We start from the raw sequence: 288,358 nt of genomic DNA on the forward strand, positions 1-288,358 counted from the left end.
GAAAGCACCTTAATAACTAATGAAGCGAAAAGAGTTCTGGATTCCTTGATTAAATCAAAGGAAGACCGAGACCATTTAATACAGGACTGTTAATATATTTGCGACATGATTAGATCCTAGATTTAAGAAACTCGATTTCAAGACATTTCAAGAGACAGACAGATGCTGCGCCACTACTTTGGAAAGAGTATGCTGCTATTGTTGCATCAACACCAAGAATAATAACTGAAACAGAAGAATCCATGAGCAGTGCTAATACATCTACTGATACGTCTACTAGTTTGAAATTGAGCAAAAAAGTTGACCATCCAATCAGTAACAGCGCAACATCGACGTCGTTAAATCAGTCTGTGATTCCGTAATTGCCTTACGTCAAGCCGAATGTCCCAGACACAACTACAAAAGTGCTTGTTGGGGTACAGAGGTCAAAGGCAGTCGCCGCAAGAGGCGCCGTGAGCTCAGACCCCTTTTCTGTGAGCCGCCTACTACTGGTCCTTGTGGTCACTGAAGCACCAGCTGCATGTCGGATCGATGACAATGATGAATACGGCGCTCTGAGTGCTTCTCTGACGATTGCGCAGTCTTCACGTTCTCTCGTATCTAAGTCGACCTCTTCCTTCTTGACGCTGTGTTCGGCCATGATTCACCCATACCTACCAGTATCATCGAATAGTGGCATCGCTCCTATTTAAATGTCGAGTGATCCGCTCATTACTCCAACTGGATTCTTTGTGCCCAACTAGACGTACTCTCTCTCTAATGCTGTCATATGCGTATATTGTTCATACTTCTGTCTGCGAAGCATAGTTACCGCCCAACTGAGTACATGGACTGAAATTCGTGAAGACTTTATAACTGCACTTTCCTTCGATACCTAAAAAAATGGTTCAAATGGCTCTGAGCACTATGGGACTTAACATCTACGGTCATCAGTCCCCTAGAACTTAGAACTACTTAAACCTAACTAACCTAAGGACAGCACACAACACCCAGTCATCACGAGGCAGAGAAAATCCCTGACCCCGCCGGGAATCGAACCCGGGAACCCGGGCGTGGTAAGCGAGAACGCTACCGCACGACCACGAGCTGCGGACCCTTCGATACCTGTGTGAACATCAGTTTGTGACCAATTTGCATAACTCCTTCGTGGTGCGTCTTTTTTCCCTCTAAGAGTGGATTTTCCAGGTCAGTTTTGTCTCACCACCACGTGTAACCCATTTTAATTGCACATAAAAAAAGACGTAGAAATATTCTGTTTATGCATGCGTTCCTCTCTGCAATACTTGTTACATCGACAGTATTCTGAAAATTTATTTCAAGCAAAAGAAGAACGGGGCTTATCGCAGCATTTAAGTACAGTGTGTACGGTGACATACCAGTGCTCAACGCTTTCCCCCGACATTTAGCAGTGTCCTTACATTATTGCAAGTTTTATCAGAACCGATCAGCAAAGTAATGTTTCATCAGCAAACTGGCGATGGACAATCAGCTTACTGCTCTTACGTTTGGTATCTCTTGACGACAATAAAGAAATAATGTAAGTGGCAGTCACATGAAAATGAGGCAAAGTAAGTAAGTAAGTAAACTGCTCACTATTTCAAAAGTAATACATTTATCCCATTGTGAGACTAGACGGTCAATACCTTCATGAAAAAAAATGTTTGCGGTTGCCTGCGGAAGCATGATTGTGCCCAGGCGTTCACATCTTCGCCCAAAGCAAATCAGCAGAAACGAAAGCCTTTCTCTAAGGCTCCAAGAATACGGAAATCGCTTCGGGAGAGATAGGGACTGTATGGAGGACACTTGACGGCTTCCCAGGGAAATTCTGCTGTGTAATCGAGACAATAGGCACGCCAGCTCCGGGAAAGTCACGATGACCTTTTTCTTTGACTGCAAGGGCCCGCTGCTCGTGGACTTTCTAGAACACGGCTCCGCAATCAAAGCACAGCAATACGTGGACACTTTGGAACAATTGTAACACGCCATCAAGTCCAAACGTTTAGGAATGTTGATGGACGGCATCATTCTGTTGCAGGATAATGCCCGCCCACGTGTTGCCGAGGATTTTTCTAGTACGGTGCAAAAGGCTCCCTGGGAAGCCCTTATTTTCCACACAGTCTCGATCTATCTGCCTGTGAGTTCCATATTTTTGCAGCCCTGAAAAAAGTTATTCGTGGCCTTTGATTTGCTTCAGACGAAGACGTGCATGTCTATCTCCCCATTTTTACACGTGAATCTGTACTTAGTGACTGAACAAGTATAGTCTGGGACTTTATTCTGACTTGGGAGAAATCGCTGAGGCTTAATCTTAGGTCCGCTGTTATTCCTCACATATATAATCGATCTTCCACCTAATATACAACAAGCAGAATCAGTTCTGTTGGCAGACGACACTAGTATTGTAATGAATTAAGCATACGTACAGCAACAGGAGAAATGGTAAACAATGTTCTTCAAAGTATCATGACGGAAAGCACAGCACTGTATGGTAGTGAATCATGGACTGTGGGAAAACCGGAACACAAGAGAGTCGAAGCGTTTAAGGATGTTGGAAATTAGGTGGACTGATGAGGTAAGGAATGAGGAGCTTCTCTTCAGAGTCATCGAAGAAACGAACGTATGGAAAACACTGAGAAGAAGAAAGTACAGGACTTTAGGGAACTGTAAAAGGTAAAATCTGTTGACGGAGACAAAGATTAGAATATATGCAGCAAATAATTGAGGACGTTGGGTGCAACTGCTACTCTGAGATGAAGAGGGTGGCACAGGCCGGGCCGCATCAAACTAGTCGTAAGACTTATGACTAGAAAAATATATTTCTGTCAGTCCAAATAGACTGGCTAGAGGTTGTCGTCCTGTAAGCTAACACGCCAAAGACAAGGAGTAAGTAATAACCAACGCAGCACTTTAGAAAGCGAAGGTTACAGGGGTGGACACATGCTGCACTTATATCACATACATACTCCGGCGGTATAAAGTTTGTAAGTGCCAGTCATGTCGTGGCGTAAGCTTGGATTCCCCAACTTGTGTGAATCAGCGGTCCTTCATCTCCTCTGAACGATTCAGGCACAACTGACCTCCAACTACACCTTCACCTGTGTGTGTTGTAGCGCATCGGACGCAAACAGCTTGTGAATGCTATGTCCTCTAGAAGATACTGTACACAGCTCACATGGAAGAGCACCGAACTGCCTACCACTCAGATGTACCAGAGTTATGTTTGTAGTTATACTGTTCAAACAGCCGTCGTTTTGACTGTTTATTAGGCAACCAGTTCCGACGCTCCAATCACAAGGCACCAACAATCGTACCTGGTTCCGTAGATATCCGAACGTTGAGACTGCAAAAGAGGGCGCACACAACAAGGACTTTGTTACACTTCCGCCATACGGCACACAGATACGAAGTTCCCATGTGGACATCCATCTGCCAAATGTCGATGTAAGTATACACACCACTCCACTCAGCAGTTAGTCAAGTCGATTAGGTAGTGTTCAAGACAATCATCAGGACAGTATCAGGAGCGTCTCAGGACTCAACTACAGTCGTCGCTGAGGAAAGACAAACTGGACATTACACAGGTGATGTTAGTCACCGTTCATTGGATTTAGCACTACACCAAGGTTTAAAGACATATTAGTGTGAGTGAACATTGATCTATATTGCCATCCACAATCTTCATAATCTAGTTAAGTATTGTAAAAACATCTATTAATAAATCATAGTTAATTGTTGTTACTCTGTGTGGCAACCTATTTTCGCCATATGTGTTTTCCTAACCCTACTTGGCCGTGTGTCAAACCTTTATAGTTGCTGTGTGCAACAAAGACTCCTCATAACAGAAACTACTCGGTTGGGGGGTATCTCTGCCAGCCATATGGAAAAACATTAGGATTACTTACTAAATCACGAAGGTCGCCATCGTGTTCTCACCTGGAATAAACAAAACGAAATCAAGGGAACAGTGTGCTTTTTATTACAGACATCGCAAAAATATACGATATACACACATCAAAAGAAGTTTTACATCACACCAGTTCCAAGAACTCCTGAAGATAGACATTGATTGTGCATATTGTATCCAAAACATAGTCTCTCTCTGACTGTTCAGAGATGTCGCTAAACCCGCCCAAAGATGTGAACAACCATGCATGAGCAGCGACTGATTAGAGAGAGGGGGTCCGACAGCTGATCAGTTCAGTCATTGCACCAGGAAAGAGGTTCACGGCTCGTTCAGCCATGCCTAGATGGTCAGTACCGGGGTTCAATCGCTTCCGCATTGTTACTTTGTGCCAGGAAAGGCTCTCAACAAGTGTCCAGGCGTTTCGGAATGAACCAAAGCGATGTTGTTCGGACATGGAGGAGATACAGAGAGACAGAAACTGTCGATCACATGCCTCGCTCAGGCCGCCCAAGGGCTACTACTGCAGTGGATGACCGCTACCAACGGATTATGGCTCGCAGGAACCCTGACAGCAACGCCACCATGTTGAATAATGTTTTAAGTGCAGTCATAGGACGTCGTGTTACGACACAAACTGAGCGCCGTAGGCTGCATGATGCGCAACTTCACTCCCGATGTCCATGGCGAGGTCCGTCTTTGCAACCACGACACCATGCAGCGCGGTACAGATGGGCCCAACAACATGCCGAATGGACCGCTCAGGATTGGCATCACGTTCTCTTCACTGATGAGTGTCTCATATGCCTTCAACCAGACAATCGTCGCAGACGTATTTGGAGGCAACCCGGTCAGGCTGAACGCCTTACACACACTGTCCAGCGAGTGCTGCAAGGTGGAGGTTCCCTGCTGTTTTGTGGTGCCATTACGTGGGGCCGACGAACGCCGCTGGTGGTCATGGAAGCCGCCGTAACGGCTGTACGATACGTGAATGGCATCCTCCGACTGCTAGTGCAACCATATCGGCAGCATATTGGCGAGGCATTCGTCTTCGTGGACGACAATTCGCGCCCCAATTGTACACATCTTGTGAATGACTTCGTTCAGGATAGCGACATCGCTCAACTAGCGTGCCCAGCAGGTTCTCCAGACATGAGCCCTATTGAAAGCGCCTGGGATACACTGAAAAGGGCTGTTTATAAACAACGCGACCCACTACCCACTCTGAGGGATCTACGCCAAATCGCCGTTGAGGAGTGGGACAACGTGGACCAACAGGGCCTTGATGAACTTCTGGATAGTATGCCACAACGAATACAGGCATGCATCAATGCAAGAGGACATGCTACTGGGTATTAGAGGTACCGGTGTGTACAGCAATCTGGACCACCACCTCTTAAGTTCTAGCTCTATGGTGGTACAACATGCAATGTGTGGTTTTGATGAGCAATAAAAAGGGTGGAAATGATGTTTACGTTGATTCCTATTCCAATTTTCTGTTCAGGTTCCAGAACTCTCGGAAACGAGGTGATGCAGACCTTTTTTTGATGTGTGTATTTCCTCAGTTAACTTTGCAGGTGGACTTCCCTGTGCTAAGATACTTTTATTTACCATAAAAAGTTTAGGCCACGAACTGTTTGTTAATGGGGAAAACCAGTGGCAATGAAATAAGTTAGCCGGTACACAATATCTTACCAACGTTGTGAAACAGAGTGAAACGTTGTCCGCCAGCCGCGCGTTCACGTGAACATTTATTGCCCCGCATGCGTCAGCCGCAAGTTCTGAAGAAGTGTTTCTCGCGTCGTTCTCGTCTCCAGACGGGCTCACACAACGAATGTTTACACCAGCCAATCAGAGGCTGATTGTTCCTTCCACTTTACCTTTCCTTTTTATGCAATTTATTACATTAGTGCAAGTTTGAGAAAAAGTAGAACCTTTGAAGATGACTTGGTAGGATACCGAATGCCTTCAACTATTTTTTTTAAATTTAGGAATGACATTTTTTTCTTTATAAGTAGACCACACACAATTTAAATGCAGAGCTGTGGTACGTTGGTATCCTCCGGTGTTATTTTGTACTAGGCCACCTGGAACGTTGAACTATAATACGTGCCTCTGAGTAGCCGAGACGAGTTTCTAACGTAACTACTTAGATGTGAAGATGATCCAAAGTGATCGAAACACGTAACCTAAGTAAAAACGTGCAACTGGGACGCAAAAGTAAATAAGAATTATCTTAATTGTGGTACAGTAAAAAAAGGAAATCTACATCGCCTCTAACAATCCGTGTTAGTCCTTTATACAACACGAAAAGTATGTATACGTTTAATTACATTATATCGAATCAGCATATCAAGCTGAATGAAAAGTGGCTAACTGAAACGGCTTGATGCTTTTCAGTCGCTCAAGATCTTCTAAACTTTTTATCCATTATATATTTCACATATTTATGCATTACATATGTTTTTAAAAAATGTTAATCAATGTCTGTCTAGAAGTGTAGTAGAGTACCACGTAAAAAGTTGAAGTAAATCACTCGAGAAATTTCTGAGATTCTTGCTACAAATGTTTCCCCGTTATATATTACATATGTATGTTTATAAATGACTTATATTAAAAATATAAATAGCCTGTGTCCATGCAAATGTTTACTAGATTATCGTGCAAAAATCTGAAAAAAATCAGTCAGGAACTTCACGGTTTTTGCTAACAGTGTTTCCTCCTTAAACATCACATATACATATTGATATATTACACATATTAGAAAATATATAGAAGATGTCTGAATATTTATTAAGTATAGTGGAATAATTGGAATAAAACTGTTTCGAACTTTTCGAGAGCTTGCTAACAATCTTTCCCTTTTATATGTTATATAATGTATATTTATATTTTTATATCTATTAAAAATATATGGTGTCTGTCTGAATGTTCGTTAGAGCATCATGTAAAAAATCTGAAGTCACTGGACAAGAAATTTTCGAAATTTTTGGAAAAATCGTTACATAACGCTTCATCTTTACATATTGTATAGATAGATAGGTAGGTTAGTGGAGATATCTGTATGCTACATACATTAAAGAAATATGTTGTCTATGTTTGTCTGAATGTGGTTCCTGACTAAAACGTAAAAATTTAAAGTAAATCGGCCAAGAAATTTTTGAGATGTTTGGAACAATGTTAAACAACATTTTGTGAAACTTCCTGGTAGATTAAAACTGTGTGTCGGTCTTAGGCTCGAACTCGGGACCTTTGCCCTACGCGGGCAAATGCTCTACTAACTGAACTATCGAAGCACATTTTGTCTTTATATACTAATACAGAAGTGAAGTTTATCCCTTAAAATAGCATTATGTGTAGTAGACAGCAGTTTTTCGATAGTGAACATGGTCTAATATCACGTAATACGATAAATAGCGATTGATAATTAAATTTAATTGTGAACAAGTTAATTAACAACTATGTGAGTGCTGAGTTCTTGTTTTAAACGGAAATTACTAGATTTTTACGTTATACCATATATCTGATGCGCTAACCTGTATAACTGATTTTTGCGGTTCGCTAATTATGAAAATTCGTGTAGTGTAAAGTGTGTCAAGTGACTGAATTCCATTTCTAAATCTATATCGAAATGTGGACGTTGCCATAGGGCAGTCATACAGGGGGTGGTATGTGTAGATTCTGGGGTTGAATTCCAGTGGGGCGATTGTGGTGGCAAATTGAATGGGGATATCTATAAGGCTTTCCCAAGGAACTCTACGCTCTGCAAAAAAGATAAGAGTCACAGAACAGGAGGCAAAGACTTGTGTCCTTCAGGCTGAATTACACTAAGCGAAATTTGACCCAGATAAGTTGAAGTGGGAAAGAGATCGTGGGAAGCGAGTAAAAGAAACAAGTAAATGGCAAAAGGGAAACAGTTCTTGAAGTTGTTCATTTGCATTTGAGCGCACAATATCTAAAAAGTTTGGCTTGTTATCTGAAGTAGGAGCAGAAGAGCCTCATCCAGCTGTAGGTCACAGTAGGGCGCAGCAGACTTTTAACAAAGAAACTACAGAGTAGAAAGTAGAGAGTCTTGCTGCTAGGTAGTAGCCATAGCAGAAATGTAGGCCAGATGGTACCAGACAAATTATGAACTGGATACCACGTCACAAGTATTGTGAAACCAAATGCTGGCCATAGGCAGGTGAGAGAGGGAATAGGGGATTCGTGCAAGGATTTTGGCAAAGAGGATCAAGTCGTCATAGTAGGTGGAACAGGGAATAGCCCAACTAAAGACAGAAATTACAGTATTAGAGATCACCTGGGTGAAATAGAAGTAGCAACTACACACAGAAGTGTGAGTTTTGCGGAGATTCTGCGGAGCCATGACCAGACCCAGGTTAGCACCACAGAGAGCCGTGTGAGCACTGAGTTGAACAGGCTGATGCTGGTTGAAATGAGACTGCATGCGAGTGAAGTGCCTGTTGCTATAATAAGGAGATGGAGATATAATAAACATGGTGTACACCTGAATAAGAGAGGGAAAGATAGGTTGACTGAGCTTCGTGCAGGTAATATACTGAGACCACCATCACATAAAGCAAGACCCCTGTCGTTACTGATGTCAGGGAAGAATCGTTCTTAGGTTATAATCAAAATTACAGCTGTCTGTCATGAAATAAGTTAAATTAACATAAGGGCCTCTCAAAATGCTTAAGAATGCAAAGAAATTTAAGGTTACCTTATTTTATCAGGATGTGAGAGGAGCAGTTCTTGTCTGTTTGAAACATCTGGAGAAGTCTCAAAAGGTAGACATCTCGTGCCTTTCCGAGCACCACATAACCATAAGTTAAGTATAAAATATTACACTCTAGAATTTTACTTGAAGAACTCAGATGGAAAGAGAAGTTGTTCCATTTGTAATAACAGAACACAAGTTCAGCACCTACAACAGTGTGCATATGAATTAACACTAAAAATGTTCAGTTTTAATTGCAACTCTGTATAGCTACCCACTGGGAAATTTTGAACTGTTAATGAGTAATTTAGGTTCCTTAATACGCTATCCTTCAGACAGCAGCAAGCAGTGAGTAGTCTATTCTGATAAGAAACCTTGTTTGTATGCTACAATTTGATCTCAGTTATTGATTTACTAACATGGGTGGATAAAGAGAGTAGGACCTAACTGATAATGTTTTCCTTGGTGAACCTCTAAACAAGAATAACAAATGTTCCCTCTGATCACGAAGCACAATTAGTTAGGATGCAAAAGATAGTACCTTACAGAATAGATACACCTCAGTGGATATCAAGTAGAATAATTAATGACACCAGAACATATTTTTTTAAGAATAGGTACAAGAGAGGACCAGGGAGGAAATGCATAATGAAACAAATGCAGCCATAAAATTTAATATATTCCATGATATATTCATACCATTATTTGAATACAGCATTCTGCCATTTACAAACCATGGAGCACTAGAGGGAATAAAGTACATTAAGAAAGGAAAAAGGAAATGTATCTGTTGGCATGAGCAAGTAGAGAGCCTGTAGTATCTGTACTCTACAAAAACTACTAAAAATTGCTAAGAAAGTTATTAAAACTGAAGGAACATGCACGTTAAGTCATAAATAAATAATTGCAACAATATACTTAAGTCTGTATGGAAAGTAGTGAAACGAGAGCAAAACAATCGGCCACAGAAGAGGATAACACCACTATTGAATCAAATGGAAGGGCTATAAATGATTCACAAGTCAGAAATATAGGACAAATAGTTCAAGAGAAAACTCACAGCACGTATACTGAAAGAAACTCCAAGAGCATGAATGTATCACCAGCTTCTCCACACGAAATTAAGAAAAACAGGTATTGTGTCAAAAAAAAAAGCTCATCTGGATTTGATGGTGTTTCCAACAGAGTACTAATGACTTGTTCCCATATAATAAGCGCCGGCCGCGGTGGTCTAGCGGTTCTAGGCGCTCAGTCCGGAGCCGCGCGACTGCTACGGTCGCAGGTTCGAATCCTGCCTCGGGCATGGATGTGTGTGATGTCCTTAGGTTAGTTAGGTTTAAGTAGTTCTAAGTTCTAGGGGACTGATGACCATAGATGTTAAGTCCCATAGTGCTCAGAGCCATTTGAACCATATAATAAGCACTGTGTTTTATGAAACATGCAATGCACCACTAATGCAAGGGATTTGTCCAAAGAGACTGAAATATCCTATTGTCAAATACCCCCTTAAGAAAGGTGATAAATGGCAATAACTACAGATCTGTTTCACTGCTGACATCCTTTTCCAAATTTTTTGAAAAGATGATGTATTCTGAAATAGTATATCACCTGATCAATAATACACTCCTGGAAATGGAAAAAAGAACACATTGACACCGGTGTGTCAGACCCACCATACTGGCTCCGGACACTGCGAGAGGGCTGTACAAGCAATGATCACACGCACGGCACAGCGGACACACCAGGAACCGCGGTGTTGGCCGTCGAATGGCGCTAGCTGCGCAGCATTTGTGCACCGCCGCCGTCAGTGTCAGCCAGTTTGCCGTGGCATACGGAGCTCCATCGCAGTCTTTAACACTGGTAGCATGCCGCGACAGCGTGGACGTGAACCGTATGTGCAGTTGACGGACTTTGAGCGAGGGCGTATAGTGGGCATGCGGGAGGCCGGGTGGACGTACCGCCGAATTGCTCAACACGTGGGGCGTGAGGTCTCCACAGTACATCGATGTTGTCGCCAGTGGTCGGCGGAAGGTGCACGTGCCCGTCGACCTGGGACCGGACCGCAGCGACGCACGGATGCACGCCAAGACCGTAGGATCCTACGCAGTGCCGTAGGGGACCGCACCGCCACTTCCCAGCAAATTAGGGACACTGTTGCTCCTGGGGTATCGGCGAGGACCATTCGCAACCGTCTCCATGAAGCTGGGCTACGGTCCCGCACACCGTTAGGCCGTCTTCCGCTCACGCCCCAACATCGTGCAGCCCGCCTCCAGTGGTGTCGCGACAGGCGTGAATGGAGGGACGAATGGAGACGTGTCGTCTTCAGCGATGAGAGTCGCTTCTGCCTTGGTGCCAATGATGGTCGTATGCGTGTTTGGCGCCGTGCAGGTGAGCGCCACAATCAGGACTGCATACGACCGAGGCACACAGGGCCAACACCCGGCATCATGGTGTGGGAAGCGATCTCCTACACTGGCCGTACACCACTGGTGATCGTCGAGGGGACACTGAATAGTGCACGTCCAGCACGAACGCTGGTGCAACTGAGGCGCCAGGTGGAAATGGCATGGCAAGCCGTTCCACAGGACTACATCCAGCATCTCTACGATCGTCTCCATGGGAGAATAGCAGCCTGCATTGCTGCGAAAGGTGGATATACACTGTACTAGTGCTGACATTGTGCATGCTCTGTTGCCTGTGTCTATGTGCCTGTGGTTCTGTCAGTGTGATCATGTGATGTATCTGACGCCAGGAATGTGTCAATAAAGTTTCCCCTTCCTGGGACAATGAATTCACGGTGTTCTTATTTCAATTTCCAGGAGTGTATTATCCTCGGCAAATCACAGTTTGGATTTCAGAAGAGTTGTTCCACTGAGAATGCCTTTTACATGCCCGCTCACCAAATTTTACAAGCTTTAAATGATAGTGCCAGTTGGTGTTTTCTGTGAGCTATCTAAGGCATTTAACTGTGTGATCACAGTACTCTCATAAATAAATTGAAGTTTTATAGAACTGACGATATAGCCAATCAGTGGATAATGTCATATCTAACCAAAAGAATGAAGAAAGTTGGACTTAGGAATTCAACCAATGTAATCGGAGGAAATTATTCTGTCTGGAGGGGAATCACTTATGAAGTTCCCCAATGTCGATTTTAGGTCCACTATTGTTCCTGGAACATGTAAAAGGTCTTCCACATAATATACAACAAGCATAATTAGTTCTTTTTGCAGATGAAATTAGCATTGTAAACAGTCCAGTCATACAAAAGAATCATTGACTAGTTTTCTGCGAATGTTCTCTCAGTTTTGAAAAGACGCAACATATTCAGTTGTGCAGATTTAGAGGTAATACAGCAACGATAAGTGTAACATATTGTGAGAAAGTAAGAACAAGGGTGGAAATATTAAAATATTTAGGTGTCCGTATGAATGAGGACTTAAACTGGGAAAAGCACATTTTGGATCTCCTGGAACAACTTAGTTCATCTAAATTTGCGCTTAGATGATTGCATAACTGCAGAGAGACGAGTCAGTAAGTTCACATGCTCTATTTTGTGTATTTTCGTTGAGTGATGTTGTAAGGAATAATGTTTTAGGGTAACTCATCTTTAAGAAAGAAAGTCTTCATTTCTCAAAAACATGCTATAATAATAATATGTGGTACTCACCCATGACCATGTTGTAGGCATCTATTCAAGGAGTTAGGCATTTTGACTACTACTTCACAGTATATTTATTACTTTATTGTAAATAATTCACTGCAGTTCAGAAGGATCAATAATGTTCATAATTACAATACCAGAAGAAAAACCGACGTTCATTATTCCATATTAATGTTATCTCCGCCACAAAAAGCGGTGTACAACGCTTCAACCAAAGTTTTTGATCACCTACCCAGTGACAAAAAATGTCTAACAAAGTGCAAAGTGAAATTTGCAAACACAAAGTTTCTTCTTGACGGCTCCTTTTATTCACTCGGAGAATTTCTCTTATTGTAAGATGTAAAAGATGGTGGGTAGGAATTATTAATTCACATCCGTATATTAAATAAACATTATAAATTCTGAGCATGTAACCAAGTTTATAAATTAATTTGTGAGGCGAAAATAATATGATTCGTTCCACATCATTAAGATTTATCGTGCAAATAATCCATTGAACATGCGACTAACTGACTCTGCTCAGAATTTACATGAACACATGACTGATACATTACACATGTAATACGTTCCTTTTAGTTATGTTTGAATCACATGACAGCTTTTAATAGAAACTATCCGACCACTACAGTTGCACAACTCCAGTTCTGGGGGGTATCTTAACAATCAGCACATGTGTACATCCTTCTTCTTTCCATTTTCCTCTTTCCATGAGTACTGTTAACTTCTGGGATCAAATGCATACACGCTGGGCAAAGTGAAACTGACCCGTAAAATATTGATGTGAGTTGGGTTACCTGTCTTAATGAGCATGAAATTTCTTACAGGCTAGTTTCATTTTGCCCGCCGTGTACCTTCCGTACAACGTTACGTGTCCATCAAGCGACATAACTGTGCTGAGCCTTTAGACAGGGAACTGCGGACCGCTCAGAGACATCTAATCCTGTGTGTCTGCTTTGTGGAACTGCTCGGTAGTTAAGTGAATGCGTGCATGCCAGTCTACAAAGTTCAGAATTCAATTCCATAGGCAGTTTTAGGACTTATCTTTTGTCACTTATGAGGTCTTATGTTTCTGTCAGTTGTTTGTGTATGTTACAAATTCTTAGTTTCGAGAATGTAGGTCCCCCTAACTGGCTGGGTAAGTCACAAGTTGGAGCGAGGCAACCGCAGACAACTTCCAGCAGACCCAAGCGCTGCGGCATACAAACCAACCTTCTGGCTGATGACGTTAGTTTATCTCACTATTGGAGTTCAGACGAAAGGTGAGACCATAAATCAAGGAGTTGTTTATATAACACCGAATTTTCTTCACGTCACTGCGTATAGTCTTAAATAAGGTACACGTAATGGAGCAGACGCTGTAATGCATTACTCGGCAGAAACTAAGTAAAACTATTATTCCTACTGTCAACCACAAAGGACAGGGAGAAGGAAGGTGTATTATCTTGTATCTCGTTAATTCATCAGCCAGAGCCTTAAGATGTTTGCCCACAAGTTTGACAATAAACAGCAGCATAACCATTATTAACTTTTTTTTCAAATAAACATTTTGTAAGTTAGTCACAGGAGAGAAGAAAAAGATAATGGCGTGAATGACCTTCTGCATTTATTTTCAGCTGTTGCGTTCGCCGCCTACTCTGCTTGGAATGCACAAGTCGGATTTGTGGCTGACCATCCCTTCACGTTCTTTATTCTTGATGAAGAGACAAGAACTGTACTCTTCGCTGGAAGGGTCTATGTCCCCACTATTTAAATTGTAGAATAACACTGTCGTTGTAACTGTGGACGTATGTCATACATTTTGTTACATTCGTGAGAAGAAATTTTAAAACAGTGTAAAGGCAACGAAACGAAACAAACAAAAGTGGACTAGCTGCTTGGGATCAGAATACACAATACACAAGAAATATTTACCAAGAAAACAAATACGCTAACGTACCTTCCACGAAGTGAAATGGTCTTCTTGAATGTCGAATAAGTCAAGAAATCTTAAAGATATTTTTGTTTAAATGGTAATAAGTAACTTGTCACAAAACACACAAAACAAGTAAATGAGGTGTATATGAAAATTATTAGGTTACATGTAACCATATATCATCATATAGGAAAATCATTTTTTAGCATTTATTTACAATGATGACCTAATGCCCTGAATTTGTAGAGAAGTCAGATTGTACCAATACTCGCGTTATTTGATGTCATTAGTAAGATATACTTATCATCTGGTTTTGCATAGAAATTCATCAGTGGAATACGTGACAAAACAGGACCTCCATGAATGTTAATCTAGCCAGAAATGACCGTGTTCATCTACTGAAAGTGGAGGAAGCCTGATCCATCATCCCTGATTTCTCACGTACGTAAGTTTTTAGGTAAACGAAACCAAGAATATTTGACTTTCTCCAGTACTGACTCTAAAGCATACTAGCATTCACGATTCACAACGATCGCTTTCTCTTCTCACTCCCAATTCTTTGTTCATGCTTTATCTGTGGACCTAACGATATGTTTCTACACCGCTCAACCCACCTTGTTTCACGTTACACTTTAAAAAAATCAAAGAACATCAAATTACAGCTTCATGCAAAATTATAACACCGTATTATTCTGTTTATGGAAAAATTTTAACCACCTTGTTAATAAACGTGAAAACATACAGAATTAAAACAAATGAAAATAGAAATTACATACATGACCACTGCGTGACGTAAACACAAGAAATAAACTTACAGCATTCGTCCTAAAATAACTCTTTCTATGTATCAGGCAAATAAAGCATAAAAAGGGGAAAAGAAAGTACAGAAAAAAGGAAAAACAAAATCTACATCGTTCTGTAGTTTTATCTTCACAAATATAAGGCGTTAGCCGCCAACAAACCTCTTAGTCTCCTCTTAAACTGAACTTTATTCGTGGTTAAACTGTTTATGGTTGCTGCCACGCCATTGATTAAGTGTGTTCCTGACTAATGGCTACTTCTCTGTTCGAAAATAAGGGACTTTCAATCTTTATAAAGATTATTCTTATTTCCAGTATTGGCGGCATGAACTGAGCAGCTCTTTCATATTTAGTGACGAATTTCATTGAGGAATAAATGAATTGGGGAAGCAATATTTAGTATCCCTAGGTCTTTAAACGGCATCTGCAGGACGTTCTTGAGATCACACCACAAATAAGTCTTATTATTCGCTTTTTACACCAAAAAAAGGTATCATGTGACATTGTGGAATAAAAAAGTAAGTACAGTATGCTAGCTTTCTGAAACCACATGCAAGTGTTAACTTGCATGTAGAGTATTTTTCAAAGTTTAATGACGAAGTATTGACATGGAATCATTTATTAATGTCCATCAAAATTTCATTAACCGACCTTTCTAAGACTTTACTTGATTTGCTGTTTATTGCAATGTTTGTGTCATTTGCAAACAAAACAAACTTGGTATCTGGTAATGTTATTGCTGAGAGGTCACTGGTACATACATGAAATGGTGAGGACCCTAAGGGCTACCACATGTGATTAGTCAGCAGTTGGATGATGCCGGATAGCTTAAGGGGGATAGGACGTCAAACGGGCCGACTTGGAGCAGGAGAGGTACCACAGGACATTTCAGTTTCCACTGTCTGTACTTTTACAAATAAATTCATAAAACTTTGTCAGCATGACCAGGAAGTATTCAGGATTCACACTTATAACTGTGGAAGTTCAAAAACATAACAAAATGAGTTTTTTTACATGTGAAATTTCATTTAAAAAATGGTTCAAATGGCTCTGAGCACTATGGGACTTAACATCTGAGGTCAGCAGTCCCCTAGAATTTAGAACTACTTAAACCTAACTAACCTAAGGACATCACACACACCCATGCCCGAGGCAAGATTCGAACCTGCGACCGTAGCAGTCGCGCGGTTCCGGACTGCAGCGCTAGAACCGCGTGACCACCGCGGTCGGCAAAATTTCATCATTTTTTCACTTGCTATTAGCTGCATTTTTGCTGTAGGTACGTATGAAAGATTCTTCGATGAATTTCGCACAGCATAAAACCATGCATACAGGTGTATGAAAGTAGAATTTATTTATTTTATGAGAAAATGAACGAGCTGATACATTTTAAATTTCATATTTAGAAAAAAAACTCAAATTTTTTTAGTTAATTATCTCAATTTTAACACAGTTTTTACTAGATTTGGAAAATTCTAGAGTTTCATAGACCTGTAACTATGGTTTGTATGCCGTGCAAAATTCGTCGAAGAATCTTTCTTACTTATGAAGAAAAGTGTATCTATAGCAACAACTGCCGCCAATAGTAAGTGAAAAAAATGATGAAATTTCACACGCAAAATTTTTTATTTTGTTATGTTTTTGAGCTTCCACTGCTATGAGTGTGAATTCTGAATCCTTCCTGGTCATCCTGACAAAGTCTTATGAATTTATCTGTACAAGTATAGAAAATGGAAACTAAAATGTCCTATGGTGCCTTTCAAGCTTCAAGTCGGCCCGTTTGACGACCTACCCCCCTTAACATATGTCTGTTTCCTAATGACAGCCTTTGTTTCCTGTCAGAGATGTAGGATTTGAGCAATTTCTAGTATTTTCTATTACCTCGTAATATTATAATTTACTTAAAAGGATATTGTGATTTACACAGTTAAATGCCTTTGACAGATCAAAAAATATACCAATCGCCCGTAATTTACTGTCTAATGAATCAAACACATTCTTGCTGCGTGTATAGATGGGTATCTGACATCAGAATCCTTAAGAAATCCGGACAATGACTTTGACAGTATATTACTTGTTATCAGATGATTCAGAAGTAGGTTGTTTGTCATCTTTTATAAAATTTTCGAGAACATTGGCAAAAGTCAAATTAGAGGGAATTTTGATTGTAATTCTTATCTCCTTTTTTAATCAAAGACTTAACTCCAGCGTATTTTAATCACTCAACAAATGCCTCCCTCATAAATGACTTTTTACATATATCTTACTAAGATCAGAGGCACACCCTCTAATTAATTTTAATTACATTTCATCATAACAACTAGATTTTTCTATTTTAATGATTTGAAGTTGGACATTACTTCTACAGGTATGGTGAGGGCCACATCCACAGTATTAAACTTGTTTGTACTGATTGGTCTGAGATATTCCATGGCAATATCTACTGAACCTTTTCAGTAACAGTTATGAAATGCTTGTTAAAAGTTTTGCGACAATGCACACATCTGCTATCAATGTGTCATTTATTCTTAACGATATCTGTTCCTCTACATGTATGGTTATATTTTTTTATCTGATATAATTATCTTCTTCTCATAATGCATTTGCTTTGATGTCTGTATTACTGTCTTTAATATATTATAGCATGTCTTGTAACGAGCTGCAACACTAAAATCAGAACTGTTACTGATTTTGTTTTACAAGATATCTTTATTCTCCGGGTTCTTTGTTGACTTTGGTCTAAACTGAGTTAGTTTTGGAGAAAAACAGTATTGAAATAAGATAAGTGCTTTATTAATAAAAGTCTTATATTTCTTGTTCATGCCATGACCACTGTGTACATCACTCCAGTTCGTGTCTTTGAGGATTATCCTAAAATAACGAATTTTTAGCTTATTGACTATCCTCTTGAAATCAGATTTAGTAGATTTTATATCCTGATCAGTGTTAACATTTAACAAAAGGAAATATCATAGTCTGAGAGGCCGTTGACTATTAGTTTTTTAATGCAGTTTTGTTCATAAAGTGAGGAACCTATTCAGAATTGATTTATAAACTGCACGACCTGTTTCAGAGCATTTCAGCTCCCTCCTCAGATGCTAACATATAACTGAAAATAGTCATACATGCATCGCTGTCGGGTTATTCAATATGGAAAGCCGGGCTCACACACTCTCATGTGTAAGGAAGCTAAGAGCAGCCAGGAGAACATGTCGTCGAGAGTAGCGAGAACAGCTTTGCTCATTAGACCTTTTTATAAAAATAATATTAGCAGTGGCTGTTAGTAAGCAATTAGCTACCCTAACGGGGATTAAATTGAATGATAGTGTTACTGAATCTAATAAATTCTTACTGGAAGAATTTTTAAGAAAATGTTCTTTAAAATCACCAGCAACCGCAATTTTTTTTATCTTAAATAGATCAGTAGAGCCTCAAAGTGATTTATGAACACATTAAAATTACCTGCAGGTACTCGGCATACATTCACTAATATGAATGATTTATTACGAGATTCTAATTCCGATATGCTATTCTAGGAAAAATTTATGAATTCCTTTGTTCTAAAATCTATGACAGTTTCTGATGAATGTGACAGCTTCTTTCCCCACCCATATTCTACAGAAGTGAGATGCTAAGCTAAGTCCTGTAAGTCTTAACCAGTAGTCACATTACGTTCAGAGAGGCATATTGTGTCAACAGCGATGTACTGTCTCATTATAGTGTGTCTGCCGCATGTATGGTCTCAGGAGGCAACCAATTATTGTTGTGATAACGACCGACGAAGGAGTAAAGATGTACGTAGCTTTTAGATAACACGGATGCAAAAATGAGTTGTTTAAGATACGTAAGCAACGGTCGGACGTCATTTTTTTTATGTAAACAATTTATTCCCCTACAGCAACGACATAAGCTGTAACACCTGATTTATCGACGGACATCACAGCTTCGATAAATTTAAAGGAAGAGATCGCCTCAACGGGGCTGTTAGTCTACGCGAATACTCTATCAGTGAATGTGGACACATCATCCTCGGAAGTAGTATAAGGCATAAGTCACAGGCCTCGCGCAGTCATGGTCGTCAGCAGACATGAGGACGCAATATGAATCCAGAAACCATGGGTACAGAACTGCTAGCATTCTAGTCGTGTATTTTGGAAGTATGAGTAGCCAGTGTTAGAAGCGAAATAGAACGGAGCATTAAGTTTTACTCCACTTTCTCAAATACTTGTGCAGTATGTTCTACAACGAGACATCCAGCTAGAATCCCATCAACCAGTTACTCTCCAGTCTCTACTGAGGTTACAAGTACCAACGACTTTATGTAACCCTAGAAAGAAGAAATTTATAACAGTGAGAGCCAACTACGTACTGGCCGTCGGACACGACTTCCATTTCCTACACGCGACACAGCTTTCTCTTGGTAAGATGCTCACAACGTTGTTGTATTGTTTTTGCAGGTAATGCCAGCGATGCCGATGCTGCAGAAACTTATTTGCTTTGAAAGAAAAGCAGTTTGCAGACATGTTCCCCATGCTAGTGTTTGGCCATATGAAAACCGGGAATTGACAAGTACTCGATTCCAATGTATCCTCCGGAGCTGATATTGGGCATTAAAATACAAAGTCGGAGAATATTAGCGCCCGTTTGATGTTGCGGATCGACTGCCGTCGGCAGCGCAGAACCTCTTGTGGCTCTTCTCCTCGAAGATCTCGGTTCTCGGGTGTGTATTCGTTTCCGATTGTTTCCGTCCGGCTCTTGATAGACGATTTCAAGCAAAGGCTTTCTTCCGTTCACTTCTTCTTCTTCTCCCTTCGTGTATTAGATGATTTTTCCAGTTCCGGTCAATAAACTCTAGTCATTTCTTACGTTGCCTTCCCCCATGTCTTGTCCCTCTATGTTTGTAGTCAAAATTTGTTTCGTAATTCTGTTTTCATGCGTTCTATCTACATGTTCACTCAATGTCTTCCTGTTTGAATATAATTGTTCTGCGCCTTGAATCAACTTGTAGTTCATTCCCAATATCATCATGCCTGAAGCGATCTTCTCTGGTGCATCTTTTAACACTACGAAGAAAAATCATTTCCACCGTCTGGATGCTGCTCATATCCATTTGAGACGGAACCCAACTTTGTAGAATTTTGTTTGCGTCTTTTTCGTGGCCTTTTTTTAGCATACTTCTAACTGTTCCACAGACTGCGTTAAATTTTAGGAGTTTTTTTATCAATTTCACTGTCGAAATTTCATCCCGTGTCCCAGCCGAGATACTGAAAGTTGATTACCTGTTCGGTACTACATTATTTGCTACAGTTGGTTGTTCCTTAACGATTTGTGATAACTTCGTGAGATTGACATGCATTTTACAGACTACCAGTTATAGTATAAATATGCGAAGTGGACGCAGTTTTCTGAAGCTTCCTGCGAAATGTTGTCGAAAGACTGACTGGTGCGGGAGGTTAAATCTTGTGTGAACCGGCTGTGTCCAGAAGGCTCCGTCTCCGAATATCTCGTCACACCCATTACGGGTAATGGCTTAAGCTCTTAGCCGCTAATGTAGAAGCTGAAGTAGCCACCACGAACTGAAACAGGAAAGCTGCCAGCAGACCAGGAAGCGTGGAGGTGCAAAACCCGGTGAGAGATCGAGGTGGATGTTTAAGGGCGAAATACGCCTTGAAGAGGTCCTACTTTCTTTTCTTCGTTATTATTGACTAATTGCACACGTTTCGTACAGGATATGGTGTAATTACTGTTTATCGATTGAAAAGCCAGACAGAACATCACGCAACATGAAATTAAACAACTATCACAGTGCGCCACGTTGAGATCGAACCTTCCACATCCGGTTTTCTAAACCCACACTCCTCAAACTTTGCTGACCGAATAAGGTGTTCTAATGTGATGAATGAAGGTATCGTAATTCGGATATAACTTGACTGCCGGGGTTGCTTTGACCATTCATACACCAGACGTTTTATAGTCCTCTGTTGCGTCTCATTTGGTTCATATGGATCAAATGGCTCTGAGAACTATCAGACTTAACATCTGATGTCATCAGTCCCCTAGAAATTAGAACCACTTAAACCTAACTAACCTAAGGACATCACACACATTTATGCCCGAGGCAGGATTCGAACCTGCGACCGTAACGGTCGCGCGGTTCCAGACTGAAGTGCCTAGAACCGCTCGGCCACACCTGCCGGCCTCATTTGGGTGTTTAGCATGTACAGTTTAGTGCTAAAGTTCCATTAATATACCCTAAATGTCACCATTAGTGCTCATTTTCTTGCGCAACTGTTGGAGAACCTGTTGCGACTTATAATTGTACATGAAATAGTGTGTTATGATCAGGTTGTGAAAAATCCACGAAGCCTCCGAGACACTCTGGGTTTTCAACTACATCACGTACGTTACTCAATTAATTTTCACAACAGACCACTGATTATTTTGTTCACATATATTTATCTGCCATTATATTACGATTTTTGAGGTCATGTGCACGATTTCTCCACTTCGAGGTTACTTTGACCACTGGCGATTGTTAGCCCAGAATTACAGATATACAATATCTTAAACACTAGTGATGCCAATGCCAACGTGGAACTAGGGAATGCATACACTTAAGAGCCAAAGAAACTGGTACACCTGCCTAATATCGTGTAGGGCCCCCACGAACACGCAGAAGTGGCGCTACACGACGAGGCATGGACTAGACTAATGTCTGAAGTAGTGCTGGAGGGAACTGACACCATGAATGCTGCAGGGCTGTCCATAAATCCGTAAGAGTACGAGAGGTTGGAGATCTCTTCGGATCAGCACGTTGCAAGACACTCCAGATATGCTCAATAATGTTCATGTCTGGGGAGTTTGGCGTCCAGCGGAAGCGTTTAAACTCAGAAGAGTGTTCCTGAAGGCGAAAGTGTTTAAACTTAGAAGAATGTTCCTGGAGCCCAAAGTGTTTAAACTCAGAAGAGTGTTCCTGGAGCCAATCTGTAGCAATTCTGGAAATTTGGGGTGCCGCATTGTCCTGCTGGAAGTGCCTTAGTCCGTCGGAATGCCGACATGAATGGATGCAGCTGATCAGACAGGATGCTTACGTACGTGTCACCAGCCAGAGACGTATCTAGACGTATCAGGGGTCCCATATCACTCCAACTGCACACGCTCCACACCATTACAGAGCCGACACCAGCTTGAACAGTCCCCTGCTGACATGCAGGGTCCATGGATTCATGAGGTTGTCTCCGTACCCGTACACGTCCATTCGCTCGATACAATTTGAAACGAGACTCGTCCGACCAGGCAACATGTTTCTCCAGTCATCAACAGTCCAATGTCGGTGTTGACGGGGCCAGGCAAGGCGTAAAGCTTTGTGTCGTGCAGTCATCAAGGGTACACGAGTGGGCCTTCGGCTCCGAAAGCCCATATCGATGATGTTTCGTTGAATGGTTGAGACACTGACACTTCTTGATGGCCCAGCACTGAAATCTGCAGCTATTTGCGGAAAGGTTGCACTTCTGTCACATTGAACGATTCTCTTCAGTCGTAGTTGGTTCCGTTCTTGCAGGATCTTGTCGGAGAGTTGATGTTTTACCAGATTCCTTGTATTCACGGTAGACTCGTTAAATGGTCGTACGGGAAAATCCCTACTTCATGGCTACCTCGGAGATGCTGTGTCCCACCGCTCGTGCGCCGACTACAACACCACTTTGAAAGTCACTTAAATCTTGATAACCTGCATTGTAGCAGCAGAAACCGACCTAACAACTGAAGCAGACACTTGTCTTATATAGGCATTGCCGACCGCAGCGCTGTATTCTGCCTGTTAACATGTCTCTGTATTTGAATACGTATGCCTATACCAGTTTCTTTGGCGCTTCAGTGTATATTAACCGCCGACATAAAGACGGAGGGTCATTTGAAACTGTTATGTGGCTGCAACTAAGAAAAACAAATATGAGTCATATATCGCTCAAATTGCAAGCTGTTCGGATTCAGGGAGTGATTCAGATACAACACGTAATGTCAAACGACTCCAGAAATAAGGAATGATGTTTGTTTGCCCAAAAGTGCTAGATATTGTTTCAATAAACGAAGAACCGATAACCTAAACACTAACTGCAATGCATATTTTGAAAGGAGGACTTAAGTCTAATATGGATGAAGCTGCAGATTTTATGATCAGCTAAATCTGGAGGTATGTGTGTGTTTCTCCATCTAAGTAATTTTCATTATATTTGTAATTCTGATGATGGCTCGCACGTTTCATTTATGTACCGTACTAGGTTTTCTTTTATGAGGCTTAATAAAGCACTTAAGAACTCTTTAGATCAATGTATTTGTTTCTGGTTGATCAAAGTTTCATTGTGTTTTTGAAACACTCGCCACAAATGGATTGGTAATTGTCAGCTGTGATGCAAGCACAGGCCGGTCAATGTGTCCCCAAATCCATCCTAATTTTAACCACCTACATTTTTTCCATTACCTCCTCTGCATTTTAGAAAATGCAATGTATTAATTAGTATGTAATCCTTCATACAAGCCCCTATTTTCACTCACATAAATATTGCGGATCTTAAATACCGTCATGGTAATCACATTTGATCCGAAAATCTGTCAAAGTGCGCCCTGTTCACGGCACTTACCTTCTTTGTCATTACAGTATTGCGAAGTCCCCGTCCTTTCTTATCTTCTTCCTATAAAAAAAATGTACAGGACGAACTTAATAACAAACCTGTTCGCGTCTGTGTATTGCAAGAAGCTGCACTTTGATGTCGTAGTGTATCAGTTGCCCTTTGCAAGCTAACATCTCAAAGATGTTCGGGCTCACATGCGGCTCCTCTTCGTCGAAATGTCTTCACTCAGACTCGTCTAGGGGTTGAACCGCACGTGTCGCATAACACGCCCTAAATTAGACACTTGTGACCCTTTGGTTAAATTGTCTGGCTGATGGCAAGTTTGCGAAGTACAAAGTTAACATAACATATAATAACAGTAATAACTAAATTAACGACCCATAAATGACGTAGGCCACACACTTGCGATTTGGTTAGAATAAAGTTCATTCAGAAAGCAAATTAATAGCGAAAGTGGTCGTATTTAGAATTAATGTTACACTTGAGTGCATAGGCATTTGAAAGAGTTCGATCGTTCACAATTTCATCGCGAAAGTTATCTGTTGTTGTTGTGGTCTTCAGTCCTGAGACTGGTTTGATGCAGCTCTCCATGCTACTCTATCCTGTGCAAGCTTCTTCATCTCCCAGTATCTACTGCAACCTACATCCTTCTGAATCTGCTTAGTGTATTCATCTCTTGGTCTCCCTCTACGATTTTTACCCTCCACACTGCCCTCCAATGCTAAATTTGTGATCCCTTGATGCCTCAGAACATGTCCTACCAACCGATCCCTTCTTCTAGTTAAGTTGTGCCACAAACTTCTCTTCTCCCCAATCCTATTCAATACCTCCTCATTAGTTACGTGATCTACCCACCTTATCTTCAGCATTCTTCTGTAGCACCACATTTCGAAAGCTTCTATTCTCTTCTTGTCCAAACTAGTTATCGTCCATGTTTCACTTCCATACATGGCTACACTCCATACAAATACTTTCAGAAACGACTTCCTGACACTTAAATCTATACTCGATGTTAACAAATTCCTCTTCTTGAGAAACGCTTTCCTTGCCATTGCCAGTCTATATTTTATATCCTCTCTACTTCGACCATCATCGGTTATTTTACTCCCTAAATAGCAAAACTCCTTTACTACTTTAAGTGTCTCATTTCCTAATCTAATTCCCTCAGCATCACCCGACTTAATTTGACTACATTCCATTATCCTCGTTTTGCTTTTGTTGATGTTCATCTTGTATCCTCCTTTCAAGACACTGTCCATTCCATTCAACTGCTCTTCCAAGTCCTTTGCTGTCTCTGACAGAATTACAATGTCATCGGCGAACCTCAAAGTTTTTACTTCTTCTCCATGAATTTTAATACCTACTCCGAATTTTTCTTTTGTTTCCTTTACTGCTTGCTCAATATACAGATTGAATAACATCGGGGAGAGGCTACAACCCTGTCTTACTCCTTTCCCAACCATTGCTTCCCTTTCATGCCCCTCGACTCTTATAACTGCCATCTGGTTTCTGTACAAACTGTAAATAGCCTTTCGCTCCCTGTATTTTACCCCTGCCACCTTCAGAATTTGAAAGAGAGTATTCCAGTTAACATTGTCAAAAGCTTTCTCTAAGTCTACAAATGCTAGAAACGTAGGTTTGCCTTTTCTTAATCTTTCTTCTAAGATAAGTCGTAAGGTCAGTATTGCCTCACGTGTTCCAACATTTCTACGGAATCCAAACTGATCTTCCCCGAGGTCGGCTTCTACCAGGTTTTCCATTCGTCTGTAAAGAATTCGCGTTAGTATTTTGCAGCTGTGACTTATTAAACTGATAGTTCGGTAATTTTCACATCTGTCAACACCTGCTTTCTTTGGGATTGGAATTATTATATTCTTCTTGAAGTCTGAGGGTATTTCGCCTGTCTCATACATCGTGCTCACCTGATGGTAGAGTTTTGTCATGACTGGCTCTCCCAAGGCCATCAGTAGTTCAAATGGAATGTTGTCTACTCCCGGGGCCTTGTTTCGACTCAGGTCTTTCAGTGCTCTGTCAAACTCTTCACGCAGTATCTTATCTCCCATTTCATCTTCATCTACATCCTCTTCCCTTTCCATAATATTGTCGTCAAGTACATCGCCCTTGTATAAACCCTCTATATACTCCTTCCACCTTTCTGCCTTCCCTTCTTTGCTTAGAACTGGGTTGCCATCTGAGCTCTTGATATTCATACAAGTGGTTCTCTTCTCTCCAAAGGTATCTTTAATTTTCCTGTAGGCAGTATCTATCTTACCCCTAGTGAGACAAGCCTCTACATCCTTACATTTGTCTTCTAGCCATCCCTGCTTAGCCATTTTGCACTTCCTGTCGATATCATTTTTGAGACGTTTGTATTCCTTTTTGCCTGCTTCATTTACTGCATTTTTATATTTTCTCCTTTCATCAATTAAATTCAATATCTCTTCTGTAACCCAAGGATTTCTATTAGCCCTCGTCTTTTTACCTATTTGATCCTCTGCTGCCTTCACTACTTCATCCCTCAGAGCTACCCATTCTTCTTCTACTGTATTTCTTTCCCCCATTCCTGTCAATTGTTCCCTTATGCTCTCCCTGAAACTCTCTACAACCTCTGGTTCTTTCAGTTTATCCAGGTCCCATCTCCTTAAATTCCCACCTTTTTGCAGTTTCTTTAGTTTCAATCTGCAGTTCATAACCAATAGATTGTGGTCAGAATCCACATCTGCCCCAGGAAATGTCTTACAATTTAAAACCTGGTTCCTAAATCTCTGTCTTACCATTATATAATCTATCTGATACCTTTTAGTATCTCCAGGATTCTTCCAGGTATACAACCTTCTTTTATGATTCTTGAACCAAGTGTTGGCTATGATTAAGTTATGCTCTGTGCAAAATTCTACAAGGCGGCTTCCTCTTTCATTCCTTCCCCCCAATCCATATTCACCTACTATGTTTCCTTCTCTCCCTTTTCCTACTGACGAATTCCAGTCACCCATGACTATTAAATTTTCGTCTCCCTTCACTACCTGAATAATTTCTTTTATCTCGTCATACATTTCATCTATTTCTTCATCATCTGCAGAGGTAGTTGGCATATAAACTTGTACTACTGTGGTAGGCATGGGCTTTGTGTCTATCTTGGCCACAATAATGCGTTCACTATGCTGTTTGTAGTAGCTAACCCGCACTCCTATTTTTTTATTCATTATTAAACCTACTCCTGCATTACCCCTATTTGATTTTGTATTTATAACCCTGTAATCACCAGACCAAAAGTCTTGTTCCTCCTGCCACCGAACTTCACTAATTCCCACTATATCTAACTTTAACCTATCCATTTCCCTTTTTAAATTTTCTAACCTACCTGCCCGATTAAGGGATCTGACATTCCACGCTCCGATCCGTAGAACGCCAGTTTTCTTTCTCCTGATAACGGCGTCCTCCTGAGTAGTCCCCGCCCGGAGATCCGAATGGGGGACTATTTTACCTCCGGAATATTTTACCCAAGAGGACGCCATCATCATTTAATCATACAGTAGAGCTGCATGTCCTCGGGAAAGATTACGGCCGTAGTTTCCCCTTGCTTTCAGCCGTTCGCAGTACCAGCACAGCAAGGCCGTTTTGGTTAATGTTACAAGGCCAGATCAGTCAATCATCCAGACTGTTGCCCCTGCAACTATTGAAAAGGCTGCTGCCCCTCTTCAGGAACCACATGTTTGTCTGGCCTCTCAACAGATACCCCTCCGTTGTGGTTGCACCTACGGTACGGCCATCTGTATCGCTGAGGCACGCAAGCCTCCCCACCAACGGCAAGGTCCATGGTTCATGGGGGGCGAAAGTTATCTAAGCGAAAAGTTAAGAGCTCACACCAGGCGCACGGCTGCTCACTGCTCAGAGACCAAGTCCCGTGATACCACACAACGCGAAATTTTGTAAGTCGTTTCACTTCCTACTGCCTAAAGACTGAGTGTCCGCTTTCGCGTCTCAATCCGACCCGTACCCTTTGGTGTCTCCAGCCGAACTGTCCCTCCGCCCGTCCCCGGCCGCGTTTCCCGGGCGCCTAACATCTTCACTCAACTGGCTAGGGCAGTTCCCTTTTCTGAAGCCGTCCATCTGATTGGCTACAGCTTCTTCTACATTATTTTACATTTTAACACATTTAAATAATCAAAGCTTGACCACTTTCACGTTCTAAATAAAGTAACAATAATATCCGTTACATAATAAACGTTAAATTCGTTTACGTAAAACCACACGATTTCCTTCTTAGCTTTGAATGCCACGGCCAGTAGCCTTGCACCCATGTGCTTTCTGATAAATAAATAAAGGACAAAAGTAACTAACTTTACAACAAATATTCTATTACCTAATGATTCAATAATGTGTCATCCTGCCATCGTTCAGTGTGGAGGAAATGATGATCTGATGCTTAACTGAAAATACTGATAATTTAAATTTAAATTTACTATATCTTTTAAAAAATGAGGTTGCAGAGTTGCTATTTACAACATACGTCATTTTAATGATGCGCTTCTATACGAAATGTCGATCGTTAAGATCGACTAAAGCGTTCAGAATTTAGCGTTCGGGTCTTTGTTACAAAACTTCTTAATTTCACTTTAACAGTGAATCATAAACTATTACAGATATGACCAATGTTTAAATTTTATTGGGATCACTATTAAAATTTATGGAGGATGGCAGATTAACATTACTGTGGCTTCATTCCCTGCATTACTACAGAATCAAATAGTTCTCATAAATGTTTCCCTTTATGGCCGACATTAGGTCCGCCATATTTAAAACTGCTACGTCTCCTTGGTCACAAACGGCTTCTACTTGGTTTCCGTATGACGTAGGTTCTCATCTGTCTCACTCGCACACTACAGAGCATAGGCCTCAATAGACAAAAGACATCTGTGAGTTTTCCCATCTCGTGGTGAATCTGCGCCCTTTGTGGCACCTGGTCTTGGACAACAGGATTCGTTTCACAATTCTTGAAGGCTGACTTTTTCGGCGATATACCTAAATGAGAGCGAAATACTCGTTAACTCTCACCTTCATGCTATATAAGGAGGTAAGTAAAGGCGTGCCTGGTTGATCATATTAAATGGGCATCGCAAACACGGATAGAAATGAGAATTGACTCACGTAGACGATTACGTGCAAATAAGTCATCGGCCGTGATTAATGAATTAATGACAGTGTTTACATGAGATTCTGGGACAGATGGCGTAATGAGTTTGCCAAAAAGGCGTGACGTTTCGGTTAATCCCACTACCGTCACATTTACTTTCGCCAGAAGATTATGAGGCTGATACTCACCAAGATGTCGCGCTTCTTATACGAGTTAACTGGGGTAGAAAGCAAAGAACTTAACATTTGGCTAATTGATTGGGAAAGACAACGACATACTACCACTGGCAACATTTTATTAAATACTGACGGCCTGTCGTAAGAAACGTGTTCAAATAATTTTCAGAACGTGCGTGTAGTTAGTACTCCCGTTAGACAAGATAAGAACTGTTGCTAGTGCTCAGCAGTAAGCATTGAATCAGATGCAAAGTTTGGCGGCTTTTCTTGCCAAAGCCGTCATCGACATGTAGTTGTAGTTGTACTTGGTCTCCCTCGTCATGGGATCCACGTCCTTTGTCATCCCATTCATCCGGCAGAAGCGCTGGAAGACCTCTCCCAGGAACTCAGCTCTATGGTCCTCAGGTACTCGGTTCACGAACGGATTCACCGACTTCAGCACAACTGCAGACAGAAATTATTTCACTGTATTCACCAGCGTCCAGTCAGCGCACAGTAACACGCTCTGCAGTGTAAGTAATTCAACAAGTTAGAAACAATAACTTCTAATAAAAGAAAAAAATTAAAATGGAGGTACACGTTTCTTATGACTACCTCAACATTATGGGTACGCTGTAACGCGGAAAATAAAATTGAGAGAAACCATAAGGTAAGCGGCAAACCATTAGGGAACCCCACATTGTTAAATATATGTAGGGCTAATAATAAGAAGCGATATGAAGTACCAACACATGAAGTCAATGGCAGGGAATGCAAATGTAAGACTCAGAGTTGTTGGTAAGATGCTGGAAAGGTGTGACGCATCTATTATTGCCAAATATGCGGGGCTCTAGAAAACTGCGCCAGTGTTTCGAATGCTCATCAAGTATGCTTGGAAGCAGACACTGAACGACATCAGTGATGCGTTGCTGAAATCGTAAGAGGTCACTACATTAATTCTTAGTTATTTATATTGATCAGAATGTGAATTAGAAGTCACATTTTGCAGATCTTTTAAAATATAAGCTCTGCAGCTTTCGAACTACGGATAATAACGGACTTCAAAGACAAAGATGTCAAGAAGTTGATCTGCTCCTCATATTTTCAATCGCTAGTTTCGTAAGCCACCAAATTCTGGGGCGGCTCTTCATTAAAGAAGAAAGTGTTTTTTTTTTAATATAACAGTGTAATAACAATATCGTGCGGTGCTGACTCTAAAATCTCTCGTGGAATATCTTTAACCAGTTGTCTCCATCATACGCCTACACTACGTCGACAGAATTCTGATGTCTGCATCCTACACCAACACTACATCGACAAAAATGGGACATGACTGTTCGGAGTTATTTGCCGTAGTTTATGAGTGATCACGTGTCTTTCGACTTCGAACTGTAGCATTAAAGCTGTGATAAGTTACACCAGAATCTATCAACCCTGTGGAAGTAGCTGGGTGTTTACTACAGAAGTGTTGCAACTTTCAGTCAGAGCTGAGAAACAACAGATCTGGCACGCGGTCTCATAGAAAACGAAGTGCGGAAATGTTTTCAGCAGTGAAAGGAACGAGTTCTGACGTGTGTTGACTGAAATGCGTCCTCCACTGAATGTCGTCACCACTAACTGAACACGTTTGCTAAGTACAGAGCTGTCTGATTATTGAGTACAACATCCTGCAAATCAGGCTGCAGCTGTGATATGTAATGTGAATGAGCATTTATCATCTTCCTGTTGGTGAAAGCTTTGCTTGAATAGTTTGTACACGTATGTAACAAACATCGAAATTATTGTACTGTTTATCCTCGACATGCGCAATTCTGGTCTAATATGATCAGATTCCTACAAGTGTTTACGCTTTGAGTAATGAGGGTGACAGAATGCGAGGTTGCCTTGAACAAGAAGAAACAAGATAGGGAAAACAGCTATGCAATACATTTGTGTGTGTGTGTGTGCCTTAAGGCCATCGGGCCAACAGAAACTTACGTACTCGTACCTTGTATGGCTAATATTTTCGACGTTCCTTTGACCAAATGAGTTAACTTACATAATTAAAGACAGTTTCTTGAAATCGTCGGATGAGTGTAATGGACACAGCGGTGCAAGTATGAATTTCATTGTCCAGTGGCAAACAAGCAACCAGCTCTTAACCTGTTGTGGAAGTTATCGCCGAATTACAGTGTCAGATGAAAATAATTCTTATGGTGGCTATTGTTTTCATATTATTGTAGTTATTGTACATTATATTTTATAATGTTATACGTTCAGTACAAGTATCATATAATTTTCAGGTAAACATGTGTATACTAAATTGCTGTCATGTCATTTCTCTATCAGACTACGAAACCAAAGATTATATTTGCAACTCCATAATTATGTACATACACCGAGCAGCTGTCCTGCTGTTTGTTTCACAGAGTACAAAACCGATGTTGGATTAATTTTACTGTTACGGAAGTTCCCTTTTGTTTCATCGTTATTGCTATTTTGTGCATATTTGTATTTAATGATGTTTTGGAAATTTGGAAATTTGCGGTAAGGTCTTAGGGGACCAAACTGCTGAGGTCATCGGCCGGTCTGTGTGGCCGAGCGGTTCTAGGCGCTTCAGTCTGGAGCCGTGCGACCACTACGGTCGCAGGTTCGAATCCTGCCTCGGGCATGGATGTGTGTGATGTCCTTAGGTTAGTTAGGTTTAAGTAGTTCTAAGTTCTAGTGGACTGATGACCTCAGATGTTAAGTCCCATAGTGCTCAGAGCCATTTGAACCATTTGCTGAGGTCATCGGTCCCTAAGCTTACACACTACTTGTTGTTGTTGTGGTCCTCAGTCCTGAGACTGGTTTGATGCAGCTCTCCAGGCACACACTACTTAATCTAATTTAAACTAACTTATGTCCGCTCCCAGTAGCTGAGTGGTCAGTGCGACAGAATGTCAATCCTAAGGGCCCGGGTTCGATTCCTGGCTGGGTCGGAGATTTGCTCCGCTCAGGGACTGGGTGTTGTGTGGCGTCAAATCGAAGACTTGCACCCGGCGAACGGTCTACCCGACGGGAGGCCCTAGTCACACGACATTTACATTAAACTAACTTATGCTAAGGAGGATACAAACACCCATGCCAGAGGGAGGACTGGAACTCCGACGGGGGAAGCCGCGCGGAACGTGACAAGACGCCCAAGACCGCGCGGCTACCCCACGCGGTTAATGATGTTTTAATTTCATTCGTGGCAAGTCATTGTTGCGGAGTTGATAGAGGATGTAAAATCAGTCATATTACAAACTCCAATCTGTGAACATAATTGGCCAGAGTTAGTTGACATAAACGCTTTCTGAGTGTCGTACCGCGTCAGGACTGTGGACGTCACCAGTTACCATAATTCTTGGTAGAGGTTCGGCGAATCCCCAATCAGGAGAGCCAAGAACTCATGCTAGATTCTCAGTGCGCCAGGTTGCAATTAGCTGTCCGTACTGGTTAGGTGTAAGCCAGATGTGCTAATTTCCGTTAATCCCCTCCTCTTATTGGTTAAACAGCAATGCTCCACAGAGCCTATCTCAGTGCAGGTGCTTTTTGATTACCGCACTATGGGAGGCGGCGTTATTGTATGCATGCCGTCACCCCAGCCCACAGCAGTAGTGTCGAAATGTCGACAAGGAATATCCACACCAATTGCAGTGTCCTGTACAAACCTGATGGCGGACATGAAGTGAACGCTTCACGCACCATTACAACCGGGTAGACAAAACAGTGGGCGTCCTCTTCTGTGGTCGCACTGCGTAACGCAGTACTTCCATATCGCTATGTGGTTCAAATGGTTCTGAGCACTATGGAACTTAACATCTGAGGTCATCAGTCCCCTAGACTTAGAACTACTTAAACCTAACTAACCTAAGGACATCACACACATCCATGCCCGAGGCAGGATTCGAACCTGCGACCGTAGCAGCAGCGCGGTTCCGGAGTGAAGCGCCTAGAACCGCTCGGTCACATCGGCCGGCCCATGTCGCTATGTGACAATTGATAGTAAAAAGTAGAGTTCCCATGTCCACCATGAAGAGGAAACGCTGAAGAGTGATCAAGGCCCAAAACTTGGGCCCACAGACTCACCTCTTATCTGCTCCTCTGAAGCGAAGGCGAGCGCCTCAGGCCTCACGGAACAGTACAACACTTCGAAGCCCTCGCTCTGGAGCAGCTCTTGGAAATCTTTGGCAGCGTCCTGTGAGCGACAGTAAGGAGACACGAAGTTCCGCCAGTCCTGCGGAGAACAGTGCATCTACGTTGTGATATAATTCTGTAGACTTCTGCTTTTGTCAATCTAATTGTCATTTCAGGCACTCGATCTACATACACAGAAGTCATGGGATACCTCCTAATATCGTGTCGGATCTCCTTTTGCCGGCATAGTGCAGCAGCTCGAGGTGGCATGTGTGATGTGTGTGAAATCTTGTGAGACTTAACTGCTAAGGTCATCAGTCCCTAAGCTTACACACTACTTAACCTAAATTATCCTAAGGACAAACACATACACCCATATTTCAACATTTTAAACATGGCTGAAACAGCAACTGCTGAAATTCTTCACGGTAAATGATGACAGCCAAAACAGTTGCAGGGTAAAGATTTATTAAAATTCTTAAGCAAGGTTTCGGTATATATAAATATACCTTCATCAGAAGTAAAATATCCTGAACAGGAAGACACTTTCATTAGCAAATACTTAGCGTCAGAAATGGGATAGGAAAAAAAAACACTGTACATTAAGTAACCGTAATATTACCATAGTATTACAGGCACAAAAACCTTTAGTCACTTACTAAAATTACATCTTGCAATGGAGATTAATAAAATAATTGTGCCAAAGGCGTCGTCAGTAGTTAAGACATCTCCATTTATACAACATGATTATGGACACAGGGTCAATGCAAACACAGTTTATCATCAGTACTTCGCCTATGAACCATCGTGACGAGAGTGTGAAAGCCCTAGCGCAGATGGTTTCGCCGAGAGAGGGCACTTCTGGTATGTGCCAGACACTCGCGCACATTAAAATTCATGGATACATAAACATGCGCATCAAAATTATTAAAAGTTGTGCTAATTAAAACTTTCTGTCTTAATAAATATAATATATCAGAACCATTTAAAAACATCTATGTAAAATACAAAATATGAAACCAATTTTCATGAAGCGAGTCAGGGTTACAAACTGGACCTGCTCGAAGAATTTGAGATTTTCAAACATCGGTCTCGAGAAGATGGTTTTGTTCTCAATGAACAGGTGCAGCTTAGAAACAAATTTTTTTTAGACAGTTTCAAACCCCTCCTTGCTTGATTGTAATATAGTCTGGCCGACCAGAGGTTAGTTTTCTTGCCTGTTGACGCCGGTGAAATGCGCTTTTCCTGTCTTGTTCGTATTTTACGTATTTTTGATGTTTGCTGTTTGTGATTTTTGATGGTTATATGTTGTTAATTGACTGTTCTGTTTTTATTCACAACGACAGATGGTTTTGTTTTATTTTAACATTTTGGTTGTTTTCGCTAGTATGTATTTTACCGTTTTACGCTACGCGAGATTCTCGCGCATAACACTAGTGCCCTCTCTCGTTAGATGTGATCCGTAGCGCAAGCTTCATCTGCTCGGCACTAGGACACAGGTAAATTGGTTTCATATTTTGTATTTTACATAGATGTTTTTAAATGGTTCTGATACATTTTATTTATTAAAACAGAAGGTTTGAATTGGCACAACTTTTAATAATTTTTAAGCGCATGAGTATGCATCCATGGATTTTAATGTGCGCGAGTGTCTGGCACATACCACAAGTGCCCCCTCTCGGCGAAACCACCTGCGCTAGGGCTTTCACACTCTCGTCACGCTAGTGAAGATTTTGTCCTAACTACTGACGACGCCTTTGGCACAATTATTTTATTAATCTCCACTGCAAGATGTAATTTTAGTAAGTGACTAAAAGTTTTTGTGTCTGTAATACTCTTGTAATTTTACGGTTACTTAAGCTATAGTGTTTTTTTTTCCTATCCCGGTTCACGTGTACCGTCGCCGTCATCCATGTTATGTGCGCCGTGTCCACAAGTGTTAGTGTTTTTTCTCGTCCAGCGTGAACGGCTTCATGTTTATTGTTTTTCGTATCTACATTTTTTGCCCGCCGTTTTTATTGTACAGGGTGATTCAAAAAGAGTACCACATCTTTAAAAATGTGTATTTAATGAAAGAAACATAATATAACCTTCTGTTATACATCATTACAAAGAGTATTTAAAAAGGTTTTTTTTTCACTCAAAAACAAGTTCAGAGATGTTCAATATGGCCCCCTCCAGACACTCGAGCAATATCAACCCGGTACTCCAACTCGTTCCACACTCTCTGTAGCATATCAGGCGTAACAGTTTGGATAGCTGCTGTTATTTCTCGTTTCAAATCATCAATGGCGGCTGGGAGAGGTGGCCGAAACACCATATCCTTAACATACCCCCATAAGAAAAAATCACAGGGGGTAAGATCAGGGCTTCTTGGAGGCCAGTGATGAAGTGCTCTGTCACGGGCTGCCTGGTGGCCGATCCATCGCCTCGGGTAGTTGACGTTCAGGTACGTTTAATACACCACCTATCAGGAGGTTTAACACCATACTTCGTTCGAAATGCACGCTGAACAACTGTCGTCGATTCACTTCTGCCGTACTCAATAACACAAAAAGCTTTCTGTTGAGCGGTCGCCATCTTAGCATCAACTGACGCTGACGCCTAGTCAACAGCGCATCAAGCGAACAAATGCACAACTAAATGAAACTTTATAGCTCCCTTAATTCGCCGACAGATAGTGCTTAGCTCTGCCTTTTGTCGTTGCAGAGTTTTAAATTCCTAAAGTTGTGGTATTCTTTTTGAATCAACCTGTATTATCTGTGCCACCTATACGTTCTGTTATTGTAACACTCAAGGCTGAAGAGCGTCGTAATGTGCTGCTGCCAGCCCGCCTAGTATGAGGTGCTTAAAATTACAGTAAAGAAAAAAAAAGGAAAAAGAAAAAAATTCCTGTCCCATTTGCGACGCTAAGTTTTTGCTAATGAAAGTGTCTTTCTGTTCAGGATATTTTACTTCTGATGAAGGTATATTTATACAGGGTGTTACAAAAAGGTACGGCCAAACTTTCAGGAAACATTCCTCACACACAAAGAAAGAAAATATGTTATGTGGACATGTGTCCGGAAACGCTTACTTTCCATGTTAGAGCTCATTTTATTACTTCTCTTCAAATCACATTAATCATGGAATGGAAACACACAGAAACAGAACGTACCAGCGTGACTTCAAACACTTTGTTACAGGAAATGTTCAAAATGTCCTCCGTTAGCGAAGATACATGCATCCACCCTTCGTCGCATGGAATCCCTGAAGCGCTGATGCAGCCCTGGAGAATGGCGTATTGTATCACAGCCGTCCACAATACGAGCACGAAGAGTCTCTACATTTGGTACCGGGGTTGCGTAGACAAGAGCTTTCAAATGCCCCCATAAATGAAAGTCAAGAGGGTTGAGGTCAGGAGAGCGTGGAGGCCATGGAACTGATCCGCCTCTACCAGTCCATTGGTCACCGAATCTGTTGTTGAGAAGCGTACGAACACTTCGACTGAAATGTGCAGGAGCTCCATCGTGGGTGAACCACATGTTGCGTCGTACTCGTAAAGGCACATGTTCTAGCAGCACAGGTAGAGTATCCAATGAAATGATCCCCACTCGAACCCTACCATCAGCTCTTACCACCAGAAATCGGGACTCACCTGAGCAGGCCACGGTTTCCCAGTCGTCTAGGGTCGAGCCGATGTGGTCACGAGCCCAGGAGAGCCGCTGCAGGCGATGTCGTGCTGTTAGCAAAGGCACTCGCGTCGGTCGTCTGCTGCCATAGCCCATTAACGACCATTTTCGCGACTCTGTCCTAACGGATATGTTCGTCGTACGTCCTACATTCATTCCTGTGGTTATTTCGAGCAGTGTCGCTTGTCTGTTGACACTGATAACTCTCCGCAAACGCCGGCAGCTGCGTTCTCCGACTGAGGTAATGCCTGAAACTACGTATTCTCGGCACACTCTTGACACTGTGGATCTCGGAATACGGAATTCCTTAACCATTTCCGAAATGGAATGTCCCATGCGTCTAGCTCCATCTGCCATTCCGCGATCAGAGTCTGTTAATTTCCGTAATGTGGCCATAATCCCGTCGGGAAGGTTTACACGTTAATCAAGTGAGTACAAGTAACAGTTCCGCTTTTTTTTTCTTTATTGTAATTTCATTCCCCTGCCGCATATGGGCAGGGGAGGGCTGTCAGCAGCACAATCCGCCGCTCTTCAGCCGAGTACACGACAACTAAAACAAGAATAAAATAATACATACATAAGGAGATAAAAAGGGGAACATAAAACACAGAAAAGGGGAGGAAATGGAGGTAAAAATACACTGACATGGAGACGTTCATTGGGGACAGTTAAAAAAGTCACCAGAAAGTTAAAAAACACAGTTGGCGATTCTTAAAACACAGAGAAGACACTGGATGCGCATGCACAAGTTAAAAGTTGGCCACAGTATTAAAAACACTCCGAAACAACACACTTAAAACCCACTTGGAGCACACACGACGAAGAATAAAACTACCAGGTGGGACCTGCCCAGGGAAAGGTCAGAGAGGATGGAAAAGGAGTGGAGAGCAAGGGGCAAAAGGGGAAGCGGCGGAATGAAGAGAGGAGGGGCATCAGTGGGTACACGAAGAGGCAGGAGACACATGGGGCGGGAGATGAAGAGGGAAGACAGGGCAGGAGGGACTGCAGAGACACTGAAAGGAGGCACAAGAGATGGAGGGGGAGTAGGAGGGGAAATCCGCTCACAAGGAGGGAGGGGGGAGAGGGAGCCCTGAGGAGGAGGCAGGAAGAGGGGGTTAGAGTTGGTAGGAAGGGTAGATGTCAGGGCGAAACTCATCATCCGGGAGGGGTAGACGGTGGAAGTTGTGTTGGGAAAGGAGATGGAGGGTGTGGAGATGGAGAGAGGGAGGGACACAACGGTAAAGGCGCGGCAACTGGTTGGGAGTGGAGAGGAAGGGAGACACCAGGGGGTGAGGGGGATCAAGGCGGCGGACAATGTATAGTGTGCGGATGTGTTCAAGGAAAAGGAGAAGGTGGGGGAAGGGGATGAGGTCATAGAGGATGCGCGTGGGGGACGGAAGGCGGATGCGGAAGGCGAGGCGGAGTGCATGGCGTTCGAGGATTTGGAGGGCTTTATAGAACCTGGGAGGGGCGGAAATCCAAGCGATGCTGGCATAACAAAGGATGGGGCGGATCATGGATTTGTAGGTGTGAAGGATGGTGAAAGGATGCAGACCCCACGTCCGGCCGGACAGGAGTTTCAGGAGGCGGAAGCGGTTGTGAGCTTTGTTGTGGATGGTAAGGAGATGGGGAGTCCAGGTGAGGTGGGGGTCGAGTGTGAGGCCAAGGTATTTGAGGGTAGGAGTGAGGTGGATAGGACGGCCGTAAATGGTGAGGTAGAAATCATGGAGGCGGAAGGAGCGGGTGGTGCGGCCTATGATGATCGCCTGGGTTTTGGAGGGATTAACACGGAGGAACCACTGGTTGCACCAAGCGGTGAATTGGTCAAGGTGGGTTTGGAGGGTTAACAGTTCCGCCAACACACTGCCGTTTTATACCTTGTGTACGCGATACTACCGCCATCTGTATATCTGCATATCGCTATCCCATGACTCTTTTTCACCTCAGTGTCTAATTTGCTGTTTCAGACGGAAAGCCCTTTTTTCATTATAATCTAAATTTTGGAGTAATGAAAGTTAATCGTGGTGTTACACACCAGATTCGTTCAGGTCCAATATTAAAACGTTCCAAGTTATCAGACTCTTCCATAGCAGATGTTTTATTTACATTTATTTTATCAGCTGTTATCGTGTTAATGTCGTCCGCGGCTAGCTTGCAGCAAATGTTTTTTATGGTGGTTTTGCTGCATCTTCTATCTCCTTGGTTGGTTCGATTGTTCCCTCGTTATTTGAACAGAGAGTTGGAGGCTATTTGGGTACATGCACGTAACCGTTGGAGAGACTTGGATTGCAGCACCTGTAGCCACGACGTTATTTCTAGTTGGTCTTGAGAGCTAAGCTGTGGTACGGTGGCTCTGTCCTTCCGGGTTCTTCAGGCATGGATGACAATTATTGTGATTATTATACTGTTCTCGCGTCCTGGTTGAAATCCAAGTAATGCGTTTACTTTACTGTCAAGTTATGAACAGTGTTGTGACCTGAAGTTGACAGTGTTATGTTATCTTTTAAATCAGTAGCTATTGTGAGTAAGAAATGCCGCTAATTCGGTCCTTCTTTACTGTATAAGTGCCTTTGACTATGTTTTATGTGTGTGGTTTGGTTGTGGTAACAAATTTATCTTTCAGGTACTTCTTTCCAAATATTCTGCTGTGTTTAATGTACTGTAAAGACCACATTGATGACTGATGTTTTAAAAAACGTACAGAGCAGCCATTTGACAGTGGGACTAGTATCTTTGTGTTAGTATTTGAAGCCAGGCTCTATGTAAACTTTTTTTAAATTTGTTATCCTGTTGTAAGTGAGTCAGCTGTAATTATTACTTTGCTATACACGTTCTGTGTACTGTGCGGACTGTTAGTTACAGAAATTTGCTATTTGGTTCCAAGTTGTCATTACGTTTTTTGAAGTCTCTGATTGAACTGAGTGTCTTTTATCACTGTAAATCGACTATTATAGGTAAATATCATTTTGAAAAGGCTGTGCGCCTGTGATTAACTTTATATCGTATTTGCGTACTCAGGCTTTAAATTTTAAGAGTTATTCATTAATTGAACTTATGTTGTTACTGCTGTGTTCTTTTTTAAATATATTCACCGTACTGAACTTCATCACAACGTCATTTACAAGGCTTAATAATTTATATTACAGTTTCACGCTCATACTAGCTTGGTCAGGTGCAAACATTGTAACTGAATTACGTCAAAATTCCGTATGCACAGTTACGTTTGCTCAACTCAGCGTTTCACTTGTCTGTCAAGTGAATCTTTCTTTGTGTAGTTGTTATCTAAATCCTTTGAAAATAATTGAGTTTTGACACCTTCTATTTTCCTGACCTATAGTCAGTGAGTAAAATTTGTGGTTACAGCTTGGTTTCATGTAGATCACCTTCAGACTGTTAAGCTGTTATTTCTTGCAGCATGATGTCATCAGAAATTGCAATTTGAAGTACAGAGCGTGTGTTATTAATTCTGTGAAAATGAAATGGAAGTTTTCGTTTTTTAATACTGAAGTTTGAATTTCTGTGAAACAAATTATTTTAAGCTAAATTCGTAACGTAATTTCGGCCCAGCACCTTACAGCTTCCTTCCCGCTCCTACCACTCCAGTGCCATTAAAGTTTTTTCTTCTGGATTTCTTTTCAAAAAATACGTCCAACATTAACAACATTTATTATACGTTTCATATGCAGTGACGTAATAGGTTTTGTTGTGACAGCTTCTTTGGGACAGTTTCAGGAGAGCAGTGCTTAACCTACTTTTTGACACTTTCGTAAAAAGTACAATTTTGAAGTAATTGAGGTATCTCAGTTGAAGCACACAGTCGAAATATCTCAATTCAAACAAACAGTTTCATCTGAATAGCTTTAATTAACTAAAACGTCGTTGAAATGCGTTGATAACTATCAAAATACTTTGCCCGAGTAAAGCTGATTCCAGATTTCTGCTCCTGTAATCAGCTGTAATGGTACCTGCAGCTAGGGTTGCCATACGCCACGGATTTGACGGACAGTCCGCGATTTTAGGGTAAATGAAAACGTCCGGGCCGAAAAGGCAAATGTCCACGATATTTGCTGGATTTGAAGTCAACGTCCGGTAATTTCAAAAATTGCTGTCAAAGAAGCATCAATATGTTATCTCTTTGCCTTCACATTATATAAAATCCAAACAGAACAGAACAGCTTTCGAGATATGGAAACAATGGGCAGTCAGGCTCAGGCGTATGCTACATCCTCTTCGATTTGCGAGATTGCGAGTTGTCGATACAGTGGGCGGTCAGTCATCTCTGGCAATGAAGAGTATTATCCTCTTTGATTAGCTTGTTGAATGTTCGCATGGTTTGTTGTGCTTGCGATTTCGTTGTCTTATATTGCATTAAATAGTTGTTATTATTTGCCTGGTGGTTTAATAATGTCGGCTAGACGGAAGGTTAAGTACAGGGAGGAATATACTGAACAGTTTCCAAGTATAAAGCGAGGAAGAACTGAATACGAAGCTTTCTGAAAAATTTGCGGGTGAGTAACATTACGATTATACACAGACCCATTGAAATCGTTGTTTTCCTAGAAAAAGTATTCTATTATACATTTTTCCTCTTCACAGTTCCTACATTTCAATCAGTAATGGAGGTAGACGTGATATTAACGACCACTTGCAATCGAAAAAGCATAAGACGGCAGTGGGTTTATCATCTTCCAAACAGCTTACCAGCTTTTTCAAAACACAGACAGATGGTAATAAAGTAGCTGCAGCAGAAGCTGCATTTGCATTTCACTGTGTCAAGCACCATCATTCATACAACTCAAGTTCTTGCACATCAAAAATCATCTCTCACGTTTTTAGTGACTCGAAAGTTGCAGTAAACTTCTCCAGCGGCAAAACTAAAACAGAAGCCGTCGTTAATAAAGTGATATCACCGTTCATTGAAGACAGAACAAGGAACAGTCTATCGAAGGCCAATTATGTTAATATTAGCACTGATACTTGCAACCACAAGTATTTGAAAATATTTCTTGTTCTTGTGCAGTATTTTGATTATGACGAAGATGTCCAAAGTAGATTGTTAAATTTAAATGAATGTGACAGTGAGGATTCTAGTACAATAACTGAGTGTGTATACAGTGCCATTTTACAACATGGGCTTAGTGATAAGGTATCTGCTTTTGGTGGAGATAACACAAATACTAACTTTGGGGGTGTTGCGAGAAAAGGAGAAAACAATGTGTACAAGAAACTTCAGAAGAAACTGAATAGGGAAATTTTAGGAGTAGGTTGTCCAGCTCATATTTTGAATAATGCAATTCATACTGGTGCAGATGTCCTCTCTTATGATATTGAGAGCATTATCATAAAGATTTTTAATTATTTCTCCATATATACTGTTCGTGTAGCATCACTAAAAGAATTTTCAGAATTTGTTGATGTGACACACAGGTAACAAACAGGTGGCTCACCATATTTCCTGCTATAGAGAGGTTCATCCACATGTTTAAGGCACTTAATTCTTACTTTCTTTCACTTGATACATGTCCTTCCCTTCTCAAGAAATTCTTTTCTGATTCTGTTGGTGAAACGTATCTGCTCTTCTTGTATACACAAATGAATCCTTTCCATAGGGCAGTTAGCAGCATTGAGAGGGAAGACATATCAGTGAATGAGGTAAAACTGGAGCTAGAAAATATACTGCAAATTTTAGGAGAGAGAAAACAGTGTGTTTTCGTTACGTCTAAAGTTAAAGAATTAATGTCTGACCTCACACAATATCAGCAGTCTACATTTCTAGGGGAAGTCTCTCTTTTCTATCAAACTGTTATTAATTACTTGATAAAATGGAGTAGGCCCTTGTCTGATATTAAACATTTTGACTGGATTTTGCTAAAGGCTGTACCTTCATGGGAAAATGTTGAAAAAACATTCAAGTGGATGCATGAAAACACAAGCTGTAAATTGAATGAGTCCCTTCTCTTTGACCAAGTACTGAAATTAAAGTGTGTTGTGGGGGAGATCAAAGATGAAAGTTTTGAGAATATGATGTCACATAAGAAACGGGTGTTCTTCATTCATAATTGCATTTCTACTGAGCAGTATTCAGAGTTGCTGAAAATTGTGGAATTTTATTTCTCCATTCCCAGTCATAACGCCAATGTAGAGAGAGTCTTTTCCCTCATGAATTCTCAGTGGACAGAAGAAAGGAATAGGTTAACAGTAAAATCAGTTAATGCAAAGATGCAAATACAATAAAATATGAAAAATGTAAGTTGCAGTGAATTTCATAAACTGATTGAGAACCAGATTAAGTTCCTTTCATCTATTCAAGGTTCTGAGAAATACGATTGGTATAAGAAAAGCTCAGATGATGACAATAGAACTTCGTGTACTGAATAATGTAATGCATATTCTTATTTTTTGTAATAAATGCTTTCTTAATGAAGCAGTCCTTCCTAAACTCTGGATCACATGCACATTTCCCTTAGCTTATGGGCATGAGGACTCCTTATTCCTCTTATTTCCTTCGATCGGCTACGGTGACCGTAAGTTTTGTCCTGGTTTTGGATTCCGAGATTATGGCAACCCTACCTGCAGCCGCAGCACCATATTCCGGGCGCCACCCGCCATGATCAGCGACCAACACCAGCACAGCACCCTCGTTGGCCAGGTTGGCCGAGTGGTTCTAGGCGCTACAGTCTGGAACAGCGCGACTGCTACGGTCGCAGGTTCGAATCCTGCCTCGGGCATGGATGTGTGTGATGTCCTTAGGTTAGTTAGGTTTATGTAGGTCTAAGTTCTAGGCGACTGATGACCTCAGAAGTTAAGTCCCATAGTGCTCAGAGCCATTTGAACCACTTGAACAGCACCCTCAGCAGCGAGCAACTTCTACGAGGCAACCACCTGTTTTTCGGACACTGACCACCGTTCTACAAGCTTCCGTGGGACGGTAGAATGCGGCCGTCCTACCTCTTCCACGTGACCAACCTCCTGACAGCAGTATTTACACTGAAGCGCCAAAGAAGTTGGTATAGGCATGCGCATTCAGATACAGGGATATGTAAAAAGGCAGAATACGGCGCTGCGGTCAGCAACGCCTATATAACACTGTCTGGCGCAGTTGTTACATCGGTTACTGCTGCTACAATGGCAGGTTATCAAGATTTAAGTGATTCTGAACGTACTGTTACAGTCGGAGCACGAGCGATGGGACACAGCATCTCCTAGGTAGCGATGAAGTGGGGATTTTCCCGTACGACCATTTCACGAGTGTATCGTGAATATCAGGAATCCGGTAAAGCACCGAGCCTCCGACATCGCTGCGGCTGGAATAAGCTCCTGCAAGAACGGGACCAACGACGACTGAAGGGAATCGTTCAACGTGACAGGATTGCAACTCTCTTGCAAATTTCTGCAGATTTCAATGCTGGGCCTCCAACAAGTGTCAGCGTGCCAACCATTCAACGAAACATCATCGATATGGGCTTTTGGAGCCGAAGGCCCGCTCGTGTACTCTCGATGACTTTACAACACAAAGGTTTACGCCTCGCCTGGCGCGTCATCACCATCATAGGACTGTTGATGACTGGGGAACAAGTTGCCTGGACGGACCAATCTGGTTTCAAATGGTATTGAGCGGATGGAGGTGTACGGGTATGGAGACAACCACAAAACCCATGGACCCTTCAGCAGGGGACTGTTAAAGGTGGTGAAGGCTCTGTAATGGTGTGAGGCGTGTGCAGTTGGAGTGAAGTGGGACCACTGATACGTATAGGTACGACTCTGACAGGTGACACGTACGTAAGTATCCTGTCTGATCAGCTGCACCCATTGGTGCCCATTGAGCATTCCGACAGACTTGGGCAATTCCAGCAGGACACTGAGGCACCCAACTCGTCCAGAATTGCTACAGAGTGACTCCAGGAACCCTCTTCTGAGTTTAAAAACCTGCGCCGGCCACCAAACTCCCCAGACATGAACGTTATTGAGCATATCTGGGATGCCTTGCAACGTGCTGTTCAGAAGAGCTCTCCAGCCCCTCGTACTCTTATGGATTTACTGACAGCCCTGCAGAATTCGTGGTTCCACTTCCCTCCAGCAGTACTTCAGACGTTACTCGAGTCCATGCCACGTCGTGTTGCGGTACTCCTGCGTGCTCGCGGGGGTCCTACACGATATTAGGCAGGTGTACCAGTTTCTTTGGCTCTTCAGTGTCTATCTCCAGGGCTATACAGTCAACATAGGACAGCTGTGCTATGTTATGACGCTTACGACCCTGTGTCGATCGCAGTATTGATGACAGTGACTTGTGATGCAGCTGCCAAGACCGTCACCCGGCCCTCGATCCCCGACTGCTGTCTGAATGCGCACGCTCTTGACCGCTCTCCGCCCTGCCCCACCGTAGTGCTACTAGAAGGAATACAGTCGCCTTCCCATTTTCCCGCACTCCGTGGCTTCAGCTAAGGGATACTGGGTCGCCCTACCATCATCTGGTTGCCTTACTGGGACAACGGCAGACATCGCGGCCGGCCTACTACGGACTCGGTTACACGAGATGTCCACAGGGCCCGACGCAGCATCAGTGGGCACTTGGGATGTGCTGAACCTGACAAGGATGGCACAGCTAGGAGAGCTGTGCTGGGAAACCCAGTGGTGGAGACGTGAAAAACCGGTCGAATAAAACCAATACCGGTATTTTAGTACCGAATAACAGGTATTTTCGGTTTTTCTATGGCCTTGGTTATAACTGGATAAAAACCGGTATATCATTTTTTTCATAGCTGTGCTTATAAAATTTTTGGCTTTTTAATAAAACTTTTTTTAAGCGACTAATGTTTATTCGTAAAATTTCCAATGCTATCGGTATGCATGTGACACCGTACTTACCAATATGTTCCAAAACGAAGTGTTTAAAAACGGCATTTTCCGGTGCTCATACTTCATGTTATGTTGGTGACAAAAAGGCAAGATTATGTGTTTTGGATAGCACTTGGGCTAGTGAAAGTTTGTGTACCCAATAAAAGGATCGTCTTAGTATCACAGTACAGGGTCAAAGTATGAATGTTACACACTTCCTGCCCGCATCTCGTGGTCGTGCGGTAGCGTTCTCGCTTCCCACGCCCGGGTTCCCGGGTTCGATTCCCGGCGGGGTCAGGGATTTTCTCTGCCTCATGATGGCTGGGTGTTGTGTGCTGTCCTTAGGTTACTTAGGTTTAAGTAGTTCTAAGTTCTAGGGGACTGATGACCATAGATGTTAAGTCCCATAGTGCTCAGAGCCATTTGAACCATACACACTTCCCCCTCCAAAGACAAATGGAGCAAATCACTTGGTTCCTCTTGCATTTGATGTTGTCTACGGTGGGCTTGACTGACTTGTGCAGGCACCGTTAGTTCACGGGCGGTTCTTCGGAAAACTAGAATATTTTCGCCATCAGCAGCGGATCAAGCGGCAGCCGAGAATTCAAATGTCGCTACGCACAGAAAATGGCTGACTTTTTACGATATTTGGATATTTTTATCCCTTTCCCAGATACAGAGGTTCAAAGCTACCCTACTCGTACACGCAAAACATCCACGAAAATATTATATAGATTGATTGATAACGTCTATACCCACGAAAAACCCGTGATTTCGCTAAACATACTGGTATACCCGTGAATGAATGATAAACAAACCAATGAAGCATTTACGTAAATTCCTGAGAAAAAAAAAACAAAAGTGGCTTTTCACCATTTTTTGCGCCGTCAGCAGTGGACCAAACGCCTTGCCGCGGATTCCAAGTCCGCTAAGCACAGCAAATGGTTGAAATTTTTGCAATATATACCTAAGATTCTGGTCTCGATCAACCTTGTAATTTTTTTAATGTCTTCATGAGTTTCCGAGATAGACAGGTTCAAAATTACTCTGCTTGTGCACGTAAAACAAGCAAGTGAAATGCAGTTTGAGCAGACAACGTAGTTTATGAAGGGACGTAGCTCGAAGAAATACGATGCACAGTGTCTGCGTCTCCTTTATCATCGAAAGGGTTCTGGGAACTGAAGTTTTCAGTACTGAAGCAGATGCCAAATTTTTGTGCACGTAAAATTCGGTCTGAAGTGTAAAATTAGTGTTGCGTTATTTCAGTTTCGCATAAGTAAAGTATCGAAATTTTAATGACTCATTAAATTCTTTTCATATGAGTGGCATGCCCTGCTGTGGCAGGGAAAGGTAAGGAATCACCGGGAAAATGCTCCTATTGGAGCAGAAAAAAGGCGAATATGCTTTTCTTTATTGAAATACCCTGACTTAGTGGGGTTCGAGGTACTTCATTCTACCTTCCTCAGCACCTTTAAAAGTTTCCGCAAAAATACTGCCATCCGATCATATTCGCCTTTTTTATGCTGAGAGAGAAGGAGACGGTGGCAACGGGAAAGAGCCGGAGAAGTAATAAAGAGTTGAAGATAGCGGACAGTGGTTGTGGTATAGAAAGAGCGAAGGAGACAATAGCAGCGTGAGAGAAAGAGAGGTACACAGTGGCAATCGAACACAGTAGACAGTGAGGGAAGAGCGACACGAAAAGAGTGAAGGAGACAGTGCCAGTGGAACAGGAATAAAGGGAAGGAGGAAGTTGAAGCGGGTGAGAGACAATGATAATGAGAGACAGTGTCTATGGCAATGACAACGAGGAAGAGGTAGTGACAGTGAGATGAGACAGCAACGGTGGGAAGGAAGGAATGAGATCGTGACAGTAAGAGTGAGCAAGAGGGAGACAGTGACAATGAGAGGAGACAACAGTAGGAGGACAGTCCGAAGGGGACAGTGGATTTGACACCGGCAACAGTGACAGTTGGAGACATACGAAGAGATAATGACAACGAGTTGGGCTTAATGAGTGAGTGAGAATGGGCAACTGGGAGTGCATGGGCATGAACGATTACAGCGATGAAATAGTGGGTATGAGAGAGTTACAATCAGAGCAGTTTGTAGGAGTGAGAGGTGACTTGAATGTTAAAAAAAGCGCGAATATTGTCCCTTGCCAAATATTTTTGCAGAAATTTTTAAAGGTGCTGAGGAAGGTAGACTGAGGCAGCTGGTACCCCACTTTTCAGTCAGTGTGTTTCAATAAAGAGGGGCAGACTCGCCTTTTTTTCTGCTGTGGTAGGAGCATGAAAGTCTCTTCGGGTTTGCTGCCGGATCCTAAAACCAACTTGACTCGATATTTCGGCGATCCATCTCGTCGCCATTTTCATGAGAATGCCGCTTCTGCTGACGAGTCCCGCTGAGAACTGACGCCAGGCTGCAAATCGACGTCCTATATAGGCCACCGTACAGTACACGGCGCATGCGCCGCTTACATCGGGTGCTGCCCTCCAAAACTGGGAGGTGGCGCCGCCCTTAGTAGAACACTGGCGGCAACTATAAATCGCACTCAGGGCCACACCGAAGAACGTACTGTTTTGATGCGGGATAGAACGGGATTCCACGTCCTGTTAAGAGGAAACCCATTGTCTCTGTTAATTACATTATCCGCCAACCTAATTTCAGTTTCCTCTTTATAGACACTTCCAAACATCGGAAGTGTTGGCAACTATCACAGTTTCGTCAAATTTCATACAGTGTCCCTCATTTAAGCAGTGTTCTGCTATTGCCGATTTTTCCGGCTGTTGTAGGCTCGTATGACGGCGATGTTCCACACACCTGTGATGCACTGTGCGAATAGAACGGCCAACGTAAGCTTTCCCACATTGACACGGAATTTTATACACCCCTTGTTTCCTAAGCCCCAAATCATCCTTCACAGAGCCGAGCAGAGCCCTAATCTTATAAGGTGGATGGAACACACTCTTAATGTTAAAATTCTTTAAAATTCTTCCAATCTTAAACGATAAGCCTCCAGCATAAGGAAGAAAGGCCACAGATCTATGTTCCTCTTCGTACACCTCCGGAGATGGTCCAAACTCCATAGCCCGACGAATCTGCTTCTCCGTGTATCCATTTTCCTTAAAAACAGTCATCATGTGCTCAAGTTCTTGGGTTAAGCTGTCTGCGTCGGAAATGACACGACGGAAAAATCGGCGGTAGCAGAACACTGCCTAAATGAGGGACACAAAATGAAATTTGAGGAAACTGTTGTGGTTGCCAACATTTCCGGTTTTTGGAACAGTGTCTATAAAGAGGCGATTGAAATTAGGTTGGCTGATAATTTAATCAACAGAGACAATGGCTTTCCTCTTAGCAAAACGTGGAATCCTGTATTATTTCGCATCAAAACTAAACGTTCATCGGTGCGGCCTTGATTGCGATATATCGCTGCCAGCAGTGTTTCACTAAGGGCGGCGCCACCTCCCTGTTTTGGAAGTCAGAAACCGTGATGGGCGGCGCATCCGCCGTGTACTGAACGGTGGCCTATATAGGACGTCGATTTGCAACCTGGCGTCAGTTCTCAGAGGGACTCATCAGCAGAAGCAGCATTTTCCTGAAGATGGCGACCAGTTGGATCGCCGAAATATCGAGTCAAGTTGATTTTAGGATCCGGCAGCAAACCCGAAGAGACTTTCATGACTTATTACGCCGGGAAAGCCTACGTAATCACATGTGATAGGAGCAGTTTTCCGCTGGTAAGATATTGGATTTTTACAGAAAATGGGAGTATCGATCAGTGATATTTTAATAACATCGCTGACAGTTATAAATGAGTAACAAACAAACGATGTAAGAATAGGTACAGCATTGTTGAAACAATAGACAGGGGTGACAAAAAGTCATGGCATAGCGACATGCACGTATAAAGTTGGCGGTAATACCGCACATAGAAGGTATGAATGGGTAGTGCATTGGCGGAGCTGGCATTTGTACTTAGATGCTTCACGCGAAAAAGTTTCCGATGTGTTTATGGCCGCACGACGGGAATTTACGGACTTTGAACGCAGAATGGAATTGGAGCTAGACGCATCGGACATGCCATTACGGAAATCGTTAGGGAATTCAGTAGTCCGAGATCTACAGTGTCAAGAGTGTGACGAGAATACCAGATTTCAGGCATTATCTCTCATCACGCAAATGCAGCGGTCGATGGCCTTCACTTAATGACCGAGAGCAGCGGTGTTTGCATAGAGTAGTCGGTGTCAAGAGACAAGCAAAAATGCGTGACATAACCGCAGAAATCAATGTGGGACGTGCGACGAACGTATCCGCTAGGACACTGAGGCGAAATTTGGCGTTAATGGTCTATGGCAGGGGCGGGCAAACGTTGCACGCGGCTCGTGAGCGCACAGCGCTGCACGTGTGCTGCTCGCGTGCAGTCGTAGAATGGGGCAGTGGCGACAGCCGGCAGGTTGCGGCAGTGTAGTACCAGGCTAAGCTGCAGACGTTGATGCGAAGCGACCACTACGTAGTGAACGTTTTATTTCAAGAACCGGAAAGTGCAGAGTGAAACAAGGAAACGGAGAAGTGGAGATTTGCTATCTTTTAAAAAGTAATGGGAGAATCATTTTTTCTTTGTGCAAAAATGTGAAAATTCGAAATGTTTAATATGTGGCAGTATTCTCGCTGGTCAGCGGAAGTTTGGTATTGAAGGCCATTATAAAAATTTTCAGAAGGACGAGTACAATTTATCGTCGGCTTCTGAGCGGATGGGGAAATTGACTGAGCTCAAGAAGAGCGATCTGACGATACTAGATGAATCTGTCGTAGTTGCTGTTGTCACGAGAGATCTGCGACTTTCTTTCCCCATGTCTCTCATCTAACTGATTTAACATTTTATGGACCACTGTTTTCAGTTTTTCAGGACGACAACAATAATAGCCCAGCGGTACGTACAGCTATAAGATTGCGCTTAATATAGCGAGAGCTGGAAAACCATTTGCTGAATTAGTAAGTGTCCGTTAAGAGCAAACATCAGAGATGAAAATTTAAGTAACTGTTTGCGTTTGTCTGTATGTAGAAATTTTGTTCCACTCCACCTGTGATAATTAAATAAAACGTATCGTAGGTAATAGGTACGTTTTCAAACCACGATATCTTTCAAGCACTCCTACTAACCTTATTCCTTCACTCAATAAAGCAAGCTAGGAAACAAAATGCATTGCACAGGAAGGAGCGGACAGAAGGTATGGTGGGGAGGGGAGGTAAGCGGGTGGCCAGCTTGCCCCTGTGTGCACGCAGAACACCTGTTAACTGCACGCGTGCAAGTGCACCGCACACGTGCAGGATTCCTGCCCACCCCTGGTCTATGGGAACAGACGACCGAAGAGAATGCCTTTGCTAGCAGCACGACATCGCCTGCACCGCCTCCCCTGGGCTCGTGACCATGTCGGTTGGACCCCAGACGACTCGAAAACCGTGGCCTCGTCACATGAGTCCCGATTTTAGATGGTAAGAGCTGATGCTAGGATTCGATCGTGGCGCAGACCCCCCGACGCCATGGACCCAGGTTGTCAACAAGGTACTGTGCAAGCTGGCGGTGGCACCGTAATGGTGTGGACTGTGATTACATGGAATGGACTGGGCCCTCTGAGCCAACTGAAGCGTTCATTAACTGGAAATGGCTATGTTCGGCTACTTGGAGACAGTTTGCAGTCATTCATGGACTTCATGTTCCCAAATAATAAAGTCATGTCATCGGGCTACAATTGTTTGCTATAGGTTGAAGAAAATTCTGAACAATCCGAATGAATGATTTGGCCACCCAGATCGCCCGACATGAACCCCATCGGACATTTATGGGACACAATCGAGAGGTCAGTCCGTGCACAAAATCCTGCACCGGCAACACATTCGCAATTATGGACGGCTACAGGGCAGAATGGCTCAGTATTTCTGCAGGGGACTTCCAGTGGCTTGTTGAGCCCATGCCATGCCGAGCTGCTGCCGGGCAAAAGGAGTTCTGACACGATATTAAGAGGTACCGCATGACTTTTGCCGCCTCACTGTAATGTACGTGCTGTCCTTTACTACCCAGAAGCAGCGATCCTTTCAATTTTTGGGGGCAGAGTAGATGTGTGCCAGGTTTGTCATTTGTGGTCCAAAAATGTGTATCGTTGGTAAAAAAAAAAAAAAAAAAAAAAAACATGTGGCTTCTGGAGGACTGGTATCGCCTTTGAATGATACTTTTCATGATGAAAGAGGTCGACATAGTGATCAACACAATCTAGAACAAGTATTTACGAACAGATTGGGCAAGAAATATTGACTAACAGATTAATAAATTACTGAAATTATAACTGTTGCCAAGTAACTGTTCATGTTTAATGTTCTATTTTGCCTAAAATCTAGATTGTTCATTTGAATTTTTCGAACGTATAGTTTTAGTTTCGTCATCAAAAAATTTATTTGTAATCAAATTTCTTTTAAAAATTAAATAAAAATGTTTAACTACAAAAGGGCATTTCATTCCAAATACTTGCAGGAAAAGAGTGATACAAATTTTACACAAAAAATTATTTGCCTACCATTTATATGAAAAAATTAATGAGAAATGAAATTAAGGCAACAGCAATAAATTAAAATCTTAACAATTCATTCATAGTATACAATAAAAATAGAAAGTAGCTGCTCTCCCGCATGTGATTCCTACATGGCATCCTCTATCTGTATGTAGCCCTGGAAATGGACAAAATAACAAGAAAAATAGAGTTCTCCTGCCTCAGTAACCGCGCTGCTGCTACGGTCGCAAGTTCGAATCCTGCCTCGGGCATGGATGTGTGTGATGTCCTTAGATTAGTTAGTTTTAAGTAGTTCTAAGTCTAGGGGACTGATGACCACAGATGTTAAGTCCCATAGTTCTTAGAGCCATTTGAACCATTTTTGAACCAGCCTCAGTTTTCACCCTCAGCGTTGACCACTGGTCATGCTCTGATTGTTGTTTGATCCTGATTCCATTATAACTTTTCAGCAGAGTTTCAAAAAATTAGACTCAGTAGGATAAGGCTGGTGATCTTTTGTAGTATTCAAACCCTCATTACTTTACGAGAAAAGCTGCCAATAGTATACAGACGTAACCTCCTTTATCTAGCTTTTTCATTTGATATTTTTTTTCTAGGTACTTTCAAACGTGTGATGCAATAGTCTGAGAGGCTCTTGGAATTTTTCAATCTTCGTTTGACATCTACGTTTATTACTGGAAACAACAGCAATAAGAAATCGAAAATCGGTTATTTCAGAAATCAGTTAAACTTGCGACGTAAAAAAAGATATAAGTGAATACCAGTTATTTCAGCCATAACCGCTATCATTCTGCGGTGGCGACGTACTTTCTGCACTCGCTGATGTCCCAGAGACCAAAACCCATCGCCAAAGAAACTGAATAATTGTAAATCATAAGCAATAAGGGACATTTGTATCCATCACCCACCTTTTTCTGCTGCACCCACATTCAGCTGCGGTAGAGAATCACTCGCCCACTTTAAGTCATCACGGCACCACCTCACCTTTGGTGTTAAGTGGGATAGTGAAATGGATGGAAAATAAGAGTGAGTGATTAAAAGAAGACCTACCATAAGAGGAGAAGGGTGGAGGAAGACGCAAATGAAAACAAAGCGCTCAAGAATCGTCGTGGAGAATAGCAACGTCTGTAAGTAACAGCTTGGACTTCAATTTAAAACTACTCATGGCATTCCCTACTTGTTACTAATTAAGTACATGTGTCACGTAGGATTTAAGGTCATGGCTACTGAGTCACTCAGGAATACTGGGACATGAAATCTGGAGATAGTGTGACCCCCCATGCAGATACACTGCACAAGAGAATTAAAGAATCACTTTCTCTAAACTCGGTAATTTTCACCCGCTGCGAAGCATAACTTTGAATTTGGCTTAAAGAGGCGTGCAAGCTTCCTCTCTCGTGGAGAAAAGGGGTGGCGCCCTGCGGCGCCACATTCGGAGTCGGTGACGCTTGAAACAGCAGGGTGTCGACACACGCAAAAAAAAGGCAACGGCTCGGAACTTCATGTGATGAACAAGGTGTGTTAATGAAGTCACTTTACACCAAAACTTCACCAAACTTCTGTCCAACGCTACTGTGGATGTGTCAGACGGTGGTAAGGTCGTCACTGGCCCTCTTACCCAAATTTCACTCCTTCTTTTGACGCCTCTGCGATAGAGGATGGAATCGCGATGCCCAGCGTTGAAATCACGTAATTTTCTCATAAAGGGCCGAGGAAAGCATTCCACACACACCGCTGCTCAGGATCGTCACTAAAACGCCTCAGGGAGTGGCATAAGGCGCGTCATTGAAACCACCCCTTTTCCTGGGGCGTCGATTCCCACGCATTTCGCAGCCGAAAACGACAGTTAACAGTGCTATGGGCAACACGAAGACGCTCTTGATAGCCTATGACAGTGCTGACTCCGTCAAACGTTTCAGCCCTTCTCTAACGACACTGTGGGGCTGCAGCACAATTAAACTTGATCTGTCCGCTTTGGAAGGCAGCATGACCGCAACTTCTGCTCCTGTGTATAGGATGGAACCACCAGGGACAGTTCAAAACATTTCGAACAAATCTGAACGTGATCCGCGGCAGGAAATGGTACTTAAGCATTTTCACCCCTCCTTTTTCGCGCCCTCCTATGGCCTGATCATGGGGTGTGCAACATTAAGATGTGCGTGAATAACACGGCAAAAGGTCCCTCTGAGTCCCCCCAGTTAAGAACACCCTAGGTACCGCACAGGCACCTTATCCGAGCACGTTACAAACGTACCTGTCTGAAAGTTCGATACACATCAACTCTCGTGGCTTCTCTAGCGCCTGACAGTTACGCAACCCCTTCGACACCTCTCAGGCGGTGTCTGCCTGCCTTCAGACGCGAGAACAGCCATAAGGCTGAACGTGTATCGAAGTTTCAGACGGGTACATTTGTAACGTGCTGAGTTAAGGTGCCTGTGCGGTACCCAGGGTGTTCCCTAACTGGGGGGATTCAGAGGGACCCTTTGCCGTGTTATCCACGCACATCTTAATGTTGAACACTCCATAATCATGCCACAGGAGGACGTGAAAAAGGAGGGATGAAAATGCTTAAGTACCATTTCCTGCTGCGGATCACGTTCGGATTTGTTCAGAATGCTTCGAACTGTCCCCGGTGGTTCCAATCTGTACACAAGAGAAAAAATCGGGGTTGCGGTGCCATTCAAAGTGGACAGAACATGTTTAATGGTGATGCAGCCGCACAACGTCCTTAGAGAGGGTTGGTACGTCTGAGGGTGTCAGCCGTGACAAAGGTAGTAGAGAATGTCTTCTTGCTCCACATTGCACTGCGAACTGCTTTTTTTTTTTCTAATGCGAAATGTGTGGCAACCGACGTGTCAGGGAGAGGGGTGGGTTCATTGACGCCCTCTGTGCCATCCCCTGAGGCCTTTCCCTGCCTATTCTGAGCTACGGTGTGTCTGAAACGTTTTCTTCGGCCATTTATAAGAAAATCGCCTGATTTGAAGGCTAGGCGTCGTAGTTCTAACCTCCATCGCTGAGGCGGTGTGCCTGAAATTATTTCCTCGGCCGTCCTTAGGAAAACCACGTGGACTGGAGACTGGGCGTCGCGGTTCTGGTCTGCGTCACAGTTGCGTCAAGAGAACGGCTGAAACGTGCGTAACAGGGGCTGTGACGACCTCCCCAACGTATGACACGCCGACAGTGGCGTTGGCCAGACTTGTCCTGAAATTTGGTACCATAAGACATAATTAACCCACTTTACACGTCACATTAACTTCTGAGCTGTGATCTTGTTTTCACATGTCTCGATGCCTTGCTGTGTGAAGCGTTATCGAGCCCGATGGTGCCACCGCAGGGTGCCACGCTTTTGCAACTTTAGAAAGGAAGATAGTACGCATCTTTGACCCAAATTTCAAGTTTATGGCTCGCACTGGGTGACAATTACGGAGTGATCCTTTAATTCTGCTGCGCAGTGTCGTTAACAGGTACTACTTACGAGGGGACCTTCTGGGAGGTGCATCGAGTTATGAGCTCCCACTTCGTCTGCTTATAGTGTGGGTAGGCACCTATCACACCCTAAAATTGTAGGTGCCAATGCGGCCATGTTTTTGAAATATTGACTGTTAAAGTTTTGGCAGCTCTTTATATACAGAAAGTTTCACTGTTGTGGCAAGTCAGTGAGTAGCCGAGTGGCAGGTAGGCTAGACTCCCGTCCAGGCGACCCTGGTTGGAGACCAGTCTATGCTACGTTTGTTTCCTTTTTTTTCAAATGTCTGTTTTAATTTATGATTAATCACGAACATTCCGCAACGAATTGATTAAAAAGAATTACAAGCCTCTAGAAATCAAAATTACAAATTGAATGTCACATTTTTTCAATCTTTTGCGTTTTTTTTTTATTTTAACAGGAAATTAAGCGTAATGTACGTTCATGAGGTATTTTATTATTGTTCAATTTGTTTTCGTTGTATTTGTAATTTTGTTCCGTTGAGGAAGGGAATATTAAAAAAAACAATGAATGGGGGATTAAAAATATGTTTCATTTAATGGAAAGTTAATCGATATTTTCTATATTTTTACGAGAACATTCCGACGGTTGATACTTGTTATAAAAACAAAACATTTGTACTTTCGGCACCACGAACATTGTACGAATACACATTCATTTTCGTCGCAATCGCATCTGTATTTTCTCAAGTCCGCAGGAAACGCCACTGCATAGACGTTATGGAATACTTCTTTTTGCGATTGATCTAGCGTTGCGAAAACAAAAGTAGCATAGACGGGTCTCGAACCAGGGTCACCTGGACGGGAGTCTAGCTCGCTTGCCACTTTTTTCTTTTTTTTCTTTTTTGTTTTTTATGTTGTAAGAAAAAAATATAATAAAAATAAAAACGCGGTTCCTCCGCTTTATGGTCCAACAACGCGACCACTTTTTTTTTTTTTTTTTGGGGGGGGGGGGGGGGGGAACAGGAAGGTAGGGAAACAAACAATCTTTATTCTTTATTCGTACAATTGTGCAGTCCTATGGATAAGAAAAGTATCGAGACAGCAAAAACAATTTGGAAACCATAAAATCAACGCAAAGGCCGCCTTTTTTTTTTTTTTTTTTTTTTTTTTGTGCAACAGGAATAAAGTAAATGACAATCCTAGTCACGGGCGGGAGTGAAAATGAAGTTATCATCTGCATCACAATCCGTGCAGCACGCGGTGTCGCATCATAAACCTGGCAGAAAGCCATATAATCTTGACCATTTCTGCCAGTGTGGGCGGTATGTATTTCTCCTGCGTCGACCATTCTAAGGACCATTACCTGAGGCGGTTTCGGTGTTTACCATCGTTTTTATTTCACTTTAACATAATCCAGTCATAGCTGGCGCCAACAGGTAGGGGCCCGTTTTCTTCTCAGTGTGCTATATGCCAACATAACTGAACCGCGCAGTACTGTCTCTGGTCGTTCTGCTGCAGGAGTCTTCTCAGTTCTGGGACACCCCAGCTGTCGGGCGGATTGTGAAAAACACTTCCTAAAAAACTGGAAAAGTAAGTCCTGTATTTCGTATGTCTCCGTATGAGCTCGCGTTGTTCTTGTAAATACATCCAATAATCCGTCACGGACTTAATATCGTACGAATACAAATATTTCGTCGCATGTCCAGCGATCCAATTGACCGCATATGTCTTTTGTTTGGGAAAAAAGGTCTTGTCCGGTAGAAAAAGTACATCCGATGTGATTTCTGTGTAGTCAGTGCGCCGAAGGAAGGCCAGTATTCGACGCGTCAGCATCCAGACGTCCCTCGCTGCGCCACACACTAAACCATGTTCTTCCGTTGCTAACAGTCCACAGTTTGTGCAAAGAGGAGAATCGACCATACGAATTGTATGTAATCGACTCCTGGTCACAAGTTTACGGTTTATAGGAATATACCACATCGATCTCGCTGCTGTTGACAGTAATGGAGTATGCACTGCACACCAAATGTTGTTCCACGTTCTCGACGGGTATTTGAATTCCATTATGTTGCGGCCATGGTGATCCATCAAGCATCTATAGATCTCCCGAGTCGTGGGTATTCTCGTCGAAGGTACTTTCAGACGAACATAACTGTAATCAAAAAATGGTTCAAATGGCTCTGAGCACTATGGGACTCAACTGCTGTGGTCATCAGTCCCCTAGAACTTAGAACTACTTAAACCTAACTAACCTAAGGACATTACACACACCCATGCCCGAAGCAGGATTCGAACCTGCGACCGTAGCAGCAGCGCGGCTCCGGACTGGAGCGCCTAGAACCGCACAGCCACCGCGGCCGGCGAACATAACTGTAATCAACAAGAAATGAGGCAATGTGTGCAAGAGAAGGCGAAATATTGCCCACCGCAATAGGGGGTTCGTACGAAGGCGGAACAAGTACTTCTATCAGAGCTGACGTTATGGTATGCTTTCTTTGTTGCCAATTTCGTATCATCGCTCGCATGTAAAGCGCCAGAGCTTTGTTTCGCACGTTTGTGAGGTTGAGGCCACCGTTCCGGAACTGTAGCGTTAACGTTTCATATTTGATCTTAAATAACATCCCAGTACAACATAGTAACCAAAGGCAGCCATGAGGCGGTCTACAATACCCTTCGGTATCGGTAGGATCTGCGCTAAATGGAGCAGTCGTGACGCTATGTGCACGTTGGTGTATGCCACACGTTGGATCATGTCAAAGGCTCGCAATGAGTTGTTGCGTATCGTCAGACGAACATTCTGCAGAAGCCGCCGAGAACTCGCCGCCGCTGACCGCCGTAGTGAACGGGTAAGTGTAATCCCCAGACATCTCAGCGATTCCACCGTCACACTCGGCTACTCGGTCAGTTGCCACAATAGTGGAACTCTTCTGTATATAAAGATCTGCCCAAACTTTAACAGGCAATATTTCAAAAATGAGGGCGCATTGGCACCTACAACTTTAGGGTGTGATAGGTGACTACCCACACTATAAACAGGCGAAGTGGGAGCTCATAACTCGATGCGCCTCCTAGAAGGTTCCCTCGTTAGCTCAGTAAGACAGATCCAAGCCGTGATATATCACCAGTGCAGTAGAGCAATGATAAGGCGTCACAATGGCATTGTTTGGTTTGGTATTACTGTCTTCACATCATGCGGCATTGCCTCAAAACAGCAGAGTGCTTTGATATCGCAGGACGCGATGTGAGTCACTGAACGTGACGTCTTCAACCGAGCTGCTCCAGGTCCTTCGGCAAGCAACATTCATGATAGTGGTAGATCCGCCGACATTAGCTGGCCAAGTCAAAGATGTGTCATAGCGGGAAAGTGCAACAGATGCTAGGAAGATGTGTGGAAGTAAGGAAAAGTATTTGTATACAGCACTGGTGGTGCTCGTCTACGCCTGTACGTGAAGAACAGTTAAGGAGAATTATAGGCTGATTAGACAGTACAGGTGAAGCTAGTATAGCAGCTGTCGCTCGGTCAGTGGTATCGGACAGTTCTTGAACCATAGTACACTGGACGAAACTTTCAGAGCGATAGGAAGTAATAAACAGTTGCAGGTTATGGAAGTTCTGATAGATTCCCCAGTCACGATCTCTTGAGAACGAGGCTAAAGTAAGGTTGTCAGTGATTTGTTACTTATGTCACATTCAAAAAACTACCAGCACCTGATGAAAATCAGCTAAAATATTACAGTAAAATATTCAAAAACATGTACAAAAATTATGTGAGGGCTTAAAAATAAACTACCCAGTGGCTGAAGATGACCACAGAGCCCGATACCTGCGAGGCAAAAACGAAGATAAAGAAGCTGCGTACAGTTGACGGTAAAGTACGAAGCATTTCGTTAGCAGGTAAATAATAAGCAAACAGTATGCGCGTCTAGGATATTTCATGTGACTATTGTGTATTGGGCTGCACCTTGCTGTCAGATTACCTTCATGTACGGCTCCCAGCGCGGATCTTGCGACATCTTCTCATACGCCTCGTATAAGCAAATTTTTGTGATTATCGTGAAGAGGGCCTCCCCGCCAGGTGCCAGAAGCTTGTAGATGTTTCCAAGGGCGAGCCTGGAAAAAGATGTGCCTAAAAGAAGAGGACAACCTCAAAACACAATTCCCACAAAGAAGTTTACAGTTGCAAGACAAATAAAAGTCCAAATCTTAGCGTATGTTGTCCCAACATCTTTTGGGTTACTATTGTAGCTACTCGCTGGAATTTTTGTTGTGATTCGGCGACGCCTGAAAATTTGTATAGCCTTAACGTCTGACGTAAAATCGTTACGGAATTGCAATTTCCATGCAGCCTTTTCGTTTTTGTAAATGACGTACACTGTCTGTTAACAATGATTTATCTATACAGCCACACTGGCGTCTCAATCATCAAATAGTCACAGTACCGTACTCACAAGTAAGTCATCGGTACTTTTTGACACTTGTTGTGCAATTTTTAGCCAAAATAGCTGAGAAAGAAATATGAATCTTCCAGGTGCACTTCCGAAACATGATGGAACAATCAGAACCCCTTTAAAAATCATACTGTGAAGTAACAACATTACCTTATTTCTTTCTTGTCCTTGCTGTTCTCTGTATCGTTTATCTGCTTGAAGTGGATGGCTAGTTTATTACACGACGGTCATACAGATCCGCATTTGGCCTGTAAGGTGTTTATGAAAGAGTGTGTTGTGTATCAATACCATTTCCCTGCCCTCTTTCTAATCTATTCACACACGTTGTGCAAAAAAACAACTGTATGTACATCTTCATACAAGCCGAAATGTTTCCAGTTTTACTTTCTTTTATTTATCAACTAAACTGAATTACTGTCACGAAATGGATTAAGTCGATATGGGCATCGCGGCGTCACTAAAAGCTGCTGCTATATGTATTTATTTATCGACAAGCAATTTGTCGTGTGACCAAAAACTGGTAGCCGAAAAAAAATACACATTTAGCAGCTTCTAGAGGTTCCGTGATGCCGTCCTTTAATTACACTAAAACTGAGCAGCACTGTTTATAGAAAATATTATCAGTGAAACGCAATGACACGAAATAATATCAGTGAAGTTTTGTTACGAAATTCCTTGATGCCACAATATGTGTCCTGTCAAGTGATCCGTTCTTTTTGTCAAGCTGTACCGCAGTAGGGGGACTGTGTGCTTTCCGTGACGATGATTTATGACCCTCATGTAAAAAAGATCTCTCCCCTCCCCCTCCCTCGCTTCCTGTAGGCCAATTGTGCTGTTTTTATTTAGGCTTTATTGCTATAATTTATTGCCTATTTTTTATTATCCTTATCGCTATTATATGTTACTGAAGATGGCTCCTGGAAGTTTTTCAAGATAGCCATATATCAGTTACTATAATTAACGACCCGCCATGATGTTACTATCAAACGCAGCTACCCAAACACGATACAACCTCCGCCAGCTGCATGCTCCGTAAAAATTGGCACAAAATGCGAGATAGTTTGCTTGTTAAAAAAAAATACTGAAGTGTTTTAGTACATTCTAAATTTTTATCGTTGTTAATCATGAATCAGGAACTTGTTCTTTACAATTACGATTAGAGTTCACTTTACACAGGTTGTCTCAAGCCCTTTGGGTCCAATTGAAACGCCTGCCGGTGTGGCCGAGCGGTTCTAGGCGCTTCAGACTGGAACCGCGCGACCGATACGGTTGCAGGTTCGATCCCGCCTCTGACATGGATGTGTATGATGTCCTTAGGTTAGTTAGGTTTAAGTAGTTCTAAGTTCTAGTGGACAGATGACGTCAGATGTTAAGTCCTATAGTGCTAAGAGCCATTTGAACCATCAAATTGAAACAGGTGATACTGGGTCCACAACCGATTATATAGAGATGCGGAAGCAGTGGCCGGGAATGCATATTTATTGTGTTATGGACATACACATAGTAACTGTGTAAGGCGACGACCACCAGTGTGCATGACAATGACGCATGCGATCTCCGCATTCTCGCAAAGATGCTGGATGTCTAATGTACACTGGAACAGGCAGCGAGTGATGAACAGTGTACACCACTACCCACCAAACAAACATATTGTACATAAGTCGGGTCATAGTACGTGTGTCATGATTGTGGGGACTGCATGCATCGCACCAGCACATTAAATTGTGCTGCACGATCACTATCCCTGGTGTCAGTTGTCCATTGTATCAGACAGCTTGTGATGTGTCCATGGTTAGCAGCCCTAGGGACCCCAAGGTAATTTTCATTGAGCATTACAAACAGTATGTTGGCTCCAATTTATTGAAACTTAGTGTATATTAGGTTGGTAACTCTGCCTACATGTATGCGATGTAAAATCAAACATTTCATTGTTGTTGCGATAGTGTCAATCTGTAAAGATTGTTGAACGTCCGCGGGGTCTTGATTACCCCAGTGTGCGTTCCGTGTAGCTCATTTATGCTGATTAAAAATAATAACTTGGTAAGTATACAGTATTGAAATATATATTGTGTGTAACTTATAACTGTTTCTTTTCAATGTAGCCCCATATTATTTTATTTTTCAGCGACAGTGAGTAAATGACTCATAACAATGACGATATATGTATAATGCATCCGCTATGGAAGAGAGTGGAGAAGACGATGATGATAATCATGGTAGTTCTTTCAACTCAAACATCCTTCCAGGTATGAATGACTATAAGTGGCCTTCAACTACACCATCTCAGACAGGAAGAGATTTAGTTACTCACCTCCCAGGACCAAAGGGTCAAGCAAGGTCTATTTTTAGTCCAATTGAAGCATGGCGATTATTAGTGACAGATGAAATGCTAGAAATTATTGTCACTTACACGAACGACGAAATTATTCTCAAACGTTCCTCAGTCGGAATCCCGGAAAGTTACCATAGCACTACAAATATTGTAGAACTAAGAGCTGCCACTAGACTCTTGTATCTCTGTGGCGTAAACAAGGCTGCTCACACAAATTTAGAATAACTTTGGTCTCCTAAATTTGGCAATGCCCTGTTCCGCACTGGCCGGCCGAAGTGGCCGAGCGGTTCTAGGAGCTACAGTCTGGAGCCGAGCGACCGCTCCGGTCGCAGGTTTTAATCCTGCCTCGGGCATGGATGTGTGTGATGTCCTTAGGTTAGTTATGTTTAATTAGTTCTAAGTTCTAGGCGACTGATGACCTCAGAAGTTAAGTCGCATAGTGCTCAGAGCCATTTTGTTCCGCACTACAAGGTCACAAAGGTGATTTCAGTTTTTGACTAGTTGTCTAAGATTTGATGACAAAGCAACCAGCATGCAAAGAAAAGAAGACGACAAATTTGCACCCATTCGGGTCATCTAGACTAAATTTATTGGTAACTGCAAATCTCTATACACCCCTTTCGAATACTGTACAACAGACGGGCTTCCGTGGCAGATGCCCATTCAGAATATACATATCTTTAAGGCCGGACAAATATGGAACTAAGATTTTGATATTGAATGATTCCAAGACTTATTACATGCTAAACGCTCTTTGCAAGGTAGTAACAGAAAAAAAAATGAAGCTGTCCCATCTTATTATGTGATCCCATTCATGGCACTAATAGGAACCTGTCTGTTGACGACTGGTTTTCGTCAATTCCTATTTATCAGACAATGACTGAAAACTTTGGTTTGACAATGTTGGAAACTGTAAGAAAAAATAAACCGGAAATACCGCAATCATTTTTACATTCTCAAAATGTTGTAAAAACACAATTTGCCTTTGATGTGAATAAGACGCTACTGTCACATGACCCAAAGAAAAATAAAGTTATACCCTTCCTGTCCACCATGCACTGCTCAAACGACATCGACAAAACAATAGGAAAACCTGAAATCATAATTTCATACAGTGAAACAAATGGTGGTACTGATATTTTTGATCAGCTGTGCAAAGCTTACACCACTGCACGTACAACAAATAAGATGGCGTATGAGGGTTTGCTGTGGCATTTTGGATCAAAGTGGGATAAACTCCGTGGTTCTGTTTACACTTTCCAGCACTGAAGTAAAGAAGCCATGAAGGAAATTTCTGCATGAACTGACATGAAACTCAATTGCGTCTCACCTAAGGGCTTGAATGAATATACTTTCACTACGAAGGAATGTGAAGAGAACTCCAGAAGAAATATTGGAAATAGATACTGTGGCACTAGACAGACCAGTAACTCTAACCAGCAAAGTGAGATGTTCGCTATGTTCAAGGAAAAGGGAAGGAAAAACAAAAATGTGTTGCCAGGAATGTAAAAGGGCGAACTGTGATGAACATATAGCCCTAATTTGTACCGAGTGTGCTCACTGACAACACAAATGATGACTGATATATTAGTTGAAGTTTTTAACTTAATTCTAATATACATTAGTTTCATTTTACTTATGCGTTTCTGCACAAATATACTATAATAGTAATTTTGTTAACACCCTATGCCAAAATATCCTGTAAAAGTCAAATAGTGCATTACATTATATTACTTTACACATTCAGATTCAGACTCATGTCTAATTTATACATTAATAAAAATATATATAAAAACTCATTTTCAGTATAGTATTGATGTGTAATATGTACCAAATTTGTAAATACCTTTTGTTACTCCTTCTAACAACTAAATCAAGTCAAGTAAGACATTCTCTTGCATTATACACGTTCAAATATGGGAAAGCTAAACATAAAGAACTAAAAAACATTATTTATTAATAATACAATGCACATTTTATAAATACCATGTGTTACTCACTGTTGCAGTAATAAAAAAATCACTATAGGTAACTACATAGTTATTTTCCACGCCCCATATACATAAGAGAGTCCAATGTATATATTAATGTGCCTGCAACACACGATATATGATAACATTTTACTGGGGTCCAGTGGATCCCAGTGTGAGGTGCAAGGTAATTCAGGTCAAGCGTGCAGTGCGAGGGTTAATGTACAGTGCATCAGGATGTAGTGCCTGCAAAGCAGCAGCAATGTACAGAGAACGCTTTCCCAACAGGTGTCAAGTTTATCTCTGTGGATATCAGCTTATGAGAGATGGGATCGTCCACACAACAGAGAGCCGGTAAGGGTTTCCACCAAAAACATGTCAGAACACTGTACTTTGAGCAGAAGTTGTTGGATCGTGTGGACGAACACTAGGCAATAAACAATCGTCTACTTGCCCATGAGACACACGCACACTTATACAGTGTGGAGAGCACTGGTGGAACACATATTACACCCATATCTTAGAAATGTGTGCAAGCACTGGGAGCAATGGATCTTTAGCCCTGCGTTCACTTCTATCAATGAATAGTCTACCACAGTGCTGTAGCGCCAAACATCATACGGTTTGTATTGTTCACGGATGAGGCCTCATTCACCTGTGATGGTGTTTTCAACATCCATGTCTGGAGTGAAGACAATCCCCACGCAACCAGCAACGATTCTCTGTCAACATACACTCCTGGAAATTGAAATAAGAACACCGTGAATTCATTGTCCCAGGAAGGGGAAACTTTATTGACACATTCCTGGGGTCAGATACATCACATGATCACACTGAAACAACCACAGGCACATAGACACAGGCAACAGAGCATGCACAATGTCGGCACTAGTACAGTGTATATCCACCTTTCGCAGCAATGCAGGCTGCTATTCTCCCATGGAGACGATCGTAGAGATGCTGGATGTAGTCCTGTGGAACGGCTTGCCATGCCATTTCCACCTGGCGCCTCAGTTGGACCAGCGTTCGTGCTGGACGTGCAGACCGCGTGAGACGACGCTTCATCCAGTCCCAAACATGCTCAATGGGGGACAGATCCGGAGATCTTGCTGGCCAGGGTAGTTGACTTACACCTTCTAGAGCACGTTGGGTGGCACGGGATACATGCGGACGTGCATTGTCCTGTTGGAACAGCACGTTCCCTTGCCGGTCTAGGAATGGTAGAACGATGGGTTCGATGACGGTTTGGATGTACCGTGCACTATTCAGTGTCCCCTCGACGATCACCAGTGGTGTACGGCCAGTGTAGGAGATCGCTCCCCACACCATGATGCCGGGTGTTGGCCCTGTGTGCCTCGGTCGTATGCAGTCCTGATTGTGGCGCTCACCTGCACGGCGCCAAACACGCATACGACCATCATTGGCACCAAGGCAGAAGCGACTCTCATCGCTGAAGACGACACGTCTCCATTCGTCCCTCCATTCACGCCTGTCGCGACTCCACTGGAGGCGGGCTGCACAATGTTGGGGCGTGAGCGGAAGACGGCGTAACGGTGTGCGGGACCGTAGCCCAGCTTCATGGAGACGGTTGCGAATGGTCCTCGCCGATACCCCAGGAGCAACAGTGTCCCTAATTTGCTGGGAAGTGGCGGTGCGGTCCCCTACGGCACTGCGTAGGATCCTACGGTCTTGGCGTGCATCCGTGCGTCGCTGCGGTCCGGTCCCAGGTCGACGGGCACGTGCACCTTCCGCCGACCACTGGCGACAACATCGATGTACTGTGGAGACCTCACGCCCCACGTGTTGAGCAATTCGGCGGTACGTCCACCCGGCCTCCCGCATGCCCACTATACGCCCTCGCTCAAAGTCCGTCAACTGCACATACGGTTCACGTCCACGCTGTCGCGGCATGCTACTAGTGTTAAAGACTGCGATGGAGCTCCGTATGCCACGGCAAACTGGCTGACACTGACGGCGGCGGTGCACAAATGCTGCGCAGCTAGCGCCATTCGACGGCCAGCACCGCGGTTCCTGGTGTGTCCGCTGTGCCGTGCGTGTGATCATTACTTGTACAGCCCTCTCGCAGTGTCCGGAGCAAGGATGGTGGGTCTGACACACCGGTGTCAATGTGTTCTTTTTTCCATTTCCAGGAGTGTATGAGCAGCCATTGTTCATGATCACCTAACTGTACCTTATTTCCAGCCTCCTCATTTGACTGGCCCACGATACCTGGTGTTCCTGCAAGATGTGCTGCCATAGTTCTTGGAGACTGTACCATTTATTCTCCGCAAGAGGAAGTGATTTCCAGACGACGCTGCACCAGTCCAATTTGATGTTAAAGGCCTTGAGGACCTGAACAACATGTGCCCTCATCATCGGACTGGAAGGGGAAGCCCTCTTCCATGGCCAGCGCGATCGTCAGCTCTCACACCTCTGGACGATTTCCTCTGGTGGTATGTTAAGACGCTGGTGTGTGAAACCCCAGTAGAAATGGATGAAGACCTGCTCGCTGGGGTCCAAGCTGCCTGTCTCCAGGCACAACAGACCGCAGACATCTTTGAGAGCATGTGGCAAAACTTCATGCATGCATTGAGACTGGCAGTCATCACGGTGAACAGTTATTATGAGCTGCATTGTTGTTATGTGGTGTACGCTGTGTATGTCCTTAACACAATTAATATAAATTTTCGACCATTGGTGCAGAGTTCAAAGTGAAAATCTCATTCTGGAAACACCCCCAGGATGTGGCTAAGCCATGTCTCCGCAATATCCTTTCTTTCATGAGTACTAGTTCTGCAAGGTTCGCAGGAGAGCTTCTGTAAAGTTTGGAAGGTAGGAGACGAGGTACTGGCAGAAGTGAAGCTGTGGGGACGGGACGTGAGTCGTGCTTGGGTGGCTCAGTTGGTAGAGCACTTGCCCGGGAAAGGCAAAGGTCCCGAGTTCGAGTCTCGGTCCGGCACACAGTTTTAATCTGCCAGGAAGTTTCATTGGTCCCTTATCTCAATACAATCGGTTGTGGACCCAAAAGGTTTGAGACACCCTGTATAAACAAAGTACACTCTTGTTATGAAACAGTCGCGTGTGGAGGGACAAGCTTCATTTAGTACACTGTTGATATGTAACAGTTTCTCTGTGGAGGTACATAAACAGTTTACACTGATAGCGCATGGTCCCATGTTTAACAGTTACCACAGGAAATTTTTATGTCGTCGTGCTGTACCACTTGGTGTGGTAGAAGGAAGGGATCAATTACGCCTTTTTTTGAAGCAAACAAAAGGCAGGAAGACGCATCCCGTGGTCCGTGCGAAGACCGTTGCGACGGTGTACTGTTAAGTGCAGCCGCCTTTCAATCCACTGCCTTAGCGCAGAGTAAACACCTACCTCCTCGCTCGCCGTCCTTGACTCATTAAAAGCCCCCCCCCCCCCTCCTCCCCCCGCCCTGCTCCCATGTGACCGCCGTGCGAGTGCGGCCCCAGGTAGGCACCAGACGGCAGAGCACCTGGATAAACACGCATTAAACGCCACACCTCACATGAGGAGCAGATAATCGTCTCTTCAAGAAATCACGCTCTTAGCCTGAGGCGTTGTCCGACTTAATCACCGTATGTAGGGAACAGCCGCCAGTCTTACCCTAAATTTTGTACCTGAGTAGTTTATAGCCTTTTAGCTACCTCGAATATTTCCAGGAATAAGATGATGTTAACATTCCATCACTCTGACATACTATCCCTAGCAAAATTCTCCTGTATAGAGCTCGATACACTATGGACACAAACTTTAAAAGGATGACACTCCTGTACAGTAACCTCACAGCGGCAGCAACAACTACAAAGTTTTTTTGACATAAGATCGATCTCTGCAATATATAACTATTAAAACGATCCTAGGATTTTCATCTTTCCTCTATTCTTATAGTGTAGCTTAATCATAGTTTACAGTATGTCCTGACAACTCTAATTCGACCCATGATTTGTACAGGGACTGGGAATTGACACTGAAAGTAGGTAAATATAATGTAGTAAGTGTGCATAAATAGGCCTAGAAATCCGGTATTGTACGATTACACTAATGACGACAAATAACTAGAAACAGTAGCAACCGTGAGACACCTGGAAATAACCATGTGCAGCAATCTAAAGTGGAGTGATCATACAAAACAAAATACAGGGGAAAGTAGACATCTGGCTTAGATTCATTGGAGAAATCTTAGGGAAAGAAGTTAGTTTGAAAACAGTTATTCGACCGATTTTTGAGTACTGCCTGTCGGTCTCGGACCCTTACCAGCTCACATTAATTGAAGAGGTAGGAAATACAGAATGCAGAGCATCAAAATCGCAGTCACAATTAATAAAATATTCCGGGCTACTATGCCGTGGTCTAAGGGATTTTACCGAGCGAGGTGGCGCAGTGGTTAGCACACTGGACTCGCACTCGGGAGGACGACGGTTCAATCCCGTCTCCGGCCATCCTGATTTAGGTTTTCCGTGATTTCCCTAAATCGCTTCAGGCAAATGCCGGGATGGTTCCTTTGAAAGGGCACGGCCGATTTCCTTCCCCATCCTTCCCTCACCCGAGCTTGCGCTCCGTCTCTAATGACCTCGTTGTCGACGGGACGTTAAACACTAATATCCTCCTCCTCCTCTAAGGGATTTCACTTCAAAACCCGACGTTTCGTTCCCATCTGCGGAAGACATTTTCAAGGGGGATCGTAGCTTTGTAGAATGTCCGATTCACACCCTCGGTCGGTCAGTAGCGTGCCAGGGTGTAAATCGGGCGTTCAACAAAGCTACGATCCCCCTTGAAAATGTCTTCCGCAGATGGGAACGAAACTTCGGGTTTTGAAGTGAAATCCCTTAGACCACGGCATAGTAGCTCGGAATATTTTATTAATTGTGACAATTCCGGCCGTGAAAGTTTACATTTTACAAAATGGCAGTCGTTTAGCTGGTGCGAGAACATTACGGAGGTGGTAGACAAACCCCAGTAGCAAACACTGCAGGAGAGGCGTTGTGCAGTCAGGAGAGGTTGACTGCTGAAAAAAATCCAAGAGGATACGTTCTGAAAGAGCTGGGTAACATATAACCTTCTCCCACATATATCTCGCGAAATGAACACAACGAGAAAATCTGAGGAATTAGAGCTGATACGGAGTTTTGACGACAATTATTCTTTCCATGCACCATTCAGAGGGATTTGGTTTAAATAATGGACGTTCTCTCCACCAAGCACCGTGAGGCAGCATACGTATGTTACACAGTCATGATTTAAATGATAGCATCATCTGGGAAAAGATTCAGGGAGTGTACATACAATGTCATCTATCGTAATTAGTAGAGGGAGTACAAGTGTAGATTAGGAACGGATAAGGATGTAAATCGATCTCTTACTTCTCTCCAAAGAACCATCAATCCTATCTGCCAAGGACCTCGTACCAGACAGCAATACAGTAAAAGGGGTAGTGTAGGGAATATCTTTTAGTATAGACTTAGACTGGAATTCGTCTGTAGGAAAAGGCAGAGAAGGATACATAGTAGGTGAATTTGGTTTGGGGCTAAGAAATGAAAGAGGAAGCCGCCTGGTAGAATTTTGCGCAGAGCATAACTTAATCATAGCCAACACTTGGTTCAAGAACCATGAAAGAAGGTTGTATACATGGAAGAACCCTGGAGATACTAAAAGGTATCAGATAGATTATATAATGGTAAGACAGAGATTTAGGAACAAGGTTTTAAATTGTAAGACATTTCCAGGGGCAGATGTGGACTCTGACCACAATCTATTGGTTATGAACTGTAGATTAAAGCTGAAGAAACTGCAAAAAGCTGGGAATTTAAGGAGATGGGACCTGGATAAACTGAAAGAACCAGAGGTTGTACAGAGTTTCAGTGAGAGCATAAGGGAACAATTGACAGGACTGGGGGAAAGAAATACAGTAGACGAAGAGTGGGTAGCTTTGAGGGATGAAATAGTGAAGGCAGCAGAGGATCAAATAGGTAAAAAGACGAGGGCTAGTAGAAACCCTTGGGTAACAGAAGAAATATTGAATTTAATTGGTGAAAGGAGAAAATATAAAAATGCAGAAAATGAAGCAGGCAGAAAGGAATACAAACGTCTCAAAAATGAGATCGACAGGAAGTGCAAAATGGCTAAGCAGGTATGGCTAGAGGATAAATGTAAGGATGTAGAGGCTTATCTCACTAGGGGTAAGATAGATACTGCTTACAGGAAAATTGGAGAGACCTTTGGAGAAAGGAGAACCACTTGCATGAATATCAAGAGCTTTGATGGAAACCCAGTTCAAAGTAAACAAGGGAAAGCGGAAAGGTGGAAGGAGTGTATAGAGGGTCTATACAAGGGCGACGTACTTGAGGACAAAATTATGGAAATGGAAGAGGATGTAGATGAAGGTGGCAGGGGTAAAATACAGGGAGCGAAAGGCTATTTACAATTTGTACAGAAAGCAGATGGCAGTTATAAGAGTCGAGGGGTATGAAAGGGAAGCAGTGGTTGGGAAGGGAGTGAGACAGGGTTATAGCCTATCCCCGATGTTATTCAATCTGTATATTGAGCAAGCGATAAAAGAAACAAAAGAAAAGTTCGGAGTAGGTATTAAAATCCATGGAGAAGAAATAAAAACCTTGAGGTTCGCCGATGACATTGTAATTCTGTCAGAGACAGCAAAGGACTTGGAAGAGCAGTTGAACGGAATGGACAGTGTCTTGATAGGAGGGTATAAGATGAACATCAACAAAAGCAAAACGAGGATAATGGAATGTAGTCGAATTAAGTCGGGTGATGTTGAGGGAATTAGATTAGGAAATGAGACACTTAAAGTAGTAAAGGAGTTTTGCTATTTGGGGAGGAAAATAACTGATGATGTTCGAAGTAGGGAGGATATAAAATGTAGACTGGAGATGGAAAGGAAAGCATTTCTGAAGAAGAAAAATTTGTTAACATCGAGTATATATTTAAATGTCAGGAAGTCGTTTCTGAAAGTATTTGTATGGAGGAGGAGGAGGAGGAGATTAGTGTTTAACGTCCCGTCGACAACGAGGTCATTAGAGACGGAGCGCAAGCTCAGGTGAGGGAAGGATGGGGAAGGAAATCGGCCGTGCCCTTTCAAAGGAACCATCCCGGCATTTGCCTGAAGCGATTTAGGGAAATCACGGAAAACCTAAATCAGGATGGCCGGAGACGGGATTGAACCGTCGTCCTCCCGAATGCGAGTCCAGTGTGCTAACCACTGCGCCACCTCGCTCGGTGTTTGTATGGAGTGTAGCCATGTATGGAAGAGAAACGTGGACAATAAATAGACAAGAAGAGAATAGAAGCTTTCGAAATGTGGTGCTACAGAAGAATGCTGAAGATTGGATGGGTAGATCACATAACTAATGAGGAGGTATTGAATAGAATTGGGGAGAAGAGGAGCTTGTGGCACAACTTGACTAGAAGAAAGGATCGGTTGGTAGGACATGTTCTGAGACATCGAGGGATCACCAATTTAATATTGGAGGGCAGCGTGGAGGGTAAAATTCGTAGAAGAAGACCAAGAGATGAATACACTAAGCAGATTCAGAAGGACGTAGGCTGCAGCAGGTACTGGGAGATGAAGAAGCTTGCACAGGATAGAGTAGCATGGAGAGCTGCATCAAACCAGTCTCAGGACTGAAGACCACAACAACAACAACATAGATTTTTGCATCTTCTTAGTGTTCTGGCAATAAAATGCAGTCTTTGGTTCGCTGTTCCATGCCTACAAAACACTGTTGTATAGTCATTTCGCTGGATCTGTGTCTGGACAGATGTTGTTCATAAATGTCTAATTATTACTAACTTTAATGATGGAAGTTATTACACAACCCATAAATCACTCTGCATTAGGGATTTGATATCTCATTTGGTATTTTCTTGAGAGAGATAGATTGTGGTGTGATGTGTTCATATCCAAACTTGCGTGGTAACTGCTGCAGACTCCATCGTGTTTTTAAGGGGCTCCGGAACGCCCTATACTTGCAATGTTAAAATAACGCTTATAAATTACATCTTTCCTCACAAAGTATTTGAGGTAGGAAGTTGAACTTTTTACAGATTATTTATTGGAATATGGGCTACAACTTAACACAGGGATTTTACAAAATTTTAGTTCAGTTATTAAAGATGATTTTTTTTTCAATTGTAATGAAAATTCACAACATTTTTTTGCAATTTTTTATTTATATATTCAAAAATATACAATTTTTTGGAAAAAGGCTGTGTTAAATTATGCAGAAGGTACTGTGTAACATTTACTGAAAGTTTGAAACAAATATGTTTGGAAGATCCTTAGAAAACATGTAATTAGTATGAGAAAATAAAAGTTTTGGGAATCGAGTGACAAAGATTGGATTAACTTTTTAGTGCATTCCAGGTCCATAGGATGGATTATCTTCATCCTCTGCAAACTCCTCCTCCAGCTTCCTCTTGTTCCTCCCCCTGTTTACTCTTGCTTGTATTTCTAGACTGTTTACAGCCCTGTCTGCAGCCCGAAGGCGTTCCTTGTCTAAAGCAAGCATCGCTCGTACCGTGTTAGAATGTTATTATTTACAGTAATAACACATACCTTTGGCTTTCCAACATTTCTCCTTTTCTTAAAAGCCTTCAGAGGATTTCTAATAACTTTACTTTTACTCATTATTATACTTCAACAAAACAGAGACTCAAGAAACAGAATTAATTACGAATATTTTCGAGATAACGACAGAGTAAATAAACATGAAACAATCGACAATCACACCAGCGATATATATTGAACCATCACAGGTTAGCCACAACTCATACTTTATCTCACATCACTAAAATGTACCTGATGAACACGGACGTTGATAATAACACCATTTGACAGCAGTTTAACAGCGCCACAGTGGGTCACGCCTATGTAGAACACATTTGAAAAAAAATTAAAAATAGTTGTAGTCTTCGGAATTGAATAAATTATATATCTATTAAAAGATAATAGTCTGCAGATTCAGAAAACGCAAAAAAGTAAAAATTGAACTTTTCAATATTTTGAGCCTTTCCGGAGCCCCTTAAAAAAGTGTAAACTATTGGTTGTCACATACAAACGCAGCACACTATCGAGTGTGCTGCGTTTTGCCATATAGCTGTACACTGATCAGCCAGAGCATTATCACCACCAACCTAATAGCCAGTATGTACACCTTTGGCACGGATAACAGCGGTGACGTGTCGTGGTATGGAAGCCATGGGGCCTTGGTTGGTCACCAGAGGGAGCTGGCACAAAATCTGCACACACAAGTCACCTAATTCCCGTGAATTCCGGGGAGAGCGAAATGTGCTCTGACACCATGTTCAATCACATCCCAAATGTGGAACTCGCCACTATGTTCCGTGGACCACTCCATCACACTCGTGGCGTTGTGGTATGGCGCATCATCTTGCTGAAAAATGCCTCTAACTTCGGCAAATATGATCGTCATGAAGGGGTGCCCGTGGTCTGAAATCAGTGTACGATACTCCTTGGGCGTCATTGCGTCTTCCACGAGCTTCACTGAACTCATGGAAGCCCGTTGAATGTTCCCCAGGGCGTAATTGAGCCGCCGCCAGCTTGTTTCCGTTCTGCAGTACAAGTGCCAAGGAGCTGTTCCCCTGGAAGATGACGGATTCCCGCCCTGCCATCGGTATGACAAGGAGGGTATCGGGATTCATCAGACAGTGCAACTCTCTACCACTACGCCAGCGCCCAGTGCCGATGGTCACGGGCCCATTTCAATCATACAGGGTGTTTCAAAAATGACCGGTATATGTGAAACGGCAATAAAAACTAAACGAGCAGCGATAGAAATACACCGTTTGTTGCAATATGCTTGGGACAACAGTACATTTCCAGGCAGACAAACTTTCGAAATTACAGTAGTTACAATTTTCAACAACAGATGGCGCTGCGGTCTGGGAAACTCTATAGTACGATATTTTCCACATATCCACCATGCGTAGCAATAATATGGCGTAGTCTCTGAATGAAATTACCCGAAACCTTTGACAACGTGTCTGGCGGAATGGCTTCACATGCAGATGAGATGTACTGCTTCAGCTGTTCAATTGTTTCTGGATTCTGGCGGTACACCTGGTCTTTCAAGTGTCCCCACAGAAAGAAGTCACAGGGGTTCATGTCTGGCGAATAGGGAGGCCAATCCACGCCGCCTCCTGTATGTTTCGGATAGCCCAAAGCAATAACACGATCATCGAAATATTCATTCAGGAAATTAAAGGCGTCGGCCGTGCGATGTGGCCGGGCACCATCTTGCATAAACCACGAGGTGTTCGCAGTGTCGTCTAAGGCAGTTTGTACCGCCACAAATTCACGAAGAATGTCCAGATAGCGTGATGCAGTAATCGTTTCGGATCTGAAAAATGGGCCAATGATTCCTTTGGAACGAATGGCGGCCCAGACCAGTACTTTTTGAGGATGCAGGGACGACGGGACTGCAACATGGGGCTTTTCGGTTCCCCATATGCGCCAGTTCTGTTTATTGACGAAGCCGTCCATGTAAAAATAAGCTTCGTCAGTAAACCAAATGCTGCCCACATGCATATCGCCGTCATCAATCCTGTGCACTATATCGTTAGCGAATGTCTCTCGTGCAGCAATGGTAGTGGCGCTGAGGGGTTGCCGTGTTTGAATTTTGTATGGATAGAGGTGTAAACTCTGGCGCATGAGACGATACGTGGACGTTGGCGTCATTTGGACCGCAGCTGCAACACGGCGAACGGAAACTCGAGGCCGCTGTCGGATCACCTGCTGCACTAGCTGCGCGTTTCCCTCTGTGGTTGCCGTACGCGGTCGCCCTACCTTTCCAGCACGTTCATCCGTCACGTTCCCAGTCCGTTGAAATTTTTCAAACAGATCCTTTATTGTATCGCTTTTCGGTCCTTTGGTTACATTAAACCTCCGTTGAAAACTTCGTCTTGTTGCAACAACACTGTGTTCTAGGCGGTGGAATTCCAACACCAGAAAAATCCTCTATTCTAAGGAATAAACCATGTTGTCTACAGCACACTTGCACGTTGTGAACAGCACACGCTTACAGCAGAAAGACGACGTACAGAATGGCGCACCCACAGACTGCGTTGTCTTCTATATCTTTCACATCACTTGCAGCGCCATCTGTTGTTGAAAATTGTAACTACTGTAATTTCGAAAGTTTGTCCGCCTGAAAATGTACTGTTGTCCCAAGCATATTGCAACAAACGGTGTATTTCTATCGCTGCTCGTTTAGTTTTTATTGCCGTTTCAAATATACCGGTAATTTTTGAAACACCCTGTAGTTGCCGATGCCGTGGTGGCACATGCATGGGTCTTCGGCTGCGTTTGCAAATCGTTAGGTGTGTTTGGTGCACTGTGTGTTCAGACACACTTTCACTCTGCCCAACATTAAAGTGTGATGTTAGTTCCGCGCATCACTTCGCCGTCTTTTTGAGTTTGCCCAGCTTACGACGTCTGACATCTGCAATGAGGGGTGACCGCCCAAAGTCACGACGTCTTGGTTTCGCCATATGCTGAAGACACTCACCACAGCACTCCTCGAACATCCGACAAGTCGTGCAGTTTCCGAAATGGTCGTGGCGAGCCCTCCCCATTCTAGAAACACGGTCAGCACGCTCACTCATATTGTATGCACCGTGTTTCTACATCTACATCTACATCCATACTCCGCAAGCCACCTGACGGTGTGTGGCGGAGGGTACCTTCAGTACCTCTATCGGTTCTCCCTTCTATTCCAGTCTCGTATTGTTCGTGGAAAGAAGGATTGTCGGTATGCCTCTGTGTGGGCTCTAATCTCTCTGATTTTATCCTCATGGTCTCTTCGCGAGATATACGTAGGAGGGAGCAATATACTGCTTGACTCTTCGGCGAAGGTATATTCTCGAAACTTTGACAAAAGCCCGTACCGAGCTACTGAGCGTCTCTCCTGCAGAGTCTTCCACTGGAGTTTATCTATCATCTCCGTAACGCTTTCGCGATTACTAAATGATCCTGTAACGAAGCGCGCTGCTCTCCGTTGGATCTTCTCTATGTCTTGTATCAACCCTATCTGGTACGGATCCCACACTGCTGAGCAGTATTCAAGCAGTGGGCGAACAAGCGTACTGTAACCTACTTCCTTTGTTTTCGGATTGCATTTCCTTAGGATTCTTCCAATGAATCTCAGTCTGGCATCTGCTTTACCGACAATCAACATTATATGATCATTCCATTTTAAATCACTCCTAATGCGTACTCCCAGATAATTTATGGTATTAACTGCTTCCAGTTGCTGACCTGCTATTTTGTAGCTAAATGATAAAGGATCTATCTTTCTGTGTATTCGCAGCACATTACACTTGTCTACATTGAGATTCAGTTGCCATTCCCTGCACCATGCGTCAATTCGCTGCAGATCCTCCTGCATTTCAGTACAATTTTCCATTGTTACAACCTCTCGATACACCACAGCATCATCTGCAAAAAGCCTCAGTGAACTTCCGATGTCATCCACCAGGTCATTTATGTATATTGTGAATAGCAACGGTCCTATGACACTCCCCTGCGGCACACCTGAAATTACTCTTACTTCGGAAGACTTCTCTCCATTGAGAATAACATGCTGCGTCCTGTTATCTAGGAACTCCTCAATCCAATCACACAATTGGTCTGATAGTCCATATGCTCTTACTTTGTTCAATAAACGACTGTGGGGAACTGTATCGAACGCCTTGCGGAAGTCAAGAAACACGGCATCTACCTGGGAACCCGTGTCTATGGCCCTCTGAGTCTCGTGGACGAATAGCGCGAGCTGGGTATCACATGACCGTCTTTTTCGAAACCCATGCTGATTCCTACAGAGTAGATTTCTAGTCTCCAGAAAAGTCATTATACTCGAACACAATACGTGTTCCAAAATTCTACAACTGATCGACGTTAGAGATATAGGTCTATAGTTCTGCACATCTGTTCGACGTCCCTTCTTGAAAACGGGGATGACCTGTGCCCTTTTCCAATCCTTTGGAACGCTACGCTCTTCTAGAGACCTACGGTACACCGCTGCAAGAAGGGGGGCAAGTTCCTTCGCGTACTCTGTGTAAAATTGAACTGGTATCCCATCAGGTCCAGAGGCCTTTCCTCTTTTGAGCGATTTTAATTGTTTCTCTATCCCTCTGTCGTCTATTTCGATATCTACCATTTTGTCATCTGTGCGACAATCTAGAGAAGGAACTACAGTGCAATCTTCCTCTGTGAAACAACTTTGGAAAAAGACATTTAGTATTTCGGCCTTTAGTCTGTCATCCTCTGTTTCAGTACCATTTTGGTCACAGAGTGTCTGGACATTTTGTTTTGATCCACCTACCGCTTTGACATAAGACCAAAATTTCTTAGGATTTTCTGCCAAGTCAGTACATAGAACTTTACTTTCGAATTCATTGAACGCCTCTCGCATAGCTCTCTTCACACTACATTTCGCTTCGCGTAATTTTTGTTTGTCTGCAAGGCTTTGGCTATGTTTATGTTTGCTGTGAAGTTCCCTTTGCTTCCGCAGCAGTTTTCTAACTCGGTTGTTGAACCACGGTGGCTCTTTTCCATCTCTTACGGTCTTGCTTGGCACATACTCATCTAACGCATATTGTACGATGGTTTTGAACTTTGTCCACTGATCCTCAACACTATCAGTACTTGCGACAAAACTTTTGTGTTGAGCCAACAGGTACTCTGAAATATGCTTTTTGTCACTTTTTCTAAACAGAAAAATCTTCCTACCCTTTTTAATATTCCTATTTACGGCTGAAATCATCGATGCCGTAACCGCTTTATGATCACTGATTCCCTGTTCTGCGTTAACTTTTTCAAATAGTTCGGGTCTGTTTGTCACCAGAAGGTCTAATATGTTATCGCCACGAGTCGGTTCTCTGTTTAACTGCTCAAGGTAGTTTTCAGATAGTTTGTGTGTGACTAGCAGTCATTCCTTGCCAGGAGACGTTGCTATCGCCTGGACGGGTTTATATCGATAGTAGATCGGTGGTTATAATGTTCCGTCTGATCAGTGTATGATCTATGGACCAGTGGCTTTTAAACTTTTTGGACGCTGGTTGTCTTGACCCGAACGAAAACACCCGCGGCTCCTTTTGCGGACGACATCCGACTCAGAAACTGCGGTAAACAAATTTACGTTTCGAAAAAAGGAAAGAATGAAAGTAGTAATTTCTGTATTGAGCGTTACTATGACACATTTTAATGTTGTTATATCTTATTCTTGCAGCGAAAGGAATGGGAAGGATGAGACTATTTCTTCAGCATCATTTCTTTAAAACCAAGCACAATGTTGGAAACTGCGACTCGCATCAGTTTCTCCACATTCATACGCGATCTGTATTTCGTATAGGTGACAGGCAATGCTAATAAACATACCTCACATCACTAGTATGTTGCAATAGATATCAAAACTCGTGAGGTCTTGTTACCTAGTTGCGGATATTCCTATTTCACCAAGCTCCAAAACTCAAGCAGTGTTTAGGAAACTAATTTCGATTTCATTGCGGAGTCTGAAGAAATATCAAGAAACTAGATTATTGCCTGCTGCTTCGCTCACGTAGACTCTATGGTCTACATGGAATTTTTTTTCTTTAATAATCTTTTGTGTTGTTGACTGATTGCATCATCTTCGAAACTTTTCACGCTAATTAAGGCCATAGTATTTTCCGAATGTACTCCTGACCAAAAAGTGATTTTGATAGCTGGAGTCGGACATCATTGTTATTCCTGCCTTTTGAGTTCTTGTGGTGAAATTTCCATAAAAACTTTCGTCCCTAACATGTATTTCTTTAGAAGTCAAATACAAATTTTCATAGACTTAACTTTAAATATGTTTTAATACAACGAAATATTTTCATAAAAATTTTCAGCCCCTATTCCACCCCCTTAGCGGCTGAATTTTCAAAAAACACAAATAACACGTATTCTTTTATTTCTAACCGAGAAACCAAATAAAATTTTCAGAGATTTATTTTCAAAAATGCTTTCGTAATGAAATAGTTCCATAAAAATTTTCATCCCTAGTTTCACTGCCTTAAGGGTTGAATTTGCAAAACAATGAAACACAAATTTTTAAATTTCTAACCGAGAAGTGTCAAATACCAGTTTTCACAGATGTAGCTTTAAAAATGTTTAAGTAGCACCGGTACTTTTAATAATGATTTACTTTCAAAATAAATTATCACAAACTACTTTACTCACTTAGTGGTTAAATTTTCAAAAATGATGAAACACGTTTTTCTTTATTTCTCACCAAGAGACCGAGTATTAATTTCCGTAGTTCAAGTTTCAAAATTGGCTTAATAGCAACATATTTTCAAAAAACCTTTCAATCCCTTCTTCGCCCTCTTAGGGGTGGAATTTCGAATAATCAGTTAATAAACGATGCCTACAGAACAAACACACTCTCCAAATTTCAAGTTTCTATCCTTAATTGTATGGGCTGGGCGATGATAAGTCACAGAATCAGTCACGCCCTTGAATTTGTAGAAACACTGAAACACGTAATTTATTATTTTCAACCGAGGAGCCAAATTCAAATTTTCATAGATTTAGCTTTAAAAATGCTTTCATAGTGAAATATTTTCATTATGGGATGGAATTTCGGAAAACCTCTTCTTAAATGAAGCCTACAGTAGAAAATCAACACCCTCCCCAAATTTGTAGTTTCTATTCTCAGCAGTTTGTGCTGGGCAATGAAGAGTCAGTTAGCCAGGACATTTATAATAATAACTATTGTTATTATCCACGTATGGGCCCAACAGGACCACACGAGGTATAATCCATTAATGTCACTTTTGATGGTTGGCCTCTTCTATGTCCAAATTTGTTTCATCCTTGCAGAATGAAGTCTCTTTCATCAGGCCACGGTGTTCCAGTCCGTTTTCTAATTTTTCTCTCTCCAACTTTCCAAGCAAATATCTTTTGTTTGAATGTTTTGCTATCTGTAACGTCTGCCTGAGATATATCAGCTACTTTAAGATCCTTCTTAATCACAGCGATCCACTTAATGGGCTCGGTTTTGGCCTTACTTCTGTTTCCATAGAATTCTGCTATTTGTTTTGCCGACTAGTGGGCACCATTCTTTTAATGTGCCCATAAAATTTAACTCTTCGTTTTCTCATGCCACCGCGTATGTCTGCACATTCTTCTATTTCCTTATTACTTCTAGGAGTATAAGTTACTGCCTAAGCAATTTTGGGGCCTAATATTTTCCTAATATTCTTTCTTGCTTTTGAATTTCTTTAGAATCCCTCTTTCTATTTAAAATTAAAGTTTCTGCTCCATAAAGGCATCCAGTTTTGATTACACTGCTGTAATGCCTAAGTTTACTGAATTTAGAAAGTGTTTTTTTATTATAAATATTTTGAGTTAATCTGAATGCAATTGCCACTTTTTAACAGCGATCTTCGTTTGCATCTTTTCCCCAGACAGGTTCTTTTTGTATTATTTCCCCCCAAGTATTTAAACTGAGGAACCCTTTTAATTTTTCCATATTTTGTGTTCAAAAACTTTGGTGCTTTGTTGTCGTATGCCATATGTTCCGTTTTTTTTTTCGAATGATATTTGTAGTCCTACTTTTTCGGCAACTTCTTTAAGAATTTCAATTTGTTTTTAACCTGTGATAATACCCCTAGTTAAAATTGCCAGATCATCTGCAAAGGAGAGGCAATCTAATATTACTTCTGCCTAACTTGACTGATTGATCTATATTTTGAGTCGACTTTTGCTCTCGCCATTCTGTAATCACCTTTTCCAGAACACAGTTAAACAGTAATGGGGGGAGTCCATCTCCCTGTCTGACACCAGTCTTTATATCAAATGGTTCTGAAGTTTTATTACCTAGCCCTTGTTCCTTTAAAATCTGGAAAAGATATTCACGATCAACTGAGTCGTAGGCCTTTTTAAAATCTAAAAATGTACATACAATATTTTTATCAGATATCCTTGGTGCCTAAAGTTTGGTTTTAAATTAAGAATTTGTTCCGGACAGGATCTGTTTGGTCTAAAGCCTGGGTGGTATTCACCAATTTTAGGTTCTAACTGTTCTTGGGCTCGATCAAGTAAACAATGCGAGAGAATTTCGCCTGTGATTGGGAGAAGAGAGATTCCTCTGTAATTACTAACATCTGTTCTATCCCCTTTTTCCAGTCCTCAGGTATTTTCTGAGTTTGCCAGATATGTCCTATTAGTTGACTGATCTCTTTTATAGTGTTAGCGCCAACTGATTTCATACTTCTGCAATTATGCCGTCTTCTCCGGATGCTTTATTGTTTTAAGCCTCTTAATTTGTTTAGCTATTTCGAGTTCGCCAGGTTCTTTAGACTTAGGGTTGATGTTATTAGTTTGCTGTGGTTGGAATTCGCTGGTTCTGGACAGTTTTTTATACATAGAGATTGTTATTGTTCTTCAGTGGCAAGTGTTGATGAAAGTTCTGTACTGAAAGGAACTCTGTTCCAGTAGTATTGACCATTTTGTGCTGGAAAGTACTTCAGGAGGTAAACACTGAGTTCAGTTAAATGATCCATAAACACAGACTTTATTTCTTGACCCAACTGGAAGTCACTGTCTTCTAAATCCGTGTGAAGAGCAGAGAAAACGTAATGTATAGCTTTATCATTCAAATTTTTCTTCGGCAATAGCAGTTTCTTTCTGATGAATCAAGTTTTGCCTGATAGTTGCAGAATTTGGTCTCATTACCTCGAAGAGACATACTCCAAGGATTAAGATGTTCAAGATGTCACAAAGAGCAAGAAGCTTCAGTAGTCAGTCACTGTCTACGAACTTCTCGGAACTTAAATGTTTCTCTTGAACAAGAGAAGAGCAAAGTTCATTCATGAATTCCTACACCATTTTCAAGACCTTCTCACGTGAAACGCAGCAAGAGCTACTTTAACAAATTAAGTAAATGTTTTCAGCTACCATATCAACGTACATTCGTTGAATACATCGTAGCTTAACCGATTTCACTCAATGAGTGCAGAATCTCATGAAGGATGGGGTTCATGATTTTTTATTTTTGATGCTAATGATTCTTTCTTTTCTTTTGCTAGAGCCTTGTTCCGCCGTTCTGCAGGGTCGGCATTGTTAGGAACGGATTTGGCAAGGTTAATTTTAAAGGGTGGCCAGATGCCCTTCCTGCCACCACCCCATACCCCCCAGGAAGTAGCTTGTGTACGCCAGCTGTCTGCATCTAGTGTAATCCATGGAATAGTGTGAACGTGTTCAGATGTCTGCGAGTCGTGTAACTGAGGCGGAACGAGGGGACCAGCCAAGTATTCACCTAGCAGGATGTGGAAAAGCGCCTAAAAACCACATCCAGGCTGGCCGGCACACTGGCTGACGTCAGTAATCCACCTGGCGGATTCGATCCGGGGCTGGTGCGCCTACCCGAGCCCAGGAAGCAGCGCATTAGCGCTCTCGGCTAACCTGGCTGGTTTTGATGCTAATGATTCTCGGCGAATAAAACAGTGTTTCCAAATACATTGCGCAACACAGTTAAGCGGTCACCACCTTTTCGAAACCCCGTAATTGTCTCCCACTGCGACACAAAAATTTGAAATTTGGTTTAAAGACACCTACAAACTTCCTCTGTAGCAGTGCAAAGGCATGGGGCCCCGTGACGTCACTCGCGGTCTCGGCGACGCTTCAAACAGCAAGGTGTTGACACATGCGAGAAAAAGGCGGCAGCTCAGAAGTTATTATAAGATGTAAAGGTGAGTTGATGATGTCACACTGGCGCAAAATTTCACCACGATTCTGCCGAATGGCACCATGGACGTGTCACATGATAGGGAGGCCGTCACAGCCCCTCTTATCCACATTTCACCCCTTCTGTTGCCTCATAGTGACGGAGGCTAGAGCCGTAACACCTAGCGTCCAGTTCACACGGTTTTCTTTTGGGTGGCCGAGGAGAAAATTACAGACAAACTGCCACACAGAACCCACAGAAAAAGTCCTTCCCTTAGGACGTGACTCCAACACATTTTGCGGTCGATTAAGACAGTTCGCAGTGCTATGAACAACAGAACCTCCCTCAACCTTCGATACTCCTGATATCCCGCGGACGATTAAACCTTTCTATAAGGACATCGTAGGCCTGCAACACCACTGTATGTCATCTCGACACCGAGTTTCATTTCGTGTGAGAAGCGGGATCGATGGAAAAGAAGAGACTGATGAAAAGGAGAACTACTACTAGAGGACAAGGGTACAGGAAGAAACAAGTGAAGACAAAGTACTTAACCATCGTCTTGGACAGAGTGACAACATCTGTAACACCACTCATGCAGTTCCCTACACCCTTAGGCTTGACCTCTCATACTTGTGAGTAATTAATAATAGGTGTCACGTAGACTTTAAGGTCACGGCTACTTAATATTAAGACAAGAAATCAGGGGATAGTGTGACTCCTACACTGCACAGCACCATTGCAGGATCACTTTCTACACTGCACAGCACCATTGCAGGATCACTTTTCCTATGTCCCATAATCCCCACCCGTTACGATGCATGTGTCTGAAATTTCACTGGAATGGACGTACAACCTTCCTCTCTAGACGCGAAACAGCGGGATAACCTGCGTCGTCACCCACGGGCTCTGTGACCCTTCTAAGAGCAAGGTGTCGACACGTGTGGAATGAACGCCACAGCTCAACAGTTTACGTGACGTGTAAAATGGGTTAATGATGTCACATTGGCAAAATATTTCATCACAATTCTGCCGAACGGCAACATATACATGCCACACGGTGGTAAGGTCGTAACAGCCCCTCTTTTTGGTGGCCGAGGCAATAATTTCAGGCACACTGGCACTCAGAATACACACAAAAAGGCCTGAGGGAGTGGCATAAAGGGCATCAATTACACATTTTGAGTCGAAAACGACAGTTCGCAGTGCGATTAGTATCAGTACGTTGTTCTTTACAACCTCTAACACTGTTTTTTGATCACCCCCCCTCCCTCCCCGGACGATTCAAATCTTCCCACGGGCATCACTGGCCTGCTACCCCACTGAGCATGATCGCAGCCCTTCAAAGAGTAGCACAACCGCAGATTTTTCTCTGGTGTACTGATTGGAAGCACTATGGACTATTCAAAACTATTCGACGAAAACTGAACGTGTTCCGAAGCAGAAAATGGTGTTTATGATCTTTCAGCTCTCGTGTCACGCGCTCTTTTGTGGGATGATATGCCGGGTGGTGCGGGAGAGGGGGGGGGGACATCGACATTAGTTCAAATGGCTCTGAGCACTATGGGACTTAACATCTGCGGTCATCAGTCCCTTAGAACCTAGAACTACTTAAGCCTCACTAACCTAAGGACATCACACACATCCATGCCCGAGGCAGAATTCGAACCTGCGACCGTAGCGGTCTCGCGGTTCCATATTGAAGCGCGTAGAACCGCTCGACCATCCGAGCCGGCTCGACATTAGTGACACATACGTATGTAAGAGGGCAAAGGGTCCCTCCCACCCTGCCTCCCCACCCCCCCACCCCCCCACCCCCCAGCCCCCCACCCCCCACCCCACCCACGGTTTAGCAACAGCCTCGATGCCACACGCACGCCGTTGTTGGGCACTTTAAAAATGTCGCTGTACAGAAACAGCCATTAATTGATCGCTAGACTATGATCTGATGAGGCAACCATTTCGACATTGCTCAGCTGAGTGATGCTATGTTGCTGAATTAATGTAAAATCTAACGGGTGTCTAAATGGATACCTGTCATGCTAGCGCGTAGTAGTGAGTGAATGGCTCTCTCTGTACAAGAACATTTCTAAAGGGCGCAACGCAGTTGCGCGGATGGGACCGAGCGTGTTGCTGAACTGCGACTCTTAGGCAGACCCTTTGCCGTTTCATTCACAATTGTGACTGTGGCACACATACTGCCCCTACCCCCGTGATCACGCTACAGGAAGGCGCGAAACAGGTGGGCTGGAAGCATAAAGCAGGTTCATTCGAATCTTTTAAAATGGTTTTGTACGTTCTCTAGTGGTTGCACTCTGTACACCAGAGCAAAAATTGCGGTCGCGCATCACTCCAAAGCAGTGCGATCACATACAGTGGGGTTGCAGGCCTACGCTGTCCTTAGAGAAGGGTTGAATCGACCGCGGAGAGCCCGCAGTATCAAAGGTTGTCAAGAACGACGTCCTGTTGTTCTTCGCACTGCGAACTGTAGTATTCGACCACTAAATATGTGGGGATCAACGCCCCATGCGAAGGACTTTCTGTGAGGATTCTGAGAGGCGGCGTATCTGAAATCTTTTCATCGGCCACCCAGAATGAAACCTCCTGACTGGACGCTAGGCGTTACGGTTCTAACCTCCGTCACAGTTGCGACGAAAGAAGGGGTGAAATGTGGCTCAGAGGGGCTGTACGACCTTCCCAGCGTGTGACACGTCCATGGCAGGATTGCGTTGAAATTTGGTGCCAGTGTGACATCTTTAACTTACGTCAAACCTCGCATGGACTGAGCTGTGGGTATTTTGTCGCATGTGTCGACACCTCGCAGTTTGAAGCGTAACCAGTACAGCGTGTGACGTCGTAGGGCTCCAAGTTTGTAGATGCATTTGAGCCAAATTTAAAATTTCTGCTTCGCAATGGGAGAAAATTAAGGTGTGTCGAAAATTTTGTGACCATTTAATTGTGTTGCGCAAGGTAGCATGAAGGCCGAAAGCATTTTTATTTCATTTCTTTTAACTTGTGTAAAACTTATCCTCGTAGATTGTTTACCGACTTACTGTTTATTCTCGTTATTGTTTACCGACTTATCGCGGTTCGTCTCCAAATGTGGCTTCATTTTGTTTGGAAGCATTCTTTCAGTAGCTACAACTATGAAACAAATGACACAAAGTGGTCGTTCTTCATTTCCAACAGTAGCGTATGTAAATCCGAAACTGAAGTAACTATCGTCATACTTACTGCAGTTTCGTCTATTAGTGTTCTTAGAACTGCATGATACATTTAAAACTTCATGTTTCGACTTACAATTAAAAAATTTTCCATGGCAGTTGACAAACACAAATAATAGAAGACATACAAAAATAAAAATAAATTCCATTCGACAAAACTGCGAGGGCTATTCGGAAACTAAGGTCCGATCGGTCACAAAGTCAATTTTTTTTATTTGTAACATCTAGCTACACCTTCCAGCTATTTCTCTACATAGTCGCCGTACCGAGTTACACATTTTTCGTGGCGTTGTATCAACTTTCCAATACTCTCGCTATAGAAGGCAGCCGCCAGTGCTCTCCGACGATTCTGTACGCAGGTCTGCAGCTCCTTGCCTGCTCCAAAATGTTGCCTTCATAGTCAGCGGTTCATGTGAGCAATGATGAACGTCTGGGGCAGCCGCGTCCGGGCTGTACCGTGGGTGATCAAAGATTTCCCATCGAAAACGGTGCTGCAGTATTTTCGTTCTCTTGCAGTATGCTGCCGAGAATTGTCATGAAGAAGGACATACATGGCAGTTACGTTGTGTGGGCTGCATGAAATCGAGTGAAATCTCCCGGCAGGTGGCCATACCAGGCAGGAGACATTATTTCACTAGGCATCTTCACGTGCTCGCTGTGCGCTCAGAACTGAAAAGAGCGACGTAACGCGATCGCCTTTTTACTTTTCGGATAGCCCTCACGATTTTCAAACATACTGTTAATGAATGAAAGCAAGTCGTGAAGTTCGATTAGACTGTCAACTATCACTCTGCCATAGTAACAAAACTTACTTGCCAGCCCGCTAGATATCACTCCTGGCACACACATTGTTCCGTTACTTAGAAAGGAAATAAATCGAATTACTATTTTTATGGAAGGTTTTTTATGGTAAGACAGAGATTTACGAACCAAGTTTTAAATTTTAAGACATTTACATGGGCAGACGTGGACTCTGACCACAATCTATTGGTTATGAACTGCAGATTAAAACTGAAGAAACTGCAAAGAGGTGGGAATTTAAGGAAATGGGACCTGGATAAACTGACTAAACAAGAGGTTGTACAGAGTTTCAGGGAGAGCATAAGGGAACGACTGACACAAACGGAGGGAAGAAAGACAGTAGAAGAAGAATGGGTAGCTTTGAGGGATGAAATAGTGAAGGCAGCAGAGGATCAAGTAGGTAAAAAGACGACAGTTAGTAAAAATCCTTGGGTAACAGAAGAAATATTGAATTTAATTGATGAAAGGATAAAATATAAAAATGCAGTAAATGAAGCAGGCAAAAAGGAATACAAACGTCTCAAAAATGAGATCGACAGGAAGTGCGAAATGGCTAAACAGAGATGGCTAGCGGACAAATGTAAGGATCTAGAGGCATATCTCACTAGAGGTAAGATAGATACTGCCTACAGGAAAATTAAAGAGACCTTTGGAGAAAAGAGAACCACTTGTATGAATGTCAAGAGCTCAGATGGAAACCCAGTTCTAAGCAAAGAAGGGAAAGCAGAAAGGTGGAAGGAGTATGTAGAGGGTCTATACAAGGGCGATGAACTTGAGGACAATATTATCGAAATGGAAGAGAATCAAGATGAAGATGAAATGGGAGATGTGATACTGCGTGAAGAATTTGACAGAGCACTGAAAGGCCTAAGTCGAAACAAGGCCCCGGGAGTAGACAACGTTCCATTAGAACTACTGATAGCCTTGGGAGAGCCAACCCTGACAAAACTCTACCATCTGGTGAGCAAGATATTTCAGACAGGCGAAATACCCTCCGACTTCAAGAAGAATATAATAATTCTAATCCCAAAGAAAGCAGGTGTTGGCAGATGCGAAAATTCCCGAACTATCAGTTTAGTAAGTCACGGCTGTAAAACACTAACCCGAATTTTTTACATACGAATGGAAAAATTGGTAGAAGTCGACCTCGGGGATCAGTTTGGATTCCGTAGAAATATTGGAACATGTGAGGCAATACTGACCCTACGACTTATCTTAGAAGATAGATTAAGGAAAGTAAAACCTACGTTTCTAGCAACGGAATGGACAGTGTCTTGAAAGGAGGATATAAGATGAACACCAACAAAAGCAAAACGAAGATAACGGAATGTAATCGAATTAAGTCGGGCGATGCTAAGACAATTACACTTAGAGAAAGCTGTTGACAACGTTGACTGGGATACTCTCTTTCAAATTCTAAAGGTGCAGGGGTAAAATACAGAGAGCGAAAGGCTATTTACAATTTGTACAGAAACCAGACGGCAGTTATAAGAGTCGAGGGGCATGAAAGGGAAGCAGTGGTTGGGAAAGGAGTAAGACAGGGTTGTAGCCTATCTGCGATGTTATTCAATCTGTATATTGAGCAAGCAGTAAAGGAAACAAAAGAAAAATTCGGAGTAGGTATTAAAATCCATGGAGAAGAAATAAAAACCTTGAGGTTCGCCGATGACATTGTAATTCTGTCAGAGACAGCAAAGGACTTGAAAGAGAAGTTGAACGGAATGGACAGTGTCTTGAAAGCAGGATATAAGGTGAACATCAACAAAAGCAAAACTAGGATAATGGAAAGTAGTCGGGTGAGGCTGAGGGAATTAGATTAGGAACTGAGACACTTAAAGTAGTAAATGAGGTTTGCTATTTGGGGACCAAATTAACTGATGATGGTCGAAGTACAGAGGATATAAAACGTAGACTGTCAATGGCAAGGAAAATGTTTCTGAGGAAGAGAAATTTGATAACATCGAGTATAGATTTAAGTGTCAGGAAGTCGTTTCTGAAAATACTTGTATGAAGTGTAGCCATTTATGGAAGTGAAACATGGACGATAAATAGCTTGGACAAGAAGAGAATAGAAGCTATCGAAATGTGGTGCTACAGAAAAATGCTGCAGATTAGATGGGCAGTTCACATAACTAATGAGGAGGTATTGAATAGAATTGGGGAGAAGAGAAGTTTGTGGTACAACTTGACTAGAAGATGAGAACGGTTGGTAGGACATGTTCCGGGGCATCAAGGGATCACCAAATTAGTACTGGAGGGCTGCGTGGAGGGTAAAAATCGTAGAGGGAGACCAAGAGATGAATACACTAAGCAGATTCGAAAGGATATAGGTTGCAGTAGGTGAAGTAGCTTGCACAGGATAGAGTAGCACGGAGAGCTACATCAAACCAGTCACTGGACTGAAGACCACAACAACAATAGCAACATGGAACCACTGCAATGCCTCTACTGTAAGAACGTGAGCCAATGGAAGCCGCAGAGCACAGTTTTAAACCGCTGCTATAGACCACATTCTTCTTTAAATGAAGCGTTATGGCATACATTTTAGGCAATAGCTATCGAGTGTGCTGCTCTAAAACTAAAGTGGTAAACACAAATGAATTAATGACTTTATCTGTTGTCGGCATTGATTAAATCAATGGGGAAAGCTCATAATTTGTACCGGACTGGTATTCCAAACCGGGTCATCTACACTTAAGTGATCATTGACCATCCTCGCCTTCATTTTATATATATAGTCTGTTCTTTGCGTCATGTGGGGGTGCACGTCGCGCTCGAACTCGTACGGGTCTCGACGAAATGCGGCGAGTAATGAGGATAATGGGCAAGGGGGCACTACATCAGTAGCGGGTGGATAAGCTGAGAATTTGGGCCTGACGTGAGGCGTGCTGTGGTACTCCACACAGGTGCAATAACCAGTGTGCCCAGATTGTGCAACGTCCAGCGCATCTGCCTAGTAAGTCACATGGGCTTGTAACGGGCGGAGGACGGTGTCTGAGGAGACACGGTCGCCAGTGACCCCCGCCCGGTGCGTACCAAAGACCTTGTAAAAAATAACTAGACTCACTGATGGCGCTGCAGTCGCGGGATATTTGAACCTTCGGCTGGACGCCATTATAGTGGTTGTAGTCTAATGTGCTGTGTAGTACTGTTGTTTATGAAGACCCTGATTCAACGTTGTATATTTGTTGGGGCGTACATACAGTATTTGTTACTCGTAATTATACTGTCTGTACGTTCCAATCAAAAGAAGTACAATGGTGAAGAGTTGTGCAGCGATTAATTGTACAAATAAATTCGAGAAAGGAACGAATATTACATTTCGCAGGTATGTGGATATTTTAAGTTGTTTCGTATGTCAGTGCACTTGCTTAATAAATGTTTTTGTAATACGGTATTAGCATAATGTCTGTGCATCTTTTTGCAGGTTTCCTTTCTCAAAACCACAGCTGTTACAAAAATGGTTACACGCTGTCAGGAGGCAAGATTTCCGACCGACAGAATACCATTTTATATGTTCTGATCGTTTTGAAGAAAGTTGGCTGATCGGTAGTGTTTTCATGGTCTAGGTTAGGTTGAAACTTGATAATTTGGTCGTGAGTTGCCAAAGCACTATGCCATATATAACGCACTTCTCGTCATAGAATCTAAAGCAAGATAGAGACAGAAAATATCTATTAATATAGTGGGCAAATCTTCTAGTATTTTGATGCATTTTGCGTACATCTATCGTAATTGAACTACAAAAAATGCTAGGGGTCCAGTACATAACTTTTAGCTACGGCAGATTCCATGTAGTACGTAAGATAAATTCATAAACAGTGACTAGTTGCTGTTTGTTCATAAATTAAAAAGTATATTGTAGTAACGTATTTAAATTAGGCATTACGTTTGTGACCTAACTCAAGGGGAGGCATTTTATAACCAAAAGCGATGTATAAACATTCGAACTCCGCGCGTCAGTTTACCGCTCTAATGGCCGCCGCCCAGCTATTCAATTTGTCCGCTCTTCACAGTCGACCACTCGTGCGGTTGTGGGGGCCTGGTGCGTACGTTGCCGTCAGTGCTGGTCTGCTAAGCGCAACACCTGCCGCTGCCTTGTCGAGTTCTACATTGCACCGTCCGTCGTCTTCGTGATGTACTCGTATGCCATACGCTTCCCATCATAAACATCCAATCTTCGTTGCATCCACTTCCTTTTTGACTTTCTTGTGCACTGTATCACACCATCTTTCGCTCACTGCGGTACTCTGTCCTCTGTCAGAATTACTCTCGAACCTTCTACAAATTTTACACTCTCTGATGCAAAAAAGGCACACCACGAAGAAATTAGCCGAATGGGACGGAAATCGGTAGATGTGACACACATATACAGACAAACAATTGAGTATACTTTCATAAAAATCGGACGATTTATTCGAGAGAAAAAGCTTCACACATTGAGCAAGTCAATAACACGTTGTTCCATTCTTGGCCTTATTCAAGCAGTTCGGCTCGGCATTGATTGATAGAGTTGTTGGGTGTCCTCATGCGTGATATCATGCCAAATTACGTCTAACTGGAGCGTTAAATAGTTAAAATCCCGAGAAGGTGGGAGGGTCCTGTCCGTAACGCTCCAAATAACGCTCCAAACGTAAGCAATTGGGGAGAGACACGGCGGCCTTGCTGGCGAAGACAGGGTTTGGTAAGCACGAAGACAAGGAACACCAACTCTCGCCGTGTACGGGTGAGTATTATCTTGTTTGAGTGTAAGCCCAGGATGGCATGCCAAGACGGGCAACAAAACGGGACGTAGAATATCGTCGACAAACCACTGTGTCGGACAGGCGACGCGATGAGAACCAGAGGGGTCCGTCTATGAAAACAAATGGCATCCCACACTACCAGTCCCGGTTGTAGGGCCGCATGGCCGGCGACGGTCAGCTGGGTATCCCACCGCTGTATGGGACGTCTCCAGACACGTCTTGCTTGGTCATCGGGGCTCAGTTGGAAGCGGGACTCGTCACTGAAGAGAATTCTACTCCAGTCAATAAGATACGGAGCCAAACCTGACTGTTGTCCGCCATACGGCCCAATAAGCACGTATGGGTTGCCGTTTCTTCTCATAGCAGGGCCCCATTGGTTGTCATCAACAGCACCCGTACAGCACAGCACAGCGCTAGATCGACGATATTCTACGCCCTATTTTTTTTTTTTTTTTTTTTTTTTTTTTGCAGCTTATGGCAAGCCATCCTGGGCTTACTTTCCACCAAGATAATGCCCACCTGCACACGGCGAGAGTTTTTACTGCTTGTCTTCGTCCTTACTTTACCTTGGCCAACAAGGTCACCGCATCTCTCCTCAACTGAGAACGTTAGCAGCATTGTGGCAGGTTCCTCCAACCAGCTCAGGGTTTTGACTATGAATCAATGCCAAGCCAAATAACTCCTTGCATAAGGACCAGAGGTGGCGGAACACGCTATTGACTTGCTCGCTTTGTGACGCTCTTTCTCTTGAATTAATCATCCATTTTTTTCTGAAATTGTAATCATTTGCTTGTCCGTACAAGCAGATCACATCTACTGATTTCCGTGCCATTTGAATAATTCTTTCGTGGTGGGACCCACTCACCGCGCGGCCAACTTCTCTTCTTCTGCAGTACTAACACGCCTCCCGTATTAGAAAACGGGTAATGTTTCTCGATTCTAAGAGCTGTAGGGAAACCAGTCGCACTACATGTACACTACTGGCCATTAAAATTGCTACACCACGAAGATGACGTGCTACAGGCGCGAAATTTAACCGACGGGAAGAAGATGCTGTGATATGCAAATGATTAGCTTTTCCAGAACATTCACACAAGGTTGGCGCCGGTGGCGACACCTTCAACGTGCTGATATGAGGAAAGTTTCCTACCGATTTCTCATACACAACCATCAGTTGACCAGCGTTGCCTGGTGAAACGTCGTTCTGATGCCTCGTGTAAGGAGGAGAAATGCGTACCATCACGTTTCCGACTTTGATAAGGTCGGATTGTAGCCTATCGCGATTGCGGTTCATCGCATAGCGACATTGCTGCTCGCGTTGGTCGAGATCCAATGACTATTAGCAGAATATGGAATTGGTGGGTGCAGGAGGGTAATACGGAACGCCGTGCTGAATCCCAACGGCCTCGTATCACTAGCAGTCGAGATGAGAGGCATTTTATCCGCATGGCTGTAACGGATCGTGCAGCCACGTCTCGATCCCTGAGTCAACAGATGAGGATGTTTGCAAGACAATAAACATCTGCACGAACAGTTCGACGACGTTTGCAGCAGCATGGACTATCAGCTCGGACACCATGGCTGCGGTTACCCTTGACGCTGCATCACAGACAGGAGCGCCTGCGATGGTGTACTCAACGACGAACCTGGGTGCACGAATGGCAAAACGTCATTTTTTCGGATGAATCCAGGTTCTGTTTACAGCATTATGATCGTCGCATCCGTGTTTGGCGACATCGCGGTGAACGCACATTGGAAGCGTGTATTCGTCATCAAAAATGGCTCTGAGCACTATGCGACTCAACTTCTGAGGTCATCAGTGGCCTAGAACTTAGAACTAATTAAACCTAACTAACCTAAGGACATCACACACATGCATGCCCTAGGCAGGATTCGAACCTGCGACCGTAGCGGTCACGCGGTTCCAGACTGAAGCGCCTTTAACCGCACGGCCACACCGGCCGGCCATTCGTCATCGCCATACTGGCGTATCACCCGGCGTGATGGTATGGGGTGCCATTGGTTACACGTCTCGGTCGCCTCTTGTTCGCATTGACGGCACTTTGAACAGTGGACGTTACATTTCAGATGTGTTACGACCCGTGGCTCTACCCTTCATTCAATTCCTGTGAAACCCTACATTTCAGCAGGATAATGCACGACCGCATGTCGCAGGTCCTGTAAGGGCATGTCTGGGTACAGAAAGGATACAGACAGGATGCTTACGTACGTGCCACCTGTCAGAGTCGTATCTATACGTATCTGGGGTCCCATACCACTCCAACCGCACATGCACCACACCATTACAGCGCCTCCACCACCTTGAACAGTCCCCTGCCTAGATGCAGGGTCCATGGATTCATGAGATTGTCTGCATACCTGTACACGTCCATCTGCTCGATACAATTTGAAACGAGACTCGTCCGACCAGGCAACATGTTTCCACTCATCAACAGTCTTATGTCAGAGCTGTGCCGTACCGTACTCTGCCTGTTTACACATCTCTGTATCTGAATTCGTAAGCTGATACCAGTTCCTTTGGTGCTACAGTATATAATTAAGGCGATGACGGCCAACGATCCCTTCAGTGCAGATGCAAACCTAGGTCGAACTCTTGCAGGAATCAACGAGATGCTGCGAGTAATGAGGCTGATGAACAGGGGCACCACATTAGCAGTGTGTGGTATAAGCTGAGAATTTCAGTCTGACAGGAGGCATGCGAGAGTATTCCATGTGGTTGTAGTGGCTGTTGTGTCTGAATGGCGTAGTGGTCAGTGTATCTGCCTAACAAGCAGGAGACTCTGGTTCGGCACAAATTTTCAACTTGTCCCATTGTATAAATCAATGCCCACTGACAGCTAATGTCTTTAATTCCTTTTTGTTTTGGTTCTGGAGAATGTCTTGAACAGTTGATTTCGAGGTGTTGCTCCATTGCTGTTTGTAAACAACAACGATGATATATTACAGCTACGCTTCGACTGCCCATAACTGGGTGGTCGAATGTACGCCTGTTGGTCACAGCTGTTAGTTCAGACTGCCAGTATAGTTAACTGCGGTGACGTCGGTTATATGCCAGGAGTGAAGTCAATCTCGGGACTTTTTGGACGGACACAGTGTATGCATACGCCTGCAGGTGCACACAGCACCACCGGCCGCGTTGGTTAATCTGTAGGCTGAGGCACGTTGGCCCTGGAGGTAGCGATGCCAGCAGCTTAAGAACTGTCCTTTGTGTGGCCGATCCGATGCAGTGGTGCGCACTTCAGCGACACGAAATGGCTGGCTCAGCTTAAGGCCAAGACCCACGCCACAGAGCGACATGCCTGTGCTCAGGTCTTTACTACAGCCCCGTGATCCTTGCTGACCTTCTATCGCTCTGTGAACGTCATGGCGACGCGCTGTCCCAAAGCACGAAACGTGCCGCGTGATGGCAGTCTCTGAAACACATGCACCGAGTCAAAGCAAGCTGACCAGTTGGCGAAACGACAGTGCGGCATGGTGATGGGCAGTGGGCGTGGCTTCTCATTAACACTTTTCTAGGCTGATTGGTGCTGTCTCACTTATCACTCTTATGAGATACATAAACGAAGTGAAGCGTTGACGCTGCGTGTTTTCGATGACATGCTACTATCGTGAGTGATGTAACAGACAGACATTTAACACAGAAGTAACCCTATACATATTATTACTAATAATCACGGTACAAAACTATTAATATATATACTATTGACATCATGTAATGTTTTATTCGATACATTGTATCTTTTATTATGTTATCTTAAATTTACGTTTAAATTATTCATCTAAAAATATCTAGAACAAATAAATGTCCCATCAAAGTTAGTAACGCCATTTTACTTACAAAAATACTACAGTTCGAAGTTTTATGTATAAGGCTCCCACTTTTGTAAACGAAATTTTTTTAATCCAGAATAATAATGGTTTTCTCAGGTAGTGCAACTCTGAAAAAATTAAGGAGTAGAAAATTCTCGAAAAAATACTTAACAAGGTCGAGTCCGATAATTCAGATTGTAAACAGTTCAGTACATAACGATCTTCAAGATGGTTCATAAAATAACTAGCTGCACCAAATAATGTGGCTACAGAATTGAAACGTCTTTAAGTGATACTAATTAAAATAATTAAGTATCTTAGAAGAAATTTGCATATTTGTACTGTAACTGTTAAACACATTTGTTTTACAAAAAATTTAGTATAGAAAAACTTTATAAATGCAAAAGCGATTACTTGAAAACATATTTATACTTCTTCTTGACCTTGATGTCTCATGCCAAGTTATTTGTATTCATCCTTTTTCATTGTAATTAACATAATGTTTATTCCCTTAATACTTAAAACTGTCGTAGTATTGTTTAAGGGACTACAGCTGTGTCCACAGACATCAGTAGATCAGTTAGTCACTAGGCCAGTGAGTTCTAGACAGCTTAAGTTTTCAGAGTTTCTAGATTTTTTATTAATGTTTGTTAATGAAAAGTTATGAAGTGTCAAATGAATCGCTAATGCTAAGAGACAATTATGATTGTGGGAAAGTCATTTATACACTGAGACAAATACAAAACGATACACCACGAAGGAATTATCCGAATGGGACGGAAGGGGTAGGTGTGATGTACATGTGCACATAAACAAATGATTACAGTTTCAGACTATTTGTATGCTTTATTCAAGAGAAGAGCTTCACAAAATGAGCAAGTCAATAACGCATTGGTCCACTTCTGGCCATTATGCAAGCAGTTATTCAGTTTGGCATTGCTTGACAGAACTGTTGGATGTCGTCCTGTGAGATATTGTGACAAATTATGTCCAATTGGCGCATTAGATCGTCAAAACCCCTAGCACGTTGGAGGGCCCTGCCCATAATATTCAGAAGTTCTCAACTGGGTGGAGATCCGGCATCTTTGCTGGGCAAGGTATAGACATGGGGCTCGTTCCGAAGCGGGTCTCATCTTTGAAGACGATGCTACTCCAGTCAGTGTGGTGACAGGCCGCAGATGTGTCTAAAGAAACCCTTGGATAGTGGTGGGATACCAACCTAACTGTCGCCCGCCGTACGGCCCGAAAACTAGAAGAGATGGTCCGGAGAGGGGGTTGTACCTTTCATACCAAGACCCCTGTCGTTGTCGTGTATGGCACCCATACAGCACAGGTCCGTAGCTCCTGGTCTAGCGGCTAGCGTTGCTGCCTCTGCACCACAGGGTCCCAGGTTCGATTTCCGGCCGGGTTGGGGATTTTCTATGCCCATGGACGGGGTGTTTGTGTTGTCCCCATCATTACATCACCATCATTCGTGACAGCGGTTAGACTGGACTGTGTAAAAATTTGGACTTTGTATGGGCGCTGATGACCGCACAGTTGAGCGCCCCCCAAACCAATCATCATCGTCATACAGCACAGCGGTGCGTTGACTGTATTCTGCACCCCGTTTTGTTGTTCTTCATTACAAACCGTCGTGGGCGTACATTTCAACAAGCTAATGCCTGCCCGCCGAGTGCGACAGTTTCTACTGCTTGCCCTTGTGCTTGCCACCAAGGTCGCCACATCTCACCCCAATTGAGAACGTTTGGGCTGTTATGGACAGGGTCCTCCAATGAGCTCGGGACTCTGACGATCTAACGCGTCAGTTGGATAGAATTTGGCGCAGTATTCCTCAGGGGGACATCCACCAATTCTCTCTTCAGGCTGAATAAGTGCTTGCATAAGGACCAAAGATGGACCAAGTTATTGACTTGCTCAGCTTGTGAAGGTCTTTTTCTTGAACGGATCTTCCAGCTTTTACTGAAATTGTGATCCTTTTTTTTGTCTGTACATGTACAGGGTGTTTCAAAAATGGCCGGTATATTTGAAACGGCAATAAAAACTAAACGAGCAGCGATAGAAATACACCGTTTGTTGCAATATGCTTGGGACAACAGTACATTTTCAGGCGGACAAACTTTCGAAATTACAGTAGTTACAATTTTCAACAACAGATGGCGCTGCAAGTGATGTGAAAGATATAGAAGACAACGCAGTCTGTGGGTACACCATTCTGTACGTCGTCTTTCTGCTGTAAGCGTGTGCTGTTCACAACGTGCAAGTGTGCTGTAGACAACATGGTTTATTCCTTAGAACAGAGGATTTTTCTGGTGTTGGAATTCCACCGCCTAGAACACAGTGTTGTTGCAACAAGACGAAGTTTTCAACGGAGGTTTAATGTAACCAAAGTACCGAAAAGCGATACAATAAAGGATCTGTTTGAAAAATTTCAACGGACTGGGAACGTGACGGATGAACGTGCTGGAAAGGTAGGGCGACCGCGTACGGCAACCACAGAGGGCAACGCGCAGCTAGTGCAGCAGGTGATCCGACAGCGGCCTCGGGTTTCCGTTCGCCGTGTTGCAGCTGCGGTCCAAATGACGCCAACGTCCACGTATCGTCTCATGCGCCAGAGTTTACACCTCTATCCATACAAAATTCAAACGCGGCAACCCCTCAGCGCCGCAACCATTGCTGCACGAGAGACATTCGCTAACGATATAGTGCACAGGATTGATGACGGCGATATGCATGTGGGCAGCATTTGGTTTACTGACGAAGCTTATTTTTACCTGGACGGCTTCGTCAATAAACAGAACTGGCGCATATGGGGAACCGAAAAGCCCCATGTTGCAGTCCCATCATCCCTGCATCCTCAAGAAGTACTGGTCTGGGCCGCCATTTCTTCCAAAGGAATCATTGGCCCATTTTTCAGATCCGAAACGATTACTGCATCACGCTATCTGGACATTCTTCGTGAATTTGTGGCGGTACAAACTGCCTTAGACGACACTGCGAACACCTCGTGGTTTATGCAAGATGGTGCCCGGCCACATCGCACGGCCGACGTCTTTAATTTCCTGAATGAATATTTCGATGATCGTGTGATTGCTTTGGGCTATCCGAAACATACAGGAGGCGGCGTGGATTGGCCTCCCTATTCGCCAGACATGAACCCCTGTGACTTCTTTCTGTGGGGACACTTGAAAGACCAGGTGTACCGCCAGAATCCAGAAACAATTGAACAGCTGAAGCGGTACATCTCATCTGCATGTGAAGCCATTCCGCCAGACACGTTGTCAAAGGTTTCGGGTAATTTCATTCAGAGACTACGCCATATTATTGCTACGCATGGTGGATATGTGGAAAATATCGTACTATAGAGTTTCCCAGACCGCAGCGCCATCTGTTGTTGAAAATTGTAACTACTGTAATTTCGAAAGTTTGTCTGCCTGAAAATGTACTGTTGTCCCAAGCATATTGCAACAAACGGTGTATTTCTATCGCTGCTCGTTTAGTTTGTATTGCCGTTTCAAATATACCGGTCATTTTTGAAACACCCTGTACATCACACCTACCGATTTTCGTCCCATAAGGATAATTCCTCCGTGGTGCGGTTTTTTTTTCGCTTAGAGTTGTAGTGATACATCCCATTCCTTGAATGAGAGGTATCACGTACTTAAATACATATGTCAGAAAAAAAGATGTTCGTGACAGTAGTCGGTGAGCACCCAACTGTTGGGAGGTGTTTTAAATCGTACTTGCTGATACCAGAGCTAACGAGCCAGTGACTGAACGGAAGTGGGCAGCAGTCAGACGGTCCCACCTGCTGAGGTGGAGACAGGAGTTCCATGGAGCGTCCGGTGCAGAAGAAAGAGCTCCATGAAAACTAAGAACGCGAAGTGTCGAAGATAATGAATGTCTTGTAATTGTTAATTATCAAGTTGAATATCAGATCTGTTATGGACGCAGTAGCTTTATCAGCAGTCTGTAAGTAGGCGGAGTCTGAGCCGAGCTGGAGGAAGAACTCACACGAATTCAGGGCACAGACTAGCCGGACCCTGATTAATAATAGTTAACGGCGACCGAATATTCAATAAGCAACATTCATTGTATATAAAAGAGTGTTCAGATGACAACTTAGTTAAGTGTTTGGTGCATAAAGTGAAGTATAACAAACCTCCATGCAGCCCAAGCCAACCTGTCATGGTCGCCACGTGGAGTGTTCAGGTTGGCTTGGGCTGCATGAAGATTTGTTATACTTCACCTTATGCACCAAACACTTAACTAAGTTGCCATCTGAACACTCTTTTATATACAATGAATGTTGCGTACTGATTATTCGGTCGCCATTATTATTAATCAGGGTGCAGCTAGTCTGTGACCTGAATCCATGTGCCTTCTTCCTCCAACTTGGCTCAGACTTACAGGCCGCAGATAAAGCTGCTGGAAATTAACTTATCTTTCTCATTCAGTCTACCAGACAAATAAGAAGCGAGACTGAATTCACCTTCTTATGTTATCTTCAAAATTACAACGCAGTGCATAAAAAATGAGGACAGTTACCAAGTTGAATACTGACTCTCTACACTACCTACATAAAAGTTCTGATATTCCACTTGATAGTTAACAATTACCATACATTTATTATCTTTGACATTTCGCGTTCTTAGATTTCATGGAGATCTTTCTTCCGCGCCGCCCTCTCCATGGAACACCTATCTCCTCCTCAGTAGGTGACTTCTAGCCACTTCCGTACAGTCACTGGATCGTTAGTTCTAGTATCAGCAACTACGATTTGAAACACCTCCCAGCAGTGGGGCCCCCAAGACTTATCGACTACTTTAACACGAACATCTTTTGTCTGACATATGCACTGAAGGACGTGATACCTCTCATTCAAGGAATGGGACGTATCACTACAGTGTCTTAGTGTGTGTTAAGACAAAATGCAACGCAACTGCCGGCATCTGCGACCGAGCGGTTCTAGGCGCTTCAGTCCGGAACCGCGCTGCTGCTACAGTTGCAGGTTTCATTCATTCATTTATTTATTGGTCCATTTGATTCATTACATACTTAAACGGTACATTCAATATAGGACACGTCAAAATTGCGAAAGGAGCAGAAACACACACACACACAAATACACACACAGCGAGAGAAAGAGAGAGAGAGAGAGAGCATGACAAAATTAATTACAGATAACAATCATAAATTACAAGTGACAAATATAGCAATTTGAATTTAACCATAATCATTGTTTACAAGGCTATATTTGTAATTTAAAAATTCTTTTACACAGTAAAAACATTTTTCCGCTAGAAATGACTTAAGATTATGTTTTAGAATTTTTTTATGTTGCTGCGATTGTAAATCACTGGGTAGGCTGTTATATAGCTGAACTGTCATCTGTGATACACTTTTTTGGTACAGTGCTGTTCTACACTGTCACATGTGTTTCTTGTGTTGTGACTGTGTATATGCTTATTTTGTTGAAGGTGTCCATTTGCGAACAGGATACACTCATATATGTAAAGGTTCGGGCATGGATATGTGTGATGTCCTTAGGTTAGTTAGGTTTAATTAGTTCTAAGTCTAGGGGACTGATGGCCTCAGATTTTAAGTCCCATAGTGCTTAGAGCCATTTGAACCATTTTGACCAACGCAAATCGAAGAGATTAACCGCTCCAACGGAATAGAATGCGTTAAACTTATAGTTAATAATAAACATCTCTAACTGATTAGTTAAGCATTGATGTTTTCAGCGAAATGTTTCCTGGTGTAAAAGGCTTTATCTGGTAGCTTTCAAGTACTCGTAAAACAATTTTGAGTATAATGAAAAATAAAAAATCTGAATTGTGTACTGTATGAAAGTATGACAACATTACAAGGCAGTAATTAAGGACAGAGGCGGCGCTACAAGCTATTAGCGTGATGTCTCCTAGGACGTGACAAACGTTTAGTCCATTTAACGATATTGTGAAAATGCTGAGTCGCATATAGGCACAACAAAAAGACTGTCATTAATAATAGCTTTCGGCCAGTAAGGCCTTCGTCAGATTTAGATGGCAAACACACACATACACACTCACGCAAACACAACTCACAATCCAGAATGAGATTTTCACTCTGCAGCGGAGTGTGCGCTGATATGAAACTTCCTTGCAGATTAAAACTGTGTGCTGGACCGAGACTCGAACTCGGGACCTTTGCCTTTCGCGGGCAAGTGCTCTACCAACTGAGCTACCCAGGCACGACTCACGCCCCGTCCTCACAGCTTTACTTCTGCCAATACCTTGTCTCCTACCTTCCAAACTTTACAGAAGCTCTCATGGGTACCTTGCAGAACTAGCACTCCTGAAAGGATGGATATTGCGGAGACATGGCTTAGCCACAGCCTGGGGGATGTTTCCAGAATGAGATTTTCACTCTGCAGCGGAGTGTGCGCTGATATGAAACTTTCTGGCAGATAAAAACTGTGTGCCGGACCGAGACTCGAACTCGAGACCTTTGCCTTTCGTGGGCAAGTGCTCTCCCAACTGAGATACCCAAGCACGACTCAGGCCCCGTCCTCACAGCTTTACTTCTGCCAGTACCTCGTCTCCTACCTTCCAAACTTTACAGAAGCTCTCCTGGGTACCTTGCAGAACTAGCACTCCTGAAAGGATGGATATTGCGGAGACATGGCTTAGCCACAGCCTGGGGGATGTTTCCAGAATGAGATTTTCACTCTGCAGCGGAGTGTGCGCTGATATGAAACTTCCTGGCAGATTAAAACTGTGTGCCGGACCGAGACTCGAACTCTGGACCTTTGCCTTTCGCGGGCAAGTGCTCTACCAACTTTTTTTAAAATTTTGTTCGATATAGTTCGTTGCGTTTGGTCTGGGCGGACGTCACAAGACATCCGTTGAAGTTGATCATTGATTCCTTGACTCAGTTTTTTTATTACAGAGAGCACGCAGCCCTCTGACCGAACACGCTGAGCTACCGTGCCGGTTCCAACTGAGCTACCCAAGCACGACTCACGCCCCGTCCTCGCAGCTTTACTTCTGCCAATACCTTGTCTCCTACCTTCCAAATTTTACAGAAGCTCTTCTGCGAAACTTGCAGAGTGAAAATCTCATTCTAGAAGCATCCCCCAGGCTGTGGCTAAACTATGTCTCCGCAATATCCTTTCTTTCAGGAGTGCTAGTTCTGCAAGGTTCGCAGAAGAGCTTCTGTAAAGTTTGGAAGGTAGGAGACGAGGTACTGGCAGAAGTAAAGCTGTGAGAACGGGGCGTGAGTCGTGCTTGGGTAGCTCAGTTGGTAGAGCGAAAGGCAAAGGTCCCGAGTTCGAGTCTCGGTCCGGCACACAATTTTAATGTGCCAGGAAGTTTCACAACTCACAATATTGTTACATTCCATCCTGGATTTTCCACTGTTTGATTTTTGTCCATTTAAGTTGTTCCTCGGCCTCCGTAAGCCAGGAGGGCTGGGAGAGAGAGAGAAAGAGAGAGACTGCAGGCTGACCTGTTGTCGGGCAGCCAATGGAGCAGCAGGAAGACGAATGCCTTGGAGTAGGGCCCCCGCCGCCACACGCCGCTCTGCTCCAGCTGCAGCGCGTCCGTCACGTCGAGGCGCTCGTACGCCACGACGCCGGGCAGCGAGTTGTTGGCCTGCGCGTAGCGCAGCATCTCGGCGCTGAGGTCGCACGCCACGATCTTGGTACCACGCGGCAGCCACGGCGCCAACACCTGCACACAGGTCCGGCCCTCCGCGTTAAACGTAACACAGCGGTTGGCGTCGTTACGTGCAAAACGACGTCTCAGTCAGCTGACGCGTCAAGATCCGTCCAGCCTTACACTCAGGGCACAGCGGGACTATTCCACTCATTTCAGCCGTAAGCCCCATTTGTATGTATGTATTGATCTGGGGCCCTAGAAACGACGGAGAGGCTTCGTCCCCGCCGTACCCCTCAGTGCTACACAACCCCACAACAGGCTACAGCAGTCCACTCACCGTACCGCCACCCACACCTTTTTTTTTCTTTATTGTAATTTTTATCACCTTACACAAGGCGGGCTGTCAGCAGCTGAGTACGCCGCTCTTCAGCCTTGAGATTTACAATAAAATAGAGGGGACACAGAGAATACAATCAAAAATGGTGGGCATAACAATGTAGACACCAAAAAACAAAAAAAACACAGAGCCGTTCACGCCTGACGAAAAAAGATCACTGACACTAGTTGACACGGCGCACAAAACACGGACGGCTGCGACGGAACACGTGAACAGAGGAGGCGTAACGACGAAAGAACACTAAACACAGACGAAGGCACACACACGAGACACTGATGGCGACGATCTCCGGCGCGCGAATGTTCACAGAACGTGTGCGAGTCCGGGGACCTGCCAAGAGAGGAGGAGGAGGAGGGGGAGTGGGAGAGGGAGAGCAGAGATGCCATGGGCAGGGGAGAGGGGGGAGGGGGGAGGGGGGAGGGGAAGCCCGGGGGAAGAGGGGTGGAGGACGGGGGACGGGGGAAAAAGGAAAGAGAAGGGAGAGAGGGTGCCTAAAGGAAAGGAAACAGGGAGTGGGGGGGAGGATCAAAGTTGACCGCCCCATACCGGACCCAGGGTTATTGTGAAGTTCGGCCCCCAGTGGACCCCCCGGGAACGTCTCATTCCAGATGAGTGTTACCCCAATGTTTGCGTGATAGAGTAATTATGGTTTACGCGTACGAGGAGACAGTGTTTGCGCAGCAATCGCAGACATAGTGTGACTGAGGCGGAATAAGGGAAACCAGCCCACATTCGCCGAGGCAGATGGAAAACCGCCTTAAGAACCATCCACAGGCTGGCCGGCACACCGGACCTCGACACTAATCCGCCGGGAGGATTCGTGCCGGGGACCGGCGCGCTTTCCCGCTCGGGAAGCAGTGATTTAGATCGCACGGCTAGCTGGGCGAGCCAAACCCCATATAATACAACATGAAATTTTTAAAAAAATCTGCCAACGTCATACAATTACGGTATGTTGATTGTGAATACATTCCAGTATATAAGAGCTCGAAATTCCTTTACACGAGCAAAGTATTAAACAAAAATCCAAAGAAGGCAGAAATGACAGTATATAAAAAATGGTGGGGCTATTCTACGTATCAAGAGGCTACTTCATCCAGTGTATTTAATTGTCAAAATCTCAGGCATTTACCATAAGCAAACAATTTTCGTCCTTTTTGCAGCTACGCACACTTGGTGAAACCAAGTTTCATTGCTGGCAGTTTATTAAGACAAGCTGCCTACAACACTCGTTACTGCTTGTTTCATATTTTCCTCGGACCATGAAGCACTTGGCTTTTCCCTCTTCGTATGTACTGATCATCTGAAAACAATCCAAGATAATGTGTTTTCTAGAATTTCACAGTGAAATATCAATTAAACTAATAATTTGACTGATCGGAAATAACCACACGTTTACGGGGCGAAATATCCCGATATGCAGACATTTCCAAATACGTGGCAAATCACACCTTTGTATTCCAGCAATAGATACACACACAGTGTAACCTGTGTTCTTCAGAACACCGTTACTGCAACCATATGCGATGACAAAGAGACCCTGGCACACACTGAAGCCTCTGTGAGGAACTAGTGCACTACTGCAAAATTTATTTCAGGAGGATTAGCCCCGTGAGTGTATTAGCCCCACTGTACCATAATTATAACGCATTCTTTTTGTTTAAAAATGCTCAATAATTATACCGCCACGTTCTATTCTTTTTCCGGTCAAGGGTGCTCTTTCTTCGCCCTTGTGTGGAGACAACAGTTCTCAGAGATTTACCTTGCGTAATTTTGACCATAAATTTCGAGAATTTTAACTAAAAAAGACGCGTTTTACTTTTCAAACTTAGCGAAAGCAACCACGCCAGAATTTTTGGCAACAAACGTAAAAGAGCATATAAGAGGAAAATTCCCGAAAATATATCCGTAAATAATTAAGGAAATGGCTACAGTTATGCTCAGTTACAACTGAAAGCGGTAAATAACTCATATTTGGTAGTGAGAAAGTCGTAATATGACGTCTTCTTGAATGTAAACAAAGTTTACCTAGTTGAGAGCTGTAGAAATCAAACTTTCCGCCGGTAGCGTGCCTTGCATCGATAGCAAGGAAGCAGCTTTGCTACGATTGGTCGGCGCCCGGAATTTAATGGCGAACGCCGCAACTTAAGCGGGCTGGCACATACGACACTAACGCAAGGGCTTTCTATGAGAGCTCTTCCAGATCTGGAAATAACTTTATCCACTCCTTAGGTCGGTATGACATGTCCTACGACAAGCACAAACGTCCTATGACGATCTTCGACGACTAAGCTATGCGTCAAGTGTTCAGTGAATTCGAAAGTAAAATTCTATGTACCGACTTGACAGAAAATCCTAGGAAGTTCTGGTCTTACGTTAAATCAGTAAGTGGTTCGAAACAGCATATCCAGACACTCTGGGATGATAATGGCATTGAAACAGAGGATGACACGCGTAAAGCTGAAATACTAAACACCTTTTTCCAAAGCTGTTTCACAGATGAAGACCGCACTGCAGATCCTTCTCTAAATTCTCGCACGAACGAAAAAATGTCTGACATCGAAATAAGTGGCCAAGGAATAGAAAAGCAACTGAAATCACTCAACAGAAGAAAGTCCACTGGACCTGACGGGATACCAATTCGATTCTACACAGAGTACGCAAAAGAACTTGCCCCCCTTCTAACAGCCGTGTACCGCAAATCTCTAGAGGAACGGAAGGTTCCAAATGATTGGAAAAGAGCACAGGTAGTTCCAGTTTTCAAGAAGGGTCGTCGAGCAGATGCGCAAAACTATGGGGCTATGTCTGTGACATCGATCTGTTGGAGATTTTTAGAACATGTTTTTCGCTCGCGTATCATGTCATTTCTGGAAACCCAGAATCTACTCTGTAGGAATCAACATGGATTCCGGAAACAGCGATCATGTGAGACCCAACTCGCTTTGTTTGTTCATGGGACCCAGAAAATATTAGATACAGGCTCCCAGGTAGATGTCATTTTCCTTGACTACCGGAAGGCGTTCGATACAGTTCCACACTGTCGCCTGATAAACAAAGTAAGAGCCTACGGAATATCAGACCAGCTGTGTGGCTGGATTGAAGAGTTTTTAGCAAACAGAACACAGCATGTTGTTCTCAATGAAGAGACGTCTACAGACGTTAAAGTAACCTCTGGCGTGCCACAGGGGAGTGTTATGGGACCATTGTTTTTTCACAATATATAAGTGACCTAGTAGATAGTGTCGGAAGTTCCATGCGGCTTTTCGCGGATGATGCTGCAGTATACAGAGAAGTTGCAGCATTAGAAAACTACAGCGAAATGCAGGAAGATCTGCAGAGGACAGGCACTTGGTGCAGGGTGTGGCAACTGACCCTTAACATAGACAAATGTAATGTATTGCGAATACATAGAAAGAAGGATCCTTTATTGTATGATTATATGATAGCGGAACGAACACTGGTAGCAGTTACTTCTGTAAAATATCTGGGAGTATGCGTACGGAATGATTTGAAGAGGAATGATCACATAAAATTAATTGTTGGTAAGGCGGGTACCAGGTTGAGATTCATTGGGAGAGTCCTTAGAAAACGTAATCCATCAACAAAGGAGGTGGCTTACAAAACACTCGTTCGACCTATACTTGAGTGTTGCTCATCAGTGTGGGATCCGTACCAGGTCGGGTTGACAGAAGAGATAGAGAAGATCCAAAGAAGGGCGGCGCGTTTCGTCACAGGGTTATTTGGTAAGCGTGATAGCGTTACGAAGATGTTTAGCAAACTCAAGTGGTAGACTCTGCAAGAGAGGCGCTCTGCATCACTGTGTAGCTTGCTGTCCGGGTTTCGAGAGGGTGCGTTTCTGGATGAGGTATCGAATATATTGCTTCCCCCTACTTACACCTCCCGAGGAGATCACGAATGTAAAATTAGAGAGATTCGAGCGCGCACGGAGGTTTTCCGGCAGTCGTTCTTCCCGCGAACCATACGCGACTGGAACAGGAAAGGGAGGTAATGACAGTGGCACGTAAAGTGCCCTCCGCCACACACCGTTAGGTGGCTTGCGGAGTATAAATGTAGATGTAAATGTAGATGTAGATGTAGAAGAGAGCATTTGGTGTTGCAGCTTAACTTATTGTAGGCAATGCATTGTGACGTCAGCGGTGGCTCGGTGCTGGCGGCGTAATTAAAGCAACTCCATCGGTTGTGAAATGGCAGAAAATATGTCTTCTTACTTGTAATGTGTTTCTCCACATAGTTATTCCATTCTTCGTTGCATCTCTTACGTCATAGGCCTTAAGAACGTAGTTGTTTGTATATAAATCCACGTTGGTATGCGCATGATTACGTTTCCGTTTATAATGTCCCGCACATCGTATTAAAACGGTATAAAATTCAATTCCACCTCTGACTGCGTTATTACATTCCGTACACTTTTGGTAATCATGATCGCGAATTTACAGTTCTGGCGAAAACGGTGCCACACGTCTCAATCAATATGCATGTCTCCATGGCGACAGTTTATGTTTAGGCGCGCGCCATTTCATTCAGTTCCGAACTATATACACACATCCGAAAACGTTTTGCATCATCCCGGTTCCCAGAACTCCTGAAGATAGACGTTGACTGTAGATATTTATTTATTTAATCGTATGGCTATGGCCCCCAGTCGCGGAGGCCTTTCACAGACACAGTATCTTTGACTGTTCAGAGAAGTCACTAAACCCGCCCCAAGATGTAAACAACCATGCATGAGCAACGCCGATCAGTTCCAGTCATTCCACCAGGAAGGAGGTACACGGCTCGTGTTATCTGTAGTTCAACCATGCCTAGACGGTCAATACCGCGGTTCGATCGCGTCCGCATTTTTACTTTGTGTCAGGAAGGGCTCTCAACAATGGAAGTGTCCAGGCGTCTCGGAGTGAACGAAACCGATGTTGTTCGGACACGGAGGAGATACAGAGAGACAGGAACAGTTGATGACATGCCTCGTTCAGTCCGCCCAAGGACTACCACTGCAGTGGATGGCCGCTACCAACGGATTATGGCTCGGAGGAACCCTGACAGCAACACCACCATGTTGAATAATGTTTTAAGTGCAGTCATAGGACGTCGTGTTACGACATAAACTGAGCGCCGTAGGCTGCATGATGCGCAACTTCACTCCCGATGTCCATGGCGAGGTCCGTCTTTGCAACCACGACATCATGCAGCGCGGTACAGATGGGCCCAACATCATGCCGAATGGACCGCTCAGGATTGGCATCACGTTCTCTTCACTGATGAGTGTCTCATATGCCTTCAACCAGACAATCGTCGCAGACGTATTTGGAGGCAACCCGGTCAGGCTGAACGCCTTAGACACACTATCCAGCGAGTGCTGCAAGGTGGAGGTTCCCTGCTGTTTTGTGGTGCCATTATGTGGGGCCGACGTACGCCGCTGGTGGTCATGGAAGCCGCCGTAACGGCTGTACGATACATGAATGCCATCCTCCGACCGACAGTGCATCCATATCGGTAGCATATTGGCGAGGCATTCGTCTTCATGGACGACAATTCACGTCCCCGTCGTGCACAACTTGTGAATGACTTCCTTCAGGATAAAGACCTAGCTCGAGTAGAGTGTCCAGCTCGTTCTCCAGATATGATCCCTGTCGAACATGCCTGGGATTGGTTGGAAGGGCAGTTTATGGACGATGTGACCCACCAACCATTCTGAGGGATCTACGCCGAATCGCCGTTGAGGAGTGGGACAGTTTGGACCAACAGTACCTTGATGAACCTGTGGATAGAATGCCATGACGAATACAGGCATGCATCAGTGCAAGAGGACGTGCTACTGGGTATTACAGGTACCGGTGTGTACAGCAATCTGGACCACCATCTCTGAAGTTCTCGCTGTATGATGGTACAACATGCAATGTGTGGTTTTCATGAGCAATAAAAAGGGCGAAAATGATGTTTATGTTACTCCAATTTTCTGTACAGGTTCTGGAACTCTCGGAACCCAGGTGATGCAAAACTCTTTTTGATGTGTGTAGTAACTCGATAATATGTTAGTCTGTGATGTTCGCTTAACTGCAAACAGTTCAGCTCTCACAACGACAATCACAATCTATTCGCGCAAACATTCTCACTGTTGTTATAGAACTCGACGAAACTCACAATGTTCATACAGTCTTAACATTTTGTTCAATAACGTCCACGTTGAAGTTTAGCTTAAGCTGTCGCCCAAAACTGAGGACGCGGCCATGAAATTCCATGTGATTCTGTCTAGAATAGTTACACATAACCTGCGCGTTCGCCATGACACTGCAAACTTCCTGAATGACTTCACTGTCCGATTGCAAATACCGATATCGCCCTCGCATCATAGTTCATACTACAGTGCTTCATGTGGTTTTAACACAGTCTAAAGTGCCAGTCGTGACACTCCGTCTCGTTGTTATTACCCAGTGCTATGGCAGCGCGCCAAACGTCCAACAAGTGACACATCTGAAGGCGATACCGGATGAGTGCGAATACTATCATTTATATTGATTTATAACATAATGTTACAAACAGACAGCGTATATAGTGCCACAACAATTGACAGTAATTAAAGAACGGCACTACATTTGCCACTCTTTAATTTCCTAAGGACCCTGGAAGGTAAAAACTGTACATTACGGGATACTTTATTTACGATTTCTTTGTAACGTACAGATATCTGTTGAAGGATGTCGTTTTTCTTATATACTAGAAATTGCTAGTAAATACCAGAGGACCCGACGTTTTGCAGTAAGGTGTCGTCAATGTGCCCAACAATAAGTTTTGTTCGCTACACTTCCTGCCAAATCAGTGAATGTGTAGCGTTGGAAACTTGTGTGGATTGTAATACCTACATTATTTAACGCAGTCCTTCCCCTGCTAGCTACAACCAGCGGAGTGACAATCATTTAGCAGGCGGAGGTCAAGGTGAAAGAGAATTTAATTCACGGGTATCACAAGAAACAAATTTGCGAAGTCAAGACCACACTGTGCATACAGTGTTGGTTACTCAGGATGAACGATTACCCCTCCCCCGCCCCCATGACTAATTAGGAAAACCAACATAGGGCGCGACAGGACCCCGTTCGCAGACCGAGGAAGGGAATGGGCGCTACTATTAATTCCTAGCTATTTTCTGAGATATGACAGAGAAGTAGATACCAAGGAGGACTTGTGTGAGGAAAATGGAGACGTTTGGAAGAGAACGTTAGGGAGTCTGCACAGGCCTTAATAAATGCCAGGATGTTGTTGTTGTTGTTGTGGTCTTCAGTCCTGAGACTGGTTTGATGCAGCTCTCCATGCTACTCTATCCTGTGCAAGCTTCTTCATCTCCCAGTACCTACTGCAACCTACATCCTTCTGAATCCGCTTAGTGTATTCATCTCTTGGTCTACCCCTACGATTTTTACCCTCCATGCTGCCCTCCAGTACTAAATTGGTGATCCCTTGATGCCTCTGAACATGTCCTACCAACCGATCTCTTCTTCTGGTCAAGTTGTGCCACAAACTTCTCTTCTCCCCAATCCTATTCAATACTTCCTCATTAGTTACGTGATCTACCCATCTAATCTTCAGCATTCTTCTGTAGCACCACATTTCGAAAGCTTCTATTCTCTTCTTGTCCAAACTATTTACCGTCCATGTTTCACTTCCATACATGGCTTCACTCCATACAAATACTTTCAGAAATGACTTCCTGACACTTAAATCTATACTCGATGTTAACAAATTTATCTTCTTCAGAAACGCTTTCCTTGCCATTGCCAGTCTACATTTTATATAATCTCTACTTCGACCATCATCAGTTATTTTGCTCCCCAAATAGCAAAACTCCTTTACTACTTCAAGTGTCTCATTTCCTAGTCTAATACCCTCAACATCACCCGATTTAATTCGACTACATTCCATTATCCTCGTTTTGCTTTTGTTGATGTTCATCTTATATCCTCCCTTCAAGACACCATCCATCCCGTTCAACTGCTCTTCTAAGTCCATTGCTGTCTCTGACAGAATTACAATGTCATCGGCGAACCTCAAAGTTTTTATTTCTTCTCCACGGATTTTAATACCTACTCCGAATTTTTCTTTTGTTTCCTTTACTGCTTCCTCAATATACAGATTGAATAACATCGGGGAGAGGCTACAACCCTGTCTTACTCCCTTCCCAACCACTGCTTCCCTTTCATGTACCTCGACTCTTACAACTGCCATCTGGTTTCTGTACAAATTGTAAATAGCCTTTCTCTCCCTGTATTTTACCCCTGCCACCCTTAGAATTTGAAAGAGACTATTCCAGTCAACATTGTCAAAAGCTTTCTCTAAGTCTACAAATGCTAGAAACGTAGGTTTGCCTTTCCTTAATCTTTCTTCTAAGATAAGTCGTAAGGTCAGTATTGCCTCACGTGTTCAAACATTTCTACGGAATCCAAACTGATCTTCCCCGAGGTCGGCTTCTACTAGTTTTTCCATTCGTCTGTAAAGAATTCGTGTTAGTATTTTGCAGCTGTGGCTTATTAAACTGATTGTTCGGTAATTTTCACATCTGTCAACACCTGCTTTCTTTGGGATTGGAATTATTATATTCTTCTTGACGTCTGAGGGTATTTCGCCTGTTTCATACATCTTGCTCACCAGATGGTAGAGTTTTGTCAGGACTGGCTCTCAAGGCCGCCAGTAGTTCCAATGGAATGTTAGCTACTCCGGGGGCCTTGTTTCGACACAGGTCTTTCAGTGCTCTGTCAAACTCTTTACGCAGTATCGTATCTCCCATTTCATCTTCATCTACATCCTCTTCCATTTCCATAATATTGTCCTCAAGTACGTCGCCATTGTATAGACCCTCTATACACTCCTTCCACCTTTCTGCTTTCCCTTGTTTGCTTTGAACTGGGTTTCCATCAAAGCTCTTGATATTTATGCAAGTGGTTCTCCTTTCTCCAAAGGTCTCTCCAATTTTCCTGTAAGCAGTATCTATCTTACCCCTAGTGAGATAAGCCTCTACATCCTTACATTTGTCCTCTAGCCATCCCTGCTTAGCCATTTTGCACTTCCTGTCGATCTCATTTTTGAGACGTTTGTATTCCTTTTTGCCTGCTTCATTTACTGCATTTTTATATTTTCTCCTTTCATCAATTAAATTCAATATTTCTTCTGTTACCCAAGTATTTCTACTAGCCCTCGTGTTTTTACCTACTTGATCCTCTGCTGCCTTCACTACTTCATCCCTCAGAGCTACCCATTCATCTTCTACTGTATTTCTTTCCCCCATTCCTGTCAATTGTTCCCTTATGCTCTCCCTGAAACTCTGTACAACCTCTGGTTCTTTCAGTTTATCCAGGTCCCATCTCCTTAAATTCCCACCTTTTTGCAGTTTCTTCAGTTTTAATCTACAGGTCATAACCAATAGATTGTGGTCAGAGTCCACATCTGCCCCTGGAAATGTCTTACAATTTAAAACCTGGTTCCTAAATCTCTGTCTTAGCATTATATAATCTATCTGATACCTTTTAGTATCTCCAGGGTTCTTCCATGTATACAACCTTCTATCATTATTCTTGAACCAAGTGTTAGCTATGATTAAGTTGTGCTCTGTGCAAAATTCTAACAGGCGGCTTCCTCTTTCATTTCTTAGCCCCAATCCATATTCACCTACTACATTTCCTTCTCTCCCTTTTCCTACAGACGAATTCCAGTTACCCATGACTATTAAATTTTCGTCTCCCTTCACTATCTGAATAATTTCTTTTATTTCATCATACATTTCTTCCATTTCTTCGTCATCTGCAGAGCTAGTTGGCATATAAACTTGTACTACTGTAGTAGGTGTGGGCTTCGTATCTATCTTGGCCACAATAATGCGTTCACTATTCTGTTTGTAGTAGCTTACCCGCATTCCTATTTTCCTATTCATTATTAAACCTACTCCTGCATTACCCCTATTTGACTTTGTGTTTATAACCCTGTAGTCACCTGACCAGAAGTCTTGTTCCTCCTGCCACCAAACTTCACTAATTCCCATTATATCTAACTTTAACCTATCCATTTCCCTTTTTAAATTTTGTAACTTACCTGCCCGATTAAGGGATCTGACATTCCACGCTCCGATCCGTAGAACGCCAGTTTTCTTTCTCCTGATAATGAGATCCTCTTGAGTAGTCCCCGCCCTGAGAACTGAATGGGGGACTATTTTACCTCCGGAATATTTTACCCAAGAGGACGCCATCATCATTTAATCATACAGTAAAGCTGCATGCCCTCGGGAAAAATTACAGCCGTAGTTTCCCCTTGCTTTCAGCCGTTCGCAGTACCAGCACAGCAATGCCAGGATACTATGTTTAAATATGAACTTTATACTGGATGCAGGAACATCGACAAATGTAATCTGTCAAGGTTTATTTAATGCGTTACAAAAGCACACATACCAACCTAGCTTGTGCAGGGCTGTTCAATTCTGACTGCAGTAGAGAGCAAGTCTAAAGGTATGGAAACTTCAAGCATTAATACCTATTACTATCGAAAATTTTCTTTCACATGTATATTTGTAGTGGTGGAAAAACTGGTACTTAATTGTCTTATTGGTATGGATACCTTCCGACAGTAAAAAATACTGACTGACACGAGACAGGGAAAATTTTCTTTTACAATTAATGAACAAAGGTTATCAGCAGATTTAATCGGAACCAGTACAATAAAAAACAAACTTCTGCAAAACACAGACATTAAAGTACAATTGTCTTATTCAGATATGTTGTTCTGTGATGCGCGAACAGACGAAGAGCTACATGAAAGATGTATGTATGTAGGTAGCACTAGTACAAGCAAAGGTAAGTGAATTAAGTTTGCTTGTCGGAAGATCAGAAAGAAGACCTACAGAAATTCATACTTTGGTACGCGCATGTGTTTGAAATGCGCCCAGGGTAATAAAAGGTTACACATATAAAAACGCTCTGTTTTTCATCACACCCTATTCCCGGGTCCAAAAAGGAGGCAGTAAGGAAGGAAACTGACGAATGATACATTGGGTGTCATACCACACTTATATTCGCCGTGTTGTATTCCTATTTTAGCTGTTGCCAAACCTGAGGGTAGCATCAGGCTTATGCTCGGCACCCGGAATATAAACAAGATCATTGTTCATGTTACGACACGTCCCGACAACTTAGAAGAACGGTTACCAAAGTTCCATAAAGTCAAATACCTTACCATAATCAACTGAAAGGCATCCGTTGTCAAGCAGCTCTCCGTGAAGCTTATATGTGAGGGCAGGTGTCTTCATTTCCGCTCTGGACAAAGTTTTAGGTCCAGAACTTCTTAACAAAGTCACTGTCTGCGTCGATGACTTGCCAGTAGCAACGCCTACCTGGGAAGAACATTTGCGACTTTTTCGATAAGTATTACACCGATTCTCAGAATACATTGTCATATCACCACAAGACATTTTTCCAGGCCCGGAGAAACTAGATGCAATCAGAACAAAAAAGCATCTCAAAGCTAATCTGGGCTTAGTATTTTTATTTAGAAAATTTATTCCTGACCAGTTGCTGAACACCGATGCCCTGTTAAACTTGTTATGGAAGGATAATCCTTGGATTTGGACCAATCAATGTCAAACCTACTTAACATAGAAGAAACTCTACTCAATGCAGATATATTGTCTCATCCAGACATGTCACAGGAGTTTTGTTTAAGCACTGATGCGTCATCGTAGGGTCTTGAGGCATGCCTATTCCAAATCAGCGAGACAGATGAACAACAAAAATCCAAGAAACTGGTTTTGCAAGCAGGACTCTTACAGAATGTCAGCGATCATACTCAGTAAGTGAGCTAGAAGCTCTTCTATAGTATGAGCTTTTAAGAAATTCGAATATTATTTGTGGGGAAAACACACCAAATCCTACTGTGACCACCAAGCTGTTTCTTTTCTCTTGACGTGCGAATTGCTGCACAGAAGAATAATCAGACGGTGTCTTTATTTGCAGGATTTCAATTTCGAGGTAGTGTACGTCAAAGGTAAACAAAGCAAAATAGCTGACCCCTTGTCGAGGCTACCCCAAGAGTTAATGAATTTTTAGAACTCACCGAACAGAATTCTAAAATCCGCGACCTGCATAAGCAAGACAAGACTTATTAATCCTGTTATGTAAAAATGCGTAATAGGCTAAAGCAATTGCAAGGAGAAGATTCACGCTGTAAAAAGATAAGACAAACTATGTGAAAGAGATTATGATAATAACTTTAAAAAATTTCATACTATTTATAAAGGAATGCTGTATCACCAACGTACACCTAACCAAGGACGGTGATGCGTGTGTTCACTTGAAAAGTATGCAAATGAATTCATTCTTTACACTCACAACTTATAGGATCGTTACGGTGTTTCTAAACGTACCGATTAGATAAACATGTACTGCTACTTCCCCAACATGCGGCGCCGAATTCTCTAAATAATTCGAAAATATATTACTTGTCATAAGGCTTAACACTCTAACAAATCTAAATCAATTGAAATGCTTCCAGTAGTTCGCAGAAAACCTTTAGAATTAGTATCAATGGATGCTGCCGGGCCTTATCCAAGAGGAAAAGGGGATGCTAAGTATGCAATTGCCTTATATGATGTTTTTTTTTCAAATATGTTAAGTTGTATGCGGTGAGGTCAATGACCTCCTATTATTAGCAGAATTACAGACGACTATATCACGAGAGTAGGGAAACCGCAGATACTGTTTACTGATGATACATAGTACTTCACAGGCAACAGATGGAAGGAATTCATGGTGACAAGTAAAATAAAACACATACTGGTATCACGATTCACCCCGAAGCAAGTTCCACAGAAAGGGTGTATAAGGGCATACGGAACGCCCTGTGCTTACAATGTTAAATTGAGCTAAAAGTTAGGGACATTTTCTCATTTGTTATTTGGACGATACTCTTGATTTTTTCACAGAACGCAGAGATATGTTCTGCTTTTATGCTGAATTATTAATTTTGAAAAAATAATGTATAGTTTTTCAGATATTTTATTTTTTGTAAATGTTAAAAAAAGTTATCCATTTTAACAAGTATTTTAAAATTTACATCCATTAATACAAAATAATTCCACATATATTTTAATTCAGCTATATTAGAAGGTCTTAAGGAACAACTACAGAAAATTTCATCTTTCTACTATAAATAGACCCTGAGAAAATGAACCTTATACACAAAAAAACTAAAGTGACGGGAAATTAGCTTCAAAGTTTTTACTTCAGTACAAGCCTGCTCCATAGCTTGTATCATCAGAATCGCCCAACAGCTTCCTCTTGATGGCTCTGCTATGCTGTCTAGCCATCTTTGAATATACTTTAATGGCATTATCTGAAGACCTGAGCCGCTCCTTGTCCAAACAAAGCATAGCTGCGGCAGTACGTAGTCGTACACAGAGCCCCAACTTCTGCAGAACTTTGCACTTTGTTATAGTGCCCTGATTGAATGATGAAACAGCATCATAAACGCCAAAGTGAAGTGTGTTTATACACACAAACACAGTTTTAAGTAGTCTATTCCATATCACATGGTTCACACACTCATTTGGATTTTGAGTCCGGCCATGAAGACATTTCTTTAGTAGACTAATATCTGCGAGGTCTCGGAATATTGGTTTTATTTCATCCATTATGGCAGGTGGCAGGTGCACCAACTATCGTCTCCTTTTGGACATAGCCTATGTTGGGGATTCTCATTGTTTGAAGCTGTATGAAAAAACAGAGCCCAAACTGCTCTTCTCATTAATTCTGCATTGCTGTATTCTGTCTTATTGCTAGGCCATAGCACTTCTGAATATGATCTATTGTAGCATCTGTCAATTTCTTGCCTTTCATGCTAGCCTTGAGCCGTCGAAGTCTTCATCCCATCCTTTTCTGAACATGGCCAACACACTCCAGTTTGGAAATTTTCACATCGTTACCATAGGGTCTCAGTTCCTCAATTTCTTTGAAAGCCTTTGAGTCACCATCTCCAAAATAATTTATGTATCTAACGTTGTACCGTTTTACTGAGCGTTGATAAATATTTCTTACACCAGCAACTTCCATACCACCACTTGACCCATAGTAATTTGCCATGCACTCCTCTTCATGTTTAGTTTTCATTTTCTCCTTTCATCTGCAATGCTTGGAAAGTATTGCCACATCAACTACCTTACCAGTGTCCACACTTGTAGCTGTTACAACACCATTCAGAGATGTGTGGCCTCTCTTCTGCCAGCTTCCATCAAAAGCTATGGACAAGTCTCTGCTATTATTATTTTCAACAACTGCTTCCTCAACAGCATCTTTCATGTTTTCCTGTGCCACATCTTCTACAGCAGAGCCTATTGCAATTATGTGTTTGTTAAATTTTGAAGGTGGAAGAGGGAGGTTCATCACACCACACAACATAGCACCTGCAGCCTTGCCCTTTCCTATACACCGAAATCCATAAACCAGTCTAATGTTTATATCGTATAGTTTACCTGTATCTGCAGTAACATGTGAGGAATTGAAGAAAGTAACACTGTGTTTGCAATAACTGCACATCAACTCTAATTCACAAGCAAGTCCTACATGTAAGTTTGTTTTCAATGAAACACCACATTTTCCACATTGTTTGCAGCACAGATTGTTCTCCAAAACGTCTGATAATAAAGAGACGTTAATTACCTCATATTTTGTAGTCCCAGCATTTAGTTTCTTGTATTCTTATTCAATTCCAGCTAGTTTTCTTCTTGAAGCACTTTCCGGTGTAGTGGCAGCAGCATCACTCAATGTATCACTACCAGTGTTGAGGTTAGTCGCTACTGGGACATCAGATACTGATGAAGATGAATCAGACGAATTTTTAGTACACTTTACTTTCTTGCGCCAATGTACACGCTTTCTAAATACCTTCAGACTAGGTCTTGGCATGTTAAAGGAAAGAAAACTCAATGACTTCTCCACATACGACTTTCACAACAATGATATGGATGTACTCACAAAGGAAACAATACAAATGGTGCAGAATCTATTGTCAACTGTCTAGCAGTGTAGCCAACAGAAAAGCTAACTCTCTTGTGGTCAATTATATCTCTGGCAAGGCTGTCTATATCAGGTATATTTTGCGTCTCATATACAAGGTGCGGAACATCGTGTGTCGAAATTATTTTAAAAAATTATTTAAAATAGTTCTATTCACGTCATCCAAATATTTTATACATGGTATTAAACGGGACAGTCTAAATTTTTCGAAAATGCATTTACCCAAAAATCGATTTTTTCATCGAAAAACTCATTCCGTATACCCTTAAGGAATTTAATAGATTGGTACGCTGCTACACGCCACAAAGACATACAAAATAGATCGAGTTCGTCTCGCCATTTCAGCAAATCATTAATAATTTGTCACGTACTTAGACAGGTTATACAGCAACTGAATTAATGTTTAAGAAACGAGAAATTGGTGAGTGGGAAAAACCACTGCCTATAGTACCCAAGGGAGATATGTCATTTGAAGAAAAAATACACCAAGCCTTGACTAAGTGGAAAGGGCAAGGCCCTCTATCCACACAAGGATCTAAAGGAATTAGCACGGTGAATGGGTTTGACAGAAGGTTAAACCAAATCATGACGTTATTATGTTTAAGTATGGTGAAAATATTTCACTACAAACTATGAAAGATGTTCACTTAGTTTTAGGATAAGTTCCTTTCTTGTTATTTATATGTGTGTAAAAAAGAATAAGGTAAGTCATCAGTTATTTAAGATTTTGTTCACTGACAAAAAGATGTGAAATAAGTAATAAGCTGAATTTAATCGCCACGATGTGAATTCGCTACTAAAATACACACACTTTCCAATTGCAAGTTGACGAATGTGATGGGGTGAAGTAAATGATGTAGCATCACGACAAGAAGCAACTCGCAAGCGCAGTAGAGGTTTGCATAGCGGGACAGCGACCTCGGCGCATGGGCGAAGGCACGACAAGTCCAACATGCTGCTTGACCCGCTAGACGCTCAGCAAACATTAGCATCTGTACACCAAGTAGTATATACACGAAAGATTATGAATATAAATTGACTACTAAAATAAATACCAAAGTCTGCACTATAAGAATAAAACTAATATAAAAAAGGAGACCTATGGAAGGAAAGAAAATAAACTAACCTCGGGAAGATATCTACATACTAGATTAATATTTACCATAAAAACATTATGGTTAAATACCAAATAAACTAAGCGCTACAGTATAGGAAACCTGTATATACCATGAAAGAGTGAATAATTCTAGGGATATGTTTACGCTCTGAATAAACTACGAGAGGAAATAATGGCAATGTGCCTAGTACAGGAAGGTACCTAGTTTCACGTGCACTCATTATATGAATATGGAAGAGTCACGGAGTACTGAGTTGTCAATAGGGGATCAGAAACAGCAGAAGGGCTCTATCAAAAGTGGAATAGTCGTTGGATGTCACCTGACAAGGGAACCTCTCCATAGCACCCCCCTCAGATTTAGTTATAAATTGGCACAGGCCTTGAAAAACTGAACACAGATTAATCGAGAAAACAGGAAGAAGTTGTGTCGAACTATGAAAAAAAATAAGCAAAATATACAAACTGAGTAGTCCATGCGCAAGATAGGCAACATCAAGGATAGTGTGAACTTAGCAGCGCCGTGGTTCTGTGGTTAGTGTGAGCAGCTGCGGGACGAGAGGTCTTTGGTTCAAGTCTTCCCGCGAGTGAAAAATTTACTTCTGTTTTTTTTCGCAAAGTTATGATCTGTCCGTTCGTTCATTGACGTCTCTGTTCACTGTAATAAGTGTAGTGTCTGTGTTTTGCGATCGCACCGCAAAACCGTGCGATTAGTAGACGAAAGGACGTGCCTCTACAATGGGAACCGATAACATTTGATCGCAAGGTCATAGGTCAACCGATTCCTCCACAGGAAAACACTTCTGGTATATTCTATACGACACTGGTGACGGCATGTGCGTGACGTAATTGTCTGAAAATAAAAAAATTAAAATATTCACTCGAGGGAAGACTTGAACCAAGGACCTTTCGCTCCGCAGCTGCTCACGCTAACCACGAGACCATGTCGCTCCTGAGCTCAAATTGTCCTTGATGTTACAGATCTTGCACATGGACTACTCAGTTTGTATATTTTGCTTATTTTTTTCATAGTTCCACACAACATCTTCCTGTTCTCGATTGATCTGTGTTCAGCTTTTCAAGATCTATCCACTGTGCCAACTTATAACTAAATCTATGGGGGAGGGGGGAGGGGGGGGGGTGCGCGAGCACGCAGAAGTGCCGCAACGCGCCTTGACAAAGACTCGACTAATGTCTGAAACAGTGCTGGAGGAAATGGACACCATGAATTTTGCATGGCCGTCCATAAATCCGTAAGAGTAGGAGGGGGTGGAGATCTCTTCTGAACAGCACGTTGCAAGGCATCCCAGATATACTCAATAATGTTCATGTCTGGGGAGTTTGGTAGCAAGCGGAAGTGTTCCTGGAGCCGCTCTGTAGCAATTCTGAACATGTGGGGTGTCGCATTGTCCTGCTGGAATTTCCCAAGTCCGTCGGGATGCACAATGGACATGAATGGGTTCAGGTGATAACACAGGATTTTTACGTGTCAACTGTCACAGTCGTATCTAGACGTTTCAGGGGTTCAATATCACTCCAACTGCATACGCCCCACATCATTACAGAGCCTCCACCACCTTGAGCAGATCACTGCTGAATTCAGGGTCCAAGGATTCAAAAGATTGTCTCAATAACCGTACACGTCCATCCGCTGGATACAATTTGAAATGAGACTCGTCCGACCATGCAACACGTTTCGAATCAGTCCAACGTCGGTGTTAACGGGCCCAGGCAACATGTAAAGCTTTGTGTCGTGCAGTCATCAATGGTACACGAGTGGCCTTTGCGCTCCAAAGTCCATATCGATGATGTTTCGTTGAATGGTTGGTACGCTGACACTTGTTGAAGGCCCAGCATTGAAATCTGCAGCAGTCTGCGGAATGGTTGCACTTCTGTAGCGTTGAACGATTCTCTTCAGTCGTCATTGGTCCCGTTCTTACAGGATCTTTTTCCGGCCGCAGCGATGTCGGAGATTTGACGTTATACCGGATGGTCGTACGGGAAAATCCCCACTTCATTGCTACCTCCGAGATGCTGTGTCCCATCGCTCGTGCACCGACTATAGCACCGCGTTCAAACTCACTTAAATCTTGATAATCTGTCGTTGTAGCAGCAGTAACCGATCTAACAATTGCGCTAGACACTTGTCTTATGCCTGCCGGAGTGGCCGAGCGGTTCTGGGCGCTCCAGTCTGGAACCGCGCGACCGCTACGCTCGCAGGTTCGAATCCTGCCTCGGGTATGGATGTGTGTGATGTCTTTAGGTTAGGTTTAAGTAGTTCTAAGTTCTAGGGGACTTATGACCACAGAAGTTGAGTCCCATAGTGCTCAGAGCCAACTTGTCTTATACAGGCGATGCCGACCGCAGCGCCGTATTCTGCCTGTTTACAAACATCTGTATTTGAATACGCATGCCTATACGAGTTTCTTCGTCGCTTCAATATATGTCAGATGAGGAAAACATAATTCATATGTCCGCCCACAAACTTCTAATTATAGTTATCACACTAGTAACAGGTACTTTATGTGTAGATTAAAATTCAGACACAGTGTAATGAAGGCCTAAAATTGTAAAGCTAATTTTTATTACCATATGATCATATATTTATGAGAGAAGTGCTAGGTAAATTCGGTGGTGTGGAAATCTGCTGCCACTCAAAATATTGAATCCCTACATAATTTGAGCAATGTTCAAATGGAGATGAAATCTCTAATGTCAGGCTAAGTCATTCCCTTCAGATCATTCTGTTTTCTATCCATTGTACCAAGTGAGGTAGTGCTGTGGTCAGCACCGTGGCCTCGCATTCGGGAGGACGACAGTTCAAAGCCGCGTCCGGCCATCCTGATTTAGGTTTCCCGTGATTTCCCTAAATCGCTTGAGACAAATGCTGGGGTGGTTCCTTTGAGAGGGCACGGTCCACTTCCTTCCCCATCCTTCCCTAATCCGATGCGGTCGATGACCTCGCTGTTTGGTCCCCTCCCCCAAATCAACCAACCATCCATTGTAGTTACAGTAATCACAGATGTTCTACAATGAGATGAATGGTTGTGTGGGGCTAAATTTTTAGTTTCTCCAAGGTTGAACAGAATTCAAAAACAGAAATATTTCATTGTGTGATAAATCGCTAATCTACTACTCTCTTAGCTCAATATTCCTTTCGCGACGCACTCACTTTAACGTACTGGCAAAGCACTCCGCAGTCCCGCCGCAGTATAAGTTATTGAAACAGAGACTTGGCAATACCATTAGGTATTTGCCCTCGCAAACTTTGGTCAACTGTTAATCGCATCAGAACCAACTGTGGGAGATGCGCCGACTCCTTACATAGATGGGGTAAACTTCCTTCGGCCGCTTGCGACTGTGGCGCTGAGAGACAGACGGTCAAACACATCGTGCAGGAATGCCCACTAAGGGCATATGAGGGTGACCCACAGGATTTCCTAGTGGCGACCCAAGAGGCAATCGACTATTTATTATCTAAGCTGGACGTCTGCTTGTGATTGTTCTTCTGTGAGTGTAAATTTACAATTGGCGGTGTCCTTATATACAAACTGTTATTTATTGCTCTGTTTATACATATGTGATTTTTTTTTAAATCGTGTTGTTTCTGTAATTTTTACTGTGATGTTATGAGCCATACGCTAAACAAATAAATAAATAACCATTCGGTGCAGAACCAAACCTAAAAAAATATCCCTGGTTATTGTTTTCTTTTCCTTTACCAAAACAATTTCATATATTTGAACTGTGACAAACGAGCGAAATACTTTTGCATTTATGTCTTAAAAGCATTAAGCCAAATTCATTCCACATTCAAATGTATATATACAGGATGGTCCATTGATAGTGACCGGGCGAAATATCTCACGAAATAAGCATCAAACGAAAAAACTACAAAGAACGAAACTCATCTAACTTGAAAGGGGAAACCAGATAGCGCTATGGTTGGCCCGCTAGGTGGCGCTGCCATAGGTCAAACGGATATCAACTGCGTTTTTTTAAATAGGAAGTCCCATTTTTTATTACATATTCGTGTAGTACGTAAAGAAATATGAATGTTTTAGTTGGACCACTTTTTTCGCTTTGTGATATATGGCGCTGTAATAGTCACAAACGTATAAGTACGTGGTATCACGTAACATTCCGCCAGTGCGGACGGTATAAGCTTGGTAATACATTACCCGTGTTAAAATTAATCGTTTTCCAATTGCGGAAAAGGTCGATATCGTGTTGATGTATCGCTATTGTGATCAAAATTCTCAACGGGCGTGTGCTATGTATGCTGCTCGATATCCTGGACGACATCATCCAAGTGTCCGGACCGTTCGCCGGATAGTTACGTTATTTAAGGAAACAGGAAGTGTTCAGCCACATGCGAAACGTCAACCACGACCTGCGACAAATGATAACGCCCAAGTAGGTGTTTTAGCTGCTGTCGGGGCTAATCCGCACATCACTAGTACAAACTGCGCGAGAATCGGGAATCTCAAAAACGTCGGTGTTGAGAATGCTACATCAATATCGATTGCACCCGTACCGTATTTCTATGCACTAGGAATTGCATGGCGAAGACTTTGAACGTCGTGTATAGTTCTTATGGGAGGAAGGATAATTGACCCCCATTTTATCGATGGCAATCTAAATGGTGCAATGTATGCTGATTTCCTACGTAATGTTCTACCGATGTTACTAAAAGATGTTTCACTGCATGACAGAATGGCGATGTACTTGCAACGTGATGGATGTCCGGCACATAGCTCGTGTGCGGTTGAAGCGGTATTGAATAACACATTTCATGACAGGTGGAATGGTTGTCGAAGCACGTTCACCGGATCTGACGTCCCCGGATTTCTTTCTGTGGGGAAAGTTGGAGGATATTTGCTGTCGTGATCCACCGACAACGACTGACAACATGCGTCATCGCAATGTCAATGCATGTGCGAACATTACGGAAGGCGAACTACTCGCTATTGAGAGGAATGTCGTTACACGTATTGCCAAATGCATTGAGGTTGATGCCAAATGCATTGAGGTTGATGGACATCATTTTGAGCATTTATTGTATTAATGTGGTATTTACAGGTAATCACGCTGTAACAGCATGCGTTCTCAGAAATGATACGTTCACAAAGGTACATGTATCACATTGGAACAACCGAAATAAAATGTTCAAACGTACCTACGTTCTGTATTTTAATTTAAAAAACCTACCCGTTACCAGCTGTTCGTCTAAAATTGTGAGCCATATGTTTGTGACTATTACAGCGCCATCTATGACAAAGCGAAAAAAGTGGTCCAACTAAAACATTCATATTTCTTTACGTAATACACGAATATGTAATAAAAAGTGGGGGTTCCTATTTAAAGAAAAGCAGTGGATATCCGTTTGAACTATGGCAGCGCCATCTAGCGGCCCAACCATAGCGCCATCTGGTTTCCCCCTTCAAGCTAGACGAGTTTCGTTCTTTGTTCTTTGTAGTTTTTTCGACTGACGCTTATTTCGTGAGATATTTGGCCCGGTTACGATCAATGGATGGATCACCCTGTATATATATATATATATATATATATATATATATATATATATATATATATATATATATTATTTTATTTTATTTTTATTTTTTTTTTTTTGAGTGATCGGTCTTGTGATTGGTTTGATGCGGCCCGCCATGAATTCCTCTTCTGTGCAAACCTCTTCATCTCAGAGTAATATTTACAACCTACGTCCTCAATCATTTGCTGGATGTATTCCAGTCCCTGTCATCCTTTTAAGTTTCTGCCCTCTACAGCTCCCTCCAGTACCACGAAAGTCATTCCCTGATGTCTTAACAGATGTCCTATCACCCTGTCCCTTCTCCTTGTCAGTGTTTTCCTCACATTCCTTTCCTCTCCGATTCTGCACAGAACCTCCTCATTCCTTACCTTATCAGTCCACCTAATTTTCAACAGTCATCTGTAGCACCACATCTCAAATTCTTCGATTCTCTGCTGTTCCGGTTTTCCCACAGTCCATGTTTCACAACTATACAGTTCTGTGCTCCAAACGTACATTCTCAAAATATCTTCCTCAAGTTATGGCCCATGTTTGGTACTAGTTGACTTCTTTTCGCCAGGAATGTTCTTTTTGCCATTGCTAGTCTGCTTTTGATGTCCTCTTTGCTCCATCCGTCATTGGTTATTTTGCTGTCTAGGTAGCAGAATTCCTAAACCTGTAGTTCGTGACCATCAATCCTGATGTTAAGTTTCTCGCTGTTGTCATTTCTGTTACTTCTCATTACTTTCGTCTTTCTTCGATTCACTCTCAATCCATCTTCTGTACTCATTAGCCTGTTCATTCCATTCATGGTATTCTTCTTCACTTTCACGTAGGATAGGAATGTCATCAGCGAATCGTATCACTGATATCGTTTCACCTTGAATTTAATTCCGTTCCTGAATCTTGCTTTATTTCCATCTTCGCTTCCTCGATGTAGAGGCTGAACAGTAGGGGGGAAGAATTACATCCCTGTCTTACACACTTTTCAATCCGAGCACTTCGTTCTTGGTCGTCCACTCTTATTATTTCCTCTTGACGCTTGTATATATATATATATATATATATATATATATATATATATATATATATATATTTATTTATTTATTTATTTATTTATTTATTTAACTGCAAAATGCGTATGAAACATACGTAGAAAATACACGATTTTTTTTGGCGAGAATTATCTATACTAGGGATCTGATGACATTCAAAATTTGTAGGGCGCTTACCGGAAAGCGTTATGGCGGACTCCATTCACGTGAGTTTTAGAATCAATGTAAATTGGAGACAAAAATTCCGTTTTGCGCATCTGCCTCCTCACTCCATAGATATTCCAATTTTGCGTTATCAGAGTGTTCTTCACTTGTTGCCTCTGAGACGAAAGACAAGACGCTGAACTTGACTTGGATAGAGATCACTGGTGCGACCAGTAGAGGATCTGTGGGCACGAGACGTAACCTTCAAATGAGATTTCGTGTCGTATCACAGCTGATGCAGTTGTGCACTTCTGGCATGTGGTTAGGTCATCCAGATTAAATTAGAGATTACATTAGTACTTGTTCCATAGATCATGAATACGACACTTCGTAATGATGTGGAACGTGTCAGGTTAACAAAAGGTGTCTATATAAGATATTAAATTAGACAAAAGATTGCATGACACTCAATATTTTTTTTTTGTGTGTGTGGGTTGGGAAATTACCCACTTACTATATCCAAAAATTCAGCTAATGAGTAGAAGGAGTTGCCATTAAGAAATTCTTTTAATTTCCTTTTAAATGCTATATGGCTATGTGTCAGACTTTTGATGCTGTTAGGTAAGTGACCAAAGACTTTTGTGGCAGCATAATTTACCCACTTTTGTGCCAAAGTTAGATTTAACCTTGAGTACTGAAGATCATCCTTTCTCCTAGTGTCGTAGCCATGTTCACTGTTATTACTTTTGAATTTGTTCGGATTGTTAATAACAAATTTCATAAGTGAATATATATATTGTGATGCTACAGTGAAGATTTCTAGCTCTTTAAATAAGTGTCTGCAGGATGATCTTCAGTTAGCTCCAGCAATTATTCTGATTACACGCTTTTGTGCAATGAACACTCTTTTACTCAATGATGAGTTACCCCAGGATATGATGCCATACGAAAGCGGAGAATGAAAATAGGCGTGGTAAGCTAATTTACTCAGATGTATATCGCCAAAATTTGCAATGACCCTAATAGCATAAGTAGCTGAGCTCAAACGTTTCAGCAGATCCTCAGTGTGTTTTTTCCAGTTCAACCCCTCATCAATGCATACACCTAGAAATTTTGAATAATCTACCTTAGCTACCGATTTATGGTCGAAGTCTATATTTATTAATGGTGTCATTCCATTTACTGTATGGAACTGTATATAATGTGTTTTGTCAAAGTTTAATGAGAGCCCATTTGAAGAGAACCACTTAATGATTTCCTGTAAAACATCGTTTATAATTTCACTAGTTAATTCTTGTCTGTTGGGTGTGATAGCTATACTTGTATCATCGGCAAAAAGTACCAGCTTTGCATCTTTGTGAATATAGAATGGCAAGTCATTAATATATAATAAGAACAGCAGAGGACCCAAGACCGAACCTTGCAGCACCCCATTCTTGATTGTTCCCCAGTTTGAGAAATCACCAGTTTTTTGCATATGATGTGAACTGTTTATTTAAACTTTCTGCACTCTTCCAGTTAGGTATGAGTTAAACCATTTGAGCACTGTCCCATACATACCACAGTACTTGAGCTTATCTAGAAGTATTCTATGATTTACACAATCAAAAGCCTTTGTTAGATCACAAAAAATCCCAACGGGTGACTTCCAGTTACTCAGAGCATTTAATATTTCATTAGTGAAAGTATATATAGCATTTTTCGTTGAAAAACCCTTCTGGAAACCAAACTGACATTTTGTTAAAACTTTATTTTTACAAAGGTGTGAAACTTCTCTACAATACATTAATTTTTCAAGAATTTTGGATAAGGCAGTCAGAAGAGAGATTGGGCGGTAGTTGTTGACATCAGACGTATCCCCTTTTTTATGCAGTGGTTTAACAATGGCATACTTCAGTCTATCTGCGAAAATACCCTGCTTCAGAGAGCTATTACATATGTGGCTAAGAATCCCACTTATTTCTTGGGAACAAACTTTTATTATCCTACTGGAAATGCCATCAATTCCATGTGAGCTTTTATTCTTGAGAGAGTTTATTATCTTCCTAATTTCAGAAGGAGAGATGGGTGGAATTTCAATTGTATCAAATGGTGTATGTAAGGCCTCTTCCATTAACTGCCTTGCTTCTTCTAATGAACATTTAGATCCTATTTTCTCTACAACATTTAAAAAATGATTATTCAAAATGTATTCGACTTCCGGCTTGTTGTTTATCAAGTTTCCATTCGCTTTGATGGTGATGCCGTCATCCTGTACTCTTGGTTGCCCTGTCTCCCTTGTAATAATATTCCAAATTGTTTGGATTTTGTTATCAGAGGTATTAATCTCAGACATGATGCACATGCTTCTGGACTTTTTAATAACTCAAGTACCTTCCGCCGCGGAAGTCGAACACACGGCAGAACAAATGGACGTGGTCAGCCCGTAGAGGGCTCCGCCTCCCCGGCGGCTATTCCGCGCAGCGAGGGCGCCACCGCTAAACCACGTGCAGACAGTGGCCAATAGCCGCTCCCTCCGCTTTCGTATATAGAGACCCGCTCTGCCCTAGTCCAGCGACACCTCACCTGGGCCCCTCATCTGCAGACCGTCCAGCAGAAAGCCCATTCCCGCCTCCGCCTTCTGAAACACCTGTCTGGCCGCACATGGGGATTGCATCCTGCCATCCTCCACACCTACAAATCCCTCATCCGTCCTATCATCTGTTATGCCAGCGTTGCCTGGATCTCCGTCCCCACCCGCTTTTACAAGGCCCTCCAAATCCTTGAACGCCATGCGCTCTGCCTTGCCTTCCGTATCCGCCTTCCTTCCCCCACACGGCTCCTGTATGAACTGATCCCCTTCCCCCACCTCCTCCTGTTCCTCCAACATCTCCGCATCCTTTACATTGTCCGCAGGCTTGATCCCCCCCCCACCCTCTGGTTTCCTCCTTCCTCTCCACCCCCCGCCCGTTGCCGCGCCTCTATCGCTGTATCCCTCCCTCTCTCCACCTCCATACCCTCCATCTCCTTCATCAGGGCAATTTCCAACACCTCCCCCTCCCAGATGACGAACTTCGCCGTGACATCTACCCTTCCTTCCAACTATAACCTGGCCTTGTTCCCCTCCCCCCTCCCCAGGGCCCCCTTTTTTCCTCTTCCCTCCTTCTCCCAGAGTGGATTTTCCTCCTCCCCTCCCTCCCCTGAGACCCTGCACCCTGCCTCTTTCCTTCCCACGTCCCTCCCTACCTGGCCCTCTTCAGCGCGCCCCCCGCTCATCTCCCCCATCTCTTCCCCTCCCTCCCTTCTTCCAGTCTCCCTCATCTCCTTGCGACTGGCAAGTCCTTCGTTTTGATCATCGTCTGTGTGCCACGTCAGTGTTGTGTTTAGTGCTGTTTCTCCTGTGTGTCAAGAGGTGTGATTTTAATTGTGTACTGCCTTGAGGTTCGCCGTCAGTGTTTGTTATGTGCTACGCCATCCGTCGATACCTTTTATGCTCCAGCCATACTGTGCCTTGTGTTCTTTTAATTGTCGCAGTGTGAGGCTTTTTGTGTGTGCTACTTTTAAACAGTTTTCACAGTTTTTTATCTCCATTTTACGGTCACCCCGTTTTTTTGTCTATTGCCTTCCATGATGTTCCCCCTTTCTTATATCTATGTTCATCATATTCTCTCCTTTGTTATTTTTAAATGTCTTCAATTGTTTGTTCTATGTCTTTCGGCTGAAGAGCAGCGCATATGCTGCTGCCAGCCCGCCCCGATGGGGAATTGAAATACAATAAAGAAAAAAAAACGTAGTCCAGCCAGTCTGGTACTCGCTCTGGATTTCGTTTCTATCTCGGCGGTACTGCGTTCTGGTCGTTGCTCGTTGTTAACATTTGCCTGGCTCTGGTTCCGAGTGGATTTACGTTTGGTGTTTGGTGTTGTGGTTTCCACAAGCCTCCGTTATTTATCTCTTCCTTGTTGTGTCGCTCACAGTCGGTCGTGGTCGGTTGTTGTCAGCTGTCGTTGGTCCGTCGTCCGACTCGTCCTTGTGTTTACCCGGTGGTGCGTGCTCCACCCCCGGCGGCTTGCCCGCCTGGCGGCTCCGATCCGCGGCCCAAGGCGTTCCCGCTGTTGGTTGTGGTTACTATATTTGGCGACGAGGTAAACGGAACATAAGAGTATGGAAGAGAAATTACTCACTCTCTTAGAGCAACAGCAGCAGCTCATGCGACAGCAGCAGCAGCAGCAGCAGTTGGAGGTCTTACAGACCTCACTGCAGTTGCTCTCGGACGGGGTCAATAAGCGGGATTCCCTCCCACCTCTTTCCTCAGGTGCCCCGCTTTCAGACACGTTCCCACGTCCTCCGTCGTTCCCACCGTTCAACGACGCAAAAGAGGATTGGGAAACGTACCTGCATCGTCTGAAGCAACATTTCACGGCCTTTCAGGTGTCGGATGACTCTCTGCAGCGGTCGTTCTTGTCTTGGGCCTCACCGGACACGTTTTCCTTGCTCCGTAAGTTGGCGCCGTTGGCCGACCCCGTGGCTATCTCCTTTCACGAGATCTGTGTGTTGCTAACTAACTATTATTCCCAGCGGTACCACGTGGTTGTGTCTCGCTTGGAATTCCATCAATACCACAAGCAGCCGGGTCAGTCCTACCGTTCCTGGGTGACGGATTTGCAAGGCCTCAGCCGCAAATGCAACTTCACGTGCACCAATCAGCAGTGCAAGGCGTCATATGCAGATTCGTTAATTCGGGATGTGGTCGTTCAACTGGCGCCCGATCCGGAGGTCCGCACTGCGGCATTAAAGTTGAACAACCCCTTGTTGGAAGACATTCTGCGTATTGCCCATTCCTTCGAAATTGCTCAAGCGGCGAACGAACGTCTCATGGCGCGGCCCCAGGTGGCAGCGGTCGAGTCCACTTCCCGCTCCACTCCTTATCGCCGTCGACGGGGCGCAGTCTCCAGAGGGCACCGCCGTCGAGATTCCTCGCTGTCTGACGTCTCCATGGCGTCCGAACCGCCGGTCGCCCCTCGACGTCGGCAGCGTGGCCCCCTCCCGTCGTGCCCCCAGTGCTTCTCTGCCCACACTCGAGCTGACTGTCCCCATCGCTGGAAGACCTGTTCGCTCTGTGAGAAAGAGGGCCACCTTCGATCTGTCTGTCGTCGCCGCTCGACCCGCCCCCGTCCCGCCCCTGCGGGCCAACAGGAGGCCGTCCATGCTTTACACGCAGTGCATCTGTGGATCTCGCTTCATACAGGTTCAACAACTCCATAGCAACGAGCCAACAACGTACGAGAAGACTGATAATTACAATGTTTCCTCGCAATTGGTGGTGTGTACGATGCGGATAAGATTTAACAACTACTGCATATCCGGGCAATGAATCATTCAATCTTAAATCAGAAGAAGCATCCACCGTACGAGTTCGCATTTCTGTCTCCCGTTCACCAACGGGGACCTACGTCATTGCGCATCGTGTCTCAACTCCACTGCGAGAGCTGTGGCAGTAGCAGCTCTACGGCGTCGACAGTATCGGTACGCGGTTGGAGTGAGGGGACGCCACACCAGACACGAACATTATTGAGCATATCTGGGTTGCCTTGCAACGTGCTGTTCAGAAGAGATCTCCATCCCCTCGTAATCTTACGGATTTATGGACAGCCGTGCATGATACATGGAGTCAATTAGTCAATTTCCTCCAGCACTACTTCGGACATTAGTCGAGTCCATGCCACTTCGCGTTGCGGAACTTAAATCAGAAGAAGCATCCATCGTACGAGTTCGCATTTCTGTCTCCCGTTCACCAACGGTGACCTACGTCATTGCGCATCGTGTCTCAACTCCACTGCGAGAGCTGTGTCAGTAGCAGCTCTACGGCGTCGACAGTATCGGTACGCGGTTGGAGTGAGGGGACGCCACACCAGACACGAACATTATTGAGCATATCTGGGATGCCTTGCAACTTGCTGTTCAGAAGAGATCTCCATCCCCTCGTACTCTTACGGATTTATGGACAGCCGTGCATGATACATGGAGTCAGTTAGTCAATTTCCTCCAGCACTACTTCGGACATTAGTCGAGTCCATGCAACTTCGCGTTGCGGAACTTCTGCCTGCTCGCGGGGGCCCTACACGATATCAGACAGTTGTACCACTTTCTTTGGCTCTTTGGTGCAGGGAGAGATTTGGGCAATTCGCGGTTTGTAAACGGTACCTACATGAAAGGCTGGGGCCAGTTCCTCGCTAGGATGTCTCGACCAACATGGCAGCAGCGTGCAGCCTACCTTGGCAGCCACGTCCCCAGGTCCACAGCCGATGTCCAGGATGGGCAGCGCGGGCCTGCTCCAGCGCAGCAGCGGCCACACCTCGTCCAGCGCCCTGGCCGCCGCCGCCTCGATGGGACCGCTGTACCTGCCGTACAGCTCAGGCTTGTCCATCACTCCTGAAACACAGCCGGCGGCACAGGAGCACTTTAATTCGCACAGCTAACACGGTGCGTTCAAAACGTCTGCTTTACAAACTCATTTCCTCAGTGGTGGTACATTTATAAACATTACTGCAGATGCCATCTGTTGGCGAATGCAGGCAATTATGAGGTGCTGGTTACAGATACACGCCAACGCCCTTGCCGCAGTGGTAACACCGTTTCCGGTTAGATCACCCAAATTAAGCACTGTCGGGCTTGGCTGGTATTTGTATGGGTCACTGTATGGGTCTGCCGGGTGCTGTTGGCAAGCAGGCTGCACTCAGCCCTTGTGAGACCAATTGTGGAGCTACTTGGCAGAGAAGTAGCGGCACCAGTTAAACCGTGGCGCCATTGAGTTAGTAGACTGTTCCGTCTGGCGCCACTGTCTGAGGTGTAGTATCGACTATCCCTCTTGCGGCCCCATTGCCAATATCTGCGCTGCGAGGAAAAGTTGGTATCTGTGGGTTGTGTCCTTAGAAGGTCTTTGCTTGCCGATATACAGGCTGTCCATAAAGTCCCTTTAAAACTTCAAAATTTTATTACAATTGCAGTTGTTGAAATACAGGGTGATTAAAAAAGAATACCACAACTTTAGGAATTTAAAACTCTGCAACGACAAAAGGCAGAGCTAAGCACTATCTGTCGGCGAATTAAGGGAGCTATAAAGTTTCATTTAGTTGTACATTTGTTCGCTTGAGGCGCTGTTGACTAGGCGTCAGCGTCAGTTGATGCTAACATGGCGACCGCTCAACAGAAAGCTTTTTGTGTTATTGAGTACGGCAGAAGTGAATCGACGAGAATCCGCGGGAAACAACTCAGTATGAACGTGACTCGCCTAAGGTGAACGTTTTCTGTGCCATTTCAGCCAATAAAGTTTTTGGGTCCTTTTTCTTCGAAGGTGCTACTGTAACTGGACTACAGTATCTGGAGATGTTAGAGAATTGGCTGTTCCCTCAGCTCGAACAAGAAGCACAACAATTCATAGATGGAGCGCCACCACATTGGCACTTATCTGTCTGTAACTACCTGAACGTCAACTACCCGAGGCGATGGATCGGCCGCCAGGCAGCCCTTGACAGAGCACTTCATCACTGGCCTCCAAGAAGCCCTGATCTTACCCCCTGCGATTTTTTCTTATGGGGGTATGTTAAGGATATGGTGTTTCGGCCACCTCTCCCAGAAATAACAGTAGCTATCCAAAATGTTACGCCTGATATGCTACAGAGAGTGTGGATCGAGTTGGAGTATCGGGTTGATATTGCTCGAGTGTCTGGAGGGGGCCATATTGAACATCTCTGAACTTGTTTTTGAGTGAAAAAAAACTTTTTTAAATACTCTTTGTAATGATGTATAACAGAAGGTTATATTATGTTTCTTTCATTAAATACACATTTTTAAAGTTGTGGTATTCTTTTTGAATCACCCTGTATTTTAACAAAATTTCTTTTACTGCAATCAGTGTTTATAAAAGTTTCTTGACAGTGTTTCGTTGCACGAAGCACATCAAGACGGTACTCGATTTCTTGTTATGTTCGCTGTAGCATAGTGTCATCAAAGGTGGCAACGGCCAGGAGAGCAGTGTGCTGACCACATGCCCGTCCGTAACCGCATGTGATGACGCCTAAGGGCTAAGCATGACACGGCGGCCGGTCGGTCCTGTTGTCTCTTCAGGGCCTGTTTGGACGGCGTTTGTTGTTTGTTTAGTCTGATTAGAGATGCACAGGTAAGTAGTATTTCGCTTTGTCTGGAGAAGTAAATAAAATGGGTCATGGCTAAAAAGAAAACGTAAATTTATTGAAGGAGACAGAAACAGTCAATTAATTTTGTGAGATTTGTACACAGCGTGAACTACAAAATGTACTACAGCACCTGCGTAAAACGTCTGCCTGAAAGTTCTTCAGTTTGTCTGAAAGAAACAACGTACACAAGGAAAGCAACCCTGAGATAATGATTGGCACAATGTGCATATTACTGTTTTCTTTGTAATTGTAACACATGATGGTAATGTGTTATCGATAGTTCCGATGCCACAGGGTAGGTGCGCTCCCGTAGGTTGGCACTAAGGGAGCGGACGAACTACGCCGACTACAGCGCCCCCTAGCCGACGCTGTGGAGCTCAACGAGCGCCGCTCTGCTTTCTGCCCAGTTGATCAAGAGTAGACGACCTAGCAGCTTGGCTTCGACTTGTAGGAGGGCTAGCCAATATAGACTTTGCCTTTGTAATTTCTGGTAACTGTTGGCTTTGATACATGAACTGCTTAGCACCTACGTCATCATCTGTACCAAAAGTTAGGTAATGTGTTGGTATATGTTTATACACCAGTAAAGGTGCTTTAACTTTACTTGCAGTACCGAAGTGCTTTGCCTCACCTGCTCCTACTCGCTTCCTTCATTTGGTCTATTTTAAAGATCTCACGAGCAGACCCACGCGCCGCCTTCCACGCGTGATACAAAAGAAAAGACTTTAATTATTTCAGAATACGTTTCGTTAAGAGCAACAGGAATCAGTTTAGGCACAGTCTAAATGCTGTGTACCAAGCGAGAGAGAAACTGTGAATACCAAGTGAGGCTGCCGTCACAAATGCAGACCAGTCGTCAGGCACAAGGGAAGATCCCCATCGCACCTCCCTCAGATTTAGTGGTGGGCAGCCCGGCAAAAACTGAACACAGATCAAGCACGAAAAAAGGAAGAAAGTGTACTCAACTGCAAAAAAAAGGGCAAAATAAAAACAGTGAACGGTGCAAGCTTAACAAGTGCTACGTTGAGCGAAACAGAACAGCCGCGGCGTTATGGTTAACTACCGGCACGGTAGATCAGCGTGTTCGGTCAGAGAGCCGGTTGGCCTCTGTAATAAAAAAAACTGAGTGGAAGGATCAACAAAACGAACTTGAACGGACGTCATCGAGACGTCCGCAACGACCAAACACAACGATCAACAACGAACAAAATGCAAAAAAAAAAAAAAAAAAAAAAAAAAAGTGGTCAAGATGTTGTGCTACAAAGCGGACGAGCCGTGTTCAATACTCCTGTGTCTTTTATTTTTATTTGTCCCCTTTTTTTCACAAAATTATAAACGGCCCGCCCGATCACTGAAATGTTTGTTCGCTTTCTGTAATCCTCGCAGTTGTCATATTATACAGGGTGTTACAAAAAGGTACGGCCAAACTTTCAGGAAACACACACAAAGAAAGAAAATATGTTATGTGGACATGTGTCCGGAAACGCTTACTTTCCATGTTAGAGCTCATTTTATTACTTCTCTTCATATCACATTAATCATGGAATGGAAACACACAGCAACAGAACGTACCAGCGTGACTTCAAACACTTTGTTACAGTAAATGTTCAAAATGTCCTCCGTTAGCGAGGATACATCCATCCACCCTCCGTCGCATGGAATCCCTGATGCGCTGATGCAGCCCTGGAGAATGGCGTATTGTATCACACCCGTCCACAATACGAGCACGAAGAGTCTCTACATTTGGTACCGGGGTTGCGTAGACAAGAGCTTTCAAATGCCCCCATAACTGAAATTCAAGAGGGTTGAGATCAGGAGAGCGTGGAGGCCATGGAATTTGTCCGCCTCTACCAATCCATCGGTCACCGAATCTGTTGTTGAGAAGCGTACGAACACTTCGACTGAAATGTGCAGGAGCTCCATCGTGCATGAACCACATGTTGTGTCGTACTTGTAAAGGCACAAGTTCTAGCAGCCCAGGTAGAGTATCCCGTATGAAATCATGATAACGTGCTCCACTGAGCGTACGTGGAAGAACATGGGGCCCAATCAAGACATCACCAACAATGCCTGCCCAAACGTTCACAGAAAATCTGTGTTGATGACGTGATTGCACAATTGCGTGCGGATTCTCGTCAGCCCACACATGTTGATTGTGAAAATTTACCATTTGATCACTTTGGAATGAAGCCTCATACGTATAGAGAACATTTGCACTGAAATGAGGATTGACACATTGTTGGATGAACCATTCGCAGAAGTGTACCCGTGGAGGCCAATCAGCTGCTGATAGTGCCTGCACACGCTGTACGTAGTACGGAAACAACTGGTTCTCACGTAGCACTCTCCATACAGTGACGTGGTCAACGTTACCTTGTACAGCAGCAGCTTCTCTGACGCTGACATTAGGGTTCTCGTCAACTGCACGAAGAATTGCCTCGTCCATTGCAGGTGTCCTCGTCGTTCTAGGTCTTCCCCAGCCGCGAGTCATAGGCTGGAATGTTCCGTGCTCCCTAAGACGCCGATCAATTGCTTCGAACGTCTTCCTGTCGGGACACCTTCGTTCTGGAAATCTGTCTCGATACAAACGTACCGCGCCACGGCTATTGCCCCGTGCTAATCCATACATGAAATGGGCATCTGCCAACTCCGCATTTGTAAACATTGTTCTGACTGCAAAACCACGTTCGTGATGAACACTAACCTGTTGATGCTACGTACTGATGTACTTGATGCTAGTACTGTAGAGCAACGAGTCGCATGTCAACACAAGCACCGAATTCAACATAACCTTCCCTCAATTGGACCAACTGACGGTGAATCGAGGAAGTACAGTACACACTGACGAAACTAAAATGAGCTCTAACATGGAAATTAAGCGTTTCCGGACACATGTCCACATAACATCTTTTCTTTATTTGTGTGTGAGGAATGTTTCCTGAAAGTTTGGCCGTACCTTTTTGTAACACCCTGTATATTGGTTATAGAATATGAGTCAAGGGGTACGAATACATTACCGTCGCAAGTAAATGTGACGAATAGTGAGAGAAGGCGAAATACCACTTAGACGTCTCACAGAAACGAAAACAACAAATAAGCGAGTATGAACTATGTTAGAACAAAGGAATTCAAGAGCCAAAATTCCAAAACGGAACTCAACTTCAGAAACATTAAAAACATATATTTTGATAGAGCACAGAGAAATTATGAGATTGGAAAACTGTTGCGTTCATTTGTTGCAGCTTATGTGACAAACTGTTACGTTTTCATCATTTCCTTGGGAGTGGTCACTTTCAACACCTAAATCGGGCAAGGAGGCATGTTTCACTCGGTCACCAGGTTAGATGCGTCGATAAGACATATCTATTATATGACACACGTACTGTCACTAATGCTGTGTATAACATACCGGAAGTGTGGAGGATTCGGCTGATTTCTCACCTTGTCATCAAACGTTTGTGGTTCCCGTTCGCAAGCCACTTCCTATCGGCTACTAATAGAGTCACTAACAGAATCAACTTTCATTATAGGTCCCTTCCTTACATCTTCCTGTTGAAAACGGACGTTACACCACGACACACACAGAAATTGGAATATGGTGAAGAGCGGAAAAAAATGTTTTTTTTTCTTTATTGTTATTTTCAAACCTGGGTACAGGCAGGCCAGCAGCAGCATGCTACACCGCTCTTTGGCCTCAGAGATACACACAAGATGTAAAGGAAGACATCGAGAGAAAAAAACATGGTGGACACAGAAACGGAGACGATCACTATTTAAAAACACATGGAGCCAATCACGGGCGTAGTGTCCAAGATAAAATTTGTTCAGACACTTGGACAGAGACGAATATTGTCACACGTGAACAGAGGTGCACAAAACGAATAATACAGGACCACTAAAGCACAAAACGACGATACACACAGAACACGAGGCGTAGATCTCCGGCGCGCGAATGTTCACTAACCGTGTACGAGTCCGGGGACCTGCCAAGAAAGGAGGAGGGGGGGTGGGAGAGGGAGAGGGAGAGGGGAGAGCAGATGCCAAGGGCAAGGTAGACGGGTGGAAGGGAGGAAGGGGGAGGGGAAGCCCGGGGGAAGAGGGGAGGAGGGAGGAGACAGGGGAAAAGGAAAGAGAAGGGAAGGGAAGAGAAGGGAGGGAGGGTGCCGAAAGGAAGGGACACAGGAAGTGAGGGGGAGGATCAAAGTTGGTAGGAGGGGTAGATGGAGGGGAGGAGGACATCATCAGGGAGGGGGAGCTGGCGGAAACCACCTTGGGAGAGGGTAAGGAGGGTTGAGAGATGGAGACCGGGTGGGACGTGGGAATACAGGCGCGGCAGCGGGCGGGGGTGGGAGAGGATCGGGGAGACTAGTGGGTGAGGAGGATCAAGTTTACGGGAGGTGTACAGGATCCGCATCCTTTCAAGGAAAAGGAGGAGGTGGGAGAAGGGGATGAGATCGTACAGGATCCGCGTGGGGGAGGGGAGACGGATGTGATAGGCGAGGCGGAGAGCATGGCGTTCAAGGATTTGGAGGGATTTGTAAAAGGTAGGGGAGGGCGGAGATCCAAGCCGGATGGGCATAACAAAGGATAGGGCGGATGAGGGACTTATAGGTGTGGAGGATGGTGGAGGGGTCCAGACCCCACGTACGGCCGGAGAGGAGCCTGAGGAGACTGAGTCGGGCGCGTGCCTTGGCTTGGATTGTCCGGAGGTGGGGAGTCCAGGAAAGGCGACGGTCGAGGGTGACGCCAAGGTACTTAAGGGTGGGAGTGAGAGCGATAGGACGGCCATAGATGGTGAGATGAAAAAAATGTTGACAGGAGCGAACTTTGAACACTGCTCGCCCACGTCGTGGTCCAACAACGAGACCTTCTTTCAGCCTTCATGTTTGATCTGCGTTCAGTTTTTGACAGGCTGTCCACTGGTCTCTCTTACCACTCAAACTGAGGGGCGTACGATGGGAAGTTTCCCTCGTCATCTCCATGCAGCAGGCTCAAGGTGGCACTCACGAACCCGGACAACGTCTTGCTTCTGTGCCACTTTCTCCTAAGTCCACCGACAGTGTGGCCAACCGCCGTAGGGAGCGCTGCCAACCAGGGACTACATTGCTTCCGCTCTGTATCTGCAGAACCAGAAATCCTTCTGCCGATAGACACCAAAACACGACACACCATGAACACTAAGTCAATTATGATTGAGGCGTTGGACAGTTCAGTTAATGCCTGCAGTCAGCTCAGTACACTACTCTGAAGACTATCTTCCCCGACATAGTAGTTGTTATTTATGGAGAACTTGGACCATTATTACAGTATCTACACACTAAAACCAATTATAGCGATAGTTATAGACTGCCAAGAGACAACAAATTTATTTAGACATCACTGTACTAGGTTTAGGACGTCAGGTGCCACACATCAAAGTGTACCTTTCTTAAGTACTATTTGTATTTGTAACATATTCTTACTAAATGTTATTTATTATTTCTTATTCCGCTGCCACACTTCTATTATAGTACCTCCCTATCAAACAAGTGTTAATCAGCAAGGGTGCAAACGTGCAGTCGACTCCCAAGCAAACCCTTTTCTGTTACTGTGGACGTTTCAGCTGAGCTAGTAGTAGCGTTCAGTTACTGGGTTCACATTTAGCGACGTGGAAGACTTCACAAATTGATAATGATGTTCACCGGTCAACATTTTTTGTGACGAAGAACAACCCGAAAATGTTGATCAGTGCAAACTGATAGCATTCCCTTCAGCTTTTGGATGACAAGTAAAAAGAAACAATACTGAAAAAAGAAGGAAGAATACTCAGCAGGACAAATTTTATTTTCACGTGGTTTATAACGCATAATTCTCTACAATGATCTTTGTGGCAACATTGCGTGGCTTTATCCTATGAGTGTTACATTCCACGACTGCTAAATCCATTTCCTTTCCGGAAAGATTTTTATAAATTTTGTAAACTGTTCTGAGACATGGTCCAACAAGTTCTCGTCCTACAACAAACACTGAATTTACTGCAGCAATTGTCAGCAAGCCAGGACCTCATCGTGGCGCACTGAGCCCGACTTGAAGCTTGAAGACAGCAATGACAACAACCACTGCAGTTAAAGACGCAGTTGCGTTATGAAATAACTACGTCCAGCGACTGAAAGAGCATAAACTGATGCATTAGGTATCAGGTGACGTGTAAAGTAAAACATTTTTACTAGATACGCAGGCCTCCACTGTATTTCATCTTCATCAGAAACTGTCACCTACTTGTGAACCAATGACTCTCTCATATCCTGAAATTGAGGAAACGCTTGAGTTCATGTTGTTGCTGCCAGACACAGATGTTTCCGACGTTTCAAGAAGACAGATCAAAGCTATAACTAGTGGACTAGCGCCTGACTCGGGAATGTAAATTGCATTGTGAAAATGAGAAAATGATCAACGTAAGAAATCTTATGCAGAATCACTAAATCGTGACATGCTTGTCATGCGCTCCCCTGACAATCAATATGAAAAGAGCCTGCTTAGTCTAAGAAATGTGTCGTCACAAAATTATTTGCCGTTCATTTGGGTGTTCAAACCAACATACATATTTGCTGAAGTAATACAGTGCGACGATGCTGACGTCTTCAGTGTGTAGAAACAATAGGCATCGCCAAGCAAACAGCAGGGCCGCAACGTGGAAAACACGGGGCGCGCACGCTACTCGACTGAAACAGTCATAAAAAATTTAGAAATTATAAATTACAATGTTGTCGTAATTGGTGTAAAAAGACCAGATACAGGGCTGAGGTGTGTAAAGCGAAGCACAACCGAGAAACGTAGAAGACACTCAAGCACTCTGCAGTAGTTAAAAGTAGAAAGTCAGGTACTATTCGTAACGAACATTTGCAAATTCAAAAACTTTCACGGATGACAAGTCATGTGAATTCCATCTTTGCTGGCATTAACAAGTCGTTGGCTGTAACTCTTCCAGTTAACAAAGTGTCGGTCAAGTCTCAAATTGACACAGGGTCGTCAATTTCAATCGTATACCTGCAGGCGTGCAGAATGTAAGGAACGCCGAAGTTAACAGACTGAAAGTTCGCTGTTCAGCTGCTGAAATCAGGAGATTCCTGTGAAAAGACGATTTCCGAGCAATGTTACGTACAAACAACTTACGAAACGAGCTACGTCGGTAATTGTAAATTCCGATAAAGCAACGAATTTACTACGTCTTGAACTCGTGAATGCTTTGGTCTTCACCATTCACGAGTGAGAAAATCAAATTTCAACTAACATTCCAAATGGAAAGTTAAATCAGCTGTTGCAAAAAACATATTGAAATATTTTCCGAAGCAACAAGCAGGCCCTCATTAGACTGAAGTCGAATGTGGTGTCGAAATTTTTCAAAATACGCAACATTCCTTTTGTGTTGAAAGAGAAAGTAAAGTAAAAACTCTACTGTCTTGAACAGAATGAGGTTATAGAAGCAATAACTAGGAGCCAATGAGCAACGCCGATCGTAGTTCTATAGATTCCAAACGGCTCCTTCGCACCTGCGGTGTTTATAAAGATGCAGTTAATTCTCACGCTATTATCGATTCATAATCTGTTCCCAAGACGACAGAATTGATGCCAAAATTTGCTGGTTGTGTGTACCCCGTCAACCAACACACTTCAAAAAAAGTCTTGCATCACCTCGGTTCCCAGAACCCCTGAAGATAGACGTTGGATGTAGATATTGTATCACAGACACAGTCCCTTTGACTGTCCAGAGATGTCTCTAACACCCAACCACCCACCCCCCCACCCACACCCACCCCCCCACCCCCCACGGCTACCTCATGATTATGGCTCGGGGGAACCCTGACGGCAATGCCACTATGTTGAATAATGCTTTTCGTGCAGCCACAGGACGTCGTGTTACGACTCAAACTGTGTGCAATAGGCTGCATGATGCGCAACTTCACTCCCGACGTCCATGGCGAGGTCCGTCTTTGCAACCACGACACCACGCAACTCGGTACAGATAGGTCCAACAACATGCCGAATCGACCGCTCAGATCTGGCATCAGGTTCTCTTCAGCCAGACAATCGTCGGAGACGTGTTTGGAGGCAACCCAGTCAGGCTGAAAGCCTTACACACACTGTCCAGCGAGTGCAGAAAGGTGGAGGTTCCCTGCTATTTTGAGGTGGCGTTATGTGAGGCCGACGTACACCGCTGGTGGTCATGGAAGGCGCCATGACGGCTGTATGTTACGTGAATGCCATCCTCCGACCGATAGTGCAACCATATCGGCAGCATATTGGCGAGGCATTCGTCTTCATGGACGAAAATTCGCGCTCCAGTCCACATCTTGTGAGTGGCTCCCTTCAGGACAACGACATCGCTCGACCAGAGAGGCCAGCATGTCCTATAGACATGACCCCTATCGAACATGCCTGGGATAGATTGAAAAGGGACGACGTGACCCACCACTCTGAAGGATCTACGCCGAATCGCTCTTGAGAAGTGGGACAATCTGGACCAATAGTGCCTTGATGAACTTGTGGATAGTATATCACGACGAATACAGGCATGTATCAATGCAAGAGGACGTGCTAGCGCGTATAAGAGGTACCGGCGTGTACATCAATCTGAAGCACCACCTCTGAAGGTCTCGTTTAGTGGTGGTACAATATGCAATGTGTGGTTTTCACGGGCAATAAAAAGGGCGGAAATGACGTTTATGTTGATCTCTATTCCAATTTTCTGTACAGGTTCCGGAACTCTCAGAACCGAGGTTATGTAAAACCTTTTTCACGTGTGTTGATCTTAAACAAGCATATTTGCAAGGCTCTTGATACGCAGGCACGCAGATTTATGGTAATAAATATTCCATTTGGTCTCTATCATTGCAGACGTTTGCCGTTCGGAATAACCAGAGCATCGAGTTTGTTGCGGCAGTATGCAGAACATTTAATTTGGAAAGCTCCGAAAGCTGCGAACTACCTTGTTGGCATAATTGTCTCGGGCACAACTCCACAGCAACTCTTGCAGAATTTGGAATTTATTTTCCAAACTTCTGAAAGTGGCAAATTTGAAATGCAACAAGGCTAAGTGAATCTTCTTCCAATGCAAAGCGCAATAGCTAGGCCACCTACTGTCTTCAAGCGGCATCAGGCCCACGCTGCAACACACTGGCACCATTAAAAACATTGCGGCTCCCAAGGACGACAAACAGTTACGATCCATACTAGGACAAATAAATTATTATCGGAAGTTTCTGTCTCATGAGGCTTCCATCAGTGAACTGCTTTATATGTTGTTACCTAAAGGCACCATATTGAACTGGAACAGTAGATGCCAGAGTACATTTGTAAGTAGGCTGTTTAGATTTTTATATTGGTAATGCCACGTAGCGCTCTGTATGAAAATCACTGGCTGTGCTGTGTGCAGTCTGTGGCTAGTTTGCATTGTTGTCTGCCATTGTAGAGGGGCAGCTGGATGTTAACAGCGCGTAGCGTTGCGCAGTTGGAGGTGAGCCGCCAGCAGTGGTGGATGTGGGGAGAGAGATGGCGGAGTTTTGAAATTTGTAATACTGGATATTATGAATTGCTATGTATATTATGATTTTTCAACACTACTAAGGTAAATACATTGTTTGTTCTCTATCAAAATCTTTCATTTTGCTAACTATGCCTATCAGTAGTTAGTGCCTTCCGTAGTTTGAATCTTTTATTTAGCTGGCAGTAGTGGCGCTCGCTGTATTGCAGTAGTTCGAGTAACGAAGATTTTTGTGAGGTAAGTGATTTGTGAAAGGTATAGGTTAATGTTAGTCAGGGCCATTCTTTTGTAGGGATTTTTGAAAGTCAGATTGCGTTGCGCTAAAAATATTGTGTGTTAGTTTAAGCACAGTCTTGTATAAATGTTCAAAGGGGACGTTTCACATTTAATAAATTAGAACAATGTTTGTTTGATGGAAAATGTCTTACGACATACAACCTGAGCAAAATGCTCACAATTGCTGCAGATGCTTCAGACTGCATCATAGGTGCCGTTCTGTCACATCGACATCACGATTTTGAACGACAAATTGAGTTCGCACAAACAAATTACAGCCACATCTGTTTGCAGTCAAGAAATATCATGATTACATTTATGTACGTAAAGTGATCCTGCTCACCGACCACACACCTGTTGTGGCTATGCTACGACCGAACAGCACTGTTCCTACACGGACAGCTCAACGACCGAGCGAGGGGGCGCAGTGGTTAGCACACTGGACTTGCATTCGGGAGGACGACGGTTCAAACCCACGTCCACCCATCCAGAATTAGCTTTCCACGATTTCCCCAAGCCGCTCCTGGCAAATGCTGGGATGGTTCCTTTCAAAGGGCACGGCCGATTCCCTTCCCCATACCTGACGCAATCTTGGATTGTGCTCCGTCTCTAATGACCTCGATCTCTACTGGACGATAAATCCAGTCTCCCTTCCTTCCTTCCTCAGCTCAACGTTTGCAGCGTTGAGTGTTACTTCTGTGGAACTATGGGTATGAAACGTTGTTCAGGTCTACAGAACAATACGCGAAAACAGATTTACTGCCACATTGCCAACAGTGCACGACAAGAAGTCTGATCATCAGGCCAAACTTGTGTCTACAAATCTATGAGGTCTAGGAGCAGGTAAACAAAAATCTGGAGCTGAACCACTAGTATCTGAGTAGCTATCGATACTTCGATTGCATTGGACAACCCGAGACTGCTGGCGTGTTCTGCGGCAGTCACGTCATCGGTGCCCGAAGAATGAGACACTCCCAAGGTTACCCAGACACTGGACATACCGCGAGTCATCGTGTCAAGGACTTTGGGAGCAGCCATCGCCACCAGAGCCTACTGCCCTTGGCAAGGCATGTCGAAGACACGAGACGCCGTCAAATGCCGCAGGTTGCAACGAATCAGCCGCCGTATCACAACGATCTCCTAATAGCCACCATGCCAAACCAACTCTTCGCTATGGCGAACAGGATTATCGCCACTCAGAGGTATATCTAATCATCATATTAGCATGGGCTACGAACAACGCTATGGAAAAACGTCACCTGCAGCGGTAAGTCGCGTTACAAGTTGGCATGCATCAATGGCAGTATACAAAGTAATGAGTGATATCGAGAGTGGATCTCAGATTAATTCCATATCTACAGATTTGCATGAGGCTTTTGACACTGTCCTTCAGAAGCGGCTTCTAATCTCCATTGCGTACCTACGGAAATAGCCACAGTTGTGAATCCGTCATTTCCTATCTGAAAGGTCATAGTTCGTAGTAATTGATGTAACGTTATCCAGTAAAACTGGAATGATATCTGAGGTTTATCAAGGAAGTGTTCTAGGCCTGCGGCTGTTCCTTATCTGTATAAACGATTTAGGAGTCAATCTGAGCAGCCCTCTTACATTGTTTGCAAAACATGCTGTCATTTTCCGTCTGTCATCAGAAAATCAACACCAATTAGAAAATGACTTAGACATGATATCTGTATGGTACGTAAAATGGCAATTCACATAAAATAATAAAAGATGTGAAGTCATCCACATGAGTACTAAAAGAAATCAGTTAAATTTCAGTCACACGATAAAACAGATAAATTTAAAGGCTGTCAGTATAAATACATACCTAGGGATTACATTACGAACAACTTAAACTGGAATGACCAAACAGAGAATGTTGCGGTGAAGACGAACTAAGCTCTGCGTTTTACTAGCGAAACGCTTAAAAGATGCAACAGATCTACTAAATAACCTGCCTATACTACGCTTGTCCGTCCTCTTATGGAGTATTGCTGTACAGTATGTCATCCTTACCAGCTATTACTAACAGAGAACACCAAAAAATTTCGACGAAGGGCAGCCCTTCTTGTGTTATAATAAAAAAAGGGTAGATGTCACAGATGTGATACGCGAGTTGGAATGGCAGTCATTAAAATAAAAGAGTTTCTGGTTGCGGCGAGATCTTTTATCAAACTTTCAATCACCAACTTTGTCTTCTGAATGCAAAGGTATTTTATTTACTCCCTGCCACATAGGGACAAATGAACATCGTAATAAAATGAGAGAGATCAAGGCTCACACGGAAAGATTTAAGTGTCCGTTTTCCCCGAGCGCCGTTCGGGAGTGGAGCCGTAGAAAAATACAATGACAGTGCTCCAATGAACCCTCTGTTAATGTGAATTGCAGAGCGGTCTGTAGATACGTATAGCGAAAACCACATTAGGGACAAATTCCGCTTCCCAGCTGGGAATCGTTCAGACATGTTGTGGGAGCGAAATATTTATATGCCATCAAAAAGGTCCCTGATAACTTCTCTCATCGGCAGCTGACACAGGAACCTGTTGTCCGATTACATTTGTCTCTATAGTTCACTTACGTCACTCTTCACGAAAAGGAAACTAAAGTTGAGAAGGGAGTAAGGTAGAGTTGTACCGTGTCCCCAGTATTATTCAGTATGTACATTGAGCAAACAGTGAAGGAAACCAAAGAAAAATTTTGAGAAGGAACTTCAGTTCAATGAGAAGAAATAAAAAGTTTGAGGTTTTGCGAATTACATTGTAACTATGTCAGAAGCAGCAAAGGACTTGGAAGAACAGTTAACGGAATGGATACAGTTTTGCAAACATTTTACAAGATAGACATCAACAAAAGTAAAATAAAGATAATGGACTTTGCTGGAATCAAGTCAGGCGATGGCGAGGGAATTAGATTAGGCAGTGAGAGACTAAAAGTGGTAGATGGGTTTTGCTATATGGACAGGAAAATAATCGATGATGTATAAAGATGAGACGATATAAAATGCAAACTGGTAATAGCACGAATAACACTTCTGCAAAAGAAAAGTTTGTTAACACTGTTTACAGAGTTAAGTGTTAGGAAATATTTTCTGAAAGTTCTTGTCTGGAGTGTAGTCTTATACGAAAACTGAAACGTGGACAACAAGCAGTTCAGAGAAGAAGAGAAATGTGTTGCTGCAGAAGAATGCTGAAGTTAGATGGAGAGATCGTGTAAGTAATGAAGAAAACAGAAATTTACGGCAGGAAGTGGGTAAATCAAGAAATAGGTTGATAAGATACATATTGAGACGTGAAAGACTCGTCTGTTTGATAATGAAAGAAACTGTGGGGAATAAAATTGCAAAGGGAGACGAAAATATGACTATAATAAGTAGCTAGTAACAGATGTATGTGGCAGTAGTTAAGCAGAGATGTAGAGGCTTGCATAGGATAGGGTAGCGTGGAAAGCTGCTTAAAACAAGTTTTCGGACTGAAGATCATAAACAACAACGTCCTACTGACGCACATTCAACAAAGCAAGGCATCAACGTCCAGTCACTCCACAATATTACAGTTTTGCTAGGAGGGATTGAAGAACATTGATGACGTCGTCTGTCTGTCGACCTCCCTCACCCCCCCCCCTCCCCTTCTTCACGGCTGCAACAACCCAAGTTACTTCATCTCAGTCCCGTTCAACACATCTGGAGTGCAAAGTCATAGACTTACGAAGAAGGTGTGGAAGAAAATCGCCTAAACTAAACTGGGGGAGGGGGCAGGGGCATACAAATTGTATATCACACACAGTTGTAACTTATCCATGCTCCTCCAAGGGTCGACGAACACTTCTTAAATTATATGATGCAGGAGTAGGTTTTAATTTCCAGTATCGGCATGGATTTCTCCCTGTCGGAGACATGAGGTGAGGACATTTTAAATTGTCTCAGACGGAACAAACATCCTGGTTCGTAATCACTGAGGCAGAACGCAGTAACTACATTACGTAAGCCAACACCTAGTTGTCGGCCGGCCGATGTGGCTGAGCGGTTCTAGGCACTTCAGTCTGGAACCGCGCGACCGCTACGGTCGCAGGTTCCAATGCTGCCTCGGGCATGGATGTGTGTGATGTCCTTAGGTTAGTTAGGTTTAAGTAGTTCTAAGTTCTAGGGGACTGATGACCTCAGAAGTTAAGTCCCATAGTACTCAGAGCCATTTGAACCATTTTTGAACCTAGTTGTCGATACAAAGACAGATGTAGATAAGCTGACTATCACTGTGTTTCACGTAAAGGTTCTGTTGTCAACGAAAGGAAACCCTTTCCTTCTTTCAGAATAACAGAGTTAGAAGAATTTCACGTGGCAGGGAGTGGATGGTGGCGTTTTAACCCTGAAATTATTTGGACAGTATTTCTCAGGACTTACTTATTGCATGTATTTGTTGAAACTCCAATGGCAATTTCTTTTGTACATAACGCTTGTTACGAATGAATAAGTTATAAAATGAACTAGTACGATAACACTTCTACTGAACAAAACAGAACTGAATAGAGCAAGCTTGAAATTATATTGAAAATAAAATACACACTGAGATGAGAAAAGTCATGGGATACCGATATGCACATATACAAATGGCAGGCAGCCGCGCGGGATTAGCCGAGCGGTTTAAGGCGCTGCAGTCATGGACTGTGCGGCTGATCCCGGCGGAGGTTCGAGTCCTCCCTCGGGCATGGATGTGTGTGTTTGTCCTTAGGATAATTTAGGTTAAGTAGTGTGTAAGCTTAGGGACTGATGACCTTAGCAGTTAAGTCCCATAATATTTCACATACATTTGAATTTTGAACAAATGGTAGTAGTATCGCATACTCAAGGTATATAAGCGTAGTGCATTGGCGGCGCTATCGCTTGTACTCAGGTGATTCATGTGAAAAGATTCACGACGTGGCGTATGTGGTATCGATAGCAACGATGCCACGGCGTAAATACAAGTTCTAAAGTTGGCACTACGACAGACACCGACGACAGCGCACTCTAGCGGGAGCGGGAGAGCTCTACGAGCTCCGCTCCGAATTCTGCCCATTTGATCAAGAGCGGACGGCCGGGACACTTGGCTTCAGCTTCGCACCTCAGGGCAAAGTTATGTATTACTCTTGTTGCTAAAGTAAAGGTGATTTTAATTCACACTGCAGTACCAAGAGATTTTCACCTTTTCCTGCTCCTACCCACTCGCCGCGGGATACAAAAGCGTTCTACTGGAATTAACAGAGTTTGAACGCAGAATGGTAGTTCGAGCTAGATGCATAGGACATTCCGTTTCGGAAATCGTTAGGTAATTCTACATTCCGACATCCACAGTGTCAAGGGTGTGTCGGGAATACCAAATTTGAGGCATTATCTCTAACCACGGACAACGCAGTCGCCAACGGCCTTCACTTAACGATCGAGAGCAACGGCGTTGCGTAGATTTTCAGTGCTAGCAGACAACTGCGTGAAATAACCGCAGAAATCAATGTGGGACGAACGATGAACGTATCCGTTAGTATAGTGGGACAAAATTCTACATCTACATCTACATTTATACTCCGCAAGCCACCCAACGGTGTGTGGCGGAGGGCACTTCACGTGCCACTGTCATTACCTCCCTTTCCTGTTCCAGTCGCGTATGGTTCGCGGGAAGAACGACTGTCTGAAAGCCTCCGTGCGCGCTCTAATCTCTCTAATTTTACATTCGTGATCTCCTCGGGAGGTATAAGTAGGGGGAAGCAATATATTCGATACCTCATCCAGAAACGCACCCTCTCGAAACCTGGCGAGCAAGCTACACCGCGATGCAGAGCGCCTCTCTTGCAGAGTCTGCCACTTGAGTTTGTTAAACATCTCCGTAACGCTATAACGGTTACCAAATAACCCTGTGACGAAACGCGCCGCTCTTCTTTGGATCTTGTCTATCTCCTCCGTCAACCCGATCTGGTACAGATCCCACACTGATGTGCAATACTGAAGTATAGGTCGAACGAGTGTTTTGTAAGCCACCTCCTTTGTTGATGGACTACATTTTCTAAGGACTCTCCCAATGAATCTCAACCTGGTACCCGCCTTACCAACAATTAATTTTATATGATCATTCCACTTCAAATCGTTCCGCACGCATACTCCCAGATATTTTACAGAAGTAACTACTACCAGTGTTTGTTCTGCTATCATATAATCATACAATAAAGGATCCCTCTTTCTATGTATTCGCAATACATTACATTTGTCTATGTTAAGGGTCAGTTGCCACTCCCTGCATCAAGTGCCTATCCGCTGCAGATCTTCCTGCATTTCGCTACAATTTTCTGATGATGCAACTTCTCTGTATATTACAGCATCATCCGCGAAAAGCCGCATGGAACTTCCGACACTATCTACTAGGTCATTTATATATATTGTGAAAATCAATGGTCCCATAACACTCCCCTGTGGCACGCCAGAGGTTACTTTAACGTCTGTAGACGTCTCGGTGGTTGTGGGCACGAGTGCCCTGGTAACAGCACGACATCGCCCGCGGCGCCTCTCCTAGGCCCGTGACCGTACCAATTGGATCCTAGACAAGTGGAAAACCGCGGCATGGTCAGATGAGTCCCGATTTCGGTCAGTAAGAGCTGATGTTAGGATTCAAGTGTGGCGCAGACCTCACGAAGTTGTCAACAAGACACTGTGCAAGCTGATAGTGGCTCCATAATGGTCCGGGCTGCGTTTACATGGAATGAACTGGGTCCCCTGGTTCAACTGAACCCATAATTGGCTGGAAATGGCTACGTTCGGCTGTCTGGAGACCAATTGCAGACATTTATCGACTCGAGCGAATAATTTGGCCACCCACATCGACCGACATGCATCCCATCGAACGTTTATGGGACATAATCGAGAGGCCAATTCGTACACAAAATCTTGGACCAGCAACAAGCAGTTCTGGACGGCTACAGAGGAAGCGTTGCTCAGTATTTCTGCAGAGGACTTCCAACGACTGGTTGACTCCATGTCACGTCAAATAGTTACGCTACGACGGGCAAAAGCATGTACGATTTTTTCACGTCATCGTAATACGACTAAACTAAAGGTTAACCGAAATATCGCAATTAAATTAATACATCCATAAAATACTCCAAATTAACAACTGAATCACAGAGCCAGTTGACGCGTGTTTCCGTTTGGAGCAGGTGAAGACAATGACTGGGTGGAGAGCAGAACAAATAAACAGAAGATATAAATATCCTGGCTTACATTTAGTGTCATTAGGAAACTGAGGAAATTGAATGAACGCGTACAGATGAAAAGATAATGCTTGAAGAAGTGTAGCCGATGCCTTTATCCAGCAGTGAATTCGAATGGCTGATGATTATGGTGATAATGACGATAACAATTATGTTCATGATGATGGTGATGTGATATCACTCTTTTTTCTTGTCAGTTTTTCTCTTTTAGCGCAAATGTTTACGCGTAACTGAGCAAGTGGTTTATATGGACTGCGAGAGAGAGAGAGAGAGGGCGCGAGAGGAAGAGAGAATTTGGAAATTTGAGATAAGTTCTATGCTTCAAATGGCTCTGAGCACTATGGGACTTAACTTCTGAGGTCATCAGTCCCCTAGAACTTAGAACTACTTAAACCTAACTAATCTAAGGACATCACACACATCCATGCCCGAGACAGGATTCTAACCTGCGACCGTAGCGGTCGCGCGGTTCCAGACTGTAGCGCCTAGAACCGCTCGGCCACATCGGTCGGCTAAGTTCTATGGGACCAAACTGCTGAGGTCATCGGTCCGTAAGCTTACACACTACTTAATCTAACGTAAACTAACTTACACTAAGGAAAACATACACACCCATACCCAAGGGAGGACTCGAACCTCCGACGGGGGCGGAGCCGTGCGAACCGTGGTAAGAGGCCTGAGACCGCACGGCTACCACGTGTTACATTACGTGTACTAAGCCCTTACTTGCATCTAATTTAGCAATTGCGGAGAGGAATCGGATGGTATGATCGCTGTTGAACTGTAATTAGCGGCATTGTTGAAAGCTGCAATTTTGAATACGGAACGTAATTTGATTACTTATGATGATATTTCATATAGAAAAATATAATTTCATGAATGGAAATGGTACGTTTAACTTTTTGGTCATTTTAACTTCTCCCATGTATGTGGCTCGGAACATTATTCGGTATGTCGTAACTCGTAGGGACGTTTGTGTCCTGGGAAATCAGTAAAGCCTGCACCACTGTCGTTTATGCTCTATTTTGAGATATTAATTTCTGGACTTTTATCGAAACTAATACACAACTTGGACACTGATCCACTTGCTGCAGAGTGAGTACATCATAGCACCCAAGACGGCTTGCCCACGGCGTACGATTGTGCCTCTGACTGTTTTAAGAATTTTCAGGGTCGACGATCGCCGGAGTTCTGCAGAGACACAGAAATTTATTCCAGGTGCTGACTTCGACATCGAGAGTCAGGCAGAGTATGATAACGAACTGTAACTGCCCTTTACATTAATCATTTTTCTTGATAGACCTGAGAATTCAAACAGGAATTAAATTAATCCCTGGAAGTGTGGAAGATATTTGTGTTAAAAATATAGGGGAAGCAACTTTTCTCGCCGAAAAGTTTCCATTCAAGTAACCAGACATTTTTCAGTCAAAATAATTTAACTTCTACATCTACATATATACTCCGCTAGCCACCAAGCGGTGTGTGGCGGAGGGCACAATTCGCGCCGAAGTCATATTCCCCCCTCCCCCCCCCCCTCTGTTCCACCACTCGCGGATCGCGCGAGAAAAAAATGACTGAACGCCTCAGCACGAGCTCTTATTTCCCTTATCTTTGAATGATGATCATTACGCGATTTGAAAGTTGGTGGTAATAATATATGCTCTACATTCTCGGTGAAGATTGGATTTCGGAATTTAGAGAGCAGCCCCTTCTGTTTAGCGCGGTGTCTATCTGCAAGTGTGTCCCACTTCAAACTTTCTATGAGATTTGTAACGCTCTCGCGATGGCTAAATGTACCAGTCACGAATCTTGCCGCTCTTCTTTGGACCTTCTCAGTCTCTTGAATCAGACCCAACTGGTAAGGGTCCCATACAGACGAACAATACTCTAAGACTGGACGAACTAACGTATTGTAAGCTATTTCCTTTGTTGAAGGACTGCATCGCTTTGAGATTCTACCAATAAACCGCAATCTAGAGTTCGCCTTACACGTTACTTGAGTAATCTGATCATTTCATTTGAGATCATTTCGAATAGTCACACCCAGATACTTGACTGGTGTTACCGCTTCCAAAGACTGATAATTTATTTTGTACTCATACATTAATGGGGATTTTCGCCTTGTCATACGCAGTAGGTTACACTTACTAATATTGAGAGATAACTGCCAGTCATAACACCACGCATTTATTTTCTGCAAATCCTCATTGATTTGTTCACAACTTTCGTGTGATACCACTTTCCTCTAGACTACAGCATCATCTGCAAACAGTCTAAGGCCGCTGTCAGTACCATCAACGAGATCGTTTATGTAAATCGTAAAAAGCAGAGGACCTATTACGCTGCCCTGGGGCACACCTGAAGTTACTCTTGTTTCTGTTGAAGTTACCCCGTTAAGGACGATACGTCTATTAGAACAATTTCTATCCTACCGCATATGACATCGGATAGACCGTAAGTGCGCACTTTTTGTAGCAAGTGACAGTGCGGAACAGAGTCGAATGCCTTTCGAAAGTCGAGAAATATTGCATCAACCTGGGAGCCGGTATCTAGAGCCTGTTGTATATCATGCACAAAGAGGGCCAGCTGTGTCTCGCATGACCGCTGTTTCCTAAAACCGCGCTGGTTGCTGCAGATGAGCTTCTCAGAGTCTAGAAAGGTCATTATGTCTTAACACAAAATATGTCCCATGATTCTACAACAAATCGTTGTCAGTGAAATTGGCCGGTAATTATATGCATCCGATTTTCTTCCCTTTTTATAGATCGTTAAGAGAACCACTTGCATGAATATCAAGAGCTCAGATGGAAACCCAGTTCTAAGCAAAGAAGGGAAAGCAGAAAGGTGGAAGGAGTATATAGAGTGTCTATACAAGGGCGATGTACTTCAGGGCAAAATTATGGAAATGGAAGAGGATGTAGATGAAGGTGAAATGGGAGTATGATACTGCGTGAAGAGTTTGACAGAGCACTGAAAGACCTAAGTCGAAACAAGGCCCCGGGAGTAGACAACATTCCATTAGAACTACTGATAGCTTTGGGAGAGCCAGTCCTGACAAAACTCTACCATCTGGTGAGTAAGATGTACGAGACAGGATAAATACCCTCAGACTTCAAGAAGAATATAATAATTCCAATCCCAAAGAAAGCAGGTGTTGACAGATGTGAACATTACCGAACTATCAGTTTAATAAGCCACGGCTGCAAAATACTATCACGAATTCTTTGCAGACGAATGGAAAAACTGGTAGACGGCGACCTCCGGGAAGATCAGTTTGCATTCCGTAGAAATGTTGGAACACGTGAAGCAATACTGACCCTACAACTTATCTTAGATACTAGATTAAGGAAAGGCAAACCTACGTTTCTAGCATTTGTAGACTTAGAGAAAGCTTTTGAAAATGTTGACTGGAATAATCTCTTTCACATTCTGAAGGTGGCAGAGGTAAAATACAGGGAGCGAAAGACTATTTAGAATTTGTACAGGAACCAGATGCCAGTTATAAGAGTCGAGGGGAATGAAAGGGAAGCGGTAGTTGGGAAGGGAGTGAGACAGGGTTGTAGCATCTCCCCGATGTTATTCAATCTGTATATTGAGCAAGCAGTAAAGGAAACAAAAGAAAAATTGGGAGTAGGTATTAAAATCCACGGAGAAGAAATAGAAACTTTGAGGCTTGCCGATGACATTGCAATTCTCTCAGAGACAGCAAAGGACTTGGAAGAGCAATTGAACGGAAGGGATAGTGTCTTGGAAGGAGGGTATAAGATGAACATGAACAAAAGAAAAACGAGGATAATGGAATGTAGTCGAATTAAATCGGGTGATGCTGAGGGAATTAGATTAGGAAATGAGACACTTAAAGTAGTAAAGGAGTTTTTCTATTTGGGGAGCAAAATAACCGATGATGGTCGAAGTAGAGAGGATATCAAATGTTGACTGGCAATGGCAAGAAAGCGTTTCTGAAGAAGAGAAATTTGTTAACATCGAGTATAGATTTAAGTGTCAGTAAGTCGTTTCCGAAAGTATTTGGGGGGGTTGTAGCCATGTATGGAAGTGAAACGTGGACGATAAATAGTTTGGAGAAGAAGAGAATAGAAGCTTTCGAAATGTGGTGCTACAGAAGAATGCTGAAGATTAGATGGGTAGATCACATAACTAATGAGGAGGTATTGAATAGAATTGGGCAGAAGAGGAGTTTGTGGCACAACTTGACTAGAAGAAGGGATCGGTTGGTAGGACACGTTCTGAGGCATCAAGGTGTAACGCCGGAAATGCATATCCTCCTATTTCCATCTATTGTACTATAATTTTCTTCGTTGTTTTGTTACCTCAAGATATGACATTTATGTGTAATTGTTTTACTGTTTGTATATATATATATATATATATATATATATATATATATATATATATATATATATATATATATGCATTTATGTCGATGTATAATTGGTCTGTTTTGTAAATATTATTTGTATTTTTACGCTGGGTCTGGCCTAGGGAAAAGTATGGTATCGAACGACTACATCGATAGGTCGTGTGGAGAACCAAAGTGTTTAGGATCTTTGGTAGTGTTAACTCTGCCGCGTGGAGCGCGGGCAGAGCAGAGAGAGTCTGGCTGGAGTAGTGCGGTGGAGCAGGTGTGTTGAGTGACGCTCCCGCGAGTTGCCGCGCTTACCGGGTTTGGTAGCATGTAATTGCGCTCGACTTGCTGAGATAGTTTCTGACACGGTGTCGCGGACGGGAAGCGTTAGCTGGCACACATGAATAGCCCGTTTCAGCTGCAGACCGTGTCGAGAAGAAGTCGCGCCAACATCCAGTTTCTGCAACAGCGACGGCCGACAATGAGTGACTGTCGCCACCTCCTCGATCGACGACTTCAAACCTTCAATCAACCAACAAGGAAGACTGGTAGCACGTAAAGTTTTAGAACTGTTTGGCAGACCTCAGCTTTTCAAACTGTTAAATTTTTCTCACTAAATTACAGCAACGTAGCATGAACCTTTGTTGCTCATTGTCCCAATTGCATTACCAACCAGGGTCCCTTCCTTTTCCAGAATGAACCCGAGTGTCGTTGAAATTCAAACGCCAGCATTAAAGTAATATCATTCGATTTCACTGCTTTAATTTCAGAGTTCAGTTAAGGTATTCATAGCTGGCTACAATATTTAGATTACACAAGCACAAATTAAGAGTGCGAGTTTTGTTACCCTATTTTAGCTTACCTGTGACAGCAGCTCAGCTTGGTACGTACTAAATTTTACTATTGTTAATTGTTCAGAATCATTTAATTCTAGTTCAAAGCTAAATCTCTTATTTCTAAATTGCGTAGATTCAAGTAACTTTTGAAATGAGTGTTGAGGTAGCCCAAGACTAACCGTATTTTACTGAATATCGATGTGCTTCAGAAACAAAGCTCACTATTAATTTCATTCACTAAATTAACTTTCAATTTTCCGGTTTTATTAATTCTTTTGCTAAATTAAGTCAGAGTGTAGCGAAATTTATTACTTCTGACAAACTTTCAGTTTTCACACTGCACGTGTCAACCTTCAGTTGCCACGCTTCTAGTGCTAATTATATGTGTAATAACCTTTCTTTTTCAGTTACTATAGTAATTGTCCATAGGACTGGCGACCGTAATTTCCCCAAAATCTCAAATATGTAATTACCGCTAGTTAATTGTTAACGTAACGGCCGCACATTTACTTTCTTTATTATCTTTACCCCTTTTCAAAATTAATTTCCACCAGTTTCATTTGCATTTTTTCTTTCATTTAGATGTAACCCTTTCCTTCCTCTTTACCGACAGATTAACTTCGGTGACGATTGCTTTTCCCAAATTTCCATTAGGTACACGCGGTTTAATTTTTCACTGTCATTAATGTCGATAAGTGAGGGGGAGGTTACACGTGGCGACCTGGTGACAGGACAATCTTCAAATTTGAGGTTGTTCTGGACACGAATTCTGCACTGTGCAAATCTCGTAACAAAGTACTGGTTACGAATGGGCCGTTACGTCAGCGAGAATAAGTAGTGGGAGTAATCCTAATTATATTTGAGATTTGGCATTTATATTGAAAATTATTAGAATGAGTGAAGGCAACAATTACCAAAATTTGGTAGATACGGAACGATCGGTCGAACAGTGGGAAACACGCACCGCGGAACCCATTGTTCAGGGGCAAGCGGCTAGCATGAAAGACGCGACCGCCGAAACGCAACAAAGAGCAGAAATGGAATTCCAAACTTTAGAAAATGAGAACATGTTTCGGAATTGGAAGCGAAAATCAAATCTGTACCCCTTGATGACCAATACGGGGGAACTTATATAGAGGAACCAGCTACGGAAGTAAAACCGGTAGTTTCCGGGAATTTAACTGATTTATTGAATGTTTTGATTAATGAAATCAAGAGTCAATCGGCAGAAATTAAAGCTCAGTCTGAAAAAATTTACACGCAGCTAGACAACCAGAACAAAGCTATTAATGTTGTTAACAACAATGTTCGAGTTATTAACACTAAAGTTGATAAAATCAAAGAAGATATTGTTATGATTAATACCGAAATCGGTAATCTTAAACAGGAAATGATAGGAGTTCAGGCGGAAATTGCGAGCATAAATACTCGTTTTGATTCCGAAATTAGCAGAATCGAGAAAAGTGTAGGAGAAGCAGTTGCTCCGAGCATCGAGGATAAGGTGACGGAACAAATTCAATTAGTGAAAAAAGAGGATCAACAGAAGGTGGAAACTTTAAAGGCTTTAGTATCCAAAGTAGATACTAAAGTGAGGAAGCAGGCTAATACCTGCGAAGAGAAAAAGAGGGAAGTGGAAACGCTTGCGACAACCACCTGCCAAGTAATTACGAGAGTGTCGGAATTAGATAAGAAACCTGACGAAAAACAGAGCTATGTGCCAATCTGTGCACATAGTCCGGAATTGTTGACGAAAGAGGAGTGGTTCGACCCCTTGAAAAAAGGCGGTATACACGCGACTGATTTCATTAAAAATTGTGAAAGAGTTTTACCCAGATCATGGACTAATGAGAGAAAAATTAATGCCGTTATTGATGTGTTGGCTGGTGATGCAAAGCGTTGGGGCTTAAACCTCAACATTACGAACCTGACTTTTGACGAGTTTAAAAATTTGTTTCTGGCTGAATACTGGTCAGAGCAAAAAAAAAAAAAAAAAAAAAAAAATGCAAAGTGTCTGGCGCGAATTTGTCGTATTGAGGCCTTCCGATGCTAATTCGCGCGGCTCGATGAAGGAGTTTTGTGAGGGCTGGATCCGCAAGTTGGAATATTTGCATGATCGCCGCACGGAGTACGAAATAGTCTGGGAACTCTACAAGAAGCTTCCAGATGATACAAAACGCTACGTAAGAAGTAATTACAGGACAATCAATGATTTCCTGGAAAGAGTTGAGGACGAGGAAAATTGGCGCAATAATCGCGACAGTGAGGCCGTGGTAACAACAACGGGTACCACAGCAACCACAACAATGATAACTATGGGAATAATGCATACCGGAATCTTGGCAGCAATAACAATAGTGGTTCGGGCCGTAATGACAATCGGTGCAATGCAAATAATAACAGGAATGACGGAAACCAGTATCATACTAGCGTGATATGGGCTTCGCAGAATAGTAATAACGCCAGAGGGTGTGACCAGCCGCCTCAGCAGTATCCGGGAAGCGTATCTGCTGGGACGAGACAGGGAAACCATTAGCCGCGCCGGTGAGGGGCCGACCGGGTGTGGAGAAATTTTGGCGGCCCAATAACAGTAGAAAACCGAGGTGTCGTCGTTATGAAAATTCCGTATGGAATAATCAACAGCGGGAGAGTGTGCCAGTGTTAGGAGAAAGGAGTGCGCCCACAGGTAGTAGATCAGCTGTAGACACGGCAGCAGAAAATACATTCACTGTCAGTGAGAACAATTTAAGCAGTGTTCCGGAAATCGATTATAAAGTGGCAGCTGTAACACCCACAGCGGAACTGGAGATTGAGTTTAAGATTGATTCGCAAGTGTTGAGAGTGAGGAGGGGAGGTTACAAAGGGATCACCAATTTAGTATTAGAGCGCAGCGTGGAGGGTAAAAATCGTAGAGGGAGACCTAGAGGTGAATACACTAAGCAGATTCAGAAGGATGTAGGCTGCAGTAGGTACTGGGAGATGAAGAATCCTGCACAGGATAGAGTAGCATGGAGAGGTGCATCAAACCAGTCTCAGGACTGAAGACCATAACAACAACAACATGACCTGGGCCTTCTTCCAGTCCTGTGGAACTTTCCGCCTTTCCAATGATCTCTGATAGGTGACAGGGCCAACTTGAATTTAATGGGGAGAGAAGTTAAAGTGTTAGTTAAAAATGTATGGAAGGCAATTCAAAACTCATAGTAATGCCGTGTGAACTGTAGTGGCAGAGCTCCCCCGCACATCGAGGCGATCGCTTACCGTCGCAGCAGGCAGCAGCAGGTGGTGAGCTGGTCGGCAGCAGCTTTGTGGTCAGAGGCCGCACTGGCGAGCTTTATAGACAGGCCGGCGGCGAGGCACACAAGAGATACCGGGAGGGCAGGGCGGCGGTGGCCCCCGATACGGCGACCACCGAGGGGCAGCGGGCCAACGCCAACACGGCGGGGCGCCGGGTCCCTGGCACGGTGTACAGGGGGCACAGTGGCTGCCGTACGCCGGTTCCGCCTGCTTCTCTAGGTGAATGCGAGCTCTCTTCTCAGCCGACACCTTCTCTGTTCCTAAATGTACACCGTGTGTTGCTCGTATCACTGTACGTAATTCTGCGCTAAACGTAAAAACTACACTGAAACACCAAATAAACGTGTAGGCACGCGTATCGAAAAACAGAGATATATAAACAAGCAGAATACGGAGCTGCGATCGGCAACGCCTATACAGGGTGGTCCATTGATAGTGACTGGGCCAAATATCTCACGAAATAAGCGTCAAACGAAAAAAACTACAAAGAACGAAACTTGTCTAACTTGAAGGGGGAAACCAGACGGCGCTATGGTTGGCCCACTAGATGGCGCTGCCATAGCTAAAAAAAAAAAATTGTTCAAATGGCCCTGAGCACTATGGGACTTAACTTCTGAGGTCATTAGTCCTCTAGAACTTAGAACTACTTAAACCTAACCAACCTAAGGACATCACACACATCCATGCCCGAGGCAGGATTCGAACCTGCGACCGTAGCGGTCGCGCGGTTCCAGACTGTAGCTCCTAGAACCGCTCGCCCACCACGGCCTGCTGCCATGGGTCAAACGGATATCAACTGCGTTTTTTTTTAAAATAGGAACACCCATTTTTTATTACATATTCGTGTGGTACGTAGAGAAATATGAATGTTTTAGTTGGACCACTTTTTTCGCTTTGTGATAGATGGCGCTGTAATAGTCACAAACATATGGCTCACAATTATAGACGAACGGTTGGTAACAGGTAGGTTTTTTAAATTAAAGTACAGAACGTAGGTACGTTTGAACATTTTAGTTCGGCTGTTCCAATGTGATACGTGTACCTTTGTGACCTTATCATTTCTGAAAACGCATGCTGTTACAGCGTGATTACATGTAAGTACCACATTAATGCAATAAATGCCCAAAATGATGTCCGTCAACCTCAATGCGTTTGGCAATACGTGTAACGACATTCCTCTCAGCAGCGAGTAGTTCGCCTTCCGCAATGTTCGCACATGCTTTGACAATGCACTGACGCATGTCGTCAGGCGTTGTCGGTGAATCACGATAGCAAATATCCTTCAACTTTCCCCACAGAAGGAAATGCGGGGACGTCAGATCCGGTGAACGTGCGGGCCATGGTATGGTGCTTCGACGACCAATCCACCTGCCATGAAATATCCTATTCAATAGCGCTTCAACCGCACGCGAGCATGTGCCGGACACCCATCATGTTGGAAGTACATCGCCATTCTGTCATTCAGTGAAACGTCTTGTAGTAACATCGGTAGAACATTACATAGGAAATCAGCATACATTGCACCATTTAGATTGCCATCGATAAAATGGGGGTCAATTATCCTTCCTCCCATAATGCCGCACCATACATTAACCCGCTAAGGTCGCTGATGTTCCACTTGTCGCAGCCATCGTGGATTTTCCGTTGCCCAATAGTGCATATTATGCCGGTTTACACTACCGCTGTTGCTGAATGACGCTTCATCGCTAAATAGAACGCCAGAAAAAAATCTGTCATCGTCCCGTAATATCTCTTGTGCCCAGTGGCAGAACTGTACACGACGTTCAAAGTCGTCGCCATGCAATTCCTGGTGCATAAAAATATGGTACGGGTGCAGTCCATGTTGATGTTGCATTCTCATCAGCGACATTTTTGAGATTCCCGATTCTCGCGCAATTTGCAATTTGTCTGCTACTGATGTGCGGATTAGCCGCAATAGCAGCTAAAAAACCTTCTGGGGCATCATCATTTGTTGCAGGTAGTGGTTGACGTTTCACATGTGGCTGAACACTTCCTGTTTCCTTAAATAACGTAACTATACGGCAAACGGTCCGGACACTTGGATGATGTCGTCAAGGATACCGAGCAGCATACATAGCACACGCCCGTTGGCCATTTTGATCACAATAGCCATACATCAATACGATATCGACCTTTTCCGCAATTGGTAAACGGTCGATTTTAACACGGGTAATGTATCACGAAGCAAATACCGTCCGCACTGGCGGAATGTTACGTCATACCACGTTCTTATACGTTTGTGACTATTACAGCGCCATCTGTCACAAAGCGAAAAAAGTGGTCCAAATAAAACATTCATATTTCTTTACGTACTACACCAATATCTAATAAAAATGGGGGTTCCTATTTAAACAAATGGCAGTTGATATCTGTTTGTCCTATGGCAGCACCATCTAGCAGCCCATCCATAGTGCCGTCTGGTTTCCCCCTTCAAGCTAGAAGAGTTTCGTTCTTTGTAGTTTTTTCGTATGATGCTTATTTCGTGAGATATTTGGCCCAGTCACTATCAATGGACCACCATGTATAAACAAGCAGAATACGGAGCTGCAATCGGCAACACCTATATAGGACAACAAGCGTCTGGCGCAGTTGTTAGATCGGTTACTGCTGCTACAATGGCAGATTATAAAGATTTAAGTGAGTTTGAACATGGTGCGATAGTCGGCTCACGAGCGATGGGACACAGCACATCCAAGGTAGCGATGAAGCGGTGATTTTCCCGTGCCACCATTTCACGAGTGTACCGTGAATATCAGGAATCCAAAAAACATCAAAGCTTCCACATCGCTGCAGCCGGAAAAACATCCTGCAAGAACGGGATCGACGACGACCGAAGAGAATTGTTCAAAGTGACAGAAGCTTAACCCTTCCGCAAATTGCTGCAGAGTTCTATGCTGCGCCATCAGTAAGTGTCAGCGTGCCTACCATTCAACGAAACATCATCGATATGGGCTTTCGGAGCCGAAGGCCCACTCTTCTACTCTTGATGACTGTACGACACAAAGCTTTATACTTCGCCTGGGCCCGTCAACACCGACATTGGACAGTTGATGACTGGAAATATGTTGCCTGGTCGGACGAGTCTCGTTTCAAATTGTATCGAGCAGACGGACGTGTACGGGTATGGAGACAACCTCACGAATCCATGGACCTTGCATGTGAGTAGGGAACTCTAAAACTGGTGGAGGCTCTGTAATGGCGTGGGGCGTGCGCAGTTGAAGTGATATAGGATCCATGATACGTTTAGATACTGCTCTGACAGTTGAAACGTACGTAATCATCCATCCGTCATCACCTGCATCCATTCATGTCCATTGAGCATTCAGACAGACTTGTGTAATTCCAGCACGACAATGCGACACCCCACACGTCCAGAATTGCTGCAGAGTGGCTCCAGGAACGCTCTTCTGAATTTAAACACTTCTGCTGGCCTCCAGACTTCCCAGACACGAACATTATTGAGCAAATCTGGGATGCCTTGAAACGTGCTGTTCAGAAGAGATCTCCATCCCTCGTACTCTTGCTGATTTATGGATAGCTCTGAAGGACTCATAGGGTCAGTTCCCTCCAGTACTACTTCACACATTAGTCAAGTCCATGCCACGTCGTTCTGCGGCCCTTCTGCTGCTCGCGAGGGCCCTACACGGTATTAGGCAGGTGCATCAGTTTCTTTGGTTCTTCAGAGTAAAATCTATATCACAGGAATTCAGGTTTACCTGTTATGCAGACAACTGCCCTTTTTAATGCCCGAACATGTTCCAGCATCTTTATGCCGTCATCGGTGGGTACTTTCACACAGTCCTTAAAGATTCAGTCATGTTTTACGTAATAATTATTCGAATACAAATCAAGCCTACAAACTTGTACACCTGTTCCGATTATTTGCCTTATGTGCTAAAATGTTACGCTCTGTAGTACCTCCTTTACATTATCATATAGCCTGCCACGCGCTACCAAATTATTATATTGTGAGTTTGGTTGCCGAGTTAGCAAATAACTTTATCTGTAAACGTAATTTAATGGGTGCTATCGGCAGAGTTTGTCAAACTGACTCCGTATTTTTAGACTTTCACAAGATTTTCGACAAAGTTCCTCGTAGGTGTCTTCCAATCAAACCGTGTGCCTATGAAGTATCGTCTCTGTTGTGCGACTGGACTCATGAGTTCCTGACAGGAAGCCACAGTTCTGTGTAACTGACGGAAAGTCATCCAGTAAAACAGAAGTATTATCTGGCGTACTCCAAAGAGGTGTTATAGACCCTCTGCTGTTCCTGATCTATATAAACTACATAGGAGACAATTTGAGCAGCCCTCTTAAATTGTCTGCAGAAGATGCTGTCATTTATCGTCTTGTAAAGTCTTCAGGTGATGAAAACCAACCGCAAAATGATGTATACAAGATATCTGTACGGTGAGAAAAGTGAGAATTTACTCTAAACAATGAGAAGTGCTAAGTTGTCCACATGAGTACTAAAAGAAATTCGCTAAATTTCGGCTAACCGATAAATCACACAAAAAAGCTGTAAAGTCAACTAAATACATAGAGATTACAGTTACGGATAACTTCAGTTGGAACGATCACATAGCTAATGTTGTGGGTAAAGCAAACCAAAGACTGCGATGTATTGGTCGAACGCATAGAAAATGCAACAGATCGACTAAAGAGACTGCTTACACCACGATTGTCCGCCTTCTTCTGGAGTACTACTGCGCGGCGTGGGATTTGCATCAAATGGAATAGAGGGAGGACGTCGTAAAAGTTAAAAGAAGGACAGCTCGTTTTGTATTATCGCGAAATAGGGGAGAGAGAGTGTGTAACAGACATGATGAGCGAGTAGGAGTGGCAATCATTAAAACAAAGACATTTTCGTTGCAGAAGAATCTTTTCGTGAAATTTCAATCAATAAATTTCGCCTTCGAATGAGAAATTGTTCCGTTGGCTCCCACCTATATAGCGAGATATGATCATGACAAAATCAGAGAAATCGTATCTCGTACAGAAAGATTTAGGTGCTCGTTTTCCCGTGCGCTGTTAGAGAGTGGAACCGTCGAGAAATAGCTTGAAGGTGCGTAAGTAGGCTGTTTAGGTTTTCTTATTGGTAACGCCACGTAGCGCTCTGTATGAAAATCACTGACTGTGCTGTGTGCAGTCTGTGGCTAGTTTGCATTGTTGTCTGCCATTGTAGTGTTGGGCAGCTGGATGTGAACAGCGCGTAGCGTTGCGCAGTTGGAGGTGAGCCGCCAGCAGTGGTGGATGTGGAGAGAGAAATGGCGGAGTTTTGAAATTTGTAAAAATGGATGTCATGAACTGCTGTATATATTATGACTTTTGATGACTATTAAGGTAAATACATTGTTTGTTCTCTATTAAAATCTTTCATTTGCTAACTATGCCTACTAGTAGTTAGTGCCTTCCGTAGTTTGAATCTGTTATTTAGCTGGCAGTAGTGGCGCTCGCTGTATTGCTGTAGCTTGAGTAACGAAGATTTTTGTGAGGTAAGTGATTTGTGAAAGGTATAGTCTGTGATTTTCATACAGAGCGCTACGTGGCGTTACCAATAAGAAAACCTCAACAACCTACTTACAGGTGCTTCGATGAACCATCTGCCATGTACTTAATTGTGAAGTGCAGATTAATCATGAAGATGAAGATATAGATGTAGTTGTGTGAAAATATTTCACGACTATATTTTCAATTACTTACTTATTTTCGTGTGTCTGTCCTCATATGTAATCTCAAGTGCTGCATTATTTTATTATCATTATTATTCTTATGGTTTACTTGGACATTTTACATTGTTATGTAAATGGTTAAATATGTTGGGTTAGTGCATAAGTTCGTAGCGTTTTTTGATAAGTCTAATAAAAACAACACATCCACATGACAGAGACTTTGCTCTTCGATAATATATTCTCCTACACTATTTACAACAGTCTGGCAGAGCTGAGGTAGCTATTCGGTTCCACAACTGTAGAAATCACTTTGTGTTGAGGAGAAGAACTCGTGAAGTCATGTTTGGAGCTTATTTTCATCCGGAAAGGAAGTTACTTGAAGGTTGTTCGATAGAGAGAGGAAAAGTGTAAATACGAGGGCGCAAAATCAGGTGAATAATGTGGGTGAGGAACGACTTCGCAATCCAACTCTTGTACATGTTTTTTGCCAGTCTAGGAGAATGCAGGCGGGCTTTATCGTGGAGTAGCATCACTTCATGCAGTGTTGCTGGTCGTTGTTCTTGGATTGCGCCTGCAAGACGCCTTAGTTTTTGACAATAAATGTCACCAGTGATGGTTACGCCTCGGGGGAGCGATTCGTAGTACAACACACCGTCATTGTTCCACCAGATGCATAACATTGTCTTTTGTGGATGCGCACACGTCTTTGTACGGGGAGTTGCTGTTTTGTTTGAGCTCAACCATTCCTTTGTTTTCCTTGTGTTACCATAAATAAACCATTTATCGTCACCAGTAACGATACAGGATTGGAACGGTCGCTGTTGTTTGCGAACTAATTGATGACGAGGAAGCACAGATGCACATATGGCCACCAGCTAACTTTTGTGATTTTAGCTTAGAGCATGCGGTACCCATACAACCAATTTTTGAACTTTTCCCGTTCATTGCAAATGCCGCAAGACGGTGTAATGATCACAGTTCATCACATTTGCCAGTTCTCAAGTCCACTGACTTAGATCATCGTGGATTAATGCGTTTAAACGATCTTCATCGAATCCCGGAGGTCTTCCTGAACACGGAGAGTCACTAATGTCGAACCGACCCTCCTTAAAACGAGAAAACCATTTCCCTGCCGTGCTCTGTTCAGTGGCGTTATTAGCCGGCCGGAGTGGACGAGCGGTTAAAGGCGCTACAGTCTGGAACCGCACGACCGCTATGGTCGCAGGTTCGAATCCTGCCTCGGGCATGGCTGTGTGTGATGTCCTTAGGTTAGTTAGATTTAAGTAGTTCTAAGTTCTAGGGGACTTATGACCACAGCAGTTGAGTCCCATAGTGCTCAGAGCCATTTGAACCATTTTGAAGTGCCGTTATTCCCACACTCGGTGCAAATGTTTCTGGCTGCCCTCGCTGCTGTCGTCCCTCTACTGAACTCAAATAGGAGAATATGTCGTAAATGTTACGATGTCTCTACTCGGCTCCCCATTTAGCGTCCACAGCTCCACTCACTATCTCCAAATGACAAGATGACAATATGTGAACTCAAATAACAACAGTGAACTATAAATAAAAACTGACGATCGATAAATAAACCCAATATGCAAAACGAAAGCGCTACAAACTTATGCACCGACCTAACACATAAAACAACACATAGTATAAAAACAAACTTAAAAAAAACAAGCACTAGAAAAATTTATATCTGAATATTTAGGTCTCTTAGGCATTTCAAAGATTTTGGTTTCACCATCGCTGTTCATTGAGTTCACCAGGAAATTTTTGTACACTACTGGCCATTAAAATTGCTACACCAAGAAAAAATCCAGATGATAAACGGGTATTCTTTGGACAAATATATTATACTAGAACTGACATGTGACGCAATTTAGGTGCATAGATCCTGAGGAATCAGTACCCAGAACAACGCCCTCTGGCCATAATAATGGCCTTGATACGCCTGGGTATTGAGTCAAACAGAGCTTGGATGGCGTGTACAGTTACAGCTGCCTATGCAGATTCAACACGATACCACAGTTCATCAAGAGTAGTGACTGGCGTATTGTGACGAGCCAGTTGCTCAGCCACCATTGACCAGACGTTTTCAGTTGGTGGGAGATCTGGAGAATGTGCTGGCCAGAGCAGCAGTCGACCATTTTCTGTATCCAGAAAGGCCCGTACAGGACCTGCAACATGCGGTCGTGCATTATCCTGCTGAAATGTAGGGTTTCGTAGGTATCGAGTAGAGCCACGCGTCGTAACACATCCGAAAGGTAACGTCTACTGTTCAAAGTGCCGTCAGTGCGAACAAGAGGTGACCGAGACGTGTAACCAATGGCACCCCATACACACACGCCGGGTGATGCGCCAGTATGGCGATGATGAATACACGCTTCCAATGTGCGTTTACCGCGATGTCGCCAAACAGGGATGCGACCATCATAATGCTGTAAACAGAACCTGGATTCATCCGAAAAAATGACGTGTTGCCATTCGTGCACCCAGTTTCGTCGTTGAGTACACCATCGCAGGCGCTCTTGTCTGTGATGCAGCGTCAAGGGCAACCGCAGCCACGGTCTCCGAGCTAATAGTCCATGCGGCTGCAAACGTCGTCCAACTGTTCGTGCAGACGGTTGTTGTCTTGCAAAAGTCCCCATCTGTTGACTCAGGGATCGAGACGTGGCTGCACGATCCGTTACAGCCATGCGGACAAGATGTCTGTCATCCCGACTGCTAGTGATACGAGGCCGTTGGGATCCAGCACGGCGTTCCGTATTACCCACCTGAACCCACCGATTCCATATACTGCTAACAGTCAGTGGATCACGACCAACGCTAGCAGCAATGTCGCGATACGATAAACCGCAATCGCGATAGGCTACAATCCGACCTCTATCAAGGTCGGAAACGTGATGGTACGCATTTCTCCTCCTTACACGAGGCATCACAACAACGTTTCACCAGGCAGCGCCGGCCAACTGCTGTTTGTGTGTGACAAATCGGTTGGAAACTTTCCTCATGTCAGCACGTTGTAGGTGTCGCCACCGGCGGCAAGCTTGTGTGAATGCTCTGAAAAGCTAATCATTTGCATATCACAGCATCTTCTTCCTGTCGGTTAAATTTTGCGACTGTAGCACGTCATCTTCGTGGTGTAGCAATTTTAATGGCCAGGAGTGTAATTAGTATTTTTCAACCAGGCGTTGCGTAGTTTCCGCAGCAACTCCACAGTGGCATGCTGGGGCATTCTTGAAGCTACATCCATACAAAAGGCACTACACTCATGCCCCACACGGAATCGATTCAGAGAAGTCCACAGTTTCCTGGGAAGAACGGATCCAAGTATATTTTCTGTAGGATCAGCACTGAGGTGAGTTTTTGGTGAAGAAAACTTCTGCCAAACCTCTCTCCATTTTAACAAACGGCATATGCAGTGTGATTCATCTGATTCATCTGCCTCTATAGCTATCGTTTTATCTAACCCGCAACGTTATATCTTGCCTCCATAACCCACGCGCGAGGTTTTCACATGCTCTCGCACGCTAAGCACAAACTGTTAGTGCCGCAGAAAAAATGAACAGGACCTTTTTGTAGGAAATTTATTTGTTTTCTTTAGCGGCCGTAGTTTTCGGGTCCTTCAAGGAAAAGTACAAAAGTGACCGTCAAACGCACCAGCACTCCCACATTCAGCCCCAATCATAAGCTGTTCATGGTACTCCATCCTAGCACTCTACAAAAATTTTCGACTGCACGAATTGTTTCCTACATTCGGCCTTTTTGGCTTCATTTACTGGCCGTATTACACCACCAGCTTATTCGAACACTTACAAATTGTAAAACTGACGTTTGTATAAATTTTACATAAATATTTTGTGTATTTGAAGAGAATGAAATAAACAATTACATCGTTGTATTCGTCAACTTTTCTCGGTACGAAACTACTGTGCTTGTAAAGGTTAAGATTGGATCAGATTGTCAACGTATTTAGTTTTAGCGTAGCGTTTACAAACGTCGGTTTTCTTTCATTACGCTCAGGGGCACGATTAAATTGATAATGTTAACGAAACTATCGACTATGCTGGTAGCATAACAGCCTAATCAGTAAGAGACTAAAAATGGTCGAATATCGGAGAGTATTCGTTTGGTCGGAAATTTTTGTACAGTGGTAGGAGAGAGTGCTACGAACAACAAACGTACTAGAAATGCTGATTGGTGAGGGATGAGCAGGGGAAGGGGGGAGGGGGGGCGGGGTCGGATGCCTTTCAAGGTCACTTTGGAGTTTTCTCTTGAATAACTCGAAAACAGTGGTCTCCAACGAAAACGTAACTCAGTAAAAAAATTTACGACGCTAAATTTCCTTAAAAAAGACCATCTTCATTTTTATGTGTAGAACTAATAGCTCACGCTCAGCGAGTGAGAGTGTGACAATCTCGAGACAGGTTTTTGATGGCCAGATATAACATTGCGGGTTGCATAAAACACAGCTGAATAGCCCTTTAATATGAGGCGCATCTTGCGTTGGCCAGGATAGCTTTTAAGCCTACTGGCAGGTATGTGCTGTAGTTGGTTATACAGAAGTGAGTTGTGATGAGTGGCATTCTTTTGGAACACTTTTACAGCTTCTGCTTCTCGTATAGTTATTGGTGGAGTGATATTACGTAACACAGACATGCATGCAAGTGGTTTTAATGTAGAAGTGCCGCTTATTCTCATTGCCTGATTTAGCTTAACATCAACTTCGCTTGCATGTGCACTGTTTTCCCATACTGGAGCACAGTACTCTGCCGAGCTGTAAACCAATGCCAATGTAGCAGTATGAAGAGTATCTGCGTTTTCATCCCGCCCTGGCCCAGATAATTTTCTGATGATATTACTTCGCGTGTTAACTTTCGTTGCTGTATTTCCTAAGTGGTTCTTAAAAGTAACGGCCCTGTCCAAAATGACCCCGAAGTATTTGGGTATGGGTTATGTTCCAGAGGCACATTCTCCATATCACATTTAATTTGCGATTCGCCTCACGGTTATTAAGATAGAAAGTATCTATGTGTTGTAGACTGGTTTCACTTCAATCTCCAGTTCTTGAAGTACTCGCCTAGTACGTGTAAATCTGTGGCCAAAGCTTTTTCGCGCTCTTCCAGGTGTAAAAATTCACACAGAAATACGGTTCGTGTTTTTGATGAACCACAGTCGCAAGTCACAGTTTCTAATTTCACAAAACACGATCTTTATTTTGCTACTGATTGCTTGTTCTCTATCGATGTTCAGCACACTGCAGCAACACAAATGTGTTTCAAGACGTTAGAAATTGCAACTTGCGACTGCACTTCATCAAAACCTTGTTTCCTGTTTGTATGTGTATTTCCAAAACAGACAAGCATGCAGATAAAGACAATTTACACAAAAATAACTAGAAGCAATCACAAAATACAGTCGCGAAATATTTTCATTCAAAAAAGTCACGTTTATCGATATCGTGACTAGTTACCTTGGAGCCAGATTCACAGTATCGTCATTTCTTTCAAACAGCAGACTACCTAATAATGTTAGGAAACTAATTCCAGAAATTGGGGGAAAATCGCAGTAGCATAAAGTGTTTGTAGGCCGAGCTTCTTCTCCGCCTCGTCGTTGATGGAAGCTTAAACACTAATCTTCATCTCTTTATCGTTCCTTATCCCTTTTGGTAAACACAGGTGTCCATCACCTTTGTTCAGTCACTTGGGACTGTTAGCTGCGTGAGTGATTCTCGTTAAGTATGAGCTAGGGGAAGAAGTTAGTGCAGCAGCGTACTTAGTGCGAAATCCGTTAACAGGAATTCCGTCTGGGTCTGGTGCCTAGGTCACTACGACTAGTCTTCACTGATTCGCGGTGCTTACTTCAGTATTCCTCATTTGTGATTACATGCAGCGGTCAGACATTGATACGGGAATATATTCATCCGTGAGTCAATCGGATTTTAATATTTCAGCGTTTTAACACGTTTCTGTTAGGTCGCTGTCTGTCTGTTTGGTACACATTTTGCACTCGATTTTGAACTAACTCACCATGAGCTACACACTTGAAAATTTCTACATAGCTCAGAAGTGGATGACTATAATATTAAGTCCGTTTTCACGTCTGGTGTGTGGCAGAGGGTACTTTGTGTAACACTGTTATTTTCCTCATTTCCTATTGGAGTCGCGTGTGTTTCGCAGTAAGAACGGTTGTTTTAAACTTCTGTGTCACCTCGAATCTTCCTAATTTTTAATTTTAAGCTGTCTTTTCCCGAGATATTGTGTAGGAGTCAGCAATATACTGGTTGATTCAGGCGAAATGAAACTGAAATAAACCTGACATTCACCACATGTCTCTATAGTAATCTCAACAAAATGTTTGAAATCGATTGAAAAATTTCAAGCACACAAGATTATAAAGCATAAAATGATTATCGAAGAAAAAACTTTTTAATACAACACGTTTTTCAAATAGCCTAAAAAGTATAAAATAATTTTTTCTAGCCCCACACAGATTCCTGAAAACTTGTGCTTGAGAATTTTTAATAGCTGTGACAATAGTTGTAAAATTTAGAACAAAAACGTAGGGCGCATGAATCAGATAACAGTTGGAGTGAAGAGAATAGTTGCAATTGAGAAAAGTCGAACAACTGTTCATATCATTTGCAGTGCAATGAAATTGGTAATGACTTAGGTGAACTGCTCACGTATCAGTTATCAATTGCAAGAGCCCCCTGTTTTTCGTTATAAATTTTGCATCTATTGTAATAACTATTAAATATTTACAAGCACGAATTTTCAGGACTATTTGCTTGGGGTTAGGAATCTTTTGGGAGTAGGAGAGATTATTTTATGCCTTTTAGTCCCTCTTAAAACGTGTTATGTTAAAAGGCTTTTTATTGTAAATAATTTTGTCTCTTGTCTTCAGTTTCAAAACCAGACTTACCCACGAGAGAATGGATGGAACATTTGGTTCTCATCATTGTAGTTATTTTCATGGATGCATGAGCTGCCATTCAGTTACCTGTGTCATTTCCCTAATTCTCCTTTGCACAATCAAAATATTACCGAATAATGGGTCACAAAGGTCTAGAACAAGTCGTACAAGCATCATCTCATGCACTTTATTGCACACATTTCAGTAAGATTGTTCATAGAATGTCTATCCGTATGCACACTCCGGTGGTCAGTGAACTGTGAGTCGCAGAGGTTACTTTTCACCATTTACAACCGCTTCTTTTCATGTTCTGGCGTAGAAAAGATAGTTTTCAGAGCGTGATACGTCATGGACACCGTCTTATTGTTATTGAGTCTCAAATTTAACCAAACAGTAATATGCGACAAGAGTGTCGTCTTTCGTGCAGTAATTCCCACTCATTGTTCTCAAGATCAGCTTGCTACGACCTCTCACAGGCTAACATATGCTGTCCTTGATTAATGCCCGCAGGCGATCAGTCTAGCTGTGCGCACATCGCTGTCAGATAAGGGGCTTGTTTAAACATGTAGTTAAGACAGACTGCGTCATAAGGAAAATAAATTCAAGCGAAGATGTAAAACGACCTCACTGTGTCCCAAATCATTAGGCTGAAAACTGTACAACCAGTAGTAAACCCTAGTGATTAGGGAAGAGTGATTGGAAATGTTTCTGGTAGTAGGAGGGATCCTGACTGCGAGATGCGTGTGAGAGACATTTGTAAACTGCTTATGAGGCACAACAAACAGCTGACTGTCGCAGTGAAGTTGGTGGCGTTTCCTTGGCAAACAATACACAATTGTTTGGGCTGTGTCCACAGTGGATTTTCCCACAGTCTGCAGCTCATGAATGGTTGTCGACGTTGGAGGACTGCTCTTGACAGGAATTGTTTGCATGCATATAAAGCTTATGGCGCAGCAGGATGCGGTGGCCAGGAAGTCGGACAAGTGTACAGAGAAAAATTTCTCAAAAGAAGACATCATAACTGAAAAGAATTTTTCCCCGTAGTTAGAAACTTGGGAGTCACTACATCGTTCATGCCACAGAGAGCTAGTCAAAATCCTGGACAATTAACTGTTAGCACGACAGAATTGGAGGGGACGGCGGTGAGGTCGCAAGGACTGCCCTAGCGTGTCCGTGGCCTGGCTAAATAACGGGTTGGGGGAGGGGGATTCATAGGGGCCCGCGACCTCCATCCCCTTCCCCACCCTCCCAAAGAACATCTTACATTTATCAATTTCGAAGTTTCTCAGCTAAATTTAGTAAAATAAACTTTAGAGTCACAAAACTGGCAAGGAATTGTAGAAATTTGCAAGCTATAATTTACAATGAGTACTTTCAGTTAACCGAGCACTGTAGCCGAGCGTTTCTAGGCGCTTCAGTCCGGAACCGCACTGCTGCTACAGTCGCTGGTTCGCATCCTGCCTCGGGCATGGATGTATGTGATGTCCTTAGGTTAGTTAGGTTTAAGTAGTTCTAAGTCTAGGGGACTGATGACCTCAGATATTAAGTCCCATAGTGCTTAGAGCCATTTGAACCATTTGAACTTTCAGTTACTCCCCTTGAAAGCCTCTGACTTCTGTTTCAAAATGAACTCAGTACACAAAAGATGTATCTTCGGCAAAATTCCCTGAAAACATACCTCTTTTCTTTTTTTAGAACGAACCCTTATTATTTATCATTTAGTCAATAATCCATAGCAACAACAAGATAGTATTAGACTAAGTAGAATATAATATTATGAAACATGAAAACCAGAACAAAAGCAAACTCCGTACACTCTACAACACTTGGAGCAGTATCAAAATAGTGGGAAAATAACGAAAAGCATACACTAATCTCTTTAAAACTGTTCATTGTTACATGAGTTGTGCAACGGCCTTGCCGCAGTGGATACACCGGTTCCCGTCACATCACCGAAGTTAAGCGCTGTCGGGCGTGGCCGGCGCTTGGACGGTTGACCATCCGGGCCGCCATGCGCTGCTGCCATTTGTCTGGGTGCACTCAGCCTCGTGATGCCAATTGAGGAGATACTCGGCCGAACAGTAGCGGCTCCGATCAACGAAAACCATCATAATGACCGGGAGAGCGGTGTGTTGACCACACGCCCCTCCTATCCACATCCTCAACTGACGATGACACGGCGGTCAGATGGTCCCAATGGGCCACTTGTGGCCTGCAGACGGAGTGCTGTGCTTATATGAGTTGTGAATTGCTTAAGAAATGCAAAGACATTCCGTACCTATTTCTCAACAGCTTTGACTTGCAAAGCGAAGGCATATCCGTACTCAATATCTTTGAAGGTAGGTAGTATTGACAAAGGCGATCCTGGAGTATCCAGTCAAAAAGTCTTAACTGTCACATCCAAAAAAATCAACGACAGGGGTAATGATCTTCGACACATCAAGTAATCAAGCCTCCATTTCCTACCCCCTCGCCCACCCCAACCTTCACCTTCTCCCTCACCCGCCCCACCCCTCCTTACACAAACTGAGCACAGTGTACTATTAAAACGAGAAGGCCAATCACAGCTTAGTGACTCAGTGGGTATTAAAATGAAAACGCCAGATGGAATGTAGCCACTCTGACCATTCTCAAAAGTATCCAAATGCTCTGAAACTTTTTTGTGCCATACTCAACCAAAAAATTAGGTATAGTGTGTAACTTGTAGTGTTTAAAAATACTTTACAGTGTCCCCAAATTACTTATTTTCCAAATGTATAATGCTTATCACAATCACAACGTTTCCTCACATCTCCGTAAAAGTACGTCAGCAAGGCAAAATAGTGCAATGTTGACTTCAACTGTCACAATGTTATTTCAGACATACACACACACTTATATAAGTCAAGCGGGTGTCTTAAACATGATTGCAAACTCTAAAATGTGAACCACGCGCTGTTTACATGTATTAACACACGTTGATAAATATTAAGCTAAAGATGCAGGCAAACTTCTCATTGAATATGAGAATGAGTATACAACATACTCTCCATAAACCGTTAACAACTAACATTTCCTTATCCAATGTAATTAATGAATTAGTAATCAGAATGAAAAATGCTCCTGTCATAGCACAAAAAAGGCGAATATGTCCTGGGCAGAATTTGGGATGTTATGAAGGGAAGTAGCTTGACTTATCATTTTTAGAAACTTGAGAATTAGGGTTGCAAGAATGTAGTACAGGTTATTCAAATCTGATTCCGTTTTAGCAAAGAAATTTCCAGATTGCAACGGTCTTTTTCATTAATGACTTTCAAAACAAATTATTTTTGCAAAGAAGCAAAATGTTCTTCAAAAGAAGAGAAATGGTGGTTTCAATTTCTGTATGTCAAGGCTAACACAAATAACTTTCATCTGTGTAGAAATTTTAATATGTACAAAGTATGTATTGTAATTATATCATTTTTCTTTAAAGAAAACGCGTAACAAAACTAACTACACTATCACAATAAGGAGAGATATATGTAAATAATGAATAGTTAGGTTTAATGTGAAATATCATTATTAAAATTTCGACAATTTCTGGAACGTACTGGTTACACATTACATATAAATACGTAATTATAAAAGTAACATAAATTTATGAATGAAAATGCATATGATACTGGTGTAACATTCTACAATATTTATTATTTAGTTTGCAAACCGGTTTTTGGCTGTTACACCATCATCAGGTACAAAGAGAAATATGTGTGGCAGAGAAATGTATGTAGGATGAAAGACTTTAAATTACTGCATCTAACAAGTATCTCAGTTTCTGAAGATGGCAATTATTGTTAATGTTTGATTTAGAACTAAAACATGAGGAACTATTTCATTCGAAATGCTATGTAAGGTTATTTAACTTACACAAAATATGTGATGTGTTAACTAATTAACTATATAACAAATTATAAAAATTGCTCTAGAAGAAAATGATTTGAACAATAAACTTTGGTGACATGTTACAAGGGTGTGGCTGAACAAATTAATCTTGGCTGTAATAGGTCCTAAATCAAAAACAGATCAGATATACTAGTGGCACTAAGCAGGTAAGTAAAGCTTCTCTTATTATGCAAAGCAAAAATTTTTCAGGGCTAGAGAAACTGTAGTAACTGAAATAAAAGAAAAAACTTGGGCATGTGAGTAAGAGCAGTAATTTACCACATAGGTGGATGGGATTATAGTATCTGCAGTTAGAAGTTTCCAGTAAGAGCCTGTGTCTGGTCATTCAGTATTAAGCTTCAGCAAATGGACATATGTTAATTAATTTCTGTTCAATGTAGTTCATCTTTCTTCCTCTATGGATGTGATGTAATACTTCATGTTGCAATTTATAACTATGGCTTCTCTAAGCAGGTTGTCTGCAAAAGTACAGTCTCCTTTTCTCAGTTTTCAACTTCTATGGTGTTCCTTCAAGCGGATGCATAGTGGCTTGCCAGGCTGACCAATATAGAATTTGCCACAATTACAAGTGAATTTGCGCGTTCCACTCTTTTCCAAAGTTGAAGTGCTGCCTTTGCATTCGGTAAAAGGTGTCCAACAGTTGTGTGCATGTAAAACAGTGTTTTAAAGTTCTTGGATTCAGGCTTTCTTGCTACATCCAGTGAGACTTTTCCTAAACATTTAATTGAGCATCATTTGCTGCGAGCTTGATTTGGTGGGTCGAGAACACGGTGAAGAGCGAGTACACCAGTTGTTTTTGCTTTTTATGCATTATGGAGTCCACCAAGGTAGGAGGGTAGGCATTGTTTCATGCAATTTGTTTGATTTCATGTAATTCACACTGGAAGTTGTCACTTGGGTGGATGCATATTAGGCGATGTATCATCGAATGAAAAGTAGCATGTTTATGGATCACTGGGTGTTACGAGTTGACAGGTATTACAACATCTGTAATGGTAGGTTTCCTATAAATCTTGAAGGTACGAATATGATCACTGATGTCTACAGTTAGATCTAAACAATTTATACAGTTACCCCCAAACTCCGTTCTGAATTTTATACTGTTGTGTTTAGAATTTAACTGCTTGAGGAAGTTTTGAAGTTGTCTGGTAGTCACAGATGGACAACGTTAATCAAAAGATAACTTCGTTAATTGTTAATCGATTACTAAAAAAGTTAACTTTGTTAAACGTTAAAGCATTACTTTGCAGGAGATTTATCGAAAGTTATAGTTAATCATTAATCGTTACTCGCAATTGTAAACTTTATGTCTTGGGTATAGTTAAATGAACAGGTTAATCAAACATTTTACCGTTGCTTAAGTAAAAATGTCTTGGTTGGGCAAGTTTAGGTAGGCCATCAAAGACAAATAATAAACAGTTTAATAATTTAATAATGTCTGCAGCTCGTGGTCTCGCGGTAGCGTTCTCGCCTCTCGAGCACGGGGTCCCGGGTTCGATTCCCGGCGGAGTCAGGGATTTTCACCTGCCTCGAGATGACTGGGTGTTGTTGTGACGTCTTCATCATCATCACTCATCCCCATTACGGTCGGAGGAAGGCAATGGTAAACCACCCCCACTAGGACCTTATCTAGTACGACGGTGCGGGTCTCCCTGTAACGCCGGAAATGCATATCCTCCTATTTCCATCTATTGTACTATTATTATTTTTTTCCTTGCTTTGTTACCTCAAGATATGACATTTCTGTCTCTTTGTATATTGTAATTGTTTTACTGTTGATATATGTATATTTATACATTTATGTCGATGTATAATTGGTTTGTTTCGTGAATATTATTTGTATTTTTACGCTGGGTCTTGCCTAGAGAAAACTACGCTATCGAACGATTACATCGATAGGTCGTGTGAAGAATCAAAGTGTGTAGGATCTTTGGTAGTGTTAACTCTGCCGCTTGGAGCGCGGGCTGAGCAGTTGGGGTCTGGCTGGAGTGGCGAGTGGAGCAGGTGTGTTGTTTGAAGCTCCCGCGAGTTGCCGCGCTTTCGAGGTTTGGCAGCATGTAATTGCGCTCGACTTGCGATGATAGTTTCTGACATGGTGTCGCGGACGGGAAGCATTAGCTGGCGCACATCAAGAGCCCGTTTCGTCTGGTGACCGTGTCGAGAAGAAGGCGCGCCAACATCCAGCTTCTGCAACAGCGACGGCCGACAATGAGTGACTGTCGCCACCTCCTCGATCGACGGCTTCAAACCTTCAATCAACCAACAAGGAAGACTGGACGCACGTAAAGTTCTAGAACTGTATGGCAGACCTCAGCATTTCAAACCGTTCAAATCACAAAATTACAGCAACGTAGCATGAATCTTTGTTGCTCATTGTCCCAATTGAATTACCAAGCAGGGTCCCTTCCTTTTCCGGAATGAACCCGAGTGTCATTGAAATTCAAACGCCAGTATTAAAGTAATATACTATTTCACTGCTTTAATTTCAAATTTCAATTAAGGTATTCATAGCTGGCTACAATATTTGAATTACACTAGCACAAATTAAGAGCGCGAGTTTTGTTACCGTATTTTAGCTTACCTGTGACTGCAGCTCAGCTTGGTACGTACTAAATTTTACTATTGTTAATTGTTCAGAATCATTTAATTCAAGTTCAAAGTTAAATCTCTTATTTCTAAATTGCGTAGATTCAAGTAGCTTTTGAAATGATTGTTGAGGTAGTCCAAGACTAACCGTGTTTTACTGAATTTCGATGTGCTTCAGAAAGAAAGCTCACTATTAACTTCAGTCACTAAATTAACTTTCGATTTTCCTGTTTTATTAATTCTTTTGCTAAATTAAGTCAGAGTGTAGCGAAATTTATTACTTCTGACAAACTTTCAGTTTTCACACTACACGTGTCAACCTTCAGTTGCCACACTTCTAGTGCTAATTATATGTGTAATAACCTTTCTTTTTCAGTTACTATAGTAATTGTCCTTAGGACTGGCGACCGTAATTTCCCCCAAATCTCAAATACCTAATTACCGCTAGTTAATTGTTAACGTAACAGCTGCACATTTACTTTCTTTATTAACTTTACCCCTTTTCAAAATTAATTTCCACCAGTTTCATTTGCACTTTTCCTTTCATTTAGATGTAACTCTTTCCTCCCTCTTTACCGACAGATTAACTTCGGTGACGATTGCTTTTCCAAAATTCCCATTAGGTACACGCGGTTTCATTTTTTACGGTCATTAAGGTCGATAACTGAGGGGGAGGTTACATCCCGCATCGTTCCCGTACGCTCTGTCAAGGACTATAGAACTTCACCATCCTCATGATCAGTTTAAACATTTAGTGTATAATTTTTAGTTATATCACGACAGAACAAAAATACAGAAGATTCATTTAGTATCTGACATAAGGTGCGTATTTCCCTTCATACATATTACCATGTAAAAAGTTTTCAACCCAGAGCGAGATTTGTTTAGGAGACAAAATGTCTTTGCCCACAGAATATCCGATTCCGTGATTTAGTTTCCACACCTAGTTATTCTCGCTCGCACTCGACTATTTACATCAACTGCGTGCACCCCAGCATAGCTACACACCTACATGACCCGAACTTGTCAGAACATGATATCTGCAGAAGTGTCATTTTTGTCGTAAATAGTAGGTACCTAATTAACTATTAATGAACTCAAAGTTAACTGAAGTTAAAGAGTCTGTTAAAGCTTTTTAAAATTGACATAGAAGTTATTCCCTTATTCGAAACGTCAACTTCGCTAATTAATGACAAGTGGATTAACAGTCTTGTGCCCGGCTATGCTTGTAGTATCTGTTCGTAAGTACAACATATCAACACACTTAAATCAGTATCCAACTTCGGAAGAGAGTGGGTTTTATCCTAAAACTGTATTTCAAAATTGTCCATGAAGATTTCAGCAAGGACAGGACTGAGGGGATATCCCACAGCTAGAACATCCATCTATATATTCTGCCATTGAAACGGAAATAATTTTGTGTCAGACAAGTGTGTATAGCTAAACTTATGTCATCTCTGACTACTGAGTTAACTCCTGCTTAATAGTATATGGGAATGTTCAGTCACTCTTGTACAGTTATATTAGTAGCTGACATCAAAAAAACTAGCTTGACACTAGGAGAGATTTGAATGTCTTTTAGCTTGTTCACTAAGGCAACTGAATTAAGAATACCATGGCTAGGTTTAAACATGGTTACTGCAAATTCCAGATGATTGCATTGTAAAGGATCTTGTGCTACATGTTCTCGACGCCGAAAAGAAGCTGCCGCCGTCCTTTTCCTTCCCAGCGCCTTCACCACTACACAGTCCCGTTTGGTGTGTCCTAGCTGACTTGCAGGAAAGATGATCATGGCAATTACTGTCGCTGAGAACCAGACGAGGCTACGACAGAACAGTGACTTCAGTTGAACTATTTCAGGGCTTGTCAAATTGGCTTCCCGCCCAGACTACTGGCGAAACGGCGCCATTAGGAATTGTCGCGTAATCCCCACCACGCTTTTGACTCTATATGCAGTTCACATGGCAGAGTATTTTAATTAACTGTATATTGCTTATGATTGCCAGCACAACAGATAAAATGCGATTCTCGCTATTACTTTCTGCAGTTAAAAATATTTTAACTTTATGCACCTTGATCTATTACGTGGGGATACGCACAACACTAAAAGATTTCCTGCTGTGCAAGTGTGATCTTTAATGGGCAAACTATTTTTATATAACCCTAATCTGGCTTGTTAGAAATGGAACACGGTGTCACTACTGTAACTAATTATGCAATTAAACATGTCCTTCGCTACCTTCATCTCTGAAATGCACTGAAAATTACTCTTATTACACGTACAGAAGTTACAGTATGCTATGTTCGCTAAACATAAAAGCTGCAGTGTATTTTTTAATATATGAACACTATTGGTTGCCACAACTAACACGAGAGCATGAAACTAAAAATGAAATTTGGTTTTTGTATTATTAGCCAGAACAGGTTTCATCACAGCAGTCTTTGATATCACACAAGTAAAATTTTATTGCTCCGATTTACTTAAATTATTTACGTCACTGATATTGTAATAGCAGTTGCCCATGTCCACCTGAAAATGACGTAATAAAATCCACCATTCACCCCTGAGTTCTCCGGGAAGCTCAAAGAAATAATTTTAATGTACCGTTACCTGCCCGTTTAATTGCGGGAAAACTGTTTTCATTCAACTTAATTTGAATTTGCCGCGGCAGCGGTTCCTGCGAACTCTGCACAGTTCTGCGCCATGAATAATTCTAAATATGCTGAAAACGGCTAAAAACGTGGAATAAAATACTGGGCAACCTATCAATAAATTATTACAAGTATTTTTAACAATTTCTATATTCAAAAATCAACATAAATTTAAAGTACACACCTTTTTCCATTCGTCAGCCTCCAATGGCGTCTTCCTCGAACAACGAACAAAAGAAAGCTAACCAAGCATTCAATCGAGCGTTACAGGATCTTACAACTTTAACGGCTACAAGAAGATAGATAGAGTAATGTTTTAACCTCCACTATTTGTAGGCAATTTAATATGCATCTTTGTTAATTTTTTTATCATTGTCTGCTTTGATTTATTCAGTCGCCGACCACAGACATTATTTGCAAATTATAGATACATAACTATTGCACAAACATAAAAATGAAAAAAAAATATTTCTTTTTTTACAGAGTCTACATAATCGACAACCGTTCATACAGAAATGAAATAATAGTAATAATAATACAGATAAATGTTTATTTTTTTGCATATATTACAACGATTTTGTGAATGTCTTGCCAGGAGACGTCACAATGCCCCCTTGCCTGCATATGACTAACACTGGCAAATGTTTGTCAATACGTTGCCATTGACGTCAACACATTCACTGTACACCACTTTGTGTTTTGAACATAAAGCTCATTTTTTTACTATTGTTTACACTATTCAATGCTTTCTCGAGGAGTGTATGTCGCTCCTCCACTTTGCGAGATGACCGTATACCTAGTCCCAAGATCATTGCAGTTTTTGGCTCCCCCATTCGGGCTATGTTCGTTCAGGAAACCTGGGAAAACTGCGCCGAAGCCATGGTCATCTCGAGGTTCACGAACGAAGTTCGACACTCGTCAAATGTTCACAATTGAAGCACAAAACACAAGAGTTATCTGTCAAAATTGTTAAAATTGGGTCCTTTTCGACACTGTACGTTTATGAAATTCCACATCAGTGGAAAGGATCAAGTTTATCTTTTTAGGGAAAGTACAATATTGTTCATTAAATAATTCGACGTAGTGTTATGACTTTACCTCGTAATTGTAAAATAGAGAAGAACCAACGGAGAGCAGCGCGCTTCGTTATAGGATCATTTAGTAATCGCGAAAGCGTTACGGAGATGGTAGATAAACTCCAGTGGAAGACTCTGCAGGAGAGACGCTCAGTAGCTCGGTACGGGCTTTTGTCAAAGTTTCGAGAACATACCTTCACCGAAGAGTCAAGCAGTACATTGCTCCCTCCTACGTATATCTTGCGAAGAGACCATGAGGATAAAATCAGAGAGATTAGAGCCCACACAGAAGCATACCGACAATCCTTCTTTCCACGAACAATACGAGTCTGGAATAGAAGGGAGAACCGATAGAGGTACTCAGGGTACCCTCCGCCACACACCGTCAGGTGGCTTGCGGAGTACGGATGTAGATGTAGATGTTCATTATAGACATTCTATTGGGGCAATTTACTCATGTCAGTTTATATTGCTAATATGAGGAAAACATCTAATATGTAGTGTCTAATATGTTCATAGTTTTGAGTTCATTACTGGAACGAATTAAAGTGTTCTTCACTCGATGTAAGTTCGTCTTACAAAAATCATTCTGATGTTTAGTTCATCGACATTGAGGTTTATGTTCGACGAAATGTTAACAATGACTTTGGACGGCGGGTGCGGTGGGGTGAGGTGAATGTTGTGTCCCGGAGCGTCGGCTGGAACACGATGTCTCAGCAACCATCGGGATCGACGCCGCGTACCCGAAGAAGTAGCGACGGTGCGGCGGTTGGTGGCGCCTGCGCAGTTGCGAGATGAGCTGGACCGTTCCGTTGTGTTGCAGTTGTTTCGCCTGCGATCAGTTGGCTGGAGGCGGCACTGCATCCCCTTGCTGCTGCTCCGCATGCACCTCCTTCAAAAGACACGTAACAAACATTCCACCACAGTATACTATCTTTAAGGGTACGTATTATAAGATGGGGGAATAGAATGCAATTTGATTAATCAGCGTTTATTGTCCAGTAAGCCGTCGTTTCGCTGGTTTGCACAGAATATGTTGGCGTGATAACGGTTTTCAGGGCCTGGCAACTGAATTGCACTGTGACACTGCTATAAGAGTTTATCACGTGCAAGTTGCACAACACACTTTTGCTTCGTTCTCACGGTCGATGCGCTGTCAGAGCGTCTCTCAGCACGTGAAATCATTTTAGTTCATACACACACTAATTGATTCCGTCGAGCGATATTTATTGTTATCCTCTCCGGACGGATTATTTCCTACTCCCTCACACACAGTAAGTCTGTTATTGTTTGAGCACTACGTTATGACAGTTTGTAACTCAACGTTCAATTTACTTCGACGTATATATTGGTGCAGTTCCAACAGTCATTCTCTGTCCCTTCTACACACAGTATTCCATCTCTCTACAAGATTGCGTATGTACACACAGTCTATCTGGAAGGCATGTTGGTCCTTCTTTACACAATTACCTTCACTTGTGGTGAGTCTATTATATTTACAGTGTCCATTGCACTTTCCATAATATTGTTACAACACATAAATGACCTTTTTTTACAATTACATGAAGGTGTGTGACTTCGTACTTTTTTGTGCAGCTTGACAAGTTATCACTCCTCCAGTGACCAGATCTTATCATGAGCATCTCAGCTGGACTTGGGCATATTGTTCAATAAATACTTCATTTGGTGACAGAAATGTGCATGAATAATCTGTCCTACGGGACTACAGTGTAGTTTCCGTGTACAATGAATTAATTCGCATGACGCGCAGTCAGTGTTCAGAGACGTGTACGAAATACACTGGCTTCAATTGAAGCACTGGTACCTACAAAGTGTACGTCATATAAAATGGGTTCGGTTCAGATTGAATTTGTTCAAGTGTCGCACTCATATCACTATTGGTGGCAACACTGGTATACATAATCATCCTACGACTCAAAGTTACTTTCATTTAAATAAAGACCCTTTCAGAGCTTATTTTAACCAACACAATGAAATCGATTAGAGTATTATATGCAAATTAATCATCAATTATCTACACGCACAGTAATGAAAAATGACTCGAAAAATTGTTTTATACTTTCTATACAACAAATTGTTATCTGCTTGATGAGTATGAAATATTTTTTACTGACCTAATCTGTCTGTAAGCAAGTCTTACTCTAGCATATTATTACACTTTCCATTGAGTCTTTCCTCACACCATAAATATTCCCTAATTATCTTGCCTTCCAAAACTGAATATATACAAATTCATACTTAAAACTAAACACACTTACATTCTAAGACACAAACATGAAATTTCCTTACAGCTACTATTTACAAATTATCGTACAAATAGTTTTACGTTCTTTCGCCACTGCCTCCCTTCTCGACCCTGGAATGGGGTAAGACGCACGACAATAAGTTTTGTGGGTCTTCACCTCTATATGATAGTTCTAACCAGAGCCATTTGAGCCTAATTTTTCCTGGTCGTTCAGAAAATACCATTGTATACTATGACAGCAGCTGCGTTAGCTGCTGTTTTTGTATAGGACTTAAACTTTCAGATTCCTGAACTTTACTCCGGAATCCATCTACATTTATTTCAAAATCATTACTTTCCTTTTTGGGATAGTAAAGATCCGTTGTTGGTGAATTATTACCTAAGTGTAGTATACACGGGTTCCTACCCCTGATATTTATCCTGTTACAATATTGCACAAGTACCTCTTTCGATCTCATCATTGACAGGTCACCTCTTCTGCCTTTATTAATTATGCTTACCTTTCCTGCGGAGAGGTCGATCACTGCGTCCCTCTCCCGGAGAAAATCTATTCCCAGAATGCAAGCTACCCTTAACCCCTTAACAATGAGGAATGAGCTCACTACGGCTTCACCATCCTTACAAATTTCTACCTGCACCTGGCGCTTAACTAACTGGCTTTCCGCGCTCATGGCTCCAGACACATTGCAGTTGTCCACTGGGAAGGTCAGTATATTTCGTTCCTTTCAAAAAAATGGCTCTGAGCACTATGGGACTTAACTTATAAGGTCATCAGTCCCCTATAACTTAGAACTACTTAAACCTAACTAACCTAAGGACATCACACACATCCATGCCCGGGGCAGGATGCGAACCTGCGACCGTAGCGGTCGCGCGGTTCCAGACTGTAGCGCCTAGAACCGCTCGGCCACACAGGCCGGCACTTCGTCCATTCCCAAGTGCTTTAAACAGTTCTGCACTCATCACACTGATCGAGGCCTCTCTGTCAATAATTATATTTACGGTAACATCATAGATTTTTGCTTCTAGGATTGCTTGTATGCCCTCATTATTATTCTTTGCACATTCGTGCGGTTCTGTTACGAGATCATGCTCCATACTAATTCCGTCATTGTAACGCAGCATGTTGATTCCACGTGTACTATCATTTGTAGTGCTCTCACTCTACCCCACGGCCATCGACGGAGAGCATATCGTGGCCGATTCTAGTTTGTTGAACTATTTTCGTGTGAGCTGCTTGGACGTTTTTTGTCCGTGACCTCTATAATATGCACATTTTTATTTGCAGGCCACCACGGCTGCGCGATTGGCGTGTATTGCTGCGGTGGTCTGCTGTTATCATACCTCTCATTATTTTGCCGGTCTTGGTTCGGTCGGTGATTATGATTCCAGTTACAGTTGTTTTCATTGTAATTATCGTGCCATTGACCTCGCACATTTTTTACAGCGGTTGACCGGCTGGACCGGAATCATGTCGATAGTCAAATCTACGTTTTTTTATTATTTGACGGATGACCATAACCATTTTTATTTCGGTTGTTGTCACTACTCGGCGGATATTCATGCCGTTTACCACTACCCTCACCATTTCCATGGTTTTGGTTCGGTGCATTACTATTTCTACCGTTTGTGCGTCCTGAGCCATTGTTTCTTGCGTGTTCACACGCTCACTTCACGTCTTCCTGGATTAAGTCAGTCGAATCTAGTACTGATAGGAAATGTTCCATGTCATTTTCGGGAACGTGTATCAGATTTTCCTTAATGTAGGTACGTAAATGAGATTTAAGTAGCCTAATAATGTCTCTCGACAATATAGGCTCGTCCCAATAGCGCGTCTTGTTAATGTATTTTTCAAAATATCGTCTTAGGTTACCAAGACGAGCCGAATAAGGTTCAGGATTATAGACCTCTTTCCTAAGCCTCTCTTGGATGCAAGGCGACCAATATTTTGCTAAAAATGCCTTCTCAAATTGCGCGTATGTCATGCAGCTCTCCGCCACTTCAGTAGCCCATAATGCTGCGTCACCCTGAATATGGGACATGACATAGTGTATTTTCTGCGCTTCATTCCATGCACTTGCCAAGATGTTTCAGAAACTTTTAATAAACACTACCGGGTGTACTGACTTTCGTTCGGTAGTGAAAGTCTGGAATTGTCTATTCTTAATTAGACTTTCGTCGACTAATATTTTTGAACTGTATGCATACGCGCCTGGTGCATAGGCTGCCTGCTCTGAGCTGGATGGTTGGTTGGTTGGTTTGGGGAAGGAGACCAGACAGCGTGGTCATCGGTCTCATCGGATTAGGGAAGGACGGGGAAGGAAGTCGGCCGTGCCCTTTCAGAGGAACCATCCCGGCATTTGCCTGGAGTGATTTAGGGAAATCACGGAAAACCTAAATCAGGATGGCCGGACGCGGGATTGAACCGTCGTCCTCCCGAATGCGAGTCCAGTGTCTCTGAGCTGGAGCTGCAGCTTTTCGCATTATCACATGAACACTCCTCATTATTACGTCGCGCATATGTCTGTGCGTTTCCAAAAACATTGGTTAATGGCGACACACTTTCATTTTCTGCACATTTGCTACTATCGACTGAACCTCTTTCTAAGTCTGATATCCGCTTAGCTATATTCATCTGCCAATGCGGAACATCATCACTTAGTATTTGTTTGATAGTCTGAACGTCATTCTGTACCTGGCTGTTTATTACAGTGGTAAAAGATTCAGAGTCCTTATCGTCAAAAGCTGCTTTTACCTTTGTATCAATCTTTTTCTCGATTTCACTGTCTTTCAGTTCTAACCAATAATTAAATTCAGTCTCAATTTTAGTAGCTTGTTCGTTCAGTTTGTGTTCGACAAGTTGTGTAGAATCTAGTTCTAATTTTTCGATTCGGTTAGCTAAAATGCCCATTTCATCTACAATGGTGGTATTCGCTACCTGCAGATTATTTACCTGCGCAGTTAACTCCAGTACAGCTTTAGGTATTGACTCACAGGTTTGTTTCATATTTATTATCTCCTTTTGCACGGATTCTAAGGACTGTACTACTTGTTGGTCACCCTCAGCTTTCTGGTGGTCCCGCTCAGCCTGATGTTGCGCTTCGCCTGATAGTTTAGCTTGCGCTCTAACATGGCCTGAATCGAATGTCCACCAGGCACATTACCAATATATGGTTCTTGCTCTGCTCGTGGTTGTACTACTTCTTTTTCGACGTCTGCTTGGGCACTGGTGGATGATGGCACCAGTTCCTGTGCCCCCGCCCTCACAGTTTCACAAGGAATTTCCTCAAACAGATTCCTTGTGCTGTCTAAAGCACCCGCCTCTACGTTTACTGCATTGGTTGGATGATGTTCCTCACAAGGGAACCTCCCCATCGCACCCCCCTCAGATTTAGTTAGTTATAAGTTGGCACAGTGGATAGGCCTTGAAAATCTGAACACAGATCAATCGAGAAAACAGGAAGAAGTTGTGTGGAACTGTGAAAAACGTAAGCAAAATATGCAAACTGAGTAGTCCATGCGCAAAATGGGCAGCATCAAGGGTAATATAAGCTGCGGAACGCCGTGGTCCCGTGGTTAGCGTGAGCAGCTCCGGAGCGAGAGGTCCTTCGTTCAAGTCTTCCCTCGAGTGAAAAGTTTACTTTCTTTGTTTTGGCAAAGTTATGATCCGTTCGTTCGTTCATTGACGTCTCTGTTCACTGTAATAAGTTTAGTGTCTGTGTTTTGCGACGGCACCGCAAAACCGTGCGATTAGTAGACGAAAGGACGTGCCTCTCCAATGGGAACCGAAAACATTTGATCGCAAGGTCATAGGTCAACCGATTCCTCCACAGGAAAACACGTCTGATATGTTCTATACGACACTGGTGACGGCATGACAGGAATATGTTGTCGACCCACCTAACTTGTGCACTTGGCGAATGGGTAAAAAGATTCTTCTACCTTGCCCGATTTAGGTTTTCTTGCGGATGTGATAATCACTCCCAAAAAAGTGATGAAAACATAAGCGTTTGTCACATAAACTGCAACAAATGAATGCAACACTTTCACAGTCGGCGCAATTACCTCGCATCGGACGGACGGACGGACAGATAATAATTGTCTGAAAATAAAACGTTAAACTTCTCATTTGAGGGAAGACTTGAACCAAGGACCTCCCGTTCCACAGCTACTCACTCTAACCACGGGACCACGGCGCTCCTGAGCTCACATTATCCTTGATGGTGCCCATCTTGCGCATGGACTACTCAGTTTGTATATTTTGCTTATTTTTTTCGTAGTTCCACACAACTTCTTCCTGTTTTCTCGATTGATCTGTGTTCAGCTTTTCAAAGCCTATCCACTGTGCTAACTTATAACTAAATCTGAGGGGGGTGCGATGGGGAGGTTCCCTTGTCAGTATTCATGTTGCCTGTGCGTTGCCTACGCAGTTTGACCATACTTCCGGTTTACGAACTTAGATACAATATCTATCGACTTACTCGTTGCACATAAAATATATAAACTTATACACAATACACCACACAATGAAAAATTCTATCTATAGCTAACTCTGTCCTGTCACAAATAACTACCCCTAAACTACACACGCACCACTAGTGACATGAGATGACTCCACTGAAATTCATACTCTACTGACAGGACAACTACACTGTAGAAAGTATTTTACATGCATTAATACATAGCATTTGTTACAAAATATATATGAACATTTATCAATAAACATATATACACTAACTATTCTGAAAGAAAAAAACACAAAATAGTTAGTTCATTTTCGTGGCCACTGCCTATTCGGGTCCCACGTTGGGCACCAAATTGTCACGTAATCCCCACCGCGCTTTTGACTCAATATGCAGTTTATATGGCATAATATTTTAATTAACTGTATATTGCTTATTGTTGAGAGCGCAACAGATAAAATGCGATTCTCACTATTAGTTTCTGCAGTTGAAAATATTTTAACTTTATGCACCTTGATCTATTACGTGGGGATTCGCACAACACTAAGATTTCCTGCTGCGCACGTATGATCTTTAATTTGCAAACTATTTTTATATAACCCTGATCTGGCTTGTTAGAAATGGAACACAGTATCATTACTGCAACTAATTACGAAATTAAACATGTCCTTCGCTACCTTCATCTCTGAAATGCACTGAAAATTACTCTTATTACACATACAGAAGTTACAGTATGCTATGTTCGCTAAACATAAAAGCTGCAGCGGGTTTATTAATATGTGAACGCTATTGGTTGCCACAACTAACACGAGAGCATGAAACTAAAAATGAAATTTGGTTTTTGTATTATAAGCCAGAACAGATTTCATCACAGATGTCTTTGATATCACACAAGTAAAAGTTTATTGCTCTGATTTACTTAAATTATTTACGTCACTGATATTGTAATAGCAGTTGCCCATGTCCACCTGAAAATGACGTAATAAAATCCACCATTCACCCTTGAGGTCTCCGGGAAGCTCAAAGAAATAATTTTAATGTACCGCTTAATTGCGGGAAAACTGCTTTCATTCAATTTAATTTGAGTTTGCCGCAGCAGCGGTTCCTGCGAACTCTGCACAGTTCTGCGCCATGAATAATTCTAAATATGCTGAAAACGGCTAAAAACGTGGAATAAAATACTGGGCAACCTATCAATAAATTATTACAAGTATTTTTAACAATTTCTATATTCAAAAATCAACATAAATTTAAAGTACACACCCTTTTCATTCATCAGCCTCCAATGGCGTCTCTCTCGCACAAGGAACAAAAGAAAGCTAACCAAGCATTCAATCGAGCATTACTGGCTCTTACAACTTTAACGGCTACATGAAGACAGAGAGAGTAGTCTTTTAACCTCCACTATTTATAGATAATTTAATATGCATCTTTGTTATCCTTTTTAATTATCATCATCTGCTTTGATTTATACACTCGCCGACCACAGACGTTATTTGCAAAATATTGACACATAATTATTGCACAAACATAAAAATGAAAAAAGATTATTTCTTTTTTTTTTTTTACAGAGTCTACATAATCGACAACCGTTCGTACAGAAATGAAATAATAATAATAACACAGATAAAGGTTTCTTTTTTTCACATATTTTGTGAATGTCTTGCGAAGAGACGTCACAGAATACAAGACGCGAGAAGCAGGAAGGAAGAACACAACGTGAATACTTCCAATACAAGTAATTCTCATCACTCTGGTGAAATAAAAAGATTGTACTAGATTGTTAGCTGCCAGCCGTGGTGGCCGAGCGGTTCTAGGCGCTACAGTCAGGAACGGGTTTGTGATGTCCTTAGGTTAGTTAGGTTTAAGTAGTTCTAACTTCTAGGGGACTGATGGCCTCAGAAGTTAAGTCCCATAGTGCTCAGAGCCATTTTTTAGATTGTTAGCTGTTCTGGTTGCTGGTCATGTAGTAGTACTGTGAGCAAAAGTTCAATCATTGTGCCGTTGTTGAATGCAAAAATGCTTCATATAACACTGCAGATGTCGGTTATCATCGATTTCTGAAAGATAAGAGAACTAAGGGCAAAGTTGTCACGCTGTAGAAGACCTAATCCTGTTAATGTGAATAATGCAAGTATTTGTTCAGATCATTTCCTTCCCAAAGATTGCGAACAGGACTTAAAAATGAGCTCCTGAGGTTGCCTATGAGAAGAAAATTAAAGAGTGACGTTGTGCCATTCCAAAAAATTCCAAATTGGTATGAATATGCATTTGAAGCTGTCGCAAGCACCAGCAAGGACAGCATACAGGTAACTGCCAGATATTCATTCTCTTTAGAAACACGTTTCTAGGTATTATCGAATTTGGAAATATTCAAGCATTAATGTTTTATAATAATTCATAGGTTTCATTTCTACAGTAATAATAATAATAATAGTAATAACAATGGTTACTAAAATTGATTTGTTTTATTAATAGGTAACATCAGCAAGAGATCGCCGATCTGAAAAGAGAAGAGTACGAAAGAGAGCTCTTTCTACATTAGATGCTTATCTCCAAAACAATTAAATCTGATTAGTCGACCAGTGCAGAGGAACTGTGTGTCCACAATAACCTGACGATTTCATTAGTGCCAGCAGAAGTGGAGAAAATCGGCACTAGTTGAAAGCTGTTCATTTGACTCTGAGTGTTGCCCCTTCATGTGAAGTAGTACTGTACACATTGTTAATAGTAATGGTGGCAACACTGCAACGCTTCCTTCCCCTGACCGTTGCTCTCTTCTCGGCAGCCCTGATGCAGGAGTATGACACGCCTCCTGCTGTTCCCAACAACCATTGCGTGAATCTTCAACTTTATCGTGGACAAGCAATAGTTCTTGACCTAGAAGTCACTGTTAAAGACAAAACAGATTAAAAACTGATATACAACTATTGACGAAAAAAACTACACTTTGAAAAGGAACAACAAGATCCTGAAAGCCAAGTGTTCGGAGTATGCTTTGGAAGTAAATAGATGTGCTTCTTCTGCAATAAAACAACAAATTAGGGATAATACAAGTAGCATTTTGTCTCAGTGTTTCACATCAGGTCAGATTCGATCTTTGCTTAGCAATAAAAAGAGAATGAACTGGGGTCCAAAAGATATTGCTAGTGCTCTCATCTTAAGAGCTTTCACAGTCACAGCTTACGCTTACTTGTGGAAAACGAACTACACTTTTCCATGCTGATAAACACTTCAGAAATGGGCCAAAAATTCAAGTGCAGACTTGGAATTCTGAAAAAATTGCTGGATCATATGAAATCTAAGACAGAAACATAAAAACCTCTAGAGAAAATAGGAGTCCAATGTTTTGACGATATGACTGTAAATAGTCACGTGTGCTATGACTCATCAGATGAGATAATTTTATGACAGCAGAAAAACGTTTGGTGGTCATGGTCCATGGTTTGTTGTCATCATGGAAACAGCCTGTATATTTTGCCTTCGATAATAGTCTGACTAGTGAACTATTCTTTAATGTAATAAACCAGTTGGGAGCAGCTGGAACCCAAAATACAGCAGTAATTTGTGATATGGGAGGCAAGAACTCACAGGTCTCGAGAAAACTTGTAGTTTCCACAACAAAACCTACTTTTTAAAACCTATGGGACCAGCAAGAAGAGTGTGGTTTTTCTGTGATGTTTCACATTTGCTTAAATTGATTAGGAACCGAGTTTTAGATGATGGAGTATCTCTGCCTAGCACTACAGCTTTGAACAAGAATTTTTGAAAATCTGTTGGCAGTACGGAGCAGAGGTTTTAAGCACCATAAATTACATTATGGAGAGTCACGTAAAAGTCAGAGGACAAGCCTGCCAGAATGTACAAATGGCAGCACAGTCGTTTTCGCACCGTTGATCCCAAGCTGTTAAATATCTGCTAAACAAAGAACATGAAGGAAATGTAATGGAACATACCAATGCATTTTTGATATTTAAATGCAAGGGTTTCTAAGGATGACAACACACCTCTTCGAAGTGGCTATGACCTTAATGCTTACTTCAAATTTTTTTCTAACATGCGTCTAGAAGAAATCATGCCTGTTACCATTCCAGAAAGGCTTCATAATTTCAGTAAACTCTCTATATAGATTTTACAGTGACATGCGAGCATCGTACATCTTGACTTTGTAATGGTCGCCTAGTCGTAGATATTGCTAATTGCTATAATCGCACTATTTCACTCCCATTTACGGAGCTTGTTAGCACTTGATGTTAGGTTGGCGCCATTAAAATGCATTGTAGTAATCACTGCTGCTTGCTGGATCGCTGCTGTGTCTCGATGTTGATTCTGGCTCTAAATCTGGTTGTCTAGGGTTAAAAATATGAGGTCCCGTGTTTTTCATGTGCTTTTGTTGATAAAGAACGAGCGAAACCAACAAATATGTAAACATAAAATATTTATTTCTCTGGTGGCCATCTTAATTCCACTGTCCACCAAAGAACATGACACAACACGAAGTAGTACTTCCTTTACATGTTCTTTGCATTGTTTATCCACCTCAAACAATAACATAGAAACACACTTTACCAAAGTGACATTTCAACTGCCTCCCGACCCTCCTTGCTGCTTGTATTTATAACATTGTCAAAGAACTACTAAAAAGAGATATAGTTTATAAGTCACATGTACATCTGTTATCATAATTTGTGCAGAAAAGTTATTAATTTGCATCGAGTGACATAATTTAACATGTTATTAAAATGACAGACAGATTTGTTGACTTGACAGAATAATTCTTTGTTACAAAAAGGCCGTTTTTTTTAGAAGTTTGTCAATTGACTTCTCTAATTTGCATAAATAAGTAAATAACATGAATTATTAAGAATTACATTGGTTTTCGTCTAAAATACGATTGCTTACGTGAATACTGAGTGAAAACGCTCCTAGTGAACAAATAGGTTTCACTGGGTGATTTTTATTTAAAGAGATCCAAAATACCTAAGTTGGCCACTATTTTTCGTACTTCATATTAATTATTTAAGATGAACTTAGTGTTTTTACATGATGACACTTGCTGTATCAGTGATCAAGTGATATAAACTTTTGTGTGGGTCAGTTACTCAGTATAATTTAATGGGTTGACTGTTTATGCAGACATGTTATGCAATCATTGTTAACATACACCATAACTTTTCTATAATCATAAAAACTCGTTAAACTACTTGAATTTGGAGGGTATCGCATACTTCGGTACGGTAAAGCCTTTAATATGTTCCGTTACAACTTCCAGACTGAACCATGGTCTATGTGCATTTTACAACAACGTAGTACCTTTCGAAGTGAAAAATATAATTTGGCTTCCAATACTGACTAGGAATACATAAGTCATCCAATTGTCGGCAATGACATCTGTTTGGGGAGTACTAGTCAGACGCCATCACGTTTTCCACCAACTAAAGAAACTGAACAGGAGTTCATAAAGTTAATCACAAGCGAGTTGTGTATTAAAATAAGTGGAAATATGACAGCTGACTTGGACTGTACTAATTTCAGCGAACAAGGACTAGATCTGATACCATGTCCTAGTGACGTACTTGAAACCAGTGATGACTGCAAATCCCAAGACGCACTGAACTATCTTGCGGGTTACACAGCGTTTAAATACAGCCACAATGACAGTTCCTTGGATTCAGTCTCAGAGAAACTGCTTCCGGATTTAAATTACGTCCCCGGTAATGACCGAGTCTCCGTAATCTCCAGAGGTGGATCACTTCCTCAACTGACTGGTTCAATAAAATAAAGGAGTTCGAAGTGACATTACCCAGTTTTAATGGGCGACATGTGGCTAAGTGTGATGGAGCGATGCTAAAGTTATTTACTACAATAACTCTAAGTTTCCTGAAATGCATGACAAAGTTGTTTCTCTCTACCTAAGGACAAGCACTTTTAATAGAATAAGCCATCTGCACACGAAGGCTAAAATAGAAAACATTAAAAAAACTTGGCATGAAGAAAAATCTTCCTGATCTACAGTAAGTAGCAATGAATGCAGTAAGATGTCCTAGCTCTCAATAGTAAATCTTCGAAGGTGGTTATTATTACAACATACAAGTGTTTATTTCTTTTAATGTTACATTTAAGCGATACCTAATAATGTCCGTCAGCGCTTGAAAACTCGCAACTCATGAGGATAGTGTTAAACTCTCGATGTATAACAGTAGTCCACATGACGTCACGGTTCGAGTGGTTCGAAACGTCGGAGGTTCGAGTCCTTCCTCGGGCATGGGTGTGTTCGTTGTCCTTAGTGCAAGTTAGTTTAAGTTAGGTTAAGTAGTGTGTAACCCTGGGGACCGATGACCTCAACAGTTTGCTCCCATAGGAATTTACCACAAATTTTCAATAGCAGCGCGATCCCCTGGAATGGCCTATCTGATTGTTTCTGGTTGCCTTGGGACAACTTCCTCGCTATAGATGACTGCACTTCGTTGATAGAAAGACGGAGGTAGAGCTCTGTTTGCCAGTTTGTTTAGCTGAGGGCAATAGGTCAAGTCCCCAACGTGTTTGTGCCCCCCCCCCCCACCCTCCTTTCCCTACACCCCACCCTCCCACACACAACCTACACACATACTGCTGATACTGCTGCTTCCCGCCTTTGTAGGACACCTAACGTTTCTGTAGTCACATTCTCCTTCTTAAGGGGTCATGGAGTATCATTCAAGAAGTCAAATTCCAATCACTTCATTAGGCTATAGACCTACCTACGTTTCCTTGCTTCAGATACATGTCGGAATAATTCCTTCAATAGTAATAGTGCTCAAAGGATTTATTCGTTCACCTTAAAAAATAAGATACTTTTCTGACAGAAAAGACATTTATGTTGAAGGTACATTTAACCAGAATTAAGAAAAAAGGTTTTGGATTAGGCCTGAATTGGAAGTGTTAACCAATTTCTGATTTCTAACAAATGTTAAGGATTGATATCATCAAACACATTGTCTGTCCACATGAGAGCTCCTATAATTCACAGTACTAGAAGTTTAACAAAGTCACTGTTTGTGTGGAAAGAAAGAAAGATCTCCATTGACAAAGTCTATATAAACATTGCTATATTGAATATTGAATACCTTTGTTGGAAAACAAATAAACAGTATCATTACAATTAATTTCCAAAGTTTACTAACAAATTCGGAAAAAAGCTTGCGCAAGACACTCACAAGTTGTGAGAGTAAAACTTTATATGAGGTTCAAAAGATTACGTAATATGAATTGCTGGTTGTGCACTAGAGATTGACAGTGGAGTCTTAGGTGAGGGAGGAGGGATCTCCCATGATCTTGAGTTCTAGTTTTTTACAGGATGCTGAGATTCTTCTGAGAATGAGTATAGGGCTCAATCACTTGACAAGATATGCAGCAGAAGTTATACTGGAGCGGAAAGAAGATCTAAAAGTGAAGAGACTGGCGACTGTCGCTCAGAAACTTCAGGGTGGCCACTCTGTCAGACATTGGATTGGTTCCTGTCGAGGCTATTGGTAGGGGGGATTTCACAAGGCATGGCCTAAATCTCAATAGGAAAGGTAAGGGTAAACTGGCAGGGTTGTTAGAGAAATCCATAAGGGGTGACACTAGTACTCATGGATGTACCTCTTTTTTAGACTAATATCAGTGTCCAATGAGAAGTTCGGCAGGCAGGTGCTAAAGAGGTCCAAAACTCACAAAATTCTCACAACAGGTAAGTAAAGAATAATGTTACCATATTTAACCTTAAATATTGGTGGATTAAAGAAAAAAGTAGATTCTCACAAAACTAACATAAAAAATAATGTTCCATTTTTCACCAAAATATTCTGGGATTGAAGAATAAAGTACATGAGCTCCTGTTTTGTTTAGATGACATTGAATCTGATAATGTAATAAATATACTATGCCTGCCTGTGCATCACATTGAGTATGATATGGAAAAGGTAAATATCAGTGGTTATAAACTAGCTGCACATATGATTAGAGAGAATAAGATGGGAGGAGGAGTTGCCATATATGTCAAAAGTTATCACTGTGTAGAAAGCTTAGATACAAAAAAGTTTTGTCTAGAGCAACATATAGAAGCATGTGCCAGTCAACTTAAACTGAAGGAGGGCTCTTTTATAATTGTAACAGTATATAGGTCCCCTTCAGGAAACTTTCATTTATTCCTGGAAAACTTGGATGCCTTGTTGTGCTATCTGTCAGATAGGGGAAAGCAAATTATTATTTGTGGGAACTTCAGTGTTGATTCACTGAAAGAGTGTAATAGGAAGAATGACCTGGAAGTCTTGCTCGGTTCTTTCAATTTGAAATCTGTCACTAATTTTCCTACTCGGGTAGTAAAGGACAGCAGCACTTTGATAGATAACACTTTTATAGGTCAAGACAGGTTAAAAAACATAAATTCTTGTCTCGTTGAGAGTGGGCTTTCTGATCATGATGCTCAGCTAGTTACAGTATATGACATAGCTCCATTCAGTAATTCAAAACTACCCACCAAAGTTGTGCATTCAATTAATGACTCAACAATTAGAAATTTCAGAGAAAATCTTCAGCAGTTAGATTGGGATGAGGTGTACAAGGAACCTGATGCTAATTTAAAATCTAGCTTATTTCATGATACACTTGTAAGAGAATTTGAAAACTGTTTCCCCAAGAAAGTAGTTAAATATAATTATAAGAAACCATACATCTGCAAAAAGCACAAACCATACAAAGAAAATCTATAGCTCAAATAAACTTGAATACAATGTATGAACAGAATAAAATCAGTAGGTCTCATATTGATGCAGTTGGCCCTTTTTGTGTGCTTATAGAGGGAATCAATAGCAACATCAGTAAATGCCATGCTACGCCGTTGGGCAAATTAATGTTCACCCCAGACTCAGGATATAAATCTCAAGGTTGCTGGAAAAATGGGAGACAAACTGATCTTTTAACAACGGAGGCGGCTAATAAATTTGTGGAAGAAAACCCTTTAAGTCACAAACAGATGGTAGCAGAATTATGTACCAAATCGAAGTAGTTATAACAAATTTGGACACTGCCCTGTAAGAACTAGAGCTGTAGGGAACTATTCAGCCTACAATCCTTGTTACACATGTACATTGGGTGATCAAATGAATAAATCATTTGCATACAATGAGCAACGTCACTCGACAAACATGTGTTATTTCCTTTTCATACCAGTTCCTCCCTGATTCTGTTACAATATGTGGTATGTAGTGCAACAGTTAAGCCACAAATTCGACCAGTGAGAGAGTGTTTCCATTTGCTACAATATGGTAATATAAGTAACCAGTGCCACTCAGAGGTTCGTTTTAATGCATGTCAAGGTAATCATGAGGCCACACAGTGTATAAGTCAAACAACACGCCGAGAGATAAAACTTGTCCTATGTATCTTAAACGGTGGGAGATTAAAAGAACATCAGCTATCTTTAACATCTCATTTGAGGAATCTGAAGAATGTGCAAATCACAGACCATACGCTGCAGTGGTATAAAAGTGTAGTAAGAGTAAATTCAATTGGGAGAAGAAATTACCTCTCCCATAAAACGCACACCACAGATTCACGACATTCTTACGTCCTGGTAGACCAAAACCAACAAACCTACACTGACTCTAGCCGCCCTGCTTGCCGGTATAAATTTACTGGCATCTCCAATTACAGAGAATCCTTACATAATGCATCTTGAAGATCTTATTCACCAACAGTCAGACAGATTTGATCAGCTTCTTGGAAGGAAGAATAAGAACACAGCAATGATCAGCAAACTAGTATCTGGAATACTATATGTAATAACACAGATAAGCTCTTCTAACAAAGACGATGTGGAGCATGCTGATAGCCGGCTATTTGTGGCTGAGCGGTTCTAGGCACTTCAGTCCAGAACCGTGCTGCTGCTACGGTCGCTGGTTCGAATCCTGCCTCGGGCATAGATGTGTGTGCTGTCCCTAGGTTAGTTAGGTTTAAGTAGTTCTAAGTCTAGGGGACTGATGACCTCAGATGTTAAGTCCCATAGTGCTCAGAGCCATTTGAACCATTTTTGAGCATGCTGATATCGGTAATGTTGTTGCCATAATTTTATCCAAAAGATAAAAATGGATCAGAACAGACAGAAGCATCTTCTCATCTCAGAATGGCTCTTAACATATTACAATGGAGTGTTATGTCGGTACTGCAAACAAGGAAATCCTGGAAAAAGAACTTAATAATCGTAATATTGGTGTTGTCACTCTCAACTAAATATGGTTCAAGCCTCAAATATCAGTTCATTTCACAGGATTCAATTTAGTAAGGTCAGGTAGACCAGATGCTAATGAAGGAGCGGCACTGTTAAATAAGAACACCACCAGTTACAACAAAATACACTTAAATTAATGGAGTCTTCAGTTTCATGTCTGTACATAAACCCCCTAAGACTTTAACCAGTAACAGTACCTGGCATCAGATGTTTACTCAGCTTCATTCTCTCTTCCTAAACCCTCAGCACAGGGCTTGGGGCAATACCGTTAGCGACAATAACGATATCGAATATTTAGTGCAACCAAAGATCTAGATTTGGTCATTCCGAATGATGAATCTCCAACAATGATACCTTCTCCCTTTAAACAATGGTCTTCAGAGGACTTGAGTCTAGTGTCGCCCGATTTCCTTAAAATTTCTAAGTGGGAAATCTTAAGGTGTTCTATGGGATTAAGCTATTACCGAAATAAAATGGTATTGGGCTTCGAAATAAATCTTAGAAAGAGGTATATTCAAACAGCCCCCAGAATATAAAGATGGCCTGGTGAAAAAAATATCAAATTACCATACAGGAAGTACTCAGAAACCAGACTCCAGCATGGAGGACAAGCAAAGCTTACGTCATGATTATTACAGCCATAACTCTAGCATGACGAAGCTCAATAGCCAAATAGGAAATAGCTTTTTATTCTGTAAAACCATGTGTTCTCTTGTGGGGTAATCATTGCTCCAAACTGTGGCTAAACAAAGGTTAACCTCAACGACACTCCTTGTCATAAAAGGAGCTTCACCCAGAAGAATCGCACTGATCCACAAAAAACTGGGTGGATATGTTAAACACCACCATCTGTGCCAATGATTAATTTTGCACGGTCAGCTGCACATTAGGGGAACATGAGTGAGGCCCTGATGTTGCTTGGTGGTGAGTTTTACGTACAATATCATTCCTTTCAGATTACGCTGATACAGTAGCTCCCTACTTAGCAATCATACACAACCGCTCGCTCACCGATAGATCTGTACCTACAGATTGGAAAATTGCCCAGGTCGCACCAGTGTTCAAGAAGGGTAGTAGGAGTAATCCATCGAACTACAGACCTATATCATTGACGTCGGTTTGCAGTAGGGTTTTGGAGCATATACTGTATTCAAACATTATGAATCACCTCGAAGGGAACGATCAATTGATACGTAATCAGCATGGTTTCAGAAAACATCGTTTTTGTGCAATGCAGCTAGCTCTTTATTCGCACGAAGTAATGGCCGCTGTCGACAGGGGATCTCGAGTTGATTCCGTATTTCTAGATTTCCGGAAAGCTTTTGACACCGTTCCTCACAAGCGACTTCTAATCAAGCTGCGGGCCTATGGGGTATCGTCTCAGTTGTGCGACTGGATTCGTGATTTCCTGTCAGGAAGGTCGCATTTCGTAGTAATAGACGGCAAATCATCGAGTAAAACTGAAGTGATATCAGGTGTTCCCCAGGGAAGCGTCCTGGGACCTCTGCTGTTCCTGATCTATATAAATGACCTGGGTGACTCTGAGCAGTTCTCTTAGGTTGTTCGCAGACGATGCTGTAATTTACTGTCTAGTAAGGTCATCCGAAGACCAGTGTCAGTTGCAAAGCGATTTAGAAAAGATTGCTGTATGGTGTGGAAGGTGGCAATTGACGCTAAATAACGAAAAGTGTGAGGTGATCCACATGAGTTCCAAAAGAAATCCGTTGGAATTCGATTACTCGATAAATAGTACAATTCTCAAGACTGTCAATTCAACTAAGTACCTGGGTGTTAAAATTACGAACAACTTCAATTGGAAAGACCACATAGATAATATTGCGGGGAAGGCGAGCCAAAGGTTGGGTTTCATTGGCAGGACACTTAGAAGATGCAACAAGTCCACTAAAGAGACAGCTTACACTACACTCGTTCATCCTCTGTTAGAATATTGCTGCGCGGTGTGGGATCCTTACCAGGTGGGATTGGCGGAGGACATCAGAAGGGTGCAAAAAAGGGCAGCTCGTTTTGGATTATCACGTAATAGGTGAGGGAGTGTGGCAGATATGATACGCGAGTTGGGATGGAAGTCATTAAAGCAAAGACGTTTTTCGTCGCGGCGAGATCTATTTACGAAATTTCAGTCACCAACTTTCTCTTCCGAATGCGAAAATATTTTGTTGAGCCCAACCTACATAAGCAGGAATGATCATCAAAATAAAATAAGAGAAATCAGAGCTCGAACAGAAAGGTTTAGGTGTTCGTTTTTCCCGCGCGCTGTTCGGGAGTGGAATGGTAGGGAGATAGTATGATTGTGGTTCGATGAACCCTCTGCCAAGCGCTTAAATGTGAATTGCAGAGTAGTCATGTAGATGTAGATGTAGATAAGATAATCTAATTCATTGGAATATGCTTTGAGCTGTAATTTCTTCAGCTTATCTCTTCGCTATTTAGTACCCTAAAATTCCTGTATGTCCTTTGATCCACAAGAAGTTTACATCAATACCAAATTTTCTTGCAGTATTGAGCAGACTCATTATTTCTTGTGGGCACGTCCCAATATTAAATTTTCGTCTTCTGGAGAGTACTTTTTTAGTCTGTTGTGATTAAAATTATATAAAATTCATTCCTTATGCCACAGGTAGCCACTTCATTAGAAACTGTGTATCTCCCCATGGTGTTTGCTAATGGACAATAGAACCATCCAGTTAGATCTGAATGTAATTTGGCCACCTTTTTCTACGACAGATAATTTTGTCCATTTGTTCTTGGTATTATTTTCTGGCGTGGACGAATAATATACCTTGTCACACAGGATAGCTCACTCACACAGACAGCTGTATTCTGATATACCACTCTCTTGGAGGACTAACGGTAATAATAAAGCTGATGATAGCTTGTTATAAGAAGAGGAGTTATATGAGTACATCTTATATTTTTATGCCATGTGATTTGATATAACTGCAGAATTTTCTTGAATGTTATGTTACTGGGGTCTGTGTTTCGCTTTAGCAACTATTTCTGTGCAAGTAATTGTTGTCGAATATAGAATGGCATTCCTTTTTCTTCTGCAAGGACTGTGTTGGTCAGCGATATCGACATGGTTACCAAGCATGTTGTCATTGGTCTACATTGTAGTTTGGCCAATTTCTTTAATACATAGGATGTACATCCATTATCTTGTGCAAAATATATTAGTGACCCGTAGAGGATCAGAAGAGTCTGTTGCTCAGTTCCTCACTATATGCACATGTCCATCCCACTGTTATATGTAAAGTATTTATTTAGACAGTGTGGCACAGAAACTGTGGATGTATATTTATGGTAGGACTATAATTCAGCGTTTTTACATTGGGACTGGTATCTGCATGTTGTCATATGCTCCACTTATAACAAAGTAATGTCACTGTCGATATCTTTGCACTAGAAATGTGTGTTCAGTGTCGACCATTAGGATACTGAGATTATCCATGGTACCTCTGTTCTGAACCAAATTATGTCTGTGGTAACAAGTTCTGTTTTTGTAACCACCTCTCCAACTGAACTTTGATAATTTGTTCAAATGTCTTACAGATGCACACTGACAATAAAATGGGTCGATATGAAGGTGCCATTGATGGATCCTTTCCGTGTTTCAGGATAAGGATGACTACATGTATACTCCACTCCATCGAAAATGTGATATTACTGCACAGCACATTCAAAATTTCGACGAGTAGTTTTTCACATATCTCAGTAGTCTCAGGACCATTGAGTAGGTTTGTGACCGACTCTAGGCTCAGTATTCACCTTCAACTTCAATGCTTGTTCCAACTCTACTGCATAAATGATTTTTCCAATATCTGTGCTGGTTGTCCATGGGTGCTAGATGTTTCAAATGTAAGCATGCTAGAGGCAGTCACTGTCGGAACAAGTCTATTCACGAATTCCTTTATCCAACATCTTACAGGACAATGTTTACTTGGTTCCTTCTTCAGATGTTTCATAATAAGCCAGATGTCAGAGTGTCTTTATTGAGCTTCTGACAATAATCACACCAGCTATTTCGTTTTAGTTGCTTAACTATGCATTTCACTTTAGCATTTGCTTGTTTATATTGAAAAAAGTTCCCTCAAGTAGAAGTGTGTTTGAATATTTTAAAGGCTTCTTTCTGCTTCCTAATAACGAAGTCACAATCTTAATTCACCAGAATACCGCTGTTACTCTCGGTGTGTGTGTTGGATTAGTTGTAGGAAATGATGCTGAGATCACATCATTGGTCATGTTAAACAATTTATAGCAATTTTCCACCGCCTGAGGACGATATGATTACTGCCTTAATCTGGTCCTCTATTATTTCTTGATATCTCACAAAGTTTGCTTTTTTAATTTTCCACTTTCTTATGGGTTAGTGCGAGGTGAGTGATGGTCCTGAGTTGTCTATATTTCTATAGTACAATTGTCTGATCCAATGGGATAGTCGATGATATTCCATTGGAGGTCTGTAGCGATTTCAGTGAACATAAAGTTATGTCAACCACAGATAGTCCTATTTTCAGTTTTGGACTCAATATTGGCGATACATCATTCAAAACATAAAGACAAAGTCATCCACAATTTGAAGTAAAGCAGTTCAGTAACTGACTTGATAGTCATATCCCCAGGAAAAGCTGTAGGTGCTAAAATTTCACAAATAATTAATGGTGGTTCTATCTGACTCATTAAATTGCTCCAGTATCGTCTTGAAATTATGGTTTTTAGTGGACAATACAATTGATTGATTGATTGATTGACTGATTGATTTTTATTGCCCAAAAACAAAACGTTTACAGGGATGTAAAGCTTGTATAAGCAACGTCAATACATGTACAAACAACAATGGTAATAAATACACAAATAATTAATCTATGTTAGAAATTATGCTCACAGAAAGCTTCCATTGTATAAAAACAATTCTGAATTAATAAAGTTCTTACAAATATCTTAAATTTTTTCAGCTCCAGACTCGTAACTGACTCTGGTAGTTTATTAAATAGCTTTACAGATGTGTGCTTGAAGCTGTTTAGAGTTTTGCTATATGAGCAGTAGTCTTTTCTTACGTCATTACAGTGTCATGTGTTATAACTATGTACATCGGAATTCAGATGAAAACTAGACAAGTTCTTTTTAATGTACAAGAGACATTGAAATATGTATATACATGGCAAGGTCATAATACTAAGTTTAATAAATAATTCTTTACAGTGAGTCCTAGGTGGTACTTTACATATCAGTCTGACAGCTTTTTTCTGGGCTGTAAATAAGCATTTTGAGTAGCAATTATTTCCCCACAAGATTGTCCCATACGTCAAATGAGAGTGAATATAAATATAATAGACAGAAAGCAAAAATTTTCTCATCTACTGTTGCTTGTAATTTTCTGAGCATAAATATTCCTTTAGAAATTTATCAGTATTTCTTTGTCGATTATTCTGATCCTAATAGCCACTGCCCAAAGACCATTAATGTTCAAGTAATTTCCTCATAAGGCACATGTTAATGTGGATTGGATTAGATTAGATTACATTTAGTTATCGTTCCACAGACCCAAAAAATGAGATGATTGTCATGGGTGTGGAACATGTCAGAAAGTATAATATAAAAACATAAAACATTTGAAAGTAATACTTCCTAGCCTGAACATTTGTCAGGAAACTGTCGAAATAGGTTAACACAATACTGTAATCTGTAACAGTTAATATTTATAGAACTAACACACTGTCAGAATGAAACATTTTTATACACTGTTAATAAATTTATTGTACTTAAGCTGGTTTAACAGTCTCTGTTAAGATATTCATCTATGGAGTAGAAGGACTTGCTTATCAAAAAGTCTTTCAAACTCTGTTTAAACCGTACTTTACCTGAAACTAAGTTTTTAATGGTTGCTGGCAATTTATTGAAAATGTGTGTTTCTAAATATTAGATCCCTTTTTGGGCCAAGGTAAGTGATTTTAGGCCTTTATGTAGATTGTTTTATTTCCTAATATTGTTACTACATATTGAGCTATTGGATGGAAACAGAGGTGTATTACTTGCAACAAATTTCATTAAGGAATGAATATACTGAGAAGCAGTGGTTAGAATACAAAATTCCTTGAACCCTTGAACAGGTTTCTACATGATGTTCTTGAATCTACATCACAAATGATTCTTATCACACACTTTTCACCCTAAAAACTTTTGCTTAGTTTGATGAGTTGCCCCAGAATATGATCCCAATATGACATAACAGAATGAAAGTAAGCAAGGTATGCACCTTTTTTTTATATTTATATCTCCTACATCTGACGTCATTCTCACTGCAAATACAAACTTGTTTAGGCGCTTAAGCAATTCTGTGGTATGCCCTTCCTTACTGAATTTATTATCTAGCTGTAATTCCAGAAATTTAACACCGTCAACCCCTTCCTACTTCTCTTCTTGCATCTTCCTGATCATATCTGAATATGTGAGAGCTTCTTAAATAAGCTGTAGATCCCTCTTAATATGTGAGAACTTCTTAAATAAGCTGTAGATCCTGGTTTGAACCATGTGTCACAATACACATAAGGAAAATGCCTTCTGCAATTAATTCATGATGTAGGTGTTTTTATTTGCCCAATTAGAATGAGTGTTCCACTACAAAATTTTATAATTCATGATTAATATAGTATGTTCCATTGTCTGTTGATAAGAAGGTAGAAGGTATATATTTGTGGTAAGATCTTATGAGACCAAACTTCTTAGGTCATCGGTCCCTAAGCTTACACACTACTCAGTCTAACTTAAACTAACTTACACTATGGACAACACTCACACCCATGCCTGAGGGAGGACTCGAACCTCCGATGGGGGGAGCTGCCCGGGCTGTGGCAAGACGCCTCAGGCTGGGCGGCTACCTGGCACGGCCGAGCTAGTAGGTAATTCTCTGATCAGTTCTATCTGAATGGCTCCTTTTGGCATACACTTAGCTTCTGCAATTGTGTTTACAATAATCTTACTAATTTTTTCTGTTAAGAATTCGCTCCCACTTGGAAAGATCAAACAATTATAAGATTGTGGGGGAAATGGATTATGTAAGATGGGGTGTATGGGGAAGTGTTGTGGATGTATATTTCTTGGTTCATCTGTGCATAATCCTGACAGCACATACTGCTGTAGCTAGGTTATTTGGGCTGATTTTTAGGGTTTGCTGATAGGCTGGCTAGCTTCATTTGCTGTTCTCTACACTGCTGTTGCTCTGTGTGTTGTGAAATATGCTATATTTGCTGCTGTTGCCGAGATTGCTGTTATGGTACTGGCTGCATTACGTCAGCCAATCGATCTTGAGCTACTGTCACTCCTACTGATTCCCACACCTGCAGTTTTAGGGATAGGAATTTCTTATAACCATTTCAGGCAGAAGGCTTCTTTAAAGCTTCAGTACATGAGGTCTGTTGCTGTAGTGGACTTTTCGTTATCTCTGTGGTCTTACCTTAGGCTGTGTTGCATTTTATTTCTTGCTAGTGTTCATCAATTTGGCATGACGTGTGTGTGGCAAGATGTGCTTCTTCCACACAAACATATATTGAATGCGGCCTGCCTCATTTATTGCATCTGATTTTGTTTCTGCGCTGCTGGGCACCATGGTATTACTGGAGCAATATATGCTTCTACGAATGTCTAGTACCCAAGATTATTATGTGATGTGGTGATATTTGCGAGCTAAATGCAATGTTGCATATCAGTGTTGGCCCATCCCTTTCTGATTTTATACCAACTTGTCACATATGGTGTTTGATGCTAGTATCTAGGCATTCGCTGTTTAATTCCATACAGATTTCTTTAGCTGTTAAAGTTGTACCAAGGACATGTATGATTCCACATGTATGTAACAAGAAGCTGGGGATATACACATCTAGCTTTTTTTGCTTAACTATAATTAACTTAAGTAAACTGTTCGCTGCTGTTGCTGACTTCAGTTCTATTTTCACTCTGTTCCTGCCTGGCTGACTAATATTTGTAATATACTTCTTAAGGTTGGTGATGTACGAATACATCAACTTACCTATGGCCATGTGATGTAACTTTCCTACATTTTTGTCTAGACTTTCTGTCCTGTCATATCTGTTCTTATTACTTTCCTAGTCATACACATTTTGTACTGGGAAAGGTTGCTGTTCCCCATTTGGTTAGTGACTCCTTGAGTTGACAGTACCACATGTGTACTTTCTACAAGACATGTATCATCTGATGTGTTCTCCTGAAAGTTTATCCCACTATCGTAGTCATTCGTTTAGAAAAGGTCTTACCTGAGCTGTGAGTAGCTGCTGATACCATGCACTTACTGGTATCGTCTTTTGCGCCTCTGCTTGCCTTTTTCTTGGTGTCAGTGTATCCTGAGTTTCCATTCGATGTCCTACTCCTGCAGAGCCTATACGACATTGGCAACAGCTAGCGAAGTTTCAAGATTTTCAGATAAGTCATGCTCACCCCCCTCTAAATAGAGTCCACTATCCATAGCAGAGTGTCAACTGTACTCCTTTAGATGGCAAAATATAGGTAGTTCTCTCTTTTCTACCTACTAAATTTTATTTGCACTTCGATTTATCAGCTGCTTTTGATAGAAGGCGGAAAAGAGAATGGATATGGTAAATAGATTCTATGTATTACCTTTCACTATCATCAGTGTTCTGACCGAGAACAGTTCTTCACATATAGCTCTCCATGCAGTCTTATCATTTGCTGTCCTCTTCATTTTCTCACAATTGTTTCCCATCCTTATCCTATCCACCATCTGGCATCTTCTGTGCCCTCATTCACTGTTCTTCCATAGCATACATTAGTAAAACAATCTCTTCTCATCCAATGCCCAGACCAAACGTGTTTCCTCTTCCTGATTACCTTTAAATTTTTTCTGTCCTTCCCCACTCTTCTCAACACCTCCTCATTTCTCACTTTGTCTACCCATTTTATCCCTTCCATCCTCCTTGAAATCCACATCTCAAATGCTTCTACTTTTCTTCTCTTCCTCTTTCCTTGAGGTCCATGTCTCAGTTCTGTATAACGCCTTGGTCCAGATAAAGCACTGCGCTAGTCCCTTCCCCAGGTCCCTGTCCATGACCCACATAGAAGCCTGCTCTTATTAAATGCCTCTTTGGCAATTTCTATACACGTTTTCACCTCTTTATTACATGTTGTCTATGATTATGCTTTCCAGATATTTGAAAATGCTAACTTGTTTTATGTTTTCCTGTCCTGACTTTATAGTTGTTCTTATTTTTCTTGCACTTATAAATTTTGTCTTTTTCTTATTAATTCTCGTTCCGAATTCCTCAAAGTTCTTATTAAATTATTTTAGCATTTCAATCATAGTTCTTTCACTCTCTGCTAATAACACAATATCATCAACAAATCTAATATATTCTATCCCCCTACCACTAACCCATGCTCCTCTTTTTCATTTCTGAATAATGTGCTTCAGACACATGTCAGTCTTCTACAGTTCACCTCAAGATGACTGGCAGGTGTCCAGTCGAAATATCGTCTGAATTTTACGATGACTGGCTGCAATTCCGAAATCTCTTCGAACATATGTTACACAATACTGGGGAAAGACAGCAATGTTGCCTCATTTCCCTTCCAATTGTGCTTTCGCCTCCCATTTCAATCCCAATCTGTACTCTTCATTTCTGTTGTGGGTATAGGTTCTTAATCAGCCTTCTGTCCCTCCATATGATACCATTCTTTCTTATAACTTCAATTAATTTATTTCACTGTACTCTATCAAAGGCTTTCTCCAAATAAATGAAAGCAGTATAAACTTCTCTTCCTCTTTCAATGTATCTCTCACCTATAATTCTCAGCAGTCCAAGTGCATGTCTTGTAGCTTTCCCTATTCTAGATCCTCACTGCTCCTGTGCAATACTATTTTCTAGTCTTCTATGAAATCTTCTATTTATCAGGCTTAGTTGGACTTTCGCTACATGAGAAACCAAACTTATGATTCTGAAATCTTCACATTTCTTGCCATTGCTTTTCTTCTCAGTTGGTATCATTATTGCTAAGAGAAAGTCATCCAGCCACTCACCTTCTTCATGTACCTTATTACACACCACTACTACCATGACTCTTATAGAATTCTGCTGGTAATGTACCTCTTCCAATTGTTTTGTAATTCTTTATCTCTCTTAAAGCCCTTTCTACTTCTCCTTTCAAGATGCAGCATCCCTTGTTGTCTTCCACAACTCTCATCTCCTCTTCTAATTTTATATTCTTTGGTGTTTGCTCAGCCTCATGTAGGCTCTCTACATGTTCTTGCCACCTTTCCAACACTTTCTCCACTTTATGGGCCATAGTACCATCACTTCCTTCTATTTCTTTGCTTCAAAGACTGGGTCAACAGCTTATCTACACATCATTTTGTATTTTCCTTTCTTTTCTAGTTTCTCTGTTTATTTACATCTTTCTTTCGTCCATGTCTTCTTATTTCATTATTCAGCTTTCTGTGCATTCTTTTCCTTTCTTCAATTCCTCCTGTCTTCCATTTCCTTCTTTCTGCCATCTTATCCAGCATTATCTTTGTTACCCTTTCACTCCTTATTCTTTTGAATTTCCTCACCCTTACAACTAATTCTGTAGAGTCTTTAAGGTTTTGTTTCATCCTCTTCCATATTTCGTTTGCACTCACTTCATTGCACCCTCTATCCCATTTTGACATAAATGTATTTTCCAACTCAGCATCAGTATCTTCTTCATTTAGTCTTTCCAGGTCAAATTTGTCTCTTGATTTTCTTCCTCTCACTCTTTTCAACTTTATTTGCAAGTCCACCATCACCAATTTGTAGATCGAATCTGTGCCTGCATTCTTAGGCACTTTTTGTACATATTCTGAATTATGACATAATCAATGTGGTATATGTCATCGTTCAACATAGGTATCATTGCCTCCTGTAATGTTCAAACAATGTGTTTCCAATCACAAGATAATTTTCTCTGCAGAAATTAAGCAGCCTATCACCCCTTTCGTTTCTATTTTGCAGTCCAGATCTTCCACCCAGTCCGTCTTCTTTTCGCTCTCCTACCACTACATTCGAATCCCCCATCACGATAAAGGAAATGTTTCTTTTTTCTTTATCCATAATTTCTACAGTGTTTTCATAATATTACTCTGATTCCTCATCAGTGTTGAATTGTTGGCAGACATATTTTATTAAAACAACCTCTTTCTTATCACTTCTTAATCTCATCATCATCAGTCTTTCATCAATGAACTCCAATTTCAATACCCTCTTTACCAATTGTTTTCCTATCATAGCTGCCACACCATAGCTGCCACTCTTCTCCCTGACTGAGTAAAACAGTTTGTACTCTCCAGTATCCAACTCTCGCTTACTCCCCTATCTCACTTCACACATTCCTGATACATCAATCATGTTCTTCACCATTTCTTGTTTGGCATTTTCCAGCTCGCCAGCCTGCAACAGTGTGAGCACATTCCATGTTCCAATCCATAACTTTCTTTCCCTCTTCTTACACCATTTCAGCTTTCCTTCTTCATCCTCCTCCAGTGCTTCTATATTTGATTTTGATGAAATCCCTCCCAGGAGATCCAACTGAGGGAAAGTTTTGACTCCAGATTCTTTTACAAAGAGAGCCATACCATGTGTTTCCTCGGAAACAATAATGTGGTACTAGCCCAGTCCTTTCCACAAACTCAGATAGTTGTCCAGCCGAATTCAGCGATGAGTTAAGTGATTTTTGTAGCTCGCTCTCTGAGAACAGACAGTACAATTTCCCTCTTCCATCCTCGTCTCCATACCGAAATCCATCTTTTCCATTGCCTCTGATGTTAGAGGCAAAAATGGAAAATGAAAGAGATCCTTAGGACTCGAAATATAATACCTTTTGGTTCGAAAAAACGAGAGTTGGTCAAGAGAGGCTGATAGAAAGGAAAACAGACGAAGCCTGATGCAAGTAAGAGGAAATAATGTTGGACTTCACTAAGGGCCCATGCTGTTGTCACCCACATACTCCCAAGAAGGGAGCCGCCTAGGGGGACTACTCTTTGTTTGGTCTCTCACCTACTGATCAATCTGGCATGGGTGACCCTTTTTTTTGGGGGGGGGAGGGATCATCAGTCTTCTGACTTGTTTGATGTGGCCCACCATGAATAGCTCTCCTGTGCCCACCTCTTCCTCTCCACTTGCAACCTTTGGCCTCAATTAATTGCTGGATGTATCTCTTACTTCCTCTACAGTTTTTGCCTCCTACAGTTCCCTTTAGTACCATGGAAGCCATTCCCCCATGTCTTAAGACATGTTCTGTCATCCTGTCCCTTCTCCTCATTAGTGTTTCCCACATATTCCTTTCCTCTCTGATACTGTTCAGACCTTCCTCATTTCTTATCAGTCCACCTAATTTTCAACATTCGTCTGTAGCACCACATCTCAAATGCTACGATTCTCTTCTGTTCCGGCTTTCCCATGGTCCATGTTTCACCATCACACAATGCTGTGCTCCAGACATACATTCTCAGAAATTTATTCCTCAAATTAAGGGCTATGTTTCACAGTAGTACAAACAGTAACTCTTGGCCAGGAATGCCCTTTTTGATACTGATAGTCTGCTTTTGATGTCATCCTTGCTCTGTCCGTCATTGGTTATTTTACTGCCTAGGTAGCAGAATTGTTTAACTTCATCTACTTCATGACCACCAATCCTGATGTTGACTTTCTCATTGTTCTCATTTCTGCTACTTCTCATTACTTTCATCTTTCTTCGATTTACTCTCAATTCATATTCTGTACTCATTAGATTGTTCATTCCATTCATCTTCACTTTCACTCAGGAAAGCAATGTCATCAGTGAATCGTATCATTGATATCCTTTCACCTTCAATTTTAATTCCTCTCCTTAACCATTCTTTAATTTCCATCACTGCTTCTTCGATGTACAGATTGAAGAGTAGGGAGGAAAGACTATATCACTGTCTTACACTCTTTTCAATCCAAGCACTTCATTCTTGGTTGTCCACTGTTATTATTGCCTCTCGGTTCTTGTACATATTGCATATTACCCATCTTTGCCTATAGCTTACCCCTATTTTTCTCAGAATTTCGAACATCTTGCACCATTTTGCACTGTTGAAGCCTTTTTCTGGGTCGACAAATCCCATGTGTCTCGATTTTTCTTTAGTATTGCTTCCATTATCAACCACAAAGTCAGAATTGCCTCTCTCATGCCTTTACCTTTTCTGAAGCCAAAATGACCATCATCTAGCACATCTTCAATTTTCTTTTCCCTTCTTCTGTATATTATTAATGTTAAAAACTTGGATGCATGAGCTGTTGAGCTGATTGTGCGATAATTCTAGCACTTGACAGCTCTACCAGTGACCCTATCAGGAGCATACTTCCTGACAGTATAGCTCAGTGTACTACTGAGACATGCAAACCTTCCCACTGACGTTACGGTGATATTCCTTAGGGAGATATTCGCTTGTAAATATTGTTTAATGTGTTTGTATGTATATATTTTCGCTAGCAAATAAATGTCAATATTTTGAAATGTTGTTTTGCTTTGCATCAATTTGGCTTACGAAACTGAACAAAAATATCCATTATGAATTTTGCTTTGGCAATTGACTAACTTCGTCGTTGTTAATTTCTCAATTCCTATAAATTACGATACTATACTCCGACTTTTGTCTCATGGGCGGTCTCTTACTTTCACTGTTCAATACTGGACTATTTACACTGACCATCAAGTCACAGCTCTGTCACGTCAGCGAGTATTCACACCGTTCGTCATGTCAGTTTCCTTAATCCAGTGCAGAATGCTGAAAGTGAGATTATCAGTTATCATCTGAAATATTAAAAGTATGGGTATAGTACCAGACTTAAGGAGCTCATTATGACAAAGTTTACTAATGGTCTAAGCAAACTTCACAACATAAGTTCATTATCAATTCTGTGTGGTGAAGTCCTGAAAAGTGACAAAAATTCAAAACATCGATATTTATTTGCTAGTGAAAGTATACACATACAAACACGCCAAAATAACACTTACAAGGTAAGCCTGTTTACCTTTTCCACCATGGTTTTTTGTAACTTACCGGTATCTAATAACATCACAAACAACTCCTTCCTTATTCATTTAAATACATCTACATCTACATCTACATCTATACTCCGCGAGCCACCTTACGGTGTGTGGCGGAGGGTACTTATTGTACCACTATCTGATCCCCCCTTCCCTGTTCCATTCACGAATTGTGCGTGGGAAGAACGACTGCTTGTAAGTCTCCGTATTTGCTCTAATTTCTCGGATCTTTTCGTTGTGATCATTACGCGAGATATATGTGGGCGGTAGTAATATGTTGCCCATCTCTTCCCGGAATGTGCTCTCTCGTAATTTCGATAATAAACCTCTCCGTATTGCGTAACGCCTTTCTTGAAGTGTCCGCCACTGGAGCTTGTTCAGCATCTCCGTAACGCTCTCGCGCTGACTAAATGTCCCCATGACGAATCGCGCTGCTTTTCACTGGATCATGTCTATCTCTTCTATTAATCCAACCTGGTAAGGGTCCCATACTGATGAGCAATACTCAAGAATCGGACGAACAAGCGTTTTGTAAGCTACTTCTTTCGTCGATGAGTCACATTTTCTTAGAATTCTTCCTATGAATCTCAACCTGGCGCCTGCTTTTCCCACTATTTGTTTTATGTGATCATTCCACTTCAGATCGCTCCGGATAGTAACTCCTAAGTATTTTACGGTCGTTACCGCTTCCAATGATTTACCACCTATGGCATAATCGTACTGGAATGGATTTCTGCCCCTATGTATGCGCATTATATTACATTTATCTACGTTTAGGGAAAGCTGCCAGCTGTCGCACCATGCATTAATCCTCTGCAGGTCTTCCTGGAGTACGTACGAGTCTTCTGATGTTGCTACTTTCTTGTAGACAACCGTGTCATCTGCAAATAGCCTCACGGAGCTACCGATGTTGTCAACTAAGTCATTTATGTATATTGTAAACAATAAAGGTCCTATCACGCTTCCTTGCGGTACTCCCGAAATTACCTCTACATCTGCAGATTTTGAACCGTTAAGAATGACATGTTGTGTTCTTTCTTCTAGGAAATCCTGAATCCAATCACAAACCTGGTCCGATATTCCGTAAGCTCGTATTTTTTTCACTAAACGTAAGTGCGGAACCGTATCAAATGCCTTCCTGAAGTCCAGGAATACGGCATCAATCTGCTCGCCAGTGTCTACGGCACTGTGAATTTCTTGGGCAAATAGGGCGAGCTGAGTTTCACATGATCTCTGTTTGCGGAATCCATGTTGGTTATGATGAAGGAGATTTGTATTATCTAAGAACGTCATAATACGAGAACACAAAACATGTTCCATTATTCTACAACAGATTGACGTAAGCGAAATAGGCCTATAATTATTCGCATCTGATTTATGACCCTTCTTGAAAATGGGAACGACCTGCGCTTTCTTCCAGTCGCTGGGTACTTTACGTTCTTCCAGCGATCTACGATAAATTGCTGATAGAAAGGGGGCAAGTTCTTTAGCATAATCACTGTAGAATCTTAAGGGTATCTCGTCTGATCCGGATGCTTTTCCGCTACTAAATGATAGCAGTTGTTTTTCAATTCCGATATCGTTTATTTCAATATTTTCCATTTTGGCGTCCGTGCGACGGCTGAAGTCAGGGACCGTGTTACGATTTTCCGCAGTGAAACAGTTTCGGAACACTGAATTCAGTATTTCTGCCTTTCTTCGGTCGTCCTCTGTTTCGGTGCCATCGTGGTCAACGAGTGACTGAATAGGGGATTTAGATCCGCTTACCGATTTTACATATGACCAAAACTTTTTAGGGTTCTTGTTTAGATTGTTTGCCAATGTTTTATGTTCGAATTCGTTGAATGCTTCTCTCATTGCTCTCTTTACGCTCTTTTTCGCTTCGTTCAGCTTTTCCTTATCAGCTATGATTCGACTACTCTTAAACCTATGATGAAGCTTTCTTTGTTTCCGTAGTACCTTTCGTACATGATTGTTATACCACGGTGGATCTTTCCCCTCGCTTTGGACCTTAGTCGGTACGAACTTATCTAAGGCGTACTGGACGATGTTTCTGAATTTTTTCCATTTTTGTTCCACATCCTCTTCCTCAGAAATGAACGTTTGATGGTGGTCACTCAGATATTCTGCGATTTGTGCCCTATCACTCTTGTTAAGCAAATATATTTTCCTTCCTTTCTTGGCATTTCTTATTACACTTTTAGTCATTGATGCAACCACTGACTTATGATCACTGATACCCTCTTCTACATTCACGGAGTCGAAAAGTTCCGGTCTATTTGTTGCTATGAGGTCTAAAACGTTAGCTTCACGAGTTGGTTCTCTAACTATCTGCTCGAAGTAATTCTCGGACAAGGCAGTCAGGATAATGTCACAAGAGTCTCTGTCCCTGGCTCCAGTTCTGATTGTGTGACTATCCCATTCTATACCTGGTAGATTGAAGTCTCCCCCTATTACAATAGTATGATCACGAAACTTCTTCACGACGTTCTGCAGGTTCTCTCTGAGGCGCTCAACTACTACGGTTGCTGATGCAGGTGGTCTATAGAAGCATCCGACTATCATATCTGACCCACCTTTGATACTTAGCTTAACCCAGATTATTTCACATTCGCATTCGCTAATAACTTCACTGGATATTATTGAATTCTTTACTGCTATAAATACTCCTCCACCATTGGCGTTTATCCTATCCTTGCGGTATATATTCCATTCTGTGTCTAGGATTTCGTTACTGTTCACTTCCGGTTTTAACCAACTTTCCGTTCCTAATACTATATGCGCACTATTTCCTTCAATAAGAGATACTAATTCAGGAACCTTGTCCTGGATACTCCTGCAGTTTACCAATATTACGTTAACTTTTCCTGTTTTTGGTCTCTGAGGACGGACGTTCTTTATCAACGATGATAATGTCCTCTCTGGTAAGCCGTCAGTTATTTTATCGTTTCGCCCAAGGGGGGTCCCTCTAACCTAAAAAACCCCCGTGTGCACGCCACACGTACTCTGCTACCCTAGTAGCTGCTTCCGGTGTGTAGTGCACGCCTGACCTGTCTAGGGGGGCCCTACAGTTCTCCACCCAATAACGGAGGTCGATGAATTTGCAACCATTATAGTCGCAGAGTCGTCTGAGCCTCTGGTTTAGACCCTCCACATGGCTCCAAACCAGAGGACCGCGATCGACTCTGGGCACTATGCTGCAGATATTAAGCTCAGCTTGCACTCCGCGTGCGATGCTGGTTGTCTTCACCAAATCAGCCAGCCGCCGGAAGGAACCAAGGATGGCCTCAGAACCCAAGCGGCAGGCGTCATTCGTTCCGACATGTGCTACTATCTGCAGCCGGTCACGCCCAGTGCGTTCAATAGCTGCCGGAAGGGCCACCTCCACATTACGGACGAGACCCCCCGGCAAGCACACCGAGTGCACACTGGCATTCTTCCCCGACCTACCCGCTATTTTCCTGAGGGGCTCCATAACCCGCCTAACGTTGGAGCTCCCTATAACTAATAGGCCCGCCCTCTGTGACTGTCGGGACCTTGCCGGAGAATCGGCCACTGGCCCAACAGGCGAGGCATCCTGTGGTGGCTCGGAAACGATGTCATCACCACTAGGAAGCACCCCGTACCTGTTGGAAAGGGGTAAGGCAGCTGCCACGCGGCCAGATCCCACCTTCGCCTTTCGGCCAGGCACGCGCGAGCCCACCACTGTCCGCCATTCACCCTGGAGTGATGGCTGACCGGTAAGATGCTCACTGCCGGAAGACGCAGCGACATCAGGGGTTCCATGTGATTCCAAGGCCACCGAAGTAGGCATAGGTCTCACCACAGTTGCCCCAACGCCACTACGAGCCGACGCCTGCGCCTCGAGCTCGATGAGCCTAACAGACAAAGCCTCCACCTGCCCCCGAAGAGTGGCCAATTCTCCTTGCGTCCGCTCACAACAACCACAGTCCCTACACATGACTATGTTTACCCTACCCTATACGGTGACAAATTCCCAAGATAATCTTCTGATGAGCTACTCTGATAATCAAGAAACACTCACTGAAATACGAGACGCGAAAACTACGCTAGGTTTTCCCAGAAAAACTATTTAAAAGCTAAGCGCAGCAAATAAGTACAAAAACGCTTTATACAAACAGTACTCGCTGCTGCTGGTGCTCTCACTCTGGCTGTCACAAGACAACTGCTGATTCAAGTGACTAGTGGCTAACGGCCGCGAAACAAACAAAGACGGTTTTAGGGCGCTTTCTGTTCTAAACGATCAAGAAAACACTAAGAAATCTACGTAAAGTTTTATCAAGAACTGTTAGTTACTATGCAGAGCAGATAAACACAAATAGAATCCCTTCCTTAGTGGAAGGTCGTAAACAAAATGCAAAATAAACGCTTTATACAAACAGTACTCGCTGCTGCTGGTGCTCTCGCTCTGGCTGTCACAAGACAAATGTTGCTTAATGGAATTGCTTCAGAAACTTAAGTTCTTATTTATACACAGTATTTCAAAAGCTAAATAACTTTTTGCTTTCAGATATCTGACCCCGCTTGTGAAAGAACATCGAATGGAAAATACTTCCAAGTGATGATGGAACATTTCCAATCTGCCACGAAAGAAAAGCATGATAATAAACTAAATATTAAGAAAAAACAAAAGCACAAACTCCACTTCTATAGGATGTTGTAACTACTAAAATACGTTATCTTTCGATGTTAGCAGGAGACGCTGCCATCAAAATTTACTTCGTGGTAAACCCTGACGTGACGTGACGTGAAGTGACGGTCTGTTGACGGCCTGTGTGAATACCATTATTTGAAATGCGTTGTGAATGTATGACTTGCACGACTTTACGTAATGTGACGAACAGTGTGAATTGGCCTTTCCATGGAGGTAGCATATTTTTGCCTCCATGGGCATTTCACAAATTGATGTGACGTGACGTCCAGTGTGAATACACCCTGACGGAGAGAGATGTAAAGGCCGTTTGACGTCTACTGTGAATCGGCCTTGATAAGGCAGTTCATACATATCTGGTAATATTTATTTTAATTAGTAATTTTAAAATAAGCCCACGGTTCTATAAAGAAGGTGTAATTATATCGATTAATTAACAAAATTTTCTGTGATGATATTGAGTTTCAATAATTTCTTATTTATTTGCCTTAGAAAACATTGTTTTGTAGTTTTTGATTGTTAAATAGCGTATCCACGCTGATATAAATAAATAAAGGAATTTAATAAAGTTGAAACTTCGGTTACGTATCATTTATACGTTGGCTGCACTGTGATTTGACACACCTGAAAAAAACTGTAACAACGACCGGCTTTTGTTTACTATCTGTTTAATTTTGTGGTTCGAACGTAGATTAGTAATTTTAGTATAGAATGGTTGTAGTTTGTGTTTTTGTATATTGTTGAGGAAGTAATTGACGCGGTTACAAATGTCTGACTTTGAGGAGCAATTCCAGGCGTTCCTGCGTGAGGTAAACTAATGCACAAGTGAATAGTTAATTTGACATCTGTTTGTTTACAGGTTTTCACCGATCAGTACCTGACAACAGGATGTTGTAATTGCTGTTTTGATGATATTGTCGTTTTAATTCGACGTTTTTCAGTCGATATTACAAATGCAAACTAATTTTTTTGTGTAATATCTTCTTAATACCGGTATTTGTCACGACGCCAAAAGCCGGAAATCATCATTTGCGTATTTAGTTCACTACAGTTTTCGCATGAGATAAATTAGATACTGAGATTTGTAAATTGTTTTATGGAACAATTGTTAAGCACACTCTCGCAGTTGTTACGATATCGCTAGTTATAGTTTTCATTCAGCTCGCATCACTTAATATTGTATTGACGCTGTTGAGTGCAAACTTCGGGAACAGAAAAACAGAATAATATAATTATGTGAAATATTACTGGAAACTCGAATCTACTGTTTGTACGTATACTGCATTGTAAAATAGAGTGGCGTGCGATGTACGAATCGTCTATTCATTGTTGACTGAATATTGTTGTTAATAGTTTCCTTAAAACAGAAGCGGTGTAGGGTAAAATTTCCTTGTTTTCTTATTCATATTATTGATATATTGTAGAACATTTTCCAGTATGTGTACTGTGGCCCAGTTAAATGGACAGGGTCGATACAAATGAATTTTGTGAACATTGTAAATCATATAGCGACCTTAAATACTTCTAATGTTTCCCACCATCCCAGGATTCGCCTGAAATTACTTTGAAAATCTTATATCGGTGTATTCAGATAGACCATGAACCTCTGTTCTCCAGAATCCTAGATCAGAGTCTTAAGAACTAAACTAAATCATTCACTTCATGTTTAGCGCCAGTGCTCATTTGTTTTCACATATGAGGAACAAATTAGCTTGGCAACATTAAGTAGTAATGCACTCTTCATTGATTTTCCTGTAAAAATCTATGCACTGTATATTTTTGTCGCGATTTTTTTTATTAGCCCGTATTGTGATTTCTCCAAGTAATCTTTGGGTGTTGTGATTTATTCAAAAGGTTTTGACTACCTATTTAAGTAAATATGCTTTAGGCATGTCTTTCTTCTCTTTCAACAATTTATTGAACAGTTTGGATCTCTTATAGAAAATGCAGTTTTGAACTTTTAGTTTGTTTTTCCTTCATAAATGTAAGTCCAAACTGGCACTTATTTCATGAACAGGGATGTATTAAACTATTTGTGACATACTTAGCCTCTTTTCTGCAGTATCGACATTAGTGTCCATTTTTTGCGCATTTGATCCCCAGGGAAGATTCCCATAACTAAGAACTGAGCGAACATACAACCAGTAGGTCACCACAAGGCACCGGCTGTTACACACTGAAGGTGAGACCCCAATACCCCATAGCAGTATTACGAGAAGAATAGTCTCCACTCACCATATAGCAGAGATACTGAGTTGCAGATTGGCGCAACAAAAAGACTGTCACAATATAAGCTTTTGGCCAATAAGACCTTTGTTGAAAATAGACGACTCTCTCTCTCACACACACACACACACACACACACACACACACACACACACACACACACTAGAAAAACAAAAAAGAAAACTCCCAAACCACCCACCACAAACACCCCCCTCCCACCCCTCCCGACAAGAAACTGCCAACAAATCAAAACCACAAAATAAATGAAAATCAAACATGTCTTAGAAACCAACATAAACTGCAACAAAAAAATTCCTCTACAACATAATCATGAAACAGTTCCCCCACCCACCTAAATCCACAACTCGGCTGACCCCTTTCACCTGTACATACCAAACCCCCTCAACTAACCACCCTTGTCCTGCATATCTTTCCCACAGTTCTCAGAAAGACACGATAATTCCCAGGGACGCTCTTCTGCCAGCAGCATTCATCTAAATGAGATTGCAGATTAGAAGAGCACCTCTTCCACCTGTCTGTCTGATTTAACCCCCACCCCCTCCACCCCTCGTACCCACCTCGGTTTCATAATTTTTAAACTCTAGACTGTGGTTCACAACTAAATGGTCAAGACCCCTTTAAGATGAAAAAGCATCTGAAACTTCAGTACTCCCCTCTTCGATATACTCTTCAATCAACCCCACAAATTCCCCACTAGTACGGCCCTCCAAAAACCCTGAAAACACAGCCCCCACCCCACCCCCAAAATAACAGCCCCTCACACCTACAAACCAGCCAGAGACTTACCCTCCCTTACTTCCTCTTCCCAAACTGCAACTCAGTGATCTCAATCGCCATCCCCGGCTCACCCGACGTACCCCTATACTTCACAAACTCAGAACACACCCCCCCCCAGTACTGCATCTAATGGAGCACCAGACGTTATCACACTGACACCGCCACATGTACCCATCCATGGCCTGAGATGCCAGATCTCTGGTCAACTTCATGTTCTCGTGGCAAATACTGCGCTTCACAATCTTGGCAATCAGTCCAAATACCTGGAGGAATTTAATAATGGACAACATGTCCTCCACATCTCCGACCGCTACATGGCACTGTTTACTTTATTGTCATATCCATACCTAACAACAGAAGCCACACAATAAATTAAGCATCTTACCGCACCACAAGCAGCAACCAATAACATCTAAAAAAATGCCAAACACATAAACAGAAAACATTAATTGATAACTCACTGAAAAAATTTCAGTCCTTAAATGCCGAACACTGCCAATGACTTCACTCATCCGACACCAAAGCTCAAATGAACCCAATACTGTACATTACACTCAGCACGTGCATCCAACACAACAATCTCATCAACTAAACTCCATGCCGTGATGACATCAAACACCACAACCACCTTACGTCACGTGTCAAAGCAGATAGGTGGAATCAGATGCTTCCATTGGTCCCCTTAATGTTGTTTATCTTGCTGTACCTGGAAAGAGAATTCTTTAAGCCCCAGAACCTATTAAGTTTAATTTTTGATCACTGCCAGTTTGTGACTGGAAAACATTGTTCCATATTATTAGTTTTCACATGCAGTGTGCTCGAATGTGACCTTAATGGATAAACAGAAATTGAAATTGGTGAAAACAGCTAACAGCTCTCATGTCAATTAGAATACTGGTGTAGTTATGTGCAAATCAATTTCTAACAGCAGGGAAACAAATTAATATCCAAGCCTACTTATGGATGAAAATTCTCCCAAAAGTTTATGTAAATTCATCTGTGAAGACTGTTTTAAACAACATTATTTCAGACATTGTAGAAAATATTGTTGAATATGCTGCCAAGACATTATTAGACTATTGCTTTAATCTCTCAGCATCTAGAAGTCGTATCCTGTAAGCTTCAGAAGCCGTGTACTGTAGTTACATTTATGGATGAAATTAACCCCAACAGATTTTGTAAATTCAGTACTGATTTTAACATTATTTAAGGCATTGTTGAAAACAATGTTAAAACATTGTCAAAATGTCTTTGCAATATTTGTGAAGCAATATATATTTTCTTTCAACTGTCAGTTTCTCTCTGTCTTGTGATTAGCTTTTTCCTGGAAAGTTTTGTAGCTGAACTAATTAGAGTTTTATTTGCTTTCCTGGAAAGTTTTGTGGCTGAACTAATTTGTGTTTTATTTTCTTTGTGAAATGAACCAAGACGTGTCTGATGTTTTTTGACACTTGAGATGGTGTTGTCATAAGCCTTCGTCATTTTACTGTGGTAAAAGTCAACTTCAGCCAGTGAAAGAAATATCATTTTGGACAAAAAACATTTAAAACTTAAATCTGAACTTCACTTTACAGGAGATACCCAAATTGGTTTATACCAGAATGCCCTGCTGATGAAAACATTTCAATTCCTGCCAAATACCTACTGTAATCTATTTGGGAAAACAAGTATAAAGTTAAGAATGGTTGACATTTCTTACATTGAAAACTTGATACCGTCAATTAATGAAGTTTTCATACCTGGCCAGTAGCTTTATCCCAGATGAAGACAAGAATTTACTCATAAGCCACTACAGCCCCAGGATGAGTAAGAATCAATGTCTGCTGATTCTATGGATGCAGTTGACACTTGCTACATATTGAATCCTTCACTGTTTTCTCTTGGAGTTTTACCTTTAAAGTTTCAATGAATTAGCAAAAGGCATTCCATGGGTTGCATAAGACAGAAAGTTCAGAAAGCACAAGGTTCCATCACCAAGGCTACAGCAGCATATGCTGGTGTGATTCCACTGTTGTGAAAATACAATTGATGAAGCAATGCCAGGAATGTAAGGCTATGGACATTTTAAATAATGAATTAAAAATTAAAGCACATACAATAATGGAAACTGCTGGATGGAGCAGTACATAGTATAAGGGAAAGGCAACCACTCACCTATTGCAGATCGAAGCTTGGAGATGGTAACACATAACAGAACACAGCATTCACATTAGCTTTTGAGCACTATCTCTTTTTCGATCAACAGTACACACAGCCACATAGACAGTCTAAGGGTCAACAGAAACATCCGATCTCACGCGTCGGCTTTGACCCGTGACGTAAGGGTGTTGTTGTGTGTGACGTCATTACGGCGCGGAGTTTGGTTTGTGAGTGTGGCGTGTTTGTAGATGTTGCCTCGTTGACGTTACCTTAGTAGGAGTTTTAGGGCCTGTAATATATAGTTTACCTTTTTACTGTACTTTTTGTTTTAACGTCGTCTATGAGGCTTTTATCAGTTTGCCATTAGATTGTTCAATCTTTATGGTCTATATGTTTTGTCGCTACTCGTTATGTCTAATGAATCAATATTGTTTTTTTTCTTTTTTTTTATTTGTTTCTTTTTTTTTATCTTTTGATTGACCTACACATTGATCTGTAGCATAGCCCTGAATACGAGGTTAGGTTGGAAGTTTTTTTTTTTGGCGGGGTGGTCAGGGGGGGGCGCAGCCCCCCCCCTGCCTGGCCTTGAGTACCACTTGTTTATTATTATCTTTGTTTGCTATCAATGTTAGCAGATTGTTCTTGTGAAACCTTTGTGTGTGTTGTTTTTCTATGTGTTTTCGTCTTTGTGATACGTATGCAACGTTTTTATATCCGCCATATTGGAATTGTCGTTTATGGTCGTTTCCGCCATATTTGTGACGTCATGGGTCAAAGCCGACGGGTTGGATCGGACGCTTCTGTATTTCCCAGTCTAACACACATTCATGTGGTCACAGCAAGACTCGTGCCATGACCACAGAGGTGTGTGTTTGGGCGTCTGTTGTAGTGTTTGTGAATGTCTTGAAAAAGAGATAGTGCTGAAAAGGTAGTGTGAATGTTGCTTTCTGTTGTATGTTACTGTGCTCTACGCATCAATTTACTATACATGAGCGGTTGCCTCTCCTTTATTTTACGCAAAAATTAAAATAAATCATTCCAACGAAGTTCAGATTATGAACCTGGCTCCTAGCAGTTGGTGTATAGAACAGCAGAAGAGTTTAGTGTTTCTGCATGAATGGTGAAGCAGGTAAGGAATCTACAGACAGAGGGTGGCATCTTGGCAGCACCTGCAAAGTGGTAATGAAAAAGAGTGATAAAATCAAACATGAAATCCCTGGGCTGTTCTAAGATGATGAATTTTCTCAGCTGTCCCCATGCAAAAATTATTACATAGCAGCAAGAGTGGATGGTGAAAATTTTGTAACCAGAAACACCTCTTACTTTGTAACTTGAAAGAAATTATCATTGGCTATTGTAAGCAATATGGCAGTGAGTTGGGCTTGTCAAAATCTTGTGAACTCCAGGCAAAGTGGTGTTTTACAGTTGGTGCTGATGATATACAATCAGTTTGCATACTGTATGGTTGCACGGAGTGACCGTGCAGTTATAGGTGCCGTGTCATGGATTGCGCGGCCCCTCCCACCGGAGGTTCGAGTCCTCCCTTGGGCATGGGTGTGTGTGTTGTTCTTAGCATAAGTTAGTTTAAGTAGTGTGTAAGTCTAGGGACTGATGAACTCAGCAGTTTGGTCCCTTAGGAATTCACACACATTTCAACATTCATTTATTTATTTTTTCCATATTGAATGTGTAATACAACAAAATGCCAAATTGATGTCAGCTGCAACATCTATCAAAGTTGATGACTACAAGGAACTAATGAAGAAAACTGTGTGCTGTTTGGAATCAAAAGACTGCATACTGCAACACTATGAACCATGTACAAGAAAACCTGAACTGAAATGTTGTTCGACAGATGCTTTCAAAGAATATGATTCAGAAGAAATGATAGTTCTAATACAAACAGTGGGGCCATGCTGATAGAGATACACAAGAGGTGCGCCGTGCAACTGTAAAAGAGTTTATACAGCAACTGGTTCAAAAAAATCATGTTCTGGCAAGCCACCATTCTGTTTCAAAACACCAAAGTGCATCTCTGAGGCACCTGGAAGAAGTTCATGTGGTTGGTGAAGTGATAATTTCAATTGATTTTGCTGAGAACTATTAATTTACCATTCAGGGTGCTATTCAAGGGTTTCTTCGGGAGAACAGCCAAGTCACATTATATCCCTTTGTGGTTTACTATGGTGGTGAAAAACTACAGAACATCACTACCTGTATTTTTAGTGACTGCTTTTGTTGTGATACCATTGCACTTCATGTACTACTTTAGTGTTGGATCTGTCCCCCAATACAAGGATTTCAAGAATTCATGTCTACATGAAAAAGACATAGGTATTGCTAGTGACTGGGATATCCTTGAGGGTTTCATTTGCCTTCTTTACTAAGAGTTCTGTTGTTTTACCAGTGACTAAAATGTTGGGCGTCACTGGCAGGAAAAAAAAATCCTACCTCAGCTTTCAAAACATTCACTCAATTCTAGCTAATAAATTAAAAAATATTTGTAAAAATTGTTCCTTAGTAGTCCCTCTTAATGATTTCTGTTGTTATGAACTTTTGAACTGAAACATTTCATTCATGTGTAACTCCCGTGGATGCAAAAACATACTGCTATGTTAACATGAAAAAGACACAAGACGTATGATTTTTAGTCCTGTGGAAAATCCTTACAGTTCAGCCAAATGCCTTGTAATCTCAACATTATTTTAACTATAATGTAGAATAGTTTGAAACTAACTTTTCAGTTCTATTGCCATTACCAGGGTTGTTATTGTTATTATTATTATTATTTACTACTACTACTGCTACAGTGGCAGCAGTAGTAAAAGTACTACCAGTCTTAACTTCATTCGTTCAGGTCAGTATAACTTACTCACGCTGTCAGTGTCAATTGTGGATGAATCACAAGCTAACTCTTGTGGAAACATTACAAGCTAATAGGATAGATAAAAAAATCTACTCACCAAGTGGCAGATAGAAAACACATATTTAAAAGGTATTACATTTGAAAGCTTTCAGAGCCAGTGGCTCCGTCTTCTGGCAGAGGGGATGAGATCTCCATATCCCGTCTGGTAAGTTTCCCCTGACCTGGGGTTCTGGATGACTTTTCCTAAATTTCACCAGTCCTTTTCCTTCATCCCTCTTCCTTCCCCTTCAACCCACTGCCACAGGCTCCGAAAGCTCACATACATAATACCTTTTATATATGTGTGTGTTCCTGCCATCACTTGGTGAGTAGATTTTTTTATCTATCCAATTACATTATTTTTTCAAAAATTGATTACTTTCATTTACAAGCCAATAGGAAGCATAAACTTTCGTTGCTGTGTCAACTCAACATTATGACGCTGTAATTGGTTCGCCCACTGACACAAATAAGAAAACAGTCATAAATTTATATTATAATGAGACAAAAGGTGGATTTGACACAATCAATCAAGTAGTGAGGAAATTTTCAACTGAGAGGGAGGGCTTCAAGAGTGTAATAAGCAACAGCTTTTTCTTCAAGAATTGGTACTACAGCGCACGAAACCATACACTGAAGAAAGGGCTGTAATTATTAGAGGACTCTAGAAGTGCGGGGTTTCAGGCATATTAGGTGTTCTCAGGGGGAATATGTAGGGGAAGATGTCATTTGTGTTGTCGTGAAAGCCAGTCAAAAGTATTGAAGTACAATAAAGTGAACAAAACACCAGTCATTTGCAACAGCTGTAAGAGATACACATGCAGTAAACCCAACAATAAAACAGTTAGGCTATATCTTCCAAGTGTGAAGACATTTCCAAAGAAAGTTATGAATAATGATACCAGAACCTATGTAATGTAAACTGCTGTATTTAACGTAAAGTATGTGTAATATTTTTGAATTATAATGAAGTGTTCTTCAGTAACTCTGTAATGACTTTTACTACCAATGTAGAGAGATACTGCTCAAAAAATAAGACTAAATAAATTTAAATTGTGAAAAATGTGAAAAATACTAAATGCATTTTTGTAGTGTGTGCTAAAAGAAATTTACTGTTTCTGGACCATTATTACACATCAGCAGCTTTTGATTCAATATTTTTTTTAAAAAATAAAGGTCAATAAAAATTAAAGAAATCTTAATTATAAAAGTTTTTTGTGGTGGGCACAAAGTACCCTCCCCTCTTGGTACTTCACGTTATGTAAAATACATTGGTACTGTAAGAATTAAATGTGCTCACAGATGATGATGTGCTTCTCCATAAGAAAGTATCAATGCCAGAAGATAGTATCGATCTGCAGAAAGACCTGCAGAGTATTGATGAATTGTGCAGGCTCTAGCAGTTGACTGTGAATGTAAATAAATGTAACATATTGTGCATACATAGGAAAAGAAATCCACTATTGCATAACTCCACTATTGATGCCAAACTGCTGGAAACAGTATCTGCCATAAAATATCTAGGAGTAACTGTCCAGAATGACCGTAAGTGGAACGACAACATAAAACAAATGTCAGGAAAAGCAGATGCCAGACTCAGATTCATAGGAAGAGTATTAAGGAAATATATCTCATCGATGAAAGAAGTGTCTTACAAGGCACTTATTTGACTGGTTCTTGAATATTGTTCATCAATCTGGGATCCTTACCAAGTATGACTGGTAGAAGGGACATAGAAGATGCAACAAAGAGTGGCACATTTCATAATGTCATTGTTTAGTCAGCACAAGAGCATTACAGAAATGCTCAACAAACTCGAGTGGCATATGCTATAGGAGAGGTGTTGTGCATCATGGAGAGGTTTACTATGGAAATTTCAAGAGAGCACTTTCCGTAAGAGTCGAAATATATTACTTCCTCTCATATGTGTCTTGTGAAATGACCATGATTAGAAAATCTGAAAAAATTAAAGCTAATACAGAGGCTTACCAAGCCTGATTCTTCCCATGTGCCATTTGTGAGTGGAACAGGAAAGGGGGGTCAGTCAGTAATACCAGAAGTACCCTCTGCCACACACAATCAAGCTGCTCATGGAGTATGATGTAGGTTTAGATGCAATGAATTACACTGGAAGTACAATGACGATAGTCACAACAGAGCTTGAAGTCTGGAAGTATACAGGGTTCATTCTCCACTGGCAGATGTTACAAGAGAGGCATTGTACATCACAGAGGGATTTACTATTGAAATTTCAGGACAGCACTTTTCAGGAGGAGTCGGACAACATATTACTTCCCTCCTCATACATCTCAGGTATTGACCATGAGGAGAAAATGTGAAAAATTAGAGACAATGCAGAGGCTTACTATCAGTCTTCCCACACACTATTTGCGAGTGGAACAGGGTTGGAGGGATCAGATAGTGGTACCAAAAGCCCCCTCCACCACACAACATTAGGTTGCTTGCGGAGTATGATGTAAATGTAGATGTACTTAAGTTGCTAACATAGCTAGTTCCTTCTTAACTATTTTACTAATGCTGTAAAAATTCTTTTGTTTATTCCTTTCATCATATTAATAATGAAAGATCATAGTGTAATGATTATGTTGCTACTGTGACAATACTTCTGTAATGTTCCACATCTGGTGCAACCAGTGGATAATGTTTCTAAAGAACCCCTCGAAAACCGGTATGTTACAAGTATATTAATCATGTGAGCAAACTCAATCATATCAAACAGAGGCTATGTGATACCGGTAGTCCAGCAGGACTACAATTCACTCACAGCACAGTTTTGCTTTAATGCCACAAAGACTCATCATCCAAACTTCAAATACGCAGCAAGAACTTGCTGGCTTCACAAATAGACATTTGTGGTCATACACGAAATGAACCACTTCATCTTCTTGTTATGTAGTTAGGTAACAAGTTAAAATGGAGTCAAGAAGCAGCACAAGTATGTTTTGCGTACACGAGTTTTTATCACTGTGTTGGGTTTCAAAGTCAAGTGTATTAGCATATTTTGTGTCTTTTTTGGCAATGTCTTTCATTTAAATGTAGTATTTACTCAGTGAAAGTAAACACTAAGAATATTGTGTAAAGTACATGGCCACAAATATCTGAAGAAGCTAGGTATTCTTGCACTAAGAAGCTAGGGATTCTTGTACTCACTTCCTAGGACATGCACTCCTTAATGGTTGTTAATACTAAAATAAGTTTCAAATTAATTCTGAGTCACAGTACAAGGTAGACAAATAATTTCCATGGACGATTTTTCCTCTTTGTCCATGGTTCACAGCGCGATTCTGTAGTTGGTGCAAGTTACATCAACATACTCCCAATAGGCATAAAAGTAAGACATTGGTAATTAAAAAAAAATTGAAGTGTACATTAGTTGTGACTTCCTCTCCAAGTGACTTGATTAAAGAATTGACAGTTCATTTTACCCGCATTGTTGGTTATAGACTGGCGTCTGTTGTACCACATACTGATAACATTTGTTCTGTGATAAATATGATTTGGGACATGTAGAAGTCAACCTAGCATCAAGAGATTTCTATTGAATATAATTGCAGGAACAGCAGTTTAAAAGAAGAGCAGAAGCTTCAATCTTGCTAATTTTAGTGTTTTATAAGAGCCTGGTGTGAGCACAGATAATTGCCCAGTTTAATGCTTTAACAGTAGTCAATTATTTTTGCAGCCTCCAATAATTTACCCTCATTGTTAATATAGACCTTGACCCATTCTGCAATGCTGTAGTCTTTCCTTAGTGATGTAATTCACAGGTAAATAAATGTGACTTTTGACTATGACATTGCATTTCATCTTTATGTTACTATAGTAACTAATTTTTGTCATGTTGAAAGAGGAAGTAAAACACTCCTGTTCAATGTATCACAGTGGACAATTATACAGTCTCATAAATGTGTGTATTCCAGCAACTTAGCGTGTGGCAAAGAGGCACATAAAAGCAACTCGTATCAAATTTTCTTGCTTTATTTGGAAACAGTTTTGAGATTCTTGAAGGTAGAATTAATCTTCTATCCTGCAGTTGGCATTCAGAAGTGGTATACACCGAATGCTCTACAGTAGATGGACAAACCGGTTTTGCCGACACACATGTAAGGTGCAGTGAACTACACTCCCTGCCAAACAGATACAGTTTATTCACTGCAGAATTGGTGGCCTTCGATCAAGCCTTCCTTCACATTCATTCTTGCATTGACGAGACATTCTTAATCAGCAGTGACTCCCTGAGTAGTCTTCAGGCTATCAACTGGTGCTACCCTCGACACCCATTGGTTGTAACTGTACAGAATCTCCTTTCTGACCTCCATCGAGGTGGACTCATCTTTGTCTGGACTCCAGGTCACATTGGGATCCCAGGGTACGAACATGCTGACTAGTTGCCCAAGTTGGCTACCAAGATTCTGACTTCCAAGATTGGGGTACTGGAACTGGACCTTCATTTGACACTCTGCCACCAACTATTGGAGGCTTGGAACATGGAATGGAGTGTCTTGGTTTCTCTGAGCAAACAATCTACAGTAAAGAGGACCATGACCATGTGCCAGTCTTGGTTTCATGCTTCTTGCCAGGAACCTACTGCTCTGTCAGCTTCACATTGACCACACTTAGTTGACCCACAGCCACATCCTACGATGTAAGGATTCACCTCTGTGTCAGTGTGGTGCCCGTATGACAGTAGCCCACATCCTGCTGGACTCCCGTAATTTGACCACATTACAGAAAAACCTGAAACTTGCTGATGCACTGCCTGTGGTGCTAGCAGATGACACCAAAGTGGTTGATCTGGTTTTATGTTTTACCCGTGGAGGTCGTTTCTACTCCTCTCTGTGAGATAGAGCACATTGGCCTCAGAATGAAATTTTCACCTTGCAGTGGAGTGTGCGCTGACACAAAACTTCCTGGCAGATTAAAAGTGTGTGCCGGACCAAGATTCGAACTCTGGAGCTTTGCCTTTCACTCTACCGACCGAGCTACCCGTGCACGACTCATGACTCGTCCTCACAGCTTTAATTCTGGATAGCACTCACCCACGAAAGGCAAAGGTCCCTAGTTCAAGTCTTGGTCCTGCACACAGTTTTAATCTGCGAGGAAGTTTCACATTGGCCTCGTTGGCTGCTTGAGGGATCGGAGGGATGTACTGTCGCCTGCTGCAACCCAAGGGGCCAACGGCTGTGGGATCTTGCTCGGTGGTCTGGCCTGTCTCCTGGCCTTCTCACCTCTTTAATTTTTCTTTTTCTTTTCCATCTGTCTTTTGGTAATGGATAGTGAGGAAACAACTGTCAGATGCAGAGGGTACGTCTCCCATTGTGTAACATGTCCTGGGGGCCTCCATCTGCTTCCTGGTCAGAGCAACTCACCCACCTTCACGCTCTTACCCATCTGTCACTTCTACTGGCATCTATCTCTTGGTTTTATTTATTCTCGGCTACAACCATGTACATCAAGATTTGTCTTCTGTGTCCTTCCTCTCTGAGGACTCTTCCTGTCTTGACACATATAGAATGGGGGGACTGATGACCTCATAGATTCTCTCTTTAATCCCATCAATCCAATCATTCTGCATTAGACTGTGTACCATTATTGAACTTCGTGATAGATTAAAATTTCATACCGAACCGGAACTTGAACCCTAAACCTTGCTTTTCATGGGAAACACTTGCCGACCGATCTCTCCAGGCCCAATTCACTTCCCATTCTCATAGCTTCAGTTCTGCCAGTAACCTTCTTTTCTCTCCAAACTTCACAGCTCTCCTGTAGACAGTTCAGTACTAATGGAATGGAACATACCACAGCGAAATGGCTTAGCCACAGCCTAGAGGAAGTTTCAAAAAAGCCCACACTCTGTTGCCATGTGAAAGATTTGATCTGGAACCAATCCGTAGGCTGTGGCTAAGCCATTTCACTGCAGTATCCTTTCTTTTGAGGAATACTGGTCCTGTAATGTAAGCAGATGTTCTGCTTAGTCTGGAAAGTGGGACAGGGGTGGTGCAGAATTGAAGCTGTGAGGGTAGTTCATGCATCACACCCAGTTGTATTAGTCAGTTAGAGCACTGCACATGAAAGGCTGTGAATGAGACCCGACTCAGTGCAGAATTTAAATCTGTTACCAAATTTCATGCTGGAAATGCATTTTCCTGCCCTGATACCTTAATTAACAACTAGTTACATTTATTTTATTATCATTACTACTACTACTACTATAATTATCATTACTTTTTTGCAGCCACTGTCATCAGAGGAATCATCAGGAGCAGGACCGAGCACAAAGGAAGATGTTCAGCCAGCTCAAGCAAATCGAAAGTTTTTCTGGATGAAGCCCAGAGCACTTGAAGATGTGGAAGGAAAGGACTGCAGTAATGGAGAGAGGGAAAAGCAGAAGGCAGAGCAGCAGGAAGGAGATATGTCAGGGGACCTGGTGAGGCCAAACATCCGGCTCAAGGTGCCAGGCTCGGAGGCTGCAGCAGGGGCTGAGGCGGCTGGGGCCCGCACTACGCTGCAGCTGAACCTGGACCTCCTTCCGCGCTCACCAGAGGCGTCCTCCTCCACAGCAGACTTTGTCAGGAAGGAGCAAATGTTCCAGGTGAGCATGGCTCTTGGAAAAGAAATGACATGCGCAGTTCAAATCTCTAAAATACTACATACTGCGGAACATCCCAAACCGTTTAACGGCTCTTAAGTAAGCAGTTTGTGAGTATACAGTTTATATTTCATGGTCTTCATTTATTCTGATCTAATATTTAACCCTCTCTTCATTAGAAGAGAATGGACGGGAACAGAGAGAGAGAGAAGTATGGTTGTTGGTCAATGCAAGGACTCATTGCACTTGTACAAGCACTGACATGCAGTCAATGTCTTACAAGCAAACACAGTTGGCTATTCCATGCCATTGGTGTATTTGTGGGACAGCACATCACCAACACCACAATCTGATGTATCCCCCCACCCGGGCAGTCCACAACTCTCTTTCGTGGATACGTGTGTGGTGAGCACAGGACCCCAAGCTCGTGCAGCTCTCTTTCCTTTCCGGCTTGCATACCTTTCCTTTCCACATCCCTCCCTCTCCCCGATTCTTCCGCCCACCCCCTTCTTCCTCTCTTTTCCTCTCTTCGGGAGCGTGTTTTGTGCCAAAGTCGGGAGACGCATGCTTGTGAACAATTGAAGTGGTTTCTCTTCTTTTATCTCTACAATGTAATGTATCTGTCCTTAATTTGTCCTTCTCTTTCCTTGGTTCTTCTCTTTACCTTCTTCTCCGTTGCGGTGTTTGAGAATTCTTCTCTTCTCTCTGTTTCTTTGTTCCTCCCTTTTTCTTCCTTTCCTCCCAGTGTGTGTCTGAACGCCAACCCACGTGTAGCCGGTGACAGGGCTACGCGTAATTCCCTGCCGCGGGTAGACAAGTAGGACACAAATGTACCACCTGGTAAAGGCCAGGCCCAGGGAGGGAGGGGTGATTATCCAAGCTGGTACTTCCTGAATGTGCCAATTGGTCCCTCCATCCATTTCTCGGGAGGTGTAACATGGGGTATGGACAATCATCTAAGGTGGGAGTGCCCTCAGAGAGGGCCCCCACTATGAAGGAGTGTGCCATCGGAGGCGCCAGTAATCATCGGGGATACTTTTGCAGAGGTTTCTTCTACTTCTACAACTTCTGCCCACAAGAGAAAGCTAGATTAGTCTCAGCCACAGAAAATTCGTCCATCAGAGCCAAAGTTCCTAGTTGTTTCTCGGTCTGATGAAGATTAAGACTTCTCAACAGTAAACCCTTTTATTATTCAGAAAGGTGTGGACACAATTGCAGGTCCTGTAAAGTTTTGTTCCCTGTTATGAAATGGCACCTTGTTGTTAGAAACAGACAGTGCCCTCCAGGCACAAAAATTGCTTTGAACTACACTGCTACACACCATCCCTGTCTGGATTTAAGCGCATCACACTTTAAACTCAATCCCCTCATTGCATCAACTGTATGAGCGACCAAGCTGCCTCCTCTAGAGATTGCCCTATGATGAACGAATTATTGAGGAAATCAGAGTGAAGAAAAAGGTGTCTTACCTTTGCTACTCATAAGTTATTCATCAGTAGCAAGCTGACTGTGCTCCCAGCAGGTAAATATAGCACTGTCCTCGCCTCTCCTCGACCTACTAAGGAGGTAGCCACGCAGACTTGAGATCTCACCTTCAGCGCCACGGTCGTTAGATCAGCCAGCCCAGAGATCGCCCATTCAACCTCCCCACTATCCCCCGCTCACTCTCAGGCTCAACCATCATCGGCTCATGCTAAATCACAGCCCCAAAATCGGACGCCTGGACTTCCAAAAAAGACCCTACTCTTGAAGATTCTTTATGTACCAAGACCTCACAACCATCAACTCCTCCTTCATCTCAACATCCTGCTTCCATGGAGTCTTGTAAGAAAAACAGTTCCTCTACTTCTCTGCCACAGCACTGTCTCTTCCACAGCACCACCCAGCAGTAGCCACCCTCGGCCATCTTCCGTGTCACTGAGACGCACTGCTGGCGGCCGATCAACCAGCTGGTCACTGGTGGCAGAAGCTGCCCCCGAACAACCAGTGGATCAGGATCTTCTGCCCCTGGCTGAATGCCATTCCACACCATTGGCCACCGGCTCTCAGCGTTCACTGAGGTGACAGCAAATGTGGTGAGATTTTTCCCTTTTTCATCCACCTTATGTCTATCATCTGTTGAAATATCTATAAAATTTGCTCCAGTCAGGGTGAACCGTTGATCCTCTTACGATCCTACTCCCCGGTCATATTCTGTCTTCAGGAAACAAAGCTACGTCTCCATGATCACTTTGTCTTCCCTCATTTCCAATCAGTTCAGTTTGATCTCCCCTCTATTGCTGGCGTTCGGCACATGGGGTCTTATGATTGTTCTCCATGATACTATCCATTATCACCCCATCCACTTACACAGTTCCTTCCAAGCTGTCGCTGTATGTCTTTCCCATTCTGGATTCACCTTCTCTCTTTGCACCATATACATTCTATTGTCTGCACCAATGGCAGGAGTCCATCTCCTTCATCTCCTTGGTCAGTTCCCATCCCCCCCCCCCCCCCCCCCCCTATTCGCTGGTTGGGGCTTCAATGCTTACCACCCACTTTGGGGATCTCTGCGTCCTTGTCCGGGAGCCTCCCTATTGATTGACCTCTTCCACCAAGACGCTGGAAGTTTTCCCAAGCCAATTAGACACTTTTCTCCTCTCTAGTAACATTTGATGACCATCAATTTTGCTAGCATCGACGATCAGATCACTCATGTTATGAAAGTTATTCTTAAAGCTGCAGAATGTTCAATACCTTGTACCTCCCCTTTGGCCCAGCACTCCCCAGTTCCTTTGTGGAACAAGGCATGCGTTTTCCGCCATCATCCTATGGTGGCCAACTATATCCGCTATAAGCAGTTACGTGCGCGATGCCTTCGCATAATATGTGATAGCAAGAAGGCAAGCTGGGATTTCATTGCCAGCTCCATTAATACCTTCACTTCCTCAATGGTTGTTTGGAGTTGAATCCAACAGATATTTGACACATCCAGTTTTTCCCTGACCTCTGGGCTAACTGTCGCGCAGGATACCTTAGTGGACCTGGTCGCAATTTCTAACTCATTGGGTCAACACTTTGCTGAGATATTGAGCCCTTCTAATTACCCACTAGCCTTTCTCCTGAAGAAATGGGTAGTGGAAGAGCTACCTCTCAAAATCACGAAAGCTATAATGTTGTTTTTTCTATGCAGGAACTCGGACATTCACTCTCCTCCTCTCGCTCTTCTGCTATGGGACCGGTGGTATCCACGTCCAAATGTTGCTGCATCTATCATACCCTAGTCTGTGCTACCTCCTTTGACTTTGGGTCAACAGTACCTTTTCCAGAAGATGGCAGGAAGCTATCGTTGTTCCTGTTCCGAAACCTGGAAAGGACAAACATCTCCCCTCCAGCTATTGGCCAATACCTCTCACGACAAGTGTTTGTAAGGTTTTCGAGCGTACGGTAAATTGTTGTTTAGGCTGGTGGCTGGAGTCCCAAAACCTTTTAACAACTGCCCAATGGCGTTTCCAAAAGTATCATTCCGCAGTCGACCATCTTGTTGCTCTCTCCACTTATATCATGAACAACTTTCTCAGGAAACGCCAAACGGCAGCTATATTTTTTGTTCTGGAGAGGGCCTACGATACCTGTTGGAGGACGGTCATCTTTTCCATACTGTTCTCTTGGGGCTTTCGAGGTTGGCTGCCCCATTTCATCTGTGAATTTATGAAAGAGTGCACATTTAAGGTGCAGGTGAACACTACTCTATCCTGTACTTTCTCAAGAAAACGAGGTGCGCCAGGGCTCCGTGCTAAATTTTATAGTGTTTGCCATCGCCATAAATCCAATTATGGATTGTCTTCTTCCCGATGTCTCGTGCTTCGTCTTTGTTGACAATGTTGCAATCTGCTACAGCTCCTAACGGACAAGCCTTCTTGAACGACATCTTCAAGGATGTCTCGATCACCTCCACTCATGGAGCGTTGAAACCAGCTTCAGATTTTCTCCCAGTACAACCGTCTGTGTAAATTTTTGGTGTTGTATGGAGTTATATCCATCTTCCCTACATCTAGGCCCTGTTGACCTTTCATTTGCGGACATAGCCAAATTCTTGGGACTTATGTTTGACAGAAAACTATGCTGGTCTTCCCACGTTTCCTATCTTTTGGCTCACTTTCCGCAAACCCTCAACACCCTCCGTGTTCCGAGGGTACCTCCTGGGGAGTGAACCGAGTGGTCCTCCTCCACCTATATCATGCCTTAGTGTGCTTGAAATTGGACTATGGAAGCATAGTTTACTCCTCTACATGGCCGTCTATTCTTCCGCGTCTAGATTCTGTCCACCATCGTGGATTGCGTTTTGGATCTGGAGCTTTTAACACTATCCCCATGGGCAGCCTTTACTCTTAGACTGCTGAACCTCTGCTGTCCAATCACCGAGTGCCCTTTTGAGTCGGATCACTGGCAAGCGTTAAATCTTTGCTTGGAAATCTGTGCCTTGGAAATGGATACTGATAGACATTTGCGTGAGCATTAATGGTGGGCTTAAATCCTGCCCAAATTATAAGTGATCCATTTGATTCCTTAACTATGACTATGGATGTAGCACAGCCCAATGGCTAGACGGTACTGGAAATACAATGCCCGTACTTTGCAGCCTATCTAGTCCAGCTTTAACTTGCTTGTGAAAGGCAAAAGGGACTGGATGAGCTGTACAAAACATGGGTGCTGTTGATTGTTTCAAGGATACATGATCCTGGGACCCTATTGCAAAACCTTATGTGGGTTGTGTTAACAGTTGTTTATACAGGATGTATCAGAAAGAATCATCCAGTTTGGCACATATATATTTCTGAAACTAATAAGCATATACAATGAATTTTGTTCTTTGATGAGTAGAAAACTCAAAGTGTTTTTTTTTTTGTTTGTTTTGTTTTGTTTTTTTGTTTTTCTTCATTGATATGAACTGAAATGCAGGAGGATCTGCAGCGAATTGACGCATGGTGCAGGGAATGGCAATTGAATCTCAATGTAGACAAGTGTAATGTGCTGCGAATACATAGAAAGAAAGATTCCTTATCATTTAGCTACAATATAGCAGGTCAGCAACTGGAAGCAGTTAATTCCATAAATTATCTGGGAGTATGCATTAGGAGTGATTTAAAATGGAATGATCATATAAAGTTGATCGTCGGTAAAGCAGACGCCAGACTGAGATTCATTGGAAGAATCCTAAGACAATGCAATCCGAAAACAAAGGAAGTAGGTTACAGTATGCTTGTTCGCCCACTGCTTGAATACTGCTCAGCAGTGTGGGATCTGTACCAGATAGGGTTGATAGAAGAGATAGAGAAGATCCAACGGAGAGCAGCGTGCTTCGTTACAGGATCATGTAGTAATCGTGAAAGTGTTACAAAGATGATAGATAAACTCCAGTGGAAGACTCTGCAGGAGAGACGCTCAGTAGCTCGGTACTGGCTTTTGTTGAAGTTTCGAGAACTTACCTTCACCGAGGAGTCAAACAGTATATTGCTCCCTCCTACGTATATCTCGCGAAGAGACCATGAGGATAAAATCAGAGAGATTAGAGCCCACACCTAGGCATAGCAACAATCCTTCTTTCCACGAACAATACGAGACTGGAATAGAAGGGAAAACCAATAGAGGTACTCAAGGTACCCTCTGCCACACACTGTCAGGTGGCTTGCGGAGTATGGATGTGGACGTGGATGTGGACGTGGATGTGGATGTGGATGTAGACGTAGACGTAGACATGCCAAGCATTTCTGTTTTTGCACATCTGCCGACGATGTTGGTGGTGGATCACTAACTGCCGACTCCCCTGTAACCGGACTGCTGGATCAGTGGGTACTTGGTAAATCAGATAACGACATGACTGGAAGTTATTAGTTGATTGTAGAGCACAACAGTGACTAATACTACTAACAGTGTTGACACCAGAAGAATTGTGGAACAGCTCCATCAGAAGACTTCGGAGATTTCACACTAACTTCTCTATCAGGTGAAAGATGTATAATAACATTAAGGTTTAATGAGTTGACTTAAGATGCGCCACACTGTTTAAAGAAAAAATCGCCACTTGCCTGCTAAGCATTGTAAGTCAGCCTCCCATGCCTTATGTTGCTTAACACATTGGTTAAATTTCAGGATGGTTGCAACTATGCGGGTTGGTGAGTGTAATAGTTAGTCAGCGAACCACAAAAATCAGAAAAGCTCAAACTACTGGGGCCCAAGAGTGGGCATACTTTCTGCACCACTTTGGCAGTCTGGATCAGTTACTTGACTTGCTTTCAGTGAAGAATGGGCTGTTGTTGGGTTTTGCAGCAGATGTAACAGCAATTACTGCTTTTGCTGTTTGAATTCTCATTGCTATTCATGCTGCTGCAGAAGTTCCCACTGTTTTTCATGCTGTTGCTGCATTTGTTGTTGCTGTTGCGGCTGCAACTGCTGCAGTCACAAATTCAGTCCCTGCTGCAGTGGAATAGTTGGATGGTGAGAAAGTTCTTATTGACACATTTCTATACTACACTATATAGACAGAAGACAGTTTATGTCGACTCTTACTGAAGGTAACACAGAGACCGACGGAACAAACTTTGGGTTGCTGATTTCGATGACGGCTAACCAGAAACAAATCCAAAGCATAGCAAAGTTATCTTAAGCATACGGCATTAGTCCAGAAAGCAATCCAAATTAAAAACATAAGACAGGCAGGGTCAAAACTCTACTGATCCAATGGCATGTAATTAATGCTTCAGTGAACTAATAAGGCTGACCTTAAAGTGTTGGGCCCCAGTATTTAAGGGTAGTCTTGAGTCCATGGGTGGCTCCATGTGACGTGCTGGATGCATTGATACCTCAGCAGGAGCAACCTGCAGCTGGAACATGTAGCACAAGTAACTCTGATGTGTTCTCAGTATTGATACCGAGGCTGGGTGGTGAATCTGAATCGCTGCTGAATACTAAAGCTACCCTTTCACAAAAATTTGAGAACACTGTAAACATTATCGTCCTCCCGAAAGCTCTGATTGACTTCCATTGATTACCATTCCACCTCCCACCCCCCCCCCCCCATAAGAAAATTACCACAGTGTTATACAAGAAAATAATTACTTCAGGATACTATGAGGGTCACTCCAAAGAAATGCACATTATTATTATTTTTTTAATCCATCTTTTATTCTACATGTTTGGAAGTTTTACAGTGTGGAGGTACATCCTTTAGGAGCAATATTTTCATTTCTCCACATAATTTCCATCCCTCTCAACTGCCTTACGCCATCTTGGAACTAGCGCCTGTATACCCGCACGGTAAAATTCTGGGCCAACCTGTTGGAGCTACTGTTTGGCAGCATGCACAAGGGAGTCGTCATATTCAAACCTTGTTCCACGAAGAGAGTCTTTCAGTTTCCCAAAGAGATGATAGTCACATGGAGCCAGGTCAGGAGTGTAAGGCGGGTGTTTCAGCATTGTCCATTCGAGTTTTGTGATTGCTTCTATAGTTTTTTGACTGACATGTGGCCGTGCATTGTTGTGCAACAGCAAAACATCTTGCTTTTGCCAATGTGGTCGAACACGACTCACTCGAGCTTGAAGTTTCTTCAGTGTCGTCACATATGCATCAGAATTTATGGTGGTTCCACTTGGCACGATGTCCACAAGCAAGAGTCCTTCGGAATGGAAAAACACCTTAGCCATAACTTTTCCAGCAGAAGGTGTGGTTTTGAATTTTTATTCTTGGGTGAATTTGCATAATGCCACTCCATTGATTGCCTCTTCGTCTCTGGTGAAAAATGATGGAGCCATGTTTCATTACCTGTCACAATTCTTCCAAGAAATTCATCTCCACCATTCTCGTACTGTTCCAAAAGTTCATTGCATACCGTTTTTCTTGTTTCTTTGTGAGCCACTGTCACCATCCTGGGAACCCACCTGTCACAAACCTTTTTTAACACCAACACTTTCAGTATTCTGCAAACACTTCCTTCCCCTATCCCAACGTAGCGTGACAATTCGTTCACTGTGATGCGTTTGTCAGCAATCACCAATTCGTTAACTCTCTGCACATTGTCTGGAGTGTGTGTAGTACGAGGCCTGCCACTGCGAGGACAATCCTCAATATTGCTGTGCCCGCTTTTATCACACAACCTGCTTGCCCACAGACCAACTGTACTGCGATCGACAGCAGCATCTCCATACCCCATTTTCAACCTCTTGTGGATGCTTCCCACTGTCTCGTTTTCGCAGCACAGGAATTCTATGACAGCACGTTGCTTCTGACGAACGTCAAGTGTAGCAGCCATCTTGAAGACATGCTGTGACGGCGTCACTCACGGGAACAGGTTGAACTAAGTTTGAAAACAATCGGGAAGGATGTATCTACACACTGTAAAACTTTCACACATGCAGAATGAAAACTGTATTTTTACAAAAATAGTGTGCATTTATTTTGGAGTGACCCTCGTATCAAATAATATTTAAAGTTACACTGATGCAGTCTCCTAGAATGAGGATGTAAAGAAGTGCCATAATAATGCAGGAAGTTGCATCTTTAATGTATGAATTTTTACACATGACTCCTTATATATTGCTTATTGTGTTTTCCTTTCTTATGGTGTTTAGACTACTGCCATTAGTTGATCAGAACTTACAATGCAAAACCAAGTGCTGTGTCAGCTACAATAAAACCTGTGCCTAACCGTAGACGACATACTGTATTGGCATTGTTTGAACTGTAACTGATATTGAACTTGGTTTTATATTCTGAGTTCTGATCAAATGATTGCAGGAGTCAAAACATCTTAAGAAATGCCCGCATCTCGTGGTCGTGCGGTAGCGTTCTCGCTTCCCACGCCCGGGTTCCCGGGTTCGATTCCCGGCGGGGTCAGGGATTTTCTCTGCCTCGTGATGGCTGGGTGTTGTGTGCTGTCCTTAGGTTAGTTAGGTTTAAGTAGTTCTAAGTTCTAGGGGACTTATGACCACAGCAGTTGAGTCCCATAGTGCTCAGAGCCATTTGAACCATCTTAAGAAATGAAAGTACATTAAACGATCTAAACGGAATCATGCATAAAAATTCACATTGATCATAGACTCACTCAAGAGAGTTCACTGCTTTCATAAGTTAATATGTATGGTGAAAAGTTGTTGCACATGCTACACAGTCATTAATAATGTAATGTAAATTACACTGGTGGAATAAAGTAGGGTATTTTATAGTATTGCCTTTTCATGATTATTTCCAAAGCACCTTGTTTGATGCATATATATTGATATATTTGAACAGCTATGGAAATTGCTTATTGACACAAGAGGTTACTTTCATCGAGTGTAAGAATTGAAAGGACATTGTGCTGATGAAGTTTTGCTTCAGCATTGTAATGTTCCACTTTATAATGCAGGAGCGAGGAGGGGGAGGAGGAGAGGACGAAGACGGAGAAGACAATGTGGAAGCTGCGGAGGCGGACGGAGATGAGACGGATGAGGAGATCAGCAGCATCCTCGAGGAGATGAGCCGCCTGGCCAGCAGCAGTGGGCTCTCGCATGAAGGTCAGCAGCTGCTCTCTGCTTCTGACAGCGTTGCGCGTGCTGTTTATGTGGTTATTCAGCTTAATCTGAAATAGTAATGCTGTTTCATTCTTCTGTTAGGTTTTTATTTCTTATTAATAGCCAAGAGTGAATAGCTGTTATTTTTCACTTTTTTATCCCCTTTTATACCTATGTAACAGTGTATTGCAATCACTAAAAGCCACATCTACTTTATTTTTTTATATTTATGTAGAGGTCCCCATGTATATGAACAATGCTTGCTCAGTATACTATAATTTAAACATCTGCCTACTACGAGAGAAACATGGTAGTGGTATCTGAGTGCTGCTGTGTCATGGTAATTGTCAAACACTTTCTTTACAGCACAGATTTTTAAAATAATACATGAAATAAAATCTCGAGATTCTTGCCACGTTGGTTCAGAGTTCAGAAGACATATACTCTTTCCCATCTTCTAGTAGAGTTGACTTTGTTTTTATTTTCACTACTGCTTGTATTCATCGAACATCATTACATGACCTCTAGTACAATGTAACTGATATACATTAATGTATGTGGGCTATCGCAGTAAGAGCTTACAGTGGTAGCTACATATCCTTACTGTGTGTGTGTGTGTGTGTGTGTGTGTGTGTGTGTGTGTGTGTGTGTGTCTGATGACGATCGATGAACACAATTGGCAATGGAAATTTAAGCTTTTCTTAAACAGCAGCAGATGTAGTGATTTATGATACACCTACAAATTATTTTTGACTGCCATTTTCTAGGTTTACAGTTAAACATTAAATATGGTGGAAGCTGCCAGCAAAGTTGTCACTGAAGTGTTGAATAAGCTGCATTCTGGTAACACTATTGAACACAACAGATAGGAAGAAAGTTAGCTATATAGAAAGTATATAAGCCCCAAGCAAAAAGGTGGGAATTTAAGGAGATGGGACCTGGATAAACTGAAAGAACCAGAGGTTATAGAGAGTTTCAGAGAGAGCATTAGGGAACCATTGACTAGAACGGGGGAAATAAATACGGTAGAAGAAGAATCGGTAGCTTTGAGGAATGAGATATTGAAGGCAGCAGAAGATCAAGTTGGTAAAAAGACGAGGGCAAATAGAAATCCTTGGGTAACAGATGAGATATTGAATTTAATTGATGAAAGGGGAAAATTCAAAAATTCAGCAGGCAAAAAGGAATACAAACGTCTTGAAAATGAGATCGATTGGAAGTACAAAATGGCTAAGCAAGGTTGGCTAGAGGACAGATGTAAGGATGTAGAAGCATGTATCACTAGGAGTAAGATAGATACTGCCTACAGGAAGATTAGAGAGACCTTTGGAGAAAAGAGAACTATTTGTATGAATATCAAGAGCTCAGATGGAAACCCAGTTCTAAGCAAAGAAGGGAAAGCAGATAGGTGGAAGGAGTATATAGAGGGTCTATACAAGGGCTATGTACTTGAGGGCAATATTATGTAAACTGAAGAGGACATAGATGAAAATGAAATGGGAGACATAATACTGCGTGAAGAATTTGTCAGGGCACTGAAAGACCAAAGTCAAAATAAGCCCTGGTAGTAGACAACATTCCACTACAACTACTGATAGCCTCGGGAGTGCCAGCCATGACAAAACTCTACCATCTGTTGAGCAAGATGTTTCAGACAGGCGAAATGCTCTCAGATTTCAAGAAGAATATAATTATTCCAATCCCAAAGAAAGCAGGTGTTGACGGATGTGAAAATTACCGAACTATCAGTTTAATAAGTCACGGCTGCGAAATACTAACATGAATTCTTAACAGATAAATGGAAAAACTGGTAGAAGCCGACCTCAGGGAAGATCAGTTTGGGTTCCGTAGAAATGTTGGGACACTTGAGGCAATACTGACCCTATGACTTATCTTAGAAGATAGTTTAAGGAAAGGCAAACCTACGTTTCTAGCATTTGTAGACGTAGAGAAAGCTTTTGACAATGTTGACTGGAATACTCTCTTTCAAATTCTGAAGGTGGCAGGGGCCAAATACAAGAAGCAAAAGGCTATTTACAATTTTTACAGAAACTGTACTGTAGTTATAAGAGTCGAGAGGCATGAAAGGGAAGCAGTGGTTGGCATGGGAGTGAGACAGGGTTGTAACCTATCCCTGATGTTATTCAATCTGTAAATTGAGCAAGCAGTAAAGAAAACAAAAGAAAAATTCGGAGTAATAAGAAATAAAAACTTTGAGGTTTGCCGACGATGTTGTAATTCTGTCAGAGACAGCAAAGAACTTGGAAGAGCAGTTGAACGGAATGGACAGTGCCTTGAAAGGAGGATATAAGATGAACATCAATAAGAGTAAAATGAGAATAGTGGGAATGTAGTCGAATTAAATCAGGTGATGCTGAGGGAATTAGTTTAGGAAATGAGACACTTAAAGTAGTAAAGGAGTTTTGCTATTTGGGGAGCAAAATGATGGTCAAAGTAGAGAGGATATAAAATGTTGATTGGCAATGGTGGCAATGGGAAGGAAAGCGTTTCTGAGGAAGAGAAATTTCTTACATTGATTATAGATTTAAGTGTGAGGAAGTCATTTCGGAAAGTATTTGTATGGAAGTGAAACATGGACAATAAATAGTTTAGACAAGAAGAGAATAGAAGCTTTTGAAATGAAATGTGGTGCTACAGAAGAATTCTGAAGATCAGATGGGTAGGTCACAGAACTAATGAGGAGGTACTGAATAGAATTGGGGAGAAGAGAAATTTGTGGCACAACTTGACTAGAAGAAGGGATGGGTTGGTAGGACATGTTCTGAGGCATCAAGGGATCACCAATTTAGTATTGAGGGGCAGTGTGGAGGGTAAAAATCGTAGAGGGAGACCAAGAGATGAATACACTAAGCAGACACAGAAGGATGTAGGTTGAAGTAGGTACTGGAAGATGAAGAAGCTTGTACAGGATAGAGTAGCGTGGAGAGTTGCATGAAACCAGTCTCTGGACTGAAGACCACAACAACAACAATAAGCACCATGTAGAGAGCAGCTCTATATGGTGCTGATGAACTCCAGTTAACTAACTTACTACCTACTTGTTGGGTTCAACAGTGTTACCAGAACACAGCATATTCAACACTTCAGTGACAACTTTGCTTGCAAGATTGCACCATATTTAATGCTTAGTTGTGTAAGCACCATGTAGGGAGTAGCACTGTATAGTGCTGACAAACTCTAGTTAACAAACTTTGTACCTATCTATAGACATATGCTATTTTTTATTGTTCACAGAATTTCATTGTAATTGTCTTGTGTATTTCTCTTCAATTCTCATTTGAACAGAAATGTTGCTAAAGCCTTTGCTGATACATCAGAGGTGACGACAAGCATTTGGTTAGGAACTGGTGATGGTCAAGTGCATTAATTTTTGTTGAATGTGCCTTAGTGAATTAAGGACATGACGTGACAGCCTAAGTGTCACATGCCTATTGAGTTTTCACCTCTTCTTTTAATTTTTGGTTTCTTCTGAGTACTTAGTCATGGCAGCAGGACACATCATTTAAAGAAACATTTAAATTAATTTCCAACAGTGATTTTTATTTCAATATTTTCAAAATAAAAAATAAATACTGAGCTGAGGAAAGAGAATTTTTACATACATGTAAACAGGAAATGAGTAGATGGAAGATAGTGGATGAGCATATAGGAATCAAGGGAATAAATCAGTGATAATGTGGATTGTGACAGTCGAATAGATGTTAGAAACCGAGTTACCATCTTCAAGATGTGGTAGCACTAGATTTAGATGGATAAACTTGCATCAAGATCTGTGATATGTTTACAGTAACAGGTTGTTATGTGTGACCTGTGTAGTATGTTTGTCTGTTACCATGAATTTTGTTTAACAGCTTGGCCGTGCTGATGCAAATAAAGTAAGGACACACACTTCATACGACAGGCAGTTCCAACACTGTCCCATCTGACACAGACACCAGCGAGCACCCTTCAGATTGCCTGTAGGCAGACGCAGGTAGTGTAGGTGACTTGCCAGACACTCCTGTTGCACACATTTTGCACACACATGACCTGCTAGTCCAACCCCAGCCGCCTGAGTTCGATCAGTGGAATAAGACTGTTAACTCTACGTGTCTGCGAGGCTGCCCACATGTCAGCTGCTTGCCAAACAATACTCACCTGCACCCGTGCCAATCGGCCACTCACTGATGGGCACGCAAGCCGGAAGAGACTCCCATGAGAGTTCATAGGGGATTCTTCCACTGATTCTGTGTGTGTTGCAAGTATTGCCGTTCAACTATGTGGTACTTGCAGAATGCATACATAGGGACCACACGTGTAGTTACAAGGCATTGAGTAAGTTGACATAAACTTACTAATTATGGTGGTAGTCCAACGTTGCAGTTCTCTTGGAAGACTACTTAATAGGTCCACACAGCTAATGCTGAATAAAATATTCATTTAACCTAAACAGGCTGTTTGAAAATGGTTGTGTTTTTCTCTGCATAATGTTGATTGTATCGAAGGAATGTTACATAACATTTTCTGTATCTTCCTTTCGTAATTCACGTCTTGGAACAAAGGGCTTTGAACAAAATTTCTTGCCATCACCTACCTTCAGAAAGCTACTTGCAATAGAAATATACATAACACATAATGCTATCCTAGCTTTCAGAACTAATAGTTCATCTGGAAGCCGAGAAGTAGGTTGGGGAGTTTAAAAAGGAGGGACAGGTTACTCAGACCCCAGGATCAGAGGACGCCAAGTTCTGACCTGGCCCTCAAAACGGATAGGGTCTACATATACATCCTTGATCCTGGGGTCTGTGTGACCTAACCTTTCTTTTTATCTCTGCTACCTACTCTTCTTTGCTTCTTGATGAAAAATTATTAGTTCCAAAAGCTAGGATAGTTTTTTGTGTATGTCTGTCAGCTGTGCTAACATTCTTCCTCCAGAAGATATGAATATGTATTTCATTATTGTGTTTGGTTGTAAAATGAGAGAGAGAGAGAGAGAGAGAGAGAGAGAGAGAGAGAGAGAGAGAGAGAGAGAGAGAGCAAAGCCCAGTGCCGAGATGTAGTTTCTTTGATTTATCTGTGACGGCTGTTACAGATAGTATCTGTGCCCATTAATTATTGTCAGTATAATGTGCCCTCTCTCCATGAGGCACCACTGATACATTTGATGATCAAGAACTTCTCACTACAAACTCTCAAGTCCAGCCAAATAGTGGTAATGGAAAATTACTTCCATCGTAAAGATCTGAATCAGTTTCCTCCTGGTTGAGAGCTAATGTGCATACTGATGTGTGCTTCAAAGAAAGATTCCCATTTTCATAAACATATGATTAATCTATTGATCCACATAATACTGTAATTAAGATTGAATTAGGCCTTCTCAAGTTGAATGAAAATATTGGTTTCTATAATTATTGAAACTGAGCCACTTTCATGAGACATTTGTTGTGCAATTACCTGTCATTTCACCATCATGCTAACACCTTCAGTGCTGGTCTTATAGCATAGCTCCCATTACATGTGGGCTCCTAAATTTTGTGTTCTTTTGGAAGTTGTTACAGGTGTGATCAAATCTGTAGCGACTGTTTTGGGTTTATTGTTCTTTCTACTTCAAACACGAATATTTTCTTATTGCTAGTGTTGAAACTGAATACACAGATGAAACTTCAGTTTAAAAGTGTTTACTGCAAAATTTAAATATGGGGTGGTTTGATAAGTCTGGTAAAAAAGCAAGAAAAAGTTTGTTTTGTAAACAACTCATTTTACACCTCAACATAACCTCCTTTGAGGAATGTGCACTTGGTCCAGCGATCCTTCCACTTTTTCACATATCGAAAAAATAGCTTCTGTCAAACTCTGCAAAATATAAGTCAACTGCAACTCTTTCTTCCTCATGAAAACTTGTTCCCAGCAAGGTAAAATTTCAAGGTAGGGAACAAACAAAGTTGCTTGGGTCTGAGTCTGGTGAATAGAGTGGATGAGGAATCAGTTCAAAGCCCAGTCCACAAGCTTTCACCATTGTTATCACTGATATGTAGAATTGTCTATTATCCTGGTGAAAGAGCACTTTTTTACATGCCAAACCTGGTCTTTTTTCAGCCTACGTAAGTTTCAAATGATCCAACAATGATGCATAATATGGTGCAGTTATGGTTCTGCCTTTTAACAAGTAATATATGACAATTATTCGTTGTGGATTCCAAAAAACAGTCGCCAACACCATCACCTTCCCAGCTGACAAAATGGTCTTTTCATTCTTCAGTGCACTTTCACCAGCCTTTGTCCATTATTTTGACTGCTGTTTTGACTCTGGTGTGTACTGATGGAGCCAGGTTTCATCAGAAGTCAGAAATTGGCACAAAAGGTCATGCAGAATGTGATTAAACATCACCAGACATTTTGATGAAATGTTGTGCTGTGTGCGCTTTTGGTTGACTGTGACCAATTGTGACACCCACCTCACACACAGCTTCTTCATAGCCAATTTTTTGTGCAGCATATTCTGCACTCACTCAGTTTAGTTGCTGATGGTCTCAGCAATCACACACATTTTTATGTGGCCGCCTTGCATTACCATTTTGTCAGTAGTTTCCTTTGTGGTGACCTCAGTTGGATGGCTGGAGTGTGCTTTGTCTTTGGTGCTTGTCCATCCATTTTTAAATTCATTAATCCAAAAGTTAATGATGTTCAGTGATGGCACAGAGTCCACTTGAACTTCATCCAGTTCTGTTTTGATTTCTGTGGCAGTCCAATCCTTCATCCTTCAAATGAAAATGTTTAATAACAGCACAAAATTTGTTTTTCTCCATTTTCAGTCATAATCGACACACTGACCAAATCAGAAAGCTGTCAACAATGAATTGTTTGCTGCACATTGTTGAAATTCTGTATACGGTCCTTGGAACAATCAAGCTTACCAACCATGAAGGTGCAACAAAGATGTTCCATTTACCAGATTTATCAAACCCTTGTACATAACTAGACTCATGTTATTTCTGTTTAAATTTCTTTTATAGCTAGTTTACAGTAATAACTCTTGTAATACTTTGTCTATACAAAATCCAGTTTCAGTTTCATAATTTGCTGATCAAACTGGACCAGTTAATCTTCATTGACCTTTGTCTCAATCTCATACTTACTTGGGGTCATGTCGGTTATGGTTGTTATCGAATTTGGCATTGTTGATATTAGAGGGTGACTGAATGCTCTTCCTGCTGCCACACCTCATTTGTGTACCGCAATAGTCTGTGTGTAGTGGTGTCTATGTGAAAGTGTGCAAACATTATCTAAATGGTGGCGAATTGTGCAACTGAGCTGCAGGACGCGGGTACCACCCACGCATTCATGTAGTCGGATGTGAGAAACTGTCAAAAGACTGCATCCAGACTGGCTGGCATACCAGCCCTCATAGTTAATTCGCCAGGCAAATTTGATCGGCAACCAGCATGCCTGCCCAAATACCAGAATCAGGATGTTGACATGCACAGCTGTCCTGGCAGGTTAAATGAATTGTTTATATACTTGACAATAACATTTGTTTAATTTTTATTTTGCCATTTTTCTAGTGTTTTTCTATGTTTTTATCTCCTCTAACGTAAAAACTACCATCTCCTCGGCAGACTGCAGGGTGATTTGTAACTTCCACGAAGACGAAGACATTGTCTTGCTAGCAGTTGACAAATGCAATGTAACAGTGCTGTTATGATCAGCTGACTTCTTGCAGAAGATTGAGATGCAATTATGAGACCCAGCTTACAAGCCAGAAGGAAATAATCCTATACCATCTGTGACTAGGAAGACCTTGTCACTCCTAAACAGCTCGGGAATGGACAGGGATGTAGTCAGAAGGCTGCACCCCAGAGCACTGATACCACAAAGCTACATGGCCCCCCAAAGATATACAAGAAGAGGGAGTTCCACTATGTCCAATAGTTGACATGATAAAGTCACCAACATATGGAATCGCTAGATACCTGTCACAGTTGCTAAAACCTCTTGTGGCTTACTGCACACACCATGTCAAAAACTCAAGTGAATTTGTGAAGTTGCTTCAGGGGATACATCTGGACAAGGGTGATCTGGTCAGTTTCGATATCATGTCAGTACTACTAGAGGACTGCTTGACATTACTGGGGAACCATTTTGTCGAAGATACTATGGAACTTTTCCAACAGACACTTCCTACCACCTACTTCTAATGTGGTAGAAAGTTCTACTAGCAGTTAGATGGAGTTGGCATGGAATCCCCCCACATCCCTCGCATGAGGCATTGCAAACCTATATAAGGTACACTTTGAGGAAACTACTCTCAAAACCACATGTCCGAAACCATTGCTTGAAACCAAAGGCATTCTACCGATATGTGGCCGACACATATGTGATGTGGCCACATGGTGGAGCAAACCCTGCACAAATTTCTTGACCAGCTTAAAAGCAAACACGACAATGTAAAGTTCTCCATGGAGCTGGAAGAAAACAGATGCCTGACTTTCGTCAATATCCTGATAAGGCACGCTCATCTGTTCTGCCGCTAGAAAAAAACACACACATGGTCCTGTACGTAAATGCCAGTAGCTGCCACCGTCCAACACAACATCAACCTGTGCTCACCAACATGGTGCACAGAGCTTGAGACATATAACAAGGGCAGTCGTCTACCCACCAAGTTGCAGCATATGAGGAAAATCTTTTGCAGGAACAGCAACTTGGAGAAGCAGATAAGACGTGCTCTCCAGCCGTGCAAGGAGAAGAAAGATGACAATCCGAAAGAAGATATAAAGTGTCTAGCAACAACATTAAAATCATTTTCCGCTGGTTGGTTAAAATAAAAAAATGTTTGGCTCAGTGTGAGACAACTTAGGACTACGGACACCTGGTGTCGGCAGCATCATTTGCAAATGTGGCTAGCAGTATTTTGGCCAGACACAGTGGTGTATTTCACAGTGCCGCTCAGAACATTTGAGAAGTGTTCACTTCAGACAAACAGGCAAATATGCAGTGGCAAAGCACAGTGTGAACGAAGGTCATATGCTTGATTTTGAACAGACAGAGGTATTGTCACACAAACAGGTTCTGGAATTCGATCCTCAAAGTGGCAGTGGAGATACTAGTCCATGATGATCTTGTCAACTGGGATAGCAGTTTCCATCTGAGTTCTGCATGGGGGCACAGCACTAGCAAAAATACGTCAAGAGTGCACTGATGTGAAAGCAACGAAGGCAGCGCATGGAATAGACGGGCAGCACCAGGACGCAATGCCAGGACCACCCTCCAACATGCTAGGGGTCCCCTCCTCCACTGTCCGCGATGGTGTCAAAGGATAAACTTTTGACGAAAATAGGTATGAGCAGTTTCCCCATCAGTCACCATAAACAAATGGCTGTATTTAAACAGCAAATTTATTAAGCAGCCAAGATATGGTTTCTGTTAAATTTTTTCGTGGCATTGGAAAAATGTTTTGTATGGAAAATATACTCAAAGAAGTAAATGGAAATGAGTGTGCGCACACACACACACACACACACACACACACACACACGTGCAAATGCAACTTTACACACATGATTGCAGCAGCTGATGCCACACTGCCCATTACCCTTTCCACCCCTCCCACAGTGATATTCCACCGTCCACCAAATCTACACAATATACTCGTCCATCCCTATACAACCCCTGCTCCCAATCCCTTACCTCATGGCTCATATCCCTGTAACAGACCTAGATACGAGACCTGTTCCATACATTCTCCCACCACCACCTACTCCATTCTACTCACAAACGTCACCTATCCCATCAAAGGCAGGGTTACCTGTGAAACCAATCATGTAATCTACAAGCTAAGCTGCAGCCACTGTGCTGCTTTCTATGTGAGCAAGACAACCAACCAACTGTCTGTCTGCATGAATGGCTACTGGCAAACAGTGACCAAGAAACAAGTGGACCACCCAGTTGCTGAGCATGCTGCCCAACATGACATCCTTCATTTCAGTGACTGCTTCGTGGCCTGTGCCGTATGGATCCTTCACAACAACACTAGCTTTTCTGAATGGCGCCTACATTCCCATAACTCTCCTGGCCTCAATCTTCATTAGTAATTTTTCTAACCCATCCAGCCCCTTCCCTGTTCCCATTCTAGCACACAGCCCTCATTCCACCAACACACTCTGCCTTTTTACTTCTCTCCTTTTCTGCAACCCCCTCCACCTCTCCCCTGCCCTCCATCTACCCTCCCGACTGCACCTAGCTGCCTCACCGTCTCTCCACCTCATCCTTGCACACTCCCCAGCAGCACTTAACTCTTCCCCACCCCCTCCGCACCTCAACCTCTTCCTTACTCCCTCCCAGTTGCCACTCCTATCATGTGCTGCTGCTGTTGCTCGCAGTGTGGCTTGAGCTGCCAGAGGCTGCAGTCATTTGTGTGTGTGTGTGTGTGTGTGTGTGTGTGTGTGTGTGTGTGTGTGTGTGTGTGTATTTTCGACAAAGGCCATATTGGTCAAAAGCTTACATCGTGACAGTCTTTCTGTTGTGGCCGTCTGTTACTCAGCATCACTGCTATATGGTGAGTAGTAATAATCCTTAAGTTTTGCAGATTAGTGTATTTATGTGCTTATTTGTCTGTCTTCACAGGAATGATATGTAAAAGTGTGTGTTTTTTATGCCTTCATGTTCCACTACAACTGCTCTCCAAAGAATGAATGCCTAGTAATCAGAAATATCTTACATGTAAGCTCCTGCTACAGCATTCAGTACTTCTTTAAGCTGTAGTCTCCACATACAGATTGCGAAGATAAAATTTTAAATGTACAATTTTTTTGTGGTGCTTTTCCAGCTGGAATGGAAGACAGAAGTGTGGAAGAAATTTTGAAAGAGGCAGAAGAAGTTGTCCGTGAGAGCTCTCAGACATTTGAGCAGCTTGCTCATGCATCATCAAGAACTAGCTTCAAGTCTCTCACATCAGACTCGGAGAGTTGTGAAGTTGTGCCTTCAGATATTTCTTCACCATCGAGTCACAGTGCTAGTAAGTCACGAGAACATTCTAAGAAAGTTTCTCAGATTCCCTCCAGTAAGAATACTTTTAATGAATTTAGACAACCCTCTGTGATATCTTCAAAATCCTTTATGTCAGATATTTCTTCCTTATCTGAAAGTAATGAAAAAGTTGACAGCAGATTAAAGAAAACTGTTAGTATGCCGTCAGATGTACATTCTTCAGTTTCCCTTGGTCCCACCAAGGTAACTGGATTACCAGACAGATCTGATACTGAAAAATATGATGCCTTAAAGCGGACCACAGTTTCTTCTAGTTTTGGTACAAGTGAAAAAAACTTACCTGTTACAGCTTTACTACATTATGACAAATTCAATAGCCATGCTGCAGGAGTTGATAAAAGTGAGGATTTTAGGAAAGAAGAGCCTGCAATTACACAAGAAAAATCTCTTCTTGACACTGGCCAAAGTGCCACAGGGAAACTGTCACCACAGGGCAAAAAAATCGATAGAAGTGTCAGTTTCCAAAGTATGTCGTCACACCGTGAAAAACCTGGAGCAAAAAAATGGCATAAAAGTAACGAAAAAGACAGTGATAAGCCAAGTGCAAAAAAATCATTTGGTTTTCATCAGAATAAAAATGCCGGCCAAAGTAGTTCAAAATCTGTTGTTTCTTCAGGTGCTAAGCGGAACAGTACTGCAAAATCCAGTGAAAGCAGAGATTTCACTAAAGAGATGAGAGAGGAAAGTATTCACAAGAGCATCACTGTTAGTAGAGTAATGCCACGTGAAAAGGATGTTGATCCATCCACAGCAGGTTCTAGAGGCAAGCAACTGAAAAGGGACAGCAGTGCCAGTAGTGTATCAGATAAAATAAGGCAAATAGTGAATGATGTGGTGCGCACTGAGGTGGAGACTGCAGTTAGTGAGGTGAATACAAAAGTTCCAGGAAAGGGCAATGAAAGTAATGCCAGCAATGGAGCCAGCAGCTGGAGAACGGAGTACATCCGTGGGCTGGAGAGGAAGTACTTGTCAGATGTCTCAGAAGAGAGTACAATATCACAGCCGTCGGAACAGGACAAGAGGCCTACACAGGGTGCGAAAGTGACGGACGAATCTCTCAGGAAAGAGACACTGATGCTCCTCACACTAGAGAAACAGCTTCAGGAGGAGAAGGAAAAGTGTCAAAGGCTACAAGGTTAGTGTATGAGTACTTGTGGCATGAATGTGATATCTAAGTGTAAATGTGGAACAATCAACTACTGTATTATGTATATTATTTTTTCCTTTTAGCTGAGTTGGCTTCAGGGGAGAAAGAGCACAAGAAACAATTAAGTGCAATGACAAAACAATATGAGAAGGAAGTCCTGGAATTGAAAAAGGAAATATGCGTCCTGCGAGCAAAGGTCAGTTGCAGCTTTTATATAGATTTTTAAAATTTTTAAATAACTAATGACATCTTAAGAAACTTCTATTTCAAATTAGCCACAGATTTAGCCTCAGGATTATTATCAAGTCTCATGATATCTATTTGCAATCATTGTAGGATACAGTGATAGTTCATCTCTGTTGTCTCAGGCTCTTGATTGCTGTAGATCTGTATTATGCGATTAACACTATTAGTTAAGTAGGGACCTACCCAAATCATTACACTCTGAGTTTCATCTGGAATATCACAACATACTTTTTTGAGACGTAGTTTAATGAAGAAATTCCTCTACAAGTTTCACATCAGCCCACAGTAATAGATTTCGTTTGAAAATCATCTGTATCATCTGATGAACCAGTCTTCATTTTTTTTCTTTCTTTCCAAAGAATTAGTTTGTTTCATTGGATAATCAGTGGACTTGAGATAAGCAGAAGAAAAGGCAGTTATTTATTTGAATGTGAGAGAAATTCTTTCAAAGTTAAACTAGAACACACTAGCTCAAGTCCCAATGAAGCACACAGTTCAGATTTACCACAGACATTTCAAAAAATGACTTGTGTATTTATGGATGTCAAAGAAGTAAATTGGAGAAGCTTATATATTATAAATCATCACAGTAGTAAGTCCCATTTCATTTTCCCAGGAAGATCTTAATCACAATGGGAAAGATAATTGTGGATAGGCTACTTACTACACAAAAATTAATGAAAAAGTTTTTAATCTTAAGTCCAAATTTGAAAATAAATAGTGATTAAGAAGGCACACTTTACTTTGGAGATGAAATGCAGTGTGATAGACAGGCACCAGTGTAAAATAAATTATCCCCAAGCAGCCAGCCTGATTTTGGTCTTGTGTAGTTGGGATGAATTCTTCAAATGGTTCAAATGGCTCTGAGCACTATGGGACTCAACATCTGAGGCCATCAGTCCCCTAGAACTTAGAGAACTACTTAAACCTAACTAACCTAAGGACATCACACACATCCATGCCCGAGGCAGGATTCGAACCTGCGACCGTAGCGGTCGCGTGGTTCCAGACTGAAGTGCCTAGAACCACTCGGCCACAGCGGCTGGCAATGAATTCTTCAATAAAGGCCACAAGGCATGGGAATTGTCCATTCTCAGCTAGTGCCCTATATCTAAGTATATCAAAGTTGATGGGATGTTATACACTAACCTTTCTTGTGTTCTTTAAGTGTGATGTATTTATATGTCAGGCATGACAGCGATGCCTAAAATAGTATTTAAAGTCTCAGTGTACTACTATATAATACGCGTAATGTGGTCCCTCTTTTCTAGGTTTAAGTTATTTTACATGTTTTAATTCATGTTTCCTTTCTTATGAGTAAGAAATTATGTGTACAAAGAGGCAAAATGTTTGAGATAGTAAATTAACAGAGCAAAGAACAGTAATAACCAGAAACATGGTGCAGACTGTATCATAACAGCTTTTGTAAAAGTATAAATGTGATGAAACAACGTAAAATCATCCATTCCTCATATGATTACAATTGAGATTGATATTCTTATGGTCATTGCTAATTCATATGAGTGTGTTCAAATTGAAAATATCATATAAAAGCAAAGTATTGCTGAGAGTCATGTGCATTATTTAGATGTCCTGAGCCATGTTTCATTTTCAAATAATTAGTAAAAATGCGAGTCAGCATTATAATAATTGAACCTCTCATGGAAGGAATTTTTGACTGTTTTTACAGACAATCAGTGAGCCAATTTTTATCTGCAAAACAATATCTGCATCTTTTCCAGATTAAATTAAAGGAGTCTGGTAGTTTCTCTACAAGCAACACAAATGATTATTCATTTCGTAATTTCGAAGAAAGCCCATAAGCCAAGGTTACTCAAACTTTGGCTTGGAGTTGACTTATTACGAATAAAAAATAACAACTTCCATAATTCAGTGTACAAAAATACAGAGTGAAAGCATTTATTAGTATTCAGACTTGAGAAATATTTTTTAATCCATTGAGTTTTAATTTAGCTGGAGAACATAATTTATTGTAAAAAAGTTTTGTGCTTTACACAGGAAACCAATATAACTACATAAAATAACTACAGTCTCGCACGAAGTGGAATATTTAAGAAGTGACAGAGAAGTGTATTTTATTTTAATTTAGTGATAGTAACACAGCTGTTCCTCTATAGGACAACTTGGCAATGCCAGAAGAGCAGATACTAGAACTGCATGGCAACATAAACCCTCTCTACACTGTAACTTGGTGTGTAAGTATATTAAACTAGTTGTAGGTTAAAGCTCCTCAGTGTCACACACAGAATTGAAATCTCATATCTTGAAAGTACTGTAGATGGTAGCCTCGCATTTCAGTAACAGAGGCAACACGAGTGATTTGGAGTTGCCTTATAGGCACATTTATTCCTGTTAAACCACATTTGAATTATGACTAGTTTACTTAAAACTTCCGGGCTGATAGGCCATGGTCGATGTATAAAACTCTCTCCCATTACGTTTCGTCTCCGACTGCGACAGACATCCTCCGAGGTAAAGCGGCGAACTGCAAAGAGAACTCGAGGAAGCACCGATTATATAGGCAGTGCAGAGGACGCCACTGTCCATCGTGTGATGTCAGCTATGAGTCTGTCCCCTTTCCTGTTAAAGTTATTATGGTGTTTATCAATCTTGACAGCCTCTCTATACATGAGCACATAATAATGCGAGGTTTTAAATATGACGCTCATCTTGCTGAATTTTATTTTGTGATTGCCTTCGTGGTAAACATGCTCTGCTACGGCCTATTTATCCATGTGACCCAGGTGGCAATTCCTGTTATTTTCAAGAAGTCGTGTGCTAACACTTCTCTTTGTGGTGCCGATATAAACCTGTCCGCAACTACAAGGAATTGTATATACCCTCGGTGTAGCCAACAGATGTTGTGCATGCTTTGCTGATCTTATATATTCTTTCATTTTCCTGGTAGGTCTGAAAATAGTTTCCACCCCATACTTGCTTAACACTTTCCCAATGCAATCTGTGACCTTACTAATGAATCGAAGAAAAACCTGGCCGTTGGGTGGCTGTTGTTTGTTGTGGGTCCTGATTCTCCACCCAAAACGAAGTACTCGATCTATCTCCTTGCTGGAATAACCATTCTTCAGTTTCATATTTTAAATAAACAGGTTCATAAATTTTGTGCACCCTGTCTACTAAGGTTATTATTACACCTCTTTTTGTCTAGGGTGGTGGTTTGAATCTTTATGCAGATAATGATCAGTATGTGTGGCCTTATTGCCCAACATTCCATCCTGTTGTTTAATCACACAACATCCAGAAAATTAAGTTGCCCGCTACTCTCTGTCTCCATAGTGAGTTGGATTTTTGGATTAATGTTGTTTATGTGTATCAGGAAGGCATCCAACTCCTCTGTTCCGTGTGTCCATACTACGAAAGTGTCATCGACAGAGTGATACCATCTGGCTAGTCTCTTACTGGCAGTCTGCAACAGCTGTTGTTCAAAAGTCTCCATAAACAAGTTAGCCGCAGCAGGCCTAAGAGCACTGCCCACCCTGTTGATCTGTTCATAAAAGGCAGAGAATTCTACTTATCGTGAAAGTGATTCTTTTTGTACAGTACAGTCAGAATAGATAATGAAACAAAAATATGATTTTGTTTTGAAAGTAGGTTGTGTTGAGGCAGTGTCAGAATAATGCCACAATATCGGTAGGAAAAATATCCACTATGCATGAGATAGCTTTGTTTACTGGAATCATAGTAAATAATGACACAATATCAAAACTAATGAGGATATCATCTGGGCCCATGCTCATTTCCTTTAACTTGCCAATGAAATGAGCTGAATTTGTAATATGAAGCCCCAAGACATTAGGTAGTGATAATTCACTTTAATATAAATATATACAATATAAATCTCATTGTAAACCTCATATTTTCCACTCATTCCCAGTGACCATGACCTGGCTTCAACCTCCTCGTATATAATTCCCAAGGATTTTCTTACTGAAACTAGGTTGTACTAGTTCACAAGTGGTTAGCACACTGGATGTGCATTTGAGAGGAGCATGGTTAAAATAAGTGCCCAACTGTGAACTCTAGCTTTTTCTCTGTTTTCTGTAAAGCAATTAAGGTGAATTCCAGAATGGTTTCTTTTTAAAGGGCCATTTATCTTTTCCGTCCTCACTCTTTCCAAGCTTTTGATCTGCTTGTAATGACCTCACAATAAATTGTACATTAAGCTATAATCTTTGTTTTCCCTTGGACTTTATTGTGGGTATGTTATAGGCACTGGCAAGTTGATTGTGAAAGGTTGTGAAAGATCGAGATCCTGCTTAAAATATTGTATTACAGTCCACAGTCACACAACAAAATTTTACAAGACAAGGGATAAACACAACAAACGGTAGACCTCAGATTTTAAATTGCATTTGCATGTGTTGTATGGAATCCTGAACAACATGGTTGAAACTTCACAATCAGAAGTCTTCAAAAAAAATCTCCTGAAACAAGTTACACATCCAAATAATATCAAGCCTTTGATTTTCCTAATGCAGTAGATTCTATGTTATATAATATATGCAGACAATACAGTTTTAAAGGCAGAGAATCCTACTTATCATCAAAGTGATTCTTTTTATAAAGTACATTTAGAATAGACAATGAAACAAAAATATGATTTTACCTTATAGGGTATAGTTTCGTGAAGTCTGTTACATGTTGAATTGGGATATTTACAATGCATGATAAAATGTATAACTGAGGGTGGAGAATCATTACTTGCCACAAAGCGGTGTTGAGCGCGCGAAAATACAAACCAAAAACCCAAAAACAATGCTGCTCTGACTGACTCAAAATATTTCACAAGTCTCTCTCCATTGTGCAGTGCCTCTTCTGTTTGAAATAAGACATACCAGCTTTTTGTTAGGTGTGAGCTGATGAATTTTACAAATATTTGTTTTGTAGTTGATAGGAAAAGCAATGCTCTCTATGCAGTGAATGATTTTTAACAAAAAACAGTCCCAGATTTCCATTCATAAAGCTTTTTTTTGTGATTAATACTGTTTGTGTGGAATTACACTAATGATCATTATTATTCTGAATTAATCTAGAGATCAAGCCATTATGAAGCACTCTTTGATCACATTTATTTGTACGTACATCTAATACAGTGATACATATTAGACAACTATTGCATTCTATGAGAATTTCTCTTTATTTTACTAGGAAGATTGACATTGTAATAAGGCAACTTGAACTGCTTATAGATATCAGGGATGGAGGCTGCAGCTCCTGCTCCCAACTCTGAGCAGAGTGTGCAGAGAGCAGATGTGAGGGTGGCATTGATGGAGGAGGAAATGCAGCGCCAGGAGCAAATAATCGTCAACTACCAGCGCGACAATGAGCGCCTCTGCCAGGAGCTCAAGCAGCTGCAGGTCTGTCTGTGTGACCGCATCACATTCTCATTTCTTTCTGTCATCATGTTTCTTATACTCTCTTATCTCCAGCTGCAACTTTGGTGAGCAGTCAGCAGCTATAGTGTCACATTTATTGCTGTGTCTCAGCATAAGATAAATGGCATGACTGGTAATAGTTGTTGCCACAGAATTTCAAGAGGTGGTGTATATTACACTAAAGCAATAGCTCTCCTTGCACATGTAGTATTGCAATGTGTAGACACTGTTATTTGAGGTGGTGCACAGGTTATCACTTGTCTGAAACAGGAATCTCACCATGTGTGCAGTCACATAAATCAACTATCTTTATTGTATATCTCTGCATTCCATGTAGGACAGGCTCGTACAGTGTACAACCAGTACTATGACTGTTGGAAGTTTGGTGTCAGGTTTTATGTTGTAGCTTTCAGGTAGGGCATTTTCACAAAGACAGTTGGTCACATAAGAAGACAGTAATTGTCAGTTGCACTATAGGCTAAACACTTTGCACCAAGATTTGAAAGTTGTAAAATCCAACAATGCTCAATGGCTAGTTGACCCTTGAAGTTGTTTCACCACGTTTCTACACTGACTGAGCAAGACGACGGGCCATGGTGCGGATTCCGGCCCACGTTTCGATCCCAACAGGCCTGATATTGTCTGCTGGCAGAACAAAGCCGTGTGTGCCTGTATCTGGCAGCTCCACTGTGTACGCATACTTAGCACCTGCTACACCTTTCGCCCAGTCATCGGAACTTCCTGTGAACATTCAAAAAAAGTAATGTGTTTATTAAGACATTACTGGAACACTTTTGACAAGAACAGAGGCTGCGAATAAAAATTGAAGTGACACACTGTACTTTAAACTGTAGGAATTAAATGTGATGTGAATAATTTATTTGTAATTTGCAGGAACTCTGCACCAATGAAACACTGTGGAACATGTCTTCACATATTTAAAAGAAAAAAAATTGGAAATAATAGTACATTAAATAATTGTAAAACGGCAACGTAAAAAACATATCGAGTATGATTTTTCGTTTATCGGTATTAAACAGTAAGAAATTGTTGGGCGACTTCAGTTCATCAAAATTATCTTCCTCCCCAGGTATTTTTCTGAAATGTAATAAGGTTTTTTGCATCTAAAAGAACCTCGTCTTTGCAAAAGATTAAAAAGAAATGCTGTGATTTTGGTTCTGCATTAAACTTTAAGTCCATCTACAAAATTTTGGAAGAACCAATTGTTAGACCACACAACGGTAGATGTGTTCTGCTACCGACAAGACTTGTCACTGATCTCTGCTGGATTCAGATTAGTATTTGTGTGGTCAGCCTCACAGTGCTTTCAGCAAAGCAGCAGAAATGTGATGATAGTATATCCCAATCAGTAACTCTCAAGAGAATGCAAACAGGTAACTTAACTTCCACATTGATGTCTCTTCAGCAGCTTAATCCAGAAACTTGGTGGGCAACAGTGAACTTGTGTGTCCTGCATGCAACCCTCCTCTAAATATCCAGGTCATATAATACCATCCAGAGAATCCAATTGGAAACAGTTAAAGAAGAACAAGCTTAGAAGTCTAACAATGGAAAATCCAGGATAGAATAATGACAAATGTTATGAAAAGGACAGATTACTAATCACAATGTAGTGGAAATGTTGAGTCACAGACAGGCACAAAAAAAGACTACTGAACTAAGCTTTTGGACAGAAGGCCTTATAGACAACATACACACACACAGTCACGCAAACAAAGCTAGCGCTCTCTCTCTCTCTCTCTCTCTCTCTCTCTCTCTCTCTCTCTCTTGAGTAGGAAGGTATCCTTTTCACAATATTGTCAAACTTCGAAGTCTGACAGCTTTCCCTGCCACTACATCGAAACTTTGCTAGCCACCGTATGGCATGTGGCATAGAGCACTTAGTGCATCGCTAACATTTCATCTTTCTCCTCTTTCATTCGTAAATGGTGTTTGAGAATAATGGATATCGGTAAGCCTCTGCACTCAGATTTCTTTGATTTTACAATTATGGTCTTCTTATGAGATGTATTTGGCAGAAAGTAAGACATTCCACAACCTTTCTTGGATGTATGTTCATGCAACCTTTTCATAAAGTACAATGAATTTCAAGTAGCATAAAACAATGGAGTTAGATGACAGTCTGCATAATGCTCTCACATTTACATAACAAATATGTCATTAAACACACTGCTTTCCTGTGGACTAGCACATCCTCCTCCTGTATTTAATAATCATCATCATCATCATCTTAGTTTTCTTCCAATGAAAAACAGCATGTTATCCGCCTTTCCTACCATCAGTTTTATCTGGTTAGTCATCCACTCCAATTCTCTCCTCGACATTCTATATTTGTGACTTTTCCAATGATTGTGTGTCATCATTTATTTAAACAATAACTGATATTTTCATCTGTTTTGCTATGGTTTTCTGTCACTGAAATTCTCTATGTGCAGTTCTAATGTTTTCCATCAAATCATTCAAATATATTAGTAATAGTAATAGCCCTATAACACTCCTCAGGGGAATGTCTGAAGTTGCTTTCATATCTGATGATTTCTTCTCATTAAAAGTGATGTATTCCTAATTCATATAGAAGGGATATTTTGTCATGAGCTGGACAAATTTTGGCAGTTCATTCATAATAAACAGTTAATAGCGAATTTCTTATAGATCAGGATGTTTTCCATTAAAATGATCTGTAGATCTGCCACTCATGGAAAAATCCTGTAGTAGTTGGTGTTAGAGCTGCACCTTTTTTAGATTGAAGTCAGCTGATAGGGATGCCTACTTAAAGGAGGAAGTCCCTTTAACTAAGGGCTCACCTTCAGAGGATGTAATGTTTCCAAGTAGACAAGGAATTAGCATATTTCATCAAAACATAAGAGGTATTAGAGATAAAGTCAATGAACTACTAATAGATGTTGACTCTGAAATTATTGGTATATCAGAGCACCACTTAAATAATTTGATAATTCAGAGGCTTCCTTTACCAGGCTACAGATTAGCTGGCTGTTTCTCAAGGAGTTCCTTGCGGGCTGGGGGAGTGGCTCTGTACATTAAAAAAGGGGCGGTATTCCATTTGAGTCCATAGAAGTATCACAACAATGCACTGAACAGATATTTGAAAGTTGTGCAGCGTTAGTTGAATTTAGTGAAACTATACTTCTAATTGTTGTTTATAGGTCCCCTAACTCTAGTTTGACAGAGCACTGAAAGACCCGAGTCGAAACAAGGCCCCGGGAGTAGACAACATTCCATTAGAACTACTGACGGCCTTGGGAGAGCCAGTCCTGACAAAACTCTACCATCTGGTGAGCAAGATGTACGAGACAGGCGAAATACCCTCAGACTTCAAGAAGAATATAATAATTCCAATACCAAAGAAAGTAGGTGTTGACAGATGTGAAAATTACCGAACTATCAGTTTAATAAGTCACAGCTGTAAAATACTAACGCGAATTATTTACAGACGATTGGAAAAACTGGTAGAAGCCGACCTTGGGGAAGATCAGTTTGGATTCCGTAGAAATACTGGAACATGTGAGGCAATACTGACCTTACGACTTATCTTAGAAGAAAGATTAAGGAAAGGCAAACCTACGTTTCTAGCATTTGTAGACTTAGAGAAAGCTTTTGACAATGTTGACTGGAATACTCTCTTTCAAATTCTGAAGGTGGCAGGGGTAAAATACAGGAAGTGAAAGGCTATTTACAATTTGTACAGAAACCAGATGGCAGTTATAAGAGTCGAGGGACATGAAAGGGAAGCAGTGGTTGGGAAGGGAGTGAGACAGGGTTGTAGCCTCTCCCCGATGTTATTCAATCTGTATATTGAGCAAGCAGTAAAGGAAACAAAAGAAAAATTTGGAGTAGGTATTAAAATCCAGGAAGAAGAAATAAAAACTTTGAGGTTCGCCGTTGACATTGTAATTCTGTCAGAGACAGCAAAGGACTTGGAAGAGCAGTTGAACGGAATAGACAGTGTCTTGAAAGGAGGGTATAAGACGAACATCAACAAAAGCAAAATGAGGATAATGAAATGTAGTCGAATTAAGTTGGGTGACGCTGAGGGAACTAGATTAGGAAATGAGACACTTAAAGTAGTAAAAGAGTTTTGCTATTTGGGGGGCAAAATAACTGATGATGGTCGAAGCAGATAGGATATAAAATGTAGACTGGCAATGGCAAGGAAAGCGTTTCTGAAGAAGAGAAATTTGTTAACATCGAGTATAGATTTAAGTGTCAGGAAGGCGTTTCTGAAAGTATTTGTGTGGAGTGTAGCCATGTATGGAAGTGAAACATGGACAATAAATAGTTTGGACAAGAAGAGAATAGAAGCTTTTGAAATGTGGTGCTACAGAAGACTGTTGAAGATTAGGTGGGTAGATCACGTAACTAATGAGGAGGTATTGAATAGGATTGTGGAGAAGAGAAGTTTGTGGCCCAACTTGACCAGAAGAAGGGATCGGTTGGTAGGACATGTCCTGAGGCATCAAGGGATAACAAATTTAGCATTGGAGGGCAGCGTGGAAGGTAAAAATCGTAGAGGGAAACCAAGAGATGAATACACTAAGCAGATTCAGAAGGATTTAGGTTGCAGTAGGTACTGGGAGATGAAGGAGCTTGCGCAGGATAGATTAGCATGGGGAGCTGCATCAAACCAGTCTCAGGACTGAAGACGACGACGACGACGACGACGACAACAAGATTGTGCAGGAAAAAAGATGTTGGTAGATCTCCTAAATTCATATGGTCTGATGTGAACTGTGTTTTTTTCCAACTCGGGTGCAGGGGAACAGTAGCACAGTCATAGACAATATTTTTATTCATTCTTCATTACTAGATGGGTATTCTGTTAGTAAAAGTGTGAATGGCCTTTCAGACTATGATGCACAAATTTTAACACTAAAAGGCTTTTGTATCAAACCAATGTCATATTTAATTACAAACTATGTAGAAAAGTTAATCCAACAGCAATAGATAGTTTAAGGAACAAGAGTGGCAGGGTGTTTATAGTGCCAATAACATAGATGATAAATACAATGCTTTCCATAACACATTTCTCATGCTCTTTGAGAGTTGCTTTCCTTTAGAACATTTTAAACAGGGTACTAGCAGTAATGGGCAGCCCAGGTGGCTGACTAGTGGGATAAGGATATCATGTAGAACAAAACAGAAATTATATCAAAATGTTAGAAGTAGTCACGATCAAGCTACAGTAGCCCATTACAAACAGTATTGTAAGGTGCTTAAAAATGTTGTTAGGAAGGCAAAGAGTATGTGGTATGCAAGTAGAATAGCTAATTCACAGGTTAAAGTTAAAACCGTACGGTCAGTAGTGAAGGGAATACTTGTCAGCAGCACAACGTCGGCAATATAAAGTTAGTTCATAGTAAAAATATTTCTGTTACTGATAAATCAGATATACACACAACATTCAACAATCATTTTCTGAGCATTGCTGGTGAATTAAATAAAAATTTAGTTTCTACAGGAAATCATATAACTTTCTTGGCAAATGCCTTTCCGAGATTGATGTCTGCAATACTCCTCTGTGATACAGACAAGAGGGAAATTGAGTCAATAATTAAATCACTGAAGACTAAGGACTCAGATGGTTATGGTGGAGTGTCTACCAGAATATTAAAGTACTGTGCTGCACATGTTAGCCCTGTATTTAGCCATATTTGTAATTTTTCGTTTAGGAATGGTAAGTTTCCTGAGCGATTAAAGTACTCAGTAGTAAGGCCGCTTTATAGAGAGGGAGAAAGGGATAACGTAGATAATTTTAGACCAATTTCTATGCCATCGGTGTTTGCAAAAGTTATTGAAAAGGCCGTGTATGTAAGGATAATTGATCATTTTATATCATACGATTTGCTGTCAAATGTACAGTTCAGCTTTAGAAGTCATTTAGCAACTGAAAATGCTATATTCTCTTTTCTCTGTGTGGTACTGGAGGGGCTAAACAAAAAGTTTCGAACACTTGGTGTATTTTTTGATTTAACTAAGGCATTTGATTGTGTTGATCACAAAATATTGCTCCAGAAGTTGGACCAGTACGGAATACGGGGAGTAGCTCACAATTGGTTCACCTCTTACTTAAGCAACAGGCAGCAAAAAGTCATTATTCACAATGTTGATAATGGCTTTGATGTGGGATCTGAGTGGGGTACTGTCAGGTGGGGGGGTGCCCCAGGGATCAGTGTTAGGGCCACTCTTGTTCCTTATTTATATAAATGATATGCCCTCTAGTATTATGGGTAACTCTAAAATATTTCTGTTTGCTGATGACACTAGCTTGGTAGTAAAGAATGTTATGTGCAACATTGGCTCGGTTTCAAATAGTGCAGTACATGACCACAGTTCATGGCTTTTAGAAAATAAACTAACGTTAAATCACAGTAAGACTCAGTTTTTACAGTTTCTATCGCACAATTCAACAAAATCTGATGTTTTAATTTCAGAGAACAGGCATATGATTAGTGAAATGAACAGTTCAAATTTCTAGGTGTTCAGATAGATAGTAAGCTGTCGTGGAAAGCCCACATTTAGGACCTTGTTCAAAGACTTAATACTGCCATTTGTACTATTCGAATGGTATCAAAAGTGAGTGATACTTCGACACGAAAATTAGTCTACTTTGCTTATTTTCATTCGCTTATGTCGTATGGTATTATATTTTGGGGTAGCTCTTCCCATTCTACAAGGATATTTTTGGCTCAGAAACGAGTCTGGGTATTTTGACATTGGCCTCTCAATATGTATATTCCTTATTGTCATTTCTTGTTACCAATATTAGTTTATTCCCAAGAATAAGCATTTTTCGCTTGGTTAATACTCGGCAGAAATCAAACCTGCATTTGGATCGGACTTCCTTAACTCTTGTGCAAAAAGGTGTGCAGTATACTGCTGCATCCATTTTCAATAAGCTGCCACTCGAATTCAAAAATCGTAGCAGTAATCCACACGCTTTCAAATCGAAACTGAAAAGTTTCCTCATGGCTCACTCCTTCTATTCTGTCAAGTAGTTCCTTGAAAAATTAAGCTGATTCTTATTGTATTGCTGATAGTGTTCACTTAAACTTATGGACTGACTTTTTTTCAGGTTCATGAACATTTATTTTTAATCTGTTATTATTTTTATGTTGTAATTTCATGTACTGGCACGTTCCATGACCTTGGAGATTTGCTCCTCAATTTGGCCCTACGGAACTTGACGTGTAAATAAAATAAATAATAAAGATGGTGGTCTGCCTGTGGAATCTGACTGACACTCCACTGGATGGCCTGCTGCATGCCTGAAGCCTATCATCCCTGCTTTTCCACCTATTATCCTGCATGGCTGCTTGGTTCTACAGTGATATATTCTAACAAAATGTTTTCAAACTTCCAGCTGTGTTAAGTAGATAAAAAACACATGCTTTTGGTTGAATGCTCCTTGGTCATCGTCAAGTGGTGACTTTCATGTGTTTTCCCTCCTTAAATAGCCACACTACTGCCTGTCACATCACTGATGCACATGCCAGCACCACAGAATAGTTTTTTCATTGTAAGAACACCTCACCTGTTTCAGTCTTCTGATAACTGGGTCCCAAGCTGTGCTTAGTTGCAAACTGCCATCTTTGTTGAGAGTGTTTTCAACCTTTTATCACCCCCCCCCCCCCCCCCCCCCCCCCCCCTGCGGGTCCGGGGTAAGAATAGGCCTGAGGTATTCCTGCCTGTCGTACGAGGCGACTAAAAGGAGTTTCAACTGTTTCGGCCTTCCATGTGATGGTCCCCCTTGGGGTTTGACCTCCATTTTTCTAAATTTCTACAGAAGTACGAGCCTTTTGGGGAAGGACACCTTACGTGGTGTACCACTGGTCCTAAGTGCACTCAGACCTTGGCACTCAGCATTGCACCGGCGTTGTAACCATACCCACTATTACTCAAATTGGGCCTAAACGCCTTTTGGGTTGTCCCAGTTACGCCCATAGTGCGTCTCCATCTGCACCAGCGATCATGATGGACTTTCCATGGCACCAGAAATCCAGCACGGTAGCCAGCCCGTTGTGGTGGGGTCGTCATGTACCCTCTAGGTTGTAGCCCCCTGACAACACAGGGATCGTACTGCCGATACCTGAGCTGCACCCTCCCCACGTCGGCCAAGGAGTAGATGGCCGTCTCCTTGGGGCATCAGGACTCCCGGCAATGGTCATCCTGCCAAGTGGCCCTTGCTGCGGCTGGGTGGCGCCCGTGGGGAGAGCCCCTGGTCGGAGTGGGTGGTATCGGGGCGGACGTTTCGCAGATGAAACGTCACCACGTATCGGGTCGCTCTGCGGCCGAGTCTTTCAAAAGAAAAAGTACCGTTTCTGGTTCTGGTTCTCCTGCCCCTTCCCCCTTGGCCACTTCATGGGAGGAGGGACAGGCCCGCCGGCTTGGAGCGAAGTACTTCCCCCGCTATTTGGTCTGTTCTCGAACCGATGGGGGGACATTCGCCACCTCCAAGCCCATGTTCTTTGTTCAGCACATTGAGGACATCTTCGGGGAAATCGAGGCTCTCAGCAAGATGCGTTCAGGGTCCGTACTTATCAAGACCACGTCCGCCACACAGTCGGCGGCGCTCCAGGCGTGCGACCGCCTAGGGGACATCCCAGTCTCCATTGTCCCACATCTGGCACTCAATAGGACGCAGGGGGTTATTTTTCATCATGACCTCCTGCTACAATCTGATGAGGAGCTCAGGGCCAACCTGGAGCGCCGAGGCATGCATTTCGTCCGGCGAGTCCAGCGCGGCCCCAAAGACCGTCGCATCGACACTGGGGCCTTTATCCTCGCCTTCGAGGGGGACGTTCTCCCGGAGAAGGTAAAGGTAATGTGCTACCGGTGTGACGTGCGACCCTACGTTCTGCCTCCTATGCGCTGTTTTAGGTGTTTGCGCTTTGGGCACATGTCGTCACGGTGTGAGGCTGAGCCCCTCTGTGGCGATTGTGGCCGTCCTCTTCGTGAGGAACATACATGCACCCCACCACCTCGGTGCGTTAATTGTCCTGGCGTCCACTCGCCTAGATCCTCAGACTGCCCCGCATATCAGAAGGAGAAGAAGATACAAGAAATCAAAACTTTGGATCGGCTGTCTTATTCTGAGGCCAGGAAGAAGTACGACCGCCTCCATCCCGTGCCATTGACCACTTCATTTGCCTCAGTTGTGTCCACTCCTTCCGCGGTATCCTCACCCCTCTCCTGTCCCCCCTCCGCCTCCTCCGCCCATCAGGGGGCTCTGCCTCCGCCTCCCAAATCCCTCCCTTCCAAATCCTCCTCCCCCGTGGCCCCCACCCCCTCTGCCCCAGGGGCCAGCCTTCCTCCCCCTTCTCCCCACACGCCACCTGAGAAGCGATCCTCTTCTCAGGCGTCCATCGGGGAAACGTTCCGGACCCCGGCTTCCGAGGTCCGGCGTTCCAAAACGGACCCCGCGCGTGAGGACCTTCTTCGGGTCCAGCCCACCATCCCTGTGCCTCCTCGGCCTTCCAAGAAGGCCTCCAAGAAGAAGTCTCTATCCCCCTCTCCACCCCGGCGCGTTTCGACTGACGCTCCATCCGTGAGTCGCCGCTCCCGGCCGTCCTCAGTTTCGCCGGGACGCTCTGCTGCCAGGCGCTCAGCTGGCCTTTCGTCGGCAAATGATGCTGCCCCTCCTACACAACCAGGGACAGCGGCCGCAGCTGGCGACCAGTCGATGGAACCGGATCCGCCTCCCGTCGGTTGTAGCGTTGTTCCCTCGCAACCTGGCCCTCCGCGGCCGTCGAGGTGACCAGCTCTTCCCCCGTCTCGTTCCCCCAACTTTTTGACTAGCGATGGCGTTGTTTCATTGGAACATAAGAGGTATTCGATCTCATCGGGAGGAATTACAACTGCTCCTCCGCCTGCACTGTCCGCTCGTCCTTGGACTCCAGGAAACCAAGTTGCGCCCGACTGACCGTATTGCCTTTACCCACTATACCTCGGAGCGGTATGACCTTACCCCTGTGGACGGTGTCCCAGCTCATGGTGGGGTCATGTTGCTCATTCGGGACGACGTCTATTACCATCCCATCCCATTGACCACCCCACTCCAAGCAATAGCTGTCCGCATTACTCTTTCTGCTTTTACTTTTTCAGTTTGTACCATCTACACTCCACCGTCGTCTGCCGTTAGTCGGGCTGACATGATGCACCTGATCGTTCAGCTTCCCCTGCCGTTTTTATTGTTTGGCGACTTCAATGCCCATCATCCCCTTTGGGGCTCTCCTGCATCCTGTCCAAGAGGCTCACTCTTGGCAGATGTCTTCAACCATCTCAATCTTGTCTGCCTCAATACCGGCACCTCGACTTTCCTCTCGGACTCCACTCATACCTACTCCCACTTGGACCTCTCGATATGTTCTACCACTCTTGCCCGTCGGTTCGAGTGGTATGTCCTTTCTGACACCTATTCGAGCGACCACTTCCCCTGTGTCGTTCGTCTCCTGCACCACACCCCATCCCCACGTCCTTCGAGCTGGAACATACTGAAAGCTGACTGGGGACTTTACTCATCCCTGGCGACCTTTCCGGACCACGATTTTCCCAGTTGTGACAGTCAGGTCGAATACCTCACGGCTGTTATCATCCATGCTGCCGAACGTTCCATTCCTCGTACTACTTCTTCACGTCGCGTTTCCGTCCCCTGGTGGAACGAGGCTTGTAGGGACGCTATCCGTGCTCGACGACGTGCTTTACGCACCTTTCGCCGCCATCCTACGTTGGCGAATTGTATTGAATACAAACGACTCCAAGCGCAATGCCGTAGAGTCATCAAAGACAGCAAAAAAGCTTGTTGGGCCTCTTTCACCGGCTCCTTTAACAGTTTTACTCCATCTTCCGTCGTTTGGGGTAGCCTGCGCCGGCTGTCGGGTATTAAGGCTCACTCCTCGGTACCTGGCCTGACCTCAGGTAATGCGGTCCTTGTTGATCCGGTGGCTGTCGCCAACGCCTTTGGCCGCTTTTTCGAGGAGGTTTCAAGCTCCGCCCATTACCATCCTGCCTTCCTTCCCAGGAAAGAGGCAGAAGAGGCTCGGCGACCTTCCTTCCACTCGCTGAATCTGGAAACCTATAATGCCCCCTTTACTATGCGGGAACTCGAACGTGCGCTTGCACTGTCCCGGTCCTCTGCTCCGGGGCCGGATGCCATTCACGTTCAGATGCTGGCACACCTTTCTCCAGCGGGCAAAAGCTTCCTTCTCCGTACCTACAATCGCGTCTGGACCGAAGGTCAAGTCCCCATGCGTTGGCGTGACGCCGTTGTTGTTCCTATACCCAAACCCGGGAAGGATAGACACCTTCCTTCTAGTTACCGCCCCATTTCTCTTACAAGCTGTGTCTGTAAGGTGATGGAGCGCATGGTTAATGCTCTGTTAGTCTGGATTCTTGAATCTCGACGGCTACTTACTAATGTCCAATGCGGCTTTCGTCGCCGCCGCTCCGCTGTTGACCACCTCGTGACCTTGTCGACATTCATCATGAACAACTTTTTGCGAAGGCGCCAAACGGTAGCCGTGTTCTTCGACTTGGAGAAGGCTTATGACACCTGTTGGAGAGGAGGTATCCTCCGCACTATGCACAGGTGGGGCCTACGCGGTCGCCTGCCCCTTTTTATTGATTCCTTTTTAACGGATCGAAAGTTTAGGGTACGTGTGGGCTCCGTATTGTCCGACGTCTTCCTCCAGGAGAACGGAGTGCCTCAGGGCTCCGTCTTGAGCGTAGCCCTTTTTGCCATCGCGATCAATCCCATTATGGATTGCATTCCACCTAATGTCTCAGGCTCTCTCTTTGTCGATGACTTCGCGATCTACTGCAGTGCCCAGAGAACATGCCTCCTGGAGCGCTGCCTTCAGCGTTGTCTAGACAGCCTCTACTCATGGAGCGTGGCAAATGGCTTCCGGTTCTCTGAAGAAAAGACGGTTTGTATCAACTTTTGGCGATATAAAGCGTTCCTTCCGCCATCCTTACATCTCGGTCCCGTTGTTCTCCCATTCGTGGACACAACTAAGTTTCTAGGGCTCACGTTGGACAGGAAACTGTGTTGGTCTCCACACGTCTCTTATTTGGCGGCCCGTTGTACACGTTCCCTTAATGTCCTCAGAGTTCTTAGCGGTTCATCTTGGGGAGCGGATCGCACTGTCCTGCTTCGCTTGTATCGGTCCATAGTCCGATCGAAGCTGGATTATGGGAGCTTCGTCTACTCGTCCGCTCGGCCATCCCTCTTACGCCAGCTCAACTCGATCCACCATCGGGGGTTACGTCTTGCGACCGGAGCCTTCTACACTAGTCCTGTCGAGAGTCTTTATGCTGAAGCTGCCGAGTTACCGTTGACCTACCGGCGCGACGTACTGCTGTGTCGGTATGCCTGCCGGCTGTCGTCTATGCCCGACCACCCCTCTTACAAGTCCTTCTTCGCCGATTCTCTCGACCGTCAGTACGGGTTGTATGTGTCTGCCCTGCTGCCCCCCGGAGTCCGCTTCCGTCGCCTGCTTCGACAATTGGATTTGGCCCTCCCTACCACCTTCAGAGAGGGTGAGAGCCCGACACCACCTTGGCTCCAGGCTCCGGTTCATATTTATCTCGACCTCAGCTCACTCCCGAAGGATGGTACTCCGGCTGCAATGTATTGCTCACGGTTTGCCGAACTTCGTGCTCGACTTGCCGGTCACACCTTTATTTACACCGATGGCTCCAAAACTGACGATGGTGTCGGCTGTGCCTTTGTCGTCGGGGCCGCCACATTTAAATACAGGCTCCTCGACCAATGTTCCAGCTTTACGGCCGAGCTTTTTGCTCTCCATCAGGCCGTTCAGTATGCCCGCCGCCACCACCATTCATCATATGTACTCTGCTCTGACTCACTCAGTGCTCTTCAGAGCCTTGGAGCTCCCTATCCGGTCCATCCCTTGATACAACGGATACAGCAGTCCCTCCATTCTTTGGCTGATAACGGTGGTTCTGTCAGCTTTCTGTGGGTTCCCGGACATGTGGGAGTGCCTGGGAATGAGGCTGCGGATGCTGCAGCCAAGGCTGCAGTCCTCCTGCCTCGGCCAGCCCCCCATTGTGTCCCGTCATCCGACGTTCGTGGGGATGTCTGTAAGAGGCTTGTGTCGTTGTGGTGGGATGCTTGGTCATCCCTCCAAGGAAACAAGCTCCGGGCAGTAAAACTGCTACCAACTGCTTGGACAACATCCTCCCGACCATCTCGGCGCGAGGAGGTCCTTCTGACCAGGTTGCGGATTGGGCATTGTCGGTTTAGCCACCGCTACCTGCTCTCCGGTGACCCAGCCCCGCAGTGCCCTTGTGGTCAGGCATTAACAGTGCGCCATGTTTTATTGCCGTGTCCCCGTTTTAGTCAATTTCGTGTTGTCCTGTCCCTGCCATCTACTTTACCGGATGTTTTAGCTGATGACGCTCGAGCAGCTGCTCGTATTCTGCGTTTTATAACTTTAACTGGCTTGTCCAAGGACATTTAATCTTTTTACTTATTTTGTCTGCATCTTTGTCGGGTCCTTCTGGTGTCCCCTCCATCCCCTTGAGTTTTACCAGATTCCCAGATTCCATGTGCTCAAACAACAGTGACTGGGCGGTAATGACCTCAGCAGTTGAGCGCCCTTAAACCCAACCCAAAAAAAAAAAAAAAAAAAAAAAAAAAAAAAAAAAAAAAAAAAAAAAAAAAAAAAAAACACCTTTTATCACCATCACTTCATTTGAAAATATCCTTGAACATATATGTGTTTAATAATAGAAGTCGTGTGGAATGCAACTCTGTGTACAGTTTCCAGATCATGTTCTGCTACTGCTGATTTCTCAAGATACCGTAGGCAGAAACACTTCTCACATTCTACACGGTGTTATTAAATAGAGTGTGCAGTCTGTTTGTTATAAAACTGTCACTACCCACACAGTACTTTGTATATCCTTGGCATTCTGAGCCTACATCATCTTTCACAGGCCTCATGAGCAGTTGAATGTTTGTTGGAGGCCTGAAGACTGAATCGATTTTACACCTCTTTAGGAGCCAGCTCATCTTTCCTGCTACCAAGCCACATAATGACAAAAACACAAGTTCTTGTTTCATCCTGGAGGGCCTTCTGCTTATGAGCCTTCAGTGAAATGGCATTTGAAATTTGTCGGTTGTTGTAGCCGTTTTCTTTCAACACATTCTATGAGTGGGTCAGTTACTTATGCAGATTTTCAGCATCTGAAACAGATTCTGTGCAATACACAAAGGTACGAAGAGTAGAGCATTTCTCTACGGTTGATGGTAGTTGATAGGGTGCAGACACTGGTCTGTCTGTGTGGGTGGGTTTTCAGTAAACACTGTGGCTGAAATATTGTTTTGCTTTTGAAGGAACAGCAAGACACCATCTGTCTCTACCTTCATCACGAACTTGATGTCGTCAACAAACTGTCCCAGCTTTTCTCATCCAAGGGGACAGACAACAAATGTGTCGTCAGTGTAACGATAAAAGCAACCGAGCTTCACAGGAGCCATGGCTCAGTGGTGTCCTCAGAGTACTCCATAATCACATTGGCTATAATTGGAGCTAATGGGCATCCTATCACAATGCCATGCATCTGGTTGAAATGTTCTCCAGCATACAAAAAGATATGATAGTGTTGGAGTGTGCTTGAATAAATTCTCAACAGCATCAGCGAAAAAACTTAGAGAGCAGATGAATTGAATCTTGCGCACTTAGAGGATGTCACCTTGGATGTGGCTCCTGTGAAGTCTTGTTGCTTTTACCATTCCTTCAACAGCACACTTGTTGTCTAGCCTCACAGATGTGACATGCTAGTAGAGTTCTTCGACTGCATTAACATCATTCATAACCACTTAAGTAAATGATGGAGGCAAAGACAAACAGCTCCTTGCTATTCCTTATGTTCTTGTCTGCTGAAAAGCTAATGAGTGTCTCAACAGCAGTGCTTACCAAAAACCTGTTTACATGGACCACACTACATTTCTGTTTATAGTACTATGGTGCATTGTGCTGAAGGCGTTATAGATGCTGAAAACCTACCAAAAGAACTGAGCCACTTACAGAAAGTGTTCAAAGATAATTACTACAACACAGACAAATTTCATAAGCCATCTCACAGAAGACTCATAAGCAGAGCGCCCTCGAGGAGGTCACAAAGAAGCTTGTGTTTTTTGCTGTTCTGTGGTTCAGTAACAGGAAAGACTAGCTGGCTCATAAAGAGGTGTAAAATGACCAACCTAACAGTTAATAGAATGTATCTGTAAGTGTTACACAGTCATATCTAAAAATAAATTAGTTTCCAGGTTGCAGTATGTCTGACACCTGTGTTAGTTTCATATTTGTAATAAATCTTTGTACCTGTTGTTGGGTATATAAGCTCCGGAGCTGTGCCAATAAGGTATTCAGTTCCCCGCTCTGCCTTCAGTGCTGCTGCTGCCTCCTCAGCCAGCACAAACAGGTCATAGTAATCAGCTGGTTTCTCATCCTGTGAACAGATGAAAAAAGTCTCTTGGTTTAAGATATTTTTGGCTTGGAGGAAGAAAGAGATTAATTTCTTCACGATATTGCCTGCTCTTTTAGTACAGATTTGTTCAATAGAAGTCATTTAGCAAAATCAGATTTCGAAATATATTTTACTGAATTAATTTTATTACTCTCTCCTGTCTCTTGTGTACTAAGGAGCAACCTTTCCTTGTCAGCCTCTTAACCTGAGACAATCACCTTCTGTTTATGCTGGAATGCGTTACTGAATGTTCTTAAGAGGTAAGGTTTCAATCTGTGGCTTTCCAACTTTGTGTGAGGAGTCTGTATTTCAATGATTAATGGAAAATCTCATATAGAGATGTGAAACAAATACTAACAAAGAGATAGAGGGGCTGGCCAGTACTTACCTCAGCTCAGTACAGCCGATAGATACACACAAAACAAAACCGAAAATTTATGTTCCTGCTTTCGGAACAAATGTTCCTTCATCAGGGAGGAGAGAGGGGAAAGAAAGGGAAGAAGGGAAAGGCGATTCAGTTACTCACAACCCAGGTTATGAAGCAACAGGGAAAGGAAAATAGGGAGGGTAGCAAGGATGGAGGCATGGTTGTCAGAGGGAAGCCAAAGATATTCTACTGTAAGTACTGTGCCAGCTTCAAACCAAAGAGGATGCATACAGGAACATAAATTTTCGGTTTTGTTTTGTGTGTATCTATCGGCTGTACTGAGCTGAGGTAAGTACTGGCCAGCCCCTCTATCTCTTTGTTAGTATTTGAGTCTGTATTTCAAATTGATTAATTGTGAAACAAACATAAACTGAATGCCATCTTTTGCCCACCACTTTAGATGGCCCCACTGCTCAGTTATGCAAAAGAGGATCACATTCTTCATAGGGCAGATGTGTATAAGATACTATGTTGATGTTGAGTTCCATATACTGGTCAGATAACAGGAACCATTCAAAAGCAGTGTATGGATCATAAGTGCTACAATTGCCTGGTGCAGCACCAGTAGCAGAAGACTGCATTAGATGGATCATGCTACAAATTCTGGCACCCACATCATCATCATCAGCAGCAGCAGCAGCATCCTGTGAATTGCTCACAAGAGGAGATATTGAAAGCCACCTGCTGGACCTATCCCATCTCAACTACAGCTTCAATTTGCTGTCTTGTGGAGTCCAGCACTTTGAATGGTCAACTCTCATGATTAGTACCTCTTGTAAATGTGGTGTAATGCATATAAACAGAGTTCATCACCATTGCTATCCATCATAGCGGGCATACAGAAGCATTTCTTCAGTTACTGTTGTCTGCAGCCACATAGATGTTGTTATGGTCTGCATGTTTATAACACAGGGAATGCTTTATGACTCCCTCAGATGGTGGTTGGACATTTGGCAGCCAAAATGTCAAAAGAGGAGAAGACCTGATCACAGCTGCATTCTGAAAAAATATGCCACAAAACCATGAAGTTACTTATTTAAAGTATTATTGATGATTTTAAATAAAGGGTGCCTTAATCATAAGAGTTTAATTATTAGCATATTTTTAACTTTTTTGTAAGGTGGAACATTGGTACAACAAAGAGAGACAGCATTCTGGGGAATGTAAATTTAAATCTCTTTAAGTGGTGATTCATTGCAAATGTATACCAACTTATTATCAGTTTCGGTTTGTGAAGACCATCTCCAGGCCTTTTTTGTGATGGAAAAATATAAATACGAACAAATGTGTAATGTAAACTACATAAGATTGCATTATACCAGCCAGTGCTGCAATCTGTGCATTGGTGTTAAACATTGGCTAGATAAAAATTCCTTGAATTTAATATACAAAAAAGTCTGTGGAATAAAAATTAATTATACCAGTACAGCAATGTCAGTTAAAATCAAAAGCAAAATACATCCAACACATCCAGAAATAAAAACCATAATATGACAGCTAGTACTTTATACTTTATACAGAAACTACTAGCAGAAGTGTTTACATCACACTGTGGTGCAATTACGATATCAGGCAGTAGTGCACTTGGTGAGAGTCACCAGGTGTCATAACCACACACACACAAACACACACACACACACACACACACACACACACACACACACACACACACAAAACCAAATTTAATGAAAGCATTGTTGTTATAGCTTAACTATAAAAACTGATACAGTCGGATTTAAAGTATTAGAAATACTACCTCAAGCAGAGGTAGGTGTAGACAGGACACAACAAACTTACAATAGGAAATTGAAAAAGAATGTAGGAAAGTCAGCGAAAAGGAAGAAAGTTTTGTTGTTAGGCAGTTCTCATGCCAGAGGTGTAGGCTAACTTCTGCAGGAGGAATTAGGACCAGAATACCAGGCCACAAATTTTTTCAAACCAAGTGCTAGTCTGGATCAGGTGACAGAGGATTTAGGTTCACTCTGTAAAGGATTTACCAGGGAAGACACCGTGGTTATTGTGGGAGGGCCAGGGAACAGTATCGACAGATATCCTCGGTACAGTATAGAGTGTGACCTGGTGAAGATTGCGTCGGCATCGAGACACAGCAATGTTGAATTTGTACCTGTCCTGAGACGCCATGACCGGCCTCATTTGAACTCTTCTGTTGGGAGAGTTAATTTGGAGTTGGAACAGCTGCTTGGGTCGGGTGCGGGGGCTCATATTGGTGTGGTTCCTGTTGATTTTCTCGGTAGGTGGTACTATACCAGGCACGGCCTACATCTCAACAGGAAAGGGAAGGGTAAACGGGCTGGGGTAATAGCAGGAAATTTAAGGGGGGGAGGCACTGCCATGAATGGTAAAATACCAGTGGTTATAGGTGTTGGAGCAGCACTTTTTTTTAGGATAGGTAAGACAGAAAGATGTCAAGTTCTAAGAGAGGTCAGGATTGAAACAAATCTTCAGTTTAGGAAAGAAATTAAACAGCACAATTCTAGCACATTGGATCACCAATCACAGCTGTCAATTATAAATTTTCACCAATCACCAGAAATTTTATCTCCACCAAGTTGTATCTCAGTCCTAGGTAATTGCATTGGTGAATTAAAGTCACCCAACCCAGTTGACATAATCTGCCTCTCTGAACACCATGTGACCACTGGTATAGGAACTAGGCCTAAGCACAATGAGAAACTCAGACAGGAGAGTACTGCAAATGTTAGAATAAGGAAAGGTTCTCATAAAAGTATAATTAAAAATAATGTAATTATATTTCATCAAAATATTGGGAGTTTAAAGAATAAAATAGATGAGCTTCTGGTTTGTTTAGAAGATTTAGAAGCTGAGGATGAAATAGATATACTATGCCTGTCTGAGCATCACATTGTTACTGATATGGATAAGGTAAATGTAAGTGGATATAAGTTCTCTTCATATGTAAGTAGAGAAAATATGGAGAAAGGAGGAGTTGCCATATATGTCAAAAGTTATCATTGTGCAAAAAGTTTAGAAACAAAAAAGTTTTGTGTAGAGAAACATATAGAAGCATGTGCCTGTGAGCTTAAATTAAATAAAGGCACATTTATAATTGTAACTGTATATAGGTCCCCATCGGGAAATTTTCATCTATTTCTGAAAAATTTGGACTCCTTGTTGTGCTATCTGTCAGACAGGGGGAAGCAAATTATTATTTGTGGGGACTTCAGTGTAGATTCTCTGAAAGAGGGTAATAGGAAAAATGACCTTGAAGTATTACTCGGTTCTTTCAATTTGACACTTGTTATTGATTTTCCTACTCGGGTGGTAAAGGATAGCAGCTCACTGATAGATAACTTCTTTATAGACCAAGATAAGTTTAACCAGATAAATGCCAAGCCTGTTGAGAATGGTCTTTCTGATCATGGTGCACAGCTAGTTACAATATATGACAGCTCCATTCAGCAGTACTAAACAGTCCTCCAAAGTAGTACGTTCAGTCAACGATTTAACAATTGCAGATTTCAGGGAAAGCCTACAGCAGTTAGACTGGGATGAGGTGTACCGTGAATCTGATGCCAATTTAAAATATAATTTATTTCATGACACTTTTGTAAATGCATTTGAAAACTGCTTCCCCAAGAAAATAGTTAAATATACTCGCAAGAAACCATGTAACAAACCATGGCTTACTAAGGGTATAAAAATTTCTTGTAACCGGAAAAGGGAAATGTACTGACAGCAAGAAATAGTAGTGACCCAGAAACTATCAAACATTATAAAAACTACTGTGCTATATTAAGAAAAGTTATTAAAAAATCCAGAAGTATGTGTATCATGTCTGAAATCAGCAAATCTGATAATAAAATTAAAAAAATTTGGAATATTATTAAAAGAGAAACAGTTCAACCAAGAGCACAGGAAGACAGTATTACCATCAAATTGAATGAAAACTTTATGAACAAAAAGTCAGAAGTTGAAAATATTTTTAATAATCATTTTCTAAATGTTGTGGATCTAGTAGGATCCAGGTGTTCATTAGAAGATGCTAGGCTGTTAATGGAAGAGGCCATACCTATGCAATTTGATACAATTGAAATCTCACCCACTTCTCCCTCTGAAATTAGGAAAATAATAAACTTGCTTAAAAGCAAAAACTCACATGGAATGGATGGCATTTCCAGCAAAATACTAAAAGCTTGTTCTCAACAGATAAGTAAGATTCTCAGCCACCTGTGTAATAGCTCTCTGGAACAGGGCATTTTCCCTGATAGACTGAAATATGCTATTGTTATACCTTTGCATAAAAAAGAAGATAGATCTGATGCCAACAATTACCGTCCAATCTCCCTTCTAACAGCTTTATCCAAAATTTTTGAGAAAGTAATGTATTCAAGAGTAGCTTCACATATCTGTAAAAATAAAGTACTAACAAAATGTCAGTTTGGTTTCCAGAAAGGTTTTTCAACAGAAAATGCCATATATGCTTTCACCAATCAAATTTTGAATGATCTGAATAACCACACACCACCCATTGGGATTTTTTGTGATCTCTCGAAGGCTTTTGATTGTGTAAATCATGAAATTCTGCTAGACAAGCTCAAGTATTGTGGCATGAGTGGGACAGTGCACAAATGGTTTAATTCGTACCTAACTGGAAGAGTGCAGAAAGTTGAAATAAGCAGTTCTCATAATATGCAAAGATCAGCACATTCCTCAAACTGGGGAACTATCAAGAATGGGGTTCCACAAGGGTCGGTCTCGGGTCCTCTGTTGTTCTTAATATATATTAATGACTTGCCGTTCTATATTCATGAAGAGGCAAAGTTAGTTCTCTTTGCTGATGATACAAGTATAGTAATCACACCTGACAAACAAGAATTAACTGATGAAATTGTCAATAATGTCTTTCAGAAAATTACTAAGTGGTTCCTTGTAAACGGACTCTCACTGAATTTTGATAAGACACAGTACATACAGTTCCGTACAGTAAATGGTATGACGCCATTAATAAATGTAGACCTTAATCAGAAGCATATAGCTAAGGTAGAATATTCAAAATTTTTAGGTGTGTCCATTGATGAGAGATTAAATTGGAAGAAACACATTGATGATCTGCTGAAACGTTTGAGTTCAGCTACTTATGCAATAAGGGTCATTGCAAATTTTGGTGATAAACATCTTAGTAAATTAGCTTACTATGCCTATTTTCTCTCATTGCTTGCGTATGGCATCATATTTTGGGGTAATTCATCACTGAGGAATAAAGTATTTATTGCACAAAAGTAATAGCAGTGTGCATAATTACAATACTAGGAGAAAGGATGATCTTCACTAAAAGTCTTTGGTCACTTACCAAATAGTATCAAAAGTCTGACAGATAACCAACAAGTAAAGTATTTAAGAACAAATTAAAAGAATTTCTGAATGACAACTCCTTCTACTCCATAGAGGAATTTTTAGATATAAATTAAGAAAAAATTAAAAAAAAACAAAAAAATAAAAAAGTTGTTATATTAACTTAATTATGTTGTTAAATTAACTTAATTATGTCATATATTGGAAAATTTGACTCGTTCCACATCATTATGAAATATCGTATTCATGATCCGTGGAACTAGTATTAATCTAATCTAATCTAATCTAATCTAACCAATTATTAAAATGTTAAAAAAAAGATGGTATATAAACATAAGTTGGCTAAAATCTGCTATAATAAACAAAACAAGTTGTTGTAATATAACAAACATTTCAGCATATGTGAAGAGATGACGTACAGGCAGTCTTCGCATAAAATGTCACTGTAATATATAAAAAATGTTATGCAAGGAGAAGCTGATGTGTGTAAAATAGAGAACAATACTGCCCTCTATGAGAAGAAGATAATTAATAGAAACTAACCAGCAGGTGCTAGAGGGTCTATCATATCCCTTAAGAGTAGAGAAATGTGGAAGTGAAGATGCTACACTTGTGGGCAGGAATCAGATGAAGAAGTGACTGTGACTGTTACAGATACAGAGAAAAATGTGGGTTAGGACCATATTGACCTTGTTCATTGACATTTATTTTAGGTTGTTTCTTCCAGTGTTTATGAATATTGAATTCATCTAATAAACTGAGTAACTGAACTTCTAGTGCAATATGAAAAATGTGCATATTGCTCTTCATGTCATCTACAGAGTGGCAGCATATGCTACACTGTTACTCTGCTTGTCCAAAGTAGTTTTGGTCACAGACCCTGTAATTATTTTATACATGCCAGAATCAGTGTACTTATGTGTTACCCATGGGCTAATCTTTAGTTTCAAAATATTATCTGATCTAAAACCACATCTTATGATGGTCTTCATAAAGCAATTTTCTAAATAATTAAATTAGATAGATAAAAAAATCTACTCGCCAAGCGGCAGCAAAAAAACACCATAAAAACGGTTGTAATTGGCAAGCTTTCAGAGTCAGTGGCGCCAAAAGCTTGCCAATTACAACCATCTTTTATGTGTGTGTTCTGCCGCCGCATGGTGAGTAGATTTTTTATCTGTCCAATTTAATTATTGCTTGTAATGGGGATTGGCCTTAGACCAGAAAACCACATTCTTCCTGTGTGAACTGCAGTATATTGCATATTCATCAGAAAATATCACTCATTGAGTGAGACACTGTATTTGGAATTTGTGTCAAAAAATCACAGGAGGCTGAAACTCCCTGTTCCATATCGTCATCGGATAATTCATTCACAAACATCATTCCAAATCCTTTGATTTTCAAATTTTGTTCCATTTCATCATCAGGTAAATCATTCCAACCATCATTCTGAATCCATTGATTTTCAAATCTTTTTTAATGTGGTTGTGCATTATTGTTTGCGGTACATGAAGTTAAGCTGCTTTGTTCCAAATAAATTTTGTTGGGGACTGCTCAGCTGAATGAGTTACAGTGACGCACATTTCCTCTCACATGTTTTCTTTACTTCCCACAATGTTTTATATCTTTGAGATTGCCTGAAAGAAAAGCAATAGGGTTGCTTTATGAGGTGGGGGTCTTGGCAAAGTGATCTCTAAACCTTGCTTGTCATCTTTGTTGTGTTTCTGTTCCCTGTCTGTGGACATTTATGCACCGCATGCTCCTCCTAATCGTTCCTCAACACTCAGGGTGTATACGACCCGGGACATCCAGGAGACCCGGGAAAAACCCGGGAATTTTTTCGTCCGGGAGAAAACCGGGTAAACCCGGGAATTTTTTGGAATTCCGGGAACTTTTCCTTGTTTTAGTTACCAGTTAAATTTTTGTTATTTTGACTGGTAAGAGCCAATACTCCAACAAAGGATATTACTGTATTCCATGTCTGCAGGATAATATTGCAGCAACAAAACATTAACAAGAGGAAGAAAAACGAAAATAAAACTTAAGTGGCAAAGGAATTGCGCCATGTACAACAAAACACAGTGCTCATACAAGCGTCTGCCAACCAAAGTGTGTCAAAGGCTTTAGGAAGAATATGCAGTGCTTCCTAACAACAAATTGCCTCCGATGAGTGTGGCATGACAGCTGTTTACATTTGATTCATTTGAGCAGTTGCGTGCGGGCTCTTGCGCATGCGCAGTTGAGTCGCCTATGGGTAGTACCTTCTCCCACCTCTGGCTACAGATGTGTGGCTGAGCGCCACTATCTAAATTGCTCTGGTTCACGGGAAAATATTGCGATTGATGGTTTGAAAGGTGTTACTTTCAAAGTAAATTTCCTTTTACGCAAGATGATCTATGTGCGAGAATGTACGATGAATTTCTTAAACCACAGAGCATTTGACTCTTATGTAAAAATCAACTCCTTGAGGACGACCATCTAGAATAATTTAGAGCCCAGAAGATCAGACATTTATGTCGTTATTAAAAATTTTAGTGGCACATTTGTGTCATGTATCTTAAAGTGTAACACACGCAAAATGAGCAGCATTATATGTGGACGCTTAGCTTCTCTTGCAGCTTATTAATCTTAGAGACCAATATTATTTGTGAAAGCTTTTTTTCTTTTATCAAAACTATGTGTACTAATTTAAACCATTAACTTTTCTCTTTGTGTGTTCGCACTTCTTAAGAGTGATCTTTCTATTGTTTGACTACACTATGTGTCTTGTACTGTCATCAGCTGTCTAGATCACGTGACATGAGCTATGACTGGCTTACAAAAGCGCGTCGCAATCTCGATTTCATTGCTTCGGAAAGTAACATGCAGTGTTTGGTGGAATTCGAATTTATACCTCTGTAAAACGAAGAAATGCAGCGTACATGTTGCTGCGCATCAAAGATCTTTCCAAAACGCGTTTTTTCCCCTGGGTTTTGTTTTCTAAAGTGCCGGTAAATTCTATGTCTGTTTGGAAAACCATAAACATTCTAAGGATTGATAAGTTTTACAGTGCCGAGGAAAGGTATACTGTCATTTAACACGGAAAAAGTGTATTTTCATCCAGGAGAAAGTGTATTTTCAACCGGGAAATCCGGGAAAAATCCGGGAATTTTTTTTCCTTGCCCACGTATACACCCTGACACTGTTTCTGCATACACTCACATCACATGTGTCTTTATATTGGCAACAATGCAGTACTGAAACAAAATAGTGCAATAATCACAGTAATGATTTTCATCAGCTTCAAAGCAGGCATACCAAAAAATAACTATTTACCCAACTGGACAAATTTAAGAGGAGTACAGGGACTCCTCAGAAATACTGGGGGGGGGGGGGGGGGGGGGGGAGGGAGGAGGAGGAGGAGGAGGAGGAGGAGGGAGCACAAGGTGTGAAGCAAATGGGCAGAGACGCACCTGGAAGCTCCAGGGTATGAGCCACATCTGCGAGTAGGCGTGCAGACTGAGGTAGAGCGCCAGCGAGCCATTGAGTGCAAGCATGCGGTCAGCAGCAGCACGAGTCTCGGGTTCTGAGAAGGCGTGTGGCCCCGCAAAGTCATCACGGCAGGCGGCCGACCACCCTCGCCACCCCCCAGTGCCGGAGCCACCCCAGTGGAAATCCCAGTTGCGGTTGGGGTCTACACCCGCGCAGCGTGACCCAGCGGTGGCACCGCTGCGCGTTTTCCGCCACAGGCGGTCACCAGCGCGCGAGAACTCGTAACCATCTGGGTTGGCTACAGGCAGCACAAACCAGTCGAAGGCGGCCAGCAAGTCGGCATGCTCACCACCAAACTCCACTAGCTGCAGCAGTGCAAATGTCGCGGCTGCTGGTGCGATCCACTCACGACCATGTTGGCCTGCAATGCCATCAACAGACCATAGTCATACTGACTGGAATACACTTCTGTGAGGGGAAATCATTTAGTTTTAACTATTGCCTCAAAAAATAAAATTATTTAATTAATTTTACAGATGTTTTTGGAGGAAACTAATTGCAGGGTAAATATTATTACAGGAATGTCAGGGCAATTTGAAGCCAGAACTGGTTATAAATGAGAAGACACATTATTTCCAATACTTTTTAATTTAAGTTTGGAAAAGATACATGGATAAGACAAAAATTAAGTCTGGTCGGAATAAGACTATATAACAACACAATAAATCAGCTTGCATATGTGGATGATGTTGTTCTGATAAGTGATAGCAAAAAGGAGTTACAACTCTTGTCAAGTTCTTAAAAAAATATTGCAGGGAAAATAATGTTGACAATTAATGAAGAGAAAACAGAGTGCATGTTTAGGAAAAGTTTGCAGCAGCAAACGGAGCATATTTTGGATTACGGGACATGCTATGCAGAAGAGCACTTTCAAAAAGTTTTAAAAATCAGACTATATCAGAATGCAAGTCTCCTGGTAGCTCTATATAGGCTGCAATATTTAGATTTAGGAAAGCAGATGAAGAGAGAAATATATCAGGGAAAATATTTGCCCAGAAGAGGGACACCCAGTCAGAGAACTAGAGGACACTGAAAACCAGGAACTGTGATAGATATACTCAGAAACTGATATGTTCTGAAGGATGAAGGAAAGAAGATTGATTTGGGCAGGATGCCTAATTAGAATTGAAGAGGCAAGACTACTGCAAGTAGTGTTCTCGGGGTCTGTAGAAGGTAAAAGGGGCAGAGTGTGACATTTGCCTGCTTTATTTAATCATTGATAGTCCTTGGTGTCGCCGTACTGCATTTTTATACTGGCTGGAAAATGGAGGATGGAAGTTCAACACTGATTACTGTAAATGATGTAGCTGACAGTTGCACAAGTGCATTTCACAGTTCTTTATTTTCATTGTTTCACAACCCTGCCATATTACACAATTAAATGGCCAGTTCACTATTGGCAATTGTGGATAAGTTTCATTAATAGGTTGCAGGCAGACATTCAGCATACTGCTTCAATAGTTTGCTGTTGAACATCTAAGAGCAATGAAAACCTAACCACACAGTTCACAGTTCTCGCAGAATAATACGGTATGTGTGGCACTATTTTTTCAAATAAATTGATGTAACACTCAGCCTATTTGTGATACACTTATTCCACTGTTTAGTTGATGCATTGTTGTTGATCTAACAAATACAGGTTTCTTATCTGAAAATCGGCCATGAACTGACTGTCTTGGGACCAAAAATCGGTCCTTTATATATCCTCACAATAGGCACTGAAACTACGCATTGTTCGATGTTTAAGTTACAGAAATTACAATTAAAACATAACTGATTCAATTAACTGAATACATATAAAATTTCCTTCTTTTTAATTGTTCTGTCTACCACAAAGGTTAGGCCAAATTATTTGTTTAAATAATGAAATTAACAGATATACGAACAATACTTTTGACAAACCTGGTAATTATTTTGGAATTAATTAAGGGCTGGCTTTGCTAATATGTTTTTGAATAAACACAGATAAATACTTTAAGAATCCTAGTAGTTCTTCTTTCAAATATAAAATTAGTACAGAATTTATATTTGTTTATAAGTCAATGATAGAACCTGAGTCACAAAACAATTACTGATTGCACCCTATAACAAAAGCTATTGACTATGAATGTTCAAAATAAATTAGAAAATTAATTTCATACACAAAACTAAGCACAAAATTAGACCTGGTGCTATATTCTTTAGGACTGAGGGCCATCCATTCTCTTGTATGGAAATGCAGATTATACTCATGCACATTAAAATTTAAGGAGGCAGATGGCAGAACAGGAGAGGAAGTCGAGATCTCAGCTTGCTTCGCTACAAGTGGAAGGCCGTGGACAGGATAGAAGAGTGATAACTACAAGGATACAGAGGCAGTGGGCCTGAGAAAAGAAGAGTAGGCCATGAAATTCAGGAACAGAAATCATTGGTTGAGGATGTATAGACTGGATAAGGACTTTGTGACCAATGTGTTAATTAAGGAGGAGGGAGACAAGAATAAGAAGAAGAATTAATTTTTTTTTTTTTTTTTGTAGCTATATGTCTGAAGCCCTACTACACGTTGAAATCCACACACTGCAAAATCATTACACACCACTGGAGGTGCCAAAACAAAATAACAG

At 42.2% G+C, this 288,358-nt stretch overlaps 2 protein-coding genes and 2 non-coding genes across 4 annotated transcripts in view; 2 read left to right on the plus strand and 2 right to left on the minus strand.

Moving 5' to 3' along the window:
- Nucleotides 1–29,175: 29,175 nt before the first annotated feature.
- LOC126161246 (juvenile hormone acid O-methyltransferase-like) lies at nucleotides 29,176–145,613 on the minus strand. Its single transcript, XM_049916986.1, has 6 exons — nucleotides 145,577–145,613; nucleotides 132,859–133,016; nucleotides 103,152–103,375; nucleotides 59,532–59,664; nucleotides 33,006–33,153; nucleotides 29,176–29,378 (listed from the first exon to the last, which is right to left on the minus strand). The coding sequence occupies exons 1-6, from the start codon at nucleotides 145,611–145,613 to the stop codon at nucleotides 29,176–29,178; spliced, it is 903 nt and encodes a 300-aa protein (XP_049772943.1).
- On the plus strand, nucleotides 67,190–67,264 carry Trnas-gga (transfer RNA serine (anticodon GGA)). Its single transcript has one exon. It is a non-coding gene; the product is annotated as a tRNA-Ser (tRNA).
- On the minus strand, nucleotides 101,821–101,895 carry Trnas-cga (transfer RNA serine (anticodon CGA)). The gene has a single exon. It is a non-coding gene; the product is annotated as a tRNA-Ser (tRNA).
- A 73,928-nt stretch (nucleotides 145,614–219,541) lies between the features above and the next one.
- The window catches only part of LOC126163111 (centrosomal protein of 162 kDa), a 217,310-nt gene continuing 148,493 nt past the window's right edge, over nucleotides 219,542–288,358 (plus strand). The window contains exons 1-6 of the mRNA XM_049920034.1: nucleotides 219,542–219,682; nucleotides 233,195–233,551; nucleotides 242,932–243,079; nucleotides 253,902–255,257; nucleotides 255,353–255,465; nucleotides 260,744–260,911. Coding sequence (XP_049775991.1) covers nucleotides 219,641–219,682; nucleotides 233,195–233,551; nucleotides 242,932–243,079; nucleotides 253,902–255,257; nucleotides 255,353–255,465; nucleotides 260,744–260,911 — 2,184 coding nt within the window. The 5' untranslated portion in view covers nucleotides 219,542–219,640. The remainder of the gene's footprint in view (nucleotides 219,683–233,194; nucleotides 233,552–242,931; nucleotides 243,080–253,901; nucleotides 255,258–255,352; nucleotides 255,466–260,743; nucleotides 260,912–288,358) is intronic.

The sequence above is a fragment of the Schistocerca cancellata genome, chromosome 2 (assembly GCF_023864275.1).
Source record: "Schistocerca cancellata isolate TAMUIC-IGC-003103 chromosome 2, iqSchCanc2.1, whole genome shotgun sequence".
Taxonomy (NCBI): domain Eukaryota; kingdom Metazoa; phylum Arthropoda; class Insecta; order Orthoptera; family Acrididae; genus Schistocerca; species Schistocerca cancellata.

Excerpts from the sequence above, each read along its gene's own strand:
- LOC126161246 (XM_049916986.1), bottom strand. The coding sequence starts at position 145,613 with ATGGCTGCTCCCAAAGTCCTTGACACGATGACTCGCG. Across the intron at positions 59,665-103,151 it reads CATTGGCTGCCCGACAACAG|GCTCGCCCTTGGAAACATCT; the intron begins GTCAGCCTGCAG and ends ATCTTTTTCCAG. Across the intron at positions 33,154-59,531 it reads GCTGGGAGCCGTACATGAAG|GACTGGCGGAACTTCGTGTC; the intron begins GTAATCTGACAG and ends TGTTCTCCGCAG.